General features: G+C 39.7%; 3 protein-coding genes across 3 annotated transcripts in view; all 3 read left to right on the top strand.

Annotated features, from left to right (window-relative positions):
* The first annotated feature begins 62992 nt into the window (after nt 1-62992).
* DNAJC6 (DnaJ heat shock protein family (Hsp40) member C6) lies at nt 62993-185313 on the top strand. The gene is made up of 19 exons (XM_074221247.1): nt 62993-63191; nt 122764-122914; nt 126267-126316; nt 126420-126568; nt 139941-140063; nt 145017-145150; nt 146822-147016; nt 148211-148328; nt 149948-150027; nt 151684-151877; nt 152231-152314; nt 154677-155120; nt 160771-160920; nt 169968-170036; nt 170799-170933; nt 172606-172869; nt 176854-176996; nt 182095-182271; nt 185185-185313. Exons 1-19 carry the CDS (start codon nt 62993-62995, stop codon nt 185284-185286), a joined length of 2961 nt encoding a protein of 986 aa, XP_074077348.1. The 3' UTR covers nt 185287-185313.
* Nucleotides 185314-193136: 7823 nt separating this feature from the next.
* Nucleotides 193137-208438, top strand: LEPROT (leptin receptor overlapping transcript). The gene is made up of 4 exons (XM_074221248.1): nt 193137-193224; nt 199467-199542; nt 202524-202710; nt 206324-208438. Exons 1-4 carry the CDS (start codon nt 193209-193211, stop codon nt 206429-206431), a joined length of 387 nt encoding a protein of 128 aa, XP_074077349.1. The 5' UTR covers nt 193137-193208; the 3' UTR covers nt 206432-208438.
* A 27529-nt stretch (nt 208439-235967) lies between these two features.
* Nucleotides 235968-288358, top strand: part of LEPR (leptin receptor) — a 136263-nt gene continuing 83872 nt past the window's right edge. Inside the window, exon 1 of the mRNA XM_074221246.1 lies at nt 235968-236217. The gene's annotated coding sequence lies outside the window, so the exon portion shown is untranslated. The remainder of the gene's footprint in view (nt 236218-288358) is intronic.

Here is a 288358-nt window from a genome sequence, read left to right as displayed (position 1 = left end):
CAGAATTATTTACAAGATGTACTTATATATGATCCATCTTTGTAAATCATCAACCACTGAGATAAACATGTATTCATAAACATGTATTCCTTTCTCTTTTCTTTCAATTCCTTCCAGGTATCTATCATGTCTAGCTTATCTAAAATTCTGTTTTATTCTTTTCACAGTCTTCTGTGAGAAAAGTCGTAGCTAAGTCACCTTTAATCATCACTATCATTTCTGATCTCTTAATTATGTTACATAATTTAGTTTTAGCTGGGTATCAATTAAAGTTTCTTCATGTTTCTTTGTGAGATAGTTCTTCCTGGAAATCAATTCTCTTGGACCTTTTTTCTCTTCCATATTCTGGAATTTAATGTAATCAGTAAAATATCATATGGAAATAAGATTCTCTGAAGGGTTTCATTTTCTCTAGGGATGCTTTTTTCCCCATTGGACTAAGAGCCATACATTCTTTACCATAGTTTCAAATACCTTTGGGGAGTTCATGTCTCCAAAGTTTGGGATTTGGTTATGCTGAAAATATGAGGTCCAAGAATGGCCAAGAATGGACAGGACCTCAGAAGTCATGTAGCCTTTTCCCTATCTGAACATGAGTTCTCTCTTGAACATACCTAAGAAAGGGTCATCCAAGCCTCAGCTATTGAAGCCACTGAGATGAAATTATTAGACACAATAATCACCTGACACAGAGCATTTGTTGAGATTTGCCTGAATCAAACACCTTTTTAATTATCTTAATATCCACTCTGGAATCACAAATTTAGAGCTGGAAATAACCTCAAGACTGTATGTCCAGCCTCTGTCAGTCAAACTGAAGTAGAAACTGAGGATAAAAGTGGTTAAGTGACTTGCCCCAAGTCACATAGTAATTAAATATGTGAGGCAGGGTTTGAACATGGTGGTCTAGTCACTGAACCACCCTATAAGTGACACCTTCATTTTATGGATTAGAATTTTTTCAAAAGATGTGGGATGTAGAGATGGAAGGGACATCAAAGAACATTTAGTCCCATCTCTTTGCTTTACAGGTAAAGGAACTGAAACCTATGGGGTTTAGACGATTTCCTTTTAGTCTAAGGAATATAAAAAAATCCCTCTGGGATGAAATAGAGTGGAAATATAAGTGGTACACACAAAGATACCAATACATTTATTTAAAAAAGAAATGTGTTAAAAAAGGAAAATGTTCCAAAATAAAATATTTGAATCCATATTTTATTAGTGTTTATTCCTTTTTTATTCATGTATTGTTTTTATACCTCACTCACTTCCAAGCAAGTAAGACCGCCTCTTCCCTGCATAGTGCTTTCTCATTAAAAACCATCAAAAAACCACATTTAAGCAAAACAGCTAATGTGATTGTAATGGACATTATACATTATTTTCCATTTTTCTAGTTTTCCATTTAAGAGAAAGGAAAAAATGTACTTTAAACTTTAATTATTTGGTAGTTTTGTGATGCTTTAGAATTATTTTCATTTATGATATTGTCTTTTTATTTATTTTTGATATTATGGTTTTATTGTCTTTTACTATTGTTTTCAGTTATGACACAGTCAATTCCTGAATCATGCAAATAATGAGACCCCTGAAGTAGTCATATCAATTATACATTTTCCTATTATGTTGGAACCAATAGTCACATTTTATATGATAAGAACATCAAATAGTGTGGATCTGAATACATGCAACCACTACTTGAGACAGATTCATTATTTACATAATCATTTCTTCTGTCCTCTCTTGGGTCTGACTTCTTTGGCTGGTATCCATTCACTCATATCTTCCCATTTTTGGGTCTTTTTTCTATCATTTCTTACAATATAGTAATTCGCCATTGCATATCTAGAGACAGTATGCTCAGTCATACCCCCAAATTGATGTTCACAGAGCTGTCTATGGATTTCTAAGAATGTTTTAGTTAATATGGGATCTTTCTCTTATTGACCATGGAGTTTAAAAAATATAATAGGGAGATCCCTGCATCTGAGGGCATAAACAAATTAAGATTTTTAAAATTTGTACCACATCAATTATTTTTCAGCATGATTGGACCAGTTTGAAGCTACATTGATAATGACTTAGCTTATTCTTTAAATTAAGGTGTGCTCATCTTATTTGGAAGAGGCAGCTGGCTGTTTCAATCTGGCTTTTCTCTCCTGTTTGGACTCAAATAAACTGCTTCATAAAACTGAAAATTCCTCCTTGTTGCCTGACTATTCTGACCAGGAGAACATTTTGGTCTAGTCCTGATATTATTCAACCTTATTAAAAATTCTTGGTTTTCCTAGGTCTCATCTGGAGTTGGCTTCAGGAAGCTAGGCACTTCCTTGTCATTCCTCTACCTCCCCCAAAGGGAAGCAGTTGGCCCTTTCAAACTGACAGCTGGTAGCCTAGAAACAGTGATTTCATAGACCAAAACTTCTTTTCATTTTTATCATGAACAACATGTTTGTTGCCCTGGATATCTCTCAGACATGGAGAGCTGCATACTAGAATTGAACTCTTAGGGCTGGAACAGAGCTTCTTGGCTTGTCATCCCCTTGATAACTCCATTCCCTTGTGTGAAGCTCTGGGACATTCTTCAACTCCCACTGAGATAAAGACTAACTGGATATCTTTCTAACAAGAAGGACCTGGCAAGCTACTGTGGTCCATGGAATTTTAGCATCTCGTCTCTATGATGGAGAGATATCCAGGTTCCATTTATCATCTCTGTAGGAGCTAGAGAATTCCCCAAAAGTTCACAGTGGGGAAAATGGAGTGGGCAAGATATTACCTTTTAGGAAGTCTAGTCAGTAGAGGCTGGATTAAAAGCCAGGAAGACTTGAGTTCAGATCTGCTCAAGCAACTTACTAGTGATGTGACCTTGTGTTAGTGTGTCCATGCCTCAGTTATCTCATCTATAAAATGGGGCTTGAATTTAATGGCTTTCAAGGTCCTTTTCAACACTGAATCTATGATCCTGACTATTGCATCATTAAGACATTGAAAATCCACTGGAGTGGGGAATGAAGCTATGGTGGAAATCCCAAGACCTGTGAGGTCTGCAAGTGGTCCCTTCCTCCCTTTGCCCTTTCCTCGGGTTATCTTTGGACTCAACATTCAATGTTTTGTTTTTTTTCTATGGCAGACATTTATAGATTACTTACAATTGTATCTTGTAGAAACGTTACATAATAAAAGTCATAATATAGTGGTCTTATATGAAAGCATATACTTTCCACATCTATAGCATCATCTATTTCTTTTTTAAAAAACAAAACAAAACAAAAAACTCCAGTTATGTCCATTTCTCTCTCTCTCTCTCTCTCTCTCTCTCTCTCTCTCTCTCTCTCTCTCCTCCCTTCCCAAATTCCTGTAGTAAATATTGATAATCAAATAAAACAAATTCCTTCAATGGTTCTATACAAAAATCTATATGTTCCATTCTGCTCTCTAAATCTAATCCCTTTCTGTCATGGATAACATAGTTTGTTATCGGTCCTCTAGAATCATGAATGGTTGTTTTGTTGATCATAGTTCTGACAGCTTACAAAGCTGTTAGTCTTTCCAGTGTTATTGTGATTATATCAATTGTTCCCCTATTTCTTCTGCTTATTTCATTCTTCATCAGTTTGTTAATTTTAGAAGTTATTTATTTAGAATTTATTTAGAAATTATTAATTTCCATAATATTGATGTTATTGTACAAATTATTTTAGTTCTGCTTACTTCAGTCTTATCAGTTATCACAGGCTTTTTCCTTGTCTTTTTGAAATTATCTGTTTTGGGAAGGTGAGGTAGTTCAGTGGATAGAGCACCAGCCCTGGAGTCAGGAGGATCTGATTTCAAATCCAGCCTCAGACACTTAATAATTACCTAGCTGTCTGGCCTTGGGCAAGCCACTTAAACTCCATCTGCCTTGCAAAAAAAAAAAAAAAACCCTAAAAAAAAAAAGAAATTTTCTGTTTACTTCTCTGTCTTTCATCACATTGATATTCCACAACTTTTCCGGTCCTTCTTCAACTGGTGGGCATCCCTTCAGTTTCCAGGTGTTGTTTGTCTTTTTTTAATCCCCACAAAATATCTATTGCAAATATCTTTGTACATTAAGAGCCTTTTTTCCAGTTTCTTTTGATTAAATGTTTATAGCCATTTACACACCCCCAACAGTGCATCAATGTGCCTTTTCCTCCACAGCCCCACCAACATTTATATTTCCTCATTTGTCATCTTTATCAGTCTAATGGATGTTAGATGGAGCTTCAGAAGTACTGGTGTTCCTCTTAATTAGAGTGATTTGGAGCTTTTCATATGGTTATGTATGTATATATATACAGATGTGAATTGGAGAGACAGGTTTACAGTTGAGAATTCAAGGAGTATTTTCAGCCAAGATGAATTCCAGAGTGCTGGGGGAGTTGGGAGTATGGTGGGGAGGGATGAGCCTTTCTCCCTACCATGTCCTTGTCTTCCCGCTTAAACCCCAGTATCAGGGTACTATCAGGCACAATCCTTTGTATCAGCTGCAAATGCTAGGAGTGGAGCTTCTCCCTGGGTCCCCTGGGAGCAGGGAGCAGGATTGGGAGGCTCAGTAGGAGGCGGCTTATCTCAGTGTTCCATGGAGAAGCTAAGTGGTTTCTTTTCATTTTCTTTGCATAATAACTTAGGACATATTCCATTGTGGATATGTCCTAATAACACAAATATAGTGGATTGGTACAATTGTGGATATTCTCCAGCTGTAGTAAAGCTCCTAGGGTCAGAGACTTGAGTCTGGAAAGGACTTTGAAGGTCATGGAGTCCAGTCCCCTCATTTGAGAGATGAAGAAATAGAAACCCAGAGAGGGCAAGGCTCTTGACTGAGATCACACAGCTAGTAAGGGGCAGAACACAGATTCAAATTCTGGTCCTCTGACTCCAATCCTGAGGTCTTTCCACTGGGTTGGGGGGAGAATGAAGGCTGGGCTGTCAGAAGAGAACTCTCACATTCATGTCTATTTAGACCCATGTTGGCCAGCGGCTGGGGCACACCACCACCTAGTGGAAAATGTCTTTATTACTCTCCTATATGCCAAACTGGTGGTAGACGGCTATTTTCCTCACAGGGCAACTCTTATCAGCCCAGCATTCACTAAGTAATGTGGGCACACATTAGCACCATCATCAAAACAAATCAAAACACACAGCACATTTTCAACAGATCAATAGAATTCTCCCCTCCCCCCAATCAATCAGTCAATCAATCAACCAAGTGCTCTGTGCTAGGACAAGTCATTAAAAAATTCTTTGGACCTCAGTTTTGTCATCAGTAAAATGAGAGGGTTGAACTAAATGGCCCATCAGCCTTCCCTCCTCTCCAGCTCTCTGGCCATGTATGGTCTTGTGTTCTTTCCATCTCCAATGTCCCTTTTGGTTGTAATGAATCTATGAATTTCTGTGGCCTAACTGGTCAGGAGCTGGAGAACCTGTGGAGATGAATGGGAAAAAGTGGAGCAGCCTTGCTCTGGGGACTACAAAGGGAATTGGGTTTCTGCAGTTTCATGGGAGAGAATGGCAGCCTTGGGAAGTGGGCTCAGAGCTAGTGGCAGGAATTTGGGGCTGTCGCATCTTTGCTTCTTGGAGTGTCTGGTCTCTTTTAAAGCTCATCTCAGAGGAGTTCTCCAAGGTCAGAGGCCTTTCCTTGGCCCACCCCCAGCTTCCAGTGCCTTCCTTCTCTGCTCAAGTTACTTTATATCCGGGATGTGCTGGAGAGAACTATTAAGTTTTCAGTGTGAGCATTTACACCTTGAAAATTGGGAACTTGACCCTTGTTTTGTTGATTTCTAGACTTATGAAGATGTTTGGGAAACTGTTAATAATAAAGAATAAATGTAAAAGTGTGTGTATGAACACCTCCCCTCACCCAGCCGGTTGTTAAATATTTTCTAGTTGATTCCTTTTTATTTCAGTTTTGTATATTCCTATCTATAAACTTATCTCTGTATACCTATATGGCGAAGTGACTGGTGCTTCATAAATGTTCACTGAATGCATGGATGGATGGATGTTGGGTCAGGAGCTCTTTGACTTTGTCTGTGAACCCTCAGGGCCTTCCCCTTCATATTTATAGGAGCAGAAGACAACTCCAAGAAAAATGCCAGGAATGTCTGTATATGATATTTTTGGATCTGACCAAGGCCTTGGATACCATCAGTCATGAGCTTTATGGAAAATTATGTCAAAATTTGGTTGCTCAGAAAAGTTCATCAAAATTGTACTTCAGTTCCATGATGGCACGCATGCTCAGGTTCTGGATAGTGGACGATGCTCTTGAGATTTCCCAGTCACCAATGGAGTAAAACAAGGCTGTGTCCTTGCTCCCATACTTTTTAGCAGGATGTTTTCAGTCATGTTATCAGACATCTTCCCTGAGGATGAACATGGCCTCAAGGTCAGCTACTGCAGTGATGCAAATTCTTCAGTTTGAAAAAGCTGCAAGCCAAGACCAAAGTGGAGGGCGTGTTGGTGCAGGATCTTGCAGATGGTTGTGCATCAATGCAGCCTCAGAAGCTGAGATGCTGCTGCTTGTGCTCATTTTGTTCTAATGATTAACACCAAGAAAACCCATCAGCCAGCTCCACATCATCCATCTGTGGAACCATCGATTACAGAAAATGGAGAGGTTTTGAGGACTGTGGACAAGTTCACTCACCTTGGCAGTGTCCTTTCCAAGGAGTGTCAAAATGATGCTGACACTCACATTGCCAGAGCTAGCTCAGTATTGGGGAGGCTCCAAAAGAAAGTGTGGGAGAGAAGAGGTATTAGACTGACTATCCAACTGAAGGTCTACAGAGCCATCATGCTGACCTCATGACTGTATGCCTATGAAACCTGGACAGTCTACCAGTGCCATGCCAGGAAACTGAATCGCTTCAAATTAAATTGTCTTAGGAAGATGAAAATCACCTGGCAGGAGAAGATCCCAGATCCTGACATCTTTTCTCAATCTAAACTGCTAGTATTCCAACATTACTACAAGGAGGGCAGCTAGGATGGACAGGACACAATGTTAAAATGGCAGACATATGCTTGCCAAAAACCCCCAAAACTTTTATACATAACTCACAGAGGACAAGTGCTCCCAAGGGGGTCAGAAGAAGCAATACCATGACACCCTGAAGGTCTCATTGACAAACTTTGGAACTGACTGTACAACATGGGAGACTCTGGCACAGGACCACCCAGCATGGAGTGCCCTCATCAATGAGGAGCTGCCGAATGGAAGCAGCTCAAGGGAAACATGACATCCCTAAGTAGAGTACCCACTCCAGGGGTTCACATGCACTACTTGTGCTCATCCTTTGGTAGAGCATTCCAGGCTTGTATTGGTCTGATCAGCCACAGTTGGACACATTCATTTGTCTCAAACATAGGGATATCATTTTGGTTTTCTTCATAATGAAGGACAAGAACAACCATAGGAGCAGAGATTTCCAACTCAAAGCTTCTTCTTACATGTAATCCAATCCTTGCATTTTATAAACAAGGAAGGAACTGAAAACCCCAAAGATGAATGGACTTGGCCAGTTCTTTCTGATAGGTTAATGATAATATTAATGAGCAGAACCATAATGGATGTTGATATAGCACTTTGAAGTTTGCAAAACTCTTTACAATATTATCTTGGCTTATCCTCATGGCAATTCTGGGAGATGAGGGCTGGGAGAATCATAGATCTAAAACTGAAAAGGCACCCAAAGGCCTCCAGGCCAATCCCCTCTTTTGTCAATTGAGAAGTGGAGGCCTAGATATGAGAGATGATGTATTCAAGGCCTTCCATGTAAGTATGTGACTCAATCAGGATTCAAACCCTCTGGTTGAAGCTTCACCATTTTTTCCCCTTTAATAATGGGCACATCATGAAATCGTCTTTGAAGAGTGAGTGAATGACTATGAGAGCAGGAGCTCTAGAGGGGAGGCATCAAGGGAAGAGCTGGATTTTTACCGAGTGGGGATTGGGATGAGATTAGAGAAGTGAATAATCCTTTGGCTTGGCAATAAATTGGGAATGAGTATTATTTCATTAGTGATATGTGATATTGATGATAGTTGATGAGCCAGTGTTTCTCAGGGCAGGTTCAGAGCTTCTCCATTGGCTGGACATGAATGATTGAGTCTTGGGTTTGGGTTATGACTACTTACCTAGCCTTTCCTCTGCTCCCATTGAAGTCTCCATAGTATGAGCTGTTGGGAAAGATGGAAGCTCATAAGATTATTTTGTTGTGGTAGAATAAAGAGACCATGGTGGGGGGTAATTTAAGATAAAGCTGGAAAATGGGACCTAGGTAGTAGGGACCCTTGAATACCAGACCAAGAAATAGAAGCTTTGCTTGTAGAATGGGGAACCATTGGAGATTGCTGAGCAAAGGAATTAGCTATATAATGATTGATATCCATATATATAGAGAGATAAGGATAGGGATGGACCTGTTATTTCATTGCTATAACTTCTTATCTACAATCTGGCAATGGTATTAAGAACAGATTAAAGGGGGCAGAGAGCAGAGGTGAGAGAACTGGCCATAATCCAGATGGGTGGCAATGGGCTATCCCAAGGATCTTCCAATGTGTAGAGGTCTATCCTAGAGTGGCAGAGGCAGTGGTAGGAGCAACATGAGTAGAGAAGAGGTCAGAGAAAGGACATAATGTGGGGATGTAGTAGGCAAATCTTTGGACCTCAGTTTCTTTCTTCTGTAAAATGAGGTAGTTAGAATATAGTGGGGTGAGCTTGTTTTTCAAATTTTTTTGATATCTATATTTCAATATGATTGATTTCCTTTTGTAATCCAATGGATTTTATTTTATCCAATGGATTTTACTTTGTGTGTTAAAAATATGATTTACAGAAAGGGTCCATAGTGTCACCAGACTACCAAAGGCTGTCCATGCCACAGAAAGGATTATGAAACTCTGGACTTTGATGATCTCTAAGTTTCCTTTCCTCTAGAACTTCAGGTCTAAGGTCTTAGGAAAATGCTGGACTAGGGAGAAAAGAATTAAGCTTTAAGCTGAATTGTGTGATGATCGACTATGATGGACTTGGCTCCTCTTGGCAGGTCAGTGATCAAAGACAATCTAAAAGACTTGTGATGGAAGATCCATCCAAGAGGTTGATTCCAAAGGAAAAAACTGTGGTCTGAATGTAGCCCAAACTACAGTGTTTTCAATTTTTAAATTTTCTTTCTCATGTTTTTCCCCCTTTGGTTCTGATTCTTCTTTCAGAAGACTAATATAGAAATATGTTAATTATGAGTGTATCATCTTTATCAGATGACTTGCTGTTGGGGGAGGGAGAAGGGAAGGGAGAAAGGTAGAAAACTATGGAACTCAAAACTTTACAAAAAGATGAATGTTGAAAACTATCTTTGCATGTAATCGGAAAAAAATAAAATAAAATAACATTTAAAAAAGAAATTAAGGTTCAAACCCAACACTTACATGTTACCTTGGCAAAAGCACTTAATCTCTTGCAACTCAATTTTTCTACTTATAAATGGGAATTATTAGTAGTAATAATAATTCATAACAGTTGGATGGTATATTAGGCAGAGTCCTGGACCTGAAGTCAGGAAGATCTGAGTTCAAATTTGACCTCAGACAGTCAGCAGCTGTGGGACTCTGTGCAAGTCATTTAACATCTATTTATCTTGTTTTTTTCTGTAAAATGTGGATAATAATAGCACCTTCGTTGCAGTGGTTGTCGTGGAGATCAAATTAGATAATATTTGTAAAGTCTTTTGAAAGCCTTAAATAAAAATAAAATTAATAAAAAATTATTACTATAATTCATGCGATTCACATTATAACTGTACTTATGAGAATAGGGGCAAAATAAGTGGAGAGAGGGGTACTGTGCAATGGACCATTAAAGGTGGCACCTGGGGGGTGATGGGAGTTATGCCCCTTCCCTCTGAAGAATCAGGAGGTGAGGTACAGGGATATTGTTGGCTAATTTGGCATCTGATTTTAGAATAATATCAAATTTCTCTTTCCATCTCTAGACAATAGACAAATATCAAAAGTCCCCAGAGAGATGAAAAGCCTTTTTGGCAAAAAAAAATGTTCCCCCAGATCAAATTCAGAAGCATGTTAGTATAAGCCAGCTGCTTAAAAAAAATTCCCCTGAAAACAAAGCAGCTTTATTTCTTTCAGTTTGGGTTCTACTCAAGATCCCTGTGACCTTGATTATGCTCCCAGAAGGGCCCAGTTTGCCCAGCATGAGTCACTGGAAAAGTGACTCAGAACAATTGTGTGACAAAGCCCAGACTGTGTATGGAGCTGGGCAGACCCTGGGGCCAGCAGCATCCCTTCTCTCAGCTCCCTGGTGGTCCTGGCTCTGGACTCAATCTGCTCTTTCCTCGTAGCAGAGGTGGAGAAATAATTTTTGTTGAATCCTTAAATTGGAGCATATCTTCATAATTATGTGTTTTAAATTATTCTTGATATCAACCTAATTAAGCCTGCTGCTTTAGATGAGTCATTGTTGTGGGGGGGAGTTTGGAGGATTCCACTTTTCTTGGAGAGCAGGAGAGTGGCTTGGAGGGGCCTGGCACACCTCCTGAAGTAGCTGAGAAGGCATTTGGGTTGTACCATGGCTGGAACCTGGGCTTGGAGTCACAAGAGACCTAGATTCAACCCTTGCCTCAGAAACTAATCCTAGCTGGGCAACTCTGGGCAAGTCATTTATGCCTCAGTCTCATCTCTCAAATAAGAGGGCTGGACTTGAGATGACTTCCAAGGCTACTTCCAGCTTTCCACTCATGATTAGGATTGAACTGGATGAGTCTGTACAATATACTGGAGGGAAGGAAGCTAGTAGATGGACTATTGGATTGGGAATGAGTATAACCTAAGTTCAAATCCTGCCTCAGACACTAGCTGTTTGACAAAGTGATTCCCTTAACTTCTCTGTGCTTCAGTTTTCTCATTTGTAAAACAATGGGATAGGACTTGCTGGCCTCCAGAAGCCTTTGCAGTTCTCCATCTCTGATCCTATTCAAATAAAACCAAGTGTTTCAAGAAGTCTGTAGCAGATGAAGGGAAAGGGTCCTTGGTTTTGTTTGGGCATTGTAGGCAATGTACAAAGAAAATTCTTTCCAGTTTTCTTTTCTTTTCTTATTTTTAAAAACATATATTCCCTAAGATCTCAGGATGAGAATTGAAAACGATCTCAGATATCATCCAGTTCTGCCTCATCACTTGACAGATGAGGAAACTGAGGTTTGAAGAAAAGAAGAAAGTGGGAGTCAATTTAATAGATAAGCATTTTCTAAAGGGCTCTATTCAATAGATACTAAAAGACTGGATCCTTGTGCACCCCCATCCTTAACCTGGGAGCCCCGACTTCAATGCATTTTAAAAAAAGAAATGAATTATTCTGATTAACAAGTTTATGGAGCAACTAGTGAGTGTCAGACACTGGTTTAGATAAAGGGGATAAAAACACAAAAGTGAAAACAGTTCCTGCCCTCGAAGGGCTTACATTCTAGGGGAAGAAAAATCCCCCGCTCTAGCTATTCAAAATCCAGAAGAAGCAGATAGCCATGGTGGAGAAGGCAAGTAGGTGGAACATAGAAGATGTTAAACTGAGTCTTGAAAGAAATGAGAAATTCCAAGAGTCCAATCCTCTGGATTGGGAGAGAGAAACAGAGGGTTCACAGTTTGGTTCCATTGTTTATTTTCTCTGTTATGATCTAAGGGCCCTTCAGTTCTCAGTCCTATGAATCCAAAGTCCATGGCCCTGGAGACCTCTTCTTCCCCTACAATGAGAGGACACTTGGTGGTTCATCCCTCAGAAGATAGCTTTTGTTCAACTGTTTTCATGAACCATAAAAATTCAGGAGTGTGTTATCTGGGGCCAAGAAACATGTCTTTAAAAATGCCCACTTTTTTGTGTTTTTTGCAAGGCAATGTGGTTAAGTGACTCACCCAAGATCTCACAGCTCAGTAGATATTAAGTGCCTGAGGCCCTATTTGAACTCAGAGCCTCCTGACTCCAGGGCTGGTGCTCTTTTCACCACTCTACCTAACTGCCCCTTTATATGTACACTTTTAAAAACCAACAGAAAAGGTCACACTTGCCAGCTCCCCTCTTCATCCTGTTCCCCAGCTTAAACATGTGATCACTTCCACTTGAGTTCTGCTGCCATATTTCCTCCTCCCCGGCCCGCCCAAGGTTTCAGGAGTCAATTTGTCTCAGTCATTGCTTCTCTAGAAGCCTATCACCTGAGAAAAGAAAGGATTTTTCCAAAGTACCAAACAGAGTGATGCCTAGGTTTGAATCAATCCATTGGGAAATGCATCTTGTGTCTTTTGATCCTCAGTTTCTTCATCTATAAAATAAGGAAAGGCATAAGACTTATCTGTAAATCTATGATCCAGAGATCTTTCTGACTAGAGAAAATGAATTTGATATTCTTTCCTTTTCTCTTCTCTTCTCTCTCTCTCTCTCTCTCTCTCTCTCTCTCTCTCTCTCTCTCTCTCTCTCTCACACACACACACAATTTTGACTAACCAATTACCAGAAGGTGTATCAGTTTACACACCAGTACAATAGGAAATAAACACCTCTGAATAGGATTAGAGGTGGGGGAAGGGGGGAGTATTTGAGTCTGGTTGTAAAACCTGACTCAAATCTCAGGGAAAAGATGGGTGGCCTGCGATTCAACTAGCTTCCCTACTGGTGGGGGAGAGGGCTAGCACAGAGTTCATCATCAAAAATCCTTTGCATTAGGAAATAATGAAGGATTTACAGATTAAGGACCTCTGTTTATATCCGGCTCTGTCTGACCTAGAACAAGTATCCTAATTTTTGCATACCCCCATTTCCCCACCAGTAAAAACAGATGGATTAGAATCACCCCGCGGAGCCTATGACTGGAGAAATTTATCTAAGGATTTTCTTTTGTGATTATTGTTTGGTCTTCCTACAGAGTGTCCCATGCTCTTGCCTTCTTTGTGGTTGCTTATGGCTCAGCCACTGACAATTGGAATAACTTTGAACCAGAACTGGAAGGGGACTTATAAGCTGATTAGCACAATCACTTCTCTTTACAGTTTTAGAACCATTGCCCCCCCCCCCCCATATCTTGTGTTCATTTCTATGATATCACCACTGGATAGTCATTTTTATTATATTATAAATCATTATATTTTATTATATTATAAATATTATATTATATTGTATACATTTTGAATATGTTTACATATGTACACATTGTTTCCTCTCCATAGAATGGAAGCTCCTTGAGGACAGGGGCTCTTTCATTTTTTACCTTTGCATTTCCATCTCCCCAAACCATCAAGATATTCAATAAATGCTCATTGATTCCTATTTCTTGAATGATCTAGTCCAGTCCTTTCCCATTACAGAAGAGCAAACTGAGGCTCATAAAAAGAAAACTTACCTAAAGCCACTCTAGGTCACAAATTCAGGTAGCCAAGAAGCATTTATTAAGTGCCTCGGATGGATCAGACACTGCGGGACATACTGGGGCTACAAAGAAAGGCTAAAACAGTCCCTGGGGGGAGGCAGAAAGACAACCATGCACTAACCAAATGTATAAACACATATGGAGAGTCATATATCATATGATGCATAGGCCTATATATTCTATATGATATATTCAGATGCATATGGCATAGAAATACAGGCTGGAATTGACCCCAGCTCCTGAGTCCAAATCTAGTGTTCTCTCTGTTCATTTGGCTTTTAAATAGTTAAATAAACTTATAGAAAGACAGCTTACCTATTAATAAAATGAGCATCACACCCTTTTTCTGTGTTTCTAGGGGGCACAGTGCCTTGTTTTAGACTTGGAGTCAGAAGAGTCTAAGTCCAAATTCTGCCTCTGACACTTCCTAGCTGTGTGGCCCTGGATAAGTCACTTGATTTCAGTTTCCTCAACTGTAAAGTGGATATAATAATAGCACCTACCCTTATCAGGTCAGCTAGGTGCCACAGTGGACAGAACACTGGTTTTGGAGTCAGGAGGACAGGAGTTCGAATGTGGCCTCAGATACTTGATGCTTACTAGTTGTGTGACCTTGGGCAACTCACTTAACCCAGATTGCCTCACGTCCAGGGCCATCTCCAGTCATCCTGAGGCATATCTAGCCACTGGACCCAGATGGTTCTGGAAGAGAAATCGAGGTTGGTGATTGAGCACAGCACCCTTCTCCCTTAGTTCATGTGCTTGTCATGGCATCACCTCCCTGATGTTGTGGCCTTCTTCAAGAATGAAGGACAAGGGGGGAAGCTAGGTGGCATAGTGGATAGAGTATTGGTCCTAGCGTCAGAAGGACCTGAGTTCAAATCCAACCTCAGACACTTAATAATTGTCTAGCTGTGTGACCTTGGGCAAGTCACTTCCCCATTTGCCTTAAATAATTAAAATTTAAGAAAAAGAAGAACAAAGGACAAGGGGCAGCTAGGTGTTCACAGTGGATAGAGAACTGGTCCTGGAGTCAGGAGGACCTGATTGCCTAGCTATGTGACCTTGGGCTAGTCACTTTACCCCATTGCCTTAAATAAATAAAGTTTTTAAAAAATGAAGGCCAACCATCACCTCCCTTATTATTATTATCATTCTTGCAAAGTGCTTTGCAAATCTTAAGACATTATTATGATTCTATAAAGGGTGGGTATAAGGCACAAGGCCCTCACACCTCATTTAAACTTCGGGGTCTCTGATGGAGCCCCCCTTCTGGCGGCCCTCCGTGTGATCCTGACGGCCTCCCCTTCATCCCTCAACAGATCGGGCTAGAGATGAAGCCGAGCTGAACTGAATGGCCCATCAATGAAGGACAAATCTGGAAGCTCCGGATCCGACTCCAGTCCACGTTTTGTGGCGTGTGTTTATGTCTTCCTGCATCCCCATCCCTTCTGGGGTCCTGCACAATCACATTTGGAGCCAGTTGCATGCAATTACCCCAGCTCCCCGCTCCCTTGGGGTGCCCCAGCTTGAGGCCAGCCTCGACGCCTCGTGACCTTTGACAGCCTGTGAATGCCAAATCAAAAGTCAGCCTGGCACGAGTCATCCGCTGGGCTTCCCGTCATCTGCATCCCAGGAGGAGGAAGGAGACAATGACAGATTCTGAAAAGAAAGGTAAGCAGAGCTCCCACCTGGGCCAGATCAAAGGCTCCGGGAGGGATGGGGGCGTCCCCAGGACGGGGAGGGAGCTGGCCAGGGATGCCTGCAGGGTGAGATGGCAGCCCGGGGGCTCCCGGCCTGCCCAGTCGCAGTTAGATAATCAGTATGACACCCGGGCTCTTCTCGCTGTGCTGCTTGTTTGCTGTGGTTGCCTCAGAGGAGCCAGTTTCTGCTTCCAGTCGCCGTCGTTTCATTCCAAGTTGGGATGCTGAATCGGCCAAAGGGGTTCATGAGCAGCGTTCTGCATGTCATCTTGGATGACTTCACGCTTCCCGAGAGGAGGGGGGAGAGGGGGAGAAGCCCAGACTTGGGGCAACCATTTGGGGAGGGGGGAGAACAAGCCTCGCCGAAGGCACGTCATCACGAACAGGAGGGTTTTAGGGGGGAGGCCAGTTCCTTCTCCGGATGCCCAGGGGTCCTGGCTCTTCCGAGCTGGGCCTTTCGGTGACCTTTGCAAATCTGCGGGGGGACCCCTTGTCGGTGGCAACTGATCTTTCCGGGCCCGGGGGGCACCCGCTCACTGACCTTCGGGGGGGCCTTGTTTGTAGATATTTAACCGACGCACGCCCGGGTTAAGCGGCGAGCCTAGGAGTGGGGTTCTGGAAATGAGGGGCCTAGGAGGGAGCAGATTTCTTTGGGGCGCACCGCTGGCCAGGCACAAGAGGCGAAGTGGCTCATTCGAGCTGGGCACTTTTCACCCACGCCAGGACCTAGGATAGGACCGGGGGGGCGAGGAAGGGCAGAAGGAGCTGTCCACGGGGGGGGGGGGGGCTTCTTGCGATTCTGTGATGCTGCACTGGCATCTCTCATTAAGCCTCAGACAGGAAGATCTCCTTCCTCCTTCCTCCTCCGCTTTCATCCTCCCTCCCTCGGAATCTGCCATGATTCATGTTTGGGTTGCAGCAAGGAGGGGCCAGGAAGCGGCTGATTCAAAGCTTTTTTTCAAGGCCGCTGAATTGGGGGTGGGCCTCCTCTTCTCCCCCCCCCCCCCCCCGGCTCCTTCCTTCTCTCTCCTGGGGCTCCCAGATGGATGCGGGCTGCGGTGCTCTCTGACTGGCGGGGGGGGGGGGCTGGGGGATGGAGGGGCTGCTGGAGCCCCCCAGCCCCGAGGGAGCGCGCGATCCCCACCCTCAGCCCCGGCTAGGGAGGGCCGCCGGGCAGCCTTGGCCTCGGCTCGCTTCTAGGAGGAGCCGGCGCTGCCCTTGAACTGGAGGGCTGGCTGGCCGCCCCTACCCTGGCTCCTCCAAGCCGATGCTGTAGTCTGGGGGGCTGCCCAGGCCTCCACAGCTTGGCCCTGGGGCTTCCCTCTGCCTCTGTGCCCCCCACCCCATGCCCTTCTCCTCCCCCTTCCTTCCTGCTGCCTCTTCGCGGCTCCCTGTTTTTCTCTGGTCCCTCCTCCTTGCTCCAGGCTCCCTGTGCCTCCCTTTCCCTCCTTCCCCCAAGTTCTCTGGTCAGGGCTTTCCTATGTCCTTCCTAGAGTTCCTGCTTCCCACTTCCCCTCCCCCTGGTCCACACTCTGCTTATGGTCAGGTAGAACCTGCCAGGGCCAGACCTGATGCGAATCGGCTCTGCAGGAGGCGTAGACAGCTCTGTAATTCTTGGAATCACCAGGGAAGGCTTCCTGGCAGAGGGCTTCTTGCAGTTGGGAGACAACGTTTCATGGGCAGAATTTCAACAGGTCAGAGTTGGGTGCCTGTAGCTTTCTAACTAGCCACTCTGCCGAAAGGCAATGAGCACGGACCGTGTGACAGCAGCCTTGAGATGGAGCCCCAGGTCTTCTCACTCCCAGCCCAGTACTGCTATCCCTATGCAGCCTGACCTCCTCACTCCGCCAACCCCCCCCCCCGCATTCTATCGATTAAACCTCTCACAATTATATATTCATATATATGCGTGTGTCTGTATTTATATATTGCATGTATGCCTACAGTGTATATATGTCCATGTCTGCATGTATATATGGCATATGTGTGTTGTGTGTGAATACAGATTTATATCTGTCTATTATGTGTGTGTGTATATATATATATATATAATCAAATGAGATAACATATAACCACTATATAAGTGTTGGCTATTACTTGCATATCTTGTGTCCTGGGGCTGTCGAATGTAAGCTCTTTGAAGGCTGTCACTCTCCCATTATCTTTGTATCCCCAACATTAGCCAAACACAATGTCAGGCACAAAGGAAGCATTTTATGAATATTTATAGAATTTGTGTTGGATGGATTTCCCAGTCCCTGAGCCCAGGTGAACACCCTCCTAGGAGTTGGCCCATCTTTCTGATGTATTCCAAGATGCCTCCCTTGTCATCTATGGAGATGACGTTGACATCCTCTCTGCACCCGTCTCCTAATAATCTAAGCCAAACCCTTATGGAAACCACGAGACTGGTATAGAAGTAAGCTTTGGGATTCCCAACTCAGTCATGTACAGCTGCGTTCTGGATACCAGCTATCCCCAGAGGGCAGAGATGACTTGGGTTTTAGTCCCTACAGGTACTAGATTGCTAAATCATTCAGGTTTTTCAGAATTTTTTACAAACAAAACTTTGTAATGTTGTAGCAAAAGGAAGCACGGCTTCCTGGGTTCAAGTTATACATTTAACACAACCTGGATATGGGTCTGCAAGCAATTCATTTCTCAATGATCGGACAAGTCATTAAGATTAGAAATGCCAGAAAGATTAGGGGAAATGAAGGGAGTTACCACACCTTGAGTTCCTTATATAGCATGATAAACTCAAAAGTCCTGAACCCCTCACCCTCTCTCATTTCTTTCTCCTTTCCTTAACCCCCCCCCAACCTTTGAAATAAATTTCTTAACCCATGGCTTAATAAATATGAACATAATCTACTGCCACTGTTTCTAAGGTAACCCATGACTTATAAAAAGTGAAAAATATAAGAAATGTTTAATATGCAGTGCTAATAATGAACTATCTCAAGAGGAGCAGGTCTTGAGGTTAGCAAGTAACCAATCCAATCTGCTTATTCAGCATCACAGCTCATTCATCTATATGAGTATAGATATTTACCCCATGAGACCCTCCTTACTCCCATTGAGCAGGAAACTAATATTGTGTCCCTTTAAGACAAGACTACATTTTTTCCCCTAAGATTATAATAGATTTCCTCACCCCCCCCACCTTGATTGGGAAGGGAGTTAATTTCTTTTATTTTTTTCTTTCATAGAATCAGGGAGAAATAGCACAGCCTGGTAAATGGAGTCAGGGTGATGTGGGGGCAGCAATTGGGAATAGACAAAAGCTAGCTTCTAGTTAATAGCTATTTGATGTTCACAAATGTAAAGCCACACTTGGGTTTAAAAAGTCAACATCACAAGTTTGAGTAGACAGATGCTTATAAGAAAAAAAAAGATTGAGGGGTTTTAGTAAATTGTAGACAGTCTAAGAAACTGCAAACTCAGTCAAATAATCGAATGTAATTTTGAACTGCATTAAAAGAGGCAACCATTATATCCAGGTCTAAAGAGGTGATAATCCTGCTGAAAACTACCCTGGTCAGGGCAGGTGGCACAGTGGATGGATCTGGGACTCAGGAAAAATATGCATAGAGTATCCAGAAAAGATAGCCAAGATGGTGAAGGGCCATATGAGGACTCTTTGTAGGTATTAGCCTAGAGAACAGTGGGGCAGAGTCTGGGATACAATCACTGCCACCAAATATTTGAAGGGTTGACAGATGAGAGATGTTTCAACTTGTTCTGTTTGGACCGGAAGACAGAATGAGGAGCAATTGGTAGAAACAGTAGAGGTACAAATCCAAGACTCAAGGTCAGGAAAAATTTCATAGCAAAACATTTGTATGGGCTGCCTCCCCTCATTGGAGATCATCCAACAAACGTCAGAATAGCCTCTTATTGGAGAGCTGTAGAGGAAGCTTCTTGCTGACATATAAGTTAGACAAGGTGACCCTTGAGGTCTTTTCCAATTTGGGTTTCATGATTGTGTGAAAATGCTCCTGAGAGGGAGGTAGTTCAGGTTTTATTCCCATTGATCAGATGAGATAAAAATTAACTAGTTCGAGGTTGCACAGTAGAAAGTAGTGGAATCCCACTCAAACTCATGTTTTATGACTCCAGATTAATTGTATCTACTTCATCCCAGTTTTCTTGTTGATTTATAAAGGGTGTTAGTCCAGGCAAATTCATCTCATTAAAAGAAAAATAAAGACTTTTACTTTGCCAAGTCATGCTTAGTGAGAGATACCAGTGGAAAAAAGAGAAGATTTATGATGCGCTAAATTTTGAAGTTTTGGTCGCTGTCCTTTTTCACCTTAGGTTGATACTGAAAAGGAAGGACATAAGCATTTCGTAAGTGCCTACTATTTTCTAGGCTACAGGTTTCTGGGAAGTAGGTGCTCATTTTACATCTGAGGAAACAAAGGTTATGTGACTTGTCCAGGATTCCACAACCAATTAGTGTCTGAGGCTAGGTGTGAACTCAGGTCTTCTTATTTCTAGGCTCAGTATTCTATACACTGCACCACCTAGCTGCTTTAAATTAACTGCCCCCCCCCACACTCATTTTTGTTTTGAAGAGAGCTCATTTTCATTTTTTTCTGCTTCCTAACATAGTAAATGGAGTTAGGAAGCCATGGGTTCAAATCCTGCCTTGTACATATCCTGGTTGTGTGACACATCCTAGGCAGGTCACTCCACCTCTCACAGGTGTCTAAGATGATTATTTGAGACACTTTGCTATACAATGGTTGCTTATCTGCCTCAGTAGAAATAGTTTCCTCACTTGAGAATTCCTTATTGTTGAAATCAGGGATCTGGAGCATGATGGACCAAAATGTTTCCCAGAAGCCTTTATGACTTCTGGTGGGAACCCATCTGTGTTAGGTAGACTGCCAGTGAGGTTGGGAACCATCAGAGATGGAGAAAGGGGAAATGCTAACAGTGGCATGCCTCTGGGAAATGGAAGCCCTGGCTCTATCCCCCTTAGTTCCCAAGATATTTCCATTGGAAAAACTCAGTATTTGAGTCAACAGTCTGATGTGGCAGTTGAGAACCCTAATGTGACCTTAGACTACATTGTGTTGCAAAGAATACAGGAAGAAAGAAGTGATGATCCTTTGGTATCTGGCTTTGGTCAGATCCCATTGGGAGTATTGTGCTCACTTCTGAGTATCAAGTTTAGGAAGGACCTTGGGGAGGGGCGAAGAGAAAAAAATAACTCGAATAGCTACCATATGAACATTAGAGAGCTGGTGGCAGATAACAATCTATGGCTCTGGACTCTCCATGGACCCGGGACAATTCTTGGTTTTATCAAACCGTTGTAAATGTTCAAATGTCAACTATTACTCACAGAGAGTGAAAAAAAGAGATCATGAGATGGGGTGGGGGAAATGGGGTACAGAAATCTAGGCAGCTGGACTTCATGTTTTACATGAAGTCATCAGCAAACCTTAACTAAACACAGTTATGTTTTTCATGTTCAGTAAGTGTTAAATCATTATTTAATAAATTTCCTCCCTCTCTGATGATGCCTTTATGTATATGTAAGTGTGCATGCCTCTTACCTAGAGGCAGATACAATCCTAAGTTCATGTAGTGAGGCTCCTAAAATTCACTGCCCTGGGAGAACATCACTAAAAACCAATTAGATGATTTAGATTACATTAAATTAAAAAGTTTTTGCACAGATAAAACCAATGTAATCAAGATCAAAAGAAAAGTAGTAAATTGGGAAACAATCTTTACAACTAATGATTCTGACAAAGGACTCATTTCTAAAATATACAGAGAACTGAGTCATATTTTTAAAACAAAAAGCCATTCCCCAATTGACAAATGGTCAAAGGATATGCAAAGGCAATTTACAGATGAGGAGATCAAAGCAATCCATAGCCATATGAAAAAAATGCTCTAAATCATTAATTATTAGAGAAATGCAAATTAAAGCTTCTCTGAGGTACCACCTCACACCTCTCAGATTGGCCAGTATGACCAGAAAGGATAATGATCATTGTTGGAAGGGATGTGGGAAATCTGGGACACTATTACACTGTTGGTGGAGCTGTGAACTCATCCAACCCTTCTGGAGAGCTATTTGGAACTATGCCCAAAGGGCAACAAAAATGTGCATACCCTTTGACCCAGCAATACCACTACTGGGTCTATACCCTGAAGAGATGAGGAAAAAGGGTAAAAACATTACTTGTACAAAAATATTTATAGCAGCCCTGTTTGTGGTGGCAAAGAATTGGAAATCCAGTAAATGTCCTTCAATTGGGGAATGGCTTAGCAAACTGTGGTATATGTATGTCATGGAACACTATTGTTCTATTAGAAACCAGGAGGGATGGGATTTCAGGGAAACCTGGAGGGATTTGCATGAACTGATGCTGAGTGAGATGAGCAGAACCAGAAAACACTGTACACCCTAACAGCAACATGGGAGTGATGTTCAACCTTGAAGGACTTGCTCATTCCATCAGTGCAACAATTGGGAACAATTTTTAGCTGTCTGCTAAGGAGAGTACCATCTGTATCCAGATAAGGAGCTGTGGAGTTTGAACAAAGTACAAGGACTATTCCCTTTAAGTCAGAAAAAAACAAGCCAGATGTCTTATGGTTTGATCTGGTTCCTCTGAGAATTCTGTTCTCTTTAAGGATATGATTTCTCTCTCATCACACCCAATTTGGATCGAGGTACAACATGGAAACAAAGTAAAGACTGACGGAGTGCTATCTGTGGGGTGGGGTGGGGGGAGGGAAGCAAGATTGGGGGAAAACTGTAAAACTCAAATAATATCTTTAATAAAAAGATTCCTCTGTTGAAACCTAAAAAAAAAATTCACTGCCCTGTATAATTTGATTTCTCAAAATGCCAGACAAAATAAATATGAATGATACATGAAATAAGGAATAGTTGAACTGTTTAAAAGCCAGAAATTGCAAATAAAAGAATCAAGAATGCCCTTTATTATGGTAGCTAGAGAAGAAAAGTAAATAGTGGTAGGAAATGCAGAAATTTGAGTCAACATAGCTATTGCTATATGCATTAGCAGTTGAGAATTTACCCATTCTTTGGATATGAGCCTTGGTAAACAGAACTTTCTGGAACATTTAAGGTAGAAATCTCAGTTCATAGAATCACAGAAGTCTAAAATTGGAAGGGACCTCAGTGACCACCTGCTTAATTGCCCCCAAAGAATCTGTCAGTCTTTACTTTGCTTGTTGTACCTCGATCCAAATTGGGTGTGATGAGAGAGAAATCATATCCTTAAAGAGAAGTCTAAGAGGTAACAAGATCAGACAATAAGCTATCTGGTTTTTTTCTAAATTAAAGGGAATAGTCCTTGCACTTTGTTCAAACTCCACAGTTCCTTATCTGGATACAGATGGTACTCTCCTTTGCAGACAGCCCAAAATTGTTTCCCTATTGTTGCACTGATGGAATGAGCAAGTCCTTCAAGGTTGAACATCACCCCCATGTTGCTGTTAGGGTATACACTGTTTTTCTGGTTCTGCTCATCTCACTCAGCATCAGTTCATGCAAATCCCTCCAGGTTTCCCTGAAATCCCATCCCTCCTGGTTTCTAATAGAACAATAGTGTTCCATGACATACATATACCACAGTTTGCTAAGCCATTCCCCAATTGAAGGACATTTACTGGATTTCCAATTCTTTGCCACCACAAACAGGGCTGCTATAAATATTTTTGTACAAGTAATGTTGTTTACCCCTTTTCCTCATATCTTCAGGGTATAGACCCAGTAGTGGTATTGCTGGGTCAAAGGGTATGCACATTTTTGTTGCCCTTTGGGCATAGTTCCAAATAGCTCTCCAGAAGGGCTGGATGAGTTCACAGCTCCACCAACAGTGTAATAGTGTCCCAGATTTCCCACATCCCTTCCAACAATGATCATTATCCTTCCTGGTCATATTGGCCAATCTGAGAGGTGTGAGGTGGTACCTCAGAGAACCTTTAATTTGCATTTCTCTAATAATTAATGATTTAGAACATTTTTTCATATGACTATAGATTACTTTGATCTCCTCATCTGTAAATTGCCTTTGCATATCCTTTGATCATTTGTCAATTGGGGAATGGCTTTTTGTCTTAAAACTATGACTCAGTTCTCTGTATATTTTAGAAATGAGTCCTTTGTCAGAATCACTGGCTGTAAAGATTGTTTCCCAATTTACCACATTTCTTTTGATCTTGGTTACATTGGTTTTATCTGTGCAAAAGCTTTTTAATTTAATGTAATCAAAATCATCTAATTGGTTTTTGGTGATGTTCTCCAACTCTTCCTTAGTCATAAACTGTTCCCCTTTCCATAGATCTGACAGGTAGACTAGTCCTTGATCTTCTAATTTTCTTATAGTATTGTTTTTTTATGTCTATGTCCTGTAACCATTTGGATCTTATCTTGGTAAAGGGTGTGAAGTGTTGGTCTAATCTAAGTTTCTTCCATACTAACTTCCAATTTTCCCAGCAATTTTTATCAAAGAGGGAGTTTTTATCCCAATGGCCAGACTCTTTGGGTTTATCAAACAGCAGATTACTATAATCATCTCCTGCTTTTACACCTAGTCTATTCCACTGGTCCATCACTCTATTTCTTAGCCAATACCAAACAGTTTTGATGACTGATGCTTTATAATATAATTTTAGATCTGGTAGTGCTAAGCCACCTTCGTTTGCATTTTTTCATTAAGCTCCTGGCAATTCTTGACTTTTTATTTCTCCATATGAATTATTTACAATTTTTTCTAACTTGTTAAAGTAATTTTTTGGAATTTTTATTGGTAGACCACTAAACAGATAGTTTAGTTTTGGTAGAATTGTCATTTTTATTATATTAGCTCTACCTATCCATGAGCAGTTGATATTTGCCCAGTTATTTAAATCTGATTTAATTTGTGTGAGAAGTGTTTTATAATTGTTTTCAAAAAGATTCTGAGTCTGTCTTGGCAAATAGACTCCCAAATATTTTATATTGTCTGAGGTTACTTTGAATGGGATTTCTCTTTCTAGCTCTTCCTTCTGTTTCTTGCTAGACATATATAGAAAAGTTGAGGATTTATGAGGGCTTATTTTATAACCTGCAAGTTTGCTAAAATTGCTAATTGTTTCCAGTAGTTTTTTAGATTTCTTGGGATTCTCTAGGTAGACCATCATGTCATCTGCAAAGAGTATGAGTTTTGTTTCTTCCTTCCCAATTCTAATTCCTTTAATTTCTTTTTCTTCTCTGATTGCTGATGCTAACATTTCTAATACAATATTGAATAGTAGTGGTGATAATGGGCACCCTTGTTTCACCCCTGATCTTATTGGGAATGCCTTTAGCCTCTCCCCATTGAATATAATGCTTGTTGATGGTTTCAGATAGATACTGCTAATTATTTTAAGGAACAGTCCATTTATTCCTACACTCTCTAGTGTTTTTAATAGGAATGGATGCTGTATTTTGTCAAAAGATTTTCAGCATCTATTGATATGATCATATGATTTCTGATAGGTTTGTTGTTGATGTAATTGAGTATACTAACAGTTTTCCCAATATTGAACTAACCCTGCATTCCTGGAATAAATCCTACTTGATCATAATGTATTATCCTAGTGATGACTTGTTGTAATCATTTTGCTAAGATTTTATTTAGGATTTTTGCATCTATATTCATCAGGGAGATAGGTCTATAATTTTCTTTCTCTGTTTTAACTCTTCCTGGTTTAGGTAACAGTACTATATTGGTTTCATAGAAAGAGTTAGGCAGAGTTCCATCTTTCCCTATTTTTCCAAAGAGTTTATATAGGATTGGAATCAATTGTTCCTTAAATGTTCACTTGTGAATTCATCAGGCCCTGGAGATTTTTTTTAGGGAGTTCAGTAATGGCTTGTTGAATTTCTTTTTTCTGAGATAGGGTTGTTTAGGTATTTAATCTCTTCTTCATTTAACCTGGGCAACTTATATTTTTGTAAATATTCATGCATTTCACTTAGATCATCAAATTTATTGGCATAGAGTTGGGCAAAATAATTTCAAATTATTGCTTTAATTTCCTCCTCATTGGTGGTGAGTTCACCTTTTTCATTTATGATACTAGTAATTTGGTTTTCTTCTTTCTTTTTTTTAATCAAATTGACCAGAGGTTTATCAATTTTATTGGTTTTTTTCATAATACCAACTTTTGGTTTTATTTATTAATTCAATAGTTGTTTTGCTTTCAATTTTATTAATTTCTCCTTTAATTTTTAGAATTTCTAATTTGGTACTTAATTGGGAATTTTTGATTTGTTCTTTCTCTAATTTTTCTAGTTGCATGTTTAGTTCATTGATTTCCTCTTTCTCCAATTTATTCATATAAGCATTTAGAGCTATAATATATCCCCTGAAAGTTGCTTTGAATGAATCCCATAGGTTTTGGTATGTTGTTTCATTATTATCATTATCTAGGATAAAATAGTTAATTCTTTCTATAATTTGTTTTTTGGTCCACTCATTTTTTAAAATGAGGTTATTCAGTTTCCAATTTGCTCTGGGTCTATATCTCCTTGGCCCAGTATTGCATATGAGTTTTATTGCATTGTGATCTGAGAAAGATGTATTCACTATATCTGCCTTTCTGCAGTTGATCATTAGCTTTTTATGTCCTAGTACATGGTCAATTTTTGTATAAGTTCCATGTACTGCAGAGAAAAAGGTATATTCCTTTCTATCCCCATTCAGTTTCCTCCATAAGTCTACCATATCTAATTTTTCTAACAATCTATTTGCCTCCCTAATTTCTTTCTTGTTTGTTTTATGATTTGATTTGTCTAGATCTGATAGTGGGAGGTTGAGGTCTCCCACTAGTAGAGTTTTGCTGTCTATGTCTTCCTGTAATTCTTTCAGCTTCTCCTCTAAGAATTTGGGTGCTGTCCCACTGGGTGCATATATATTCAATATTGAAATGACTTTATTGTCTATGGTACCTTTTAGGAGGATAAAGTTTCCTTCCTTATCTCTTTTAATGCTATCTATTTTTGCTGCTGCTTTGTCTGAGATAAGGATTGCTACCCCTGCTTTTTTTACTTCAGCTGAAGCAAAATATATTTTGCTTCAACCTTTTACCTTTACTCTATATGTATCTCTCTGTTTCAAATGAGTTTCTTGTAAGCAGCATATTGTAGGATTCTGGTTTTTAATCTACTCTGCTATTTGCTTACGTTTTAAGGGAGAGTTCATCCCATTCACATTCAAGGTTATGATTACTAATTTTTTATTGCCCTCTGTGCTATCTTCTCTCTGTTTTTATTTTTCCCCCTTCCCCCCCTTATCTATATCCCCCAGTCTTTTGTTTCTGAAAACCACCCCCTTCAGTGTGTTTGCCCTCCTATATCACACCCTCCCCTTTCTTTCCCCTTTCCCTTTTTCCCTTTTCCCTTCCCTCCCTTTTGTTATTTCCCCTTATTTCCCCCACTCCCCTTCTCTTTCTCAGTCCCCCCTCCCCCTTTCCCCTTTTAATACTTGAAAGGTTTGATGTTTTATAAGTTAACTGAGTATATGTAGGTTGACTTTAAGCCAAGTCTGATGAGAAGAAGATTCAGGTGTTTCTCCTCTGCTCCCTTCTTCCCCACTATTACCATAGGTTTTTTGTACCTCTTAGTGTAATGAGATTTACCCCATTCAATCCCCTCCCTCGTCCTGTCTCTTTCCTGTCCCCCTTTTTTAGGGTGGTAGTGTTTTTTTTAGATCCTTCTATCTAAGTCATAGAAAATTCTGAGTGTCTGTCCCTTCTAATTCTGTATATTCTATCAAATAGAGTCAAAATTCCCGAGAGTTATTAGAGTCTTTCTCCCAAGTGGGGTTAAAGACAGTTACATCCCATTAGATAGTAGTCTCATGGATAGGCCATGAATGTCCATCATTTCTGGATAGGTGTATTCTCTCTGTTAGAGTTACATTTCTCAAGGTTTATGAGAATCTTTTTTTTTTTACCCCCATGCTGGGATATAGCCAGTTTCAACTTACTGGATTGCATTTTTTTTCCTTTTATCACCCCCCCCTTTAACCTTTTCATGTGTCTCCTGAACCTCCTGTTTGATGTCCAAATTTTCTGTTTAGCTCTGGTCTTTTCATCAGAAATTTTTGGAATTCTTCCATTTCGTTAAATGTCCATCTTTTTCCCTGGAAGAGAAGGCTCAGCTTTGCAGGAAAGTAGATTCTTGGCTGCATTCCAAGCTCCCATGCTCTTTGAAATATCTCATTCCAGGCCCTTTGATCCCTTAAAGTTGATGCAGCCAGGTCCTGCGTGATCCTTACTGTTGCTCCTTGATATTTAAATTGTTTCTTTCTGGCTGCTTGCAGGATTTTCTCTTTTATCTGATAGTTCTGCAGTTTGGCCACATCATTCCTTGGTGTTTTCATTTTAGGATCTTTTTCTGGTGGGGATCGATGTACTCTTTCAATAATTACTTTGCCCTCTGATTCCATGATATCAGGGCAGTTTTCCATCACTAGATCCTGTAATATTAAGTCCAGGCTTTTTTTCTCTTCAATGTTTTCAGGAAGTCCTATAATTTTCAGGTTGCTCCTTCTCGATCTGTTCTCAAGGTCAGTGGTTTTGTTGATGAGGTATTTTACATTTGCTTCTATTTTTTCTATTTTTTGATTTTGTTTAACTGACTCTTGCTGTCTTGTGGAGTCATTAGTTTCTGTAGACTCCATTATTTTTTGGGGGGAGGAGTTTTCTTCATTAACCTTTTGCAACTCCTTTTCCAATTGGTCAATTCTACTTTTGAAAGAGCTTTCCATTTGACCAATTGAGGTTTTGAGAGAATTAATTTCTTTTTGCATTTGCTCATTTGAGGATCTGAGAGAATTATTCTCATTTTGTAATTGACCAATTGATGATCTGTGAGATTTATTCTCCTTTTGTGTTTGTCCAATTGTACTTTCTAAGGTTTTGTTTTCTTGTTGCAAGGTATTAATTGTCTCTCCCAAATTTTTAAGCTCCTTCCTTATTTCTTCAAGGAAGTCTTTCTGTGTTGGAGACCAGATTGTATTCTCCTCAGAGGTTCCAGGTCTCTCTGAGTTGGGGTCTTTCTCTTCCAGGAATTTTTCTATGGATCCACCTTTCCGCTGACCCTTCTTCATTATGTTAAGACCTTGAGTTGGGGGGGGGGCTGGTTCACACCTGGGCTTGAGATCGCTAAAGGCTTTACTGAGTGCAGTTTCTCTGGCTGGCCAGTAGGAGGTGCTGGTTGCCCTCTCTGGAGTGTCTGTGACCTTGGTTGCAAGGCCTTCTCCCTTTGCCAGAAGGCAGGAGTTGGAACTATTGAATTCTTTTGCCTTCAATCAATGCTGGGATTTACCCTGGCCTGAGGTCATTCCTCACCTGGGCTGGTTCTTCTGCTCACACACCTGGGCCTGAGGCAGAAGTAGTTTGCCTTTGTTTGGGGAGAGGCCTCTATGCAATGGAGGCGTGCCCTCAGGGTTTCTCAGACCGGAGGATCCTAGGGATGGTGTCTGCAGCTTTCCTGCACCAAAACACTTCCCCCAGCGTGGTCCTGGAGCTCCAGGGGGACAGCACCAACAGCAGCGCCTCTGCTTCCCCTTGGACCCAAGCCCCTTTCATCCAGCCCCACTGCTGATCCAGCAGGTCCGGCCCTCGGACTACCGGTTCCAATTCAGCTGTTAATCTGGCTGATCTAGGGCTGATCTTCCCTCTGAGCCCAGACTCACTCAAGGCTGCTGCGGGAGACAAATCCTGAGGTAGATGTTCTTTCTGCTGGCTTTTCTTTCTGGGTTTTCTGGATCGGATTTCTTTTAAGAGGTTTGTTTCATGTGATAGATGGGGAAGAGATCAGGAGACTTTAGAACTGTGCCTGTCTTCTCCCCGCCATCTTGCCAAAAGCCCAAAGAATCTTTTCTACATCATATCCAATTTTAAAAAATCATATGATTTTGCTGGAAGATCTCCACTGGGGGATTCCATTTTCTCCCAAAGTAGCTTATCCCAACTGGGGATAACTCTAATTCTTAGGAATTTTCTTGTGACATTAAACTAAAATTTATATTTTACATCTTTACAGTTTCCACCTGTTCTTGGTCTCTGTGACTAAGCAGGAGCTAAGACTGAGGATCCTCACATAGTCTATTTGGGTCAGAAGTGAAACTTGAAAACAAGTCTTCCTGGTTCCTTCTTGGATCCAAGATCATCTCTCTATCCACTAAGCCATACTACCACCCAAGGTTAAGCAGAATAACTTCTAATTCTTCTTCCATGGAATGTCCTTTCAGATACTTGGGAGAAAACTCTCCTTTCTAAGTTTAAATATCTCTGATTCTTTCAAAGGCCCCCATATAGTATAAACAGAAGACCCTCGAGTATACTGGTTAATTAAAGGTTTTTATCTCAATGGTCCAGATGTCTTGCACAGTGTTATTCCCATATGCATTTATGTCATGAACATGATGGGGGAGGAAGAAGAAAGGCAGAGAAAGAAGGGGAAACATGAAGAAGAGGGTTCTCTTTCTGCCTCCCCAATAAGAATTTAAAATCCTGGAAGTACAGTTTGAAGGACCAGAGATAAATATTGTAAACATAAGAATTAATAACCATCCAGCTGTCCCTTGAGGATCTCCAGGGACAGAGAATCTATGTTCTCCCATGGAAAGCAGCCCATTCCATTTCTGACTTTTTATTTTGGATTTTTTCCATTAAAGTTCTCCATATTTTTAGATGACATGAGTTATACGTAAAAAATTTTACAATCCATCTAGTTTCTTGTTTCCCAAATCTGCAGTCTTAATTGTCTACCACATCTGCTCACTTGTTGACTACCAGTCTCCTTCTGACCTTCATCACTGCTCACCTGGACCACTACAAAATCCTTTAATAAGGTAGCCCACTGGCATAGTTCATGGAAAACTGGGCTTGGAGTCAGGAAGAGCCGAGTTGCCCCAGCAATTCACTAGTTAGCCTAATGGCTTAACTTTTTTCAGCTTCAACTTCCTCATCTGTAAAATGGGATCATAGCAACTTTAGCGGTGCTGTGAGAATTAACTAAATGAAAATATTCAAAGTGCATTTCAAACCTTGCATCATTTTATAAATGCTAGCTATTAAATGGCCTTCATGTTTTCATTCTCTCCTGGCTTCTATACATTTATCAGAATAATTTTCCTAAGGGAGAAATCTGACAATATCATTTCTCAGCTAAAAACAAAACAAAATAAAACAAAACTCCATTGGCTCTTCAGTCCCTCTGGGATAAAACATCAACTAATTCTCTAGAATTTAAAGTCTTTCATAGTCAAATGTCAACTTTACTTTTTAAAAGATTTTATATTACTCAACTTTATACTTTTTAAGGTCATCATCAAACCAACTGACAATCCATTCCCTGAAATGAATAGTTCATTTCCTTTGTCCAGCTGGTCTGGATCCTACTTAGCTGTTAAGAGTCTTTAGCTTCCTCCAAGTGCCAGCTCCTACAGGAATCCTCCCTGGCTCTGTTTAGTGCCTTCTCCTCAGATTCCCTCCTTTTCAGTTCTTGGTGGACCTGTCACATCTATCCTCTTAGCAGAATTCAGAGAATGAGGATGATCTTGGTTTTTATTTCGTCTTTGTTCAATGTCTAACAAAGTGAGTGGCACACAGTAGGTTTTTGCTATTTAATTGAATTGCATCCAATTAATGTCCAATCTAGTTCTGACTTTAAAGGGTCCTTTGTAAATGAGAGAAGGGACTTTTAGAACTCTGGGGAGGGGAGGGGGGGATGAAGATATTGAAAACAGAGAGTGCATGAGCTTCAATGGGACCACGATTTCAGAAATGATCTCACTCATGCTCTGACTCATTCTTCAGACTTCACCTTCTTCTCTGGCCCTTCTTCTTTGCACATCCAAGGATATCTTTTTCTCCTTTCCCTCTTCCAGATTTCTTCTATGTATTGTCTCCTGTGAGAATGTAAATATTTGATGGTGGGGACTATCTTCCAATGCTTATCTGACACGTAGTAGGTAATATATATATATATGCATATATATGTATATATATATGCATATATATATATATATTTATATGGGTGTTGACTTTCCTTTATATTGGTACACAAGTGCTAGGCATGCTGCCTAGCCCATAAGATGTGCTTAATAAATTCTATCTCTATCTATCATCTATTTATCTATCTTTCTATCAACTATTTATCTACTTATCTATCTTTTCTACTTTTCTTCCTTTCTCTCTCCCCCCTCTTTCTCTCTGTCTCCCCCTCTCTTTCTTTCTCTCTCCCTTTCTCTCTTCTCTCTTTCTTTGTCTCTCTCCCTCCCTTCCTCCCTTCCTCCCTTCCTCCCTTCCTCCCTCCCTTCTCTCTCTCTCTCTCTCTCTCTCTCTCTCTCTCTCTCTCTCTCTCTCTCTCTCCTTTATCTAGACTTTATCCAGGCATTTTTACAAAGAACTGGAGGCCAAAAGAGAAATTTTAACTTTTTATTCACATCATCTAGCATACAGTAGGTACTTAATAAATGTATATCAGCATTAAGAAAGCCAAGTTATTCATAATTCATTTTTATGTTCTTAAGCATATTTTTTTCCTTTTTAAAACAGCAGTAACAAGTTTTTGGTGTAACCACTTGTTTTGGTGCCCATCTCCTAACAGTTTTAAAGCTGCTTATTTCAACTCTTCAAGAAATTTTCCAATTTATTTTTTGGACTGGATTATTTGAACTGATAACTTAAGTCTTCTTCTCAAGTATTTATAGACATAACTTTGGCAAAATCATGGGTTTTTAAATTCAGAAGATTCTTAGAGATCTAGTGCCTTTTTCATATATACTGAGGATGAAACTGAAGCCCCAAAATAGCTAATTAAAATCACACAACTACAGTATTTCAGACTGCAATGGTTACTTAACCCTACTTGTATCCTTCCATCTCTTCTACAACATGCCCAATAAGGAAACATGCAGCCTTGACTTCAGTTTCTCTATTGAAAGGTATCCCAATATACTCCAAGACACCCTATTTTTGGGGACAACTGTTGTTACGAAATTTTTTCTGATGTCTCGTCTAAATTTGGCTCTTTTCAAAGCCTACCCAAATGTTCCTAGTTTTGCTCTCTAGGACCAAGTGATCTTCCAAGTGATGACATTTCCAATATTTGAAGCTAGCTAACACATTCAACACTTTCTTCCTTCCTCACTACTGCCAACTTCTCATCTTTAGGCTAAATACACCCAATTCTTTCAACCAATTATCCTATGACTTGAACTCAAAGCCATGGTCATCATGGTCATCTGTCTAGAAGCTCTTCAGCTTATCAATGTCTTTTCTAAAATGTGGCAACCAAAACTGAAAATAATACTCTCCAATATGATCTGAACAAAGCACAGTACAGTGGAACTACCATTTCCATCTTCCAGAAAGTGCCTCTTTTCATAGAGCCTAAGATGACATAACTGTTCTTGATTGTCATATTGTACTGGTGACTTACATTGAGATTGCAGTGTATTAAAACCCCAACATTTCATTCTTCTGGCTTGTAGATATGGAGGTAATTTGCCCAAGAAATGTCTCACCAACATCCCACAGGTGGCTAGTTTCATTAATTTAGACTAAGGATGAACTTCTCTAGGATCTGGTCTGTGTTGTTTTCATCATGCCATAAGCTCTTACTACAAATAGAGGTCTGTTTCATGGGTAACTGTGACCAAAACATTCCTCAGTTACAGCTAAACCTGCTGGCACAACTAATCCCCCTCTAGTCACACTTAGCCAAGCTGGGTGAATGGGAAAAAAAACCACTTTACAGTATTAAGGATTATTATGGGTCAAGTTCTGTGATAAGTATAGGGCAGGGTACAACTAGAAAAGCAAGACAGTCCCTACTCTCGAGGAGATCGATCATATTTTAATAGCATCTAAAGCTGGATCCACCTCCAGAGAGGGTGAAAAGGCTTGGTGGTCTTTGGGTCTCAAGGGCAGTAAAGATGGTAAGGCACGTTGTTCTTACTGAAAATGATAGTTAGGGACATCTTGTTCATTCAAGGGGTACCAGTGATCACAGCCAATCTAGAGGGAATAGGCTACAAGGGCCTAATCTCCATCTTTTAGAAATGAGAGAATTAAAAAGGAATTCTGTTCCTTCAGAATGATCTATGGATATGGGGGATCAGTGTACAGCTGTGACAAGAAAGGATGAATGAATAAATAAATTTTTCAAAAAAGAAAGGGAGAATTGATAGGAAGGTTCAGAGTGAACAAGACTAGGAAAAAGTCAAGGATACAAATTAAGCATGGCTAGACATAGTCTGATTGGCTAGTCATATATGGTACCTTCCAATGGGAGGAGGGTTAGGGAATTCTGGAGGTGGAAGAGCTAAATCCTCGAAAGCCGTCTCTCTCTGGCCAGAGGACTGAAATGTGTAAGGTTTACAACATACTTTTCTCCTTAAAACTCTGTGAGACATCGTCCACAAATGCTAATTGTTTCTTATTTACTGATGAGGAAGCCCAGACCCAGAGACATCACAAGGTCAAATAAGTTACTAGTATCTAAAGCTGACCCCAAGTTCAATGCTGAGAGTATCAGAACTCACAAGGTTATTGACAACAATTATCAATTAAATCTCAGGATTTTTCTCCCTCCTCTCCTCTTGTCCTGGTCCTTTAAGACTAGTAAGACATTTTTATCTCATGTGAGGGCAAAACTGCTGTGTTTCCCCACTATTTGGATCAGTTGACCTGTGTGCTTAAAAAAAGAGATTATATGTTGTACTCGTGAATTCTAACAAGCAAAAGCACAAGGTAGGCTTGGCCCCCTTTCTGATCCATTTTTAGGCTTTATAACTTTTTAAAATTCAGAATACTTTTCCCAGTTTGGAACAAATCTTCCATGCCAGCTGTTAGAATTTCCTCCTGAATATGATCATGAGATGTGTTCTTGTGCATGCTGACTTTCTTCATATAGAAGCTGCTTGGGAATTTTTCTGGGGTCCTTGTGGGAGAAAAGCTAAGTTGCTAGTCCTCACTGGTGGCCTCTTTGAATCCCACTTGGGCAATGCTAAATCTGTTTGGGGCATAAAAAGAATAACCCTGGGAGAGTAACAAACTACCTTTGAGTCTTGCCTCTGCCCCATAAAAGCTGTGTGATCTGAACCTTGATTCTTCCATCATTTATAAAATAGGGACAATAATTTCTTCCCTGCTGACCCTCACAGGGTTATTGGAAGGCTCAGATAAAAGAGTATGTATGGAAACACTTGGTTAATCCTGAAATGCTCTAAAAATTAATGGGGATAAATGTGAGTTCAAAAAGTCTACATTGCAAGAACAGTATGGGGACATTTAGCTAGACAATGGTTTCTGTGGGAAAAAATCTGAGCATTTTGGGGAGACTGGATGCTTGATATCAGTCCCTGATATACAAATGCAGAAAGAAATTTCAACTGGGGAAGTGGGGCAATCATGGGCAAATTACTAACATCTCTGGCACTGCTTTCCTCCTTTTTAAAAGGATATATCCAAGATGGTGACCACATCCAAGATGGTGCTCATCCTGCTCTTCTTTTTCCATCACAACAGCAGGATTACATTCAGGTCCCAGTGTCACTCTTCAGGAAAGACAAAGACCATGCTTTACCCACAGCTGGCATTTAATAAATCTTTGTTGAATTGAGTTTAATTGAATGGACAAGCATAATTGAATTCAGTCAAAAGAGCATGATCAGGTTGGTGAGAGGACTGAAAACCGTTCCACATAGGATGGTTAAGGGAACTGGAGGAGAATGGGTTCCAATGGATTTCCTTACAGACTACAGTAGGTCAAAGGAACTTTTCTGGTTACCACCCATTTTGCTTTGTAGGCAAAGGAAGCAATTGAATGTACCCAGGGAGTGATATGATTTGTTCCATGTCTCTGTGACTCTGCAGAATGTAGAATGGATGGGAGGGATGAGAAATTAGAGGCAAGAAGAGTAGTTAGGAGGTTTCTGAAATGGTTCAGGTGAGATATAAAGATGACCTTGGGATAGATGGTGTTTGTTATCCCCATTTTGCTATTGAGGAAACTGAGGCAAACAGAAGTAAAATGCCTTTTCAGAGTCAGCTAATCAGTAAGTGTCTGAGGCTGGATTTGAACTCAGGTCTTCCTAACTCCAGACCCAGAGTGCCACCAATAATAATAGCACATATATATATCTATCTCCCCAGATATTATCTCATTTGTTCTTCACAACAATCTGGAAGGAAGATCTTATTATTATCCCCATTTTCAAGTCAAGGAAACTGAGGCAAGCAAAGGTTAAGTGTCTGAAGCCACACAGTTAGTCAGTGTCTGAGATTGGATTGTAACTCAGATTTTCTTGACTCCAGACCTACCTGAGGTAGGTAATAATAATTTATTCCGTTTCTTCTATTTGCCGGTCATTGTGCTAAGGCCCGGGGATAAGAAGAAAGGTAAAGACAATCCCTGTCCTAAAAGAGTCTGATGGTGGAAAGCAAATGAAGAAAAGCTAGATACAAGATGCTTCACAAATGGCCACTTTCTAAGCTTTTGAAGGAAATTAGAAATGAATATGTCAGTTGCCTGACGGAAAGTTTTGAGGTGAAAAGCATTCCTTCGTCACTTCCTGTAACCAGCAGTCCATTCATAAGGAAAGCACTAGAATATTACAAGTGGGACAAAAAGCCCTTGCAAACCTCTCCATGTTTTTTTTTTTTTTTTTTTAACAAGAAAGACTGTGTTGTTCAGAGGCCTTTCACAACTATGCTAGTATTAGTGAAGAGAGAAGAGAAAGTGTCATGGTCTTGGCCCTGGTGAGCTCCAGTCAAGGTTGTATCTTAGGAATGGCCCCTGCAGGAGAATGAGTCTGGGCCCAGCCACACTGGGTCTAGAGCAAAGCTGGGCCACCCCCTTCCCCAGAGAACTTTGGCTTCGCTCATTGAGTGGAAGGCTAGCCAGTCCTTTTGTGAAGATCCCAGAGTGGTTTTCTGATGATGATCCTCTGCTTGGTGTTCAAGGTCTATCCTGGTCAAATTTGTTATTTACTGTTCACCATTAGGAACAACCAGAGGGCAAGGATGAATGAAAGTATGGGAAAAAATACTTACCAAGACCTTACTTTGCGTAAGCACTGTGATCATCATTGGGGATCCAGAACATAAAGTAGGATGAACTCCTATTCTACTAAAAGAGAGGGACACCCTTTTCAGATGCAGGTCTGAGGGAGACTCTTTGGCCTCCCTGGGGGTAACAACAAAGCAGATGGTAAAGGACTGGGAAACCAGGTCAAAGGAAAATTGGTTGAAAACCTGGAAATATTTTGCCTGGATAACAGAGGACATGGAATAGGGCAATGTTGACTGTGTTGAAGTATTGGAATGGCTGCTGCATGTCATTTGGAGGTGGTATTCTCCTTGACCTCAGAGCAGAGGAGAAAGAAAAATGGACGGGACTTGCAATAGTAGATTTCTGGTTTGATGTTAAGAAAAACAATCTAAGAGGCAGAGCCATCCAAAATGCAATAGAGGAGTGGCTAGGTGGAGCAGTGGATAGAACACCGACTCTGGAGTCAGGAGGACCTGAGTTCAAATCCAGGCTCACACAGTTAATAATTACCTAGCTGTGTGACCTTGGGCAAGTCACTTAACCCTATTGCCTTGTTAAAAAAACAACAAAGGGGAATAGACTGCCTGTGGCTGTCCATGAGTGCCCATCATTGGAGTCTTTAAGCAGAGGCTGAACAGTCACTTGAAGGTACTCTGGAGCAAGGGATTCTTGGCCAGGTGCCATTTAGAATAGATGCTCACCAATGGTTCCTTCCATGATGCCCTCCTATCAGATCTGCTTATCCAAAACTCACATCAAACCACTTGGGTAGAGGAAGCATGGAAGGACATGATTCAGATCTTGCCCGCGACACTGTGAGTGACCCTGGGCAAATTGCTAACATCTCTGGCACTGATTTCATCCTTTTTAAAAGGAAGAAGTTGGACTTCAAGTCAAGTCAACAAAATTGCATTTAGGGCTTTCTATGAGCTAAGGATACAAGGAAAGAGAATTGATGTCCTGAAGGCTTTTCTAGACGGACAATGATGATCCACTATGATTTTAGGCTTTCTCCTTCAAGGTCCTATCTCCTTCTCTGTAGATGTTTAGATCCTGCTGTGCTTTAAAGTTAATCTCTTCCACCAAGCTTCAGTTTCCTAATCCTTAAAAAAAAGAGAATTGTGACAATATTCTCTAAGGTTCCTTCCAGTCCAGACATCCAATGAGAAGTCAATTCCATGATGCAGAAGACTCAAATTTAAATCTGGTCTCAGACATTGACCCTGGTCAAGTCACTCAACCTCTGTCTGCCTCAGTTACTTCATTGGCAAAACTGGGGAAAAATAATAGTACTCACCTCCCAGGGTTGTTGTGAGGATCAAATGAGATAATATTCACAAAGTGGTCTATAAATACTATGATGATGGGAATGAGAATCTCTTGTAAGTGGTCTCAGAGACACCATTTAGGCCACCCAATACCTATATAGAAATCTCTCTCTACTATCTCCCTGACGGGGACCTAGTCTCCATTCGACTGCCCCATTCCCCTCACTCCCCACTGCCATTAGCCAATTTTAAGATTTGATTTAGGGGAAAGGACATTTTTTTCCAAACCTAGAATCTTTTGTTGTTGTTGTTAATAAGTTGATTCAGTCAAGTCTAACTCCCATGACCCCATTTGGAATTTCCTTGGCAAAGATACTGGAGTGGTTTGCCATTTCATTTCACCAACTCATTTTACAGATGAGGAAACTGAGGCAAAAGGCTTAAGTGACTTGCGCAGGGTCACCCAGATAGTAAGTGTTTGAGGCTCGATTTGACCTCAGGGAGATGTTTTCCTGACTCCAGTCTGGGCACTTTATATACTGTGCCACCACTTATTTTGGTATGGCACAATGATATCTTTTGTGGATAGGTGATGCCATGACATGCATGTGAGGGGAAGCTGTGCTAAGTCACCAGACTCACTTTCTCCTTTGAAACCATCTGGATCCAATGGCCAGATGGGAATCAAGATGATGGAGATGGCCCTGAATGTGAGGCAAACAGGGTTAAATGACTTGCCCAAGGTCAAACAGCTAGTAATTGTCTAGTGTCTGAGGTCAAATTTGAAATCAGATTCTATTGACTCCAGAGTTGACACTCTATGCATTGTGTTGAGATAGGTAGCATCATATGCATCGGGCAGCAAGAAAACAAATGGCTTTGTCCATAGGGTATATGGAGGGTGAAGAAAGGAGAAAAGCTTAGAAAAGGCTTTATTTATTTTGGCATTTTCTTCAGGATTTTCATGTCTGCAAAAAGCTTTTACAATTATCATCTCATCTGATTCATAAGACAACCTTCAGGTCTTCAGGTCTGATTCCTAATTTACGGGGAGGGGGGAATGGAGGCCAACAGAAGTGAAGTGGTTTACCCAACTAGAAGGTATCTGAGTAGGAATTGAAGTGCACTCAGTTCTGAGCCTACTTCCCTAGAGACTAAGGTGGGATAGGCAACAACATTTTTCAGGTTTTTTGGGGGGAAGGATGGAAAGATGAGTAGTTTTGTACTCACAATATCTTTGAGGAAAATATTCTTTTGAAAAAACTTATCAGCATTAAGTGGATAACTGGTACTGACCTCTAACAATGGAAGCAAAAAGAGCTGATAGGCCTTCAACTTGATGGTGGTAGAGAAGAGGAACCCCGCAAGGCATCCTAGAGTACTTAGGGGAGACAGAGCTACCTGGTTCTGGAAAGAGCTAAGTATAGAAAGAACTTTAAATGCCAAGCAGAATTATTTTTTTTTTCCTGATGGTAAAAGGAAGGTGCTGAAGTTTAATGTAGGGTGTGACTCAAGCATGCACTTCAGGAAAATCATTTCAGTAGCTGAGTGGGAGACAGATTCAAATGGGGAGAGGCTTGAGACTGGAAGACAAACTAGAAGGCTTTTGAGCCCAGGAGGGGAGAACCTGCCAGGGGTATAATGGTGGCACTGATTAATAGGACAGAGATTTGACAACTGGGTGAGGAGAGTGAAGAGTTAAGGATATCCCTGTGGGTTCCAGCTTGGGAGCCCAGTGTGACTTCAATCTTTCTAGGAAAGTGGGGCAAGGGGAGGGTTTGGAGGAAATGAGGGAATGATCCCTAATGGGTCCTCCTGCTCTAAAATTCTCTGCATCTCTCTGGTTCTAGAACAGTGTCAACAAGGTGCTTCATTTGTCCTATCTCCTTCTTCCCAAGGAATCTTCCATCCCTGGCAGGGTGGAGGCTGGGATACTGCCTTGAGCTATTGGTCTGCAGAGAGCTGCTCCCAGAAACAGCTGAAAAGATAGACTGAAGCTTGGCAAGCACAAGCTCAGAGGCTCTAACTCAGAAAGACTTACGTGTGGCCTTTACATGCTTAGGAGGGGTTGAAGGGAGTGGAGATGCGGGTTGTTCACTCTTCCACTGATGGTTCAACAGAGACCTTGGGCTCTTATGGCCTGGCCTAGGACTGCTTCTAGGGAGCTGCTTCATTCATCCATGAGGTGATGGGCTGAGCCCCTGGCCAACCCCCGACAACTCTCCAGGGGTCCTCAGAGTCTAACACAGTTTCTGGGGCACAGTAGGAATTTAATAAATATTCATTGATTGATGGATCATAGGTACTTAATAAATGTCAGCCAATCATTGTGCAATTATTAAATATGGGACCCATAGGATGGTAAATGCTAAAGATACAAAGACAAAAGTGAACACCTCTGGGACCCCAGGGAGTTTGCTTCTCAATATGTGCTCACAATATAATGGTTACAAGGAGATTACTGAAGGGGGGGCACCGGGACCAGGCAGGATCAAGAAGGGCTTGGGTGCTGTTAGCTTTGAGTCTGAAATGAAAGCAAGGATGCTGACGGGCAGTTAAAGGCGAGGAAAAAATGGCTGCTAGGTGTGGAGATTAGAAATAGTAGGTTTGTGTGTGTGTCTGTGTCTGTGAGTGAGTGTAAATGTGTGTATGTATGTGTCTTTGTGTCTGTGTGAGTGTATGTGTATGTTTGTGAATGGAAGAGTGTGAGTGTGTGTTTGTGGATGTGGATGAATGGGTGTGTGTATGTGTGTGTGAATGTGTATCTATGTAGGTGTGAGTGAATGTGAGTGTGTGTATGTATGTATGTGTCTTTGTGAGTGTATGTATATGTATGTGTGAATGGAAGTGTGTGTGTGTATATGTGTCTGTGAGTGAATGTGAGTGTGTGTATGTACGTGTCTTTGTGTCTGTGTGAGTGTATGTGTATGTTTGTGAATGGAAGAGTGTGAGTGTGTATTTGTGGATGTGGGTGAGTGAGTGTGTGTATGCGTGTGTGAATGTGTATCTATGTGGGTGTGAGTGAATGTATGTGTGTGTCTTTGTGAGTGTATGTGTATGTATATGTGTGTGTGAATGGAAGTGTGTGTGTGTGTGTGTGTGTGTGTGTGTGTGTGTGTGTGTGTGATAATAAGTGGCCCAATGTGGCTACCTGGATGGGAGAGTGGGAAAGAGAGAAGGAGAAGCCTAGAAAGGCAGGAAGGGGCCAGCATGTGAAGAGTTTTACACTGAAAACAGTGGGAAAAGAAAACATTTCGATCCTCTAAGCCTTATGAAGCCATTGGACTTTTTTGAGGAAAGGTTTTAATTTTTTAGCTTATTCATCTTTTCTTCTTAAGATCTCTTGCTTTGGATCCCCCTCTTCATTCTCCTTTCCCAATCCCTTTTCTGGTATATATATCCCACTTCTGATATATATCTGCCCAAAACCTGCCAGATTAGAGTTCACCTAGTTTATTGGCCCCCATCCCTTACCTGAGAATTCAGAGGTGAGAAACCCATCTGACTTACCTATCATAGATCCCAAGATCCCATGGGACATCAAACACTTGGTTGTCATCAACTTTTGGAAGCTGCCTCAATAGATGGAAAAAAGGATGATGCAGAGCAATACTATCTATCGAATCTGGGCTAAGGGGCAAGAGAAAAATGTCACAATGAGCCCAATTCTGAGAGGCAGCTTTTTCAACAGGAAAAATTTACAAATTTTGCCCTAGCCCAGAGTGCTAATTCCTTCCCTACCCAAATCTCTATCTAATTTGCATATACTTGGATACTTGGGTATGGATATGTTGTCTCTTCTGATGCATCCCAAACTCCTCTAAGGCAGAGGTGGTTTCATTTTATCGTTTTTTTTCTCTCTAGACCATCTCATAGTATTTGACACATAATTGGTGCTTAATAAATGGGCTGAAAGTTATTACTGACAATGCTAGATGTCATTAATCTTATGTTTCTGAGCAGAAATTGTTTGAATTCAGAAAATGGTCATCTCTGCCCTCTTCAAGGACTCTCCTGTTGCAAATCTGAAGGTTGACTCTGTGTGAAACAGCCTGGTTCACCTCTAACTGCATCTGCAAAGTTGGCTTTCACAATCTGTAAGAATTAGACAAAGACCATCCTTAGAAGGCAGGAAATTGGTCTTTGTATCTCTATGAGACAAATAAATTCTTATGCATGTGATATTTTGGAAAGGGAAAAATCCCAATGTTTTATCTATCTATATCATATCTGATAATGATATGACATCAGATTAGAATAGGAGATAGGAGTCTTGCTGCTAATTGGATTCTTGTCAGTTCTGACATAGAGTAGACCCTATGAATAACTTAGAGAACCATAAAGCAATCAATGACACCTTTATGAACTAATGTGTAGGGGCGGCTAGGTGGCGCAGTGGATAAAGCACCAGCCCTGGAGTCAGGAGTACCTGGGTTCAAATCTGGTCTCAGACACTGAATAATTACCTAGCTGTGTGGCCACTTAAACCCATTCGCCTTGCAAAAAAAAAAACCTAAAAACAATGAACTAACGTGTAACATTGGTTGCACATTGATTGGTTCATCAACATTGGTTGGCTGCCAAAATTTCATGACTCTTTGTGTGATCTCTACTTTTCCCTCATTAAGCTCTTGGTTGGTATCTTTAATGATGTCATCCACCAATAGGTTTTCTGTAAGCTCCTAGAGAATAAAAGTTCATGTTAAACTAACTTTTTATTATTTTATTTTTAACCTAAGAAAATTCCCCCCCCACTCTAAAGTCTCAAGTTAAGTGTCTTTCCTTATGCCAAGTGGATTAATAGGGTCTAATGCTTCCAGTATCAATTGGCCCACCCAGTTCTGCTAATAAGCTGCTTTTGACTCCCAGTAACATCTGGTGAACTTTGATTAGCTGTTATAGACTATTATTGAATACTTCAGTAGCACCAATTCAAGTTACGATGTCAGATTTTTGACCCCAAAACATTTCAAGCCTTAGACTTGCAGTTACTATAGAAAAACTCATTGGAATAGATGGCAAGAAGGTACTCCTTTTAATGAGACTAGTGAGGTATTATGTGATTTTAAAAAATTAAACTTCCTAAATAAATTATTAATTCCTGCTAGAAATGAAACATCAAACACTGATAATGTGGCCATGAATTCTCCCTTTTTGACAAGTACCAGCATCAAATGAAGGGTTTTGTTGAAGGATGATGGACAAAGAATGAGGCAAATAGTTTAGCAAATTCAATTTCAGCATACATCACAACAGTGTGACTGGAAACCATCTAATGAACTTAAATATTCATGAAAAGCATGGTGGGGGGGAAGCTAATTTGGTTATTAGCAGCAACATAATTTGTCTCCCTGCATCCCATTTCCTCTCTCTCCAGTATAGCTTTCATGCAGTTGTTGAAGGGATGCACCTAAAACTCAGAGCTGACTATGTCATTTCATTGCTCAAGCAACTTCAGGGGATTCTAGTTCCCTAGGATAATGTAAAAATCTCTCTGTTTGGCATTCGAAGCCCTTAACAATCTGACTATATAAGCATTCTTCATCTAGGGGTCTAAGGACTTGAAATTTTTCATCCACATCAATATCTGTATTTTAATACAGTTGATTTCCTTTGCAATCTTCTGGATTTTATTATATGTAATGAAAAGTCTTATTCTAAGGAAAGGGCTTCCTCAGCCTGCTGAAATGGATCTACAGAACCCCAAAAGTTCTGTAAGCTCCTAGAGAATAAAACTTCATGTTAAACTAGCTTTTTGTTAGTTTAACTAACTTACCAGCCTGGTTTCACATTATTTCCCTCTGCATACTGATATCCATGGTCTATCTAGACCCTTCTGCTTTGTTAACACCTCAGGGTCTTGGGTCCGTCTCCCTTGTCTGAGAAGCTCCCCTTCCTCACCTCTGCCTTCTAGAAACTGAAGCTCTTTTTGAGACTTCTCGCTCCAGTTGTCTCAAGAGCCCTTTCCTGACTTTGCCTCCCCCAATGTTAGAACCCTTCCCTCCTAATAATTTGGTATAAATTTTGTTTTTACCATCTGTGCACACATTGTACCCACAGAAAAAAGTGGGCTCCCCAAGGGCTGCACTTCTTTCTTTCTTTCGTTCTTTTTTTTTGTCTTTGTCTCTCTAGCACCTAGCAAGGTGCCTGGCCCATTGGCTCTCTTTCCACCTAGAATGTGAGCTCCTTGAGGCCTGGGGAGGTAGAGTTTGACATTTCTTTGTCTCCCCCAGCCCTTGGCAGTGTTTAATAAATGCCCATTGACTGACTGCTTAATTGATAAGACAGATCAACTGCCTTGCAAACCTAAATATTCAGCCTAGCTCTTGCCGAATTGACTTTGAATCTAAGAGTTCTTTGCCTTGGCCCATGGAGGGCAGCTGGGCAATGAGTTTTTCAATCATTTTTATAGGGACGTGAATGGTTTTGAGAGCATTTCTGTGAGCCTTCTCCTCTCCTCCTGCACCAGTCCCCTCTGGCAATCCTTCACAGGTTCATTATACCTTGATCCTGCTGTGTTTTCTTACATTCATTCTTCCCTTCTGGACTTTAGGTCACCCTAAAGGGCATTTTCATTAAAGTTTCATGAACTGAAGAGCAACTTATCACTTCCAGGTCTGGTTTATGGTTTGCTTTTCTTTTAAAGAGGATGCCAGCCCATCATATTTGCAAACTGGAAATCTCATCCACCTCAGATTGAGTGGACATCACTGAGCCACGCATGGTTGTCCCCACTTTAGAATGTAAGCACATCAAAGAGCTCATTTCTGCAAGAAAATAGATGGTTTCTTTCTGACCCATAGCCTGAACAGAGACTTTTTGACTTTTTTTGATGGCAGAAGACATGTTCAAACCTAAAGTCTATGGCTAAAGATGGATCGTGAGAAAATTTAGATCCAAGTTTGGTATATTAGAGAGTGATTTATACAGTGAAGTTCCAGTCCATGCCATGTTGTCTCTTTTGCACATGAGAAAACCGAGGCACAAGAGTTTAGATAACTTAAGCAAGGTCATACATCTTGGGATAGCTCCACTTGAGCTTAGGTCTCCTAGTTTATGAGTCTTTTGTTCTTTCTACAACTGTGCCCTTTATTATTAAGGAAAGAATTGAGTTCTTAGGGAAGAACTGAGATTTGGGAGGGTTACAGAGAAGAGACTCAAGGCTCAAGATGATACTGAGTGTCTTAACAATCTAAGCAGTTTCACAATAGCTGTCTTATAAAGTAAGGAAGTCCAGGTATTTGGTCAGAAGTTGGACTGCCTAGATCACTCCTAGGGATAGTTTAAGGACCTTCATTGTTCAGGAAATGGTTGGACTGGCTCACCTCTGACCTGATAATTATGTAAAATTATTTCATGTTTAATAAATGAATATTTATATTGATTTGTATTCACCAAACAATTCTCCAAAATCCATAGGATGACCAGCTAGATTCAGAGGCAGATTCAGAGTTTGTTGTGAACTGACAGCAAGGCACTAACCTTCCTTACCACCCCTATCTCCTACTCTGAATCTCATCTAATCCTTTGTTTTATGTGACACAGTTTATAGAATGATGGAGTTGGAGTCAGGAAGACCTAAATTCAAATACAGTTCCAGACATCAGTAATGCTAGGCAAGTCATTTCACCTCTGTCTGCCTTGGTTTCCTCAGCTATAAAATAGGAATCAAAATAGCATCTCCCTCCCAGGGTTACCATGAAGCTCAAAGGAGAGAATACTTCTGTACATCTTGGGCCCAATGCTAGCTAGCACATAAGGTTTAATAAAGGCTTCTGAGTTTCCTTCTGTGTGGTTAGTACATTGATTATTGATGAGTCTTCTATCTATAATCAACACCAACAGCCTGCTATCATCTAGTTCCAAGATCAAAATTCTGGCAAAAGCTGATACTGTTCCAAGAGTAGGTTCTCCCACCATGTCCTCTCTCCTCCTCCTTTATCGCATCTGACCACATACTATGGGTTTCCAGATAGACCATGAAGTGAAGATAGTTTGATCTTAAGTATGGGTATTCAAAAAAGACTCCCTTCAAAGACTCTCAGGAAAATATCTTCAGCAATGCCTTTACCTCAATGGTGAGACCTAAAAGGAAAGGCTGTTTGTACTTAAGATCCTCTTGTCTGATGGGGTCTTAAGACTTCCACTTCCTTGATTCTAGTAAAAGGGGAATTTAAGAATTCCACATCAGTAACATCTGGCAGCCTGGGAAGAAGGCTTTGGGAAAATTTGATTTATTCATTTGTAAGGCTTTTATAGAAAAAAATAGGCCTGGGAGTATCTTCCTACTCCCTTTCATTTACTTAGGGACAACTCAATTCAATGCACATTTTAAAACCATCTACAATGTGGTAGGCAGGGACTTAGGAGTTGAGAATATAGAGACAAAACTTAGAGCCTGCCCTCATGGAGTTTACATTCCACTGGGGGCAATGAGGGTATTTACATTTAGAACCCTGGAGATCCGGCAGGACTGGGTATTAAGGACAATTCTCAAGGATCTCAAGAAGTTGCTTCTTTGTGTCTGGCTCTAAGAATCCTTTTCCAGATACTGTGGCAGCAGCTGCTGAGGGGAGTTTGTTCTGGACATGATATCTATCTTCTCTCTCCTTCCTGACAAATGGTCTCTGTTAAGTGCTAAGATTGGCATCATTTTCCCCATTTCATCTTGCTTGGCCTTTGAGAATGGCCTTTAATTCTGTGTCATTGCTTTGGGTCACATTTCACATTTCATGCTCTGAATGCCAATGACTCTGAAGTCACCTTTGAGTTGGAGAGGAAAATGGTACCTGGGTTAGAAAGATATTGTTTCTGTTTTGCTAAGTTGGGGTTGGGCTTGAATAGACTGAGAACAGTGAGGGGATCAGACAGGAGGGAAAGAGAAGAAAAGTCACAAGAAAGGATAACACTTCTGCATTAAAGAAAACAAAAACTCTTAGCTCCAGTGTGAGAAATGCCAAAGTACAGATGGCATCATTGAATCTTAACTTGAGAGCTGGGAGGAACCTCAGAGGCCATCTGAGCCAACCCTAGTGTTTTATAGGAAAATTAACTAATACCCAGGGACTTTAAAGGACCTGCTTAAGGCTATCAGGTAGGGTCAAAGATGGGATTTGAACCCAGCTGCTCTTATTTAAGAGATAGAGTTTTTCCATTGTATCACCTGGAGTTATATCAAGTCAAAAAGATTGGTTAATGAGGTAACATGTGCCAGGCTGAGGATACAAAGAAAGGTTTTGTTTTAAACCTCTATGGATGACTAGAGGAGAAGTAAGAACATTTTTCAAACATAGTTACACACAACACACATGTTAATGTGTTAATATGCATGCACACACATATATGTTTACACTATAGATTCTCAGGACATGCATCAGAATCTGTCATTTTACACCATTATGTATTTGTGTGTGCCCATAATATATGGAGATTGTGTTGAACTGGTTGATCTAGTTGAAGATTCTTTGCATCAAACAGGAAATCACAGATTCTCGGACAAGGAAAGGTCCTCAGAAACCCACTAGGTTTAACCCAGAATTGAATAAGATAACTCTCTAGAACATACCCCACAAGTGATCATCCAAGCTAACCCAAGTCAATAGTATTTTCCATGGATGTAGCCCCACTTTCACTCTGTCTCTTGCTTTCCACTCCCCAGGAGCATCAGGCCTATGGTCCAGCTTGGGGATATGAAAGGAAATGGCTACAGGAAATAACCACACTCAGGAAATGCCAGGCTCTGGGTATAGAGAGATAAAAGGAAAATCAGTCCTTGCCCCAAAGGAGTTGGCATTCTAACTGATGCTCCTGTTACCTATGCTGTGAGTTGGAAGGAACTTGGAAATTATTTAGTCCAACCCATGGTTGCAAAAAGATCCTTTCAAAAGCACCCCAACAAGTGACGGTTTAGTCTTGCAGACCTACAGTGAGAGAAAGAGCATTATGTTCTCCAGAAGCTCATTCTCCTTTGGGACACCCTAATTAGTCAGCAGATTTTCTTGACACCAAACTAAAATTTCTTCTTAGCAACATTTTCACCTATATTGCTTCTAGTTCTGTCCTCATCGGGTTAGCAGAGCAAATCGTATTCCTCTCCAGCCCTTCAGAAACATGTCAACTCTGATTGGTGATTTTGCTGACCTAGGACAGAATTTGACCAAAAAGTAAAATTATGGGGAAAAGATAGAATTAAATGTGATGGAGATAAGTGGCCCATTCAGTCCTTGAAAGCAGGAAAATTCTTATTGCAGAAAAAAAAGCATTTAGGAAGACAACACTATGAATAGCTGTAAGACATACTTGAGAGGGATGAAGCTGAGAAAGCTCCAATGAAATATTCAGTTGCTACTGGGAACCCAAGCACGTTTCTTATTAAATTTGCAGAGTTGACACTCTGCCATCCCCCCAAATGAACATCTCCATTTACTGTGACACAGGAAACGGAAAGTGGTGGCTGCCGTAGGAGAAGGTAGCCTAAGAATTCGAATTATGAAGATGTATACGGAAGACTTGTTTCCCTCTTCTCAGCCTAACCAGTGAAAAGATGTTCAGGAAAAAAGTTCCTGATTTAAATTCTAGCTGGCTCTTTTCTGTTTATAATGTGAGTAGCAGGACAGGCAAGTCCTTGAACCTGATGCTTTGGGCATGCTGTTTGGTAAGGGGCACATGCTGATAACTTGCTTGGGGCAATGAGGACCATTTGGGGGTCTGGGTTGGTTTTTCCTAATGGTGAATCCAGTAAAGGGCAGAGTAACAATTTTCTCTGAAGAAGAACATGATCCTGTCACCATCTCTGAAGGGCGGGTACTAATGGGGCGAATAGGTACACGGGACAGTGAGAGATCAGTGCTGGAGACTGAAAGATGGAACTCATGCCAAAGAACAATTGGCCATTCCGAAATCTGGATGTTTCCAATGCCACAGTTCCTTGGCAAGGTTGGGGGACTAGTGGGGGTCTAGTGGGGGACTAGTGGCAGAGAGACAAGAGAAAAGAAATACTTTAGTGACTGTCTCCAGTCAAAGCTAACTAGCTGCGGGAAGTACAGTTGAAGCCAATACATAAAAGGAAATGTTATTCACTGAAGGTTCTTATGGCATGGTGAGAAAAATACTGTATTTGGAGCCAATGAATCTGGGTTCAAATTCTAGCTATGACACTTACTATTTTGGACAAGGTGGCCAACCTCTCTGTTCCTCAGATGTCTCAGTTGTAGAATGAGGAGGTCAGGCTAGGGTACTATTCAGGTCCCTTATTTACTCAGTTTTTATTGTGCTTTAGTGTTAGCTTTGGGCTAAGGGGGGGGGGATGAAAAAAGAGAGATTTAGTTCATGTCTTCTAATCCTTGACACTACAAGGGCCCCACCAATTCTACATCTTTAATCTTAAGACCTGAGTTGAAATTCTGCCACTACCTTTTAAGACCTAGGTGAGTGGGCAGCTAGGTGGCATAGTGAATAGAGCACCGACCCCTGAGTCAGGAGGATCTGAGTTCAAATCCTGCCTCAGACACTTAATAATTGCCTAGCTGTGTGACCTTGGGCAAGTCCTTAACCTCATTGCCTTAAATTAGAAAAAAAAAGACCTAGGTGACCTTGGACTAGTCACTTAGACTGCAGGCCTCCATTTCCTTACCTGGAAAATAAGGGTCTTGGACTAGATTATTTCTAAGACTTCTCTCTAGTTCAAAAGCCCATGAGTCTATGAGTATGTGAGTCTCTTTAGGTTCAGGCCTCCTCTTCTGTACAATGGGGGGAAGGGGTAGATGGGGAACTAGACCTGAGTTTTCTCTCATCTGTATTACCCGACAAAGCACATTATGTTTGTGCACCAGAGTTCAAATTTAGCCCTTATTGGAGAACTGATGTAGAGGCATCTAGACTAAGAATTAGAGGATGTGTTCATGGAAGTTATGCCATTACTGACTTTGTGACCTTGGGCAAGTCATCCACCTTTACTGGCTGCCAGTTTCTTCAATTCTATAGAAGGTGACCCAAATCAAAACTAAAACAAAATAAGATACGTTTCTAAAAGGGAAAACAAAAATATGGGTAAGCTTACATGAAGATATTTGCGTGTATATGTGTGTATCATATCAGCTATTGTCACAGTGCATAGAGAGCCTGGCTGGAGTAAGAAAGACTCATCTTCCTGAGTTCAAATCTGACCTCAGACCCTTACTAGCTTTGTGACCCTGGGCAAGTCACTGCACCCTGTTTGCCTTACTTTCCTTATCTGTAAAATGTACTGGAGTAGGAAACGGCAAATCACTCTGGTATCTTTGCCAAGAAAGCCCGCTCTCAAGGAGATAATGAAGAGTCAGATATTAATGAAAAAGCAGTGTACAGCATAGGCTTCCTAGGTTTGTCTAGGGCTCTACACACAATTTCACTTGGGCCTCACAATCCTGTGAGCTAGTTTCTATGGGCATTATTAATCCCCCTTTAAAGCTGATGAAGCTGAGGCTTAAAAAAGTTCAAAGGGAGAAAGAGGAATCAAGTATCTGAAGGCAAGATCTGAACTTCTGACCTGGGCTGATTGCAGAGTGACGCAATGAAAGATTATATCAACTGGCCCAAGAGCACGCTCCACATTGCACACATACTTCCCTGGCTCTACTTCTCATCCCATTCCTGGACCCAATCTCCCTTCACTGGTCATTCCCCCCACTCCCACTAGAAGGAAAGCTCTTTTGAGGGTAGACTGTCTATTGGTTTTGGATCTCCAGATTTTAGCACAGTCCATGGAAGATTTTAAGTGCTTAATAAATGCTACATTCATTCATTCGTTCAAATTTCCCTGACTCCAGGGGCAGCTAGGTGGCTTAGTAGACCCTAGAGTCAAGAGGACCTGAGTTCAAATCTGACCCCAGACACTAGACATTGAGTCACTGTGTGACCTTGGGTAAGTCACTTCACCCTGATCTCCTCACCTCCAGGGTCAACTCTTGATCCATCTCTGTCCACTAGACCCAGATAATTCTGGAGGAGAAAGTAAGGCTGGTGACTTAGTACAGCCCCTCCCCCACTCTAATCCAATCCACATACTTGTCATGGTATTGCCTTCCCCCATGTCTTCTTTGACTATGAAGGACAAACAATACCCCTGACTCCAAATCCAGGGCGCTAGCCACCATATTGCACTACCTTCATTCATTTTCTGAGAAATTCTCTAAGATAAGTCAATTGATTGAGCAGAAAACCCTCCTTTAGAGCTTGACACAGTATGGTCTCCAGTTCAGAGCCATTTACCAGAAGGACTTCCAGAGAATCCTGGCTCTGCCAGGACAGTAAGGAGGAGGTCTAGGTGACTTCCATTCCCTAGGAGAAAAAAATAAAAAGTTCAAAGCCTGAAAACTGTTCTTTTTACCAGGTTTCAGCAGATGTGACTGTATCTGGAAAAGAAGGAGGGCCTCTTACCTTATATCAGACACGGATCTAATCTTAGGTTGAAGGGCACAAAAGGGGTCACCAGGCTTTTTTTGTTTCCCCCACAGTCCAAGGCGAACATGAGCCACAGACCCAGATGTTTCCTGTTGAATCAGTATGGTTTAGAAATGGATTCTCCCGGTCCTCTCTCCTCTCTCCTCTCTCCTCTTTCCTCTCTCCTCTCTCCTCTCTCCTCTCTCTTCTCTCCTCTGTCTCCCTCTCCCCCTCCCCCTCCCTCCTACTCCCCCTACCTCCCTCCCTCTCTCTCCCTCTCCCCCTCCCTCTCTTTCTTTGTCTGGTGGTGTGTGTGTGTGTGTGTGTGTGTCTGTATGTATGTGTCTGTTTGTCTGTTTTTCTGTCTGTCTCTATGTGTGTGTGTGTCTGTTTCTCTCTCCCTCCCCTCCCCCTCTCCCTTTCCCTTTCCTTCTCCCTTTTGAGGATCCAGAATCAGTTTTTTCACTTGAAAATGTTTCCTGGAACATTCAGCATGTATGAGCAAGCTGGTGGAAGAATCGGACATGAAGGAAAGAGGAATTCTGGGTGGTGGGAGGTGGGGTGGTCACTGATGACTATAGTGGGCTGTCACAGGGCAGAACTCTTCCAGGAAGATGAAAATCTGACATTAGACCTGGGTTTCCTGTAAACCCCATTTATTAGTGGGATGAGCGGCATGGAGCAGGTTTTGGAGTCAGGGTTGAATTAGAATCGGCAATATGGTGCAGTGCAAGCCACTGACTCTGGATTTGGATGGTCTGCGTTCAGATGTTCCCTTGGGTACTTCTCACCTGGGTAAGGTTATCAGGGCAATAAGGTGTAAGCACTGGGGGTGATTGGCAGGGGGTCAAATAGCCCCATTTCTTATACACTTGAAAAACAGAACAAGAATCCCCCAAACCCTGAAAGGTTCCTAAATGCCCATAGATCAGAGACCTGTTACATAAATTATGCTTCCAAAAGGATGAGGATCCTAGATTTGGAGCAGGAAGAATCCCTTGGGGCCTTCAGGTTCATCTGACTTTATTTCACAGATGAAGAAGCCGAGGCCTAGGGAGAAGAAGAATCTTGCCTGAGATTACTGAGATTGAATGTTTGAGGAAGAGATTTAAACTCTTTCCTTCCTGGATTCTTAGTCCAATGATCCAGAATAAATCTGGAAAGACCTTCTGAGAATATATAATTTTATAATGGGGAATCAGAAGAGAACCCTCATATAATGACTAAAACAAGAGAATAGTGAAAGGGAAGGAATAGACAAAGAATTCTGAGGATGGCTTAGAGGGAAGACCTGAAAAGGATGTCAATTTATATCCTAACATTCACTATTGATATATAAACAATTAAAAGTCTAGTTTAATTGGTAGTTTGGATTTTTAAGATTGTTTATAATAAATCATTTTCTACAGTATAGGAAACTTAAATGCAGTCTCTAAAGGGTAGGAGCAGGGAGGACCCAGTGTCCCTGGCAATCGAGTGGGGCAGCAAGCCTGTGAACTGGATTGGGAGTCAGGGGAGCTGGTGGGCATTTCTTTCCCTGAGGCTAATGCCCTCTATGACCTTGGGCAATTCCTCAGCTCCATAGGCTTCATCTTGCTTGTCTTGCCTGTAAAATGAAGCTGTTGGACGAGATGGTTTCTGAGGTCCTTTTCAGTACTAGGTATGTGACCCTTTGAGGTCTGGCAAAGGGAACCTGCCCAGCCTGTTGGGTTGGAGGTCATCAAGGAATACTTCCATTTAGGGAGTGCTCTGAAATCTCTCCAGTATGCTCTTCCCCCGACTCCCCAAAATTCAAGCATTTTAGGAAAGGTCTGTTTAGGAAACAATCCCCCAATCTATTTTTAAAGCCAGACAAAGGTAATACAATGAATATGTTCCTCCCCATTTTAAAGATTAGGAAACTGAAATTTGGAAAGGTTAATCAAGGTGCCTTGACTCATATAGTTGGGAAATAATGGAACTAGAGCAATAACCCAGATCTCCTGCTCCCAACCCCAAGTATCCCAACTGTTGAGTCTCCCCTCCAGAGAAATATCACCAACCTGGGGAGAGAGGGGAAAGGGAAGGGGAAGGGAAAAGTCTTCAACTTAGAAGCAAACTTGGGATATTTGACTTGGAACCAGTAAGATTTGGGTTCATCACAGACATCTACTAGCTAAGTAACTCTGAGTAACTCTCTGTACCTCAGTTTTCTTATCTGTAAAATGAAGGTTCATTGATTTTGAACTGGAAAGGACTTTGGGGACCATGAAGTCTGGAACTTTTTACATGTTCTGTAAATGTAAGGTGTTGTGATTACATGGGGAATCAGGGGCCAAAGGACAGATGGTAAGATGCAATCCCATGGATGAAGAACAAGGAATGTCAATCATGGGTGCATGGAAAGACCCAGGGCCACTTGTTTTTATAGTGTGTATATATGTGAAAGCAACAAGGATAATGATGGAATTTTGTTGAATTCCGCTGATTTCAGATATTGGAGTACTACTAACCTAGTAAAAAGAGAAATTTTAAAAGAAGGTTTTTGACCATATGGTGTGATAATAAGTACGAATATCATTCAATGTCTGTCAGATTCACTTTGGTGTCTCTCCTTTTGTTACAATAGTAAAGTCTATATGTGTTTGCTGAGGCTTCACTATTTCTGGCTCCTGTATCATGACTCTGTCCAAACTTAAATTAGATCTTGATCTAATGCCTTGATATTACTCCCCACTCCTCAAAATTACTTTGTATTTATTTTCTTTCAATTCTGTTTTTATTTATCTAGGTACATGAATGTTTTCTTTGTATGACTAGTCTATAGCAGGTGGTTAATAAATACTTGGTGAATTGAAAATTTTAGAAAAGGCATTATTAATTCCTCCATCTAGAGTCTGCCATGTTTGTACTATTTCCTTGGAAGCCGGGAGAGTTCACTGGTTGAAGCAGCCAATAGCAGGCAACAGAAACTAGCCCTTAAGGTTAGCCAGGGCTTTCCATCTCTTAGGCTCTTATGTCAACTCTTTGCAACCCTTTGTTTCTCTTTTCTCTCTTGCTTTCCCTTCTTCTTCTAACACACCGGCTTCCTAATTAGCTGAACTTTGAATTCCCTTACTCTTTCCTCTGATCTTTTTGTTCACCCAGTCGTTGCTTCTGATCTCCTTGCCCTGGCCCTTGCTCTTCATGAATTCTCTTTCTCTGGCTGGCCTAGCTGGTTTTTCCTCCTCACCTTTCTCTGATCACTAACTCTTGCCTGATCCTTTCAGATTAACTTATCTTCTGAATACATGTTTGGCAGCCAGCAGCACCTACTGTCTGTTTGCATGCCTTGTCTTGTTCTATTTGTAATTATAAGAATAAGAAGAGTCTGTGTGGCTTCAACATTGACAGAGCACTTACCTCTTTCTATACTGCATGAATAATTCCCAGCAGCTCCTCCTAGCATACTAGCAGCAGGGATGACAAAATGAAAAACATGAAAAATAACGATTATTATTGATGTCCTTAGAAAAAATATTCTCTAATCTCTAAAAAGATGTGGCAATTTCACAGCACATTAGGGATTTCAAAGGATTTTGCAGTTTGACTTGCAACCCTATAAGGGAGATGTTGTAATTATTCCCATTTTACAGATGAGAAAATGGAACAATGAGTAAAATGATTTCCCCAGAGTCACACAGCTAAAAGTGTCAGAGGCCAACTTGAGTCTTCCTGACTCAAGGTCCATATTCTATCCAATGTGCCACTGATAGAATAGGAAAGCAATAGTCAAGAATGACATAACATTGCATCTTCCATAAAAACAGTTTTAGTTTTGCTTCTTTCTCACATTATATCCGTTATTGTTACTTCTGGATACAACTGATTATGACTTACAAGTCAAAGGAGTTATTCCAAAACAATGTATTAATCCTTTGATGTGTATGGATAACATCAGGTTTTAGGTTTCCCCTGAAAAACACTTTAAGCATCTCTTTCATCTTATGGACATTTTCTCCAAAGATATCAAAATGTCATTTGGATTTGATGAGAGTAAAATTCTCAATGTATGTCAAGGAAAAATAGAGATGGAAGACTTTGAGCTTGTGTCATGAGCCAAGAGATGAGTAAGAATACCTTGGTGGTTTCCTGGCAACACCCATCAAACACAGGACTATTTAGGAGACAACAGGATATATTAAGTGTTTGACTGAGCAAGAACAATGAAAATGAACACAATGCCAGTCTTAACACCTCTTTTTGGCATGGTGAAATGGATAGCCATCATCTTCAGGGATTCTTGACTTGAAAAAAAAATGGTAACTATTTCAACAGAAGTAGCTTTCTTTTTAATCCTGGATACTTTAGTTTATAGATTCAAGACCATAATTCTGAGGAATTCATTGCTATCTCTACACTTCCAAAGTTCATGGCACAAAAGAAGTTTAGGAATACTTGTCTTAGAAAGTATCCAATTAAAAACCTGTATAATATTAATGGAAGTCAAGGCTCATTGCCCCAAAGCAGTTAGAGAAAGATGAACACAACCCTTAAAAAAGGAAGTAGATGACTAGAACTTCTTAGAACACATATTACATAGTTTGGAAATTTTATAGAAATCTTTTTGGAGCAGAGTTCTAACTTCAAAAGTAAATTTATAGTAAAAATCATTAACCAAGAAGGATATCAAAAGTTGTTACATGGACTACATTTACTTGAACTCAGCCTCAGCCACCAATATACTGTCTCAACAAAGAGAGTAGGCTGAAAAAAGTAGTTTTGCTTATATAAATGGAAGAATTTTTTAATACAATCTTGGATCAGGTCATGGACTCTCGAAATTGCAGAAAGATCATTCTTAAGCAGTATGGATTTTCTGACTGAAGTTGATTATAAAAAGAAATAGTAGAAACTACGACAAATTATTGCACTTAAAAATGTTGTATATAGAAGATATACATGGAAAAACATGATTGAAGACTTAGAATTATCCATAAGGAATCTATAGGAAATGGACTCCTTTTTATAAATATCCTAGAAAATCCAATGAATGAACTATATTGGAAATGGGATACTATATACAGAATTATATCCATAATTATAACATAATATCCATCAAGAACAATTTAAAGCCTTTTTTAAATAGATAGATGTTTTCCTATGAATTCTCCTCCTCTCCTAACTGCATGGAATGGGAAAAAAAACCTTTTCAAATATAAAGATGTTGAAGAAATTCCAACCTTTTGAGAACAGAAGCTCCATGTCATCCCCATTATCTTATCCATTACTGAAACTGTCCCAACTATGCTTTCAGTGAGTCTGTCCAAGATGAGGTTCTATACCAATATGTTTATTCAAGTACAAAGGCATTTATTTTATCCACTTATGAATCATCATAGGATATGAAATATAAAAGATTAATAACAAGATACTTGTCCTTAGGTTATTTCTAGCTTAATTCCATCCAAAAAACAAGAGTAAGATAACACAGGTAATACTAATCTTTACATTTGTAGAGGATTTTATAGTGACAAAGTGCTTTCATATTGATTATCTCATTTGAGCCTTGTAACTAAAGTTTATAGGGAGAGTCTCTTAAGGGGAGATTAAGAAAGCTGACCTTGGAATCAGAGAACCTGGATTCATATTCCTTCTCTGACACTTACTACCTGTGAGACCTTGGGTAAATCACTAGAATCTTCCCAAACCTCAATTTCCTCACATGTTAAAAAGAGGTGATTGGACTTGGAGGTCTCCCGGGTCCCTTTCAACTCTATTAACCTGTTATTAACACCTTTTATTGATGAGATTTTAAGTCATTTGTTCCAGTTTAGGAGATTGAAGGGCTTTAGAGAGTATAAAAGATGGTCAGATTCTTCTGCTTTCCCCACCATTTAACTGCAAATATTATCTAAGAGGGAGAATCAGAAAGATGAAAGGTAGATATTTTGCAAAACCTATCTGAAGCCATATGTATTGGAATGTAATACTGAGGGGTAGAATGAACTGGTCTCTGATCTTTGGGAGTAGAACTATGGAATCTCACCCCTCTAATTAGAGATATATCCTGCCAGATCCTTAGGGTCTCTTCAGTTGTTCCTGACTATAGGTCTTTAGCTGCAAGATAGAATTAGGAGAAATGCTGATAACCAGTCATAGAAACTCCTTTATATACTGGAGAAATCCCAGCTGCCCCTGTGATCTTGACCTTCCTAACAATCATCTGTCTGACTTCCCCCACCTCCTCCCACCCCGTTGATTTTATTTTGGTCTTCCTAGAATTTTAATTGATGGGGAGATAGCATTCCCCCTCTTGCCTTTATTCCCAAATCTATGCTTTTGAATCTTTGAGCAGAGTATGTCAATTGGTTCTGGAGGCAAAGGAGAAATTTTTTTAAAAGAAAGGTATGTGTGTCTGACTTAATGGCTGACTTGTAAAAAAGTCACACATTCCACATTCCATAGAAATGGGGGCCTCCAGTCCAAGCCTGGGCCTGGGATCTGTAAAGCCTCATTTCTAAATTCCTAAAATTAGGACATCCTTTGACATAGAGGACCATCATCTAAAGAGCTAGGGCTTGAAGCAATGTGTTCTGGAATGTAAGCAGAGCAAATAAAATAAAACTAATAAAAAAAACCCAAGATGATACCAAGTCAGACTATGGTCTATCTGAATAACTCCTGAATCAGTCTCCAAACCTTATATAAGTATAGGAAATAGGTGAACATTCACTCTAGACTTCTGCTCAGTACTTCATTTATTGAGCTGCCTTACATCTATGAGCTGACTTGGGCAAGTGTGTGTGTGTGTGTGTGTGTGTGTGTGTGTGTGTGTGTGTGTGTGTGTGTGTGTGTGTTTGCTTACTCTTTCTTTGTATCTACATCCCTTATGACCAACTGAACGGAGAAGGTGGCCCTGCATGGTGCTCTTGGGTGCTGGAGACTCAAAAAAGCAAATGTTCAAGAACCCTTCCATGAGCAACCATTAACTCTCCCAGTCCTACAAGGAAAATCCATCCCAAATTTGGGGGGTTTCGGGCTGAGGTCTTCTACAAGTCTTGTCTTCCTCCACTGATTTTTACTGAGCACTCCAAAGGATGTCTCTGCATTTCTCTGAACCTCCCAGAAGGTGGCTCTCCTCATTGCTTTTTCAGCTGTTTGTTTCTAGTTCCCTGCACCTGGCTCTCCAAGGTGGCTGACTTTGTGGTTCTTGCTGACATTTTCCTTTAGAAAGAGAAGGGATGAAAGGATTGTCTTAGCATCAGCTCACCCTGATGATAAAAACTCATAAAATCAGAGAATGTTAAAGCCATAAAGACCCTGGGGTCATAATAAATTACATGTTGAGCTGGGATGACAGAGGCCATGTAGTGGAATCTCCTTATTTTACAGATGAATAAAATACTGCTCAGGTAGGTGAAGGGACTTGTCTAAGGTCATCCAGTCCTTGAAGGCTGGCTCTCTTCTCCTACATAGTGAATGAGGTCTTCCAATCTTAGCTTGAATATCTCCAGGGTCCCAGAGGCATTTTAAACTCAACATGTCCAATGTCCAAAGGAGAACTCCTGTCTCCCCCTGCCCCCCAACCCTTTCTTCTGCTCAAATTCCCTATTACTGTCAAGGGATTAATAAATGGGTGTTGAATGACTGACTGATAGCTTTTTTTTTTGCTAGCTCTGTAGGAAGTTCTTAACAATATTGAATGGAATTCTGTTTCCCTGTGACTTTTACTTGTTTGTCTTAGTTCTTTCTTTTAGACCCAAGCAGAGTAAGCTGAATCCTCCATGTGATAACTCAAGTATTCCCTTCTCTAGCACAAATATCCCAGGTCCTTCAGTCCTTCAACTGCATCTTATGACATAGTCCTCACTATTCTTGCTATCCAGGTCTACCTGCCCTCTCTTAGACATATCAAACCTTATGAATATCTCTTTTAAAATATGGTTCCCTTGACTCCCCTGTTCCAGATGTAGTTGCTTCAAGGCAGTGTACAGGTGTACTGTGACTAGTGATGCATTGAGTATTCATCTTCCCACCCCTGGAAGCTTTGCAACTGAGTACATTGGGATACCCAGAGAGTCATCTTTGTCCTAGGTGAGAAGGATGGAATCCTGATCCAGATCCTTAGGTTTTTCTGCTTCTTGTGATTATTATATACTGATTATTACTGTCTTTGTTCAACATTTAACCACAGGAGGCAAACTAGGATTCAATGAAAGGACCTATGAATTTGGAATTAGGGGATCTGAGTTGGGGCCAACATTACTGCCTATGTGACTTTGAACAAGTAATTTTTTTTCTCTTTGGGCCTATAAAATGATAGGGCAGTAATTAGATGACCTTTAAGGTTTCTAACACTTCTAAACTTATGATTCTCTGAAGGAGAACTTGACCTTGAGAGGCTAAGATGGGGCTATTGATGCCCAAGATTGTTACTAATTCAGATTTGGTTTTCTTTTTCATTATTTTTTTTAAAAGTATTTAAACTGAAAAGAGGCTTCTTTAAAATACTATAGACAGTATATTTGCCTTTACATTCAAGACTTTTTAAGCAGTCTGATTTTGTAAAAAATGTATCCAGAAGATACATGTGTTTCTAACATAGACCTTCATAGTTCCCAAGGTAACCTACCAGACTAAGTTTTCAATATTCCACAAGTGAATGATTCAAGACATAAAACTGAAAATTTGATATGACTGGCGATTATATTATCTGTCAGTGAAAAATAAATGAATTTCCTTGTCCAAATTAAATATTTTCAGAAGCTTCTTCTTAATATGATCCTTAGGGTAGAAAGAATGATTTTTTATATCAGATTTGATATGTTCAGACTCAAATTCTCTCCTTAAAAGAGTCTATATATAAGTGTTCATGTTTATATGTATTTCTTTTTTAAAAGTCTACATTAAATATAATCTTTATTTTGGGAAATATTGTCAAAAGGTCCACAAGTTATTCTGATTTATTTTTATTTTATATTAAATCACATTCAAATATAAAAACCTAAAATGGTTTGTGTAAGTCATTTACTTCAACTTTTAGTTCCAGATTTGGGAGATAGAGAGCATACCAATTTATTTTTCATCTCAGGATTCCTACAGCAGTATGGCTACAGCTTATCTGAAAGTATTCTAGTGAAAATGTTTAGAGCTGATTCCTTTTTAAGAAAGGAATTTTATTATTTTACAAGGTTCCTTTATGACTAAGTTCCCCTATTCTAGCAAGGGCAAAGCCAGGTGCTCTCCCAATGGGAGGAAGCATGGATGAAATATAAAGTATATTAGAAGACATTACATGGTGTGTGTGTGTGTGTGTGTGTGTGTGTGTGTGTGTGTGTGTGTATGTGTGTGTGTTTGTATGTGTGTTTGGTTAGTGATACAAGTTAAACAGAGTGATAGCACTAGAATCATTCCCTAGATTTAAATTGCTTGTTGTTCTTATTTCTTGCATGAAACTGAGCGTATTAGATTTCTAGACACCTCAGGAAACTCCTTTGAACTTAGATTGCTGGTAGCAATCTACATTGGCAGAAAAGGTTTTTATATAATGAGAATTTCCTACACTGATGAAACCATAGATTCTTGGCACATGTGTGTGTGTGTGCCCATGTGGATGTGTTCATATGAACACTAATTGTATATGAATGTATATGCATGTTGGTATAACAAGAAATTTTGAGGAAGTCCCTTAGAACGTTGGTCTTCCTGTTGATGACTTACAGGAAAACATAGATAAGTGTTCCACTGCCTACCCTTTGACATTTGTGGAGCCTTATCATAGATGAAAAAAGCTCTGACCCTGGGAAGACACTCTTGTCTCTTTTATAGCTTCTTTTCCTGCCCCAACAGAATCTGAGTTCTAGTCGTTCTGAACACCATCCAAGTTTAATTATCACCCCTTTGGTACATTTGCCTCAGAGAACCAGCCAATCTATCACTCAGCTGCTGAAGGGGCCAACGGAAATCTGGACTGAGTATCTAAGTGGGCGAAATGAACCAGAGAACTCTCCTCATTTGACTGATGGAGACACCCTGTCTGCATCTCCTGTGGTAGGAGGCATATTCTTGTGTACTTCTGGATAGGAGCAGTAAGGGAAGATAGGAATCTAGGAAGAGGTTAATCCACATTTTTGATGCTAATGCCAATTTTCTAGGGTGGGGTCCTGAATAACTTCCCATAATTTTTATGAATTTTTATGTTCTATGTGAAAACTCTAAACTGCAAGTGATGGGAAAACTGCCATTGTTTCTTCTAGAATATCCAGAAGGATGAAGCCATTTTAATTGTTGAAATTTTTGTAATAGCTCAGCTGCAAGAGTAATGCAAAGTACCCTGTTCAATGTAAATGTGTCATCAGGAAGTATTTTGGATTCTCCTTTCTTATTTGCCCTTCTCACACCTCAAAGCCAACATACATGCCAAGCTATCATCACCATAATGGCAATTTGACATTTACTTAGTATTCATTATGGATGTTTATTATGGACCATTTACTTAGTAATTATTATGTATGTTTATTATGGACCAGATACTGCTCTTTATAAATATTATACCTTTGATCCTCCTAACAATCTTGAGAGAAGGATGCTCTTATTATTACCATTTTCTTTCTTTCTTTCTTTCTTTCTTTCTTTCTTTCTTTCTTTCTTTCTTTCTTTCTTTCTTTCTTTCTTTCTTTCTTTCTTTCTTTCTTCCTTCCTTCCTTCCTTCCTTCCTTCCTTCCTTCCTTTCTTCCTTAATATTAAGGTAATCATGAACCAAAACCAACAATTCTGGAGGCTAACTTTTGACATGACTCCTTTTAAAAGCCTCTGGAGAATCCTTTCCAAGCCCTTACTCGTGCTCCTTGTTATTCTGGAATGACTTGGGAACAACTAACTGTGATGAGGTGCTGCCCCGATCACAGGACAGGCTGAGCTAAGTCATAACTCCAACCTGCTTTCCACACAGTCCTCAATAGTTGCTTCTGATTAGAGTCTCATAATTCAAAAGTGAGAAAGGCCTCCAGTTTGCTGGCCTGGGGAAAGGGAAAGGGGGTGGAAGGAACTCCCCTACCTTCAACCAGGCAATTGTGCATCTAGGTACTTTGGTGATCAGAACGTGTGTTGCGATGTTATAATATGTTGTTGGGATAGAAATCTCCTTAGGTTGTGTTGTGAAGGGGTGTTCTGATGCTCAGGGGAAGTCAGAGGAACTAGGCTCAGTGCCCTCCTCCGTTTTACTTGCCTGGGTGACCACGAACAAGTGGACCCGAGTTCCTCCATCCGTCCACTGGGGACACTTCCCGAGGTGGCTTCTGAAGACCCTCCCGGCGCTGGATCTGAGGCTGCCCCCCGCCTCTTTTTTGAAACCAGGCACATTCCATAGTTTCTTCCCATGTAGACACTAGCCTATTGTTTCCAGAAAACAGAAAGCCGTTCCCTTGGTAGGGGCAGCTCTTGAAACGCCGTGCACTGGGAGGCGGCTACGGCGATCGGTCGTGCGGGATCTGCTCCGGAAGCCTCGGGGAGCCCCCAGCCCCCCGGTTTGCCTGCGTGCTTTGAGGAAGGCCCGTTGCAAGTAGCCGCCGGGAGGAGGGCTCAGCCTTCCCTCTCCCTCCCATTCCGCCCCTGGGCCGTCCTCCTCCGTCCACTCACGTGCCCCACCCGAGGCTCCCTCTTTCCCGCCGGCTGCCCGCAGCCTAGCCGCTGCCACTTCGGGGACCGGGCCCTCCGGAGCCGGGGCCAGGGGCCGGGGGCCGGGCAGGGCCGGGCGGGGCCGGGCGGCGCGGCCCGAGCCTGGGCGCTGGCTGTGGCCGGCCCGGCAGCCCACCCGGGCTCCCTTCCTCCCCCTCCCGTCCTCCTCCTCCCTGGCCCGCCCACCGGGCGTCCCGTGCGCCCCAGCACAGGCGCTTCCATTGCCGGGGATCGGGGCGGAGGCTTGGCGGAGCCCGACAGCGAGCCGCGTCTCGGGGGCCGCCGGGGGCCTTCCTCCTCCTCTTCCTCCCCGGCTCCCCGACCGACCCCCCCCCCAGGAAGGCCATGCCCCTGTGATCCCCCTCCTCTGTCCCTCCGGCTCCCCGCGCCCCCCTCGCCTTGCCCATGAGCCTCCTGGGGAGCTACCGTAAAAAGACCAACAATGATGGGTACGAATCTTTGCAGCTGGTGGACAGCGGCGGTGACGCGGGCGCGGGCGGCGGCGGCAGGCTCGGAGTGACCCCCGGAGCGGCGGCGGCGGCGGCGGCGGCCAAAAGTCCGGCGCGGCGCCCCCCGAGCGGCGTCAGCACCATGGACAGCTCAGGTGCCGGGCCCGCGGGCGGGCGGGCGGGCGGGGAGCCCCGGGGCCCGGAGGGAGGCGCGGGAGGCCTGCGGGCATCGCCGCCCCCTGCCCAGGCCCGGCCACCCCCGGCTCCGGCCTCCCCGGGCCGGGGAGCGAGGAAACGTTAGCCGGGGCCAGGGGCCCCGCGCCCGGGAAATTGCGCCTCTTAATCTCGGGCTGCAGAAGCCAGCCGCGGGGAGGGGAGAGGAGGGGAGGGGGAGGGGGAGGGGGGAGGGGAGGGGGAGGGGAGGGGGAGGGGGAGGGGGAGGGGGAGGGGAGGGGGAGGGGATGGGAGGAGGGAGGGAGGGGACGGAGGGAGGGCGGGTCGGCTGGGGGGTGGCGGCAGGGCGGGGAGCCGCCGCGCCTTCCCTCGGCCTGGCCAGTAGACGACCAGAGGGGAAAGAGTAAGTAGCCGCCTTGTTTCCTAGTCCTTCCGCTGCCAGCCAAGCCCGGGGTCTCTGCCGGCACCCAGAGCGATGGGCCCAGGACTCCCCTGCCCACCCTCGGCCCCAGCCTCGATCGAGCGCCTCAGAGACAGGGGCGCCTTTAGACGCAGCTTCCAGCGCCCGCCGGGAGCCCTTCACCTCGCCATGCCCGCGCTGGGCCTTTTCACCTTGGCGTTCCTCCCCCTGCGGCCGGCTTTAGACCTTTCCTTGGGGGCGATGGAAAGGCCCGGGATCTTAGATCCCGCTCTGCCAGGAAGCATCTGGCACGGCGCCGGCAGGAAGCCGGGCTTTCTAGCCGAGGCTGCGTTCTTAGCGAAGTCTAAGTTTAATCTAGCCGGGAGGAATGGGGAGACTCCGGCTAGGGGCAAGCCCCTGAGGCTGGCAGCTCTGCTTTTACAAGGGCGATGCATCCTTGGAGGTGTGCTCGAGCTCCTGTTACACGGGAGCCTTACCACAGGAAGCCCCGGGGTCCTCTGGATAGATGGGGGCTCAGGTCGTTTAGAAGTAGACTGAATGAAATCTGGCCAGATTGCATGCGGAAGTAATTGTATGTGTTTTAGTTGAGAATCTCCCTAGGACTTCATCGTCTCAGTCCATTACCCCACCCCCAGTCTTTTTTTAAAAATATGCTTTGTTGTAACTGAATTTTACCTGTAAAGCTTTCCTTCATTGGAGATATGGCAACCTGAAGTACCCCTTTCATTAGGCAAAACCCATCCTTGCAACCCTGGCTGACTTCGTCATTGGTGGGGTAAGAAGGTAGTTTAACGTTGTTCTGGGTTCATAGGAACCGAAGTCCTCCATTTTTTGACGGTAGTAGTGAGAAGTAAGAGCAACTCGAAATCTGAACTCTTTTACATGTACCCAGGGCAGAGGCTCTTCACCTTTTCTGAGTGTGTGTCGTAGCCCTATTTTTCAGTTTGGTGAGGTCTGACCCCGTCCCAGAGTAATGCTTTTTAATTATGTTGAAAGACAGTTATCAAAATGTTTTTTGAAAAAAGTTCATGGACTCTGGGTTAAGAACTTTAAAACTTGGTTTTACAAATCTGGGGCTACCTAAATGTTTGAGGGTGCTTGTTATCAATAAATCACACATCATCCAGGAGTTCCGAGAGAGAAGGAAGGATGGCTTTCTTTGATGGATTCCTGTCCTACAGAAAACCATTTGAATTAAGGATGCTGTAATGCCCATTGTACTTCTGACATGGTTTGATTCTTGGTTTTGGAGAGAGGACCCGCTGCACTATGGTGCATTGGGTTTATCATTCAAGCAACAGTTTTAATTACAAACTTGGTGCCAGCTACTGTATTGGGAGATTAGTTCTGCCTTTGACCTGGATTTGAAACCATATCACTTCACTGGACCTCAATTTCTTCATCTGTAAATGAGCCCATTGATCTCTAAGATCTCTGTTTAGTTCTAAACCTGTAATTTGAAAGTTAGAAAGAACTTAGGTTTGCTGGATGGGGTATAGGAATTGGTGGTCCTACCAGGCAAGTATTCATCTATTTACTTTGCTGTCAAATTAATCTGATCACCATGTGCCTACAGATGGCAAGTGCTTAAGACATATTGTTGCCTTGACTAAATCTATAAAATGGTGACAGCAATGTCTGCCCTGCCTTCCTCCTGTGGTTATTGGGAGGCAAGCACTTTTTTAAATTGTGTATCACCAAGTGAAAGTGAGCTATAAAATGCTTACACAGGATGTGAATCTCTGGGGCTATTTTTCTTTCTCACCTTGCTCTTTTACTCTATTTTCATAATTTCTAGACTAGATGCTCTCTAAATGGCACAAAGTCAAAGGGAAAATGTGTTGGGATAGTGCTGGCCTCAGAATCTGGTCCACCTGATTCGGACTCTTGCCTCTGAGAAACTAACTGGCTGCTGTGACCTTGGACAAGTCACTTCATCTCTCCGACCCTCAGTTTCCTTCTCTGTAAAATGAGGGTAATAAAGGATCAGATGTAGATAGAGTGCTCTTCTACCATTAGAGTGCCCTCCTTCCTAAGGTTATCTTGACTTCTGAGGTTATCTTCCATCAAAGCTGAAAGAATCTTGCCTATACCTATTTACCTATCCATTAGAATTATAAGATGCCTGAGGGTAGGGACTGTTTTTGTTTCTTCTTGAAGTCTAATTACAGAAAGCACTTGCTCAAAAACTACTTTCTGGTCATTTGATTCCTAGATAAAGGAAGGTTCTAAAAACGTGTTTTGTAAAGAAAGCATCTGATGTTTTAACCAATCCGACTGTCCCATTTTTATGAGTCCGAGGTCTGAGATGTGAATCATATGATAACTCTTGTTAGGCAGGGTGTGCCTGGGAGCCAAATTAACACGATGAGCTTTAGTCCCTGAAATAATTCTGTCTGGGGGGTTCAGATCCTCAGTTCCAAATTCCGACTTAGGCGATTGCTTTGGGGGGGGGGGAGAATGAAGAAACTTGGAATTTTTACAAAAAAGTCTTTTGTAACAACAGTTTTGGTGATAATTGAAGAGTGCCAAACAGTGCAGCGAGAAGCAGACGGAAGAATGAGATTGAAAGATTATCTTTAAAAAATATCATCCCGAATTAGGCTTTTAACAGTCAACTTTGCAATTCCCCTTTAGAGTGATCTGTATAACCTTGAGTAAATTTTGACCTAGAAGGGATTTGAGGGAACTTTTAGTGCAATACCTATAATGACTTGGTAAACTGAGGCTTGGAGAGTTGAGTTGCGCACTTTCACAGAAATTGTGATTAGAGGGGTTCGAATCAGAATTTGGGGCTTTTAGCTTGGTGGAAAGTACCCTGAATTTAGGAGTCCAAACACTTGGTTTAAGTCTCTCTGGAGGTACTCTTTGACTGTTTGGCTATGGGTCAGTCACTAATTATTCTGGATCTCCCTTTAACTGGGTCACAGGGAGTTGGTTTGGACCATCTGTGAGCTTTGCTCAGTTACACAGCATGACTGTGGTCATTCTTCTATCCCAAACCTTTTGAACAGAACAATAAGAATGATAACCACAATTATAATAAGTAGCTGACATTTATTTAATGAAGTAAGGTCTGTAGACTTGTTTTGAGGGATCGCCTCTTGATCCTCATTGTTAGGGACTGGGGGAGTCCCTAACGCCACCCATTTTGTAGGCGGTATTGCTGCCATTGAATAGAGGGGGGCAAAATGGAAGCTCAAGAGGATATGGGCAGATCCCACAGAAATTTGTTAGATCCCAGAGGGAGGACTTGAAAACAGGTCTCACCTGACTCTTCAGCCCAGCGTTCTTTCGATTTGGATTGTTGTGAGAGTCACCTGTTGAAGTATGTAAAGTTCTCTGAAAATCTGAAAACACAATAGAGTGACTCTTGTACCATGCTCCTGAGCCATGTTCAAATCGCAGAATTTTAGAGCGAGGGATCATTTAGCCATAGAAGAGTGAAATTTGAGAGTTGAGTTGGCTCCAGTTCAATCCAGACCTGAGAGCCACTTCATTACAGCATATCTGACCTATGGTCAGCAAAGCCTTGCACTTTACAAATGAGGATGATGGTGAGGATGAGGATGAGGATGAGGATGATGACGATGTTTGTCCAGAAATAAGTGGACTGGATTTGAGTGAGAGGGTGCTGTGCGAAGTTATCAGCTTCACTTTCTCCTCCAGAGCCATCTGGGTCCAGTGACTGAATATGAATCATACTGGAGATGGCCCTGAATGTGAGACAATCAGAGATTAATCACTTGTCCAAGGTCGCACATCTAATAAATGTCTGAGGCTGGACTTGAACTCAAGTCCTTCTGACTTCAGAGCTGGCACTCTATCCACTGTGCCCCCTGAGGAAACTGAGGCTTACTGCTAATTTTCCTCCTAGTTTCTAACATCCTCTGACTGCTATGTGATGTGAATAATGGCCTAATAATGGAACCAATTCTGGCTTACCCTGCTGCCAGTGGGGTGTTGTTTCTACAATTCCTTCCTGATACCTTCTCTATTTTCCTATTTCAAGAGTTTAGTAGAAGTTTCCAACATTTCAAGGAGAAACAAAGCATAATTCATTCCTGTCATTATAATATAGCTAGTTTTTAATATAACATTTAAGGACTAAAAGAACTTATATTATTTATGTATAAATTATAAATACAAATATAAAAATATATTTAAATGGGATGGCAAATAAAAACTATTTAAATTATTAAGTTCGGCATCTAGGACTAGGTAATGAAGTAGATAGAGTGTTGGGCCTGGAGTTAAGAAGACCTGAGTTCAAATCAGACCTCTGACATTTACTAGCATGTGATCTTGGGCAAGTCATTTAAGTTTTGTCTAGCTCAGTTTTTAATCTGTAAAATGGGGATAATTATAGTATCTATCGTCTCTATAGTTGTGAGGATGTAATGAGATATTATTTGTAAATCTCTTTACAAATCTGAAAGCATGGTATAAATGTTAGTTGTGTGTCTCTATATATAAACATTAATATTTGTGGTTCCTTAATTCTACATGTAAATGCATGTGCTTGACACATGCATGTTTATAGACTAGACACAAATGTACATATTTCATATGTGCACATGCACATTTACATGCATTTATGACTGAAATCTCATTTGATCCTCACAGTGCTCTTGTGAGGTGCATGTGACAGTTTATTCCTATTTTATAGAGGATAAAACTCAAGCTGGACAAGTTTCCATGACTTGCCTAGCGTTATTCAGCTAGTGAACCTGCCATTTTTAAAAAAGCAAACATGACCGCATTTGATCCAGATGCCTGGAGCAGATGCTGTGATTAAAATAACCCCTACTGAATTGCAGAGTTTAGTCCTGGAATAGCTGTTGGGTCCTTGGGTCTCACTGGATGAAAGCTGGAATTTTTGACAACACTTTTGTTCATTAGCCCATCTGAGTTTCACAGCAAGCCTGGCTTTAGAGGTATTTTTATGTCCCTTGTACAAGGGTGGAAAGTGAGACTTCCAGATGCAGTGACTTGCAATCACATAATAATAACATTTATCTAGTTGGGACTCCCTCTCCCGACTCGCAGCATTTTCCCTGGCTGAGGCTCTCTCCCTAGTCGCTAACTACGAGCTTCCCTGACTTTCTTTATGGCTCAACTAAAGTCTCACCTTCTGCAAATTGCCTTTCTCAGCCCTCCCTCATCCTTCCTCTGAGACCACCTCCGATTTTTCTTGCCTCTAGATCATTCCTATGTAGTGGTTGCCCATTATCTGCTCCCTTTGACTGGGAGTTTCTTGATAGTAAAACTCATTTTTTGCTTTGCTTTGTATTTCTAGGGGCTGGCACAGCAGATGCTGAAGAAAAAAAATAATAATCTACCCATAAAACAGGAGTACTTGCTTAGGAGTTAGGGGCCCTGGGTTCTAGTCCTGGCCCACTCCCTATGGGGCCTTGGTTTCCTCATTTGTAAAATAAAGGACTTAGACTGGGTGGTGGTGTCATAGATCCCTTCCAGATCTGGGTTTATGGAAAACAGTGGAAGTTAGTTCTTAATGTGTGGTCCCTGAACTTGCTTTATAAAAATCCTTTTTATTAGCTCCATTTTCAGTATACTTGGTTTCCTTTGTAATCTTACATATTTTATTTTATACATTTAAAAACATTATTCTAAGAATCTAAGATCTAAGGGCTTCACCAACACTTAACAAAGTTAAGAGCTCCAGGATTAAATGGTCTCTGGGGTCCTCTTTGGCTCTAAATATAGGATCCTGGGACTCCATAAAACACACTGCATCCATTCTTTCATTTGTGTCCCATTACAGAAGTAAAGTGCCTTGTACCTGATCACACCACTAGGCCTAGGAGTTTCTAATGTGTCTTATATATGCTTGAATAAATGAGAAGGAAAAACTATTTTTTAAAAATTAGGGAAATCACCAGCAGAGAACAAGTCTTCATGGGTGTTTTTGCTGCTTGTCTGGGATGGGAATGGGAAATGTTCTATTGGAAGGGAGGATAAGCCCAGTGATGGAAGGTGTTTATTTTAATGTAGTAAACTAACAATGCTCATTTTAGTGACTGTGAAAACATAAAAGTTTCATCCTGACTGATTGTTCATTTCAAGGATCCATGATTCCATCAGTATAGGAGTCTTCTGTGTTACTATAGATTCAAACCCTCTTGGGTGATTTGCTGGGGCCCTCCAAAATTCATCCTTTGGTGGCCAACTCTCTGGTGATAAATGTGTTGGAATTGAGGTTGGTCTTTGGGCAGCAAGCATGGAATATGTTTGTTCCCTAGGCTATATCTGAGTTTTGCTACCATGATAAGCTCCTTCTTGGAGAATGTGCTTTAAAGTAATACAGTGGGGGCAGCTAGGTGGCACAATGGATAGAACACCAGTCCTGGAGTCAGGAGGACCTGAGTTCAAATCCGGCCTCAGACACTTAATAATCACCTAGCTGTGTGACCTTGGGCAAGTCACTTAACCCCATTGCCTTACAAAAACTAAAATAAATAAATGAATGAATGAATGAATGAACAGACAAACAAACAAACAAACAAATAAATAAAGTAGCAGAGTGGACACCCAGGGTCTCCAGCAACCCATGAGAAGTTGACTAACAGCTTGGAGGGGAAATGAAAATATAGCATTGAGCAAAAGCAAAAACTCATATACAGTATTGATGTTTGTCCTTCATTTTTTTGTTTTGTTTAGTTTTTGCAAAGCAAATGGAGTTAAGTGGCTTGCCCAAAGCCACACAGCTAGGTAATTAAGTGTCTGAGGGCGGATTTGAACTCAGGTCCTCCTGACTCCAGGGACAGTGCTCTATTCGCTGTGCCAATTAGCTGCCCCCGTCCTTCATTCTTAAAGAAGCTTTTGTCATCAGGGGAGGTGATGCTATGATAAGCACATGGATTAGATGGGGAGCAGGGGCTGTGTTAAAGTCACCAGCCTGACTTTCTCCTCCAGAGCCATCTAGGTGCAGAGGCCAGATATGGATCAAGACAACTAGAGATGGCACTGGATATGAAGCATTTGGGTTATAATAATAATGTTTGTCCTTCATTATCAAAGAAAACCACAATATCGGGGGTGATCACATGCCAAGCATGTTAGTTGGATTTGAGAGGGGGGCTACCTACCTCACTTTCTCCTCCACAGCCATCTGGGTCCAGAGACCAGATAGGAATCAAAATGACAGAGATGGCCCTGGATGTGAAGCAATTGGGTTAAGTGATTTGCCCAGAGTCACACAGCTAGTAAAGTGGCAAATGACCCAGGCTGGGCTGGAACTCCCATCCTCCTCCCTGACCTCCAGGGCCAGTACACTATTCACTGCACCACCTAGTTACCCCTATACAGTATTGAATAAGATATCAACTGGTATGGTGCAATGGGAAAGATCTGGATTCAAGTCCCAGCTCTGCCAGTTAATAACTGGGTGACTTTGGGCAAGTCATTTCCCTTTCTGGGTCAGATTCCTCACATGTAAAGTGAGTGAGCTAAGAAGACCCCCAAGGTCCAAAGTCTAAGATCCTGCCATTTAGATCAATTCTAGCTTTAAATCTAGGCTCTTCAGGAGGTTCAATCCTTAAATCCATTTTTTTTTGCTGAAATTTAGCAAATTTATAAAAAAATGCTCTGTTCATTGAAAATTGTTAGATAATCTATCTCTCATGAGATTATAGGATCTAAGCAAGAGGACTTGGAGATGCTCTAGTCCTTTGAAGTTCAGGGAATGAGAGCAGTGACTGGTCCACCAGGGGTCCAAGAATAATAAGAAGCAAGATTGGAGATGATATGCAAGTTTAAGTCCTGATTTCAGGGCTGCCCTGCCATAGGAAGATGCATGTAGAGCCATGAAAATTCACATAGGGCTGGGGTTGGGAAGAAATGAGGTTAGGCCTAAAATAACTCTGGCTGTAGGCAGCATGGGGCTTTTGGGTGGTGACTGTTAAAATCGGAGGATGTGGCCTAGGCGCCAGGACTCTATCTTCAGGGGCGGTGGATTTTTGGAGGAATCTTCCCATTGGACTGCTCTTATCATTATATAACAAGTATAAATATTTAAGTATTAATACCAACAATAGAAATTTCTATGGAGCAGCACAGTATGGAAAGAGTTTGTCTTGGCCTTGGAAAGATCAGAGTTCCAGACTGGCCTCTCCCTCATAGTGGTTTTAGGAATCTAAGCAAATCCCTTGACCTTCAATCCCTATGGCAAGGCTCTTTGATGCCAAGCTGCCTAGCAGGGTGGAGAGAGGTTCCTCAATGGAATTTCCCTGCATGAACTCTAACTTATTACCTTCCTTTAAACCCCAAATCCCCCCACTCCCCCATCATGCCTCAGTGGGTCATTTATGCAGTTTAAAGTCTGCAAAATATTTTGAATACTTTACCTTCTTTTTGACTCAAAATAGCCTTGTATGGTACATATATGGCATTTGAGACAAAGAATATCCATGGTCCCATATCTAGGAGGTGTTGAAGCAGGATTTGAACCCAGGATACTTTGATCTTCATCTCAGCCTTATCCACTATGGCAACACTGCTGTTATGAAAATCTAGTGAGGAAAATGTGGGGACTGAGGGTAGGGTTTGGCTGAGGGTCAGGGGAACAGGTAGAAATGATGAGACCTAACATGCAACCATTTCTAAGGACTTACTCTATTCCTACATGGGATATTTGAAGTTTTAGACTGGTAGGGAAAGGAATAGCCAAGACAAGTCCTTCCTTTGAAAGGATTTACAGCCTAGTAGGGGTCATGAGAGGCACAAATATAAAATAAATTAGAATATGACAAGGGCATGAGAAAGGGTCTGGAATCATAGCTTGTTAAATGGGGGAAACCACAGAAATCATTTAAATCATTCTACAGACAAAGTGCTGTGGGTTTAGATGAGAGAAAATTACTTATTTGTTGGGAGAATCAAGGAGGGCTTCATTGGCTTTAATTGCCTCTGGGATTTCCACAAGTAGAAATAGAATTGGGTGAGTAGGAGGAAGGAAACTATGCTTGGAACTGAGGGACTAAATGGACCTTGGGGAATCTGACACTGTTGACTTTGAGATCTGAGAAGGAGGAAGAAGTGTGTGAAAGGAAGTGAGCCCTGGTGTCCCCAGGTTGGTGGTTGAGTGAATGGAGGCTGAGGATTGTTCTGGAAAGTGCCTGGAGGGTCTACATTTGCTATTGACTCCAGTCCAGTCCTTGACCTTTGGACATGAAAAACCTGGTTTAGTTTCTCTAAGCCTCAGGGTCTTCTCCTTAGCTTGAGAATAAAAATACTTTCACTATCGGCTTCCAAAGGAGGTTGTGTCATCAGTCTTTTGTCGACTTCGGAAGGCAATGGGAGTGAATTATTATTGTTAGGGAGCACGGCTCTGCAAGTGGAGGGACTGAGTTCTCCTGTGGTCTCCAGGGTCGTATCACCCGTGGAATATTCTGATCAGTTCTGGATGTCACATTTGAGAAGCTAGAGGCAGGATAGACTAGGGAGTAGAGAGAGCAGGCCTAGGAATCAGAAGAGGGTTGGGGACAATGATTTATTAAAGATCGATTATGTCCTTTAAATATTACCCGGAAAGACCTGGTTTTGAGTCCTCTTTGTCTCTGACTCTAGCTGGGCCACCCTGGACAAGTTATTTAAGCAAGCTTATAACAGTATTAGTTGTTGCCCCTATGGAAGTTTTGGAGGGAACCCCTTCCAAGACCTCCCTAACTTGTTGAAACCACAGGTAGGCCAACCCAAATGTGATGAGTTTGAGCAAGTTCAAAACAGATGATCCAGATGATGAGGATACTAAACCCCGCACCCCAAGAAGGTCAGCTGAAGGAGGGAGGGATGCTGAGTCTGAGATGACTTGGGGGAGCCAGGCTGGCTGATTCCATTAATTCTCCAAGCCCCCAGAGAGAAGAACAAGGAACAATGAAAGGAAATCAGAGAAGAGGTTAAAAAAAAACAAATTTCCCAACAATTAGAACATTCTCCATGTGAAATGGGCAACTTCTGTGGATGAGTGCCCCTCTGAGAGAGGTTGACCATTAGTTAGGGATGGCAGACTATGGTTTCTGATTTAACCATGGATTGAACTAGACCGAAACCCAGCTCTGAGGATCTAGAATAACGATTGATATGATTTCACATCAAATTGACTACAACAGGAGCTCTTAACTTGAATCTTAATCTTAACCTGGGGCAGGCAGCTAGATAGATAGAGTGCCCGGCCTGAGTCACCTTTCCCAGGAAGACATGAGTTCTCAAAACCAGTCTCAGACACTTAACTTAATAAAAATAATAATTTTATGACCTTTTTGCTTCAGTTTCTTCATCTGTAAAATGAACTGGTGAAGGAAATGGCAACCCAATCCAGTATCTCTGTCAAGAAACCCCCAAATGGGATCACAACGAGTCAAATATGATTGAAATGACTAAGCAACAATAAAGACCCTAACCTGAATGTTTTTATAACTACATTTCCTTAGAATTGTTAGTGCTATGTATTTTATTTTATGAATTTTAAAATATTATTCCACAAGGGGTCCATAGATCACATCAGACAGACCTCTGGATTAGGGTAACCTAGAAAATGTGCCCCCTCCACTTTTACCGAATTTGTCGGGCTGGATCTAATTTTCAAGTTGCTATAGAAACAGATCATTGTCCTGAAGAGAGCTCCCCCTCCCCACTGCTGTTAGGATGTGGACCACTTCGGTACTGACAGAATGTTCAGCAGGGGCCAGCTCCCTATCCTCCTCTGAAGCCTGTGCATCAGCATCGTTTTAGGGAAAGACAGCCCGGCGTCCTGGGAGGTGCATTTCCATGTACCCACGTAACTTCAGACAGGCCTGCTGTGGCCGTCTAGGTGTTAGCCTGGTGTCAGATTCCAATTTGGGTAATTGCATTTGACCTACTTAAAATTTCACCTGCTGTTTCAATTAGACAAAATGGGCTGGCCGGTGCCTTTGAGTCAGAGGTGTGATCTTAGAGGTAGCTGAAGGTGAGGAGGAGGAGGGGGAGGGGGAGGAGGGGGGAGGAGGAGGAGGAGAGGAGGAGGAGGAGGAGGAGGAGGAGGTGGAGGTGGTGGTGAAGGAGGAGGAGGAGGAGGAGGAGGAGGAGGAGGAGGAGGAGGAGGAGGAGGAGGAGGAGGAGGAGGAGGAGGAGGAGGCTGTTGCAGCTGTGGGTGGGAGTGGGGCAGGGCTCTTTCCTCTCTTTCCTTCCCCTCTCCTTTCTCTGCTTACTTGGAACTGGGTTGCCTGGGTGTTACTTGCTCATAGTTCAGTCATTTTCCCTGGGCTCCAGCCTCCCCTCCTGGAGTAGGGACGCAGGTGGAGAAATGAACAATTAGCTGTTTGATTGTTCTGATCAGGCGGCAGCAGCAAGGCCATGATTGAAGAGCTGTTTTGTGGAAGGGAGGTACCGGATGCTTTTCTTTGGCTTCTGAGGGCTGGGTTATGGGAATGGTGGGAAGATACCGGAGATCTGATTTCAGCACAATATAAACAACTTCAGAAAACAAGCAGAACTGATGGGAAATGACCTTGGATGCGTATGGGTTCACCAATTTAACCATCACAAAGTGTTGACTGTGGGCAAGCCCGTGAGCTAGGCAATGGAGATGCAGAGTCAGAAATGGAACAGCTCTTGTCCTCAGGGAGCTTCTATTATATGACCAGTGCAGAAATAAGTAAATACAATGTAAAGGGTCTGGCGCAGTTGGCACATAAGCTAAGGACTGGAAGGGGTAGAGGTGAGTGAGGGATACACTCAGGATTTAGGAGGTGAACAGTTCAGAGTGATGGTGGGACCAGCCATAAGTTCAGCAATTCCTTGAGAAAAGAACCTGTCTCTTTTCTGATTTCCTCTAGTACATAGCTTAGGAAAGTAGAAGTAATGTCCTTTATAAGGGTACAGTTAATGGGTCAGTTTGATGCTAAAGGTGAGTGTATGAAAGGGAATGATAGGAAATTAGCCAGGAAAGGTATGGATGTTGTGGATTCCTGCTACTTGAGAGTAGAACTGATACTAGGGGTAAAACAAAGACAAAAAACCAAAACCCAGTAGCATCTGGTCAAAGACTCATCCAACATGCCAAGGATGGTGGTGTGTGGGAAGTGTGTAACAAGGGACCTTTAAAAATATTATTTGCACAAATGTTCATATTGTTAATGCCATAAAATACCTATCTTCCTGCCATGTTGCTATTTATTTTGTATTTTCACACATTGTAGTGAAAGTGTAAAAGCCACTAGGTGTTAGTGACTCAAGTTTGTAACTCATGGTGAAACTTCATGTTTTTTTTAATTATTGATATCTTTTAACATCATCTTCATTTCCAAACGTATACCTCCACATACCCTTAACCATCTAGGTGTTCTTTATAACAGTGACTAGAAAAGGAGGAAAAGTAGTTTACCAGAGTTAACCAATACCTAACCAATACATCCATTGAGTCTTACAATAAATATGATGTTCTACTCTCATAATTCCCCACCTTTGCAAAGAGAGGAGGGAAACACATTTATTAATGGTTGGGCAGCATTAAGTTTATACATTTCCATTTTTTTTTCATTTTTACCATTCACATTGTTGCAGTGATCATTTCATGTTGCTTCCCTTTTTAGACATCTCTTTGCTTCTCATCTATTGTTTCTTTTGATCTTGTAATATTCCATCACCCTCAGGTGCTGAAGATCATTGATCCATTCCATCATGAGTAGGCATCTACTTGCTTTCCACTTCCTTGCCATCACAGAAGTGCCAATATGATTATTTTGGTAGGGATGAAACTTCCCTTGCTCTTTGAAAAGTGTATGTCTAGGTGTGGCATCCTTACATTTAAGGGACTGGAACTTTTTTTAATGGAAAAATTCCAAATTGCTTTCCAGAATGGTTGGATCAAAACACAGGTCTATCAACAATGTATTACTGTGCCTTTTTTGTGCAGCCCCACCAACATTGACTATTCTCATCTCTTGTTCTCTTAGTCTTAGTCATTTGGAATAATTTTTCACAGATTTATAATAGTTTTCAATTGTTGGCTGTTTGATATTCTTTGAGCTCTTTGTCAATTGATGAATAATGCTTTGCCTTCTATATTTGTATTACTTTCCTAGATGTCTTGGTCCCTTATCGGAAATATTTAATGTAAAGGTTTTCCTCAGTTGACAGCTAATCAGATACCTACAGCCTCAGACATTTACTAGCTTTGTGACACTAAACAAGTAATTTTTTTTTAGGTTTTTGCAAGGCAAATGGGGTTAAGTGGCTTGCCCAAGGCCACACAGCTAGGTAGTTATTAAGTGTCTGAGGCCGGATTTGAACCCAGGTACTCCTGACTCCAGGGCCGGTGCTCTATCCACTAAACAAGTCATTTTAACTGCTGTCTGCCTTAGTTTTTTTTAATCCATAAAATGGGCATAGTAATAATAATATGACCTACCTCTCAGCTTTGCTGTGAGAATCAAATGAACTAATAGAGGTAAATCACTTTGCCAACTTTAGAATGCCTTACGAATATTAATGATTGTTATTCTAGTTACATTGATTTTCTAGATGCTTAAGTGTTTCAATTGTATGTAATAGAAATTACATTTTATGCTTTTGATAATCAATCTCTCCCTTGTTTAAGAACTCACTTCCCAGGCATAGCTATGAAAGTTACCTGAACTAGTTTTCTTCTGAAGCTTTTTTTGGGGGAGGAGTCACATTTTTATAAATGTAGTTTAATATTTTAAAATTATTTATATTTGGGTTGTACATTCATTTTGAGCTTAATGCAATATGTGTTATACTATGTTGAGATATATATGTTGATATATTATATATATGCAACATGAACACATATATATCTGAAGGGAAAAAAGACTCATGCAAAAATATTCATAGCGGCTCTTTTTGTAGTGGCAAAGAATTGGAAATTGGAGGGATACCCATCAATTAGGAAATGGCTGAATAAATTAAGTCTATGAATGTGATGAAGTATTATTGTTCTGTAAGAACTCATGAGTGGGGTGACTAGGTGGCACAGTGGATAGAGCACCGGCCCTGGAGTCAGGAGTACCTGAGTTCAAATCCGGCCTCAGACACTTAATAACTACCTAGCTGTGTGGCCTTGGGCAAGCCACTAAACCCCATTTGCCTTGCAAAAACCTAAAAAAAAAGAACTCATGAGTGGGCAGACAGCCTGGAAAGACTTGCATGAACTGATGCTGAGTGAAGTGAGCAGAACCAGAAAACATTGTACACATTAACAACAGCATTGTTTGATGATCAACTATAAGGGACCTAGCATCTCTCAGCAGTTTAGTGATGGAGGACACTTTTTTTTATTTTAATTTTTTTTTGTTTTTGTTTTTGCAAGGAAATCAGGTTAAGTGACTCACCTAAAGACACACAGCTAGGTAATTATTAAGTGTCTGAGGTCATATTTGAACTCATGTCTTCCTGACTCCAGGGCCGGTGCTCTATCCCCTGCATCACCTAGCTGCCCCTCAAGGACAGTTTTAAAAGACTTATGATGGAAAATGCCATCCACATCCAGAGAAAAATCTATGGAATACAACTACAGACTAGAGCATACAGTATTCCCTTTTACAAACTTGTTTTAGGTTTTTTTTTCTTACTTTCCCACTTGGTTCTTACTCTTTTTTTTTTACAACATGACTAATAGGGAAATATATTAAACATGGTTGTACATGTATGATCCATATCAGATTACTTACTGTCAAGGTGAAGGTGAGGGAAGGGAAAGAGATAGAAAAATGTGGAACTCAAAGCTTACAGAAAAATGAATGTTGAAAACTATCTTTGCATGCAATTGGGAAGGATAAAATAAAATAACGTTCAAAAAATGAAGGATAAACAATAGCAGCAACAAAAATCTGAGGCTTATAGACCCAATTTCTGCCAAACTGTTTGCCAGTTTTGCCAGCTGTTCTTGTCCAATGATAAGAGTCATTGGGAGTCGGGGTAAAATTTTGAAATGGTTAAGTTTTGCCCAGAGCACACAAATGTTGAGTTTAGGTACTGCTGAAAGATCCAAGCTAAAGTTAGCAGCTCAGGAATGCTTTGGAATCTGATCTGGCATAGGATTTGGACTAGATAACATCTCATGGCTCTCCCAAAGGGAGAGAATACACAGAGCACCCTAGGTTTAGATTCTTGCTCTGCTGCTCAGTACCCATGAGCCTGTGGGTAATTTTGCTGCCCTTCTCTGAACCCAGTTTCTTCTTTTATAAAATAAGGAGTTTGGAGCAAGTAATTTCCAATGTCCCTTCCAGCTCTAAATCTCTAAGACTAACAAGCATCCTAGGACACTACAAATTGTCACTTTCCCCAAAGTTTCTCTAGAAATACTCAGGGATTGGGATTGTATCTCTAATTTCATTGGTGGAGGGGAACTCCCTTTACCAGAGCACGTTGGCACCTTCTAGTCTTATAGCTTCTAGGGCTGTTGTTGTTATCGCTGAGTTTTTTGTCTCTTGTGGAGTTTTCTTTTTTTTTAAATTTTAGAAAGGTTTCATTTATTTTGAGTTTTACTTGACAGAGAGACTGGAGTGGTTTGTCATTTCCTTTTCCAGCTCATTTTATAGAAACTGAGACAAACAAGGATAAGTGACTTGTCCAGGGTCTTACGTATCTGAGGTCAAATTTGAACTCCTCTCTTCCTGATTCTAGTCCTGGCACTTTATGTACTATGGCACCATCTAGCTGCCTCTAAATGTTATCTTGTACAAGTTCCTTATTGTTCTGCATTCTGGAAAAAGACCAGGCCATCAGGGAGCTGATGTCACGACAAGCAAGTGAATTGGCTTTTGATGAGGGGGCGCTCTGCCCAGTCCCCAACCTCCTTTTCTCCTCTGGAGCCATCTTGGTCCAGTTGACCAAATATGAATCAGGATGACTGGAGATGATCCCGGATGGGAGGCAGTCAGGGTGAAGTGACTTGCCCAAGGTCACACAGCTAAAATGTGTCAAATGTATGGGCTCAAATTTGAACTCAGATCCTCCTGACCACGGAATTGGTGGTCTACCCTTGTGTAAGGTTTAAACATCTCAATTAGACATTAACATCTCAATGCTCTAGACCAATGCTGTCAAACTCACATAGAACAGGGGTTCAATAAGCCCATATACAAGGATTTAGCTTTTTAAACTATTATCTACTGTTCTGTTGTATTTTTATTTATGTTGTTAACCATTTACCAATTACATAATAATATGTTTTCGGCTGCATTCAAGAATGAGTCTCTTACTGCTATGTGTTTGATATCACTATCCTAAGAGGATATCCTTAAGAGATAGAGAATATCCTAAGAAAAGGGTAACTTGCTCTGAAACATAGAATGTTGGGTCTTTAGTCAGGAAGACATATCCTGCCTCAGATACGGATTGGCTGTGTGACCCTGGGTAAGTCACTTAACCCTATTTGCCTCAGTTTATTCATCTATAAAATGAGCTAGGGAAGAAAATAATAAACTATTCTATTATCTTTGCTAAGAAAACCTCAAATGGGGTCATGAAGAGTTGGAAATGACTGAATAAGAATTATGTATTAGAGGCAAGATCTGCTTTGGAGACTGGCTATCTAGTATACTATTGCATCTCTCAAGGAGGAGATTACAATATATATAAAAATAAAATTCCACAATTGTTGAAAAACCAAGTTTCTCTTCCATCTCTCTTTGACTACTCCTCTTTCTCCTGGAGTAAACCCAAAGACCTTTCCTCCCTCTGATGGTTATCGAGTTATCCATATCCCTTCTGCCTGAAGTGGGGTCACTTTAGGATGGGCAAAGGAGAGGACTACCTTTAAATGGTCAATGGATAAACAAGATAGGAATTATTCTTTAAGAGGCTGAGTCCTCCCTTAATAATACATGTCCCTGAGAAAGTGTTTTTGCCCTTCACTTCTTTGCTTTTCCGTGGAACTTTTCGAAAGATTTTAGAGCAGAGAAATATTATTTCTTAACATTTTTCAGTTTTACTAAGAAGATTTTTAATTTGCTTCCACAGAGGCTAAGTGAAGTGACAGACCTGGAATCAGGAAGACCTGAGTTCAAATCTAGACTCCGGTACTTAGCTGTGTGATCTTGGGCAAGTTATTTAACCTTTGCCTCAGTTTTCTCATCTGTAATAAGGGGTTAATAATAACATCTACCTTTCAGAATTATTGTGAGCAACAAATGAAATAATATTTGTAAGGTATTATGTTATATTATAATATATAATATAAGATCATAGGCTATGCACCACATCTAACAGAATACATGATATAAAAATATAAGCTATTATTATTGTTTGTAAATGTTTTAGGCAGAATTTGAACCCATGTCTTTCTGACTTTGAATCTAACAGTCTAGCTACTGAATTAGAGAATGAATCAAAAAGGAAATGTCAAAGGATCTGGCTCACTGTCCTTGAGTTGGTAGAGAGCCCAGAGGTCATCTAGCCTAGTCCCATCTTATTGTAGATAAGGAAACTGACATCCATGGAGGTTCGGTGACTTGTCCAAGGTCACAAAAATCAAAGGCTACAAACCTAGATCCTTTGACTCTAGAACTTCAAATGCTCTCTCTTCAAAGTGCCAAGCTTGCCATCTGGATCATAAACCTTAAAAATCCTGCCCAGCATGAGCATGACTAAGGACTTTTGGATAGAGAATGGAATCCTGCTGTCAGGAAGATCTGTGACCTTCAACAAGTCAGCTTACCTTTCTGGGCCTCAGTTCCCTCGTCTGTAAAACCAGGGGATGGGACTCGATGACTGTTAAGGTTCTTTCTGGCTCTAAATCAATGATCCTATCATCTTTTTATAGGGAGTTAGAAGAGGTGAAAAAGTATTTCCAATTCAGATGTGGTTTGGCTAGGGAATAATCACCACTAGGGAAATGGGTTCAAGTGTCTTCCAAGGTTAGGTGTTTTATTTCTATTGTCCATGTGGAGATGTGCACATTGAAACTGCTGCCCTGCCAGCTCTGCCTTTGTCCCTTCCATGGGTCCACAGAGAGATATCTCCATGATGCACCTCCCTGGCACCCATTGGGAGGGGGTGGTGCAGCTGGAGCACAATGACTTGTTTTGTGGATAAACCTCTTTCCAGAAAGAAAGCTCTATAGTGGATGTCATTGTTTACAAAACCCTGATTAGAGGCAGTTTTAAATATGACTTTTAGTGATACAGAAATGCCAAGAGAGGGGTTTTTTTTGGCTCCTGTTCTGGAGACACATCCCAGAATTGTTTTGAAGCTCAAACGAGATCTTTACTCCCCTCCCTTCCTTTCTCTTAATTGCCTACTATGTGCTAGGGCCATAATGGCAAAAGTGAAACTATTCCCACCTTGAAGGAGTTAATTTTAACAGGGATGGGCCAGAGATAAAAATACACAGTAGGTATAGGAAGGTCCTAAGAGCATAGAGAACAAAGAGCATTCCAGGCATGGTGTACAGTTAGTGATAACCTGGGGGGTCTTAGAGTGGAGTCCAGTACAAAGAGATCAGAAAAAAGGAAGGGGCCAGGTTCTGAAGTGTTTTGAATGCCTAATTGAAGACTTTACATTTGGATCTAGAAGGAATAGGGAGTCATGGGCGTTTATTGAGGGAGTGCCAAGACTCTGTTCTTTGACAGTTGCATGGAGGGTCGATTAGGATGAGGTGAGTTTGGGACCTGACAAAGAATTGCCCTCTAATACATCTGACAAGTGATTATGAAGGACTACTGGGAGAATTCCATTAAAAAAGAGCCAATCACCTGTGGATTAAGAAGTTCACCCCCCCCACCTCCATTCTCCTAATTCAAACTGGAACCTGCCCTTGAGCAGCTGCACCTTTTGCTGGGTGTCCAGGGTTGTCCAGATATCATCTCTCTAATTACCCTTTGAGTTCCTTGGACTTTTCTTTGTCTTTCTATCCCAGTGCCTGGCCCATAGTAGGCACTTAATAAATGTGTCATGGCCACGGGAATGACTCAGTCTCCCTTTCTCAGTGGTTTGTAAAAGATGACCTCTTAAATTGTTCTAGCCCTAAATTTACCATCTGAGGAATTCCTTCTAACAGAAGTTTGCTCAAGCACAATAAAAGGGATTGTGGATTACTGTGGCCTCTCTGCTCTGCAACCTTTTATTTCCAGGTCTCTTCTTAAGCTCTGAAAACAATTTGTGGTCCACACAATTGCACTTTAAGCCTCTCTGTAGGATTTTCATTGTGGAGATTTTCTGCTGAGAGAAGGGAACTTCTGCCAAATCAGGAGGTTAGATTTTGTTGATTTAATTGAAGTGATAGACTGGAAAATTACAAAGCAAATGCCAAAGATAATCTATAGTGGCACTTTTAGAGATGATGAAAATAAGAATCCCTTACATTTATAGGCAGCTTTTGATAGACAAAGATGTGCCAAGGTGGAGTGTTTCAAATGAGGGACATGAGAATGAGCCATGTACTTGTCTGCTCTGGTAGCTATCCATGGTACTAATTTGGTCTTCCATGCCCCATTTTTCAGAAGAACATTGACCAATTTGCTACTAATTTGCAGGCATTTATTAAGAACTTCTCCTATTTTCTGGACATACAAAACTATAAGAGAACCAATCCTTGTCTTTACAGAGCTTACCTGCTACGAAGGAAACAACATGTATCCAGATAAGTCAATGTAAATGCTATGCTGAGAGGAATGGAAGAGGGCAGTGTGGTAAAGTGGATAGTGCTGACCTCAGCATCAGGAAGACCTGGATCCAAGTTTCTTTTTTGCCACATGATGGTTGTTTGACCCTTGACAAGTCAGTGTCTGCACCACATGTAAAGACAATAAAATACAGAATAATTACTTCTCTGCATTGATGGAGGGACTTCTTTGACTGAACGTTCCTTATATCAATAGAATCACAGGATCAGTCCTCCTAAAAATGGAATTTCTTTTTTTTAAGTTAGAAGTTATGCAGATCACAAAAGGCCTTAGGTGGGAAATCAGGAAATAAGGTTGTGTAGCCTAGCTGAAGTAGTTGTGTGTGTTTATCCAGGGGTAGTTTTGTCTTAGAGCAGGGCTATCCAACCTTACTTTTAAAAGTTTTTATTGAAACAATAGACAATATATTTCGATTTTTCCATTTTAGTGAGAGCTCTGAAGTAGCTCAGCTTCATTTACTAAAGTATTTAGTAAACCCAGAGGGCTGCATAAAATCCCACTGCCCGCTGCCAAGAGCCACATTTTGGGCAGGCCTGTCTCAGAGAAAACATGTTAGTTTTCTTCTAGTGTTAAGAAAACTTCCTGGTGGAAGAGGAATTAGTTTGTTTGGCTTAGCTACAGAAAGCAGAATAAGGAATTTTAGGTGAAAATTCCAGAGAGGCAGGTTACAACTTGATATGAGAAAACTTTCCTAGTAGAGATGCCCAAACTGTGAAGGGCTGCCTTGACTTGGAGTCATACTTAAGCACTTTATAAATGTTATCTCATTTGATCCTCACAAAGCTCTGGGAGGTATGTGATATTAATATCCCCATTTTTTATTTTCAAAAAGTGTTTTTATTTTGTTTTTTGAAATTCAAATTTATTTTCTGCTCTTTGTTCTCTACCTCCTCCCTCCTTCCTCTCCTCTGTGCATTGAGAAGAAAATAAACTCTTTATAAATATGTATAAATATGAAAAATATGAAAAGCAAATTCCCAAATTAGCTTTATCTGAAAGAAAGGAAGGAAGCATGAAAGGAAGAAAAAAAGAAAAGAAAATTGCCTTAGTCTGCACTCTGAGTTCATCATGTCTCTATCTGGAGGTGGAGAGCATGTTTTATCATGAGTACTTTGGCATTGGCATTGGTTATTGTGTTGAACAGAGATCCTGAGTCTTTAAAAGTCAATTATCTTTACAGTATTTTATCCTGGTTTTTTAAATAAGAAAACTGAGAAATGAAGTGAATTGTTCAGGATCACATAGCAGACAAGATACCAAAGACAGGATTTGAATTTTGAGTTTGAATCTTAATTCCAGATCTATCCAATCCCTGAACCACTTAGTTACTAGTGATGTTCTGTATTTCTCTCCATACATTCTTGGAACTTTTTCCTAGGAGAGATTTAGCTGCTCACATCTTTGGCAGTACAGATGCAAATGGGGTTCTGTTTCTTTTCTGTTCCTCTCCAACATGGAGATCCCCTGAGAATCCTGTTTCATCCTCACAACAATCTCATGAATCAGGTATTCAGATTTCATAGATCATGAAACCAAGGTTCTAGTTAGGTGACTTGGTTAAGATCATGTAGAATCTGAGTATCAGAAGAGACCTCAATGGCTATCTTGTCCAAGAATTTTCCCTACAATTTCCTACCTTGATGACCTTCAGGGGTAGGGCAACACCCCTCCCCAGGCAACCCGTTCCATTTAAGGAGAGTGTCAACTGGGGGGGGGGGGAGTTTTTCCTTAAATTGGCTCCCAATCTATTTGGCTGTCATTATTCTTCCTTATTCCAAACTCGGGGATCAAGCATAACAGCCCTAAACCTTTGTCCATGTCATTGTCGATTAGCTTCTGGAAACCAATCATTATCTCTCTCCCCTCTCCCTTCTTAAGTCTTCTCTTCTGGCTGAACAACTCATATACTTGAGGAGTATCCAGGTGATTTAGTGCATAGAGCTCCTGACCTGGGTTTCAGAAAGACCTGAGTTCAAATTTTGTTCTGACCTTGTTTTCTGTATGACTTTGGGCAAGTCATTTAACCTCTGTGTTTCAGTTTCCTCATCTGTAAAATGAGGCTAATGATAGCACTGACTTCCTAGGGTTGTTGTGACGGCTAGATGAGATAATATCTATATAAATGTTAGGTGATCTTTTCCTTCGGCTCTTCCTCTTCCTTTCTTCCTTCTCTTCTGCATCTCCTCCCCCAAATCTTAGCATCATTTAAAGCTTTTAAAGCATTTTAATAAGGTTAAAACTGTCCTAAGAATTGGGGAATGGCCTGTATAGATGATCTGGAAGACTTTCCTCATCCCATGTGCTTAATTTTTTTTCCTCTCCCTAGTCTTTCCATAATATATGACTAATTAATAGCACAGCTTCCTGTCTTCTAGCTCCAAACTGAGGCCTCTTTCTTTGATCTTACCAGGCCTGCCCAAGTAACTCAATGTGAGAATTTGATTTTTTCATAGTTCAATTAAACTGGTTGTTCAATCATTCTTGAACATTTCTCAATGCTCATAATTAAACCCAGTCTTAAAGGGCTATCCACCCTGTCAGAAGAATAGACTTGATTTTTTTCAGAGACAAGCTATGGGAGGATACCATAGTAACAAAACAATCAACATGTAGTCAGTGTTGATTAAGCGATCAGCCAGGTACAGTACGGGTCCTGGAAAGATGTCGGTCTCTTCAATTTTTCACATCATATTTGGTGCATAATTAAGTAGGTGATGAATGCTTTACCTGACACAGCCTCAATTAAAATATAATAACAATTAAAATAATAATAATAAAAGATATATTCATATAGCATTTAAGGGTTTCCAAAATGCTTTATATGCCTTAGCTCCTTATATGATCATAAGAGATGGTTTTTATTTGATCAAACAAACATTGATTGTATACTGACTGTGGATCAGTGGATCAAGTCCTGGGTTCAAGTCTTTCTCTCTTTGTCCCTTGGCAAGTCCTTTAACTTCTCAGTACCCCAGTCAACTCTCTAAGACTACTATATACCCAGGAGATACTGATAGGCATCAGGAGAAGAGAGTTCTTCACTAGGAATCACCTTTACCAATGAAATCTTGAGTCTGGTCCCATGTCATCCCATCCCATAGTAGCTAGCTGTACTGGGAAAGAGTAGACACAGTCTCCATTGCTAAGGAACATCCAATTTAGGAAGATTCTATGATCAAACTCATCATTCACACATTATAAAGTTCAGCAGTCCAGTTATATACCCCAACCAGTGGTTCCTTTTATCCCTTCAGAAGCTGCGGGGCTCGAGCATTAAAGGCTGCCTTATATCACCTCCCATATACATAGGGAGGAGCGTGGGATATGTATGAAGTTCCCACATTGGGATAAAGTCTAGAAGGATTCCTAGGCTGATCCAGACTTGAAGCTGGCATGGCTCTTCCTCCAATGGGGCAATCTCACTATCTAGAGGACACAATGGGACCAAACCTTTAGAACCAGGAGAGAATTTAGAGATAATGGAAATCAATCCCTCACATATCAATGTTGAGGATGCTGGGGCCAACAAGGGGAATCTACTTCCCCTAAATCACATATAAGAGCCAGGAGCTAAAAAATCAACAATCTAGAACTGGAAAGAATTTCAGCAATCTTCTAGCTCCATCTGACCTGAAAGGACTCCCTTAAGTATACCCAGCAATAGCCACCTAGTCTCTGCTTAGAAGGGGTCCAGGAAAGGGGGACCAATCCCTCCTCTAGCAGCCAACTCTGCCTTTTGACATTGTTCATTGTTGGGAAAATCATCCTGGTGTTAAGCCGAATACACAACTCAGTCATTGCTTCAAGTCCTGTGGTCAACAGTACCAGCTACCTCCTTGCCCCCACCCCACCCCATGACAACTCTTCAGATAAATGAAGACACATCTAGCCATCCCTTACCCTCTCAGCCCTAAGTCAGGTTTTCTACATTTTAACCCTTCTTCTAAATCTCTAACTCACCCTTCTGATCTTCACCCCAGGCCCTCAGTCTCCAAACAGACCATTCCTTCTGAGACCACCAAGAAAAAGAGGAGGGCTCTTAAAAACCAACAAACTAACTAAAAAGGAAGCAGAATAGTGATGAGAGACTTCTACCAATTCAGACTATTATCTGTTCTGCAATTTATTGACTTAGACAATTGTTTAGGATACCAAGAAATTAATTGATTGGTCCAACGTCACTCGGTCTATGCCAGAGGCCAGAATTGAGGTCACTTTCTAACCACCCTTCTCACCTTGTCTCTCTATGAAGCCTCATAATGACTTCTATTTAGTATCTGTGGGCCAGGGGTAAGAAACCACAGAAGGATCCAGCAGCCTCCTTTATCTTCATCTATATTTGTCAGGGGTTGGGGGGGGGGGGAAGGATTGTGATATGGCCCGAGGAAAGTCATTTCAGGCCCTACTTTGGCTATTCAGGCAAAATGCTAAGTTTCTTATGAACAACAATAAATCCCACTGATTTCACAAAGCTGATTTTCTGTATCCTTCAGAATAACCAAGGATGTTTCTAATTATAACCTGTGGAATAAATCTTGTTCTAAACACCTGTTAGAAGAATTCTGAAGCCCCAGTGTTTGGGCCCTTCTGGTGTCTGAGGTGCCTAACTTGCTACTGGTATTTGGAAAGTGACATGTTAAATAATGATGAATGAGAAAGAGGATGAATTTATTCTGCTGTTTTTTGGACTGGGGGCATATGGATCTTGGGATGTTTTCTTGAGAGTGCTTGGGTAGAATTTAAAAATACACATGTATTCATCTGCATCTTCAGCAGGTTTTATTTCTTTCATCTTCCTTTGTTAATGGCCTCTGTTAGGGAAAAGGGTCCTGCTTCCTACATCTTCTGGAGACAGCCGGTCCATTTTCTAGTTTTATTGCCAGGTCAGCCACCGTTCCCCATGACTTATTACCCAAGCTGATAGAGTCTTTCTTTTGGTCTTCTTGGTTGCTGACCTCATCACCTGTTGTCTTTTCTAGATTCCTAAAATCCTTACGTTTGTTGGTTGCCTTGTTTCCCATCTCATGCTTTTCCCATAGGAGAGGGTTCTTCTCAATATAATGACCTTTGTATCTATTTTGTTTATACCTACATATGTGCCTGCTATTTGATCAAATGAATGCAACCCAGGCCTTCCTGATTGGAGAGCAGTAGTCTGTCTATTAGACTACATTGCCTCTTGATTGTCATATGGTGAATATCTGTCTTAATGGCATGATACAAATGATATTAGACTCAGACAAAAGGCGTGAGTCCCAATGGTGCTCCATCCTTATTTTAGTATTGTGATCATAGTCAATTTTCTTTATCCTCTGGGACTCAATATTCACATTTATAAAGTGGGAGCAATATTTCTGTATCTATCTCCATGGGCTGTTTTTTGTTGCTGAGTAGTTTCAGTTGTGTCCAATTCTCCAGAGCCCCTTTTGAGTTCTTCTCGGCAAAGATATGAGTGCTTTGCCATTTACTTCTACAGTTCATTTTACAGATAAGGAATCTGAGGCAGAGTTAAGTGACATGCCCAGGGTCACACAGCTAGTAAAAGTCTGAGGACAGAGTTAAACTCAAGATGAGTCTTCCTGGGTTGAGTGAAGTGAGCAGAACCAAAAGAACATCATACATACCAACAGCAATACTGGGTGATGATGAATTGTGTTGGACTTGTTCACTTCAGCAGGACAATTATCAGAGACAATTCTGAAAGACTGCTGATGGAAGATACCATCCATATCCAGAGAAGGAACTGTGGAGTTTAAATGCAGACCAAAACTTAGTATCTTCAATTTTTAAAAGTTATATTATGTATATTATTTTTTCTCTCTTTTGATCTGATTCTTCTCTAATGACAAAGCTAACATGAATCTATGTTTAGCATGATTATATATGTGGGGCCTTTGTTGGATTGTTTTATGCCTGGAGAGGAGGAGGAGGAGGAGGAGGAGGAGGAGAGAGAGAGAGAGAGAGAGAGAGAGAGAGAGAGAGAGAGAGAGAGAGAGATACAACTCAAAACCTCAAATAAAAATCATTGTTGAAAGCTACTCTTTTATGTAGTTGGAAACATAAACACATACATTTAAAATGTAATTGTATATGCTGGACAAAATAAATAAAAATATAATACAATACACACACATACACACAAAGATGAGTCTTCCTGTTTCTAGGCCTGGCATTCTATTCACTAGCCACCTAGGTGCTGTTTAGAGGAAAGTGCTTTTAAATCGACAAAATACTATAAGAAATGTATACTTTTGCCTTCTAAGATCATCGTTTGATATTTTTTTGGCTTCCTTGATATAAGGAGAATGCAGGGATTGAAAGCAACGTTTTCTTGAGCCTGGATGGAAGAATTAAAGTTTGTTCCCTATTAATAAAAGCTATTTAGTTTTGCAATAATATATTCATGAGTACAAAGATATAAACAGTCTGTGATCCCAAGGAGCCTAGAGTCTCAACACAAATGTTCCATCCTCTGATCCAACTGCATCCTTTTCTCTCAATTTGAGATATGCTCCCTTTTCTTCTTCCCCTCCCAGAATCCCTAATTTCCTTCAATCCCAGCTCATTTTTCCCTTTCTACAGGAGTTATTTCAAATCTCACCCCCTTCCCAATGTAGTGCCCCTCAAATAACCTTATATTTGTTTTGGTATGTGCAAATTTGTGTTATGTCATATGCATAAATATACAATAGGCAGAGGAATGATTATTATGCCCATTTTATAGATGAGGTAACTGAGGTTAAGAGGAGAAAGAAATTTATCTTACTCTCTAAAATTTCCCTGATAGACCAGGAGCTCCCTGAGGGCAGGGACTGTTGTGTTTTGTTTTGTTTTGTTTTATTTCATTTTATTGCTCTTTGTACTTGAATATAATGTTGTTATTGTTCAGTCATGTCCTGTTCTTTGTGGCCCCAGCCATAGGGTTTTCTCTAATGGATTAAGGCAAACAGAGGGCCAGGGTTACACAGCTAATAAGTGTCTGAGGGGAACTCAAGTCTGCCTGGATCAGGGGCCATCCCTGCAATCCCTGAACAACCTGACTGAATGATTTGAGTATGAGAATCTTGGACTAAGGAAAAAAATAAAATAAAAATAAGAATGGTATGATGCTAAAAGCTCTAGCCTACCAGTTAGGAGACAAGTTCAAGTCTCAGCTCAACTTTTTTCCTTTTAGGGACAAATCACTTTATTTTTATTTCTTAATTTACTTTAAAAAATAAAATAGGACAATCAGACTAGATAATCTTTAAAATGTCAGCTCCTTTGTGGTAAGAATTCTTTGGATAGATTTTTATACCAGGGTTTAGTTAAAACAGTACCTGCCAAATAATAGGGGCCTAAAAAATGCTTGAGCTGTTGGGGAGGTAGAGCACTGGGCTTGGAGGTAGGAAGTTTCTTCTTTATGATTTCAAATTCAGCCTTAGCCATTAGCTGTATGACTCTGGGCAAGTTATCATACCCTGTGTGCCTCAGTTTCCTCATCTGTAAAACAAGCTTAGTATCTTTGCCAAGAAAACCCCAAATGGGGTCATGGAGAGTTGTTGATGACTGAAATGACACCAACATCAAAAGAAATGCTTGTTGATGGACTGGCTTCATAGAATTCTCAAATCTCCCTGTTAAAAGAGCCCCCCCCCCAATGGCAGAGTAGCAATCCTTAGTCACAGCAACTCAGACCAGTGGTCATTCAACCTTAGGTCGAAGCCCTCCAGTCTTCCAAGATAGTTCATCCCCTTTGGGAAAACTTTGATTGTTCAAAAATGGTCTTCTGGCATCAAGTCTAATTCTTCTTTTTGCAATGGTCGCTCCTGCCCCAGCTCTGTGTTTTTCTGCCAAAACAATCAACTCTCTTTTCCTTGGGATCGCTCTTCAAATAGTTGAAGATTCCTTTCACACCCTCCCCCACTGCCCCCCCACAGTAAGTATTGTCTTTTCTTCTCCACAGTTAGATTACATCAGACATCCTTCATCTGTATTTGAATAGATTTCAGGGCATCTCCAAACTGACATGGAAAAAAAATGATATCTTTGTTTTCAGTAGCCTCTGACTGAAATACAGTATTTCCTTCAGTTATTTAAAATTGCAGTTTTCAGGAGGAATCCACAAACTTCTGCAGATAGTCAAAGGGGTCTAGGTCACTCAAAAGGATAAGAACAAATCCAGAGCACTAGTTGATTCCAGAGGTCTCTTGGAGCTCCACCTTTCTTGAATCTGTGAATCAGTTCTGTGCTGCCTTTAGAAACCCATTCACCTGTGAGTTACAAGGGAGATGCCCTCGAAGTTTAATATTAGAATCCAAAAATAATGGGCCTGGAAAAACCCTTGGAATCCTCTGGTGCAATCCAACTAGAGACCTCTCAACCTTGACCTTGATGAAACACGGTGGCTTTATTGTGCAGCTGCATAATGGTTCCAGAATTGGGATCATCTTGAATCTCTGGATGACTCTCATTGAAGCCAATGGGTATCATTATGAAGTTTTTCCCCTAGAAACTCTGAGGTCAGCTGAAGTGAAACCAGGAAGAGGAGACTGGTAAAAATGTGGATCCCAAAATTTGAGTATGAATTCTGGGCCTCTGCTTTAGGAGTGGTTGTAGCCTAGGGAGGCTACTATTCTCCTCTACTGGCCTTGACTACTGCTTGGATAAGGGTATTGGGTTAGGAGACTTCTAAGGTCCCTTCCAGCTCAGAGGTTACTATGGTTCTTTTTTTTTCTTTTATTAAAGATTTTATTTGAGTTTTACAATTTTACCCCAATCTTACTTCCCTCCCCCCCCCACCATGGAAAGCAATCTGTCAGTCAGTCTTTACTTTGTTTCCATGATGTACATTGATCCAAATTGAGTGTGATGAGAGAGAAATCATATCATTAAGGAAGAGACAAAAAGTCTTAGAGATAGCAAGATCAGACAATAAGATATCTGATTTTTTTTCTAAATTAAAGGGAATAGTCCTTGGTCTTTGTTCAAACTCCACAGCTCCTTATCTGGATACAGATGGTATTCTCTATCGCAGACAGCCCAAAATTGTCCCTGATTGTTACACTGATGAAATAAGCGTGTCCATCAAGGTTGATCATCGCCCCCATGTTGCTGTGAGGGTGGACAGTGTTTTTCTGGTTCTGCTCATCTTGCTCAGCATCAGTTCATGCAAATCCCTCCAGGCTTCCCTGAACTATGATTCTTATAGACTGGAAATCAGGTCTTTATTCAAGAGGAGCTGACATTGAGCCTTCTGATCGGCTCTCAAAGTTTCCCCTCACAATCCATCCTGACTTCAGAGCTGGCTATCTTTCCTCTACACTTGTTGCCTCTTTTGTCTCCTGGTGTCAACAAAAACAAAAAGAAGAACAAATATGTCATTTGATCCTCCTAACAACCCTTTGAGGTAGATGTTGCAATCATCCCCATTTTACAGTTGAGGTCATCAAGACAGAAGTTAAGTGACTTTCCCAAGGTCACTCAGAAAATAAGTGTCTAAAATGGAATTTGAACTCAAGTCCTTTTTGACTCCAAGAAGCGAGATAATATAGTGGATAGAGCATGGGCTTGGAGTCAGGAAGTTCTGAGTTCAAATCCAGAATACACTTAGTAGTGTGACCCTGAGTAAGTCACTTCACCTTGTTTGTCTCACTTTCCTCATCTGTAAAGAGCTAGAGAAGGAAATGGCAAACCCCTTCAGTATCTTTGCTAAGAAGACCCTCAAATGGGGTCATGGGCAGCTGGACACGATTGAAGACTGAACAACACTGTCTTCCTGGCTCTAGGCTCAGCACTCTGTCCACAGTCCTAACTAACTGCCTCTCCTTGTAAATGTTTGTAATTCTATTGCTGACTGCTCCATGCTGTTCTATCTTCTATATGGACATGATGTAAGTAGGGGGCACGCGACTGAGGCACCTGGGTATATGGGGAAGATTTTTTTCTTGAAAGAATCTTCCACAATGCTCTCTTTTTAGAAAACAAATTAGGGCCCTATGTGTTCAGAGAATTAATCCTTGCTTCCAAGTTGTTTCCCATGGCTTCTAATGAGAGATCAGATCGACAGGCGATGATCACATACTGGGAGTGATGGGAAACAGAACTTCTGAGGCATTGACATTTCCTAACCACCAGCTTTGTCATCCTGTTGGTCTTCCTTGCATCCCTGAATCAAAATATACAAAAATTCCAAGATCTGGTGGGAGAAAACAAACTAGATGAGTCTGTTATTTATTGCCCTGGGGAACAGCCGGGAGTGAAGGACATGATTCAAATTTCTCTTAGTTCTAACAAAACTCAAAAAAAGTTGGAGAGAGGGTTATCAGTGAAGCAAAAGGTTATCAAAAGAAACCCCTGACTTTGTTCTGAGGTTATCATAAGCTGTTGGCCAAGAAATAGATGTGGTTACTCCAGTCCAATTGTTCCAGGTTTGGTATGTGGTTTATAAGTCAGAGAATATAGGGCTCAAGAGAGAAATTAAGAGAAGAGAGAAAGTACAGGCGATAGAACCAGAAAGAAGATTCCACAGGCAGATAACTGTCCCAAACCAGTTATCCAGAAGAAAATTTCTGGTCAGCCCCAGGCAGATTCCTGCCTACAATTTCACTAGACCCAACAGGTTCCCCTTCTGTGCCCCATCATGTCCTAGCTGGCCCCATCAAGTATGAGGAATTTGAGGAAAGTGAATTTGCCAAGTGGAGAGCCCCACTATTCAGCTGCTAGCCACAGCCCTGCCAAAAAGAGATACACCCATACTGGATTTCATTGAATCTTAGAGATATTATCCAGGTGGCAAAGAGGAAAGTTCAGTGAAGTCTTTGGAATGGCTCAGATACTTTTTTTTGTTAAAGATCAAATGCTGTAGCATTTGGTAAGTGCTTTGCAAACTCTAAGCTTTATATAAATCCTATTAGTAGCTATTTGGGGGGGGGTGAGGAATTGAGGCAATGGGTTGTCTTGTCCAAGGTCACACAGCTAGTATTTGTCAAGTGTCTGAGGCATGATTTGAACTCGGTTCCTCCTGACTCTGGGATCAGTGTTGAAATCAATTCTCCACCTGGCTGCCCCCTCCCTTTTTAATAAAAAATATTTTTATTAGAAGCTTTTATTAAAAACTTACATTCTACCCAGGGAGAGAACATGTGCATAGATAAGTCAATACAAAATAGCTTTAAGTCCCAGAAGCTACAACTTAACAAGAAATGAAAATTTATGAATCCAGCCAGGAAACAATGAGTTAGGTTCAAAGTACTTTTAATTCTGGCGGATACGTAACACATTGAATAGAGTGATATGTCTTGACTCAGGAGAACCGTGAATTCAAATTCAGCCTCTGACCCTCACTAGCTGTATGACCTTGAGCAAGTCACTTAATCCCATTTGTTTCAGTTTCCTCATCTGTAAAAATGGGCTGGAGAAGGAAATGGCAAACCACTCCAGTATCTTTGCCATGAAAACCCCAAATGGGATAATGAAAAGTTGGATATGACTAACTGACCAAGCAACACTTTTAATCTTATATTTATTTTTATTCAGTTTTATGTTTTACTGAATATTTAGAAAGGTTCTTTCTTAGATGCTTGAGTTATACATATAAAAATGGGTCACCTTCCATTTTTAAGTGCTTACATTCTGGATGTGAATGTGTGTGTGTGTGTGTGTGTGTGTGTGTGTGTGTGTGTGTGTAACATGGGGGTCTATATCCAATTGATCTTTGTAGCCCCCCTTGGTCACAGTACAACTCAATTCAACGCACATTTATTATATGGCTATTCTATGTGTGGAGCTGTATTTGGCCACTGGAGCTGCACAGACAAGAATTCAATATTCTACACCCTCCATATGTTTACATTTTACCTCAGGGAGGCCTGAGGAATCTTTGAATGTTTCTTGAATGAATAAATGGACCAGAGCCATATCTTCTATACAGTCTGTTCTTGGTCATGTGCCCAAGAGCTCAAAGGCAAAGCTTGGCTTATGAACCCTTTAAAATTGGATATTGGGATGTAATTTCTAAGCCTGCTGTGTCAAGGGGTGATTGATGAGTCTCTTTGCTTCTCTTGGCCTCAGTCTGATGATCTATAAAATTAGGTGGTTGAGCTTATTTCTAACATTCTGAGTTGGAGAGAGAAGTTGGAGATATTGGAGATGAAACGTGGTCTTGACTGTGGCAGCATTCCCAGAGCTCCAGAACACTGTTTAGCATTTGATCTGCAGACTCTACACTAACATAGCAAAAACCATTACCCATGGAGAAGAGGGACAGGGTAAGTGAAACAAGGTGATGGATTCAGTTGTAGAATGCTTTCATAATATCGGCACCAATGTTTCTGGTGTAATAAATTAGCTCTGAAGACTCAGAGGATCTGGGGCTTAAGTCCTGCCTCACTGCTTCCCGTGTGACTTGGGCAAGTCACCTAAACTTTCCTACTCCCTTCCTTTTCACTGCACTGAAAATATCTGCCCAGATCCCATTCTTTGCCTATTTTGGTGATGCAGCTGGTTTTCTGAAGGGCAGGACTTCCTGCTTCATGCTAATGGACAGCTTGTCTCTTTGTTGGAGGGATGCTCCTCACGGCCACTGACATGGTTCTGTTCATTGGCTGAGCAGCATCCTGAATATTACACCATATAAATGCATTTGCCTTTGGTGGTGGTGGCTATTGCAAAATTTGGTCATCTTGATTTTACCTTTCCCTAATGGTGATAACTGCTCGCTAGGGGAAGAATTAGGGATCCTTGGAGACTTGGCTTCCTGGCTCTCCTGACCCCTACTTGTCGGTTATCACATATTTATCCTTAAGGGATCTAGCAGAAATACATTTGGAGTGAAGTTTTTCATTCAGTCCTCACCCATCTGCTGTGGTAGCTTGGTCAAAGTGCTTCAGCTAAAGAGGGATGCCAATGCCAGTCTTTGATTAACTCCAGTGAGCTGATGTAATGGAGCAAGGTAACTTGGGGAGGGGAGGAGGCTATGGTTTGTGGAGTCAGGATAGAGCTGGTTGACTTTTAAGCTTACTTTGGGTTCTTAAGGCCAAGCAATGTGTGACATACTGGATTTGGAATTTGAGGACTTGTGGTCCAAAACTAGATACCCGGAACATCCAAGACAAACCAATGGAGCTCTCTGCACCTCAGTCTCTGAATCTGTAAAATGAGAGAGTTGAAATAAATGATGTGATTTAACATACTTAACCCTTCTGTTTCCCTACCTGTCAAATGGGCCTAATAATACCTGTAGCATAGTTTTTGAGACCATCAAATAAGAAATGATATGGAAAGGACTTTGTGGGCTTTGGTGCTGTCATTTTCTCATTGAGGTGAAAGACCCCCCCCTCATCGTTTTAGGACAAGATGCAACCTTAGAGATGGAATCCAACTATTCCTCTAGGTCTTCAACTGGTGTCTACTTGTCATAGATGGAGACTGGATGGAAGGACCTTGAAGTTCTCCTCTAGCTATGTTTTATGATAACATGATTTCTTCTAGGTTACACAAATAATTGGTGACAGTTGGGTCTAAAACCCAAGTTTTCTGTCTAGCTGTTCAGTGTTAATTAATTGGGAATCCCAAATGCCTCACTTCCCTCGAGGGACAACCTGGTGTGATAGAAAGCATAGCAGAGCTGACAGAGTAGTATGGTCCTAGCAAGCCCCTTTGACCCTTAGGGTATTAGTTTTCTCATCTGCAAAATGAAGGTACTAATAATAGCTGGCACTGATATGACACTTTAAAATATACAAAATTTATCTCATTTAATCCACACACAAGAACCCTGGGAAGTGGATGCTATTATTTTTTCCCATTATACCGATGAGGAAACTAAGGCTGACAAAGGATAAGTGACTTTCCCAAGGTCTCTCAGCTAGTAAGTATTTGAGGCTAGATTTGAATTCAGATTTTTCCAGAAGCCAGGTCTAACACTCTGCTGCACCACCTCTGAAATGAATTTTAGGTGGAGCCTTTCTTGGAGTCAAGAAATAAGTGCAACATAGAGAAGGAATATCTAAGCAGTAGTTCATCTGAAAAAGATCTGGATATCTTGGAGAACCTCAAGTTCACTAAGAGTGAGCAGGAATGTGACCATCAATGTGATCTTGGACTGTATTAAAAGAGGCAGAGTTTTCAGGAATTGGGTGGCCCAAGCCTTGCTGTCCACTGTTTTTGTCGGAGCCCCTCTGGATTATTGTGTTTTAGAAAGGATGAGCAGAATGGTGAAAGCTCTAAGATGATGATATTATATAATGATTAGCTGCAGGAGGTGGAAATGCTTAGCCTGGAGAAGATATGCCTGAGGCTGACAGGTTGGAGCAGGGGACAGACATAGCTCATTTATGCCTGGCCAAAGAGAGCAGAATTTGGAGTGATTGGTAGATGAGGCAATTTCGGCTTAGTGTCAGGAGAAATCAAAACCATTACTCATAGCTCCCAAAGTCCTGATGCATGATAAGCTCACTCCTTCTAATGGGGGAAAGCCTGCCACTGCCATCAGTAATCCATTTCACATTGGGAGGCTCCAGTGCTTGTGGTGTTTGCTTTACACCCAGGTTCACTAGGTCCCTAAAACCTCCACATATTGCTTCTAGTTCCACCATCTGGGACCAAACAGAACAAAGCAACGTGCTAACCCTTATGGTACTCAAAGACATCTGGCCTATTACCCCAAGCCTACTTTTCTTTAGGTTAAACAACCTCAGAATCCAAACCTGTGACCATTCAGTCTTTGCTTGGAAACTGTAAGGAAATATATTCTCCCCTGGAGGGATGGCTTGTGGAGAGTCACAAAGGTGGGGGGATTAATGCAGACTTCAGGGAATAGCCACAAGCCCCTGTTGTTGGAGCATAAGGAATGAAGGAGAACAATGTGAAAAAAGGTTTGAATGGAAGGTGGTACTGGATTTGAAGGGGTGATCAGGTTATGGAGTTTCTTTTTTAACTTCTAAATATTAGGGAGTCAAAGAAGCTTTGACTTCCTTTCAAGCAGGGGCATGGAATGGTCAGACCTGAATCTTCAGGAAGATTATTTTAGCAGTAATTTGGATGATGAACCAGAGAAAGAGACAGAAGGCAGGGAGACCAATGAGGAGATTTCTAATAAAGCAGAAATGAAATACTAGTCACTAATGAGCATTTCTTAAGCACCTATTATATGTCAGAGATGATAAAAAGCTAAGCTTTGAGTATCCAAAGAGACACACACAACAGAAAAATTATCCCTGCTCTCAAGGAGCTCCTATTTGAATGGAGAACACAACATGCAAATAACTATGCCCAGACAGGATAGATAGAGGATACAATGAATGAATTTTAGTAGGATTACATTGGGATTAAGGAAAATCGGGAAAGGCTTGTGCCTTCTGTAGAGGCTTCAAGGGAAGCCTAGGAAGTTAGAAAAACCAGGATTCTAGGATTAAGAGTCAGGTGTAGACTGCATGGTACAGGAGGTAGAGTCCTGGATTTGAAGTCAGAGATACTACTTTCAGTACTATTTCAGATTCCAGTTGTGTGGTGCCAATAGAGTTCCTTTTCTTTTCTAAGCTCAGTTTCATCATCCATGAAATGGGGATAATGATGGCATCTAGTTTACAGGTTTTTGTGATGCTAAAATGAGATGATATTTGTAAAGTGCTTTGCAAATCATTAATCCCTATATTAAAAAAAATCACTTATTATGGGAGAGAAAAGCAGACTGAGAAAGATACCATGGACAGCGCTTCATGGGGATTGGATTAGATAAGAATTAAGATTTCAGAAGACTTTCCTTATGTGGGGTAGGAGTAGGGAGAACAATGCTTACAGAAATGGGTATATAAATTTGTATACAAGCAAATGAACCAATCAGCAAGTATTTATTAAGTTCCTGTTATATACCATGCCTTGTCCTGGATTCTGAAGATACAAATACAAAAAAAAAATGAAAAAATGTATCTGCCTTCAAAGAGTGCAACCTCATTTTAATAGACGGAGAAATGGAGATCTGGGAAGTGGAGATGCCATTCCTTTGTGTTGTCTGACTTCAGAACCAGTGTCTTTCCACAGCACCATGCTGCCTCCTGTGAAATATAAGGAAGTTGAAGAGATGCCTAAAATTTCAATCAGAAAGATGGTGGTGCTATCAACAGAAACAAAACTTTGGAGGAAGAGGAGGCATAAGGAGGTAGACCAAGGCTCAATTTCCTGGAATGCCCTAAAAGACTGCTTGCTACTGAAGGACACCTGCTTTGAACCACACTGGGATCCTCCCTTGACCTGGGTTTGTTTAGTAGCTGCTGATTCTTTCCTTTAAAAGCTCTTAAGCCTTCCTGCTAGGAGCCAAAGGTTGCGTATCTCCCAGCATCCCATGACACCTACCACAAGACAAGCTGTGCCTGGTCAGCTCATTAGCTTCCCTCAGCAGGATCTGACCTCCCGATCACCATGCATATTTTTGTTCTTTTATTATATCAAAGAAAACTCATAGATCACTACTTTTAGAAGTAGAGAGAGGAAGGATTTCTTTGGGGGGGGGGCAGATTAGAATAAACCCCTGACTGTTAATTCAGTTTTGGTTTTTCTCTCTACTGCTCTTCTCAATTCAATTTAGTAAGCATGGCTACTATGTGCCAAGGTCTAGGGAAGGGGTCACAAAGTCAAAAGTGAAATGGTGTTTACCCTGGGGAAACTTCCATTCCCTTGGGACTGGGGGAACTGTGGCTTACACAAATGCAAAATATATTCAAAACAAACCTTAGCAAGCTTTTATTAAGTGCCTACTCTATGCCAAGACATGCAAAAATAGAAATGAAAAATGCCCCTGCCCTAAGGTAGCTTATATTCTTCAGGTGACACATAATACATATATAATTATATGCAAAAGAAATACAGAATAATTTCCCATAACTGGCAGGGAGGGATGAGTGGAATGTGGCCCATGCCTTCTCGTCTCTGGCTGCTGAACGTCCTGGCTTCCTTCAGGTTCCAACTAAAATCTTGCCTTCTACAAGAAGCCTTTCCCAGCCTTCTTCATTCTGTCCTTTGAATTATCTCCTGTTGATCCTCTCTTTAAATGCACGTTGTCTCCCCCATTAGATTGTGAGTCTCTTGAGGGCAGAGACTGTCTTTTGCCTCTTTTCGTGTTCCCAGAACTTAGCACAGTATTAGATGTACGTGTTTAATAAATGATTGTTGACAGCCTGAATACCAAGAAAGATCTCATTTAGGAGGTGATACTTCAGCTGGATGGACCCATGAAGGGACCTAGGGGTGCTCTCTCTCTCTCTCTCTCTCTCTCTCTCTCTCACTCTCTCACTCTCTCATTCTCTCACTCCCTCGATACAAAAGCTTGGCTGGGCATAGCTAATATATGGGAATAGCAGAGCCTTTGATTAAAAATGATACTCATTGTTCCCAGAGTCCTCTGCTTTGGGTGTAGGGCTCTTTTCTCTCATTGCCTAGTCACCCAGCTCAGAGGCTGCTGGAACTTTGCCAAGTATTTTTTTTTCCTCTCCCATCCATGCCTCAATATTCCTTCCATTTTTGTGAGAGGAAGATTTTAATTAAAACTGGACATTCCCTGGGTCCCCTTGGCCACTGTGGTTTGAAAGGGATTTTTTTTTAATGGCTCCATCACAGATGATGAGCTTTGTTTCTGGTATTCCACAGATCCCACAAAGCTCAGTAACCAGTCCAAGGCCTATGGATTTCATTCTCTGCTAATGCTTTGTGGGTTCTCTCCTGCTAGGTTTTGTGCTTTTAATAACAATACTTTCTTTTTTAAAAAATAATCAAACAGCAACTTTCTTCTTCGCAAGTCTCCTAATCCAGGTTTGGGTGAAATGATACTGTAGATAAAAGTTTTCAGAACTCTGGAAAAAAGGTTATGAGCTCATTTATGGTTTCTTTGACTCTCAAATGTGAGGGAAACAGCATTTTGAAGGGAACAAGCCTTTAAGTCCCTATTATTTGTGCTCTCCTAACTGTTTTATGAATATTAGGATAATTTCCTCTTGAGAAGTCTATGTGGTGCTATTTCAATCTTCATTTTCCAGGTGAGGAAATTTAAGCAGATAGTTTAAGTGCCCATTTCAGGGTCATACAGATCGGATATATAGCTGACTCTGGATTTGAATTCAGGTCTTCTTGACTTCAGGCTCAGAACTCTATCTACTGCATCACCAAACTGTGAAAGTTTAATGTGGGATCTAAAACTATAACAAGGAAAGGGCAACTGGGTCTTTGTCTCTGAGCCAAAATTGGAAGGGTGTATTAGTACTCACAGAACTTTGAGAGCTGAAAAGGACCTCAGAGACTATCTAGCTATCCCAAATAATTTCATCTTTTGCTTGAAGACCTTTAGCACAGAAGAAATGGAGCTTAGCACCTAGGTGGCACCCTTCGTCTTCTCCATGTCTTCTCACAGTAGCACTTGTGATGGCTCAAAGTGGCCAGTTACAAATCTGGTGGGATCTCTAGGGGGCTCTGGCATTTCTGTTCACTGGGATGGGCATCAGAAGGCATTGTTTTTTCTATGCTTCTGGACTGAGATTGAGGGAGGGAACAGGTGCTTGTCTCCATTTCCTGTTGTAAATCCTAAAGGTCAGACTGAAGGGAAAAGTGAAGGAATGACCTTTCGAGCATCTTATGGTCAGTGATACTGCCTCCCCTTGGGTTGGCTCACAGTCATAGTTGACTGTTAGCTACCCTTTGCTATGCCACAACCCTCCTAACATCAACTGATGCAGCAGCATTTCATTTGGGCTGGCTCCATATAGGAAAATCACCCTGGTCCTGGCAAACAGCATCCAGCTGGTGGTGTTAGATCTCGTTTTCAATTAAGTCTGTGATTTCAAATTAATGGGACATCATGCCAAGACTGAGATCAAGTCATTAATCTTATTTTTATTTTAGGATTCCCACTGACATCCTTTGCTGCTTACCAGTGAACAGTGGTCTTATCAGGGCTGCTTGGGCATAATTAAATGAAAAGGACTTCAAGGCTTGATGGCTAATGGGGACACCAGGGAGTGATTGCTTACCTGAGACTTGGGGCAGGCACGGCCACAGACTCAGATGCATCAATGAGGAAGTAGCTCTTGGGGGTTCCTGGCACTATGGACACTTTCTTCATATCTGTATCTAGATATGGGGACCTCTAGGTGGCGTAGTGGATAAAGCACCGGCCTTGTAGTCAGGAGTACCTGGGTTCAAATCCGGTCTCAGACACTTAATAATGACCTAGCTGTGTGGTCTTGGGCAAGACACTTAACCCCATTTGCCTTGCAAAAACCTAAAAAAAAAGTTGTATCTAGATATGTGTTTACATAGATATACAGAGATACAAGTATATGGTCGCACATGTATATATAGCTTCTTCATAGTCTATTTCAGTGATTTTTGCAAATTCTGGGGGATATATATGCATACACATATATACACATACACATATATGTGATAGTTTTGAATTTGCCATTGACTTTTACTACTTTTTTCTCTTCTGCTTTCTCCCATAAGTCTTTTCTGATCCTCTTGCAGGTTCACTCTATTTCTTTTCTCAGCTTTTCAGCCATGAGAATTTTAGCTGGGGGTAGTGACAGAGAGAGAGAGAGAGAGAGAGAGAGAGAGAGAGAGAGAGAGACAGAGAGAGAGAGAGAGACAGAGAGAGACAGAGAGAGACAGAGAGAGACAGAGAGAGACAGAGACAGAGACAGAGACAGAGAGGCAGAGTTGTGAGGGTGGATTTGAATTCATGGCATTCTAACTCTAAGACTGGGACTCTGTCTATCTACTGTACTAGTCAACCAATTCTCCTACATACCTGAAGCTCCTATCATATGGTGGGCTGCCATTGCATTTATTTAACATTTGATTTTCCACACTTGATAATAAGAGAATTCAGATCATTATGAGTCTATTCTGTTGTAGTTTTTCTTTCTGCATTCAAGGCTTCACAAGTTCTGTCATGGCTAGTTATTTTTACCGCTTTGCCTCTAGCGCATGCTCTGCTTTTTGGTGGGCAGTGGATTGTGACTCTTGGATCTTTTTTTTTTTAGGTTTTTGCAAGGCAAATGGGGTTAAGTGGCTTGCCCAAGGCCACACAGCTAGGTCATTATTAAGTGTCTGAGACTCCTGACTCCAGGGCTGGTACTTTATCCACTGCACCACCTAGCCGCCCCCTTGACTCTTGAATCTTACTGTATCCTCTGTAATAGCATGAGTCCTCATTTTGCTTTTTAGTGAAGCCAGTGGTCAAAGGGTCCCACCATCCCATCACCCAACACACTGAGCTCTTTCTGCCTCAGGGCCATCATCTTGCTGCCTCCTCAGTTATCATTCAGCTGCCAACTGCTCCACTTAGGTTTAAGACTCAAGCATAATTTTCATCATTTTAATGCATGGTGCCGCTAAGAGGCTGGCTACTAGAGAATTGACTGAAATAACATTTACCCGATAATGAGAGGTCTTGAAATTTCCTTCAGTACCTTGGGATGAAATCCTTGTTCTTGAATGTACTCTAAAGGTTGCCCTAACCTTAGGGAAATGTACTCCACTCCACTGAGGGCTGTCACGGATCTGGGGGTGGAATCTTGCAGATTTGATAATAACTTTGAATCCTTGGGTAGACAGGCTTGGATGAGTAAGCAACTATGTGAATTAGGCCAGGCTCACGGCCTGGAGAACTTTGAATTTTCCCGTAGTCGCACAGCCGTAGTGTTTCAGAGTCAGGTCTCGAATTGAGCCAGTTCTCTCTTCCCTCTGCTACAATCCTCCATTATTAATACCAGTAATATTATCATTCCCGTTATTAGATTGTAAACTCTTTGAAGACAGAGGTGTGTGTTATTTTTGGTGTCTCCAGGACTGAGCACAGTTCCTTAGTTCCTTCCTTTCTTATATCAGATACTTAATAAAAAGCTCATTGAATTGATTTTGACCATTGGCCATTGTATTTCCCAAATAGCATCTGCCCTTTTGACCTTGAGAAGGCTGTAAGACAGTAGGTGGATCATTCTAGGTTGCAGGCATGTTGAATCCTTATTTTCAACCTCCTCTATCTTGGGAGCCATTTTCCGATTTTATACGCATTTCACTCCTTTCTACAATGTTAATCTTTTTAAAGCTACTTTTTGATACTTTATTAGCTCATCTTTATCAATCTGAACACGAGACTTTCTTAATGGACTCTTATGAGCCTCTTCTCTTCACTTCAATAAGTCTGCTTAGTGAATTTGGGGAAATTCTACTCTCTTTCATGAAATGGTCAACTAAGACCTGGAAAGGACCTTAGGGATCAGCTCTTGCAACCCGTACTCCAAATAAGTCCTTACTCTTTTGAGCCTGAAGAACCAACCAAGGAGAACTCACCGCCCATCGTTGATGGGGAAGCTTCATTGTTCCAAAGCTTCAAGTGACTGACTTGGGGCAGCTTGGTGGTACAGCGGATAGAGTACTGGCTCTGGAGTCAGGAGAACCTGCATTCAAATTCAACCTCAGACATTTAATGATTACCTAGCTGTGTGGCCTTGGGTAAGTCACTTAACCCCATTGCTTTGCAAAAAAGCCCCTAAAAACAAAACAAAACAAAAAAAACAAAAAATAAAATAATTGATCCCCCTTAAGGCCAGTGCCTTATACCAGTTGGACTTGATTATCTCAAATTTATCCTCTCCATGTCATGTTTGTACATAATTTTACCTATTGTTTCCCACATTAGATTGAGAGAGTTCTGAGAGGAGGGACTGTCTTTTTTTTTTTGGTAGTATCATTCGAAGAGTAAATTTTAACTTCTTTTTTAAATGTTATTTTATCTTTTTCAATTATATGGAAGGTATATATATATATATAGGTATATATATGTATGTATTTTCAGGGGTGGCTAGGTGGTATAGTAGATAAAGCACTGGCCCTGGAGTCAGGAGTACCTGGGTTCAAATCCGGTCTCAGACACTTAATAATTACCTAGCTGTGTGGCCTTGGGCAAGCCACTTAACCCCATTTGCCTTGCAGAATCCTAAAAAAAAATAAAATAAAAATATATATTTTCAACATTTATCTTTTTATAAGCTGTTTCACATTTTTCTACTTCCTTCCCTTCTTTCCTTCCTCTCACAACATGAGACATCTGATATAGGTTATATATGTGCAATCATGTTAAACATAGTTCCATATTAGTCAAATTGCTAAAAAAGAATCAGAATTAATGGGAAAAACTGTAGCAAAGAAAAAATAAAACAAATTTTAAAAAGTGAACAGAGTCTGCTTGGGTCTTCATTCAGACTCCACAGAGTTTTCTTTGGATGTGGATATCATGGTCTTCTTTGAGAATGAAGGACAAAACATCTTTACTATTTATTTAAAAAACAAACAACAAAATATTGTTGGGAAAACAATAGTCTGATAGAAATTGAGTATAGATAATGATCTTATACCATTTATCAAGATAAGGTCAAAAGTGAGGCAATGGGGTTAAGTGACTTGGTCAAGGTCACTCAGCTAGTAAGTATTAAGTGTCTGAGGTCAGATTTAAGGTCAGGTCCTCCTGACTCCTGGACCAAGTTATAGGAAAATGAAAAGAACATAAAACACATTACCTATTAGATTTATGGATAGGAAAAAATTATGAATAGACAAGAGATAGACATTGAGATATATATGGGTAATTTTGTTTATACTAAAAAGTTTTTGTGCAAATAAAGCCAATGTAGCCAAGATTAAAAGGAAAGCAGAAAATTTTTTTTTTGGAGAAAGGTCCCATTTCAGATTATAGAGAAGCTTGTAAAATGGTGGCTTTTTCTAGTGCAGAGTGAGGACAGGGATGGGGAGACAGTTCAGAACTTTAAAATGCAGCCAAAAAAAAACCCTGAATTAAATTAAAAGAAAAAACCAAGAGAGTATCCAGCTGCCCTCAACAAACTCAGGGTATCAGGTCCTAATAAGTGCCATCCTAGGACCCTGAAATAACTTGAAAGATGGGAGTCACCATCTGTGATCTTTGCAGAAATCTAGGGAGCAGAAGTTCTGAAGAACAGATGTTTTGATGATTTCAAAAGGGGGGGGCATTCTTTAGTTCATAGGTCTGTGAGAGTGATTACAATGACAAGAATTCTAACATATTTTAGTTGGATGACTTGTTTACCATTCATTTCTGAAGAGATTGCTCCTTCTTTCCTACTGAGTGCATCTTTCCTTCTTACAAATATTAGAAAAGAAAGAAGTAAAACAAACCATCCCGCACAACCTCTCAACACATTGGTTGCGTGTGACAGTAAGTGATATTCCTTTCACACAGTCCCCCCACCTTTGGCAAAGAAGGGAAGGGCTTGTTTCCTCTGCTTTGCTCCAGGGACAAAACTGTATAACATTATATCAAACCATGAGTTTTTAGCCTTTGGAAGCAAGTGACAATTGCTATGTGTCAGCATGGTTTTTGTTCCGGACAAATCTTGCCAGACTAACTTCACTGTCTTTTTTGACAGGGTTATTCTGAGAGAGGAGTATAGGGCCATACACAATCTATGACTGGATTTCATCAAGGCCTTTGACAAAGCATGTTTTTTTTTTTCCTCTTTGGGAGCAAGATAGGGAATATGAGAGCTCAGTGATAGCACAGTGATGGGGTTCAGGACTAGTTTATCTGTGAATGGTGATTAATAGATAGCTGCAAGGCAAGTCCCTAGTGGAGTTCCCTAGGGCTCTCCTGTTCACATTATAAAATCAGACCTATCTGCAATATTGATTAAGGGATGGAGAGTTTGTATCTAAAGGGGATGGAGAACAATGAGAATTTTTACTAGTTCAAAGGGTACAAAATATTTGCCTTTTTACCATGACTAAGGAACTATTATTTGAACTCATTCAAATGAGATAATAGTCCTTCTCCCCTTTCTCCTTTTTCCCCTCCCCCTTCCCCCTCCCTCCTTGCCTTCCTCCCCTCTCTTCCTTTTTCCTTCCCCCTCATTCTCCCCTCCCTCTTTGTGTCTCTCCCTTCCCCCTCCCTCCCTTGTTTCCTCCTCAGAATATATCAGACTGAAATGATAAACCTTTATCAAATGTTATTTGATATTAGGATTGCAAATACAAAAACTACCACAACCATTCTTCTCAAGGAGCTTCTATTTTTACCAGAGGAGATATTATACTCATGTACAACTATACATAGAATAAATACAAAATAAAGAGTAGGGAAGAAAGGGAGAAGCAGTTCAGAAGTATCAGAGAAAGGCTAGAGATAGCTATAATTCATAAGCTAATAAATTTAGATCTGGAAAGGAAATTAAAAGCTGAATCTAAGATGCTTATTTTACAGATGAGGAAAGCTGAGTCATATAGAGATTAAGTGACTTGCCCAGTCCAATAAAAGTCTGAGGAAGAATTTGAACCTAGTCTTTCTGAGGTTTGATGTAGTGCTCTATCTACTACACCATGCTTTCTTTTTAGGAGGAAAATCAGACAAGTAAAGAAGTCCCTAAAAATGCAATTCTGAAAGTTCAAAGAAAAAAAACCCTTTCCAATAAGTAGAAAAAAGGAAAGTTTTGTCTAAAGAGAATTATGTGAGTACACAGGGAGCTCATCAACCATGTTGATGTTTGAAAGGCTCATTGAGAAAGTAAAATCATGGACAAATAATGAATGAAAAAGTCTGGCATTGCCTTAGGAGGGCCATTTTGAGAATGCTAAAGTAGGTGTGTTTGTGTGTGTGTGTGAGAGAGAGAGAGAGAGAGAGAGAGAGAGAGAGAGAGAGAGAGAGAGAGCGAGAGCACTGAGAATGGTAAAGAAAGTGAAGGAGAATTCCTCTAATTCTGGTCATCATGGGGGGTGTGGGGAAAGTAGTGGTGGCATGGTAGCAGTGACAGGTTCAGACCCCTCCTTAGGGTTGTAGCTTCTATACCACGTAACAGAAAGAAGGCAGAACTGAGTTTTTGTTCAAATTATTATTTTCTCTGCCGAGGAGACACTCTCTGTGCTTGAAAGGTCAGAACAAAAATGGCTAATAGGGAGTTGAAACTCAAGATAAGTAGGGAGATGGTAACCCAGCACCTAGCTACTCTTACCGAGTTTAAGTCACCAGACCAAAGACCTTGATCCAAGAATGCTCGAAGATCTCGCTGATATCGTACAGCCACTGTTAACATTCTTGGAAAAGATACTGGAGGAAGGGAGGGTTGCCATAGGACTAAAGAAGAATAAATATCTCCATTTTCTAAAGGAAGAGAGTGAAGTTGATTGAGTGTAGGTTTATGAGATTTGAATTAATTCCTGGAAAAATGCTAGAATATTTGATTAAAGAAAATGCTAATGAAAATTTACAAAAAGAAGAAGTAGAATGTAAGCCCCCTGAAGGCAGGACTATGTTTCATTTTGTCTTAGTGCTACAGGATTCTAATATTCTCTGTAACAAAGTGGTGTGGCACATAGTTAGGGGCTTAATAAATACTTGATCACAATGATGACTGATCACTCTCTTCAATAACGGGGCAGCCTGCAGCCAAGAAGACCTCAGTTGAAATCTGTCCTCAAACACTTATTAGCTGTGTGGCCCTGGGCAAGTCACTTAACTCTGTCTGCCTCACTTTCCTCACCTTTCCTGTCCTGGAGAAAGGAATGACAAACTACTCAAGTATCTTTGCCAAGAAAAGCCCAAATGGGCAAAGAGTTGAATGGGACTGAAAACTGACTGAGCAGCAGCAATCTCTTCCTTTATTAGAATATAATTTGTTTAAATGCCAAGATATTTGCTTTTGCCTTGGTATCCCCCAATGCCTTCAGCAATGCCTGGCACATTTGCTTCACTTGAGATAGTAAGCAAAAAGAGTCAGATGACCATCAAGAACAGGTCATGTAGGGGTGGCTAGGTGGTGCAGTGGATAGAGCACCGGCCCTGGAGTTAGGAGTACCTGAGTTCAAATCCAACCTCAGACACTTAATAATTACCTAGCTGTGTGGCCTTGGGCAAGTCACTTAACCCCATTGCTTTGCCCCCCAAAAAAGAACAGGGCATGTCAATCCATTCTCATTTTATTTATTAAATAGTTTAAGTGAATATTCTTGCTATATTATTTATTGAGACTTTAGTGAAGCACTTGACAAAAGTTCTCATGTTAGTCTTTGATGGAAAATGGAAAGATGTGAACTAGGTAAGGTTGAGAAATATATTTGGAGTTGAGTGACCAAAGATGATAGTCATCAACCATTTGGTGGCCTATTGGTGGGGGTAAAAGCTCACATGGTTCGATCCTTATCCCACTACTGCTTGCTATCTTAATGGCCTTGAATCATGACCAGATGCTAAATGTGCAAGTGAACCAGAATGAGGAAAGCTAATATTTTGGATGAGATGGTCTAGACCCCCAAAGACCTAGACAGGATGCACTATTAGGCTCAATCTAATAAGACCAAATTCAAAACAGTTAAAAGTAAAGTTGTGACATGAATTTAAAAACTAAACCAAAACTTTTTCAGGTTAAAAAAAGGAGGGTGGAGAGGGGGAGATATGGCCACACTGAAATTTGTCCAAAGTTTTGAAGTATTAATGAATAGCAACTTCACTATGAGTGATCTATTTGGTTTTAAGTAGCCAAAATTGGTAACCCGATCTTGGGCTGCATTGAGATTGGCACAGTGTTTGGGACTATGGAGGTCATATCCTGTTGTATTTCTATGTCTTGGTCAGACCCCATTTGAAGAATTGTGTTCAGTCCTGGGTTCCACATTATAGTAATAATAACAGATAACATTTATAATGTTTGGGAGTTTGCAAAGACTTTATAAACAACACCTCATTTTGTCCTCACAACACCCCTGAAAGGTAGGTGCTGTTATGATCAGCATATTGCAGATGAGGAAACTGAAATAGACAAAGATGCCTAGGCTCACACAGATGCTGCAAAATCACATTTGAACTCAGAGCTTCCTGCTTTTAGGTCCAGTGTTCTAGCTAGTCTGACAGTGAGATGTCTATGAAGTAAGAATCTTGGTTAGTTAGAGGAGGGTACTTAAGAGGATATTGATCCTGGATATCCTGGTTTGGAGGAATCAGCTGAAGGCAGTAGGGATGTTTAGACTGGAGAAGAGAAGACTCATAGAAAAACATGTTGTACTAAGATAATTAATATGTGGGAATGGGATTCGTTTCATTCTGCTTGGTTACAACAAGCATGGAGAGAAGTTTCAAAGAGACAGATTTTATATTTGTGTCTGGGAAGAAAATCTAACAATTCCAACTATCCATATTTGAAATTAGCTGCTGGGGAAAGTAATTGGTCCCTCTTTCCCCCCTCCCTGTTCCAACCCCATGACTTTTAATTATACACTTGATGGTCCCTTGACAACCATGCTGGAGAGTGCCTCCTTTGATAGGTATGAGTTGGACTAGATGACCTTTAAGGAACCTTCCAAGGGCAAGATTCTGTGCTTTGGGATGCAGAGAGATGGTATATATAACCAATATATGAATAACATGGACCTGAAAGGACTAGCTTATATGTTGGATGTCAAATCTGGGATCAAAAAGATTTCAGTAGGTTAGAAAAATGGGCTATCTGTAACAAGAAGGAATTTAATAGAGATAAATTTGATTAAAATAAAAAAGACATTAATGGGAGAGAGATGACTATGTTCCTTTCTGGGACCCAGTTTCCTCATCCATAAAACAAGAGGGTTCAACTAAATATCAGACCCCTAAAGTCCTTTCCAGTTTAAAACTGTGATCCTAGTATTTTACACATGGTAGGTGCTTATTAAATGTTTGCTAAATAGAATTGAATGTGTCAGTCATAAAGAGACAAAAACTCTTTGATATTTGTGTTCATTAATATAAGCATAGGATCTAATATATATACATATATGTATATATATATACATAAACCATATATGCACTTTGGCTATTGCCTTTAGTTCTAGACATTGTATTTAAGAAAGGATGTTGAAAATCTAGAGCACTTCCAGGGGAGGGCAACAGGATGGTGAAAGAATTTGAAGCCAGATCTTCCAAAAATGGTTTGAAATAATGGGGTTTTGTTGCCTAGAAAAGAGAAAACTTTGGGGAGACATGATTAACTGCCTTGAGATATGTAAGGATCATCCTGTGGAAGAAGGATTAGATTTCTTTCTCAGGGATCCAAAGAGAAGAACTAGGAACCAAGGGTGACAGTGTAAAGAATTTTAGTTCGAGGCCAGGAAACCCCTTTTAAAAATTCTACCAGATCCTCCCAAGGTTAAAAAGGAGATAGTATATTTCTGTCACCATGAGGCTTTATGCAAACATTGGATAGCCAGTCATTAGAGATGTGGTAAAGACAATTCTTTCTTTCAAATAAAATTTAACTTTTTTTAAGTTTATAAAAATATTTTGTTTCTAACCTCCTCAATGAAAAAATAAAAAAAAAAATCAACTTCTTAAGAGTCTTTCAGGTTGGACTGGATGAACCCTGGGGACTCTTCCAAGTCAGAGGTGCTGGGGTTTCATGCCATTGCAATTTATAGGCATTTTTTTCCACCTTGCATTGTATTCTGAGTCTTTCTGTTGTTTTAAGTCTATGTGTTTCATACTTATTTCCTCATGTGTATCATACTTATTTCCAGTTTTCCTTGAGGATGCCAAGAGAAGATGAATTAGTCTACCCCTTCCTGTAGATCACTAGAATCTTTGATTTCCCTTGGTGAATGCATGAGAGGTTTGTGTTCCTTTGGAAATGAGGACATAAGATCAAGTGAAGGGAGAGGTTGGGGAATGTGGTTCTTTTTATGCATATTTTTGGCTTATTTCTTAGGAGAAATAGTCTTTAAGAATAGCCTACCTTTTATGATAGGAATGGAAGAATGCATAACATCGAGCAACTCACAGCTCATGTTCTCACATTAGAATGTAAGCTTACAAACAGGAATTGTTTCATGTTTTTCTTGCTTCCCTATTGTCTGGAATCATGACTGAAATAGAGGAGTTGTGCAATCATATTTCTTGATTGGATAATTCACAGAATTATCCAATCAAAACATCTGAATCGGAAAACCCTTCCAAACCTATCCATATTAGTGCTCATCTGGCCTTGGTGTATATATATATATATATATATATATATATATATATATATATATATATATATTTTTTTTTTTTTTTCTCAATTTCTCCACTCAGTTTTGGACTCTTGGGAATGGAGACTTCCTGGTGTTCTGAGAGTCAAAACTTCAGTGATATAACTGAACTTTGTACCAGAGCAAGAGGATTAATTCACATCTTCATTTTTTTCTCATGAGATGATCTGGGAGAAAAGAATGATTATTTAAAATAAAAAAGTCCTTTCCTGCCCCACTCTGTTCCTGCTCCCAGGAGTGCCTTGGTCTCCTAGGATTTCTACTATGCCCTCTTTCTCCAATAGGCTTTTCTATAACTTTCCTCATTCATAAAATAGATAATTTGCTACTTATGACTTTGATGATGGTGGGATTCACTATAAGATTTGAAAACTCCTCCTATGATGTGAGCAATAATTTCTTCAAATACTCATCACACATTGTCTTGTTTTTAACATTCAAGAGAAGTCAATATTTTTTCACATTATTTCTGGATATTATTCCCATAAGAGTCTGAAAGGATAGCATTCCATTGATTATCTCATCCACTTTAAAGTAATTACTTTGTTAGGTAAGAATGCTTCCTGGCTGAATCAATTAATCAGAACTGATTGTGAACATGTCCTGAGGGAGAGACAGGCAGCATATATCAGGCAAGACAAACCACCACTGCCACCACTGTCACCACCACTATCACCTTGATGGATACTTCTCAAAACTGTGAACCCAAGAGCCTACTGAATGGCAGTTCTCTCTCTCCAATTACACTCCAAACACTAATCTTGCTTCTATCCCAGCCTCTGCAGCCATAATCGAAAATAGAGATCATTGAGAAGAAGCTAACTTTCCTCATCACCATGTGCCACACGTACTGACTGATTTCCATCAGCAGGAGATAATCACAAGAACCCCTCAGATCATTAGTCCTGATTGTCAACTCAACCATCATAGCTATCATCTGAGGAATGAATTCTTATGGAGAAGGGGCAAGACATTGACACTAACTGCCAGTGAACTACAATCCACAGAAAAGGTAGCTAAGTTAAAGTATCTAGATACCTGAAGGGAGAGACAGTAGGCAGCATTTGCAAGGCAGGTCAAATCAGCATTTTCACCCTGACCACTATCTCCTGTCAGACTCAATAGTGACAGTCTAGGACGTTGAACTCAAGAATATTAGGAACAGTCACTTTCCAGCCCATTGCCCTTAACCATCATGTGAAGATGTAGCGTGGGGGCCTGCTCCTGCGGGACTGTAGACATAGTTGGTGAAGATCAAGAACAGAAAATCCTTGCCTCCAAAGATTTTGGTTTTGCCCAGTGGTTCAACATGAAAAATGTATAATATTATCAGTAGAAATGACATCAAAGACAACGCACTAACATCTATGTTATCATTGTACTCTGAGGACCATGGGACCTTTCCAGATGAGTTGTTGTTGAAGCCTTCCAGATATGTTCTCTCCCTTTAGAATGTCAACTAATGACATCAGTGTGACTAGGAAGTCCTGAGAAAAGTTTTTCTTTTTTCTTAAAGTTTCCTGCTGATTGATGCCTGTTTTTACACAAGCATAATCTAATCTAATCAGATTTAATTTCCCAAGTATTTTCAGTAACTGGATGTGGCCTGTCCCACCAGGGATTAACTTGACAGAGATTTTCCTAACTGGGGGTTCAGAACAATAGTGATCAAACTCATAGCTTTTTATGGAAAATACACTTCCCAAAGATGCAGAATGCAGGACCACATAGACCTTAGAGGGCATTATAGTGTCTCTAGACAAGAACAATGACAATAACAAGGAAGAGGAAGAGGAGGAGGAGGAGGAGGAGGAGGAGGAGGAGGAGGAGGAGGAGGAGGAGGAGAAGGAGGAGAAGAAGAAGGAGAAGGAGGAGGAGGAGGGGAAGGAGAAGGAGAAGGAGAAGGAGGAGGAGGAGGAAGAGGAGGAGGAGAATGAGAAAGGAAGAAGAAAGAAGAAAAGAAGAGGGAAGAAGAAAAAGGAATAAAAGAAGAGGGAGAGAGGAAGAAAAAGAATTTTCTGAAGCACTTTCAGCTTTGCAAAGCATTTTTTTTGCAAGGCAAATGGGGTTAAGTGGCTTGCCCAAGGCCACACAGCTAGGTAATTATTAAGTGTCCGAGACTGGATTTGAACCCAGGTACTCCTGACTCCAGGGCCGGTGCTTTATCCACTATGCCACCTAGCTGCCCCTGCAAAACATTTTAAATCTTATTTCCTTCAGGTTATTATAAGTCAATTCAATGCTAAGTGGGAAGTGTACCTTACATAATGTTTCAGGATTAAGGCTTTCACCCTAAATATTAGTTCTCATCTCTGACATCTTTTTTCCTGCAGCCAGCAATATTCCAAGGAAGCAATAGAGAACTTTGCACAACATGAAGGATCTGACTGGAAATTTTACTCTTGAGCCCTTCAGCCTCAGCTTTGTTACAATCCAGGAAGAGGATTGTAGCCACCTCATTTTAAAAAGCAAAAGAGCAAATAGCCTAGGAGAGGTAGAGAATATTAATGGACCTTGTTCTATTGTTTTGCTAAAGTTTGGTTCATTAATTACTCCCCAAACTAGCCTAGTTTGAGTCCTGTGGAGTTATAACTCACAGTGACATGTGGTATATGAGTCAATATGATGCCCTGTGGATCTGCTTCTTTGAAGGTGGAATAAGAAGAGGAAGAACTACCCCCTGGAGACAACAGATATTTTGGGTATGGTTTCTGCTCACACTTTAAAAGAGTCAGCTGCTCTCATCTCTTGCAAGCATTTCACACACTCTACCCTCCTAGGTAATTACATCAGGACTGAACCTCGTTTGGTATTGTCATGAAACCATGTCACCAGTTCCTTAAGGACTCTAAGGGACTGAACATTATTCCTGGAAAGCTCTTGATCCTCCTTCAGCTGTTAAATGGAAAAGAGGCTCATGATACCCTCAGAGGGGCAATGCTTAATTACTTCCTGCAGACTGTAATGGAAAAATGATTGTATGGCCACATGCCCTATCAAGTTGAGAGCAATGGAGCCCCAAATGTTAAGGCAAGGGAAAGTGAATTTTTCAGATCTCTTTGCTTAGTCTGCTTCTACTGTCCTCTGATGTGCACCACATTTTAGGAAGATTCTAGAGAATCTGAAGAACATCTGGAGGAGGGAAACCAGGAGTATGAAAGACCTTGAGCTCATCACAAATGAGGACTTATTGAAGAAACCAGAGGCATTTATTTTGGAAAAGACTTGGGATGGGGAGGGAGGATGGAACTTGATGTCTTTGAGAATCTGGAGAGCTATAGTTTGGAAAACAGGCTAGAGGAGCTCTGCTTATCCCCAGAAGGTAGATCCAGAAGCAATGGGTGACATTGTAGAGAGGCAAATTGAGACGATTTAAGGATAAGCTTTTTGACCTAAGAGTTTGTTCTAAGGTAGAATAAAAGTTGCCCTAAAGTAGAATGATCAGCCTCCCTTCAATGGAGGCCTTCAAGCAAAGGATGGATGTTTTATATTTATTTGGTTGATTATAAAATCCCAGACACCATTTATTAAGCATGCTTATTTTATAGATGAGGGAACTGAGGCACAAGTAGGCAAAGTAAATTGCGTGAGGTCTCAGATTTGTCATAGACTGGATTAGAACCCAGGTCTTCTCCCAGAGTCAGTCCTCTTTCTATTGAATCATGCTTCCTTATAGGATGATGCTTTTTAAAAATATACATTGGATTGAGTGTCCTTTCCAACTCTGAAAAGTCTATCTAGGAAGAACTATTACAACATTTGTTTTGGTGATGTTCCCCCCCTCCCAATATATTTATCCTTGTTTGTTATGTTTATCCATCAACTGAAGGTCAGGAATTGAGGCCCAGTACCTAACCAATAGTAGGTGCTTAATAATTATTTCCTGATTGAGGGAACTACATCTATAAGAAGAGGTCAAGGGCAATAGCATGTCATCCTTTGTCTTTGTTTCACCCAGTAGTTCCAACTTCAGTGCTATAGATATAAGTGGCTCTTGGGAAATGTTGCTGATGGTGATCTAGTTGATGAAGTCAAGTCAATTTTTTTCTGCCCAGTCACATGAGTTCAGTTAGGGCAGGTCAGAAGTATATTGGAGAAAGAACAATCTCTAAGTTGTTTTAAGATGGAAAGGAATTGCATTAGTCAGCACTTAAAAAGATCTCCAAATTGTTTTTGATGTTTATACTACCAAGCTTGATGCCAGGATTCTTTTCTGATATATATATATATATATATATATATATATATATATATATACCTATATATATATGATATATACATATAATATGTATATATATATAAAATATATATATATCATATTTTTTGGCATTGGTTGGCAGTCATTCAGTAAGAATTTTTAAAGTATTTAGTACTAATAATGGAGGTACATCCAAAGAAAGGAAAAGTCGTCCTCAACGAGATCACAATCTGGTTGAAGTTACAATTTGAAAATAGTTCTTGGGTACTGGGAAAGAAGATGGAGTAGGAGTTGAGTCTTGAAGGAAACCTGGAGTTGAAGGGAAGGAAGGAAGGTATTCCAAGCATAGAAAGAAATATCTCTTCCAAAGTAAAGTTAAAATCTTCACTAACTCGGGGGTCTCAGACTGATTCTTTTAGACACTAAATATATAGCCTGAATGTGGGCTATTTTATTTTTAAATCACCAAGGGTGAGAGGAAGATGTGACTTTGCCTTCGTGTGTTAGGATCCCTCAGGCGACAGATGGGAAGTGAGCTAATTCATAAGAACTGGATAGACCAATGGTCAGAGCACAGAATTAGTAAACAGGATTTGAGCTAGTGTAAGGACTGATGTGAGCCAATCACAAAGCAAATATGCCAATTGTAGAGAAGATATAGAGAATTTCGGCACTAGGACCAGGGGAAGATTGAAGCTGAACCAGAGAGAATAGGAGATGAGTAAGTTCCCTCAAAAGGTCCTTGTTTTCAAAACATCAAGATTATGTTTCCCTTATTCTTTCCTCATTAGTATCCTCAACCCATACCCCAGTAGGATTGGCTTTAAGGGATTGCATCTTCTTCTGAAAAGGGGAACAAAAGCATACTTCTAATTAATTGCATGAAGATAAGATCTACATAATTTGGAGAAAATGATGAAATCGCATTATTTGGATCCTCTACAAACTTACGTTACTTAATCTGGGCCTTTACTTATAACAGGGTAGTCTTTTTACACTTCCCTAATTAATATACCATTTAACTCATCATTGTAGTTATTTTAATCATTTCCCCCTCCTCATACTTCTCCCAGCATCCTCTTCCCACCCTCCACCCTCTCAGCTGAAAGTCTTGCCTCATTGTTTTCCTCCCCCTCCCCACAAAATGGAGACCATTTAGTTAAAATTCCATTTTTCTTCCCTCCTCTTCACTCTCTCTTTGTCATCCATCTTGGCCTTCATTTGGCTCTCTGATGAAGAGAACCTTCTCTTTGTCACAGTAAACTTCTCCACCAGTCTCCATGGTCCCATTTCATTCTATTTATTCTAAAAGATTGCTCTCATTATCCCCACTCTCTCTAATTTTCAAACTCTTCCTCTTTATGGACATCTCAGTTGCCACTTAACTTACTTTCCTTCTCTCCCCAATGCTTTCTTGATCTGATTGTCCCTGTGTGTGATTTTTTTCTTCTTCTCAGCTAAATTCTTTGAGAAAGCTGTCTATAATTGATGCCTTCACGTTCTCATTTCTTACTTGCTTCTTTTCCCTCTGCAATTAGTTTCCTTTCCTCATCATTCAACTGACACTCCCCTCTCCAAAGTCTACAGGGATCTCTGCATTGTCCCTCATTCAATCTTCATCCTTTATGACCTCCTTGTAACCTTTAACACTGAGGATTACTAGCTCCTCTGGATTCTCTTTACTTTCTTGATTTTTTATGACATTGCTCTCCTCTGTCTTTTTTTTTTTAATTCCTGTTGGCATGCTCCTTCTAAGTTCTCTTTGAATATTTTTTCAGGCCATGCCTACCAACTCTGGGTGTTCCTCATAGCTCTTTCCTGGGCCACTTCCTTCTCTTTTTCCTCTTTCTTGGAAATCTCATCAGTTTCCAAGGATTTAATTCTCTATGAAGATGATTCCTAGATCTATATATACAGCCCTAGCTTCTTTCATGAACTCCAGACCTGCATCACTAATTGTCTTTTATACTTCTCAAAGAGCTTGCCCTATAGGCATCTCAAAATAAATATATTCAAGACAGGGCTCATCTTTCGCATTACTCTCTCCCTGCTCTCCAACTCTCCAATTGCTGTCCAGGGTACCTCCATCCTCCTAGTTACCTAGATTCACAATTTCCACACTCCTCTATTCCTTATTCACATTTAATCCACTCATTCAATCTCTTGTAAAATCTTGTTCTTTCTGCCTTTATGATATCTTTCATATGTAGTCATAGTTTTCCACTCACATAGCCATAACCCTAGTTCAGAATATCACCTCTTACTGGACTCTTTAAACCAATCTCCAGCCCTCAAATCTCCTCCCAGTTTAATTCCATCTCCACCCCTATAACCAAAGTGATTTTTCTGAAGTGTAGTTCTGATCAACATTTCACATTAATTATCAAGATAAGTTAAAAATGGCTATGTGACTCACACAGATGGTGATGCCATAAACAAATTAAGAAAGCATGGACTAGTCTATCTTAAATTTATGGATGAGGGGGAAATTTAAGACCAAAGAAGACATAAAGAGCATTACAAAATGTAAAATAGTTAACTGTGACTTTATAAGATTAAAAAGTTTCTGCACAAACAAAACCAATGCAATCAAAATTATAAGAAAAACAGAAAATGGAAAACAATTTTCTAATAAATGAGTATCTCTGATAAAGGCTTTATTTCTCAAATATATAGAGAACTGCATCAAAGTTATAAAAATGTAATACATTTCCTCAGTTGGTAAATGGTGAAAGGATATCAATAGGCAAAAGAAATCAAAAGAAAATATTTTCAAAGAAATCAAAGTTATCTATAGTCATTGGAAAAAATGTTCTAAATTACTATTGATCACAAATTAAAACAGCTTTGAGGTACCATCTCACATTTAGCAGAATGGCTTTTATGACATAAAAAGGAAAATATTGAATATTGGAGAGAATGCATTGTTGGTAGAGTTATGAACTGATCCAGTCTTTCTGGAGAGCAATTTGGAACTATGTCCAAAGTGCTATAAAACTAAGCATACCTTTTGATTTAGCAATACCTCTGTTAGACCTATATCCCAAAGACCTCCAAAATAAGGAGGGGAAGAACATATTTGGGTTTTTTTTAGGGTTTTTTGCAAGGCAAATGGGGTTAAGTGGCTTGCCCAAGGCCACACAGCTAGGTCATTATTAAGTGTCTGAGAATGGATTTGAACCCAGGTACTCCTGAGTCCAGGGCTGGTGCTTTGTCCACAATGCCACCTAGTTGCCCCGGAAGAACTTATTTGTACAAAAATATTTATAGTAGGGGCAGTTAGATGCACTGTAGATATAACACCATCCATAGAGCCAGGAGGAACTGATTTCAAATCTGGCCTCAGACACATAATACTTACTTAGCTGTGTGACCTTGGGCAAGTCACTTAACCCCCTTGGCTTGCAAAAATCCAAAAATAAATATTTACAGAAGTTCCTTTTGTTGTGACTAGGAATTGGAAATCTAAGTTGAAGAATGGCTCAATATTCTGTGGCATCTGATTATGATAGTCTATTATTGTGCTATGAGAAATGACAAGCAACATGATTTCAGAAAATCCTGGAAAGATTTAGACAAACTGATACATAATGAACCAGGAGAGTATTGTACATAGTAAAAAGTACACAGTTTGATGAACTGTGCTGTGAATGGCTTAGCAATTCTGAGCAATACAATAATCCAAGACAATTCCCAAGGACCAATGATAAAGCATACTATCTGCCTGCTGAGAAGGAACTGATATTGACTGATTATAGACTGAATCATGCTATTTTTCCACTTTCTTTCTTTCATTTTTTAATTTGAGCCTTTTTTTTACAAAATATGGAAATGTTTTACTTAATTAAAAATAAAATAATGACTTTGCAAAAATAATGAAGCGTAGGTCTAAGCATGTCACCCCTCCCCCACTTCTCCACTAGTCAGTCCCCATTTCCTCTGATATCAAATAAAAATGTTTCAGGTCGACTCTCAAATTCTTCCTAGCCTGACCTCTTCCTCTTCTATATTTCCAATATACTTCACCTTCCTCCACACACACACACACACACACACACACACACACACACACACACACACACACACAGATCTAGTTGCACTGCTTTCCCTGCTGTGCTGACATCCCATTTCCCATCGCAGTATCAAGGGACTACCTCTTTAGGTCTTTTGGCCACCTTTTCCTGCCTATATTAATTCAAACATGTTGGGAAAAGAGATGTATCTAGTAAGCACATTGATCATTCCCCATTCTCAGTACTGTCTAGATTTAGCTTTGTCAAAGAATTTAGAAAGTATGGCCTACATCAATTTAGACACTACTTTTCCCAGGCAAACTGGGTGTTGATTCCTGAGAACAGAATTTTTATTTTTGCTTTGATGTACCTTGAAATGTTTCCATTTATTTCCATAGCCAGACTGGACCTTCAATCATACATTTCAAGCTTTAAAAAAACACTTTCTTTCATGGAACTGGTCAAGAACATCATTCTCACTTTAAAAAATTATTAGTCTAAAATATAATCACATTCCTATTATCCTCTATTTCTATAGAGGAAAATCCTCTAAAGGAAGAAAATCTTCTGTAGAGGAAAATCCTCCATTTTCTATCATTTGACTATATCAAGATAACAAATGGACTCTGGAGGCCATTTCAAGTCCCACCGAATTGTGAGGCCCTAATGGACTAAGTTCAGCTTGAGGGAGGCAAGCATCTGATTTATGGAAGATATTTATATCTTTTAATAGTTCTGTGCCTTAAAATTCTATTCTAGAATGTAAGAGAAGAAGAGAGCACCCCAGATCATCAATCTGGTGTCAACACTTAGAACAATGCTATGGGGGATGGGGTAGAGAGGTCCTAGTTGGAAATATAACTATTGATAGAAATGAACAGGGCAGAATTCTCTCCCTACCTCCCCTACCACTATCCCTCCTGCCAGATTCAGTAATCACCATATTCCAGATGACAAAATTTGGCTTCCAATTTGGGAATTTTTTTTGCGATTATAACAATACATCATGTCACATGAGAACAAACTTCCAAATCACTCTCTCCATTCTATCAGACTAAATCTATTTATATCATCTTGCACTTTATCACACTGGTTTTATGATATTTTGATCAGAGCTGTGAAGGGAGGATGACTCTGTGAACTGGGGCTTCATTACCTATTGAGCCTGGTGATGGCTAGGAACTGTGAACTTGATATATGAGTGCTTCTTTCTGTGATAACAATGGAAGAGAGTAATAAATGAGGAGGGGTGAGTGTTGGGTAGTGGGCAGTTTGTTGGTCAATAATCAATTTTTAATCATTTACTGTGTGCCAGGGTGCTTAGTACTGGGTGTAAAAATACAAAAAGAAAGTGAAAGCTAATCTCTCCCCTCAAAGACAATCTAACATTACATGGTGGAGGAATTAGAAAAGTCCCAAACTAAGGCAGCCAGGTAAGAAATGAGCAGATGTCTGAACTGAACCCTTTTCTTAAATGGAGGTTTGAAAGTTTATGGCTCTTCTCATTAATCAGTGGGACAGAGGCTGGTGATGAAATAGAATACCAGGACTGATGGGATCTTGCAGGCCAATGAAGTTTTCCAACAATGAACTTCCTAGGGCATGACGGATAAATCAGAGAAGTCCCAGCATAGTACAACCAGGGGTAAAAATGCTGAACAACTGGTGTAAGCAGGCCGAAATTTTGTTTGTGTTCTTGAAAGGACTGTTTAAAAGCAGACCATGGGTGACAGGAATTGCTATTTCAGGGAAGAAAGAGGTGGTTCTCTCATTACTACCAGGGTAAAGAAATAAGCAGTTTGATGGGATCGACGGTAGAATAATGCTCAGACACTTAATAACTTTCCCATGATCTGATTCTTCTTGTCCATTTTTAGACCTATTAGAGGCTTTGGGCAGGAGGAATGTCTTCAACAATTAATACCAAAGGACCCCAGTTCATGTGCTTGTCGAGGTATCACTTCCCCAATGCCATGTTCTTTTTCGAGAATGAAGGAGAATCATTATTATGACTTGACACTTGATAGAGACCCTTAGTGCAGCAGTAGGCTAGGATATCCTCCACGTGCAGGAACTCTTTTAGGTATACTTACAGGGTCAACTATAATTGACTAATATGCTATTTTCAGATTGAAGAAGGAAAAATCACAATTTGAATGTTTGGCCTACATTGTAACTCAGTTTTGATTTGATCTCATTTTGATTCCTTTCCTGTTTTTCTTTTGCCAGGTGCCTCATCTCCAGACATGGAATCCAACTATGGTGGAGGTCTTCTTGACATGGTAAAAGGAGGTGCAGGCCGACTATTTAGCAATCTAAAGGACAACCTCAAAGACACCATTAAGGACACTTCTTCCAAAGTCATGCAATCTGTTGCCAGGTATGATACTTGTCCTCTCTGTACTTAAACAAACCGTTCTCTGTAGTGAGGCAAGTAACCAAAACAAACCCTCCTACTACTTATTTTGCTCAAAGACAGCTGTGTTTATAGTAGGTTTATATGGGATCATTGGCCAAGAACCTTTCCTGATGAGTGCAGTCAAGCTTTGAAGTGACAGTATCTCTGCTGCAGGCAATAACATATCCCTGGACATATGTATTTGAAACTCTTGGTTTCTCCACCAAATCTCTAAGGCTCCAAGTTTCTAAATCATTATTGCTCCACAATGGCAAAGGGAATTTACTCCTTGTCCTAGTCCAAGGAAGAATTTCAAAAAATTTACAGATGCGGACAAAGGAAAAAGAGTCAGTTGCAAATATGCTGTTCTAAAGAATAAGAATGAATATTCTCTGGAGTTTTGCCCATTGTCTACGTCAACAGTATGAATCTGGAAACACTGTTTGCAACACTCCTGATTGCCTTGCAACTAGATCAAAATGTAATTGAGGGTGGCTAGGTAGCACAGTGGATAAAGCACCTGCCCTGGAGTCAGGAGTACCTGGGTTCAAATCTAGTCTCAAACATTTAATAATGACCTAGCTGTGTGGCCTTGGGCAAGCCACTTAACCCCATTTACCTCGCAAAAAGCCCCTAAAAATGGTATTGAGAAATTTTAACAAAATAAATAATAATAATATAGTAAAACTACATAATATTAATTTGTGGTTTTTCTGGTCAATGATCGATTTAAGAGGTTTGCATTCCTGTTTGAGGTGGTCCTGGCTTTTATCCTCATCCTTGCATTTTTGTCATTCTGCTTTCTTGATCCCTTTCTATAGGGGAGTTTTTGCTACTATTTTATCTGAAGGCAATCTCATTTCATCTGTTAATGATTTGCCAAGACATTTTCTCTAGAACAGTAACAGACATTAGCTAACCTAGCACAACCCGGGAGAACTGGGCTTTCACATTTGTAAGTAGTTTTTGATTAAAAAGCAAGCATTTATTGGGAACATTCTAACTGTTGCTTCTGGTGATCTAGACAACACTCTAAGAGTCCAAGTCCCATGGAATGGGAGGAGTTTCTACCACAGGCAGTTTCGTACCAGTGAAATCACAGTTCCATTTCCTAGCCCTACTGGGTACCAGGCTGGAAGGGGACCTTAGCGACAATTCAATCTAACTTCCTCATTTTTGTGGATGTGAAAATAAAAGCTCAGAGATATTGTGACTTGTCCAGGGTCACATAGCTAATAAATTGCCATGGTGGGAGTTTATTTCAGGTCTTCTTGATTCCAAGGCCAATGTGTATTGATTATTCCATGATTTGTAATCTTATAGTCAATCAACAGCCACATATGGAGAGCCAATGATATTAAGAAAACACATTAGATGCTTAATGGGATCTTTGTGTTATAAAGTGAAATTCAAGAGCTGATCTTTTGGATAGACTTGGAGAATTACCAAGGGTTATACTGTGGATAGAGCACCAAGGCTGGAGTCAGAAAGACCTGAGTTCAAATTTTATCTGAGACACTTTCTAACTGTCTCACTCTGGACTAGTCGCTTAACCCTGTTTGCCATAGTTTTCTTATCTGTAAGATGAGCTTGGGGAGGAGATGACATGTGTCCAATGTCTTTGTCCAGAAAACCCCAAATGGGTTCATGAAAAGTTGGGTTTGATTAAAATTACTTAACAACAAAAAAAGAGTAACCAGCATTAAATAGATGAATAGCTGGTGAACTTTGAAATCAGAGAGTTAATTTAAAAAGATTCTAAAACTCCATTCTTGGAAGAGAATCTTGATGGGTCTCATTACAAGTTCCTTGTGATGGTGAACTTGAGGGCAAGGTGAAACTGAGGCTTCTTAGGCAGTTTGAAATACGGAACTTATTAGGAGACATATACTTGGAATAAAGTTTGGAAGAAAAGAAAGGCAAAACTAATCATTAGAGACATGAACAGTATCTCTGTGGGGAAGAGCATAGAAGTGAAGACTGAGGTTTGGACACCATCCAAGATGAGTAGGCAAAACACAGGAGTAGAAATTTCCCTCCAAATCAAAAGAAAGTTTCTATCTAGGAGAAGCTTACTTTGAAAAGATTGATAGACCATGTCAGAGAGCTAGAAAACTCAACAGTAAGAGTGAAGTGGATTTTGGATCAGACCATTGGAAATTTGGTGGGTTAAATAGCTCTACTATGTGCAGACATACTTGTACATTATATGCTGAGGCCTGTCCATGTAAAGTAACCTTCTCCACTCTGTTTTTTGTATGTTATTGGTCATCTATATATTATTTCTGCCTTTAAAATGTAAGTTCCTCCAAGTCTTGGCTTTTTCTGTGTATTTCTAGGGCTTAGCCCGTGTCTTGAAAATAAATAACTGCTTAAAAAGAACTTAATCCAAATTTTCTAAGATGATAAGTTACAGAGAAGAGGATGACCTGGATTGGGAGGAGTCCCTATACCAAAGAAATCATATTCCTTGACTGACTGTGTGGAAGCCTGGAATGGGGACCTTAGAGGCCACTGAATCTGATAACCTCTTCATTTTATGGATGAAGAAATTGAGTACCAGAGAAGTTCAATGACTTGCCCAAGGTTACACACGGTTGGTTGGTTGATTGATTTGTTTAGCTTCAGAAGAAATTGAAGTCATGGCCTTCTCCACCAATAAATACTTTAAACTTAATTGGCAAGATAGAAACAGAAATAAATACCCCTTAATAAAAGTGATGGAAATATGTCTCGCCAGTTGCTCCTATATAGTGATATACAATGATGTTAGACAGTGTAGAAGGATGTGAGTGGGGGAGAATTGAAGGTAGGAGGGAAGAAGATATTACGACTATTTTGACATGACAGGAGTTGCGTGTACTTGCCGTTCAGTATTAATATACCTTTGTGTTCCAAGTCAGCCATGTCTTGGGGCTTGCCATTTTGAATTATTTCAGTCCAGATTGTGAGGCTGGAACATTATTTCTAATGAGTATTCAACACTTCTCTGGTCTGGAATGTCATATGTTCTTAGAGTGACATCTAAAGGGGGGAATGAGGAGGAATCCTTTGGGCTTTGTAGATGGGATGTTGAAGTAAAAAGGATAGTGCAGTGAATCAATGTTGACAGCAGAGGGATGATTTCTTTGGCTGAGTAAATGTATCAATGTGATCAAAATTCATTTGTATGTTCAAAGAAAAAAAATTGTGGATCTCTTGGGATTCTTTTTTAAATTCTTTTACCAGGGTGGGGGATGAAGAGGACTAGTGATTTAAGGACAGAAACAAAGCAGATTAATTTAGTGCTGCTTGGACAATTATTAACCAATGTCTTGTCCTTTCTTGTCTTTAGTTACACTAAAGGAGAATTAGACATTTCCTACATTACCTCCAGAATTATCGGTAAGTTTCTTATTTTCTGTATGTCTGCAAGGACATAGTTTTGACCTGATACAATCATGAAGGATAGTCCTGTTTATCAAAATTCTTTTTGTTCCATTCTTAGTGATGTCCTTTCCTGCAGAAGGAGTTGAGCTAGGATTCAGGAATCAGATAGAAGATGTCCGAACTTTCTTGGATTCCAGGCATCCTGACCATTATACAGTATTCAATCTATCACCCAAATCCTATCGCAGTGCCAAGTTTCACAACAGGGTAAGTGATTCTTGATCTGGGGTCACACTTGGGATCCAGCCTGGGGGCTGTTCTAAGAGTTTGCCTGAAGAAGCCTCTTCCTTTGGTTGCAGAAGAGATTAAGAATGCCAGCTTTGGAGGATTTGTATAGTTCAGGATTTATTAGGTCTTTCTTAGAGATCCTGGAAAGTTCTTTGGCTGAAAACATATGCAGGAAGGAATCATATGTTGCCATGGTTGAGTTGATATTCACACCTTTTAATTTAGGGTGGAAAAATATTCAATGCTTGGCTTGCTCAGTGGGTTAATGTTAATGAAGGTCATGCTGGAGGTTTTCATCCCAAAGAGAGCAGGCAGTTTTTAAAGGAATTGTGGGATTAAGAACCAGAATGGTCTTGAGAATACATTCAGCCAAGACAAGTAAAAAAGTATTTATCATGTTTCATATCACCAAATTCTGAGGCTACAAAGGGAGGCGAGTCATCTGCTTCTAGTCCCTCACTTTATAGATGATGAAATGAAGGTAAAGAAGTGATTTGGGGGGACCTTTATCACTACCTTCAAGTATATGGAGGGTTCTCCCATGGAAGAGGGAATAGATTTATTCTATTTGGAAAGAAGTGTCTACATTATTCAGAGGACTGTGCTAAGTCCTCACAAATTTGATCTCATTTTATCCTCACAACAATCCTGGTAGTAGCTGTTATTATTATTGCTATTTTATAAATGAGGAAATCGAAAGAAGAAGTTAAGTGACTTGCTCAGGGTCACCTAGCTAGTAAATTGTCTGAGGCAAGATTTGAGCTTAGTTCTTCCTGACTCTATTGTGCTATTCAAGTATGGTCTCAGACACTTACTAGCTGTGTGGACCCGCTCTGCCTCAGTTTTCTTATCTGTAAAATGAGCATGATAATAGCCCCTGAATGCCAGGTTTGTTGTGAACATGAAACAATATTTGTTAACATTTTATAAACCTTAAAATGGTATATAAATACTATTTATGATGATGATGATGATCTCTGAATTCATTAAAACATCCAGAAAACAATCAATTCTCCGTGGTTTTTTACTTCTTATTCCAGCATTTGGATTCTTCAGGAGCAAGGAATAGGTGGCACTTTCCAAAGTATTTTTAAAAAATTCATTGATACAGTTTTGAATATTTTATTTTATTTTTAATTACATGCAAAATTAGTTTTCAGCATCATCTTTTTGAAAGCTTTTGAGTTCCACATTTTCTACCTCTCTCCCTTTCCTTTCCCTTCCCAATAACAGTGAGCACATTGCTGCTTTTTTCAAACATTTACAAAAAAGTTGCGGCTATTGGACCAATCCACTTGGCAAAATATCTTTTCTGACACCTCTGTGAAATTTATTACCATATCTAAAGTATCTGCATAACATAACACTGAAAATGAACTGGGTGAAACATTTTTAATTAAAATAGCAAAACAAAATTATGATGTCAACCAAGATTTGGAAATTGTTTTTGGTTCATGATTTGACCCTTTGGGACTATCATCTGGTGAAGTCTATGGACAGTTTTCAGAGTGCTTATAATTAAATAAGTAGTATTACAAATGAAACCAATTGTATTGAAATGCAATTCTCAGAATAATTCAGTCCTTAGGTTAAGAACCCTTAGTGTAAATAGACCTTTTGAACTACCCTTTTACATTTGATGCTTTCTCTGTGAACCATCATGCCTGGTCTTTTGTAAGGAGATCAGCACTTTTTAGGACTTGGGTTCTTAACCTGGATCAGTGGATAGATTTCAGGGAATCCATGACCTTGGATGAAAAAAAAAATTGCATTTTTATTTTTACTGGCATCTAACTGAAATTGAGTATTTCCTTCCATTATGAATTAAAAAAACCAAAAAGCAAACAACCCACTATGGTGAGGAAGATTCCATGGTGAATTACCAAAGACGTCTAGAAGACATAGAAAAGGAACTTAATTCTACTTCTGATTTGTTGTATGGGAGGCAGTGTGGTAGTGAGTAATGTCATGACGATAACAAAATGTTTTCTCAAAGAGAGATCAATACAATCCATATAAATCAAAGCTGTTTGGGAAGCCCTCCAGAATTTTTCAGTGTAGAGGGGTCCCTACTCCCATCTGTTCCCCTCCTACCCCTGGGTGCTTTTGTGCTTTCTCTTCCCTTCTTAAATTCCTTTGTATTTTCTTTGTTTTGGATTTATGTATGTGTTTTACATGTGGTACACCACTCCTTCCCTGAAGGGAAGATCCTTGGAGGCAGGGATTACTTATTTTATCTTTGTATTCCCAACACCTAGAGATTTGCTGGTGGTAGTAGCCAGAAAGATGTGGGATTGGAACCCAGTGACTCGGACACTCCGAAGCTGTGTGACCCTGGGCAAGTCACTTATACTCTGTCTTGATTTTCTCATCTGAAAAGGAAGGATAAAAATAGAACTACAACTCAGAATTGTGAGGATAAAATGAGATCATTTATGTGAAGTAGCTATTTTCTGGGCATTATCTAGAAGGAAATGACTTTCTGGTGATGTTTAATGAACCAAGTAGCCTATTGTCAGGCTTTGCTATTGATGAATGAGGTGACGCCTATTCCAAGAGTTTTTATGATATTTTCCCCTGTTTGTCACTTGGAAGCAGTTGCAAAGATTAGCTGAGGTCTTCCTTCTTGACCATGTTTTAGGCTATGTAGGGAAGCTAAATATACTGAAGCTGCTTGGGGTGATGAGTCTGGGATCTCAGAAATATTGTGCTGGGATTTCAATCCAAGTGCATTATTAAACTTTAACTTGGGTCAGGTCTTGTGGGAGCCCGTAGGAAAAGTAAAGGAATGAAAAACACACTCACAGAGTTTACATTCTATTGGGAGAAACAGCAAGGATCTGTTTAAGTATGGATAGAATAAAAGAAAAGAAAAAATATAAATAAATACGATTTAATAAAAAGCTCACTAGGTGGCACCATAGTGCACAGAGCACCCAGTCTAGAATCAGGAAGACTCATCACCTTGAGTTCAAATCTAACCTGAGATTTTTGCAAACTGTGTGACCCTGGACAAGCCACTTCTCCTTGTTTGCCTCTGTTTCCCCGTTTGTCAAATGAGTGGAGAAGGAAATAGCAAGACCATTCCAGTGTCTTTGCCAAGAAAACCCCAAATAGGAGCATAAAGAGTCAGACATGTCCAAAAATGACTAAACGTTTATGTCAAGTGCTTGGGAAGTGGGAAAGGAAGGAAGGCACTAGCAAATGAGCTGGATACTAGGATACTTTCCAAATATTTTTGCAGTGGTCATACTGAAATGAATTAAACATAGCCGCCATCATCTGGAGCAGACAAACCAGCCCTCAGCCAGGGCTAATGGATTGGGGACCGATGTGTTGTAAATGGTACGTGGTTTCTGAGATGGTGGAGAGAAGTGTGGTCTGGAGTAGCCAGGGATGCTATCATGGGGGAGGAGAGCTGAGCCTTGATGGTCATGTGGCATTTGGATAGGGGAAGAGGAGAGGGAGAGGGGTTCTATTATGGCCTTGAGCAATGCCCATTGCCATAGAAAATGTGCCAGCTTTACTGTTGTCCCCAGCATTCTTGGCACCTTCACTTATTCCAACTTGGACAGTCCTGTCTTGTCCTCAGCCTCTGCTGGCAGCTGTCCTCAGGCTCCTCTAATGCCACCCCTTCTATTTTGTAGCAGATGGCCCCAAATGAGCAGGATTGCTTAATCAGGTGTCACCCCGTTTTATTCTAAGCACGATGCTCTCTCCCCTCAGTCCATTAGCCACTTGTGGATCTTACTCACTTTGTTTCTTCCAAAGAGTCTTTGCTTCCTCCTCCCATGTAGCAACTTTTAGGGCTCTCTCTCTCTCTCTCTCTCTCTCTCTCTCTCTCTCTCTCTCACACACACACACACACACACACACACACACACACACTCTCTCTCTCTCTCTCTCTCACACACACACACACACACACACACACACTCTCTCTCTCTCTCTCTCACACACACACACACACACACACACACACAAACACACATGTTTACATTCTGTCTTGCTCCTTTAATTAACAACAATAATGGCTGATGTTGGTCTACCCCTCACCCATCACAAAGTGCTCGATGAACCTGCTCTCCTTTGACCTCACAACAAATCTACTGAGCAAATTTTGTGAGCGTTGGTTTCCCCATTTTGTAGAACAAGTGAAATAACTATTCCAATGCTATGGAACCTGGATTCTAATCTAGGTTTTTTTTTTTTAATTCCAAGCTCAGGGTTCTTTCTCTGCATTACTACCATGTTCTCTCATCAGATAACAAAGTATAGGATCATGGGATCATAGATTTAGAGCTGAAAGAGACGTTAGAAGTGATTGAGTCTAACAACCCTATATTACTGATGAGAAAATTTGAACCGACAGAAGTGAAATTACTTGCCAAGGGTCACACTATTAGTGTCATTTTGAACTATTGTCTTCCTAACTCCAGCTTCAGTGCCACAGTATACTGTCAATCTCCATGTCCTTTCAAATTCATGGCAAAAAAAGTGACAGAAGTCACTTTTTTCAGTCACTTAACATGTATTAAGCACTTGCTGTATGCAAAACACCATGCTAGAAGCTCTGGATAAAAAACTCAGTGGTTGTAGAGTCTATCTTCCTAATAACTTTGTTTTTATTTTGACCTATTTTGTATGGATCCTCTTTTTGCTTCTCTGGGAACATGTTTCCCATAGTCTTTTATAAGGGAATTGAGGGAAGATAGGGTTACAATAGCATTTGCATCACTGATGCCTGACATCTATTAGATGGTTAATGTTAGTCCATTGAAACCCAAATGTTATTGTTTACATTATCACACCATCTTCTTTGTTGCCTTGGTACATTTCTCTGCTTTCTTCATGTAAGTATGTATTCCTTCCCATTCTAAATTTAAGATACTGGAGGAAAAGAGGTTCAGCCTTCATCTTCAGTGCCCAGTCCTGGTTTGGATACCCAACATTGGACCAAAGTACATCTGACAGACCCACGTGAGCTTTTATAGCATTCTCTCCAGTGTTTGGATAAAATCTCATCAGAACCACCCAATTCACTGTAACAATCTTTTACACAACACATAGAATGTCTCATGTACAGCTCTCCCAGTAGGGTAAAGACCAAATTGCTTAGAGGGGATCACTGACTCTCTCCTAGCAGAGGAGGTGGCATTTGGGTTGCTCTTTAAAAAACAGGGAAGAATTCAACACTGAGAGAGGGCATTCCAGGTCTGAGGAACAGCAGGAGCATGAAAAGACAGGGACAGACTTGTTAGATTTGGCTGAAGTGTGGAATTTGTGGCAAGATGGGCCATTAGAGGAGGCCAGAAAGGCATTCAATCCACACTCTGGGCTCAGATTGCTTTATATTCTGCTTAGAAATGACTTCCCTGAAGAGTTTTCTCCTACTGCCGGCTTTTAATGGGCGACTTCATTAGGATTTAATTATGCTAAGAGGCCACATGGCCTGGCAGGGGCTACATGAAATAATGATGTAGAGGAGGATGTGGGAGCAAGTTAATGCACAAGCCTTTGGCAGCCACCATGATCAGGGCTTGAGCGGAGCAGCTGCGCTGGGGAAGGCCAAGCCTTGGAGGCAAAGCAAATGAGCTTCCTTCCCATCAGTGCTTGGACAAGGCAGGCCCTCCTCTGTTCCTCAGTTCCCTCACCAGTGGAATGAGAGTGTTAGACTAAGTAGCTGGCAGGGGGGTTGGGCTCCCAGCTTCAGATATGACTTAGGTTATAATTCCAATTCTACCATTCACTCTGCGAGGGATGACAAGTCTTTTAACCTTTATGCCTCAGTTTCCTCTTCTGTAAAATCTTAGAAATCCTCTAAGAGTTATGACATCATGATGCTGTGACCCTCTTGGATCTTTCTCTCCCTCTCTTCTCTTCTCTCTCTGCCTATCTCTGTCTCTGACTCTCTGTATATCTACATACAGACACACACACACACACACACACACACACACACACACACACACACACTCCCTTCAGATACAACACTACGGCCAGGGTATCAAATGAGGTTAAAATCACCGTTTCTTTTTTTTTAATTTTACTTATTTAAGACAATGGGGTTAAGTGACTTGACCAAGGTCGTCCAGCTATGCAATGATTATGTGAAGTCAAATTTGAACTCAGGCCCTCTTGACTCCAGGGACTGTGCTCTATCCCATATACCGCCTAGCTGCCCCAAGATCACCATTTCTAAATTTGATCATAGCTACAGTACACAGAAAGGTCCATGCCACTTTTCTTCTTCGCATTTCATGTCGTTGGGAGAGTCCTAAGCACCACAGGGTTACAGCTGGGAAGGTGAAAACCATACTGCGTCTGTATGGAGGACAGACAGAGTCATCCATCTTGCCCCAGGTCCTTGACTTGGGGAGGCACCAGCCTCGGAGGACAGCTAGCACATTTTTCTTCAGCAGTGTAGAAAGCACAGAGCTTAGCACCTCATTAGCAAGATTAGTTAAAATAGGAAGCCACCAGATGGTGACTGGGGGGAGCTTTTCCCTACCTCCCCCCCTTCCCATGCTTCCCCAGCAGTGACCTTGTGCATATGGCCTGGGGTCGCTGTGTCTTTCCTCAGTCTCAAGGCAACAGAAACCCTGGTCTGTCACCCTTGCCCAGGGGTAAAACGTCTTAGGTATGGTTCTGTGTGAAAGTTTAAAAAAATATCAAATACGTTTCCCAGTGATGCTTCATTTTCTCACCTTTGAAATAGGGATGAAGGGTTTGGAGTAGAGCCGGGGTTTAGGTTGGGGTCCGCTGGCCATTGTTACTTTTCAGAGGGAGGGTTGTGCACTTGGAGAAGCAAACAATGGGTCGTCTTTATTTTCACTCACCTTTGCCTGAAGTGCAGCTATCTTCCTCCATTAGGCATTAGGAACACCCCCAGCATTCTGAGAAGGGACTCCTGGGTTTCTGAGGCCACCAAAGACTCAGAACTCTTGACTTGGTGGATGCTGATGATCCCTTCCAGCGCGGCCACGATTCTGAGACTTTCTCTACATCAGCGACATAGCAGAGACAGTGCTGCACTTGTAATCAGAGACACCTACAGACGTACAGTTTCCTTTTTTTCTGGGCAGATCATTGCACCACTTCCAGACTAAGTTTTCTCATCTGTGAAATGGGAATCCCAATAAACTCACCCTCACGGAATTGTCGTTATTAGCATATAAAATGCTTTGATGATGAATAATGATACTAACTCATTCATGGCCTATGACTATTATTGGTGGTGATTGGAGAGGATTCTGGGTCCGGCCTCAAGCTCCACTCGGCTACTTGCTACCTGAGTGACCTTGGTCAAATCATTTGGCCTCTAGTTCTCAGCTTCTTCATGCTCTTAACAGATTTGAGAAAAATGGTTCATTTCATGTACAAAACTTACTTTCCTCCTGGATCTTTGTTATCTTGGACAAAGTAGCATTATCTTTATATCTTTTAAGGACATTTTCCTCCAATTTTCTCTCTCTATTCAAGGCCCCAACCTCCTCCTTCTCATTGTCCGAGTTTATGACCTTGATGTCCATCCAATGAAGGAGTACCAGCATGTCTCCCTTGACCATACACCTGGTATCTGGTCACTCCTATCCACCGCAAGAACCAAAATTCAAGCCCTTCTCTCTTCTCACCTGGTCTAATTCAATAAAACTTAGCCTTTAGACTATAGCCGCTTTAGTCTATGTCTTCTACATTGCAGCTCCTGTAATCTTTCTAATACAAGATCAATCCAGTCCCTCTTCTAAAGGCTTCGAGAGGCTCCTGATTAGCTGCCAAGCCAAAAACAAATTTTTCTTTTATATTCAAAGCCCCTCCTGGTATGGGTCCAACTCTATCTTTTACTTTTTGCTTTTTATTTTCTATATTTTAATCAATGAGCCATCGTGGATATATAGTGTCCTAAAAACAGGAAAACCTAGGTTTACAGCCCGTGTATGATGCTGTGTGACCTAAGAACTCTGGGGGTCTTCTTAGGGCAGCTCCCCTAAGACAAAGACAATGAATCAATCAGAAGAAAACCCACTATTTATTCAAGTGCCTACTGTGAACCAGCCATTTTGCTAAGAGCTAGAGAATACAAAAAAAGGCAAAAGACAGTCCCTGCCCTCACCAACCTCAGCGTCTAAGGGAGCAAAGCAGATTATGATCTCTTCAGAGTTCCTCAGATTGGTGAAATGCCAGTCAGAATGTATTTCCTTCTTTCCAGCCAGGTTGGGGGGATCTCTATCCCCTGAGACCCTAGTACTTTGCATAATGGAGATGCCTCAGACCTGGGCTTCTCTGAGCCTCAGCTTCCTCATTTAATAATAACACCTGGATTAACCTCCTCTCTGGAGGACTAGCTTCCTTTTTTATGAAGATGAAATCAGGGAATGTCTATAAGGGGCTTTGAAATCTTTCGATCTTCCTATTAAAATCATTGGTTGTTAGCAGTATGATTTCAGACCTCTGATTTCATTTGGCCTAGGGAACTCTTCAGTCTTAGATGGCTACCTAGGCCACTGAGAAGTTAGGTGACTTGCCCAAGGTCGCACATCTGTCAGGGGTGAAGACTTGAACTCAGATCGTTCTAACATCAAAACTGGCCTTCTGTCCACTATAGCATACACTTTCTCTTTATATTAATGAGATTGTTTTGTGATTATAATTATTTTGTTGTTAGTTTAATTGACTCAAGTACATTGTAGTGGCAGAAAAGATACACTGATTTAGCTGGTAAATTAGACAGATAGATGGTGCCATGGAGCCATGGGGCAATGAGTACCAAGTCTGGAGTGAGGAATAGTCATCTTCCTGAGTTCAAATCTAGCCTCAGACACTTCCCAGCTGTGTAACCCTGGGTAAGTCATTTAACTCTGTTTACTTTAGTTTCCTCATCTGTAAAATAAACTGTAGAAAGAAACGGCAAACTACTCTAGTAACTTTATCAAGAAAACCCCAAAAAGGGTCATGAAGCGTTGGACACAGCCGAAATGACTGAATAAAAGCAACAACCCACAGTTAAATACTTTGCCACTAGGCACTTTGAGAACTTTAAGAAATTAGGAAAGAACACCTCAGTTTTGTTCTGACCACAGCAGCTTTTGCTACTGTCCTCAGAAAATGGAATTCTGCAACCCATCTAGGACACCTTGATCTTGGGGGAAAAAAGAGAGGTGAGGATGGAATTGGAACCAGCCCAGCTAACTTTCTGTCCCCTTGCTCTGGTATGACAGTATGAACCTGATTCTATCAGCACCATGTTTTATGACCTGGAATGGTAGGGTTTGGGGATGACATTGAACAATCTTAGACTTAATGATTCTGTTTATTTAGTGGAACTGAGATCTCCAAAGGGTTACAGAAATGACTTTTTTGATTGATTTTTTTCTTTGATTTTCATTTTTACTGATTTTTTTTGGTTTTTATGTTATCATTATTTCCAAATGTATTCTTTTCTCTCCCCAATCTAAGCAGCCATCCCTTATAACTCAGAATAAAAAAAGTTATGGAGGGGATTGAGCATTTGAGCAAAAATAATTAAAATATCAAATGAGTATGATGGCTTATGGAATTTCCCACATCTGTAGTTTCCCCACTTCAAGCAAAAGAAAGAAGCAGATATGTTTTCTCATTTCATCCTTAGACCTGGGCTTGGGTGAATATAATCCGACTGTTTTCAATTTTGTTATTCTTTCCAGCAATATTTGTCATTTTCTTAACTTAATTTCAAATTGCTTTCCAATATACTTGGACTAATATGCAGATCTACCAACAATGCATTAGTATGCTTTTATTTTTCCTACACTGCCCTTTAAACATCAATCATTCTTCCCTTTTTTAAGCAAAATTTTGGCAATTTGCTGGACCACAGAGGCCATTTAAAAATGTGTTTCTCTTTTTACTAGTGATGTGGATCATTCGTTCATTTGAATGTTAATAGTTTGTAATCCTTCGGAACTGTTTGTATCCAGTGGCTACTTGGTATTTGGAGGCTGCTAAAGCACAATGTGGATAATTCACTAATTGTTCCTTGCTCTTACAATTTTCTAGGAAAGCAATGTTACTCAGGTCCTTCATTGTGTGTGTTTAATTTAGAAGTTTGAAGGAGGTGGGGGGGTATATCGAACTATAAACATTTTGCGGTTGGAAAAGACCTTTCTAATTTTCTATATTTAGGATAGTTTCCTTTAAATAATATTCATCATATCCTTATCAGATCTGGTAAGGACCTTGGAGAAGGCACTGGAAGTCTTAGGCTTAAGGATTCTATTTATTGTGTAGGTTTGAAAACCCACACAGAGAACAAAAATAGCTTGCTCCGATTGAATTTTTTCCTTTTAAAAATGCCTTTATGGTATTTTTTCCTTAGATCATAATATTCATGCTTAAAAATTCCTAATTACATGTTTGTTTAATGGTATGCAATTATATGTCAAGTAAATATATAATTAGAGATGCTTTTAAGTGTGCATATTGTTTACTTGATTAAATTAATGACTTGGGAGCTATTAGTATATTTCACCAAGCATAGCCTACCAAATTTTTGGCTCCCAAGTACCTTCTCAGATGGGCAATACAGGTGAATGCCCTCAAAGCAAATTAGTTTTTGGTGGGGTATCATAGACATTAGATCTGGAAGGAAGCTTAGTGATTACCGAGGGCAAATCTTACTTTTCATAGTTGAGGAAACTGAGTCTCAGATGGGGGAAATCATCAGACCATTAATGAGAGACCCAATTCCCTCACTTCTCAGTGGAATGCTTTTTTCTGCTACATCATGGATATTTTCATAAAAAAATGATCGAGGAAAATAAATTTTAGTGACTTTCACAGTGTTTCTCTGTCTGTCAAACTTCCATTCCCTCTCACCTACCCATCAGATAACTCAAAACTGGATAATCCCAAGTCTTTTGTATTTTACATGGAGGGGGATGTGTTTGATATTCTTGTGGTCCTTTTCGGGAAAGGTGATTGCAAGAGTCAAGATTTTTCTCTATTTCTACTTGATCTATGTTTCCCATATTTATATTCTTTGCTACATGAAGAAGAGTATCTGGTGCTTGATGTTAGAGTTCAAACTGGAGGGGGAGATAGGGAGGAAATCTGCATTTCTTAGGTGCCCACTAAGGCATTTGATAAGAGTTTTACAAACATGTTCTCATTTGATCTTCACAACCCTGGGAGGTGGGCATTGTTATGATTTCCATTTTACAGTTGAAGAAACTAAGGTAGACAAAAGTTTAGCAACTTTCCCAGGGTGGATACTCTTAGTAAGGGTCTGAGGCTACATTTGGACTTAGGTATTCCTGACTCCAGGCCAAGTGTTCTATCTACTCTGCCACTTAGTTACTGCCTCTGGGTAGTTCCCACAGTACTGAGTACTACAATGGAATGGGTAATTCTACCGCCTTTATAATGAAAAAAAAATCTAATAAAAAATCTTTACAGAGCTTTCTGATTTTTAATCCCTTCATATTTTCTTTCCAGATTTAAATATTTCATTTTTAGAAAGAGTCAATATGACTAAAAAAGGTCTTTTCCAACCGCAAAATGTTTATAGTTCGATATACCCCCCACCTCCTTCAAACTTCTAAATTAAACACACACAATGAAGGACCTGAGTAACATTTCTTTCCTAGAAAATTGTAAGAGCAAGGAACAATTAGTGAATTATCCACATTGTGCTTTAGCAGCCTCCAAATACCAAGAGAACTCAGGCTCCCAGCATGTTGGCTATGACTCCTCCATAGTGGGTTTAGGGGGAAAGCTGATGAACCATATTAGCTTGGCAGGCATGGATAGTTCGAGCAAACGTCTCCATCAATGAGCTCTCAGCTGAAATATGCTGGTTATTTTTGATGGCAAACTTACCTTCTTTAATTGTACTTTACCTGGTTAATACTTTGAGTTGACATCCTATGAGATGCCACTTCTGACTTGCAGTTATAGAGGGAGGGCTGCGGAAGAAAGGATTCTGAATAGAATCAGCTAGAACTGTTCTCAGCAGCGGAGAGTCAGAGGACCTTGGGTCAGATGAGACTTTTCATGTGCTACATCATTGTTAGTTATCATCCTCATCCTCATCGTTGTCATCATTGCCATTGTTATTCTAGGAGTTGATTTTGCAATAGTCTTTTGCCTTGTGCATACCAATTGACTTCTAGGTGTCCCTATCAATCCCTGTGCGGTGGGAACTTAAGGTTATTATCAGTCCCATTTTAGAAATGAAAGGACTTGCTGTGCTAGTCAGTAGCAGAACTGAGACTGGCCCACAGATCCTCTCTCCCCAAATCCTTGAGGTCATTTTGACCCTCCACCACCACCAGCATCCCTAACTCCCTTATGTAAGCTCAAAGTTGGAGTGGAACAATTTGCTCTGAGCATACTTGAAATCTCATCAGCACTCCTTGTTTTTCCACCCTTGCAGGTGTGTGTCTCTTTCCACCTTGAGGACTGGGTGTAAACTTGGAAGGGCCTTTAACTATCCATTATTATTTCCTTCTCATCATTTTTCTTATAGAGATAGTCCTGAGCCAAGTGGTGATCCTACTGCCATCTTCTTGTGTTTAATTATCAGGGAAGAATGAAGCCTGGGGACAAAATGATTGTTTTTTCTTATAGAATCAAAATATTGGGGTTCAGGCTCCTCTTTTCTAGACTCACTGGAGGCCCCTTAAGATCAGGTCCAGCAACCAGCAGGAGGATGGACATGAGATATCCTGAATCCTACTCCCAGACGGTGCCAGCTCACCTATTCAGATTCTATATTTTGAGATTCATTTCATGTACTTTGAATATTATAAATATTCAGTATGAAGACTGTTATGAAAAATGTTGAATTTCTGTGGGTCCTTGCAAGGTCCACATATTTTATTGATGACAGTTTTATCTATAAGAGTATCCTGACTATTTGGAGGTCTGTATTTGATTTGTTAAGATATTCTTAAGGCAAGGTAGAATAGCATTAATGGTGTAAGCCGTGAGTTTAGAGCAAAGATCTGAGTTCAAAACAAGACCTTGACCCCATGATTTTACCCTTTTATTGGTAGAGTGTCCTAGTAGACATTAAATATATGTTTTCTTCCTTTCCAGGGCTATGGATTATGCTAGCTAGCTGCCTGTAATTACCAAGGAAGACAATGATCCCCCAACTTACCCTCTTCCCTCTCTCTTCTCCCTATCTTTTCATGACCCCTTTCCTCTCACTCAATCTTGTATTCTCTTTTCATTTTATTTTAATGCCTCTGATTCCCTTCCCTTGACCCTAAACATTAAAAAAAGAATTTGTGTGTGATAGAGATACCACCCACCTGGTGCCCCCCATAGGTCAGCTCTCCAGGACTCATATCTTTGTCTTGGTCCCCAGGTCTCAGAATGCAGCTGGCCGATGCGACAAGCACCGAGTCTACACAATCTCTATGCAGTGTGTAAGAACATGCACAATTGGCTTCAACAGAACCCCAAGAATGTCTGTGTCATTCACTGCATGGTAAGTCAGCCCTGGCGCAACCTGCTTCTCTAGGGACTTTGGGGAGAAACTCAACTGGTGTCATCACTCTTAGGACCTCATTACTTTTTTAATCTGGACACCCTCAAAATCTCTCCAGGAACCCAGAATGTACTTTGTTCTCATTTTGTGACTGCGCTGCTTAGAAGGATGCAGAGTAAGAAATTCATCCATGTTTCTTGATGGTTAGTGTCTCTTCCAGCTGGTCCATGTTCCCTTCCTTTGAGATCTCCAAAGTGACAACTACCTAACCAGTAAGAGATCTGTGTCAACAGATGCTCAAGCGTTGGGAGGGAGGGGGTTCATGAACTTTCCCTTCATCTCCATCATTCTCTCCCAGGTCATATTAAGCAATGGAACCAATTGACAAAACTCTTCAATTGATGCTAAATTACAGTCTAAGTTGAGGATGCTATTTTTGAGCTTTATTGATATCAAAAGAATTCAAAGTAGAGGTAGCATAATAGATTTTAGACTGGGGAGGAAAAAAACCTCTTTGAAGTTCAACTTATTCCATCCATTGATATTTATAGATCAGGAAACTCTGGCCCAGGAAAGTCAATTGTCTTGTGGAAGGTTACATAGGATGTAAATTGCAGAAGTGTGATTTGAATCCAGAACCTTAGACTCCAAGCTTGGCTTTGTCACTTACAACCTGAGTATCCTGAATGTACCCTAAATCTCTCCAATCTTTCGTCTCTTTATCTGTAGAATGAGGGTGCAGACAACTTGAATATAATACCCAGTAATCTATCTACCTTTTCCTTCTACCTGCCAACATAGACATTAGTGAGTTGTAAATCAAAGTGCATGACCAGGTCTGTGAGGAAAGGTCATTATTGAACCTTGGGTTCAAGTCTTGAATTCAATACTGAAAAATCCTGGAAGCTGAAAAATGAGAATTCAGGTTTGGGCTATAGTGAGAGAAGAATCCATTCCAAGGCTTGGTCCCATTGGACTCTAGCCTGGAGTATTGATTGGGTCTTGGTCCAAACCTCAATTTACTCATATCAAAGAAGAAATTAATTTTTAACAGATTTATGATTTCATTGTTTAAGGCAACTCCTGATGGTAGAGAAAATTTCCTCATCTGGAAAACAATGATAATTTGAGGCTTAAATAAGCTTTGTAAATCAAATATTTTGTAAAACGTCAAGTGTTATAGACATATCAGCTATTATTCTTTTGAAGTAAATTCATTGTTATTTTACTCAATATTTAAGAGATGAAATACAGGTTTTGGAACCTGGAATGGGAGAGAAACTTGAGGAATATTTCCTTTTGCCTCCTCTCTCACTTTTCAAAATTCCCATGATTAAAGCAAGAATATTTGGCATTTCATTAGGGGCTCATTGGTAAAATCCAAAGGGGTTTGCTTCCTTAGATACACTAGTTTGTATATCTAAGAGATATTCTTTAGGGGAAAAGTGGAAAAATTCATAGGCTCTGAAATGGTTATTTCTCAATGCATTAGACTTCAAAATTTCAAAGAAATAGGATGAGAGCCTGTGACTGACTTTCATATTTGAAAGTATTTCACCTCTCTAGAGCCATTTTCCATTTTAGAAAGTCTAGTGAAGCTAATGAGGAAATAAAAGGGAATTATACAATAAAATGAGTTTGGGCTTGGGGTACTCTTTGACAAGCATGAATTTATAAAGAGCAAGTCCACAAGAACAAAGAAGAAATGCTTAGCCAAAGGCAAATCCATAAGAGTGACTAGGCCCTGAATTAATTATCATCTGCTTGCCTATTGCTTCCAGATCTGTGGATCCATCCCCCTAGTCCCTTTCCTGAATGCCCATCACCATTTGTCAACTGCTGGCTTGATAGTTTTTGCCTGACCGTAACAAATATCTATTATATTCCCCCCCAAAATTGCTTTTTTCTTTAAAGGGATATTATCATACTTCTGCTCACCCAGGTTTGTCAGCTTGGAGCAAATCCATGACTCTACTCCTAAACCTTCCACTATCATTGGAACAATCAGGTGGGGTAAAGGTTGAGTGTTGTGCTTGGAGTCAGAAGACTGGAGTTCAAATTCTGCCTCAGCTACTTATTTGCTGTGTGTCCTTGGTCAATTCACTAATCTCCTTTTGCTTCAATTTTCTCATCTGTAAAATGGGGATAATTTCAGCATTTTCCTCCTAGGTTTTCTGGAATACAAAATGAGATAATATCAAAGCTGGAAGAATTATATAAATTATTAGGCAAAACATGTTTCTTTTCTTAATAGAGATTACAGACTAGCAGGGGAATAATACAAATAATAAGAAATAATGTAGAGTGTCTTAAGGTTTGCAAAGTGCTTGCATCAATCAGAGCACTTGACCCTCACATATCAGCCATGTGAGGTGGGTGCTATTATTTTCTGATGAAACTTAGGGAGAAAACAATGAAGTGACTTACCCAGGATTACACAGATAATAAATGCCTGAGACCGGATTTAAACTCAGGTCCAGCACTGTATCCCAGTACGTCATTCAGATAGAAACAGAGCTTTGTTCAATGATAGTTAAATGACACAATATGACATTTTAAAGGCATTAGACAGTTGTAAAACAAAGTGGCTTGAGAAGTCCTGGGGGAGGTTGTCACTGGTAGGAAGCCTGCTCACAGTCACACCGTACTAAGTGGCATTTGAACCCAGTTCTTCTGAATCTGAATCCACCCACATGGATTTTGACTTTGACCCTGGAGCCCTTAATGAATGCCAAACATTCTTGCTTCAAATAGAAGGAGACTGCCATCACTGCCATCCTGTCTCCCAAATATGATTTTCAGCTGAGTCAGATTAGAATAGCATTAAGAGAGAATCAAGGGGGGCCACTAGGTGGCACAGTGGATAGAGCACTAGCCCTAGAGTCAGGAGGACCTGAGTTCAAATCCGGCCTCAGCCACTTAATAATTGCCTTGAGCAAGTCACTTAATCCCATTGCCTTAAATAAATAAAATTTTTAAGAAAGAGAGAGAACCAAAGCTGATATTGGTAAGAGAGAACTTAGTCCCTTTAAATGAGGTTAAGTAGGCCAGGGGAGGGGAAACTTTTTCTGCCAAGGATCATTTGGCTATTTTTAGCATCATTTGTGGGCTATATTTGGTCCAACATTTAATTAATTCACCCCCTAAAAGTACCTTGATTTATTGAATTTCAAATCCTGTCTGCAGTTGCCTTAGTAACATACTACAACAATACAGTTTGAGGGTCAAAGGTTCCCCATTCCCTGCTCAGATAACCCAGATAACATATCCCATGATCCTGAAAGAACTGGCAAATGTAATTATGAAATGATCATCAATCCCAGAGGAGAATGAGACTTTAGGGAAAAGACAGCTGTACCTAACATAGAGAGATGGGGTGCTAAATTTAGGGGTTGATGACTTTTGCAATCCTTCAGTGACTGGAGTGAGTTCCTTCTCCATTTTACTCTCTTTCCCATCTTTCTCTCCATGGCAGCCACAAAAGAAATGACATTATGTTGGTGCTCTCTGATGTTCCTCTCTTCCCAAATCTTTTTTCCTAGATGTTTACACAGCAGTGAATTGGCTGTGGATCCCCAACAAGACTTCAGGACAGATTTAGAAGTAGATCAATTAGAATAACGTAGCAAAGGCACAAGGGACCATTAGGGATTTACCAAGATCCACACAAAACTAACCTTAAATCCATTGGTGAAGGTGTTCCTCTCCTGGTTGATAGATTCCTAAATATGGGAAATACCCAGGTAAGGAAACTCTCTCACCCAGTACAGGTTGGGATCATTTCTACCACTTATAAGTCTGAGAGAGAGATGCTTAAGAATGTTGAGATATTAACTTCTAAGAGGATCAATTGACCAAGAGAAGCAAGCTGACAGATGCTCTCATCCCATCCTGGTGGAGAACATGAAGAAATCTGGGCTGTGATGGTAATACAGCTATCTGAACTCATAATAGTTGGGGCCACTCTACCTAAATTCTTTGCTTCATGGATCAAGATTCCATTAATTCAAATTTGATTCAGGTTTTCTGACTCAGGGTCAGCACTCCATGCACTATGGCACCCCCTAGGGGTCTCTAACATATCAAACTTAGTAGAAATATCTCTCTAGATCCCAATAAACCAGCTGCAAAAGTAAGGACGGACAACATTCTGGATACTAATTTATATAGGAGAAGGAAACAATCTTAGGAACTTAATTTACAATCCATTAATTTAATTTACAATTCATTAGATTAGGAGCTCCTTGAGGTTAGGACCTATCGACATCTTTTACCTCCAGAACTTAACCTGATCATAGTAGATGCTTAATAAACATTAAGATTCTTTTTTAGTGGATTAAAATCTGAGAATACCAAAAATGACAACTTCTGCTTAGTCTCTATGAATATTGTCCAGAATGAAGGGCAATAAATTCTCCATACAAATCCAAGGTTACTGTGTGATGCTCCAGAGACCAGAGCAAAAACCAATGCATTTAAGTTACATATGAGAGAAAGAACTCATCATCTGAGCTGTCTAAAAATGACCTGGTCTTGTAGAGAGTGAGCTCCCTTTCATTCTGAAGTATCCAAGCATCAGTTGGTTGACCACCTTTTAGGCATGATATAACGATAACATTAATCCTGATGGTGATGGCATTTACATGAAAATTTTCAAAGATCTTGACATCCATTTTTATTATTCCATTTTAAGTTGAGAAGACTTAGAGAAATTAAATGAGTTGTCCATAATCTCACAGAAGAAGGTTTTGAATCCCAGCCTTTAAGACTCCAAGACCATTCCTCTACCCACTGGGCAACACTGTCATTGGGGATTTGTCTTCCAGGATCCAAGTGTCACAATCTCAGTTTCTCAGTAACAAAATCCCAGACAAGGAGCTCACTGAGATAGGAATTTGGTCCAGCTGCCGTAGCCTATTCCCTCACAATCTGTTTTTGCCTTTTGTTTGGCAGGATGGCCGTGCTGCATCGGCAGTTCTGGTTAGTGCAATGTTTTGTTTCTGTCACCTCTTCTCTAATCCAGCCCCTGCTATTCAGTTGTTAAATGCAAAGCGACCTGGAATCGGACTTTGGCCATCCCATAGGAGGTAGAGTATGCCATCACAAGGTTGGATAGAATTCGATAACTTGTCTTGCTCTTTGTTTGAAACCCTTCAGCTCTCATGTCTTGCCTTGTTTGAATCAGTAACAAAGAGCTATCTTGGATTTGGGAGACATAATTAAATGTTGGGCCTGGGGGAATTGGGGGAGGTTTCACAATATCCACACTGGACAATGAGTTTGAAGTGAAATATGTGTTGTGGAACATGATGCTTGGTATTGGTCATACTTAGACTTGAGACAATCGACTTTCAGTATCATTGGAATAAAATGTCTGGTTACATGTAGGATAATAAAATCTTTAATAAACTTCTTATCACACCAATATGGGGATGCAGAAAGACATCTTAAAAGAAAATATGTAAATTTGCTTTTAGTAATATAGATAATAGGCTATAAGCACATGAATACAAAGGCAGCTAATGCAGTGAGGCCCCAATTATTATGATCAGTGAATCCTCTGAAATGGTAGTTCCACTGGACTGGAACCAATGAGCACATTTTACATAATTTTAACTTCAGATTGTGTGAATCCAAATACACATGATCACCATTCACGATTCATGCTAATCCAGATCTGCCTGTACTTTTTAAATTATAGAGCACTCTAACTCCATTATTTCATATGAGATAACTCTGAAATATGTAATGGGAGTACCACCACCCTAGTTAGAACTGATAAAATTGAGGTTTAAAGAAGTGAAAATTTATGTCAGATCAAACAACTAAAAAGTGGCAGCTTAGCATAGTGATCAGCACAGCGATAATACTTAACAAATGGTAGTTAACAAGTGGCCAGAGCTGGGACTTACAGCTCCTCAGGCTAATTCTCTCTCCACTGAACACTGTTCCTTGGTTCAATGCAGAACTCTCACAAAAGTCTTCACTCATTGGCCTGTAAATGGTTCTAGCATATTTAGTGAAATTTATGGTAGGGCACAGAAAGATGTGGAAGTCTGGATGCTTAGTGTCTCCAATTATTCTATATTTAATATGTATATTCTGACTTATTATGATCTTCCTTCCTCTTTAGAATATGTCTTTTGAAAGCAGGGATTTTTTTTTTGTATTCTTACTGCTTTGTCCAGTCACTGTCCCACAGTAAGCATTTAATAAACATTTATTGAATAATTACATTTATTGCTTGGAGAGTATATCATATCAGCAAGGAGTTTTTGGTAAAAATAGCAGTTAAGTAGTTTGGCGTGTTTATTGCTTTAGCTTCATTGGTATTTCTTCCTCCAGTGCACCATTTTGATATAGAAATGACCTTGGTTAGACCAGTGGAGCAAAAATTTACCAGATTAAAAAGGTTTGAGTAAAGGCCCACTGATAAGATTGTAGGTCTCTGACCTAAGACCTGGCTTAACTGAATTTGGAAAGACTCTAAATCAGATTGATCACAAGATAATAAATCTTTTAGCCATAGTAATTTTCAAAGACTTGGAGAACATGTCTTTTGCATTGGTGGAGAAAATATCCATAGAGATCTAATCTCATATCTTTGAAGGATAATGAAACTAAATTAGGGAAGATGAAGGAGCTAGGTTTTATCGTACAGCATGCTGCCTTATAAGTCTAGGGTTACCACCAAGAATAAATGATTGTCTTTCTGTGATGTGATGAAAGCCTACAGAGTAACTTTTCTTCTGTTTCAGATACATAGGCTATATTTGTGACCTCATAGCTGACAAGCCTGTCATCCCCCACTGCAAACCTCTTACAGTTAAATCAGTCACTCTCAGCCCTGTCCCTTGTTTCAACAAGCAGAGGAATGGATGCCGTCCATTTTGTGATGTACTCATTGGAGAAACCAAAATATTTACAACATCCTTGGATTATGAAAGAATGAAGTGAGTTTTTGCTGTCTTTTCCTGTTTTGTTTGGTTCTTCTCCCAGTTGAGTCAGAATTTCCATGGAGAAGATGCACTATGGTCTTCTAAACTATTACTAAATTGTAGGCTCAGAGCGTGTGGGAACTGTATTGGTTCCAATCCATTTGGTTGTAGATCATGACCTGTTTTTTGACTTGGGGTCTTAGAGAGTTTCCATGAAAGGTGAAATTATACTAGAAGCCCAGGTCTTCCTAACTCCAAGGGCGGCGCTCTGTCCCCTATATAGCCAATCTAAATGACCTTTTTTTCAAATTAATTTGTTATGTACTCTAAACCCTTTCCCCACTTCACCATAACTGCCCAAGACTACACAGTTGGCAGAGGATAGTGTTGTTGTTGCGGTTCGGTGTGTTTTTCAGTTGTGTCTGGGTCCTCTTGACCCCATCTAGGGTTTTCTTGATGAAGATACTTCTGTGTTTTGCTATTTCATTCTCCATCTCATTATACAGACGAGGACACTGAGGCCACAGGGTCCAGGGATTCTCTCAGCAACTCTGAGACCAGTCCTGACGCCAAGCTGAGCTCTCTGCACTCTGGCGCCACCTCGTGGTGCCTCAGAGGCAGTGCTTCTTGTTTTAAGCCTAGTGCTAACTAAAATAAACGATGCTGTTGAAGTTTATAAAAGGGGGGGGGGTAAAATATGATTTCTTTGCTTTGTTTTTTTTTAAAAAAACCCTATCATCTTAAGGTGGAACAATAGACAAAATGATTATTGAGGTTGTCGATACACATCTGAGAAAATGAATAGTCCTGTAGAGCAGAGATGAACTGTTTATCATCTGGTGAGCCAGATGGATGGAGAGGAGAGCTGGCAGTTAAACAGCATCCTCATGTCTGTGACCATGTCTTTGTCTTGTGGCACCAGCTTGTGCCTTGCCAGTGCTGGCTGAAGGCCAAACATGGTTCTGGTGCAGGGAGGGCAGAAGAATAGGCATATGATTTGTGCCAAAGTTGGACAAAGCCCTCCCTGGGTGAGGACTGCCATATTCTCCTGGCCTGTTCCACTCTCATTATCCCTGTGAAGGTTAAAATAGTGTAGCAGTTGGTATTTTATCCATTAACATATCTCTTCTCTCTCTCTCTCTCTCTCTCTCTCTCTCTCTCTCTCTCTCTCTCTCTCTCTTTCTCTCTCTCTCTCTGTTTTCTTTAAAGAGAATTCCGGGTTCAGGAAGGCAAGGTTGTCATCCCATTGGGTGTTACAGCTCACGGCGACGTGGTAGTGTCGGTTTATCATATGAGATCAACCATCGGGGGACGGTTGCAGGCTAAAGTATGAGCTTGGGCAGAAGGAAGGGAAGGGGTGGCTCTGATTTTGCATTTCTGAACCTCTTCAGGCTCCTAATGGAGACAGAGAGCAGTTGTTTCCATAACTCTTTACAGTTAGGCTAATTCTAACAATAATGGCCACTGATCCTTACAACAATCTGGGGAGGAAAACTGAGTCCACAAGAACTTAAGTGATTTACCCAGAGTCCTACAGTTAGGAAATGCCATAACCAGGATTCAGATTTTTCTTCACTCTAGGTTGAACACAGGCCAGTGCAACCCAAACAACAACCCTAGGATAATCATACTTGTAAAAATCATAGTTGGTCTGTATTGAATGTGTAAACTTTATAATTTGCAAACTTACAGACATTATCTCATTTGCTTCTTATAACAGACCTGCAAGATAGAAATCCCCATTTCATAAATGGTCTGCAAAGGTCCATTAGAGACTATTTCCCAACACTCTCCATTCTAGAAATATAAGTGACAGGTAAAAGAGTCATGGATTTAGAACTAGAGAGACCTTAGAGATCATCTAATCTGCTCTCTCATTTTACAAATGAGGAAACTGAGACTGAGACAGTTTAGTTTACCTGGTCAAGGTTGACAGTAAGTCATCTGTCATTGGATCTGGGTTTTTTTCCCAAGTATAGAAAGTGAGGTTAGCTGAGTGTAGAAGGATGGTTCAGGGTGATCCAGGAGCATCAGGGAGATTCATTTAATGGACATTGGATGGATCTGAAGCTATTCTTTAGTTGGCATGTGCACAAAGCTTTCCTTATGACTTTTTTCTAAATGATTTTGTTAGAATAACATGATAATTATCGGCAGCAACATAACATTGCAGATTAACGAAGTTCTTTTCCATCATCTCAGTTGCTCCTCACCACAACCCTGAGAGGCTGGTGCTGCAGATGTTACTACATCCATTTTAAAGATGAGGAAAGTGAGGGTCAGAGACTTAACCTTCAGTCACTCAGTCAGTATCAGAGGTGACCGTTTGACCCAGTTTTTCCCAACCTCAAGCTCATCCATCTGTCTATTATGCTCCTGCCTCTCCTCTTGTGTCCCTGGTTCTTGATTTGATGTCTCAGGAGGAGCACTTCTCTCCTTTGCCTCTACTGCTGTTATGTTCCTTGGTAAAATATAGAATGAGAAAGAATACCAAAGGAACCCTCCAAAATTTTCCTTCAATTTACAAGGAACTCCCCCTATAGACCAAAGTCTGGATAGAGATTTCTATCAGTAATGAATTTCCATCATTCCTTTGTTTGATTCCCCTGTAATATAGGGAAGAAACTTGTCATCACATTCATTTTATGAATGAAGAGTCTGAATCTCATAATAGGTCAATGACTTGGCCAAGATGACAGCATTAGCCAGGAGCAGAATAAGGATCCAACAAGTCTTTGACTGGAAGGCTAAGCAAGTAAGGGGATGAGAAGACCTTGGGGTAGTAGACACCATCACAGAAAGCCAAGAAAGCAGAATATCTGTCTCTAGTTTATGAAGTCAGTTTTATATATCTATATTGGAGTCTGTTTCAGGTCGATAGATAGATGGATCGATAGATCGATATTTGACAAAGGCATATTACATTTTTCTCTCTTTTCTCATTAGATGACCAATACACAAATATTCCAGATTCAGTTTCATACGGGATTTGTACCTCTGGGCACAACAGTGTTGAAATTCTCTAAGTAAGTATGACTTGGGCCTGGAGAGTTCATTCTTGGGGGATGGCTTCTCTTTAGCTAAGAGCTAAGCCAACCGAAGATGCTAAGAACTGTGATACATCATCACTCTTGAACCTAGGAGTCCATAGCATATGAGAAAGACTTGGGAATCAGCCTGGGAGGCGAAGGAGGATATAAACTGTGTTGAAATATTGAAAAGGTTGTCACATGCAAGAGAGATTATATTGATTTTAGAAGGCAGAATTACAAACAAGTGCTGAAGTTGCAAAGAGGCAGCTTTAGACTTGATAGTAAGAACTTTATAGGAAATCACTAGAGTAAACCTACTCTCTAATGGGAAATCTCTATAGTAAAAGCAGAATGAGCCCTCTCCAGAGGTTCAGGCAAAAGCTCATGGAATGTGTTAGAGTGGGGATCTGGGGAAGGAGAAGGGAGAAGCAAGGGAGGGAGGTCCCCATTTGGGTATTTTCTTGGCAAAGATACTGGATTGGATTGTCATTTCCTTCTTCAGCTCATTTTACAGGTGAGGAAACTGAGACAAATAGAGCTAAGTAACTTGCCAAGTCTCACAGCTAGGAAGAGTCTGAGGAACTGGGAAGATCTGAACTTGGCTCCTCCTGACTCCAGTCCAGTGTTCTATCCATTACCATACTTTTCTTTTAATAGATAAGTAAACGTGGTGTAGGGTCATAGTGCTAAATGGGATTTAGAGGTCATCTTGTCCAACCCTCTCTTTTTTACAGATAAGGAAACTGAGGCCAAGAGAATTTAAGTCACTTGCCCCAGTGAGGGAGCCAGGTTTTGAACTCATCCCCCTGACTCCAAAGCCAATTTTCTTCACACTGTATCTTGTTGGATGATGTCCAGCCATTCAAATTGTCTTAAAACTTCAAATGATCTGGGGCAGCTAGGTGGTACAGGGATAGAGCACTGGCCCTGGAGTCAGGAGTACCTGAGTTCAAATCTGGCCTCAGAAACTTAATAATTACTTAGCTGTGTAGCTTTGGGCAAGTCACTTAACCCCATTGAAACTAAAGAAAAAAGAAAAAGAAAAAAATTTCAAATGATCACTAAATCCCATTGCCTTGCAAAAAAAAAAAAAACCCTTCAAATGACAGAGCCTCCCCATTGCTAGAGGTAGCCCAGGCCAATGTGGCAGAGCTGTAATAGTTAGAAAGTTTTTCTGGGGGCAGCTAGGTGACAATGGATAGAGCACCCACCCTGGAGTCAGGAGGACCTGAGTTCAAATATGACCCCTAGCTGGGTGACCTGGGGCAAGTCACTTAACTCCATTGTCTCACAAAAACCAAAAACAGAAAAAAAGTTTTCCTGTCATCCCATATTTGCTATGGCAGCTTCTGCATTGAGGCCAAGCAGCAGGAGGTGAATCCCTTTCCCTGTGACTGCTCTCTAAATACTTCATTTTATTTTCCGTTTTTCTGCTAATGTTTATTTCACAGTCTATCTTAAATGGCTTCCTTGAAGAGATTGTTCCTTTTTTATGCAGCACAATAAAATCTTAGGGTAGGAGAGAACCTTAACTATTCTCAGCCTGTACCTTTGAGGATTTCTCTAAGTAAAATAATTATTTGGCTTCATTCATTGACTTTTCCATTTTCCACTAAATCTTAAAACCAACCTCCAAACCACTCTGTTTAGGCCAGAACTGGATGCCTGTGACTCACCAGAAAAATACCCCCAGCTGTTCCATGTGATTTTGGAAGTAGAAATTGAACCTAATGACAGACAGACAGATTTAACCCCTCCATGGGAAAATTTCTCCACAAAAGACATCAATCCCAGCATCCTCTTCTCCTCTCACCAGGAGCAGCAAGACACTCTGGCCTCAGCAGGTAAGATTCACCAGTTCACTCTCCTGGGAGTTCTTTCCTGATTAACTTCATAAATTTATAAAAATTAAATTTATAAAACCCCTACTGTACTAGGACTGGCATTACCAGGACAAAAAGAAAACCATGCCTACCCTCAAGGAGCTTCCATTTGATTGGAGGGAGACAGAGAAAAGTTAATAACAAATCCATAGAGAGCAAATACACAAAATGTTTGCCAGGGAACTCTCCCACCTGGGGGCATTAATGAGCAAAGCCTCAGGTAGAAGGCAAGGTAGAGAGCATCTGCCCCCTGGATGAGGAGGGAAGCCCTTGCCTTCCAGGCGTGGCTAAGTCTCTTAACCTCTATGCTGCAGGTAGAGGAGCCTCTGCAGATCTCCCTCAGGACAACCAAAGGCATGCTGGTCAAGGGGCTTTCTTTTCATCTCTCAACTGGCAAGGTATTTTCACTTTTATTATATTTTTTAAAAATTAATGTATTATTGGTTTTTTTATATGACCTACATTTCTTAATAGAATCCTCACTTTCAAGAGCAATCCCTGAGCACTTTCTTATTTTTTCTATAAGAAAGGGGGTGGGGAGAGGGACAGCAATTCAACAAAACTAAACTATATAATCCCAAAAAACTAACAGTACATGAAAAATTCTCTATTCTTAGTCCCTCGTCTTTGCAAAGAAGTGAGGGGAGAGAGAGAATTTCAGACTGTGACTTGGTATGACCACCAGAAGGACTTGATCTTGAAACACTAGAGGAAAATGGCGTTTCTCGCCTTGCAAAGGTTGCTGCTCCCAGGCTCACCTGGCCTGTCCATACCTGTTGAGTCAGTGAAAAGTCTGGGACAACAAAGGACTTCTGGTAGAGAGCTGGGCACTTAAATTAGGGATCAGCCAGGATTTTCTCCATTCAACTTTTTGCATATATTCATTACTTTTTAAATCAATATTAAGAGATTACTTCTACTCTGTAAGGTCTTTTATAACAGTGAAAATTTGAGTCGAATGACTAATTCAGTGACCTCATTTGAAAACACAGGTTACATTTGACATCCCCTACTTTTCTATTCAAAAAAAAAAAGAATCTATTTTCTCTGTCTAGCCCATCCTATTAAAAAACAATTTCCTTCACACATTCATCCAAAAATGCTTCTCTTAAGCACCTTCTGCAGGAGCCATTGGAGATATAATACCCCAAATGCAAATTGGTACAGCACCTGCCTACAGCAAGCTTATATTCACTCTATTAAGTGAAACAAGATATACATAGAGAAGTTCATTCGAAATAGATGGAAAAGTAATTCAAATTCATTTGAGGGGAGAAGGCACTAGCAACTGGAGGGTGGCTGCAGAACTAGGCTAAGCCTCACGTCGAAGGGGAGTGAGTTATAGTTCTTAATTAGAAGATTATGGGTCTTAAGATGAAGGGGATAAGAGAGACCATTTAATTCCAACCCCTTCATTGTACAGATGAAGAAACTGAGACCAGAAAGGTGACTTATCCAAGGTCTCATAGATGATAAATATCAGAACTGAGATTCAAAATCAGAGATTCCAATTTTAATATTTGTCTCACAATATTTTTGAACTATATGTATCCATCACAGTGTTTTTGATTTTGCTTTCAGATTAGGTTCTTCCAAGATTAGTTAGCAGAGGTTAGGAAGCATTCTGAGGTAGGAATCTTTCCTGCATCTGACTTTCCTCAAAGTGACTGTTCTAACCACAGTTACCCATTAATGTAGGAGGGACTTGTGAGTCATTGCATTAATAGCTGCCATTAAGCCTTGGGACCTTTTTCTCTACTGATATTGGCTTATGAATGTATCTGATGTCAAACAAAAGGACGGAGCTAGCCAACTTGGGGCAGATTTGTCTTATCTGCTCATTCTATGTGAAAGAAAGTCCCAGTCCCCTTCCAGACTAATACAAAACCAAAGCTTCCACTTAGTTCTCCATTCTTTAAATCTTTCAGGTTTTCTGGTTTCTCCTTTCTCTCAGCTGGGAAGATGAATTAGAGTTTTATTTTCAAAGGCTTCCCCTGAGGAAGTGAGGGAAGTCAACAATGACTAAGATTGCTCTACATAAACCAATCCCCTCAGCACTTGGATCTCTCTTCTCTCCTGGCATCATTTTTGCTTAAGAGAGGGTTAAAAATTCAGTAAGAGTTTTTGAAGGAGAGTAGCCAGGAAAATGTAGAGTTTGGAGTTCATGCCATATGAGCATCATTTGCTTGTGGAAGAGAAGACTCAGGGGGAAATTAGGTGGTACAGTGGATAGAGCACTGGCTCTGGAGTTCAAATCTGTCCTCATACACTTAACTAATTACCTGGCTGTGTGGCCTTGGTCAAGTCACTTAACCCCATTGCTTTTCAAAAACCAAAAAAAAAAAAGAAAGAAAGAAAAGAACACTCAAAGAGAACTTGATAGCTGTCTTCAGATATCCTAAAGCTGTCACCTGGAAGTGAGATTGGATTTGGGATTCTTGGCCTTAGTAGATAGAACCAGGAACAAAAGGGGGGAAATTGCAGGAAGACAAACAGCCTAGATATCAGGAAAAGCTTTGTATCAACTGGAACTACCCAAGAGGGGAGTGGGTTGCTTCAGGAAATGAGTTCATTCCTTTTCTTCCTCCCTAGAGATTGTCAAACAGAAACTGAATGGTCACTTGTCGGCAATGGTCAAAAGGGGCTTCTTGCTGGTCCAGGGGTGGGTTGTACTAGATGGCCATTGCGGTCTCTTTTAACTCAAATTGTGTGAAATCAGTCTTCAGCCAAGAAAGTAACCAGTTATTTGGAATTCCTCAGATCAGAAATCCGACAAGGCCAGCAGTCACCCTACCTCTGAAGACCGAGCCGCCCTGGTACATGAGGAGAGTGAACAATCGGATGATGAACTCCTGTCTCTCTCAAGTCAGCACAGCAATGCCAGTGCAGACAAACCCCCTGGAGCATCCAAACATAACAAAAAACAGCAGGAGGCACCTGCCCCTCCACCACCTGAAGATGTGGACCTTCTGGGGCTTGAGGGAAGTCCCAATAAGACTTTCTCTTCTCAGCCTGTGGCTCCCCCCACCAACTCAGACTTGTTGAATGACCTGTTTGGGGGTGGAGGCACAACAGCATCTGCTCAGGCTGGACCTCCAGGGGTGGAGGATGTCTTCCATCCAAGTGGCCCAGGATCGGCCCACTCAACTCCCCGACGATCTGCAGCTTCTGGCTCTCCGTCTCCTTCTGCGAGAGTGGGAGAAGGTAACTCTGAATGGAGCATCATCCAGTTTAAGGCAGATTTATTGATCCTGGTGGGGGGATTCATTTTCCTGAGCTAGTATTTTCATGCTTTTGAGGGCAATATTCCAAGAGACCCTATAAAGGACAACTGGAAAGTGGGTCAGTTTCCAAGGCACATTAAAGGGTACCTGAATGGTTCCATTCAATATACCTTTTTCCTTCTAGAATGTCAAAACCTGACTTCTTTAGCTCTTGCTGCCAACAATTACAACAACAACAGCAATAATAATAACACATTATCACAGTCTGTTCCTATTTTCAAAATACTTTCCCTATAATAACTTCTTCAACAGGTGGTGAATTACTGTAATCTCCATTTTAGATGGAAGGAAGACTGAAATATAACATCATTTTCCCAGGCTCACAATCCAAAAGTAAGGGTCAGAGCCCAGACTTAAATCCAAGTTTCATGATTCTGAATTCAATAGTCTTTTTACTTCCCAATCAACTTCATCCATAGGTATAGACAAATCAATCCATAAGTATAGACAATTCAGTCATCAAGTGTTTATTAGATACCTATTGTATGCCTGGAATTATGACAGGTGCTGGAAATAGAAAGACAAAATTTGAAGAGGCCCTCTTGCTCTCACAGAGCTTCCCTTCTGTTGGAATGCAGGAGAGCATGTCCACAGATAGAGAAATGCAAAAGTGATACCAAGAAGATGGGAAGTCAAACATTATTCAGTGATTTAGGATTTGGGAGATTCTTGCTGCTCTTACACTTTCTATTTTTTTTCCCTCTAATTGATGGTTTGAAGAAATAGATTCTAAAATTGGAGGGAAGGATGAGCTCCATTCTCAAATATTGAAAGAACTACAAACATAATATCTTTCAAAGATTTGTGAAAGATCATGGAAAATAGGTCTGGAGAGGGGGAAACATTTCTCTAATTTTCAGAAAAGGGAAGAGAACAGCACTGTCTATAAATTATTGTCTAGGGAATTTGACTTAGATTTCTGGGGAAATTCTAGAACACACCATTAGAAATATATAGGAAAAGGGCATACCACAGACACAGGTGCAACCTAGGATCTGGAAGTAGGGGAGATTAAGCAGTGTTTGAGCCAGTCCAGGATCTTTGGTCCAGCCCCTTTGCTTTAAGGTTTAAGTAAGAGAAAATGGGGGTGGCTAGGTAGTACAGTGGATAGAGCACCAGCCCTGGAGTCAGGAGGACCTGAGTTCAAATCTGATCTCAGACACTTAATAATTACCTATGGCCTTGGGCAAGGCACTTAACCCCATTGCCTTGGAGAGAGGGGGAGAGAGAGAGAGAGAGAGAGAGAGAGAGAGAGAGAGAGAGAGAGAGAGAGAGAGAAGGGATTCACTTTAGGTCACGTGGCTAGTTAGTGCTTGGCTCGGGGTCAGGTCTCTTGGTTATTGTGCTGCTTCCATGACATCACAATGTCTCTTGTTGTTCTCCATTCAAGTTTCCAGTAATACTCACAAGCAGCAATTACTCTTCAAATGTCTGTAGTTTTGATCTAGAGTTTCGTGTTTTGCCTTGTATTGATTTTCTCAATAAATCAATGCCAAATGCAAGGCCTACAGGTCTTGAAAATGGCCTTGTAAGCAGAATGGCTTCACTGACATAATTCCTACTTGAGTTAGATGAGCTGTTTAATCACCCAAGCCATCTTCTTCCCCCCAGGATTTATAGCATAGCTGATACATTGTGATGGGCTAGATCTTGGGCCAGAGTAGCTAATTTTGATAGCAATCAGAGTGCAAAATGTGTTTCAGGCACAGAAGTTTATGCTTTTAGAAATGGAAGAGCACTTAGTCGTGATAGAGTTCAAATGTACCTCAGGTCGCAAAGGTAGCAAGAAGAGCCGGTAGTGAGATGGAGACCGAGGGCTTCCGACTCCAAGGCATCTGATGCTCTACCAGGCTGCCTCCCGTTCCCTCAGTGTCCAACTTCAACTCACTAGACTCAATTCCAATTCTTTGCTGTAAAGTTTCCATGCTCTAGTTTCAGGGTGGCACCTGATCCCAAATGACTTTAACCCATCAGAGGACTTTACAAAGGGGAGTTGGTCATGTAATCCAATGCCATGTGGAAATAAATTAAGCTCAGAATGTGAATTCTTTGTCCTCCTTGGGCATTTCAATTGAATGCAATGTCATAACTCAGTTGGAACAAATGCTCTTCCAATGCTTGATCCATTCCAGCATGAATGATAAAGTAAGAGAAGCCGAAAAGTCCTCAGGCCAGTGTACAACTAAAACACTGCAGGGATTCAGTTCCCTTTAATAAATACTCATTAAGCACCTACTATGTACAAAACACGGTGCTAGTTACTGAATATGCAAACACAAAAATATAATGGACATTGTCCTTAGCGTGTTCACAGTCTTAAATGGGAATGCAATATGTATACACATAAATGACCACAAAGTAATTGAAAGAAGGAGAGAATGGTAATACTCCAGGGAATCAGGAAAGAGCTGGCTTAGGAGTCGATATCTGAGCTATTTTTTGTTGGGAATGCACCAGGAAGAGGGAAGAATTTCTAGGCTCACAAAGTGCCCAACTGGATGTGACTTTGGACAGCTCCTTACAAATTCACTCCTCTTATTTTCTATATGGAAGCTGAGACCCCCTCCCCCATAGTTAGACAACATTTTAATGTCAGAAACTAATTGTGATCTGAGACTAGAACCAAAGTCTTCTGTCTCCAAATCCAACATCTTTCTCTTCCAAGGATAGTGCCTTTTCCAGAGGTCTAGTTCAGTTCCATTATTGTACTGATAAAGAAACTGAGGAAGTGAACAGTGAATGTATTTACTTAAGGCAATCCAACTAGTAAATTGAGTCCAATTGTGGATTAGAGAACCCAGGCTTTCAGTTCTGCTAGTATTTTTTTTTTCACCATATCACATAGTTGTGACTGCCTGTTTTCAATTTCTTTCTTCAACCTTGTCTCTTTGTCTTTGAAAATAGAGGAAGGAAAACGGTGTGATGAATGGACTGGTGGATTTGCAGTTGGAAGCCTGGGTTCAAATCCCAACACTTCTATTTACTATGTATGGGATTTTGGGGCAAGTGACTTATGCTCTTTGGGATCATGTTGCCTTTAGAGGAGCAGCATGAGGTAGTGGGGTGAGTGATTATGTCCTGGGTTCAAATTTGGCTTCCAGCCTGGTCTCTGTCACTTCCTAGCTGGATGATCCCAGACAATTATCTTAATCACTCTCACCCTCAAGTTCCTCATCTGCAAAATGAGGATAATAAGAGCATCCACCTGTCACAGGGTAATTAGGAGTGTCAAATAATGCAGAATATGTATGGTATGCTAACAAGCTTAAAGCACCCTATACATTTGAGCTCAGAATTTTTTTTTAGGTTTTTGCTAGGCAATGGGGTTAAGTGACTTGCCCAAGGCCACACAGCTAGGTAATTATTAAGTGTCTGAGGCCAGATTTGAACTCAGGTCCTCCTGACTCCAGGGCTGGTGCTCTACCCACTGCGCCACCTAGCCATCCCTGAGTCAGGAATTTTATCAATGTTATTGATTAGTTATCTATAAAAGGAGGGAATTACACTAAATGGCCTCTAAGATCTAGTTCTAAATCCTGTGAATTGAAAGAGGTGTTACAATGTGGGTAGACAGAGGACCCACCTTGAAGTCAGAAAGACCAGGGGTAGTTTCCTTCCTCTGAAACATGCTAGCAAGACCAGTTTTTAATCTTTCAGGGTTCTAACTTACTGTGTAAGACTGTAAGGTTGCAGTACAATGTCCGATTTGCATCAGTGAAGGGAATTTCCATACCCAGAAGGCCCTCCATGGAATCAGTTAGAAATAGACTAACCCCAAGAAGAAAAAGCACAAAAGAAAACCCTAGAAAGGTTTCCTTACCTTGGGGTTCTCTATTTCATAGCGTCTTTCAGAGGAATGTGGATGCGTGCTATGACATATCAAGTTCTCCTTTGAGAGGAGTTGTATTTCACCTGTATAAACTCTCTCCTCTTTCTATACAAGAACAGAGGAGAAGTTGGAGATCTTAAAAAACAGCTAATCCTCCTGGTCTTCTCCAGGACAGAAAGACATTTCAATATATTAGAGAGAGAGAGACCTGAACTTGGAGTCTGATAAACCAGGATACATTCCTCTTTTGCTTCTGCTACCCCATTGCTGTTAGACCTAGAGAAAGTCATGGTCCTTCTCAAAGCCTCAGTTTCTTCATCTGCAAAATGAAAGGGCATACAAGATCAGAAGGTCTTAAATTTGTGTGCATGTAGATCCTGGATTCCTTGAGCACTGGAGAGAAACCTTTGGTCCCCCTTTTTTTAAAATCAGCTTTTTAAGTGCATAACACAAAATCATGGGATTATGAAGGGAGCCAAACACAAAGAAATACAATGACAAATGAATCAATGAGTTGGACTCAATAATCTCCAACTTTCTATGCAGTTGAAAATCTTTGATCACAAGAGCAGAGTCATGGGACTTGTTCCACCCTGCTCTTCCCTCCCCAGAAGCAGTCATTAATGGACACTAGTTTCATGGCAGCCAATCTGATCTCACCAGCTGAATTGAAAGTCTTTTTTTTAGATTTTGCAAGGCAATGGGGTTAAGTGGCTTGCCCAAGGCCACACAGCTAGGTCATTATTAAGTGTCTGAGGTTGGATTTGAACCCAGGTACTCCTGACTTCAAGGCCAGTGCTCTAGCCACCTGAACTAAGTCTTTTGTTGGTTAACTGATCATTCTTATTTTTCAGATGAGGAACTTTAGGCGTCCAGAGCAAGAGTAGCTTCTCAGGTCACATGAGTGTAATAAGTGGGAGAGTCAGAATTGGAACCCAGGTCCTTTGACTCTCAATATAACATATTTCTCATTCACTGAACTATTCTTCCACACAGACAATTTGGACTTTACTTAAGAATGGTGAGTCAGGGTGGGGCAGTTAGATGGTGCAGTGGATAGAGCGTGGCCCTGGAGTCAGGAGGATCTGAGTTCAAATCTGACCTCAGACACTTAATAATGACCTAGCTGTAGGACCTTGGGCAAGTCACTTAACCCATTGCCTTTCAAAAAACCAAAAAAACCCCCAAAACTTTATAGCCACTGACAGCCCAGCGAGTAGAAACACCTGGTTTATCATCTAATTAGTGAGAGTAAGTATCTAAAAGAAGAAATGATCAGAAGAGAATTCCCTCCCTAGTTACTGTCTAGACTGGCCTTACCCTGCTTTCTCCATGTCCTCCAGTTCCCATTACCCCGACTCCAGCAGCAGCCTTGGCAACACCAGCATTATGGTGTCTTGGGATTGCTCTCAATGGGACCAGTTTCCTTGGAACTCTCTATTTTCCACATGGAGCACTGTCCCCAGGTCTCTGTCTTTCTATAATCTTGGAGCACCATCCTATAATCTTTCCTCATGGACTTTGCAAGTCCTATGGTCTTGATGCTGTCTCCAGACTCATCTATCCAAGGTTTATTTTGTAGTTCTTGCTCAAGATATCAGTCTTGTCTGTTATGTCTCTGCTCTATTATATATTTTTAAACCAGCCTTGGATCAAAAGAATGAACTCATAATGAACCTAAGAAATTTACTCATATTCCAGATAAAATAGTCAACTTTGTCTTCTTTTTTTTCCCTTCCAGCTGCAAACTTTGACCCATTTGGAACTCCTTCCAAACCATCTGGTCCAGATTTATTGGGTTCTTTTCTGAGTACATCAAATGCCTCTAGTGATCCCTTTCTTCAGGCCAGAAGTCCTTCACCCACAGTTCACAGTGACCCCTTTAATTTAGGTAAGACATAAAATATTCATGTACTTCATCCTGGAAACTGAGAATAAGAGGGAGAGGATTGGGTACCTCCTCCATATGCATATACGTATATATACGTATATGCATATTGTATGTGTTTATTCAATACCATTTAAAACCAGAGGTTTCTGGTTGGACGGGGAGGTCTACATTAGAGAATGGTGTATGATTTTGAAACTGTGTCATAAATGATCTGTGTCCCTTTGAGGGAATCTTGTGCCAACTAGGATGGCTCTCTGGGCATGATTTTATGTGTATTTGCCTTGAATAATGAATGTAATTTTGAGAGGAATTGTAAAGTGGCTAGCAAAGAGTCTACCTTTATGAGTTTTTGACTATGGTTTCTGTTTAGACTCTATGTTGGAAAGACCTAAACACTTATATAGTGTTGGTAAAACTATGAATTGGTTCATTGCTTTTGAAAAATAATTCAAAACTATGCAAGAAAAATAACTGATGAATTCATTCACATGAACTCAGTGCTCTTATCTCAGTGACATTTGAGTTAGTCTCAGTAAAATGTTGTTTGACCAGAAGGCCACTTGGTGAGTCATCATTATCATTACTGGGACCATTTTTTCCCTTTCCCTTTATAAAAAAAGGTTTGTTTCATTTTGAAATATTCAGCATATCAATTTTTTGTATGGCAGCAAAAATTAAAATCCCCAAAATAAGAAGTAGGTGCTCATCCACTGGGAGATAAACCAAAAAAATGTAATAGAATACAACCATGTTGTAAGAAATATGGAATTTCAGCAATTCAGAATAGCATTGGAGGATATGTATGAAGTCATGCTGGATAAAGAAAGCTAAACTAAAAGAACATTAGATTCAATGATGATCATAACATAAATTTTACCTAAAAGGTAAAAGGATTTGGATTAATTGCAAAAATCCTTCTTGGTTCCTGAGATGAGAGAATATAACACATCTTTCCCCATGGTTGGGCATCATGGTTGTTGATTGTAACACACACTGCTAGACTCAATTGACTTCTTTTCTTTTTGAAATAGCTCAGGATTTATTTCACAAGCCTGCGAAACTCATGGATTAAGCCTTTTTTTTTTTTTTACTGAAAAGATAATAAGCTACTTATAAGGGACTTGAGGACCGGGTGACTGACCAAGTTTTAGGCAAGATGCCTGAAGGAAGGAGTGAAAGGAAAGATAGCCATAAGCGGCCTAGGCTGGGAACACATGGATGACATGGAGCCAATATACCTTTATATGTATGAGTGTTTTCCCTCTCTCTGACTTTTTTGTAGTATAAACCTAATATAATAATAATCTAACTGGTTATAAACAACTTCACAATTTCTGGATTATGGTTCCAAGTTACTTTCCAGAAGGATTGAACTACATTCTGAGCCCACCAAGAGTTTTCCACAACACAGTTTCTCCATCAATGGTCAATTTTTCTCTTGTCCTGCTTGTCATTCTGGTTGTGAGGAAGAATTTGAAATGTTTTTTTTTTAAATTCCTATTACTTTATGCCTCAGTTGCTTGCATTCCTTCAATTGAAACCTGCCCTTTCATATCCTTTGACTATTTTTTTAACATTCATTTTTATAAGTTTTTGAATTTAAACTTTTTCCCTCTCCCTCCTCCTTCCCTTTCCTCTAAAAATCCAAATAATCTGATATAGTTTATACACCTGCAATCATGTTAAAGATAGTGCGACATTAGTCATATTGTAAAAGAGGAAATAAAACAAAAGGAAAATAAACATTAAAAAACAAAGAAAATGAAAATAGCATGGTTCAGTCTGCATTCAGATTCCATCATTTCTTTCTCTGGATGTGGATATCATTTTAAATCAAGATTGAAATTGGAATTTATTTGACCACTTTTCCACCTGCATTGAATTTCCTGTGGGCAGGAGTTTATATAATGCATCTGTGGGTTGAACTTAATGACCATGGACTTAGGCTAGAATATGGTGCTGATCATCCTACTAAATCACCAAGTCAAGGTCAAAGGTTGAATTCCCATCCATTTAATTAATTGTAATGAACATTTATAAAATATGTTCTATTTGGAAAATACAGAAAAAGCTGAAAACAATGGAATAAGTTGATAAAGGTTAATTTGGTGGAATTTAGATTTGAAGTTAGATGCTAACCAATGTTGCATCTGAGTCTCAGTACAAACTAAATCATCCAGATGTTTTTTCTTTTCATTTTTTTCCCATAACTTTTTCTGTCAGGTCTCCCAAAAGCCAGAGAGTGACAAAATATGTCTCTATTTCCTGCTTTCCCCCAGTGGAACTCATCTGAGAGCTGAGGAGAATTTTTGCTCAGTATTTGAGAAAAAAAATTAAATTAATAGTCAAATGTGTAACATCAACATGTTTAGTAAAAGGGAACTGTTCCCCTGGATTTGGGGTTGATTATTGGTCTGCCTATTGTTATTCATTCAATTATATAGAAATTTTGGTCCTTGGTCATTATTTGTAATTCTAGGCAAGTAAATTAACATCTCAAAACCTCAATTTCCTTGTCTGTAAAATGGGGTAATAATTGTATATCCAATTCTGCAAGCTTGTTTTGCAGCACCACTTTCTGTCATTTTAGAGGGCTCTATGGATTAAAAAGTCATACACAAAATACCCAGCATTTATAGGACTATCCTTGCCGCTCATTTCAAGGGCAGGGATTCAGAAGAAAAATGCATATTTGAGGAATTATAATAATAAGACCTAACATTTATATATCACATACTATGTGCTAAATGCTTTGCAATTGTTGTCTCATTTGATCCTCACAATAACCCTGGGAGGGAGGTGCTGTTATTGATCCTGTTTCATAGATGAGGAAACTGAGGCAGACAGAGGTTAAGTGACTTGCATAGCATTACAAAACTACCTGAACTGCTGGGCCTGGAGCCAGGAAGTCTCATCTCCCTGAATTCAAATCTAGTCCCAGACACTTAGTAGCTGTGTGACCCTGGGCCAGTCATAGCACCCTGTTGCCTCAGTTTCCTCATCTGTAAAAGGAATTGAAGAAGGAAATGGCAAACCACTTCAGTATCTTTGCCAAGAAAATCTCAAATGGGGCCATGCAAAGTTAGAGATGGCTGAAAACTGAATGAACATTTTGATCAATCCATTATGCCACCTACCTCCATATTTAAAGTCAAGAGGATAGATTCATAATTTTTTCATAATAATTCATACTTTTTCTTATAATATGGACTCTTTTGACAGTTTGGAAAAACATACCAACCCCTCTTAATAATAATAATGATATAAAATATGTAGGAGAGGATTATAAATGAAGCTATGTTGATTTCAAACGCAAAATATATATATTTTTAAATTAATGGACCTCAGGCTATAAACTCCTAGTGTAGATTGAGGGACTTTCCATTGTCTGCCCTAGTCAGAATTCCTCTGGAACAGTGTGTTCCCTTCTGGGCAAACCTGTTAGGGAGAACATTCACATAATAGAGTACATGCACAGGTGAGTGATGAGGATGATGGAAAGACTAGCATTCAGGTCATAAGAAGATTAGTTGAAATACTAAAAGGATCTATAGCCTGGAAAAGGTAAGATGTGGAGGCAACTGGATAATTGTCTTCAAATATTTGAAAGATTGTCATAGTAAGTAGCATTAGATTTATTTTGCCAAACTTTGGAGGACAAGCTGAAGTCCAACTTAGAAAGAGGTGGATTTTTAAACAGGTTAAAAAAATTCCCAACCTTTTGGATTATCACAAAATAACTGGTGAGATATGAACTGGAACAATGACCCCTTGTTAATGAAGGACTCTAAGCAGATCATGGATGATCACTTTTCATGGGTTCTGTAAAGGCAAGTCTTGCTGAGATACAGGTTGAAGGGGATGGCCTCTGAACTCTGATTCTATCAACTAAGGCTATAAAAATGTGACATGCTATTATCACTTATAACATTCAATCTATTCTGTCTCCATTCCTTGCATTTCACCTGGTAGACTCCATTCAAATCTAACTTTGCATCCAGTAAGTATGCAAAAGCACAGTTATCCTTGCTCTCTTAGCAGCAGATGACCTGTTTCCTTACTCTTAATTTAAGATCCAAAGATAAATTGAGGTTTTCAGAATGTAATAAAAAGACTCTCTTAAAACACTATATTCACAGGGATCAATTTAACATTTTTGGAAATGACCTTTTCTAAGTTGAGGGAGAAGATAATAAGGGTCTGATGACTGCAAGTTGATGCTCAGATTCTTCTGATGATTAAACTAGCACCATCCTGTCATTTCTGGAACTGATTCCATCCCACCAAGAAGTTCTCAGCATCTGTAAACTGCCACTTATAAGCAGTAATGACACCCACTTGCATTTTACATTGTCATGCCTGGTGACCCAATGACTCTGAAAGGTTTGACAAACTAAAACAAACCAAAAAAAAAAAGGGCTTGACAACACAAAATCATCAGCCAAGCTTGGTCAGAGAAATAACACAATTCTTTCTCCAGAGAAAATCATTGAGATGAAAAAAATAGTTTTCCCACTACATTTTCTTTCAACCATAGTTTTTTTTTAACATTTTATTTTCTTTAAGGCAATGGGGTTAAGTGACAGCTAGAAAATTATTAAGTGTCTGAGGCCGGATTTGAACTCAGGTCCTTCTGACTCCAGGGTTGGTCCTCTAGCCACTGCACCACTTAACTTCCTCAATCATTGAGTTTCTAGATTTTAGAAGGAAGGTAAGCATATTTCTGTCTGGCTCAAATCTTTTACTTTGGGAAGATTTTGAAACAGAAGGGACCATAGAACAAAGAATTCTAGAACTGGAAGCATTCTAGCATGTTGAGGCATAGAATCTTGGAACAGGGAGGAAACCTGAGACCTAGCATGTTGTAACACAGACATAGACATATATGCTGGAATGTTGAATAGTAAAACATGGAGCGTGGTGTGGAAAGTAGAATGTATGTTGTCAACAAGTGATCAGTCATCAAGGATTTATTTCTAAGAACTTGCTACACGTTAAGTTTCCATGCTGAGCACTAGGGTCACCAAGATGCGTAAAGGAGCTTCAGCTACATTTCGTGGTAAGTGGTTAGCCAGCCTTCACTTGAAGAGATGCAGTGGGACCCATTAGCTATGGAAGCACGCAGGTTGTCCCCCTTCTGGACAGCTTGAATTGTTCACAGACTCTTCTTGCTCCTACTCTTCCAACCATTGCCCCTATTTTTCCTGGCCAAGTAGAAGGAAAGCACTGGATGGGACCTTGGAGATCATGTAGTCCAAATACTTCTGTATTTAGAAGGAAAGTGAAGCTGAAAGGCAGCATGAATAAGGGGAAAAAATAGCAGGGATTTTTAAGACTGTTCTCTTTCTCCTCCCGACATGATATTATTTCTTTCCTGAGATAATTGTGTTGGTGATGTCTTTGTTTCTAAACTGTTGTCAAATCAATGACAAGAGTAGCCAAGAGTTTGCTGTTCTCCCTCCTTGAGATCATTAGTGTAGCCAAAGCCCTCTGTGTTGACATTTCTGTGACATTTCCAATTTGCTAAGCATTTTTAAATTATTTTTTTCATTTCTCACAAAAACTTCTGATGGGAATTGTGTTTGATAGGGGCACCCAGGCCAGACTTCTGACCTTTTCAGACCCATCATAGCCTTTAAGGGTTGTATGTGATGGCTTTGTATTTATACATTGAGAAGCACATGATGAGGATTAATAGCTTGCAATATATTATTGATGGTGATTATTAGCACAACAGAGATGGTATAAAATGGTGGCATGACACTTTGGGAGCAGGAGGACCTGGGATCAAATTTCACCTTAGATACTCACTGTTTCTATTCTCCAGAGCAAGTCACCTAACCTCTCTTTGCCTCTCTTTCTTCATCTTCAAAAATAAAGAAAATTAGGGGTGGCTAGGTGAAGCACCAGCCCTGGAGTCATGGAGGACCTGAGTTCAAATCCGGCCCCAGACACTTAATAATTACCTAGCCGTGTGGCCTTGGGCAAGTCACTTAACCCCACTGACTTGCAAAAATAAATGAATAAATAAATAAATAAATAAAAGAAAATTGTCTTTTCTTTTCCAGCTCTAACTCTATGAACCTATGAACTAGGAAAGGTACAATTAGAAAATTAAATTGGCAGTTACACATCAAGAATGTGGATTGTGAACAAGCCAATTCATTTCTGAGCCTCAATTTCTCATCATTGTTGATATCTATCTCATAAGACTCAAAAAAGGCCATTTATGTAAAGCAATTTGCAAACCTTCAAACATAAAAATGTGAGTTATTGCTAATAAATGCTAATTCTTCTACCCCTCTAAGAAAGATAAAGAAACTTCTATCTGTGATTGTTTTGTTGTTGTTCAGTCATGTCCAATTCTTTGTGACTCCATTTGGGGTTTTTTTGGCACTTGAGTACTTGGCCCTTTTTTTATATACAACTCATTTTATAAATGAGTAAAGTGAGGCAAATAGGGTTCCTTGACTTGCCCAAGGTCATAACAAGGTCACTAACTGTCTGAGATCACATTTGAACTCAGAGATGCGTCTTTGTGACTCCAGACCTGGCAATCTGTACAATATGGCACCACTATTGGTCAGGGAAGGTCAGTAACATCCTTAGTAATACCAGCTGGATTCATCGCTTGTCACATTGGATCTACTGGTAAATGGCTATGTTTGCACTGTCCTCTCCCTGGTTAGATTGTAAGCTCTTTGAGGGCAGATACGGTTTCTCCTTTGTCTGGTTATCTCTGCTGTCTATCATAGTATCTGACATTTGGCTACATAAATTCTTGCTAATGGTTTGGACATGATAGTGTTAAGTAAGCAATGTGGTCCTGTTTGTGCTAAAGTTAAAGTGTATTAGAGTGTGAGGATCTTGGGGGATAGAGATTGGGCCTTTGAGGCTTAGCTTTTACATGTTCTTAATTCCCAATGAATTAATCAGACATGTATTAAGCATTTTATATATGAAAGGAGCTACAAATCCAGAAACAATGAAAAGCCCTCTGCTTGTTGAGGAAGGGACTTGGGCCTCCAGGAACCCAGTGCTGATCATTTCCAAGCCCTCAATGTCCCCAAATAGATGGGCAGGGCTCCTTTGGCACTGAGGAATTGCTTCCCAGTTCTGTAGGTGGAACAGGATGAAGGTGGGGGGAGGGGGAAAAGAATCTTATTCAAATTGTCTGTCCCAAGTTGAAATGAATAAGATTACTTCTTAATGAATTCTGATTAAATTGTGTTTCATCACATACACACCCAAATATGGAAAGACAAGGTGATCAGCCTGGAGGGTTGAATGTGAACTCAAGAAAAGCTGGATTATAATTTTACCTCACAAATTTAGCATCTTTGTGACCATGGGAAAAGCATCTATCCTATCTAGGCTCGGTTTCCTCATCGCAAAATGGAAAGCATAATTGCACCTGGGGCAGCTAGGTGGCATAGTAGATAGAGCACTAGACCTGGAGGTAGAAGGACCTGAGTTCAAATTCAGCCTCAGACCCTTAATAATTACCTAACTGTGTGACTTTGGACATGACTTAACCTCAATGCCTTGCAAAAAGCAAGAAAGAAACAAACAAAAAAGAATAATTGCTTCCACCTCCCAAGGTTGTGGTGAGGATCAAATGAAGTCTCTTCCAAAGCACTTTGGAAAATTCCAAGTGCCATATAATAATAATAATAGTAATCATAAAAATTAGTATTATTACTAGCTCTATGACTTTGAGCAAGTCACTTAACCTTTCTTTGTCTGAATTTCCTCCTAATAGCACTTACAACTCATGGGCTTGTTGTAATAATAAGATGAAATGATAGATGTCAAATGCATGGCAAATCACAAACTACTATATAGATATGAATTGATATTATTGCTGTTACTATTTTTATTATCAGAACTATTAACCCTAAAACCCTCTATATAATATAAACTTATTAGTATTATCATTAATAAAACTCTACATAAAATGTGATCTCATATCTTTATCATCACTATCATCATTAAAACTGTTCAGAAAATGTAATCCCCATATCATTATTGTCATCATCATTAAAAATTCTCCATAATATGTGATTCCCATATGATTATTATTATCATCATTATCATCATTAAAATTGTCCATAAAATGTAATCCCCATATTTATATCATCATCATCATCATCATCAAAGCCCTCCATAAAATGTGATCCCATATTAGTATTATTATCATCATTAAAACTGTTCATAAAATGTAATCCCCATATCATTATTGTCATCATCATTAAAAATTCTCCATAATAAGTGATTCCCATATTATTATTATCATCATTATCATCATTAAAATTGTCCATAAAATGTAATCCCCATATTTATATTATCATTATCATCATCAATAAAACCCTCCATAAAATGTGATCCCATATTATTATCATCATTATCATCATTAAAACTGTCCATAAGATATAATCCCCATGTTATTATCATCAATATTATCATCATTAAAACCTTCCATAAAGTGTAATCCCAAGACATTTGAACTAATTATCATCAAACTGATGATGGAAGCAGTAGCAATAGCAGCTGCTGACTTATAGGATGCTTGAAATACATCAATATCACTTGGCATCCATTCACTCTAAATTCACCTTACATACATGAACTCACTTGAGTAATGTGAGCAGTCTTACTCTATAGTAGTTTATTCTCTACTCAGAAAAAGTCTGACTGCCTTTTTTAATTTTAACATGTCATTTTGCACTTTCATCATCAACCAATGGGTTTTGAACCAACTTTTGCGATCATTTTAATTGTCTTAATTTAGCAGTTTTCAAATAGTTCTTTTGGATCGCCTTTCTTTACTCCACTGGGTAAGTCTGTTTCAAAGGAACAGGTTGGGCACCTGAGCTGGGCAGACAAGTGCCTATTTCTTTCTTGCTTGAGGCCAAATCAATCACTTGCTTGTGGACCTGGCAAAGGCATGAGGCATGAATTGGTAAATTTTCAGTTCTTGTACTACTCATGGACTTTTAAAAAGCCAGCTAAGGAAATGATGATGTGCTGTGTTTTTTCCTTGGCAGCTTCCAGCACCCCCACTGTTTCCATCCAGCCAGATGTTTCAGGAGGTTGGGACTGGCCGAGTAAATCAGGTAATCATCCTCAGATGTGGTGTTCAATCTCTTTTGTATTTTTGAGACGATTGTCCAAAAGAGAAAGTGCTTTCAGTAGGTACAAATGGAGCTGAATTTTCCACAAAGCACACCAATATAGGATCAGTAACTAACACAATGCCTGTCCATCAGGATTGATCCAGTAAATTCTCAACAGGCCAGACAAATCCAATTAAGTGATGGAGTCAAGTGTAAAGTTTTACACTTGGGTTCCAAAAGCCAACCGTGCAAGCTTAGATGGGAGAGGTATGATTAGACAATAGTCCGTGAAATAAAATCTTGGCTTTAGAGTTATGAGCCAACAGTTTGGTAATGGAATTAAGAAAGCAAATCTACAACTTTAGGCTGAAGCAAGGAAGGCATAATGTCTAAGTCTGGCGATGTTATCATTTTTCTGTTTTCTCCTTTAGTTGAAACCATTATTGTATTCATTTCCGCCTCCTGTATATTTGGAAGAATATTTTTCAATTGGGCTAGGGCAGCTGCCATATGACATTTGACCGAAGGAAGAAGGCATGTTGAAAGCAGAGATATCCTGGGGAAAAACATGATGGCACATTCCTTCTACCTTGCTTTGCTCCGCCATAAGGAGAGGAAGGCAACTTAACAACTTGTTATTGTTCCAATGATGTTCAGTGACCTTGACTATCTTACATGTGGGCACAGAGGCACTCAGAGAATAATGGACCTTGAGATTGCAACCCACGGGTGTTGGCGTAATTTCTCTACTTTGCTCTTTAGGTGGTTTTGGAATGGGAAGCAAGTCAGCTGCCACCAGTCCCACGGGCTCCATGCACAACACCCCCACACATCAGAACAAACCACAGTCTCTGGACCCGTTTGCTGACCTTGGAACACTTGGTGCAAATTTAGCAGGTTAAGGTCAAAATTATAACTTTTATGGATGAAAATCTTCCATTATACATCTGTCTTAGGATGAGCTGGTATTATGTAAGATCAGACATTGGGCCTTTCCAAGACACAAGGCCAAGAGAGATGTCAAGAGAGATGACAAAACAAAAGCTACCCCACAAAGAACCTCTAGCCACTGGTCTATTTGCTAGTGAAAAGTTCCAACTTATTTAGGAAAAGTGTTACTTGGATCCCTTCTTGAGAGATAAGTGTTTGCAAGTATGTGATTTGTATTATTTAAAAATAAGGTTAATTCTTTAGAGGGTTTGTAGTCAGTGATTTGTTGGAATGAATGATACTTTAACCCAGTAATAGCATTTGGAAGGAAAGAGTTAGGGACTAGAATTTTGATTTCATTCATTGAAAGAACTCTCTGTCTGATAGATTGATTACTACACCATAACTTTTTGAGAATTGCATAGAGTCAAAATAAAAGAAATAAAAAAGAATTGCATAGGGCCCTCAGAAGTTAAGTGACTTGCCAAAGGCCATGGAACCAGTAAATGTCAGAAGCAATACTTGGAACCATGTCTTCCTGGTTTTGAGATTGGCTCTCTATCCATTTTGACCAGATGCCTGTCTTGGGTTGGAAGGAAGCATGAGGAGAAGTACATGGGAATTCCTGTGACAAGGAGGCTGGCACCCTGCCCCCTTTCTGGTTATTGCTATCATAAAACAGGGATACAAATAAATGGCCTTATGTGATAAAATTGGGGAGGGGGAAGGGAGATGGGAGTCAAGAGATCCATAGTACAATCCCATCTGTGCCATTAACAAACCACTACCTTTATATTTCCTTTTATTGCAACTCAGTTTTTTTTCATTTTAGAAAGTAGGGATTGAGGTAGATGACTTTGAATGTCAGTGGCCTTTGAGTTGTTGCTGTATATGCCTCCCTCAGCTATTGATTGGGAACTGATGGCTCTCTTTTTTGATAAAAATGACCTTATTAAACTTCGAGTCTGTTCCAGGCACTGAAAAGGGGAGGTAAATAGAGAAACCAAAGATAATCCCTGTTCTCAAGAGCTTATAGTCTATGAAAAGAAACTATCCACGCATAAGAATATACATTTAAAAATGAGATCATATCAGGAGAATAAATTTTAGCCACTTTGGAATCAGGAAAAGGCATTCTATTAATTGATATGATTATATGAAAAAACATAACTGCTATGGACATTTTTCAGTATTTTTATTCAAAATATATATGTTTAACAGGTTTTATAGGCTCATAGGCACAAATGACTTTAGATAGTGTTCATTGAAAAGAAATGAGGAAGTAATAGCATACCATGGATTTGGAGACAGGGAACAAGGTTCAAATCCTCTCTGTGTTGCATCTTCCTTGTGTGATTTGGGGAAGTCATTTTCTCTCTTGATTTCATTTCTCGTGTAGAAAATGAGGGGTTAGATTAGACAGACTCTAAATTCTTTTTCGATCTAAAATCCAATGACTAGCTATGATAAAAGAAGGTTAAGCAGGATACATGAACAGATTCCCTAATTATTTCCCCTTTGAACCCTCTAACCAAAGTAACTTCCATTGAAATTATGGCATATCATGTCTGTGAATACGTGAGCTGCAAAAAATAGACAAGAAATGGCCAGAATTGTGTGTGTTTTCCTTTTGTTGCAGGTAGTTCTTCATTTGCCAGCAAGCCCACCACACCAACTGGGTTAGGTGGAGGATTCCCCCCTCTTAGTTCACCACAGAAACCATCTCCTCAGCCAATGGGTGGGGGATGGCAGCAGGGGTCTGGTTACTCCTGGCAGCAAACTCAATCCAAGTCACAGCCCAGTGTGCCCCATGCATCTCCTCAGAACAGACCAAACTACAATGTGAGCTTTTCATCAATGCCAAGTGGTCAAAACGATCGTGGAAAAGGACCTTCTAATTTAGGTAAAATCAGTCAAATGGAATTTGATGTTAGAGTGGACGTATCATGTTCCTCTGTTCAAAATAAATGTGTTTGGGAGTTGGACGAGGAAGGGGTGGTGAAAGGAAAGTGTTAAGGATGAGAAATTGAGAAAAGCACCAAGAAGAACATTCATTTAATTTCTGATCTTTTAAGGGTAACTTAATTATTCCTTTGGGAAGAGGTGCAAGGGTTGGGAATTTCAAGATAGTTGCTCTAATGCTGGTTTGTTTATGAATTACAAGCTCAAGTATGTCTTTTCATTTGGCCATTTTTATCCCCAGATGATGAAGTCTGTTGGGTGTCTTTAGAAGGTTTCTTTCTTTTTTTTAGATTTTTGCAAGGCAAATGGGGTTAAGTGGCTTGCCCAAGGCCACACAGCTAGGTCATTATGAAGTGTCTGAGGTCGGATTTGAATTCAGGCCCTCCTGACTCCAGGGCTGGTGCTCTATCCACTGTGCCACCTAGCCGCCCTTTTGGAAGGTTTCTTAAAATGATAGAACAAGCATCTGAAAATATAGAAAATGGATTAGCAGTACTTGCACTAATTAGATCCAATCTAGGCACTCAGTGATTCTCAAGGAACTATAAAAAGAGGATATATCAAGGTAACCACATCACGTGGTAATGGCATGCTTAATTCAGAGTCATGGAGAACAGAATTCACATCTGTAAAATGAGGGTATTAATACCAGTAGCACCTATCTCACAGGGTTATTGTAAGGAACAAATGAGATAAATCACTTTGAGGAAAACACTTTGTTAAACTCAAACCTGGGTCAAGAGCTTATGAAATTCCGACTAGGAGGGCAGTGAGCTGACTTCATCAAGATCATATCACCTTGTGGGGCAGCTAGGTGGCACAGTGGATAGAGCACCAGCCCTGGAGTCAGGAGTACCTGGGTTCAAATCCGGTCTCAGACACTTCATAATGACCTAGCTGTGTGGCCTCAGGCAAGTCACTTAACCCCATTTGCCTTGCAAAAAACCAAAAAAAAAAAGATCACATCACCTTGGGAACACTAACAGCCTTCAAGTCTTCAACTTAAGCAGTGAAACCTGCAGAGACATGAGAGGACAGGTATTGGGCCAAGCATTCTTCCCTTGAGTGCTCAAACCTAGCACTGATATAAAGTCCAGTGTCCAAAAGTAGGCTAGAAGAATTCAAACAAAAAAAAAATTAATGCTACCCTCAATAGTTAGGATGATAACAGGGAAACCTGAGACCCAAACTCAAAAAAGAGAATGACTAACTAGCAAAGTCTCAAAGAAATGTGGCTTGAACATAGATGTAAACAGAATTCTTGAAAAAGTTAAATTTAAAAATAACTTAAAATTTTTAAAAACCAAGTGAGAGCTATGGAAGAAAGAAATGAATATTTTGGCATAAGAAGCACCCAAGAAAAACCTTATAAAAATTAGAATTGAACAAATAGAAACTCCATGAGATAGCAAAAAAATTATAAGTAAAAAGTAAAATAATAGAAGACAATGTAAGGTATTTCATAGTAACAACAATTGACCTGGAAAACTGAAGAGAGGCAATATAGCCATGATTGAAATACCAGGAAAACATGACCAAAAATAGAACCTAGACATCAGATTTCAAGAAATCAGAAAATTGCCTAGATCTCTTAGAACCAAAGGAAAAGTAGCAATCAAAAGATGCATTATTCACCTCCAGAAAGGAACCCCTACATTAAAACACCTAGGGAAAAAACCCATGTTAAAATATCTGACCAAAATCCAGAACTCTCAGGTCAAAGAAAAAAAAGTACTGCAAACCATCAGAAATAAGTAATGCCTAGGATCCATAGTCAGGAACACACAAGATTTAGCAGTTACAACCCTGGAGGAAAGAAGAACTTGGATTATGATAGTATAGAAGGCAGAAAACCTTAAACTTATAACCAAAAATAATTTACCCAGCAAAACTAAGTGTAATCCTACAAGGTGGTGGTGGTGGGGGGAGAGGATCTTTAATGAAACAGAAGATTTTCAAGCATTCCTGCTGACAAGTGAATAGGAAATATGAAATAAGAGGCAATGAATGCAGAGAGCCTTTCTTAGAGCTTGGTTTTCGTTAAGCAGAAAAGAAATGTGACATTAGCTTGAAGGAGTAACTGGGTCCTGTGAAGAAATTTTAATGGGTGGGAGACCTGGGCATGTTTGTAGGCAGTAGAAAAGCCAGCAGATAAGGAAAGATTGAAGATGTAGACAGAGCAGACTATCAAAGGCAGCAGGTCAAGTCAATATTTATTTAGTAAATATCTACTGTATTCAATGTACTAATGCTGGCAGAAATGGGGATGAAGCAAGGAAAGGCAAAAAATTCTTCTGTTGACAATGACTTACAGTCTACTGAGGGAGAAAAGTGAGAATAATGTTAAAAAAACACATTTAAGAAACATTGGAGATAATTTCAGAGAGAAGACTGTTATAAGTCCCCAGAGGAAATGGGGGTGAGAACAAGGGCAGAGGCAGAAGGATTGTCCTTGAGTAAAACTCTTCCTCAGAGATTAGAGTCAAAATGGGAGAGAACTGAGATGATGAAGAGGGATTTTTGATGAATGAGAACAAGATGAAGTGGAAACTCATGTGAATGGTCTAGATTTATTAATATTTTTACTTAAGTAGGAGGTGGTGTCCTTTATTCTATTTTTTTTAAAAAAAGATTTTATTTATTTTGAGTTTTACAATTTTTCCCCTATTCGTGTTTCCCGCCCCCCCCCCCAGAAGGCAGTGTGTTAGTCTTTACATTGTTTTCATGGTATACATTGATCTCAGTTGAATGTGATGAGAGAGAAAACATATCCTTAAGGAAGAAAAATAAAGTATAAGAGACAGCAAAATTACATAATAAGATAATGGGTTTTTTCCTAAATTGAAGGTAATGATCTTTGGTTTTTGTTCAAACTCCACAATTATTTTTCTGGATGCAGATGGTATTTTCCATTGCAGATAGCCCAAAATTGTCCCTGATTGTTGCACTGATGGAATTAGCAAGATTGATCATCATTCCCATGTGTACAGTGTTTTTCTGGTTCTGCTCATCTCACTCATTATCAGTTCATGCAAATCCCTCCAGACTTCCCTGGATTCCCATCCTTCCTGGTTTCTAATAGAACAATAGTGTTCCCTGACATACATATACCACAGTTTGCTAAGCCATTCTCCAGTTGATGTTCATTCACTCAATTTCCAATTCTTTGCCACCCCAAACAGGGCTGCTGTGAATATTTTTGTACAAATAATGTTTTTATCCTTTTTCATCATCTCTTCAGGGTATAGATCCAGTAGTGGTATTGCTGGGTCAAAGGGTCTGCACATTTTTGTTGCCCTTTGGGCATAATTCCAAATTGCTCTCCAGAAAGGTTGGATGAGTTCACAGCTAGGTGGTGTCCTTTAAGGGCAGGGTAGAGGCAATATGGGAGTGGGGCTGGAAGAGATAAGAGAAAATTTGAACAGACCATTGTTGAAGAATGGGAAATTAGTCTTTTCTCTTTTTCTCCCTTCTTCCTCTGTCTTTGTCTTACTTCATTTCTCCTCATTTTCTCTTCCTTTACCTTTTTAATCTCTCTTCTCCCTTTCTCATCTTTTTTGTCCCTCTCTTTTTCTCCCTGTATTCCTCTCCTTCCCTCTCTCTCTCTCTCTCTCTCAATTGGTTCCTCTATTCTTTTTACCCCTTCTCACCCTCTTCATATTTCCTACTCACCTCTCGTCTCTTTATTGATCTGTAATGTGACAGCCTCAGACTAAATGATTTCAAAAGTTGTCAGCTCCATGATTCTGAGACATAAAATTAAGATCCAATTGCAACCTCATCTTTGTGAAGCTAAGTATAGTCATTTTGTGCTTTATACAATAAATGTCTAAAAGTCTAATTAAAAAATATTCTGTGTGAATGTGTATGTGTTTTTCTTAGCGGGGTATCAAAATAATTCCATTATTATTTTCTTATTTTATAGAGGGAAAATCAAAAACAGCTGATTTTGAAGACCTGCTATCTGGTCAAGGATTCAATGCTCACAAAGATAAAAAGGGGCCCAGAACCATAGCTGAAATGAGAAAGGAAGAAATGGCAAAAGAAATGGACCCTGAGAAACTGAAGGTGAGGGAAAAAACTAGAAATAATTGGGTGGTCTAGTCTTGCCAGCCATTTATCTGTCCTGCCTAAAGTTGCCTATATCATTTATTAATGAGCAAACTGGAAGAAGAGGTAACCTGGAGAAGGAAGGACCTTAGTTGAGTCTCTGTTGCTACATGAGACACTATTACCACTACTCCTCTCATGCCTAGCAATCCCATAACCACTAGCACCCCATTACTGTTGGCTAACATTTATGTGGTTTTTGAAGTGGTTTACTTATGTATCTCATTTGATCCTATAATAGCCATTTGAAACTTGAAGGGTACTATTATTTTACTCATTTTACAGATGAGCAAACTGAGACTGAGAGTAGTCAAATGACTTACCAGCTAGTAAGTGTCTGTAGTAGAATTTGAATTCAGTTCTTTCTGACTCCATGTTCAGAACTTTATACCTGGAACCTGAGCTATCATATTCTCTAATACAACAAAAGCAGATCAAAATTTGGTTGGGAAATGTTTACTAAAAGAAATAAAAACATAATACATCATAGATAATTTTTTGGTGAATTTCTAAGTCTATATGCAGCTAGAAGGAATTGGTTTCTATTTGTATTTGGCATTACTTCCCAACCTAGCAGTTTGCAACTTGTCATGGAGAATTTAAGATGTTCCAATTGTTCCAAGCCTCTCAGCGTCAGGCAGGACAACAAAGTCATTCTTATCCAAAATGGGTCTGAATGAGAATTCCTTCTCCAATCTTCCTGGCCAAAGGTCTTCTACCCTTTGCTTGAAAATCTTTAATCAGCAGAAGCCAGATAGGAAGACTGACAGAAAAAAGCAGTGCCATGAAAACTTGGAGAGAAAAGAGAATGCCAAAAGAGAGGGAGGTTAATAATGTTAAAGACTGCAAAGTTCTCAAGGCCAGGAAGGACTGAGGAAAGGTCATTAGATGTGACAATAGAGGAATCATTGATTATTTCAGTTGAGTGATGAGGCCAAAAGTCAGGTTACAGAGGATTTAGAAGAAATTAAGGTAAAGAAGTGAAGACTGGTATGAGATAAGGAGATCTACTGAATGAGATGGGAGAGAATAGGAACAAGGGGACAGCCAGGAGATGACTGCCTCTTCATCATATGTTGGAGTAAAGGAGAACATAGTGAGGAAAATTTCAAGGGAATGCGAGATCAATAAAGAGTAAGTTTGTGGTGAATGACTTCCATTTTCTTGACAAAAATATAGGTGAGGTCCTTGGCTCTGAAGCTTTGGGTAGGTAGAGTTATTGGAGCCTTTAGGAGAAAAAAAGTTTTGCATAGCCACAGTACTGGGGATGGTAGAGAATCAATTTTGGAGAGTAGAAGGATGATTGCCTTATTGCAGTGAGGCTGTAATGAAGATTAAGTGACATAAATTTGTAGTGAACCTGTTCAATTGTTTTCATTTGTGTCTGACTCTTTCTGACCCCATTTAGAGTTTTCTTGGCAAAGATACTAGAGAAGGAAAGGAGAGTTTCCTTCTCCAGCTTATTTTATAGATGAGGAAACTGAGGCAAACAGAGGTTGAATGATTTGCCCAAGATCACACAGCTAGTAGGTATCTAAGGCTAAATTTAACTCAATAAGATGAATCTTCTATCCAGGCCAGGCACTAGTAACCAAGCACCACATAACTGCCCTAGGGGATCCACTCAACTCCAAATGCACGGAATATCCAATGATACCAAGATCCTGCCCACATCCAATCTAATTCACATCCAATCCAATGGTATCTTGATCCTGCCCAAATCTCTTGCCAAATGAATTTTGTTGTTCTTGTTGTTTCGATTGTGTCTGACTGTGCCATCATTTTGAGGATTTTCTTGGCAAAGATACTGGAGTGACTTGCCATTTCCTTCTCCATCTCACTTTGTTTTTTTAATGTTTTTTTTTTTAGGTTTTTGCAAGGCAGTGGGGTTAAATGACTTGCCCGAGGCCACACAATTAAGTAATTATTAAGTATCTAAGGCTGGATTTGAACTCAGGTCCTCCTGATTCCAGGGCCTGTGCTATATTCATGTGCTGCCTAGCTGCCCCTCCATCTCACTTTGTAATAAAGTTGTGAGTCAACATTAACTGTACCCAATGTTGGCAATGGGTGGATGGACCCCTTGTAATCTCTTGCTGAGACTCAACTCCTTACAGTCTTTGATCTGAGTGCTCCCCAAGCTGTAGCTCCTATGTAGTGACCATTACCAAGGACCCCTATTGGTGCCAGATCTGTGTGTGCTCTGAGACAGCCCCCACTCTAGTGCCACATGCCTTTCCTGCTGATCTCCTAACTTGTCTTATGTTGGAAAGTTATCACTCCATTCTTTTGTTGGCTCTATCATACCAAATTCTATTTGAGGTGTTCATTCTTTTGTTGGCTCTATCATACCAAATTCTATTTGAGGTGTTCATTCTTTTGTTGGCTCTATCATACAAAATTCTATTTGAGGTGTTATTTTAAAGTTGTTTGGAGAGGAATGTTGAGAGAGTTCAGCTAGGTGACTATCTCTCACTCTCCATCTGGTTCATGATTTTAATCAAACATTCCACAGATTTACCTATGTCCAGATTCCAATATTATTTGTCTATAAACCTCAGATTCTCAGTTTTGTTTTTCTTCTGCTTAGGGCATGGTAAGAAGTAATAGCTCAATTTTGAGTTTCAGAGAGGAAAATTGCTCTGGAAAAGACTAATTCTGCCCTGGGAACATTACCCTTTGATTATAGACTCTTAGATTAGTTATCAACATACAGAGTCTAATCTTCTCCTAATTGAGGGAGAAATTGAAGGCCTTAGAAAATTAAATGATTTGCAAGGGAGACTGAATGAGTGACAAACACCTATACCTCCAGGTCATATAAGAAAAATAAATTGCAAAGTAGGCTTAAGAAAATGATTTTGTTATCATGCAAATAGCCATTATAAGAAGACAAATAGCCACTTCTATCTCACTAAGAAATTTCACCCTTGCAAGCTCAGGTGTCTTATCATTCATGGGAAATTTCATCTTGGTGACTGGGATACAGAGGTGAGAACTGGCATCTTCTGAGAGAGAACCCAGATCCTTGAATAGATGTCTTGGGGAATTCTCCTCAAGGATTAAGCTTACTGTGCATCCAGTGGAATTCTCAGCCATTTTCCCCAGAAGTCCTTCAGTGGAAAGTCCATCCAAAGTTCTAGGGACCTACCATTCTAGTCCTTGTGAGGAGGTTATTCAAGCTTCCAGTCTATTACATCCTCACACTCACTATCTGACCAGCTTTTTTTTCCGGTATCCATTTCTTTTCATCCCTTATTACAGTTCCTCATGGTTCCTTATTTGTAGGACATTGTAGTCAGCTCATACCTTCCACAAACTTCTCCATTCATGCAATTCATGATTTTTTGGAGACTGTTGAGCTCCCTGACTCAGAGTAATACAGAAACATTGGGAGAGGATCAGTATTAAGAAGGTGGGTCATTGTTACCAGGTAATGGTTGATTTAATGTGTTTCTCCCCCCTTCCCCCAACCTTGAAATCTTCAAGGAAAGGCTGGGTGGCCACCTGTCAGAAATTGGAGTGGGGTGTTGATTGAAGGTCTTCTTGGTTTGAGATCCTGAGACTTTTACTGATCGTAGTAGCATGATGTCATAATGGAAAGAGTAGTATATTAATTCTGGAATCAAAATACCTGGGTTTAAGTTCACCTCTGACACTTTGTATCTTTATGACCTTGGAGATATATATATATATATATATATATAATATCCATAATAAATATAAATATAACTAATATATAATATAATAAATATATAATATATAAATATCTATATTTCATATAGGATCCACATGTTGAGAGCAGATGCTTGTAATCACCGACAATGGACTATATTAATAGACTACTTTCAATGTTTATAGATTGATTTGCATACATAGGACAACAGCTTGATGTAGCATCTGGATGTGTGAACAATAGAAGCTCTGGATATGAGTCCTGATCCTTTCCTTGCTAAGTATAGAATCAACACTAGACAAGTCATTGAAGTCCTATCTGGAAAATAGGAATATTGATTCCTACTCCATAGTTGTAGTAATTCAACCCATTTCCCTTATATGTGCTATTTCTTCCATTAGATTATAAGTTGCTTAGGGGCTGGAATTTTCTTGATTTTTTTTTATTTTTATGTCCTTATTACTTCTGGAATGAAATATAAACTTGATAGGCAGGTATATCAATCTGTTTCTTACCTCTATTTCCAATCTCATTTCATTTTATAGGGTTGTTAATAGGAACCTGTGGTCAGAGATTTACATTCCAAGAAGCTGATATGCAAAAGTCCTTGTGAGGCCTTTGAGTCTAGTCCCCTCATTAAATGGAAAGGAGGGGCAGCTAGGTGGTGCAGTGAATAGAGCACCAGCCCTTAAGTCAGAGGGACCTGAGTTCAAATAAGGCCTCAGACACTTAATAATGACCTAGCTGTGTGACCTTGGTCACTTTAACCCCATCACCTTGCCAAAAAAAAACCCAGTAGAGGAAACTGAGGCTTCAACAGACAATGACTTTTCTTGGTTCACATACCTAAGTAGATGTCCAAGGTGGGATTTGAATTAAGTTTTTCCAGACTTCAGGTCTTTTCTTCTATCTCTGCAAGGTTCAGAAAATATGGTAAAATGTTTCTCACTGTATGATACTAACTCATCATCATATTTTTTCATTTGGACCTCAGAGACTTCTGAAATAAGCTCTCAGTACTCAGATCCTTGATACATTTAGGAAGCTCCTTCCAGTGGTACAGATTGCAACGCAGCCAAGTTTGTCTATTCTGGGTAATTCTTGTTTAGGTCATATGATTTTTAAAGATAGGAAAAGAGGGTACAAGTGGTTGCGTAACTTGCCCACCATAAGTGATAGTATTTTTCTGATATCGAGTCCAGTATTGTCTTCCCCTCTCTGCTTTCACTCATTCCCAGGTTACCGAGTTACATTGTCCTATGGAAGTGCCTTGATGCTTCACCACAACAAATAATGCTCCTGAATTTAGCTTCTTTCCATGTAGTAGAAGATTCTCATTGTGCAAAGGATGGATGCTGATTTCTGTTTCTTCCTTCACAGATCCTGGAATGGATTGAAGGAAAGGAGAGAAACATCCGGGCACTGCTGTCGACCATGCACACGGTGTTGTGGGCGGGTGAGACCAAATGGAAGCCCGTGGGCATGGCCGACCTGGTCACTCCTGAGCAGGTGAAGAAGGTCTACAGGCGGGCCGTGCTCGTGGTACATCCAGACAAAGTGAGTAGAGTTGGAGGAAGTAGGGATACATTCTCCTGGGAATGTGCCCACTTTTGATTTTCTCGTTATCTTTGGATCCCAAGTATCTGACACCACTCCTTGCAAATTTTGATGAATGAATGAAAAAATGAATGAATGAATAAGAAAGTGTTTAAGTAAAGAAATCAAAAAACCATTGAGAACTTAATATGTGCTAAACCCTGGAGAGCAAAATACATTCGAAAGATGAGACACCAATATTGGGGAGTGGGTCAACTGAAATCTAAGGGTTTACAACTCATCAGTAGAGGTAGCACAGGGAAAGACCTCTAGAGCTGAAAGAGTTAGATCTTCCATCATGTGATCTCTAAGAGGCGCTTAGCACAGTACCTATCACACAGCACTAATGGATAATGTTCCCTCCTTCCTCTCTTCAGCCAGCACCTTGAACCTTGAACCCAAAACCTTGTATAAATTTTGTATGTATTGGGGTAGCTAGGTGGCATAGTGGATAAAGCACTGGCCCTGGAGTCAGGAGTACCTGGATTCAAATCCAGTCTCAGATGCTTAATAATTACCTAGCTGTGTGGCCTTGGGCAAGCCACATGACCCCATTTGCCTTGCAAAAACCTAAAAAAAATTGTATGTATTTCTTTATACATATGTTGTCTATTCCAGTAGAATGTAGTCTCTTGAGGACTGTGCCTATATCATTATGTCATTATACCCCCCAGTCTCTAGTATAACATCAGACTTATGGTGTCTGTTTAATCAATGTTTGTTAACTAATTGATTGACTTCCCCAAACTGCAGTGAATCAATGGGGTTGAATTCAAAACTTTCAAAATAATTTTCATTCAACCCACAAATGTTTATTTACTGTATTGGGTGCTGGAAACCAAAGTTAAAACAAAATAGCCCTTGCTTTCCAGGGGCTTATAAATGTCAGCTTCTCATTGATTTATCCACGGGCAGATGCTAACATCTGCATCATTCAGGTATAGGAATAGGGATTGATTCAGAATTTTTGGATAAGAAAGCAGTTTGGAAATGGCGGTCTGCATCCTCCAGTCTCAGAATTGCCTAAATCAGTAAGAGGTGGAATGAAATGTCCAGGGCTGCACAAACAGGACAGGTACTGCCTCTATTCAGAAAGAGAAGAAGAGGAAACATTACAAAGCACTTGATTGCAGCACGAATAACAGACTGACCACATTACTGACCTAAGAACCATCCGGTTTGAATAGGATGGCAGTAGGTAAGACCCAAGGAGCAGGCCTTATAAAGCATCTACTGAAGTTTCATCCCATTGTGCCTCGTCAAGGAACTGGTTCCAGCAGATGAACTCACAAGAAGCATCTTCATTTAATGAACTCAAATAGATGAAAAAGTATTAATAACAACATCGATAGCAACAGGAACTAGCATTCTTACAAACACTTTCCACTTGGTATTCCATTTGGTTCCCACAGCTGTCCGTGAGAAAGGTACTCTTATTTTTCAGATAAGGTACCCTGAGTCTGGAAGAGGCAAGGGATTTGCTCAAGGTCACACAATTGTTCTGAAATAGGATTTGAACTCATCCAAGTCCAGTGTGCTATCTATCCACTGCCTCATCTACATACGAGAATGGTCAGGCTAGAAGTCTGACTACTAGCCACTACTTGTGTCACCTAGCTAGTAAGGATAATTCAGTTATAATAAGATACTATTGAAGCAGTATAACAAGGTAGATGAAGAGTCTTGGAGTCAGGACAACTTGGTGCTAAGTTCTGCCTCTGACATTTCTTATCCTTGTAGTCCTGGGCCAATCACTCCATCTCTCTGTGTTCTAGGCAACTTGAAGTCTGCCTTGATTAAGGGCATTTCCTCATTGGGAGATCCTGAGATCCTTATAGTGATGAAATCACAATACATTTTTTAAAAAAAGAGAAAGTACCAAGTGATATCTTCCTCTACCTTGGATGTTTTGCCTCCCCCATGGCCCTGCTTCCCACCTTTTTTTTTTTCACAACTTCTACAGAACACCCTTATGATATCCTGAGGATACCGTTTTCCTCTCCCCTTCTCCCCCAGTGAACCGAAGGTCATTTTTCAAGTTACTTGTACCCTCTCAAGAAGAATGTTTCTAGCACTCTTAAGTGGTTAATAAATATTTGATTTGAATTGAATTGCCCCAAGTATGAAGATTGCTATTGGCAGGTCTAAACTTTTCATTGGTCTTTTGATTATAATCTAGAGTTTGGAATTCTTCTGAGGGAATGTAAATTTCAAGTTAGAAATTCATTATAACATCATTATTAACAATTACTTTAGTGGCAGCTAGGTGGTGCAGTAGATAAAACACCAGCCCTGGAGTCAGGAGTACCTGGGTTCAAATCCAGGCTCAGACACTTAATAATTACCTAGCTGTGTGGCCTTGGGCAAGCCACTTAACCCCATTTGCCTTGCAAAAAAAATTACTTTAACAATAATGCTAATAATTATTATGTCTTTTAAAGTTTCTTTAAATTTTTGGAATAAAACAAGCATATTCCATAACATAGTAAAAGGGGAGAAGATGATTGCACATGAAACTGCAAATCTATTTTATAAAGTTGTTATTCTTTTAATAATGTTATATAAATTTATTTTTTTCACTTAAGGTTGTTTACAGAGCATTCCATCTGATTCTCACAACTCCGAGACATCCTTTTATTATCCATTTTATAAATGAGGAAACTGAAGCTAGGAGAGGTGATATAATTTTATTGGTATCACATAGTCCCTCTATGAAGAAGGATTTTAATCCATATCTTTGTGACTTCTAACTCTACACTGTTTCCACTAAGCTACCTAGATGACTTCCCCAAAAGCAAAAGTGTGGAGAGGAAATCTGACAGCTTTCCTTCATTAAAAGCTTCCTCATTGTCTGCTTTTCTTGTTTCCTTCCAGGCTACTGGGGAGCCGTATGAACAATACGCCAAGATGATCTTCATGGAGCTGAATGATGCCTGGTCAGAATTTGAAAATCAAGGCCAAAAGCCCTTGTATTAACCATGTCTTTCCTCTGTCTCTGCTACAGACGTAGGCTAATGCTTTTTTTTTTCTCTTGTCCCAGTGGAAATTTTCACAGATGAACCCAAATGAGACATCCCCCAGCAGCAAATAGTTAAATTCTCTGCCCCTCCCTTCCCTGATAAATAATGAAATGGGAGACTAGGATTCCAGATGGTATCACTTTAAACCTTCCAGAAAGTTATAAGCCTATGAATGACATTGATGATTCAATGAACACACGCCATATAGCCCTATGGAAACTCAGGTGGTATATGCTGAACAGAGAGTTTAATGTGTGGGGGGGAGATGAAGCACGCTGGCCCATATGTGACTTCATCTCCTTGCCCAAGAAGGGATAGAATTTTTACACTTTAGGGAAAAAGGAGCAAAATTTGGGTAAGGAATTCCCTCAGATCTGGAAGACTGGGATATTTTTTAAGGTTGATTTGTAGATTGTCTCAAAAAGATGTCTTCCATGTCATGGGGTCAGACAAATTTAAACAGAACCAAACAGCTTGGATATCTACTTTGGCCTAACCCTGGAACATCATTCTGTATAGTTATATTGGCCCAGAGGCCTTTTGTGGCCTACTTGAAAGTTAATGTGAAACTTGGGAAGAGACTTAGCTTCATTACCATAGCCACTGATTATCACTTCATTTGGTTGGGTAAATTAAGGTAAATAGAGCATCTCAAAGGTCCCTGCCCTACAAAGTGGGTTAGTCTACAGCACCATTTCTTTTCTTCAAGCTATGGTTAATAATCTTTTGAAAAACCAACCACTGATGAATTTTATGCCAGATGGAGAAAAATGTTTTTAAAGAGGGGGGAGGGTATATTGTCCCAGGATGTTTATTCTAATCTTTTCCTGGTCACCAACATTATCCTTGACTAGAAGTAGGTTCTGAAAGAGTTGGCCTTGTCTCCCATGTATCAGAATTTAAAGGAGGGAAGATCTTGGGAGAGGGTAGTCAGATGTAACACATTTATCAGAATTTGCATTCAGAAGAAACTCTGCCTTCTAGAAATTCCTGAGGATCTGGGAAATAAAGAAGGGAAAGGGTCAGTACTTCACAATTAGCACTTAGAAAACTTCAAGTTTACTACCAGACCAGGTCAAATGATTTATCCATGCTTCCTTGCTTATTATTCATGAGGGGAAAGTCTATACCCTTCTTCCTCCATTCCTCCTTACAGAGGGTTAGTTGTATAAAAGGAGTAGGAGACCCCAAAAGGGAATATTCACCTGCTTATACATATGAAAGCAATAAATGGAAGCTGTCTCCCCTTCCTCCAAGCTGGAGTTCAACACAGCATTAGAAACAGTTGACTTCCTCAAAATTGTCTTGGGTCATCCCAATCTGATTATCTTCTCTTTCTTTGCTTCATTGATTGATAACGTGGTCCAACAGAGAGAGAGACAAGAAAATTTCTGGGCTCCTTTTTTAGGGGAAACTTCCATCTCAAATATCATGGAAATATTTCTCAAGTTGGTGTTTTTAAAAGACAATCATTTCTTTGCCCATTTTAATTTCCTTACAGTACTAAAAATACTGGGAAAAACTGCATGTCAGAAAACCTTCCATTTGGTAGGACACTTCTCTTTTTCTTCATCATCTTCCCCCCCTCCCCTTTCTGGTATATAGGGTCCATATTTATTTACTGCCATTGACTGATGATGTGAAACCTGCACATGATGTTATTCCCACCTTCCCTTCTATACAAACATGAAGCATTCAGGGTAACCATAACCAACTGGATGTTATTTATTAACCCATTCAGAAATAATGTTTTGGTCCAAGTCTGTGCTTGTCCTCTTTGAAACTGGAATGTGAGCCATGGTCCTGTGACTTGTTTTGTTCTCATCCTCATCTTGTAGATATTGTGTGATCGACGCCTATATAATACTACTACTAATAAAAGAAAAAGGATCTCCTGTGGATGTAATGTACATTTTGAATGATAGAAGTCTATTAGCTTTGTATGATGTATGGGATAACCTATCTGTGTCCATAGCTCCCAACACCATTACCTTTATGTACTCAGCAAAGAGAGAGAGAGAGAGGCTCTTTCCTGACCTGAAACGTTTGGGTTCCCGGCTGCCATGTTTGCTTTCTGGATGCATTAAGATTCTGGACCCCCGGCTGATCTCGAAACTCTTAACTAATATGGAACAAGAGGTTTTTGCATTCCTTTTCAACATTTGGTAGCAACAGCTTGCTGATGTTCAGGTCAACTGTTCACTAAGGAAAAAAATATTGTAATATATATTTTTTGTAAATATACTCTACACAATGAAATGTGTGACTGGTCTCAGACGTTTGTAATATATATAAATATATATATTAAAAAGCTCAAACAGTATTTGTTATAAACTTAAGGTATGTTTTGTGCTTGTGGAGGTGAAGGGATCAACATTAATTAGAACTGACTGGAGCTCTCATTGGAAGGAACTGGGGGAAGTCTTGCTTCTACAGAGAGGGGGCACGGGATCCTTGAGTTTGGATGGTCAAGTCTTCACCTGCCTGTCAAGCCAGGAACATAGACTCTAGGTAAATTTTCAAATAGCCAGTCACTTAAGGATTTATTAAATGCTATCTCTATATCAGCCAGGGGCAGCCAGGTGGCAAAGGAGGAGAAAACCAGGCCTGGGGTCAGGAAGACCTGAGTTTAAATGCAGCATGAAATACTTGCTATGTTATCTTTAACCCTGTTTGCCTCAGTTTCCTCATCTGTAAAATGAACTAGGGAAGAGAGTGGCAAAATACTCCAGTAGGCGTGTTGAGACAATACCAAATGAGATCACAAAGAGTGAGAAATGACTAAAAAAACGACTCAACAACATATCAGGCATTCTGCTAAATGTGGGATGCACAAAGAAAAGGCAAAGTCAATGCCCTCAGGAAGAGATAACTACACATACAGAGTAGATAGCAGGTAGTATCAAGGAAGGGAGTCTTCAGACCCCCCATGGGTCTAACTTGAATGGATTTCAGGGACCCCATGAATTTGGATGAGAAAAAATGTAGTTTAATTAGTTTAAATGGTTATACTATGCATTTTATTTTATACACTTAAAAATATGAGCTGAAGAAGTCTAGATCAGGAAGAGGTGAAAAACCCTTGCTGCAGACATCTCAAAATGACATTCCCTACATTGGAAAAGGGTGACTGTTCACCAGAACCTCTGGATCTTAGGGTCATAGGCAAGGACTGGGCAAACTGTGAAATTGTAACCTCTTCATTTTAGAAGTAGGAAATTTAGAGTCTGAAGGGTTAGCAACTTGTGATGGATCACACAGGTAGGGTGCCTTTGAAGTAATGCTGGGCAGTTTTAATTAGGGCATTTTTCCTCTTTGGACCTCACTTTATTCCCCTGTGAAATGCCAGAGATTATACTTTGATGATTTCTAGAATCTTCTGGGGTTCTAAATCCTATGAACCCATGACTTAGCATGTCTCCAAATAAGCTCTTATGGTGTGCCATGCAGGATAGAGATTCCTGACCTTGAAGGCAGACATTTTTAGCCTCATTTCTTGTAAATACTCTATTGTTGACCCAATCAAATGTGGGGGGCTCACTTGCCAACTCCAAGGCTGTCTCCTTCAATTATTCATGCAACAATCCTTTATTAAACTTCTCTATGTGTATGTGACAGATCCTGGACTCAATACTGATGCCCTGTCATTGCTTAACTTGCTGGGTAGAACATCATGTGCACCATAAGCCTCGGTTTCCTCATTTGTAAATTCCATGCTAGCTGTAGCTCTATGAGCATATAAGTAAATGTGAAGTTCTTTTTGGAAGGGGAGAAAGGACACTAGGTACCAGGACTGACTCAGGACAGTCCTTGTCTAGAAGGTGGCACTTGAGCTTTTTTAAAAGAAATTGTTTTCAATTAATAATTGTTTTTTATTTTATTTGTGTTTATTTTATTATTATATTATTTATTTATTTTATTACTCTCTTTATTTATTTTATTACTCTTTCACCTCTGCAACACCCTGCCCCCCACTCTCCAGAAGAAGAAAGTTAAGCTAAACAAACTCCAACATTGACCACATTCAAAAAGGAAGATTGGAGGCAGCTAAATGGCACAGTGGATAGAGTCCTGGCCCTGGAGCCTAGAGGACCTGAGTTCATATTTGACCTCACATACTTAATAATTACCTAGCTGTGGGACCTTAACCCCATTGTCTTAATTAAATAACTTTTTTTTTTTTTTAAAAATGAAGATAGAATCCTAGGGGACAGAGGTAAGAAGGCATTCCAGGCAGAGGGAACCGCCTTGGGAAAGGCAAGGAGGTGAGACTTAGTAGTATCCTTTAAGGGAACTGCAAGTCAGCTTTTCCTAGTAATAATCACCTCCCATCATGTCACTTAATCAATGAGACTGAAGACATAAACAGGGACATATAAGATGTTGACAGACCCAAGAGCAACTTGTCATGAGCAGTTTTGGAAAGGTGAAAAAAGCCCCTTCAGTTGGCAGGAGAGAGAGAAAGTAGAATCAAGACTATTTCATGAAAAAATGTGCCATCGGAATCAAGATTCGAATATGGAATAGGAAAGCATATTTCAAATATGGGGGATAACATGAGCTGCCCAGAGGCAGTGAGGGGGCACCATAATGGATAGATCTGTACTGTATAATGGAGACTAATGAATACTTACCTCCCAAGGTTGTTGTGAAGATCAAATGAGATAAGGTAAGGTTCTGAATCTAGTAGGCCCAGTTGGCAGGAGAGAGAGAAAGTAGAATCAAGACTATTTCATGAAAAAATGTGCCATCGGAATCAAGATTCGAATATGGAATAGGAAAGCATATTTCAAATATGGGGGATAACATGAGCTGCCCAGAGGCAGTGAGGGGGCACCATAATGGATAGATCTGTGAATCAGAAAGTTCCAATGTGGCCTCAAACACTGTGTGACTCTGGGCAGGTCACCTTACCTCCATTTCCCCCACTGTATAATGGAGACTAATGAATACTTACCTCCCAAGGTTGTTGTGAAGATCAAATGAGATAAGGTAAGGTTCTGAATCTAGTAGGCCCTGTTAATGCTGATTCGGCCGTCTTCTACTGCCAGACTTGGTCTGAGACAGATGAAAAATGACATGGCAAGTAATCCTGTCTGACAAGCACGGGAGACCCACAAGGGGAGACAGTTGGCACCAGATTGTGGACACTGTGACGATTAGCAAGTGATTATTTGGTCAGCATGTAGAAGTCACTGAGGCTGGAATGAATATCATGTCTTTTTAAGAGTTGGCAGAGTAAGGATCCAGTTGAATTCAGAATACGTTTATTAAATGTTTACAGAATATATAAATTAATGAAAACTAATATAAGGGAGAGGGCTGACAATGGCAGAAAGCAGCAGTCTCAGGAAGGCGGTAGCCCCTGAGGGACGCTGTGAAGAAAATGAGATTTTTCCCAAGAGAATGATAGAAGGTGCATCCCAGATAGGGGTGGGATTTCTGCCTGTGTGGAGGTAAAGGAAGTAAACAAGAAGGGAATTGGTTCCTATGGCAGGATTAGAAATTAGCAGAATGTCACATGAAGAAGGAAAGAAAAAAGGACCACTGGGCATATGGAATCATGAAGTTCATATACCAGAAAGGTAGTTTGGCTTAGTGGTCAGCAAACCAGCCTCAGAGTCCTGAAGCCTTGGGTTCAAGTCATAGCCTCTGGCATCTTCTGACTGTGTGATCTTGGGCAAATCCCTTCATTTCTCAGTGCCCCAAATAGCTGGACACAACTGTAGGATTATAAATTTCGGAGCAATAGAAGCAGCTTTTTTTTTGGGGGGGGGGGGGCTTGGTTCCCATATATACAACAGAGAAATCACAGGGTTAGATCCAAAAAAAAAAATTATTATGTCTCCTGGACTGAACTTTCATCTCTTGGCCGGTGACTTCAGATCTCTCATCTCTTTGTAGGTCACATCCCCGGGTGCTTTCTTGCATTGTCAGCTGCTTCCTGAAGAGTAAGCTGGGTACTACCTGATACAAGCGTTTTCAGTAAAGGAAGTGTTGCCAAAACAAAGGATGAGGCATACACACCCCTACTTCCCGGTTGCCTAGGAAATGTAAAATCATGGAGAGGAGGAAGTCTTGTAGCCCTTTGGGAAGCTCCTTGTGGGGCATCTATGAGCATCTAGAAATCTATGGGAGAACATGGACTTGAATCCTGGGGAATGGAATTGGTTGAAGTTCTATGAGTAGAGATGGAGAGGGCCCCTTCACTGACTCAGGTCCAACATCTAGAGGGGTACAAAACAAATTCAACAAGATATGAAAACAAGCAGACAAATGAGGCCCATGTGCATTGCCTGAGGTCACACAATTCCTTGAGGCAGATAGCCGGGATCCTGGACAGAGCTTTCTGGATCTGGAGACCAGATTTCAAATCCAGCCTCAGAGGTTTACTCACAGTTTGACCTCGGACAAGTCTCTGCACCCTATCTGTCTCAGTTTCCTCATCTGTAAAATGGGTTGGAGAGGGGACCCGGCAGCTGCTCTAGTACCTTTCCCAAGGAAGCCCCGGTTGGGGTCCCGGGGCTGGACATGACTCAACAGGGGCCGGGGGGTCTTGCATGGAGGCCTCGAGGCCTGGCCGGGTCGGGTGGGCCAGGGCGGTGGGCGCCGTTGTCTTCAGAGCAGAAGGTCACTCGGCTTACATCGAAGCGGAGGCCTTGCGGGAAGGCCCATGTTCTCCATCACGGTGCGGTGGGCGGGCAGCCGATGCCAGCGCAGGCTTGCCCTGCCCTGGGCCCTGGGCTTCTTCGGGAGAGGGGGAGGGCGCGGGGCCGGGCCGGGCCGGGCCTTCTTCGGAGGCTCCACACGGTGGGGGCGGGGCTGGAGGGGCCTGTTCCCCCGGGCTGGGGAGGGGGCGTGTGGGGCCCTTAGGGGAGTCCTGGGGAGGAGGCTGAAGCCTCCGGGAGGGGCGGCGGGAAGGACTGCCGCGTTCCGATGCCCCGGCTACACATGGCGCGGGCCACCCGGACTCAGTTTCTTCATCTGTAAAATGCGCCCCTTAAAGGCCCCCCGGGTCAGGGACCCGCACAATCCGCAATGTCGGAGCTGCCCCCCCCCCCCGGGGTGAAGGACTCCGCCTGTGGGTGCGCTTTTCGGGGCTCCCGGGGATGCCCCCGGGCCCCCAGCTAGTCCGGTGGCTCCCCCCGGCCCGGGCTCGCGGCTCCTCCCCCCGGCCCCGGCCCGGTGGGGGTCGCTCTGCGCCCCGGGGCGGGGGGAGGGGCCGGGCGGGCCTGCGCGCGGATTGGGCCGCCGGGGCCGGGGAGGGGGCGGGAGGCGGCGGGAGGCCCCGGCCTCCCCCGGGCGGCGGGATCTCGGGGGTCCCGATGAGGCGGGGAGAGGGGGCAGGCGGCGGCCCGAGGCTCCGGCGCCGACCCCGGGCCCGGCGGAGGCTTCAGGACCCCGGCCAGGTACGGGCCCGGGCGGGAGGGGGCCGGGGCCGGGGGGCGGCGGGGCCCGGGCGGGAGGGGGCCGGGGCCGGGGCCGGGGCCGGGGCCGGGGCCGGGGCCGGGGCCGGGGCCGGGGCCGGGGCCGGGGCCGGGGCCGGGGCCGGGGCCGGGGCCGGGGCCGGGGCCGGGGCCGGGGCCGGGGCCGGGGCCGGGGCCGGGGCCGGGGCCGGGGCCGGGGCCGGGGCCGGGGCCGGACGGAAGAGGAGGGCTGCGGCGGCGAGGCGGGGCCCTAGCGGGGGGCTCCGGGCCGGGCCCCGGGGGCCAGCTGGCAGCGGGGTGCGGCGGGGGCCGGGCCCCGGGGCGGGCGGGGTGTCGGGCGGACCCGCGGGGGTGGGCTCCGCCTCGGGGGCCGGGCCGGGCCGGGGCGGGGGGCAGGGGCGGCCCGGGGCTGCAGCAGGAAGCCGGAAGCTGGGGCTCCCGCTCCGGAGACATGGCCGGGATTAAAGGTACCCTCCGCGCCGCCGACCCCCGGAGACCCCCGCGGGGGGCCCGGCCCGGGCCGCCGCTCCGCCGGGCCCCGGAGCCCCCCTGCGCCCCCCCGCCATCGCTCCTTCCTCTCCCACGTCCTGCCCCCCCGGGACACGACCCTTCAGCCCTCGGGGCCCCTCCTTCCCGGAACTTGGGGGGCCCTGCACGCCCGGGAGACAGGCCACCCCGGGGCCCAGAGCCCCAGAGACCTGGGGGGTGGAGAGGGGGAGCCGGCCCGGCCCCGGAGGGGGGGCGTTCCCCGGCCCTGGCCTCAGTTTCCTTGTCTGTAAAATGAAGGGGTTGGGCTGGCCGGGTTCTAAGGCTGAGTCTGGGGTCCCATGGGGGGGGCCCGCCCTGCAGCGTCAGAGCTTTAGAGTTGTCACCCCAGGAGTGACCCGCACACCCGCCTTTGTCTTAATCACGCCAGACCCCCAGGACCCTGCGGTGGTGCTGGCCTGCCCTGCCCCGGCGCACTTTACAGGTGAGGAAACCGAGGCAGGCCAGGCCTGGCTCCGGCTGAGCCTCTGCGAGGCGGGTGCTTCAATCCAGCCGCAGACACTTACTGGCGGTGCGACCCTGGGCAAGTCACGGCTTCCTGCCTGCCTCAGTTTCCTCACCTGTAAAATGAAGGAAATGGCAAACCACTTCAGTCCCACTGCCGGGGAAAAACCCAAAGGGGGTCCCAAAGAACTGGGGACCGGGAGTATTTTGGACCCCAAACCTGTCCCACGTGCTGCTCTTCCTAAAACCACCCAAGATGATGAGATGGAGAGCTCGCTTAAAGCTATTTCTTTACATACGTGATCATACATGATCATATACAAGGTTCTATAATTAGAAGCCTGTTGATGAGCTCATAGATCATAGAGCCCAATTCTAGGAAATTTATCACAAGATGATTATTGGACAATGGATTCTGGCCCTCGAGGGCTGCTATCGGTGCTGGTGGAGGGACTGAATGGCAAGGAGCTAGAAAATGAAGGTTTTGATCCCCTTACAGGATGAGGTCTGCTTGTCCCAAGGCAGCAGCCCTGAGGCTGTGCTCCTCTGGAAACTACCCTTATTATCTTCTGGGTCTCTTCGTTTTTATCAGCAATTCGTCCGCATGGTGTTCCTGACTACTCCACTATCAAGCATAAGCCGGAAAAAACCCACCCAGAAACCGGAATCCCAGGACAGCCTTTCCCTCCTACTCCGTAACTCTCAATCAAACTCAAAACTTAGGCATCCGGCGAGTCTCTGAACAGGAAATGATATAGGCTTAGGGGAGGGAGAGCCCCTAAAAGGTGAAAGCTGAGAAGGCTCTTTTGTCTCCCCTTTGCAAATGGAGCCTTCGGGTCTTTGACTCCTGAGCTTAGGGCAAGGAGCCTCAGGCCTAAACTTAGGACTCTAACTTTCCTTGGTTTTCAGATAAGAAATTTAAATACCAAAGACTTGTTGAGTCTTCCCTTAGGCCCCAGAGGGAGTAAGTGGTGGGGAACGGGAGATTTGGACCAGGGTTGACTGGTCCAGCATCCCAGAGCCAGAAAATAATCATTGAGGTGGCATTTGAACCTCAGCCCTTGTACCCCCAAACCCACTGTACCACACTTCCTGTCAGTAGAAAGGAATCATCATTATTATAAGAAATTATTAAATAATATTAAATAATACTTGATTGGCAGCTTCTATTGGGGGGGGGGGTAGACTTGTGTTTTCGTCAATGGGGAACTTCCACTTCAGTCATTCTGTAATAGGGTGACCTGGAAAACTGACTGGGGCAATGAGAAGTAGTGGTCCCCACAGTGTGGTGTATGGGGGAAAAGCCTGTGGTTTGGAATCCCAGGTCATCAATGAAATGATAGAATTGCATTCTAAGAATACCTCAGCCCAGATCTTGTAAGATTCTCCCCAAAAGTAATTTCTCCCATTTTAGCCCCTTTGAGAGGGATGGGGGATCAAACAACAAGCATGGGCCCTGGAGTCAGGAGGACCTGGGTTCAAATCCGACCTCAGACACTTAATAATGACCTAGCTGCGTGGCCTTGGGCAAGCCACTTAACCCTGTTTGCCTTGCAAAAAAAAAAACACCTTAAAAAAAATAAGCTCTGGGAATACCAAAAGAAGCAAAGTACAATCCCTCCCCTTAGGGAGCTGAAACTTAACCTGGGAGACAGTGACATGCAAGAAAATATATACATCTATGAATCAATAGGGCATAAGAGGACATAATTTAAGAAGGGAAGAAACTAGAAAGAAAAGGTTTTGGGAAAGACTTCCAGGAGCAAATCTAAAAAGTTGAATTAGCATCTACAGACTGGCAGAGGGGCCTGGAGGCTAGGAGCTTCCTAGAATAAAAGGGAGAATCATATAGTTTTACACAACCTTGGGGCAAGAGGCCTTGTCTTTGGAGCCCTTTGGGTGAGGCTGCTTGGCCACTTTCCGGATTCTGGGGGTTGAATAATAAAGAGGAACTGGACTTCCAGTAATTTGGGGTGGGGGAGGGAGATAATTTGTTCTTAGTGTTCTGGTTTTTCCAATAGTTAATCTCATCCAGTCTTCTGGATTAGGCTGGAGATATCTATAGATCTCATCTCTTCCGAATGCATGGAGTGGGACCAGAAGTCTCAGCTCCCTTTGAGCTAGAAAAGAATGTGGACTGAGTCTCTCTTTGTTCTTCCTAACCTTTGACCAGAAGTAATAACTTTGATTTCATAATAATCAGAACCTTACTATTTTTGTTTGTAAATCTGAATGTTAGCCTCTGCCCTCCACATGATCTGTGTCTCTCCAGTTACAAAGCTGAAGGCAGCCTCTGTCTGTGTGAAACTGCCTCGTCCCCCCTCTAATTGCATCTACAAGTTTCAGCTTTCATAGTTGTGTTATCAATCAGAGTAAAGGCAATCCTGAGAAGGCAGGAAACTGGTCTGGTTATCTCTATAAGAGACTGAATAAATTCTTATACTTACAACATTTTGGGAAGGGAGAAGTCTCAATGTTTTCTGCCTTTATCATATCTGATAACAACATAAAATATCAAGCCAGGAGAACAGTATCCTGTTGCTAATTGGATTTTTGTCAGTCCTGACCTAGAACAGATCTTACGGATGGGTCGGAGAATCATGAAGTAATCAATGACACCTTTATGTACCAATGTGTAAACTGATTGGTTGGCTGCCAAAATTTTACAATCCTTTGTGAGATTTCTAATATTGTTTCCTCATTAAGCTCTTAGTTGGTATTTTTAATGATACATCCACCCATGGGTTCAGTAAGATCTTAGAATAAATTCCATAGATAAAACTAACTTTTGGTTATTTCATTTTTAACTTAAAAAAATTATGGTTGACACTAGTGAGAAAACCAAATTGATTCTGATTCCATTTTGGAATTGATTCTATTCTGTATCATCTGCTATATTTTGAAAAATTGCCCAAGTCATGATTCTTTGTCTCCGAGTTAAGCTGTCCCATCAATCACATTAATTCAATGAAATATATTGTCTCTGTATATCTTACCACCCTTGTACAATTAAGAGAGACCGGTTATTTTGCTAACAAACCTTGCAAGATGCAGGCAGATGCCAGGAAATCTGCTATTTCCACACTACTATTTGCGCTTCAGCAAAGTCTGGCCTATTATCTGGGCAGGTGGAACACCACAAATGAATTTTCCCCAGCCACAAGGTAGGAGGAGGGATTGTTGCTTAGCCTGGATTCCCAAGTTCTATCCAATCACTTTTTTTCCCATCATCTATGATATTTCAGACTTTGTAACCAATTGTATTGTTTGATTCTTTCTTTCCTTGGTTCTCTTATAATTCCCAAAACTGTAGGAAGGCTGGTGAAACTTAACATAGGGTCTTTGGTCATTGAGAGAGGCCATCCACCCAATTTCTGGAGAAAGGAATGGCAAAGCATTCCACTCTTTGCCAAGAAAACCCAGATGGATCACAGTCAGACATGACTAAAATGACTCAATTGACCCAATTTATTGGTTACTGCTAGTTTAACTAATGAATTGATTATGCCCAAATCATTATCTCTCAATTTACATTAATTTTCAAATGTAACAGTTGGCAACTAGAGAGAGTCACTAAGTAAGGAAGCCTTTTCTAAGTCTCAAGTTCCTTAAATGTAAAATAGAAGGGTGACCTAGATCAGAGGTGTCAGACACAGTGCTGCTGGCTGGTGGCCCAAACAGATTAAAATGTAATTGGGAAATGTTTAACCAAATAAATAAAAAATACAATGGAGCTTAGATAATGTTACTAATGTTAGACTAATGTTCTAATTCAGGATGAGACAGATATGGATCATTATGTGTGGTTGGCTCATTTCTATTTAAGTTTGATACCATTGCCCTGGAGGATCTCCACAAGCCTGGCTAATTTTTTTTTAAATTAGATAAATATTTTATTTGTTTTTCTAATTACACCCAATGGTAGTTTTTAACCAATCATTTTTTCTTTGGCTATTTTTCTCCTTCCCAAAAGCAATCTGATCTAGGTTTTACATTTGCAACCATAGATCAAAAATTGAACGTATTGTGAGAAAAGAATCAGATCTAAAAGGAAGAAAGAAAACATCAGAGAGAACAAATTTACATAATACATTGACAATTTTTAAAAATTGAAGATTATCAGCTTTGGTCTTCATTTAAATTCCACTGTTCGCTCGTTGGATATGGATGATATTTTCCCTCACAAGTCCCTTAAAATTGTCTTTGATTATTGTACTGCTGAAAGGAACAAGTCTATCATGGTTGATCATCACCCCATGTTGTTAGTATGTATAATGGTCTTCTGGTTCTGCTCATTTCATTCAGCATCAATCCATGCAAGTCTTTCCAAAACCTGGATAAATTTTTAAAAATCCAATAATTTTACTCTTTAAAAAAAATTTATTTATTTATTTTTTAGAATACAGCAAGCTCAATTTGGTATCATTGATGGACAGACAGCCAGCTTTGGAAGCAGGTAGCCCTGGTTTCAAGTCCTGCCTTGGAAACCTAGCGGCCATGTGATCTGGAACAAATCATTTAGTTACAGAGCAGGTGCTAGCTGTCTTGGTAGAAAGAGTTTCTTTATCTGAGACTTCCTTATGCCTGTGAAACCAGAGATCCAGCCCCTTTCACTAACAAAATCATGTCAAATTGCAAAAGGAAAAACGAATCAGAAAATATAAACCTTTGTCTTTTCCAAACAAAACAAGAATACTGATTTCATATATAACTATATTAGTATAAAAGAAAGATCTGAAAAGCAAAGGAAAATGTAGTCTGTTGAAAGCTTTTATTAAGGTTAGAAGAAACTTTCTCATTGACTCAGCTGGCAGCACACACATTAAGCACTTGCTGTATTCAGTATACTTCGGGATCATTGATTTTGAGCTAAAAAGCATCTAATTAATGATAGCATTGAGCTTGGCCTTTAAAGTTTATGAAACCCTTCACAGAAACAGGCTTATTTGATCCTCCTGCCTTGGGAGGTAGGGGCTAGTCCCATTTTACAGATGAGGAAGTATAGTTATGAAAGTTGAAGTGACTGCCCAGGGTCAGACAGCAAGGGAATGGCTGGAGAGGATTCACACCTGAGTGTGAATTCAAAATCTAGCATCTCTTCATCGTACCACCCCAATTTAAAATTGAGGAAATTGAGGTACAGAAATGGGAAGGTTTTAAGAGAATCTTAGAATGTGAGAGTTTCTCAGGAGTCTTCTAGTTTGACCAAGAGCTCAGTTATAGCTCTCCTGCCAACTCTATCCCCATTGTATAGAAAGGAAGACTGAGAAGGGACTATTTAGAAAACCTGCTTGGAATTACAGAGCTGGGAAGTTTTGGGGGCATTAATATATCCTACTACAAGCTCCCTCTCTGGTGGTGATCATCCAGGGATCAGTTAAAGACCTCCAGGGATGGGGAACTGATTCCAAAGGAGCGCACAACATTTTTAGATAGCTTTGCCTATATATGAGACTGAGATGAGGAATGAGAGTTTTCAGACCTGGGGGCAGTTGATGAAGAAGCTTGCCCATCTTTGAGGAGGAATGTGTGACCTTTGGGCAAATGACTGAACCTCCCTGGCCCTCAGTTTCCTCATCTGCCAAGAGAAAGGGCAGGACTTGATGGCTTCTGAGTTTTTGCCCACTTCTAGATCAATGTTCTGAAAGACCCATCCTAAAACAATGAAACACAATCAGAGACTCACAAACTCAACCTTTCTTTCCTCTTCTCTCCACAGCTCTTGTCCTTTTGTCCTTCAGTGGAGTGGTGGGACTGACTTTCCTTATGCTGGGATGTGCCCTGGAGGACTACGGGTAAGTTGTCCTTGCCCTTCAGTAAGCCTTCTCCTCTGTTCTCCAGCTTTTCTCTGTCAGATACCTCAAAACTACCAGCGGGGTCTGGGTCACTTAGCTTAATTGGCTGACATTGTGAGATCCATTTGTATCTAAGCTCTTAGGATGAAGAGGCAAAGGGGACCCCAGGGAGCAGTCTGCTCTCCCTCCCACTACCCATCTTAGAGATGTCAGTTAGCAAACAAGCTAAAGAGGCATTGTGCCAAGGGCTGGGCTTCAAAGAAAAGCAAAACCTGGCTGTCCTCCAGGAGCTCACATTCTAGTGGGGAAGGTAGTGCATAAATAGCTCAGGACAAAGAAAATACATCTACACTAGATGGAAGGTCCTCTAAGAGGGAAGGGTCTAGGAAAGGCTATCTGCTAAAGGCGGGATTTGAACAGAGTTGAAGGAAAATGAGGCATGGAGTTGAGAAAGGTAAGGAGGGCATTCTAGGCATAGGGAACAGCCAGTGCAAAGGCTGGGAGTCTGGAGTTTTATATGTGAAGAACAGTCAGAATTGGAAGAGATTCTGGGTCTCTGGCTTTGACTTATACTAGTACTCCTGCTCGCCATCCATGTGACTGTGTGTGTGTGTGTGTGTGTGTGTGAGAGAGAGAGAGAGAGAGAGAGAGAGAGAGAGAGAAAGATAGAGTGACAGAGAGACAGAGAGACAAAGTGAGAGAGAAACAGAGACTTTACCCATCCAGGACCTATAAGCTTTGTACAAGGGAAAGTTTAATTCTGTCTCTTACATGATGAATGGATGGGCATGCATTCATACAGGAGAAAGGTCACTTCTCTCTGCTTCCAGGCAGCCTGCTCAGTTGGAGAAGTCATATCGCAAATAATTGTAAGACAAGGAACCCTATATGGTTCTCTTAAGTGCTGTAACCTCACCTCTCCATCCCTGTTAATGAAAACTGGATGCCTAAAGATAAATCATCACTGCTCCTTAAAACAAACTTCTCTGAGGCATCTAATTCAGAGCATAATCCCCATATATGAAAGATGTCATGGGTTTGGTAAGTGGTTTTTTTAGTATTTTATTATCCAGAGAAAAGTAGCATGCTCTCAGAGTTTGAGAGCAGGCTTTGCAAGCAGGAATTAATGAATGAAAATGAGTGAAAATGAATGAATGAATCCATTAGTATGGATTTACTGCACTATTTTCTGAAGATACAACTGTAGTAAGAGTGATACAATCTGTCCTCAGGGGACTTAGGTTGTTGTAGGGGAAGACTCTATGGGAACTGAATCTAGAGGTACATTTGGTTGAACCCCTCCTAGTAGCAGTGGTCGTACTGATATGATTTTGGTTCCTGAGCTGGGAAGTTGGGTGATGGGGGGGGCGGTTCACTCTCAGCAGCAGGTGAGAAGGTGGACACACGGACTCACCAGTCTGGCAGTGTAGGCCAGGGAAGTTCTGAGAGTCTGAGCCTTCAATATCAAGGAAGGTTTGGGAGGAATTTCTTGCTTCATCCCTCCAGTCCTCCAGTCAGAGGTAGCTGAGGGAGTTGAGAAGGTTGTTGAATATCCACAGCTGAATCAGTGGTGCTGGATGATGAGATTTCAGGTGGTCATCTTTTCCTAGGGGGAGCTCCCCTTCCATAAAGTCTTTTCTCATTCTCTCAGTTGATAATACCAGCTTCCTAATTTGAATTACTTTGTATTCATTAATCTAAATATTTTTTTAGCCTTCAGGAGACTATAAGTTCCCAGAAGGCAGGAATAATTTTGCAGAATTGAGCACGGGGCCTTCTAGAAAGTTACTTAACAAATGATGGTTAGATTGAATGGAATTGAAAGCCATTATTGTTGAGGTCACAACCTCAGAAATGGATTCTTGTTGCGTTTTAATACTATATCAGACACTCTCCTAGTTCCTGAGGATACAGAAACAAAAATGAAACAGTTAACATGCTTTCAAAGAAGACATCATATACTCTTCTAAGCCCATACAAAGTAGACACAAGGTCATTTTTGTAGGGATGGGAGGGGATCAGGAAAAATTTCACATAGTCTCTCTGAACCTGAGAAAAGCTTTGATGGAAAGTAGGGGGTTTTAAGAAGCAAAGACCAGGAAGGAATGTCTCCCAAGCCTTGGTGACCCTGGAGGTTGGAGAGGGTATGAGGAAGGACTGGAAGGCTAGTTTGCCTCTGCCCCTCTGGTCATATAAGGCCCCCCGAATTATTTGGGTCTGCACTGCCATAGCAACTGCAGGTGGAACTTGAAATACAATAAATTCAGGAATGTTTTTAGGGGTGAATTAATTAAATGTTTGACCAAATATAACAAGCTTATTTTTAAAGTGATAATTTTGTATAGCCTGTGAATGATGCTATAAATATCCAAATGACCCTAAGGGTAAAAAAAAAGGTTCCCCACCCTTGGTCTAGACTGTTGAGTGAGCCAAGATGAAATAACCTTAAAGAAGCCTGGGAAGGTAGGCTGAGGCTTGGACATGAAGGGTTCTACGTGCCAGACAGGGGAGGCTGTATTGGGTCCTAGGGGAAATAGGCAGCCTCTTGAATTTATTGTAAGGGAGTTACACAATCATACATCTAGGATAATTATTTAGCAATGTTTTCATTTTTATAGAGCCCGTCAACATTTGCAAAACGTGATACATGTATTATCTCGCAACAATCCTGGGAGGGGGAGGCTGTTATCCTCATTTCACAGATGACAAAACTGAGGAAGATAAAGGTTAAATTACTATCTGAGGTGACACAGATTAAAAAGACCAGATTGAAAGAGAGGCCTTTCCTTCTCCATGATCAAAGCTTCCTCTCCATGCCTGTGTCTCAGGAAGGGAAGCTTAGCAAATAGCTAATTTGAACAGGCCCAAGTCTGGGGTTCATCTTGGGCGGCCTCCACACCATTTGATCTGACGAGATGCCGAGGATTTGTGATGCCACCGGTGGTGACTTTTTATTGTTTTTCCTCTGCCTTCCCTGACAGAGTATACTGGCCTCTATTTGTATTGATGTTTCACGTGATCTCCCCCATCCCTTACTTCATTGCCAAGAGAGTCACAGATGACTCGGATGCTTCTAGCAGTGCCTGTCAGGAACTGGCGTACTTTTTCACAACGGGGATTGTTGTGTCTGCCTTTGGACTTCCCATCATTCTTGCAAGAGTTTCTGTGGTAAGAGATACCTTGGGTGGTGTCACCAGCTATGTGTGAGGTCATGCCCAAGCCTGTGATTGGTTGGGAGCTTGGTATAAGGAGAGCCCCTTCAAGTATGGGACCTGGCTTGGAATCCTGTCACTTAAACCTGTATGACTTTTTTTTGTACTTAAAGATTTTATTTATTTTGAGTTTTACAGTTTTTCCCCTAATCTTACTTCCCTCCCCCCCATCCTCCACAGAAGGCAATTTAGCCAGTCTTTACATTGTTTCCATGGTATACATGGGTCCAGATTGTGTATGATGAAAGAGAAATCCTATCCTTAAGGAAGAAACAAGTATAAGAGATAGCAAGATCAGACAGTGAGAGAGCAGTTTTTTCCCTAAATTAAAGTGAATAGTCCTTTGTCTTTGTTCAGACTCCACAGTTCTTTCTCTGGCTACAGATTGTATTCTCCACTGCAGACAGCCCCAAGTTGTCCCTGATTGTTGCACTGATGGAGAGAGCAAGTCCATCAAGGTTGAACATCGCCCCCATGTTGCTGTTAGGGTGGACAGTGTTCTTCTGGTTCTGCTCATCTCCCTCAGCATCAGTTCATGCAAATCCTTCCAGGCTTCCCTGGATTCCCATCCCTCCTGGTTTCTAATAGAACAATAGTGTTCCCTGACACACACAGACCACAGTGTGCTAAGCCATTCCCCAGTTGAAGGTCATTCACTCAATTTCCAGTTCTTTGCCATCTCAAACAAAACCTGTATGACTTTGATCTAGTCACTCCTCACATTTTCACCTGGAAAACAAGGAAGTTGTACCAAATGGTCTTGGAGATTGTACCAAATGGTCTTGGAGATATCTTCCAACTGTACATCTGTGTCCATGTCAGTTAAAACTTCATTTCCAGGCTTTTCATTTGTATTTTAGCTTAAATTCTCTGTCTATATATCTGTGATATCCATTTATCCATCCCTCTAGCCAACAGTCTATCCATAGCCATCCATTCATCCATCCATCCATCCATCAGTCTCTCTTTCTCCCCCTTCCTTATCTATCCACCAATTAATCCATAGTTTATGCCATGGTTAGATTATTTGAGACACTTCCAAAATGCTATCTGATTTTTACCTTTTTATCTTGTAGACCTTAGTCATAACCACCTTCCTATTTGAATTTTTATAAAGATTGTATTAGATCAAAGGATCATAGATTTAGAACAGGAAGAGTAACTTTCTTCTGGTCAAAGAGAAAATAAACATCACTCACAGCTAAGGTTTGAACCCAGGTCTTCTGACAGTGGATATGATCTCCATTCCACTGTACCACAATATGGAAGCCCTGGATGACATTCATAGCTTCCCTTAGAGGTATAAACTGTTTTTATAAACCTTCTCCTATTGATTCTACCAACTCCATTTTGGAGAGAAAGTCATTGAGGCTGACTGTAGGCTTAAATACATATTTTAAAAGTTTCTTTTTAGTTATGAACTTAATCAGTAGATAAATACATTTCAATATAAAAAGAACAAAAAAAATTTCAAAAGAATCCAAACTTCACCACTTGGAACCTCATTTTCCTCATCTGTTAAAATGAAGGAGTGGGGCTTGAGGGCTTTTGAGGGTGTCTTCTAGCTCTGAATTTCTGATCCTGTGATCTAACATACAGGGTTTTCCTTCCCAGGCACATATTAAAATTTAACAAAATGATTACAAAATAGCTCCATTTCCTTGCCTTCCCTTTGTTATTTTTTCTTTTCCCCTTCTCTATAGTAGTAGGGATATGGATTTGACTTAATATCTACCAAGAACCTCCCAACTCTGGAACTCTGAGTCAAGCAATCTCTCTTAATAAATAAATTTGCATAGACTTGACCATAAACTATTGAGTGATCTTGTACAAAATGATCTTCATCTTAGAAAAGACAGAATCAGAGAATCAACTCAGTCCTTCCCTAGAAAAAAATTCAACACCACAATCCAATAAATATTAAACAAGTATTATGTGTCAGATACTAGGGATACAATTAATAAAAAGAAAAACCACTCCAGCCCTTAGGGAGTTTCTAGCAGTATGGAGAGGGGGAAAGACAGCCTAATTAAGGAAATAGGAAAGTGGGGGATTAGAAAGAGCCTGGGGGTAGCTGATGAAGAGGCAACCTGAAGCCAAGCCAAGCCAAGACAAGAACGAGCTGAAGATGGGAGGGATCTAGGAGTCCAGCTCCTCTCTTCTATAAAGGAAGACACTGGGAGGAGTTTAGTATTCTACCTTCCAGTCCCCCATCCTAAGAAAGAGGAGACTGAGGGAGGTGGGGCCAATGGAGACTTGATTTAGCAGCATGGAAAATGGGATGATCAGACAGAAGCCAGGAAGTGTCTGGGGCTATCTTCCAATTTAGTTTAAGAAGAGAGTGCTCTGGGTTTTATGGAACCACCTAATTCCTCTAGAACTCAAACTCTAAGGAGGGAACCAGATGCAAATAAAGACCTACATACTAGATGGAGATATGTGTGGTAGTCTCAGAGGCTCTTTGTTATGTTCAAAATGAATCCCACTTGTTATCCTCACTGAAACTTTCCAAGGAGAAAGCCATTCTCTGTGAGTCTTATGAGGGAGGAGACATCTAATCCCTCTTCCATACTTGGTCTTTCAGACCCTGGGCCACAACTCTCTCTTCCTCCCTTTCTAGAGTAAACCATATTTGCTACACTGATCACATTCTATAAGACACTCAGAACAGAATTAGTCTCTGTGTCTCAGAAAGGAAAAACCCCAAATTTTAGAGTTGGAGGTAGAAGGGGGAAGGTGATGCTCACACTAGTCCATGATCCATCCTTCTCTGGTTTTATTATTCACCTCTGATCTCACTATTTCACTTCAGTTAGGAAAAATTTTGGACACAATTCCAATTCTCCAGAGCATTTTTACTTTTTTAAAAATTTTTTTCCAGTTACATGTAAAAAATCGTTTTCAACATTCATTTTTATAAGAATTTGAGTTCCACGTACATTGTCCATGTACAATCAGGTTGAACACATTTCTTTATTAGCCATGTCCTAAAAGAAGAATCAGAAGAAAAGGGGAAAAACCCACGGGAAAGAAAAAAACCATAACCTTTAAAAAAATGAAAATCGGAAGCTTGGGTCTGCATTCCGACTCAACAGTTAAAGGACACTAGAGGGCTCTGTCATCTCTCTGTCTGCATCTCTCTTGGTCCAAGCCTCTCCGAGAGCAGAAAGCTATTTGCCTGTGTTTCACAAATAATTATTGTTGATGATGTTTTCTTGAAAAACCAATCTCCTGGCCTGATTCTGAGCACACCAAGTGGCGATGGGCCTCATTTATTGTTTCGTGGCATTGTGCTAAGTTAGGGTTAGTTTCTCTTTGGGGGGAGGGAAAGTAGAATACAGAAATGTGTGTAATCAGGAAAACACTGAGGCTGGTATCAGGCTTAATTAGCAACCATTCCAACAGTAATTAGTCTAACAGCAGCCTATTGCCTTATTAGGCCTTTTAGCATCCTCCTGCAGTATTTTGTTTGATGTTCTTAATGAGTCAAAATTACAAAGATTTTATAAATATTGGCTTGTGAATAAAATCAAGGCTGATGTAATGGTCTTTCCTCTCTTGCATTTCAGATCAAATGGGGAGCTTGCGGCCTGGTGTTGGCGGGCAACGCGGTCATTTTTCTCACCATTCAAGGCTTCTTCTTTGTATTTGGGAGAGGGGATGACTTCAGTTGGTAGCAGCAGTAGGATGTCGGAGGTCTGCTGCTTTGGACTCAGTTCTGGATCACGCGTACTCTAGGAGTTTCTCTCAGTAGAAGCATGTGGGGTGATGTCATATCAGCCTCCCACATTTTCATATACCATTTTTATATCTGCGTAATACACTATATTAAGGGAAAATACCAGCCATGTGAAGCAAAATAGTTCTATTATCAGCAGATAATTCTTTCACTATATTCATTTGTTATGAGTTACAATATTTAGCTTCTTTTTGTTTCGACTCATTTTCCAAACTAGGTATTTTGTGTGTGTGTGTGTGTGTGTGTGTGTGTGTGTGTGTGTGTGGTTTTTAAAATTATTTAAGACAACTTCATAATCCTTTATTGCTCACCAGTGCCTAGGGTTGAGCCGAAGACAGTTGGAAGCTACTTGGGAGCACCATTCTGAGGGAGTGGCACAACCCCTTTGCCACATAGTAGGTGATTGATAAGAATGAATTTCATAGAAAGGAATTGAATTGCTAAAGTCCCTTGTCTATCCAGTTGTGAAATAGGGAAGTGGCAAATTCTTTAGAGCAGGGGCACTCAACCTGTGACCTCAAGTATCTGAGGAGAGATTTCTGGGCATCTGAGAATTTAGATGAGAAAAAAAAAGGTCTTTATTCTCAGAAAACTTTGGTTTCCTTTGTAATTCTATATATTTTATTTGATTCTGGGAAAGGGTCCTGAGGTTTCACTAAATTAGAGAGGGAGGGATCCATGACAACCAAGGTTGAGATCCATCCCCTGCTTTAGAAGGACAGTGGAGTACAGTGGAGAATGGGTCAGCCTTGGTTGTGAGCAAGGCCTCCTTCTTCTAGAACTTGTGCAAATCACTTCATTTCTTGCTCTCTTAAAAACAATTTGAAGGTAGATTGAAGATTTGCATCAGAAGAAAAATTCCATGGAGCTTTTACAGGATGAGATCAAAGATGTGGGACTTCCCCTTCAAAATTATTTAAAAGGATTGCATTGGGAAGCTGTGGGTTCTAGTTTAACTTAAACTCTTTGTACCTCAGTTGGCTTCTCTGTAAAATGAGGTTAATGCTCCCAGAGCAGTTTGAAGGCAGAGGGCTAGGCTGTATGCTTCTCTTGGGGTCCCTTTGACTTCTAAGTTTTGTGATCATTTTTTTTTATACTGAATTGTTACTCTTAGTAAATAGAAAATGACCTCTCCTCCTCCTCTGTCAGTCATTAGACCTGGGTTCTAATACCAGCTGTTATTTACTTCTTGTAGGACCTTATGCAAGTCATTCCTTTTCCCCTATGCCTCAGTTTTCTTATCTATAAAATAAAGATGTCAGACTATATGACCTCAAAACCCTCATCCAAGCTATTGGTCTATAATCTCTAACTTAGGAACATTGAGCATTCTATCATAGGCAGGAATAGATTTGAGGATACAGATCAGAGTCCCCAAGGATCATCACTGGGCTGAGGAGAAGCAGGCTAGGGTGAGTGCTGGTGTGAGAGGATGACTCTTTTCTTTTCCTAGCTATCACTATTCTTTTGGTTTTTTGTTCTCCCTTATTAGCAGGGTCATTGGGCAGAATTGAGCAGGGATTCTCATACACTACAATTCTTCCTTTTGGGTCCATTTTCTTCTGACATTATCTTTGATCTCCCTATTATCAGGGTCATCGGGCAGAGTTGTGCAGGGATTCTTTTTTTCTACAATTTTTCCTTTTGCGTTTCCTTTCCTCTTTTGAGTTATTCCTTCATCCCTTTGTCCCCTTCTCCAATGAAACAATGAGTTCATCATGAGGAAGGTCTGAGTTAGGGTAGACCAGCTGCTTCTTCATTTCATTGACATGCCTGTGTAATTGGGTGACCTACGTAGTTTATAAAATCTGTAAAACTGACACCTTTATCAATTCCTGTAAAATGCAGTATATTTGATATAATCAACTGACTTTTCTGCCTTATGTATATTTTACTTTTTATGTATATCATTCTAAGTGGAATATAACTATTTTTAAAAATTTTATTACTGTGTGATTACTGAGTATCTTATTGAAAATATTTGCATCTTGTCCATATTTTATTTTTCATCCTTTTTAAAAAAATCTTAACAGTATTTTGTTTTCCTCAATTACATGTAGAAATAGTTTTCATTCTTGTAAAAGCTTCCCTTCCCCTTTCCCCCTCCCCAAGGCAGCAAACAATCTGATATAGCTTATGTGTACCCAATCATATTGAATATATTTCCTCAATAGTCAGTTTGTGAAAGAAATGTCAGATGAAAAGGAAGAAAAAAACAAATAGCCAATTTAAAAAAGTGAAAATAGTCTGCTTTGGTCTACATTCAGACTCTATTGTTCTATCACTGAATGTGGATGGCATGTTCCATCACAAATCTTTTAGGATTTTCTTTGATCACTGTACTGCTGGGAAGAGTAAGTCTATCATAAGTGATCATTACACAATGTTGATGTTATTATGTAAAATGTTCTCCTTGTTCTGCTCACTTCATTCAGCATCAGTTCATGGAAATCATTCCAGGTTTTCCTGAAATCGACCTGTCCATCCTTTCTTATAGAAAAATAGTATTCTATTACAATCATATACCATAATTTGTTCAGTCATTTCCCAATGGAAATGGTTTCTCAGTTTCCAATTCTTTGGAAAAGAACTGAAATCCTTTTTTTTTGTATATATGGGTCCTTTCTCCTTTTTTTGTGATCTCTTTGGGCTACAGACCTAGTAGTATTGCTGGATCAAAGGGTATGGAAAGTTTTATCGTTCTTTGGGCATAGTTCCAAATTGCTCTATTTATAATCCATAATTTGGGAAAAAGTGACACATGCTTCTAAATTCCAACAAGATACAAGAACCTGGGATTCATTCCTCTTTTATGATTAACTATGAAGATAGATGCATGTGTTTGTGTGCATGTGATATATAATTTTCTATTTTGTTTTCTATGGTTTTAAATCAACAGTGAAATAGCTTCCAATTTTTAGAAGACATTGTCTTATTTCATAGTTGAATATTTGCCCTTCAATCATAGCAACGTTTCATGATGATTTCAGAAGAATTTGATTGTGGAAAGAGCATGTGATTATTACTGTTATCCAGATTGGCTTGTTTTGAGGTTGGCCATATGAGAACAACATGAAATGTGCCTCTGCAAAGGGGGATCTTTCAACCTTAGGCCATTTTCTGGTAGAATCATGGACTCAACCTTTGAGGTGTACATCCAGATGTAGCACTCTGGCAGGGGTAGCTTTGTTGTCTGCAGGCTAATTCAGCCAAATACTTTGATGATGACAGGAGAATCATTTCAACAGAATGCTGTCAACTCTCAAAGCCCTCACCTTTTAAAGAAGATCTACCCACCCCCATCCTTGTTCTGTCTACACATTTTAAATGAGCACAGAAGTCTAAATAAAAGATGGCACCATGGACTTCTGGACTGGTAGGAAGCCCTCCTAAGACCTCTGAATGATCGCAATGATTTAATACATAGAGATATTTGGTTAAGTATGTTGCACTGTTCATTATGGAAGAATTTTTTCCGCTTGGCAAAAGATAGGTTTGATAAATATATTGAGAGGGTTCTGATTACACATGGCTAACATTTCTGAGACTTGCAATTAAGTTATTTTGACTAGGAAAGGAACGGGAATTGACCTCTCCCACTTCCCTCAAAACTTTGACGATAGCTATAAGTCCCTTTTTATTTTTGTTTGCCAAGTATATTTGAATGTACAGTGAAATAGTGGCTTCAGCTATTTAGAGCTTCGTGCACTATACATACTAATCATTCCACAGAGTCAGTAATTCTAGAGTTTGAAGGGGGCTTGATGGTCATTTAGTCAATCTCTTGAGTAAGAAACCTCTCTGACATCTTGAAAAACTCCTAAGAGATAGGAATTTGTTCTTTCCTGAGGCATCTACCCCCCCAGGTTGCTGTGAAAATCAAATGAGATTTTTTTTTGTCAAGGCAGTGGGGTTAAGTGACTTGCCCAAGGCCACACAGCTAGGTAATTATTAAGTGTATGAGGCCAGATTTGAACTCGGGTACTCCTGACTCCAGGACTGGAGCTCTATCCACTGCCACCTAGACATCCCTGAGATTATTTTTAAAGTGCTACAAAGTGCAGAACTGATTCATAATAGGCTCTTTGTTTTTGGTTGTTTTTGTTTTGTGAGGCAATGGAGGGATCAGTAATTTCCAAGGTAGCTAGTATGTGTCTGAGGCTGGATTTGAACTCAGGACCTCTTGATTGCCTCTAAATAGTAGACTTTTAATAAAAGCTTCTTTACATCCTTCTAGTCTTCAGGTCTCCTTTAAGTTTTCTCTTCCCCCAGTCTTCAATATATCTCCATATGGCATAACCTTGAGCCCCTCCACCATCTTGATGCCTATCCCCTGAACATTTTCTGGTTTATCATTATCCTTTCTAGAACTGTTCAAAGTATTCTTGATGTAGTCTCACTAGGCAGAAGACAGCAACATTAGCCTCCATTTTCTTGGACATATTTTCTTAGGTTGCATTAATTTTCTTGCCTGCCACAACATACTGTTGACATATTGAAACTGAAGGTGACTAAGAAGACCCCAATAGCCTTTTCAGATAAATTAGCCATGTCCCATTAGTTTTTATTTGTACAGTTGACTTCTTGAACCTGTGTTGACCCAGGGGATAGGAGGACAGGAGATTGAAGCCAGTCTCAGATATTTGCCACTTACTTGCTAGTGACCTCAGGCCAGTCACTTAACCTTAATTGTCTCACATCCAGGCCATCTCCAGGCATCTTGATTCATATCTGACTACTGGGCCCAAATGACTTTGGAGAAGAAAGATAGACTGGTGACTTAGCACAGCACCCCCTTACTCAAATCTAATTCATGATCCTGTCATGGCATCTCCCCTGATCTCATGGTCTTCTTTGAAAATGAAGGACAAACATCAAGTGTAAAAATATTTCTTAATAACCTTAACCTTTATGAGATGATTAAATTTGCTCTTATTCTCTTCAATCTGACATCTTTTTGAATCCTATCAACCAATACGCAAGCTATCCTTCCTAGCTTTGTATCTTCTATAAATATGATAGATAAATTTTGATCCAAATCAATGTTATTTCATAGTGAATTTTTATGATATTTTCACATCATACTCCAAGATCTGTGACAGAGAAGTTCCCCTAAACACAAAACAAATTTATAGCAGGATTTTTTTTATGGAATTAAAGAATTAGAAGCAAAGCTCATTGATTTAGAAATGGCTAATCAAATTAATATGGATGATTTAATGAAATATTGTGTCACCAATAATCATTAAAGTGATGAATTCAGAGAAGCATGAGAAAACATGAACTAATATAAAGTAAATTAATCTGAAGCAGGAAAATTATATATACATATATGTATATCTATATATATATATCTCCTATAATACAAACAGAATCAAAACAATGCTTCAAAATTATAATTTCACATTTAACTCCATGGGATCCATAAAAATATATAAAATGCTACATCTTGGGCAGAGCTACAAACAACATGTGTGGCAAACTTCATGCAATAGATATTGAAAAATATGTTGCTTAGTTTTGTTGAATTTTATTCCTTTTTTCCTTTTTATTATGAGTGGTGGCTTCTGAGAGAACATGGGAACAGGGATATAGCCAGGAATGTAAGGAATTTAAAAAGAAAAGATATCAATATATTTTCAATTTACAAATAAGAGGAATGAGTTTCTAGGAAGGGAGGTGACATTGTCAGTTGCAATATAGATATCAAAGAAAATAAGATTTCAGAGGAGAACATTAGCTTTGGCCTTGAAGTGATCATTGGCACCTTTGGAAGAAGTAATTTTAGTTTATAAATGTAGTTGGAAGAATATAAAGGGTTAAGAATAGAGAAATTGTAGAGGAAAGGGGGAAATAATGAATGCAGATGGCTGAGAAATAGAGCAGGTCTATAGGATGTTAGCTTAAGGGGATGGTAGAGTCCAGAGAAAATTTGAAGACCAAATATACCTTTTCTAGAAAGGGGAAAATGAGCAATTTGCTGGAAAAGATGAAAAGGGTCCATGTGGAGGGAATGGTCTTGTTGAAAAAAGGGGCCATATTAATATAGCCTAGAGAAAAGAAGAAGAGAAAGCAATGGGGACAAGGGATTTTGAAATGCAGAGAAGGCGGCGGGGGTGGGGGGGGAGTGACACAGTGAATGGCTCCAATTTTCTCAGTTAAAAAAAGCATTATTTTCAGTTGAGAGAGTAGAAGGCAAAAGACTGAAAGAGAAGGGTTCATAATAGGATAGGGAATCAGTTATAGTGAAATAATTGATAGCCTTGTTGAGATAATATAGCCTGAATTTATAATGAACCTAGTCATTATAGCTTTATATACTTTTATTTACTTTCATCTGTATCATTCAGAAACAAAAATAAGAACAGAGGAGACAGATAAGAATAATCTGGGATAGAGTTTAACAAGAGAATAAGGGAAGAAATGATACGACAAATGGGGTTTAGATTATAGGACTAGCTCATAAAACATTGTTCATGGTTAATATGATTACAGGCTGAATAGCACTAAGTTCTGGTAAAATGAAGAGAAGGAAGAGTCAGGATCAATCTGAAGGAACCCAACTATACCTCTTTGACCTGTTCTGTTTTCAGTAGTCCGTGGAGCTCCTTATGGGACTTCCATAAATTCAAAAATTCCTTTTCCTGGTGTCAAGATGCTCAGTTTTAGGTTAGTCATTTGCCAACATTTCTTAGCCAACTATTATATGTCAGGTCCTAGAAATACAAAGAAAGGCAAAAACTAGACCCTACTTTCAAGGAGCTCAGCCCAATTTACAACTGTATATAGGACAAACGGAGTAGTCTCAGAGGGAAGGCACTTAAGTTTAAGGAGTCTTGTGAAAGACTTCTTGAGGAAGGTGAAACTTTAGTTGAGACCTGGAGAAAGCTAAGGAAGTCAAAAGGTAGAGATGAGGAGGGAGAAAATTCTAGGCATGGGGGACAGTCAGAGAGAATGATGGGGAGTTGGGAGATGGAGTATTGTTTGCTAGAACAAGAAGAAAGCCAGCCAGTGTCACTGAGTCACAGACTAAGTGGAAAGAGAGAGGTACAAGAAGGTCGGAATGGTAGGAGGAGGCAGATTATGAAAAACTTTCAAAGCCAATAAGGATTTTCTCTTTGCTCCTGGAAGCTGATGAAATCACCAAATGAAATAATCTAGGAGAAGGCCCGGAAGGAGTAGTCAGAGAGGTGAGAGGAGAATCAGGAGAGATCAGTGTCCTGGAAATAGAGAGGAGAGAGTTCCATGGAGAATAATTTCATCTGATCAACAGTTTCAAAAGCTTCAGATAACTTAAGAAAGGATGTGATTGAGAAAGGCCATTAGATTTGGCAATTAAGAAATTATTAGTACAAGACAGTCATTCTGTGGTTGTAAGTAAGAATTTTTATTCATTAAGCAATATTATGAAACCAAACTAAATCCAGATAGGGACAGGAAAAAGATATTTTTGGACAAGAATTTCAGCAGATGGATGACTTTCCATAATCTGTTCCTGTTTTTCATAGTGTCTTCTCTTCTTCTCTATACTTCTGAACACAGAGAATTTCACAAAGTTTGAAGCTTTGCTTTTCTTCAAAAGTTATATGAGATTTCAAAGTGGATTAGATGTGAGAACCAGAGAGTAGGGAAGATAGGATGAAAGAAAACTATTTGTATGGGTAATGTTGATTGGACAGTGATGGCCAACCTTGTTCTTTCTTGTTGGTCAAACACAACAAATTGCTATATTCTCTAATAGCTTCAGCCCCACGTATGGAGGCTTTATGAACCTATTTCTGGCTATGAATAAGGACTGGTACAGAGTAATAAGAATTTTCTAGTTACCCAAAGATCTGGACATCAATGTGCATATGAAGGGTTTGTCATTTATCTTTCCTCCTTGAAGATACTCTGCTTCATTTGGTCCAGTGGTGGATGATGTCATAAAATGAGACACTGTTGTAAAGCGACTTCATAGGATATGGGTATAGTATGTGACTCTGCTGTTGTGCCCCTGTAGCTTTGTGTTTGGAGTTGGAGCCATCTCAAGAGGAGTGCTCCATAAACGGGACAACACCAAAAATCAAACTTTTCTTGATATATATCCTCATAAATATCCTTTTGTAACAGCTAATATGTTCCATAAATGGCACAATTATAAATAACAACCAAAACCACATAAATCTAACCTTTCTTGATATGTATTCTCAGTAAATATCCTTTCGCAACAGCTAATTGGTGTCAACCAGGTTGACATTGGGAGGATCATAGCACAATAATATTGGAAATCCCAGCCTTGGAATCATAGAGTAGAATACTACACCTCCCACCTGAATCTGAACCTACCAGGGCAAGTAGAGATTTGGAAAGAAAGACCAAAGAATTCTAAATTTGCAGTTCTTTCATTCTATCATAGATATAGCTTTTGGAATACCCTATACAAACATCCATCCATTCAAACATACATACATACATCCCAATCCTCAATAATATGATCATATTAATACCATATGATTGAGGATATGAGGATAATGTTCATATGTACATGTGTATATGCATAGATATCAATCAAAATCATTCTATTATATTTTTAAATGGATATCTCGATATACCTGAGTGTGAATCCTGGCTAACCCATCAATTTGTATGAATATGGTCAAACCTCCCAACCTCTCTTAAGCTCCTTGATCCTTTGTCAGATGCTGGGGCTGGATTAGATGAACTTTTAGACCCTTAAGTCTATAGCCAGCAATCCTCAGGAAAAGGTGATTAGCTTTGAATTTGTCTGTGATATGGGCATCACTGTTACCATATAATGCTGTTGGAAGATTTGACAGCTTAAGTAATCATAAGATTCACATACCTAAGGGGCAGCTAGGTGGCGCAGTGAATAGAGCACCAGCCCTGGAGTCAGGAGTACCTGAGTTCAAATGTGACCTCAGGAATTTAATAATTATCTAGCTGTGTGGCCTTGGGCAAGCCACTTAACCCCGTTTGCCTTGAAAAACTCCTAAAAATAAAAAGATTCACATACCTACCATTGCTTTGCTAAAAAAATATTTATAACAATTTCACTGGTTTCCAAACAGTTATCAGATCATGGCTAGGCTGTGTTGTCTCTGTGATTTCTCACCATTGTTTGATGTGGATTCCAGAATCCATCATTCCAAGCTACTATCAACATTCTGTCTTTGGTGGTTAGCCATTGGTAGAGACGCTGGAGTGCATTTTCCAAGAATTATGGCCAACTTTTCCTAGTCTATGCTAATGGTGAAGAACGTAGCATAGATGGTTCCCAAATCTTTTATATTTGACTTAGTAATGATTTATGCCATTTTAGAGGATGCAGCAGTTGAATGGGCTTTCTCTTGAGGCTTTTCTTTGATGAATACTAAAGTTCACTCATTTCAAGCATATACCTAGGGGATATTAGAAGATGTAGTCTGGGAGTGGCTCATGGTAGCAGAAATTAGTTTGTGATCAACATAATAAGAGCTAATAATAATAATTGCTACAATTTAAATAACACTTTAAGATTTGCTAAGTGCTTTGCAAATATTGTCTCATTTGTCTCTCAGCAATCCTAGGAGGTAGGTGCTATTATTGTCTTCATTTTCAGATAAGAAAACTGAGGCAGCAGAGAACTTGCCTTGAGCTCTCACAGCTGGTTGCGATCTGAGTTCTGATTTGAATTGCCTGGAAAATGACTGGGAATTGACTGGAAAATGTCACCCACCTGCAGACAGTCTTAAATTTACTCTTTTGGGGGGGAGAGATGGAGAAGTAGGGGTTGAAAGAAGTAAATACCACATATGGATAGGCTAGGAAGCATAATAAAAACATGGACCTAAAGGTCTAAGGTTGAAAGGACTTTCAAGATAATTGAGTCTTATGGTTAACCTTTCTTTTTCATAAACCCCTTTAGCTATATGGTAAGTCCTATGGATTCCTCAGAATAATGTTTTTACATGCATAAAATAAAATGAATAGGATTAAAAGGAAATAAATTATATCAAAATACAAAGTATAAACAGAAAGATTATGATAACATGCGAATAGAGGCAAATCTAATGATTCTGTAGTTTTAGAGTCATGATGATTGTAAATGCAATATCAGGCTATCAACCATGACTGTAGTAGGTTATGAAAAGTTTCATGAGTCTTGGTCATAAAGTCACAGATATTTCTAAAACTACTGTGGTTTGTTGCCTACATTAATAGTGGAAAGAAATGCTCAATTTCCAGCACAGGCTTATACAAATAGCTATAATTTTTTTCCTGCCCAAGTTTGTGATTCCCTGGATGTATCCAGGTACCCCTTGGAGGTCTGTGGACTCCTGGTAGAGAACCTGGAGAAGAATCTCTATCCTAGATCAACCACTCTGTTTTACAGTTGAGGAAGCTAAGACTCCCAACAGTGAAGCTATCTGTTGACACACAAGAACCAGAACCATATTTGATCCTCACAATGACCCAATGAGTTAAGTGCTATTTTTCCCTCCATTTTATAGATAAAAAAAATTGAGCATGAGAGATGCTTAGGGTCATAGATAGTTAAGAATCTAAGATAAAATTTGATCTCAGGTCTTTCTGACTCCAAGATCAGTACTATCTCACACAGATCTACTTTCCTTGTTTCCCAATGGCTCCCCCCCACCAAAAACAAAACAAACAAACAAAAGAAATACTTGGCACTGAAGCAAACTTTGTCTTGTAAAGTACAGCTTAAATGAATAATTTGTTGACCTTATATTAAATAGTAAATACAGCTATGTTACATGCCATTAAGGAAGGCTTATGTAACTATCTTGAAAACAGAATATGATTCAAATTATTGTCTATGTCCCCCAGTGGAAGGCAAAGTCAATATTTCAATGGAAACATCAGGGACTCAATTTCATTCATTGGTGTTCAAGAGAACAACTCATCATGTGTGATTGGTGAAAGTGGCCCACTGGTCATGTAGGGAGAATAATGATTTTTGGATGAATAGCATGAGGGCTTTGTTAGTCCCCTTAGAATGCTAATAGCAGGCAGTTAGGTGGTGCAGTGGATAGAGTACTGACCCTGGAGTCAGGAGACCTGAGTTCAAATCCTGCCTCAGACAGGATTTGCGTGACCTTGGGAAAGTCACTTAACCCCACTGCCTTGCAACCCCCCCCCCCAAAAAAAAACCCCTAGAATGCTAATAGCAATGTAAGAAAAAGGTCATTAGATGAAGGATTGGGAGAATTTATGGGAATCAACATGGCACCATAGAAAGAAAATTTCATCTATAGTGAAATGATATAGGGTTCAAATTCTACTTTTAATGCTTACTGCTTGTGTGACCTTGCAGAGATGTCATCACTTCTTGGGGTCTTAGTTTCCTCCTATGTCAAATGAAGGGGTTGGACTGGTTGGCTTCTATTCTAACATGGGCCAACCACATGAGTTTTGAACAGTCTTAGATCTTAGCTTTATTTGCAATGTTAAATTCCACAAATTTCGTGCACTAATATAAATGTCTTCAATGTGGATCATTTCTAGGAAAAAAAAACTCTGAAGGGAAAAAGAGAAGAAACTGAATGTGAGCTCTGGGTTAGATTCACTCTAAAGTCCCTTCTAGATCAAATCTGGGAACCTCTCACATACTTTCTATCATGTATCATCACCCCCATTTTAGCAACCAGTGAAGAATGAAAAATTGAATGTTTCTGTTTCTAGGGTTTCTATAATATTACATGTTCCCTTTAAAATTCCAGTTTGCACAGATGTGACACTGAAGTGTGATATTCATTAACTTGCAAAGGCTGACCATTCATTTTAAACAATTAACAGGCATTTATTAAGAACTTACTGGGTGGCAGGCACCACATCTAAGTGTGTTCTCCCGAAGCTGGGACATTGGAAGTTAGTCAGGTTTAATGGAAGCAGCCTATTTATGTGGGTGTGTTTCTCTCTCTCTCTCTCTCTCTCTCTCTCTCTCTCCTCTCTCTCTCTCTCTCTCTGTGTGTGTGTGCATGTGTGTGAAGCATAGAGCATACATTTACAGTTTCTTATCCTCAAATGATCAGTTAAAGTACAGAGTCAGAGAAACTTGGATTCCTTTAGGTCCAAATTCCATCCTGGATATTTACTCCTTATAAGATTTTGGCCAACTTACAACCTCTCTCAGCCTCAATTTCCTTAGCCATGAAAGGAAGGGTTGGATTAGATGAAAACTGGTCCCTTTCAGTTTCAAGGTTATGTAATTCAATTATACATGATCTTATAATTCTAAGAAGACATTGAAATACATTATACTTTCAGAGTTCCCTATTCTTGAATTAAAACATAAATGGTGAATTATTAAATTCTATTTGTAAAACTTGTTCATTTATGTATCCCATAGGAGATATACATCATAAAATTGCCTCATTCAATTCATGTTACAAATTTTCACTTATTTAGGGGAAAAAAGTGAAGATTTTAAGGATTGAGATTCCAGTCTTTTTATATTTTCTGTATTTCACAAATCCAGTTAAATTGAGTCTGGCAATTTGTTACTGCTATGTACATGACCAGTCTGAGGGCTACAATGGCAAGAGTGGGCTCCTTGGTATCACGGGAGGTAGGAGGACTTGAATTCATAGCCATACTACCCATGTATTAATGGTCAAGTCACTTAAACTCATCAGTAAAATGAGAGAGTTCCTGCTCCTCTGCTTTGGATTTGAATCTCAGATTAGCCTTAGTTTTCTCATCTCTGAAATGAGGTGGGTGAATTTGATGGCTTTTGAGATGTCTTTCCACTTTGAGCATATGAAATGAGGAATGACAAATGAATCAGAAATTCTCTAACCATTGGATAAATCCTCCGTGGCTGACTTAGATGTGAACAAGAATCTTTCAGAGTAAAAATGTGTGGGTGAATTGCTTCCTGTAGATGCCCATATTTATGAAATCATAGGTCCATTGAAGGATGTGGTACAAATGAGAGTTTTAGATCTACAGTGAGAAAACCAGAACTACTTATCACTTAGGTGTCCTTGGAAAAGCTACTTCATTGCTCTTGATCTCAGTTAACCACAAATTTCCAATGAGAAGGTTGAATCTGATAGCTACCAAGAACACTTTTAATTCTAAGTCTGACCTAAATGTGATCAAACCTTGAGCTTTATTCAGAAATAGACAAGAAATTACTTGCTCCAATTTAGACAACTTTTATCATATTCAATATATATTTTATTTTATTTTTTAGGTTTTTGCAAGGCAAATGGGGTTAAGTGGCTTGCCCAAGGCCACACAGCTAGGTAATTATTAAGTGTCTAAGATTGGATTTGAACCCAGGTACTCCTGACTCCAAGGCCAGTGCTTTATCCACTATGCCACCTAGCCGCCCTCAATCTATATTTTAAATTTCATGTCATTGGTTTTTTTTTATTTTTTATATCAGTCTTACTTCTCCTCATATCTTTATTGTTTTCCTTACTCAGTGATCCATCTTTCACAATACACATTAGAAAAAAAAAGAGGAAAAAGGATTTCAACAAAATCAGTCACCGCAACTATCTGGAAATAGATACAATATTCTACACCTCTGCAAAGAAAGGAGGGAAGATATTTTCTTAATTCTTCTCTGGTGTCAATTCTGCTCTTGTCCATTTTAATTTAAGAGCTCCATTTCACTTTATCCTTTCTATTATGTTGTCATATTGTATATTGGGTTTTTGGTTCTACTTACATCACTTTAACAAATTTATTTTTAGTGCATGTGGACTTTTATTAAATAATCAGGAAAGAAAGACAAATAAATGGAAATGAATTAATCTCCTTAAGTTAGGAATCATTCAATTTTGGTCATTGTATTCTCATTACCTAGCACAGGGCTTGGTATGTAGTTGGTATCTAATACATGCTCCTTGAATGATTGATTAATTCTTTATATTTTCCAGCTTTCAGGGAAGCAAATGAGAAATCATTTAATGTTCTAATTAAGATGTAATATATACTATGCCACTGGTTTATGTATATACATACACACACACACACATATATAATATACACCAATATAAGATCTGGAATAATGTAAATTATAACTCTCACTACAACTCTCAACCATGACTTTTTCCCCATATGTAGAATTTTATTTACTAAATATAAATATTTATCTATTCATTTATGGTTGAGGCCATGTAGTTGAATGGAAAGGATCTTGGAAACAGAGTAAGAGGAAATGGACCCACTGGCAGAGGCACTCTATGAGGAAGGCAGAATTGAAGCAGATCAAAGGAAACATGTCATATGTAATTTTAGAGTCCCCACCCCAGTGTTCATATAGACTATTTGTGCCTGACCTGTGGAAGAGTATTCCAAGCTCTTATTGGGCTGATCAGCTACAGTCAGACATACTGTAATCTGTCTCAAACAGTCACATCATTTTGGTCTTATTTGCTAATGAAGGATAAGAACCAACCAAAAGGAAGTGAATTCAGTCAAAGTTCTCTCATTTTTGTGATCTTGGGCAGATCATTTCCCCATTGAACCATTTTAATTTGGCTTAGGTTTTAAAGATACCTAAAAGAAAAAAGGAAGAGAAAAAACCAATTTCCTATTCCCTTTTAAATTCTTATAGTTAGCATATATACGTATATATGTACACACATATATGTACACACATGCATATGTATACATATATATATATATATATATATATCTTTAAGGTTTACAAAGTATTTACCAATGAGGTAGATGTGATTATTATCACCATTTTAGAAAAATGAGATATGATGATATTAAATGACCCAGAGTCACCGGGGTAGTGTATGAGGGAAGATTTGAATTCCATGAGATGAGTATCTCCTATTAATTATCTTCCTGAAGAAGACCTGGGTTGCCGTTTCACCTGGCTGCGAGATTCTGGAAAAGTCACTACCCTTTAGTACTCTAGGCCACTCTTCAAGACTGAGTAGAAGATTGTGGAAGATGCTGGAATGACAGAAATTACTGGCTCTCTCAAATTCACCTCTAAATAACTTAAAATAACACCTCAAATTGAATTTGAAAGCAACAGGAATAGTTAAAAGTTGCAGCACAGTAGTTGGCTAGTCTAAGACATCTTGGAAGGATGTTAAGAAAGATCTGATCTATGGGGTGGTGGTCTGAACTGAGCACAGTACAGCTAGCCCAGGATCAACAAAGAGTAAGCTCCTGGTGGCCAGATATGTTGGTTCTTCTCAGACAATTGTAGGGGGAGATCAGGTGACTTCTTAGGAGAGAACCGAGGGGCCTTCTACTGGTGAGTGTGGTTTCATAGAGGTGGAGTCCTTGCTTGGAGTTCCAGGACAGAGAGGACTGGTTGTGGTCACTTGTAGTAAAGCAGACTCACTGGTTTTTGGTTCCAGGGTCAGGGAAGTGAACTGAAGTTTATGATCACTGTAGAATCACAGTGCATTTCCGGTACCACAGGGAGTGCTTGTGGTAGAATGGCAGTGGTGGGAGGGGGCAAGCCTTGGTCACAACTTAGAGCCAGAAAGAAGTACCTGAAATTACTCATAAACCAAGGTGTAGAGAGGTAATGGCCATACCTGACTTTAGATCATTGTATACTGAAGGAACCAAAAAGTCAAAGATAAAGCTTCAAAAACAAAATGAAAAATCTGAAACTTGAGACTGCTTTTGAGACCCTGGGAGCAGAGCCTGATTTTAACATAAGGTTAAACAGCCAAGAAACAGGCCATTTAAAAAATGAATAAACAACAGAAAAAGAATCTGGCCATAAATAGTTTCTATGGTGATAAAGAATATCAGAGTTCAAACTCAGAAAAAGACAATAAAGTGAAAACAGTTACTTGTAAAACTTAAAAAAATAAAAATAATTACAAGCCTGAAAAGAGTTCTTAGAGGAGCTTAAAAAAAACTTTAAAGATCAAATAAGAGAAATAGAGCAAAAATTAGGAAAAGAAGTAAGAAATGTAAGAAAATCATCTAATTGGAAAGAGATCAAAAGATTACTGAAAGAAGTAACTTCTAAAGCTAGTGTCTTCATAAGACAAAAAAAATAAAACATAACAAAAAAGAGCATGAAATATTTCATTAGAAAAACAACTGACCTGGAACATAGATTTAGTCGAAGTATAATATAAAAATTGTTGGACTGCCTAAAACTCATGATCAACAAAATTCTAGGATATTAGGAGACTCCAACTTGCCCCTCTTAAAACCAGATGAATACAGCCAAAAATAAATAAAAGGAGTCAAGGAAATGAAGAGAATCTTAGATATCTGGAAATAATTGGATAGAAAGGAATACAAACAAAACTCATTTTATTAAGTTTCACTTTATTACACTTCACACATAGTATATTTTATTCATATTGAAAGTTTGTGGCAACCCTATGTTGAGTTAGTCAGTTGGCATAATTTTTCCAATAGCATGTGCTCACATTGTGTTTCTGTGTCACATTTTGGCAATGTTTGCAATAATTCAAATTTTCCTTATTATTTATTATTTTATCTGTTGTAGTAATTATGATCATTAATCTTTGATGTTATTTTTGTAATTGTTTTATGGTGCCACCTGTAAGGTACCACTTTCATGTAAGGTGGCAGACATAATCGATAAATTCTGTATGCATTTTGAATGATCTACTGATCATCCATTTCCACCCCCAGTCCCTTCTCTCTCTCTCTCTCTCTCCATTATCTTTATCTCTGTCTCTCTTTGTCTTTCTCTCTCTCCCTCCCTCCCTCCTAACACTTCCCCATTCCCTGAGACAGAACAATATTGAACAGTATTGCATAAATTTGAATGATAAAAATGATATAAAAAGAGGCAGATTTTGAATAATTGATTCCAATTTTGAATGAAGTTATACTATGGTAAAATGCTATGAAATAGCACCACATGCTACAGAGAAATCATTTATGAAAGGAAAAATTAAAGAATTCCACAAACTTTAAGAAGATATCAAAGCCTCCCCAAACTTCAGCAATCACCACCCTTTAGACAGCAGCCAGCAACCTTGAGGCAAGATCCTTCACCAACAAAAAGATCATAACTTTCTGAAAACTCAAATGATGGTTTTAGCATTTTTTTAGCAATAGTTTTTTTTAAAGGAAGGCATGTATATTTTGGGGGTGGGGCAGTTGAATAGCTCAATGGATAGAATATTGGCTCCGGAGTCAGGAAGACTTCTCTTCCTCAGTTCAAATCTGACTTCAGACATTTACTAGCTATGTGAAACTAGGCAACATACCTGTTTGCCTATTTCCTCCTCTATAAAATGAGCTGTAGAAAGAAATGGTAAACTATTCTAGTGTCTTTGCCCAGAAAACTCCAAATGGGGTCCTGAAGAGGCTAATACAACAGAAAATGACTAGAAAAATTTTAAAAGATATAATAATATAATTGCACACTTAAAAAAGACTACAGTATAGTGTAAGCATAATTTTTATATGAACTGGCATACCAAAAAATTCATGATTTCCTTTATTTGTGATATTTACTTTATTGTGGTAGTCTAAAACTGAACCTCCATTATTGTTCAGGTATGCCTGTATACCTTTATCTCAGAAGTGCATGGTACCTTTCAAATACTGGCCATATATTAGGGTATAAAAATAAAGAAATAGTATTTTAGATCATAATGCAATAAAAATTGCATTTAATAAAAAACATGGAAACAGATTAAAAAATAATTAAAAGCCTTATCTTAAACAGTGAGTCAATTAATTAACAAATCATAGAAATAATAAATAGTTATTAAAGAAATTGTTTACAATGACATAATATATACCCAAATATCGAATTCAGCAAAATCAGTAATTAGAGAAAAATTTGCTTCTTTAAATGCTTGCATAATGAAATAAAGAGAAGATCAATGAACTGGATAAGCAATTTAAAAAAAACTATTAAAAGAACAAATTGAAATTCTCAATTTAACAACAAATTGGAAATCCTGAAAATTAAATGTGAGATTAATAAAACTGAAATATAAGAAAACCTGTAAAGTAATAAATCCAACTGGGAATTGGTTTTATAGGAAAACTACGAAGGTAAATCTTAGTTAAGATAATTTAAAGAAAGAGAAAAAATCTAAATCACTAATATTTAAAATGAAAAAGTTCATGAAGATGAACTTAAAGTAATTATTAGGTGTTGTTTTGTCCTTTAACATGCCAATAAATTAAACAATTTAAGTGAAATGGAAGACTCCACAAAAAATATAAAGTATCCAGATTAACAGAAGAAGAAAGAGAATATCTAAATAATCCTGTTTTAGAAAAAAGAATTTGAACATGCCATAAATGAAGTTCCTAAGAAAAAGCATCAGACCAGATACATTTACAAGTGAATTCCACCAAATGTAAAAAAATCAATTAATTCCAATGTTAAATATATTTTTGGAATAATAGACAAAGAAGGAATCCTCCCAAACTCTTTTAATTCAATAAATATGTTAAAGATAAACCAGGAAGAACAGAGAAAGAAAATTATAGATCAATTTCACTAATGAAACCTAAATAAAATACTAACCTTGTAATATATGGCAAAGATTATATATTATGATGAAATGGGATTCATGTCAGGGATGCAGCCCTGGTTTAGTATAAGAAAAACTATTAACATAATCAATTATATCAAAAACAAAAGTAGCAAAGGTCACATGATTGCATTAAAAATGCAAAAAAAAATATTTTTGACACAATACAACATTCATTCCTATTTAAAAATACCTGAAAACATAGGTACAAATGTATTTTTTCCCTTAAAATGTTAAGAATCATCTGCCAAAAACCATCAGCAAGCATTATCTATAATGAGGTAGAAGCCTTCACAATAAAATCAAGAGTGAAATAAGTATGTCCATTATCATCAATATAATTTACTATTTATGCTAGAAATGCTAGCAGTAGCAATAAGAAAAGAAAAAGAAATCGAGGTAATCAGATTTATGGATAAGAGAAGAATTTATAAATAAACAAGAGATAGAAATAGAGAGTATTGTGGGATAATTTCAATTCCACAAAATTTAAGAAAATGTTTGTAGAAATAAAAACATTAGAAATTAGATTAGAAAGAAAGCAGAAAATGGGTGTGTATGTGACTTTATAGCCAGTTTTATTGGACAAAAATCTCATATCTCAAATATAGATAACTGAGGCAAATCTATTAAGAATATGAGTCATTCCCCAACTGATAAATGATCGACACAAATAAAGAAGTTTGAGGGGTTTTTTTTGGGAAGAAACCAAAGCTATATATAGTCTTGAAAAACAGAAATTAAAATAAAAAACAACTTTGAGGTGCCATTTTATACACATCAGATTGGCTAAAATGATAGAGGTGGAAAATAACAAATGTTGGAGTGGATATGGAAAAATTGAAGCATCAATAAATCTACTATTGTGGAATTGTGAACTGATCTAACCATTCTGGAGAGCAATTTAGGATTATGCCCAAAGAGTTATCAAACTGTGCATATTCTTTGACCCAGTAGTGGCACTATTAGCTTTAATTCTCAAAGTAATTAGGGAAAAAAGTAAAAGAATTCATGTGCTCTAAAATATTTATAGCAGCTGTCTTTGAGGGTGCTTAAGAACTGGAAAGTGAAAGGATGTCTATCAACTGGGGAATGGCTAACAAAGGTATATATGATTGTGAGTATTAGTACTATAAGAAATCATTAGCAGGGTGATTTTAGAAAAACATGGGATGACTTGCATGACATAATGTAGAATGAAATGAGAAGTAAAAGAATGTTATATTCAGTAACAGTAATAATGTTCAAAGAATAACTGTGAGTGATTGTGCCCTTTGAATAAAATGAACATTCAAATGCACTGCAAAGGATTAATGAAGGAAGGTGCTATCGGCCTCTAGAGAAAGAATGATATGTGGAATTATGTATTGCATGATTTTCCTTATATATATACATTAAATTTTGGCCTTCTCTAATTTGGGTGGTTAGGAAGAAGGAAGGGAGAAAACCTGAAACTTAAAATATAGCCAAAAGAAATTAAAAAGACTATGTTCCAGAGAGGGTGCCAAGTTGCATTGGTAGAGGGACTTAGGTCATTTCAGAGTTCCCCACACTAATCAAAACAAATTTGATTCCTAGGAACAGACACAGTCTTCACCCCTATCTTATTAGATCATATTAAATAAAGAGGAAGCTTGACCTAATGGATAAAGATTATCTTTGAACTTAGGATGATGTGGGTTCAAATCCTGCCTAAGATACATACCAACACTATGACTATGGAAACAATATGCTAGTTCTCCCAGGCACCTCTTCAAGACTGTAAGTTAAAGAACAGCTCCCTTTGTGCTTTGGTAGAGGAAGTTTCCACATTTAGAGTTCTCTAGAGTGATGAAATAACAGGCTGGGACCAAAAATTAATAAATGCTTAATGTTTACAAGACACAAATGAAGAAAACAGAAGGAAACCCAGGAAAAGAGTAAACAAGTGGTACTAGGACAGGGTTAGGCTTCGGAACAATATTTGGGCTGGGTGATGATGCTAATGGGACTGACTCACCAAACTGTAGAGTCATTGCTGAATAGAAGGACTCAGGAAATGACCAGATCCCTAATTAATTAGTCCATGTTTTCAAACTCCATACAGATAAATTTAGCTCGTGCTCAGTGGAATGAGATGAACCTGGATAAAAACATGTTTTCATCAACCTGTGAAATGTGGAATGTGGAAAAACCAAAATAACTGCTCCCATAATGGCCATCTTTGGGAACCCATGTCCTTGGTAGGTAATTCCACTTGGGTTGGACAGTACAGGAGGATTTAAATGCAATGCAATGCAATTGAAATCAATTCATTTCATTTGAAATCTTTATTAAGCTTCTACTAGTGACAAATTATTGAACTAATCATTGGAATTTCAAGTTAAAGAAAATAATCCTCTACCCTTAGGGATTTTATATTCTCTAGGGTTAAGTAGGTTAGTGGAGAGAGAGAGAGAGAGAGAGAGAGAGATGAATGGACGATAGCTAGATGGATGAAGTAATATATATATGTATATATATATATATATATATATATATATATATATATAAATGGATAGGTACCTATTAGATTGATAGATGGATGGAGGAATGGAGGGCAGCCAGATGGAGGGATAAAGCAATATATCATAGACAGCTAGCTAGATGGATGACTGATAACTAGATAGATATATAGAGCAAGAGGTGGATAGATGATATTTGTCCTTCATTCTCGAAGATCATGACGTCAGGGAGGTGAAGCCATGACATACAAGTGAATTGGATTGGAGTGCGGTAATGCTATGCTAAGTCATCAACCTCACTTTCTGCTCTAGAGTCATTTGGGTACAGGAGCCAGATATGGATTTGGATGACTGGATATGGTCCTGGATGTGAGGCAACCAGGGATAAGTGACTTGCCCAAGGTCACACACTTAGTAAGACAGATATGAATGGAGGATGGGGGAGGTATTTTTTGTTTGTCTCTCTTTTTAAACTAGACCTTTGGTTTCTTAAGCACAAGTAGATGAAGGAAGAGATTCCTTCTAACAGTAAAGACTGGAATGCTTTCTGAAACTTTTTTGACTTGATTACCTTATTAACTATCTTATTTAAGTTAATAGTTAAATGTCTTATTGAAGCAGGGAATTCTGAACAGAAAGAAATATTGTAATCTTTTCCCTATTAAGAGTCACATGTTATACTCCTTTTTTGTTTTCTGTATTGTTAAAATTCTTTCCTTACACCTTTATAAACAAGGAATGTAATAACAGACACGGTTCAAATGGTTAATCTTTTTTTTTTAAGGTTTTTGCAAGGCAAACAGGGTTAAGTGGCTTGCCCAAGGCCACACAGCCAGGTAATTATTTAGCGTCTGAGACCGGATTTGAACCCAGGTACTCCTGACTCCAGGGCAGGTGCTTTATCCACTGAGCCACCTAGCTGCCCCCTCAAATGGTTAATCTTTAGAAATTGTTAAACTTTCTCTTTCTTAACTCAGTACTAGTCTGCTATGTATTCCTATCTAAGGGAGTGTCTCCCAGTTATCTCACAGGCTTTTCTAGTTATACATCATCAATTCTTTAAGGCTTCTTGCATTAACCAAGACCCTAACTCTTGTGATTTTATCCTTAACCTCTATCACCTAATGCCTAGTAAATAAATATTAGCTATTTATTAATGTTTGCTGATTAATTGGGAGAAGAAGCTTCAAAGATTAGTGTGAATTCTTTGTTAGAGATTGTAAACCCTACAGTCTGCTTTATCTCAGCAAGCACTTTTTAAAGTCAGATCAATGCAGTCTGAGAAAGAATTTTCTCTTTCAACAAATGAAGTTAAAAGATGTTTTAAGTGCCTCCAGTTTGCTAAGCACTTTGCATCAACACTTTGCATTCTGAGACCCCACTGAGGCAATTTCAGCCCTAGGGGAGTTTACAGATCTTTAGGAGAATCCAGCTTCAATCTGGATTTCCCATGGATTTCCCAAAGGTGGTTACATTGAACTGAGCCTTGGAGGAAACTATGGATTGGAATATTTATTGTTTTTTAAAACTTTTTAGTTTTTTTTTATTTTTGCAAGGAATTGGGATTAAGTGGCTTGTCCAAGACCACACAGCTAGGTAATTATTAAGTGTCCGAGGTCGAATTTGAACTCAGGTCCTCTTGACTCCAGAGCCGGTGCTTTATCCATTGCGCCACCTTGCTGCCATGAATATTTATTATTAAGAAAATTATAATTGTTAAATCATAGAATGTAGCTCCACCAGGACTTTAAGCTATTCCTTTCAATTTAACTAATTTTTAAATATGCAGATGGATCAATTAGGTACTTGTAAGTCACAAATTAGTGGAACAGAGGGGGGCTAGGTGGCGCCCTGCAGTCAAGAGGACCTGAGTTCAAATCCGACCTAAGGCACTTAGTAATTTGTGGCCTTGGGCAAGTCACTTAACCATTTGCCTTGCAAAAAGAACCACCTTAAAAAAAACCAAATTAGTGGAATGGATTTGAATTTGACTTTTACCTGAGCAAATGTACGAGAGACACCTGTGCATTGCCCTCAGGTAACTAAGTGGTATAGGGTGGGCAGTATAGCTTTCACTAGAGGGTGAGAACAAGCTGTAGAGCACTATCTTTAATTAAGCTTGTCTTGCCAGTTACTGTTTTTTGCCCATAGCAGGCACTCAATAAATGTGTGCTTATTTTCAAATCAATCTGTGAATCATTTTCAAGGTTAACCCAGTTGTCGCTAGAAAAAATGTTGTAGGTTATGTTTCTCTTGTTAGTGGAATAAAGTCATTTCTCTCTTTAAAAAGGAACCATTTCTGGGGGGGGAAGCCCCTGATTTCAGGGGCTGCCATTCCATTTTAGGTAGGGTCTTATTTACATGAAATACAAGGTGAAAACTGGATATGATCTTAACCTGAGCATCAAAGAAGGAACAGGTAAGAGTTATAACTCTAAGGATGCTTAAGGCTACCTTGAATTAACCAAGACCCTAACTCTTGTGTTTTTTTTATCCTTAACCATATCACCTAATACCTAGTAAATAAATATTAGCTATTTACTAATGTTTGCTGATTAATTGGGAGAAGAAACTTCTTTGGAAAAAAGAACTTTTGTATAGATTTTTGTCATGGACCTTTTTTTTTTTTGACTTGGGGATGGTGAAGGATGGAGGTCTGAAGCTGTCATTTCATTGGTACAGAAAAACTGCCAGTGCATATCAGCAATTCATCAACAAACTGATCCTTTAGAGAATTGTGTGAATGTGAAACAGCTAAGTCAAATACTGTACAAATGGAGTTGAACCCTGAGTCTGAAACCCCATACTCTTTCCAACTCACCACTCACAGGAAACCAAGAAATTAGTCAACTATTGGACTCCATCGATTGACAAGCCTTTATTAAGTGCCTAAAAAATACTAGGCTCAATTTCTTTCTTGAAATTCTCAGGTCACAAAGACAAAGATTAAATAGAACCCATCCGGGGGAGCTTATGTTCAGGGGTAGGAAGCAATTCCAATATATGTGATGGTACTTGACATGAGTATTGAAGGGGGAACAAAGGATTCCAAGAGTCAGAGATGAGGGGGAGGATATAGAGCTTTTGCGAAGGTACCTCTGTGAGGACCAGGGAGGAGATCAGTGTGCCTAGACCAGAGTGAGCGGAGGGCATAATGTGTAAGAAGACTGGAAAGATGGAAAGAGTTGAGGTTGAGAAGAGCTTTCAATGTTAAACATGGAGTTTATAATTGTTGTAGAAGTCAGAGTGAGGGGGGCTGCTAGGTGGCGCAGTGGATAGGGCACCGGCCCTGGAGTCACCTGAGTTCAAATGCGGCCTCAGACACTTATTACTTAGCTGTGTGGTCTTGGGCAAGCCACTTAACCCCATTTGCCTCGCAAAACCCCCTAAAAAACAAAGTAATAGTGAGCCACTGAAGTTCATTGAATGAAGGTGGAGGGAGATTTTAATGGCGAGGCAACAAGCATTCATTAATCACCTATCATATACTTGGAACTGTTCCAAGCATTCAGTATGACCTGGTCAAACATAATTTAAGCTTTGTATGTTCTACCAAGCTGGAGGAGTCTTAAGTCTTTTTTTTTTTGTTTGTTTAGGATTTTGCGAGGCAAATGGGGTTAAGTGGCTCACCCAAGGCCACACAGTAAGTCTTTGTTTAAGAACCAGCCTCTCTTCTAAGTATCACTTAGAAGTTCATTACTAGGTTCGTCATATTGGTCATGAACATTGAAATAAGGCTCTAAGGTTTACCAAATACTTGGCATTATTATCCCATTTGATCTCAACAATAATTCTGGGAGGTAGGTTAATCCCACTTTACAGGCAAAGAAACTGAGACGACCAGAAGTAAAATGAAATGCCCAGGGTCACAGTACAAGTAAGCATCTGAGGGAGGATTCAAACTCAGGTCTTCCATGTTACAACTTCAGCATTCTCTCTAATATAGTGGAATGAGAAATGCTTCTGGAGTCAGAGGTTCAAGTTCTACCTACAATGCTTGATACCTATGTGATACTGGACAAGTCATTTAATGAACCTATACATCTCCCTATAGAAGGTTCTAAAGGGTAACTCTAAGGAAGGTCATATGGTGAGTCAATTTGTTATGAATTATATTTTAGTTCCCTTCCTACTCTTCTCTTCCCCCATATCTCCCCCCACCCAAACATGCAGGCTAGGTTTTTTTCCTTAACAGGGGCCGAATCTACTCTTGAGATTAGATTGGCTCTAGATAACTAAGGATCTGGCCATGGATGTTGTTTCCTGAAAAGCTGAGCATCAAAGGACCCTACCATGAAGCCCCAGAGATTGCCTTAAAGCTTTGATCCAGAAAGCCTGCTATGAACAGGGCTGGGAAGCCGTGCCTCAATGAATCAATGCTTTTTATTCGAACCAGCTTCTTTCACCTGCTCTGAATATCCTTTCCTTGATGTAGCTAAGCAAAGCTCCTTTTGAAGGCAATTAGATCAGCAGTTCATAGCTAGGAATCAATGGCTCTCTGTAGAGCCCATCTGTTGATCACAGGGAAATCTGTGAATTTAGATGGAGGAAAAAAGTTGCATTATTTTCACCAACCTCTAATTGAAATTGAGCTTTGTCTTCAATTATGAATTAAAAAAACACCACAGGGGCCCACGACACTAAAAAAGATTAAGAACCTTTTCCCATTTGATTCCATTTTTAGGTCTAAACTTCCCAATTCAGGTCAACTCTGACCAATCTGCTGAGGAAGAGCTAAATTTGGGATAGTAGGTAGGATAGGTTGTTTTTTTAATTTCTTTATTTTGAATTTTACAATATTTCCCCTAATCTTGCTTCCCTCCCCTCACCCCCCCCCCCCCACAGAAGGCAGTTTTAGTCTTTACATTGTTTCCATGGTATACATTGATCTAAATTGACTGTGATGAGAGAGAAATCATATAGGATAGGTTGTTAACTGGATTGTTGAGGAAATATTTCCATCACAGAACTATCAAAGTATGTGAATGGAACTAGGCTAGGCACAAGAGATAAAGACTAAAGCCAAGTCACCTCTGCCCTCAATGAGCTTTTACTCTACTCACATTGTCCAAAGATAGAGATGTACAAGGTTATTTGAAGATATTATTTGAAGGACATATTATTATAAAGATAACTAAAGTTTTATGGCTATTATTTTGTTTTAATTCAACAAAAACTAAACAACAAACACCTACTATCTATAACATATAGTGATATGTACTGGAGTTGCAAAGAAAAATGAAAAAAAAAAACCCAATCCATTTTCAAACAACATAGCGAGTCATGTGCTAATTATTAGCCAAAATTTCTTTCTTCCATTTGTTCTTCTGGTACCTAACATTTTATTGCTACACTAAGAGTGGTGTAAAGCATCAGACTTTATTGACTTGCATTTTATTCTCCTTTTTTAAGGTCTACTGTAATGTGTAGGTAATGAGGGAGTCTTGGGGTAAATTCATTATCGAGAGCAATCAATGCCTATTTTCTTGTAGCACCTTCCATAATCACATTGTCTGAAGAGCATTTCCCCCCCAGCTTTTGGACAAAGTTTCTGATTTGTTAGGACAGAATGTATTTGTACTGAAGTTATACTTAAGGTAAAAAGGTAGGGAAGGGGTTTAGGGGATATTTTATTTTATTGCCAATGACCAAAAGAGACAATAATAGACTATAGTCTGGAGGTCCATGGCAAAATTTATTAAAGGAGAAAGGGAAGTAGGGATGAAGGCCATGAAGAAAGGGGGGACTGTCTCTTCAAGAAGACAGATCACCAAGGGAGCAGAGCACCAGTAATTGCCTGTTTTGATATTAATGAGAATATAACACTACCTAATAGAGGGTCGATTGATTGGCAAGTGGGTATGCCCTGATATACAAAGAAACAATGAAAGGCTAATGTCCTGGCATAGGTATTCAGTTTCTGATAAGTATTGCTAATTACTCCCCATCATTAACCACTAAGGACTGAGTTCTATGAGGCAATTATTGGTCCAGGACTGACATTGATCATCATTAAACTGACTCCATTCCTTCTGGAGAATATTAATAGGAAAAGCACTTCTGTAGTCCTTTAGGGTTCACAGAGAGCATTGAATATAGCATCTCATTTGATGCTTGCAACAATTCTGTGGGATAGGAGCTATTAGTCCAGTTTTACAAGTTAGAAAACTGAGGCTCAGAAATATTAGATGCCTTGGTCTAGGGTCCCAATCAATAAGTCCCTGAATTGAGATTTGCATTTGAGTCTTTCTGACTGCTAGTCTAGGGTACTCTTTATGCAATCAAGTTTCCTCTTGGAGACAGTGATTGTATTAGATATTGGCAGTAGGTTTGTCTTTTCAGAAAGGATCTGATGGGAAGCCCCTATTCCAGTGGTAGTCTTGAGATTTCTCCTCCATCATCTTTATGTGATGAGGAGTTTTCTCCTGTGTATTTGTTTGATGGTCATAGGGACTTCAGGGTCAGGGATGTGTTCTGACTCATCCAGCTGTGGATTATAAAAGCAAAACTGGGATGTGTTTAGTTTTACTCTGGTTGCAGTCTATGATATGAAAGGTCCCCAGAGGCAAGGATGATCTTGGCTGTCTTTTGTTGGCAGCTTTCATTCATGGTTCTTTCTCCTTCAATTGGTGTGTAAGGGCTCTACCTTTGAGCATAGGCAGTATTGCCCCACTGCCTCTCATTCATGTAGAGGCTTAGTGGGCCTGCCTGGTTCCATTCTGCTTGGTTCTAAATATTTTGGATTTTCTAGGCAATAGCAAACTCATGCCAATGTTCTCTGGGACCAAATTTAAGGTTCTTGTCCTTCATTATCAAAGAGGACCAAAACAATACCACTGTTAGAGACAAATTAGAGTGTGTCTGACTGTGGCTGATCAGACCAATACAAGTGTGCATTGCTTTATCACAGGTGAGGCAAAAATAGTCCATGGGTGGGTTCTCTAAACTTGGGCATATTACATTTCCTTTATGTTGCATCAATTCTGCTTTGCTTATAGAGAACACCCTCTCTGATGAGGACACACCATATTGGGTGGTCCTGTGTCAAGGTCTCCAATCAATTCTAACATTTTAAAGAGGAAACCTTGCTTTTTTTTTAATGGGTATTCATAGATCTTGGTTTCTAAACCCTCTTATTTTCTTGGTATCTCTCCCCAAAAAGGTTACCAATACCATTCTTAAAATATGGTGCCCGGAATTGTACAATGCTTCAGATGTGGTTTAACTAAGGAGAAATATGGTGGACTCTGCTTTCCTTCTGAAGACCCAGAAAGGAATGTTCTTATTACTGAAGTCTTTGACTATGCCAAATAGCTCAACATCAGAAACCAATATGATTTTATCATCATGATACATAGGAAAGTTACATTTATATTTGCTTTGCTGTTGTGCTCTAAAGTCTATGGGATTTTTCTATGTGACTTGCAGAAGAAAACTTCCATGTTTGTTGTTTCCCCCATTATAATATGAACTCCTGGCCTCAGAAATGTAATACTTCCTTAGTTGTGTGACCTTGGGCAAGTCACTTAACCCCACTGCCTTGCAAAAACCAAAAAGAGAGAAAGAATATAAACTCCTAGATAGCAGGGACTGTTGGACTTTTCAATTTGTATTCCTAGAACTCAGTAGAGTGTAAGATACAAAGCATTGTTGTTCAGTCATTGTGTCTGACTCTTTGTGACCCCATGTGGGGTTTTCTTGACAAAGATATTGGCAGTTTGCCATTTCTTTCTCCAGCTTCTTTTACTTTTTCACATAGTAAGCATGTAATAAATGCTTCATTCATCCATACATGTGTGTGCTTGCCTTCTAGTAGGGATTCTTAATCTTTTTGTAAGGGTAAGACACTTGATATCTTAATATAAAGGTCACAGAAAGACCTGGAACCCAGTGGATTTTGCTCATGCATACCCCTTGACAAGACAGCTTCTCCTCTGTCATATGACATTTTGTAGATCGCCTTATGCTATTATTTAAACTGAAGATGTTTAGATTTTGAAACTCTAAGTGATCTTGACACATATAGAAATTTAAGTCTAAAGATCCAAGAGATCTTTCTTTCTGCCGAGCCTGGATTTCATCGATGTAGCCAACTGACAATACATATCTACACTTGCTCAACACTTTCTAGTCTTAGAGAGTTGTTGGAGATCCCTGAGGGGCTTAAATGATTTGCTGCCTTGTGGTTCAAGGTCAATGAGGGAGTTAAGTAGATAGCAAAGTAGGAAAGTTTTGAATTCAGATTCCCTTACTCCCAGTCCAATGCTCTTTCTATTTTATCATTTGGGCAATGGGAAGAGAGCAGGCTGGATACATATGTTGGGATAAATGGCAAGAGGGCCTTTGGCCAGGCTAAATCTTTTGGACTTTCTCCTTTAGGCAGTAAAAAGCAGATGCCAATGTTCTCTGGGACCAAGTCCAGGGCAAAGGTCTGGAAGCAGCACAAGAATGTTTGATACGGTAATCCTATTCTCTGAAAGTAGACCAGAATCACATGCCCTGACTTTAAAGTCACTGGGCTATGCCAATAACAGTTGACTACGTGTATGTGTTGTTTGTCTGTTTTCTTCATATTTACCTTTCTGTTTTGTTGAGAGAGTTCCACCATTGAGGAAGGACATTGATAACTGGACAGATTCTATTGAAATCCATCCAGACAGTAAAGAGTCTAAGTCCAAGACAGAGGGACAGGAGACATTTAGCTTGGAGAAGAGAAGTCTCCATTGGTGTATTGCAGATCATTTTCTTCACAGGTATTTAAGGGGCTGTTGTGGGGAGGAGGAAATAGGTTTGTTCTGTTGATTGTGGGGCAGTCAAAAAAACCCAAATTAGGTTGTTTTTAAGCAACTTTCCCTAATAACAGCTGCCCCAAAGGAGGATGGGCCATCTCAGATGACTATGAGCTCCTCATCATGAGAAGTCTTCAAGTAAATGAGCACATCAGAAATATTATCTGAGGATTTTCATTCAAAAAATCAACCAATAAGGATTTATTAGGCACTGGGAATAGAAAGCAAGGCAAATTCATCATGCCTACTCTCATGCATGTATTCTAAAGGGAAAGGGCAGGAGATAACATGCATATAAAAGATCTGGCTATGGGTTGAGATAGATAGCTGCTGAGCTCTCTCTCTCTCTTTTCTCTCTTCCTCTTCTTTCTCACTCTTCTCTCTCTACTCTATCCTTCACTCTCTCTCTTTCTGCCTCCCTCTCTCTCCAAATATATATTTCATTTTTTAAATATTAATTTTGTGAGTTCCAAATTCTCTCCCACCCATTAACCTCTCTTCTTGCCCATTGAGAAGGCAAGAAATGCTTTCCCTTACAATGCTAAAATTCATTGATTCTGTGGCCTAACATCATAGGCTAGGCTAGGCTTTTTTCTGGACTATTACCAACACAAACCATATGGGTCTTCAGTGAACATTCCCTAACTTTCCAAACATAAGCAAAATAGAAGTTCTTACTTCTTTTTCTAGTAGGGATTCTTAATCTTTTTGTAAGTGTCATGGACATCCTTGGGAGCCTAGTAAAACCCGTGGGTGACATTTTAGAATAATATTTTTAAATAATTGAAGGAAATGTTCAATTTCAGTTAATGAAAGGAGTGAAAAAAGTTTTTAGGGAAAAGAAAGATGTATTTTTTTCCTTCCTATACAAAGTCACCAATCCTGTGAAATCTGTCCAATGATATCTTATGAAATCCTTTCCTAGAAACTGCTTATCCCAAAGGGTTTATTCCAGAGACCCCAAGATAGATAGATTGAGAAACTGAGCAATGACTTTACTGGGAGAATAGCTCAGAAATAAAGTTGACAGCCAGAAAATACTTTTGTCCTTAGGATAACCACCAAAAAGGAAGCCACCCCCCTCCATATGTGGGTGCCCACACACATACTCATAGAATAATCCCATATTTTAGGCTCCATTTGGTAGGGTGGGATCCCCCTCTCCTCAGCTCCCCTCAACTGACCTTTCACTTCGGGGGGACAGTAATTAGTTTTCTTTAGACCACCCAGAAATTTCATCATGTCTGGTCTCATTGAGTTTCTTCCCCTAAACAACTGCTACATACTTTAGGTTCATGGGGCTTGTGTTCCAAGGTTTTTTAGGCCAAGAGAAGCTGCAGCAGCTGTGCAGAGACATCACAAGTCAGTGACTTGGCAAAGCTTGAGGATACAGTTTATAGGTTTTGTGGAATCCCTTTATGGCCCAATCAGGGAAAACCCAAGACTCAATACACATAGAAATATTGACTCTGGAAAGAAGCTGGGGACTTTGGATGTGGAATATGATATATGCCATCAGACATCATTAACATACTAGTTTTACTTAACTTTCTTTTTCTTTATTGTAAGAGTGTGTGTGTGTGTGTGTGTGTGTGTGTGTGTGTGTGTGTGTGTGTGTGTTTGAGTATTGAAGGGTCGAAGTAGGGGAATGGATATTCTTAAATTTGTGTGATATAAAAATAAAAGATAGCAGTGGAAATCAAAAGGATGCCCATCAGTTGGGGAATGGCTTAACAAGCTATGATACATGATTGTAATGGAATTACTGTAAAAAATGATAAGCAGGGGTGATTTTAGAAAAATCTGGGAAAACTTACATGAATTGGTACATAGTGAAATGAGCAGAACCAGGAAAACATTGTACACAGTATCAGCAATAATGTTCAATAAAGAATTGGGAATGACTTAGCTATTCTCAGTAATACACTGATCTAAGACAATCCCAAAGGACTAAAGTTGAAGAATACTATTTGCCTCCAGAGAAAGAAATGATATTATCTGGATATAAACTGAAGCATTATAATCTAATTTTCTTATTTTTATTTGAGTCTTCTTTTACAAAATGACTAATATGGAAATATTTTACATGATTACACACACACACACACACACACACACACACACACACACGTGTATCTGATTGCTTCCCATCTGAGTAGGGGAAGAAAGGAAGGAGGAAGAGAATTTGGAACTCAAACCTTTAAATAAAAATTTTAATTAAAAAATAAAACATAAAAAGAAACAAAGGAAAAGCTTATAGGATTTAGAGCTGAAAAGAAGTTATAGATCATGTCCTTAACCATATTATTTTATAGATAAGGGACCTGAGACCCAAGAGGTGAATGCCAATATTGCACAGATAAAGAGTAGTAGAGCTGGGTCTTAAGACTTGCATTATCTCATGCCAGGTCCAGGACTCCTTCCACAGGGCCACTCTGCCTTGGATGGCTTATTAAGCATGGCACCACTACCAACTTAGTGTATTATCCCACTGGGTCCCTATTCCTTATGCCAATATTAAGACTATGATATTCTTTCTAATATGGATACTCATTCCATCAAGGCACCTTTATGCTTAGGAGATTGACTTTTAGAGTTGTTATGAACAAATAAATCATCATGGTAGTCAGTCCCTACCCTTTTCTTAGATTTCAACTATACAGTCTATGCTCTGATTTCCCACTCAAAGTCTATATTATCTGCCAGGGACTATATTGCTTGGTATAGACTTAAAGAGTCCAGGGTCACATCCAAGACGTGGATGAGGTTTCAGAGGAGGACTTTAACTGAAAGTATATTAGATGCATGTGGTAGATAGGTGGGCTAGAGTATAGAGCACTAGCTTTGAAGACAAGAATAGCTGAGTTCAAATCTGGCCTCAGACAATGACTATGTGATGCTAGGAAACTCACTTAACCCTTTTTGTCTCACTTTACTCATTTGTAAAATGAATAGTAGAAGAAAATGTTAAACTACTTTCTTTGCCCAGAGAACCCCAAATGGGGTCATGAAGTATAAAACACAAGTGAACAACTACCACCACAACAAAAAGTGTGTACATACATATTAATCTGTCGTTCTATTTGTCTATCTATCCAGTTACTTATCATTTATGCTTTTATTCCCTTCCTCCCTTCCTTCTTTCATTTCTGCCTGTGTAGTGATGCTCAGATTCCATGGGTATAAGACAAGGTAAAATATCAAAATAAAATGATGTATAGAATAAACCCAATCAGCTTCTTTTTTGTTGCTCTCATTCTTTTTATTTTAATTTATGGAATAAAACAGGCAGTTCCATAATGAGTACAATAAAAAAGTCGATTGTACATGAGACTGCAAACCTACTTTGCAAAATTTCCTATTTTTCAAATATCCAACAAAATGATCTATAAATTTCTTTTTCTTCATTCCTACTTCTGCCCTAGAAATGACTACCATTAAATAGAAATTGGTATATGTCTATAAAATTATTCTATACATACTTCTATTAACAATGCATTATCTTTTTCTTTCAACCACTTATTTTATAAGATTTGGTATTGAGTGCATAGGATTTTGACTCATATTTTAAAATTCATCATCATGAAAACAGAAATCACACTGAATATTAAATGGACATTTGATGAACAATTCATTTTTTCAAATCTGCTTGTATTTATGGTTCATATGTTTTCAATGGGGTTATGACATATGAATTCCCAGGTCATTGAAGCATACTTATTTCTATCTTTTGGATAAATTCTGAGTTTTTCATGTCATTATATCAAGGTGTAAAAAAATTATATTCTATTTCTGTGTGGAAACTGAAATTATTCAATAGCTTGCTTCTCAGTTTTTCAACATATTTATCAATGTTCATCATTCCTTTAATCAAAACTTTAATCGTCTTTTAGGTCCATTGAAAGTTAAAAAAATTCTTAAACATTTTGGGGGGTTGATGTTTTACAGCTTGATAAAGATAGCCATATTTTATAGCCTCATCTGAATTTTATATGACAAAGCATTACCTTGAAAAAGTAAGTTTCGTGAATATAAACGACCTTTTCCTTCTGCTATTCAGTACTCCAGGCTTTGTACTGACTTTGTTGTACCAAGTGTTTTTTCTTCATAGCAATGGTTAGCAGTTTTTTAAAACTTGTCTTTGCTATTCTTCCAAGTTCAAGTGCTCTAGGTTGCACTGTAGAGGTATCAAGAACAGCCTCACCAGATGTCAGGTCCTTTGTGGAGATCGTCATATTTTGAGCATTAATTAGGTTGTTCTGTAGTTTGCCTGTTCTTGGAATTGTTTTTAATTTTCAGCATCCTTTCTCTTGGTGTTTTGGTTTGACTCATCATTAAAAAAAACCTGGGTGTGTGAATGATCTTTGGAACCTTTGATTTCCTTGCAACAACTATTGCAGCTACTGCAGTATCTCTAAAAGCCGACAAAGTGCCCCAGAACAGCTCCAGCAAGCCAGGAGCAGGCCTCTGGGAGAATGATTTGTAGTGGTAGTGGTGATTTCCAAACCTCTCAGCCTAGAGATGTAATATGTATATAGAGAGAGCACATGTGTGAGTGAAATATGAAGGGATAGTATCTTTAAAAATAAAATAAAATAAAAAAGTGAGAGGAATGTATTGGGAGAAAGGGGAGGGGAGAAATTTTTATAGTGGAGGGAAAGAAGAGGGAAATGAGGGGGAGTGAGTGAATTTTATGTTTATCAGAATTGACTCAGATGGGCATAGACATCCATCTCATCCTACTGGGAAGTAGGAGGGGAAGGGAATGGGGGACATGAAGGAAAGGAGGGAAAATTACGGGAGGAGGTAGTTTTTGAAGAGGGACAAAGTGAAAAGAAAGAATGGATAGGATAAATGTGAGAGGGTTAAGATGGAGGGGAATAGTTATCAGTAAATAATGAAAAAAATTTTGAAGCAAGTTTCTCTGATAAAATCCTCATTTCTCAAGTAAATAGAAAACTGAGTCCAATTTATGAAAATGAGAGCCATTCCCCAATTGTTAAGTGATCAAAAGATATGAATAGTTTTCAGATGAAGTTATTGATGATGTGCAGCTATTCTATATTTTTATATAACCATGTAAAAATGTTCTAACTCATTATTGATGGGACAAATGCAAATTAAAATAATTCTGAGGTACTATCTTATATCTATTAGATGGACTAATAGAACAGAAAAGAAAAACAGATTTTGGAGGGGATGTAGGAAAAATCAGACATCAATTCATTGCTGATGAAGTTATGAACTAATTCAACCGTTTTGTAGAGCAATTTGGAACTGTGCCCAAAGGGTTCTAAACCCTTTGCCCTAGCTATACCACTATTAAGTCTGTATCCCAAAAGACAAGAAAAACAAAAGGGGAAGGGACTTATATGTACAAGGATTTTTGTGATAGTTCTTTTCTGGTGGCAAGGAACCAGAAATTGAGAGTTTACCCATCAGTTTGGGAATGGCTAAACAAATTGTGGTGGAATGCTATTCTCCCCTAAGAAAATGATGAGCAAGATGCTCTCAGAAAAACCTGGAAAGACTTAGTTAAGGCAATGTGAAATGTACTGTGTGAAAAGTAATAGAAATATTGTGGGATCATCAGCTGTGAATGATTTGACTTTTCTCAGCAAAGCAATGATTCAGGACAACTTTGAAAGGACTCTGGGGAGTCCTGCCCCAGAGAAATAACTGAGAGTGTCAGAATACAAATTGAAACATACTACTTTTTTTACTTATTTTTTTCTTGAGATTTTGATTTTTATCTATATTTTCTTTTCCAAAATAACTGGATATGTTTTTCTTGACTACCCACATGTATATTGCTTTCTCAATGAGGGAGGTGGGAAGGGAGGGAGGAAGGAAGAGAATTTGGATCTCAAAGTTTTAAAAATGAATGTGAAAAATGTTTTTAAAAGCAATTGGGAAAAAATAAAATACTAAATAAAAAAGAGTAAAAAAAAAGAAAACAGAAAAAAAGACAATGAAGTATGCCCTTGAAGAGCTTTTCTCTCACATTTCTGTGGAGTTAAAGCCATTCTAACAAATTACAGAGTTAAAAGCAAAACAAGTGAGATCCATGAATCATTTTGTTTGCATATGACAATCCAGGACTTGTTTGAAAGAGAATTATTGAAAGTTGTATAAAAACAGCTCAATTGAGTTTTCATCTGATCAAGGTCAGGTGTTCTAAATCAACCCAGTATCTGTAGAAGGGTATGCACAGGACTATTGTTACAAAATGACTGCATTTAAGACATACAGACTGGCAAAAATGGGAGATCAGTATTGAACTCTTTCAAACCTGGCGATGCTCAAAATTCACAAAAATCTAGATATCAAATTGGGAACTGGTAAGTACAGTATGACAAAAAAAGAAGAAAGAAAAAACATTTTCTTTCCTTGCCATTTCCTTGGTGGCACTTATTTGCTGTAACATCCTTTGTAAAGAAAACAATTCCTCTGTAGAGGGAGAGGGAATGTGTCTCTCAGAATGTGAAAAAGCCTCAGGAATGAGCTTCCAAAGTAGCTTTGCTTTAATGCAGGGGAAAAGAGCAAGTTCAAACAATATAGAACTACAGGTAAAAGGAATCCTAAGGCCATCTGGTTCAAACTCCTCAATTTGTGGAGGAGGAATCTGAGCTGCAGAGAAATACACTGATTTACCCAAGGTCATAAAACTAATTGACATTAGACCTGGAATTTGAATTCAGATCCTCTGCTTTCCAATGCACCTTGTGGATCTTCATAAATTTGATCTATCACAGGTATGCTTTGCCGGATACTTGTCAATGTCCTTCCCCAAAATACAATAACCAGATCTGGTAGGAACCTCACAAATGAATTATTGAACTGAACTGAAACTCCAGCTCCTTGAAGGGTTGACATATTTTCTGTGCCTTCCTCTAAATTTATATAGAGATCCATAGTCAATTGTATATAAAAATGTCATGTTTTTCTAGCTTGTGGAAACATTGACTTTTCCCAATTATTTTCCATAAGGCATTTATAAATGACTAGTCCATATGAGGGTTGAATGGATGATGCCAGACTAGAACCTTATATGACCTTTTTTCCTTCCTGAATGAACCTTTGCTCCCGTCCTATGGAGGATTTGAGTTTGATATGCTCTTAGGAAAAAAACTTTTATCAAGACATTGATAGACAAACATGTTTTTAAAAGAGGATCAGTGTACAAAAAAAGCCAAAATCAAATGTAGTGAGAAAGTAGGCCTTTTGTAAGGAATACTATCATGTTCAGAATTTGATTCTCTGCTTTAAATCATTGAAACAATCATCGGATAAAGTCTGAGTAGCTATATGGGTCGAATATGAATTTTCACAGAACATTTCGTCTGGCTCTTTTTAACATTCTTCGACCTTGTGCAATACTTAATTCAGCTATTCATCTGATCAGTTGTCAAATCTTGTCATTTCTACCTTCACAATCTTTCTTATACAATCCCTCCTCACCAGTCACACAATTACCACCCAAGTTCTAGACTCCATGATCTTGTGTCTGGACTAGGGGAATAGTCTCCTAATTGTTCTAACCCCATTTCAATCCACACAATCAACAAACATAAGCCCCTAATAGATGCCTGTTACTCTCACCCTTTCTATACATCAGAAACCCCTTGAGACAGGGATTTTTCATTTTTGCTTCACATCACCATCACCCCCACACCATGATTGACACAGAAATACTTGAGTGATGTGTGCTGAATTGAGCTGTCAAGTTTTATTGGAATAATTTTTTTTAGTTTTTGATGTGGAATCAATCCTTTAATGGTCTTGCAATCTTAGAAGATGAGAAAATGTCATCAATTAAAGGAAGTCCAGAAAAATTTTCAGAGGAGCTATAAAGAAGAACATTTCATCTCCCAAGAGTATTGGTGAAATGTCAAAAAGCTTTCCAAAGTCTTGATGTCAGATTTGGTCTTACATCTGTTTGTAATTTCTGTCCACACAGCCACCCCAGATGTCATTATGAAATTTAATAACATAGTAAAACTTCTTTCTTTGTAAATAAAGACTCCATTAAGAAGTTTCATCCAAAATATAGAGCCAAAGATTATGAGGTTCTGCTAATTACTCTTTAAAAAAAAGTAGGTGGGCTGAGTCACTAAATTATTAGTTATTAGGATTTGCCAGTGGGCCAACAATTTGAAGGCTAATTGATCAAGCTCATGCCAAATGGAGCCAAAGAAGGGCATTTTCTGTATCAACATCCACTCTTTTGGGAAAGAAGGGGTGAGCCCTCAAAGAATTAGTATTGACACTAATGTTTGAGGAATGGATGATTAAAAAGCAACTTGGAATTGTGACTTCAAGAAGTGAATCCACCTTAATAGCTATCCTCAGAGCTTGGTGGAAGAGCACCTAGTCAGTCACAAGCATTTATTTTCCTACCATGTGCTAAGAACTGTGATATGTGATGGAACTACAGAGAAAGATCAAAGGCAATTCCTCAAGAGCCTTGCAGTGCTGATATAGGAAGAAATAACTTGCTCAAAAGAAATAAATCTGATCGGAGAGGAGTAACATGCTTGTATTATTTGATGTTAAGAATTGGGTACCTACATGGAAGTCAACGGTCCTGAGGATGACAGGATGACCTTTGAGTGAGGGTAAAAGAAGCACGTAACAAAAGGGAGGTGGCATCATAGTGGCAGGTTACTGAATGAAGACTGCCCAGTCAGAAGAAGGACATGGATGGTGTCTACCAAATGGACAAAGTCTCCAATCTGGTACATGTGCAAGACCTAATAATGACCTGGGAGTTCAACTGCTGGAGTATCTCCTCTAAATGAGCTCCTTGAAGGAAGGGACTGGGTGTTTGTTTGTTTGCTTACTTTTTTTTTGTAACTCCAGTGATTAAATGAGTTTTGGCAGATCTCATTTTAACAAGAGTCAAGAGTCTGGCAAGACTTTTTTGACTTACCTTCATGACCCTTACATTAGAAAGAGTACTACATCTGAAGTTCAAGTACTTTGTTCCAAATCTTGGTCCTGTTACTGTTGGTGTGATCTTGGTTAAATTGACTCAATTTTCTGGGCCTCAGTTTCCTCATTAATTTCATCCTGAGATCTATGGTCCTATTTGGTAGAGAAAAGAATAAAGAAAATTTCTACTGATGTCATTTTGATCATGTGGTCAGCAATTTTTTTAATTAGAAAACAAAACTTATAGAGTCTTTTAAAATTTACAATAGACTTTTCTCACAGAAACCTATCAAGGCAGGTGGTGATATAAATATAAGGCTGAAGCTTAAGGAGGTTAAATGATTGGCCCATGAATATATAGCTAGTAAGTGCCAAAGTTGGGATTTGGACCAATGTACCCTAACTCCAGTTTTGACACTTTCTAATACTTCAATTCTACTTCAAAGAAAAACATTCTAGGTTTAATAATGTGACTCAAACTGTATAAAATATGATTTTAAAAAGTTCAGAGCAATGGTATGTGTGATTGTATGGCCAGAGGCATTAAAAATTCAAGAAGGACCAGAACATTAATAAAATTCTGATAATTCATTTTGTTGTGTCTTCTATTTTTTCTTTCTCTGAAGGTCTTTAAGAATAAGATCCAATGACCTTAGAAGTGTGTGTGTGTGTGTGTGTGTGTGTGTGTGTGTGTGTTTGTGTGTGTGTGTGTATTTGGGCATAGGGGACATTTCTTTAAATTTAAGTTAAACCATATGGACTCCAAGGTCCTTCTCTCTCCTGAAATTCTGTTTCTGTGTGAATATCTTACATGCTCTGATGCTTTAGAATTGATATGTTTTGTATATTTTGAATATGGCATATAAATCACAGATAGAGAACCAGAAAAGATCTTTGATATTATCTATCCTAACACCCCAGTTTTAATGATGAGAAAACTGAGGCTTGGACTAGAAGCTCTACATTGGAATTCTGCCTCATCTACTTGCCAACTATGTGACCCTTCTGTGCCCAACCTTTCTGTGCTCTGATGTCCTCATCTGTAAAACAAGAGGGTTGGGTTGGATGACCTCCAAGGTGCCTTGCAGATTGAAGTTTTTGATCCTACTACTGTCTCCATGCCAACTTACAAGAGTACAATTTCTGCTCATTGTAACTGTTAGGCAGTGACCTTGGATCCTCTTAGAACATCCCTCCTAGTTCATCTGGGGAGCAGATGATTATTTAATCTTCTTCACATTTTTTTCCCAAAGCCTTTTTAGGTCATCCTGACCTTGAATCCCATATGGTTCCCTTACCACTACTGCCTTTGGTTTTTCTTAGGCATAGCTCATCTTCCCTCCTTTTATCACTGGTTGTTCTCCCAATATTTCACACTTCTTCTCACTTCTACTTCCTCCCAAATTCAATACACTGACCAGAAAAACAAAATTAGATTTTTTTTAATGGAAAGCAGTTGTTCTCACCATTACACAGCTAGATTCTGATCATGCATATTCCTGAAACTGGAGACTTAATACAAGGGACATTTGGGGGATTTCTTAGTTTTCTGACCCAGAAACCACTCAGTGGCTTGACTATTGCTTTGGAATCATGGAGATCTGAGTTCAAATTCCATCTCTATCATTTACTAGCTGTATGACCTTGTTAAGTCATTTACCCATCTTCCTTGGCTTTCTCATCTATAAAATGAAGCACTTGGACTAGATGACCTCTAAGGTTCCTTCTTGTTTCTCTGCTATTCTACATGGTGATTGCTTCCCAGGACCACTATTACAAGAAAACTCCACCTTTCCTTCACTCCAATACCTAGTCTCTTGCTAACCATCTTACAAGTGTGTGAATATCCTTTCTCCTTTCTCTGGCCTTTAGAGAACAATGAACAATCCTCAAATTAACCCTGCCAATGTTCCTGGATGGAGGACAGATTTGAGAAGATGAATTACATTCTGGACATATTGAATCAGAGATACTAATGGGCCATCCAGGTAGAAGTGTCCATCAAGAAATTGACATGGCTATTCTGAAGAATGATTAGAGTTATGTATGTAGATATGGGAAAAGCACAAGAAGAAAAAAAGCAAAACAAAAAATTTTTAAATGTGAAATACAATGCAAAATTAATAAGTGGCAGGGATAGATTATGTATTAAAAGACAAACTGTTCTTTATTCCTGTCTCCTCCATTTTGTATTTTTGAAATTGATTATTTGAACCCAAGTCTAAGACTTCACATTTATCCCTTTAAATTTCATCATATGAAAGTAGGCCTAGCAAGTATTTTGACTTGTGCAGTCTTTTTGGATTCAGAACCTTTCATCTAGTTTCCTAAACAACTTTATGGGTTCTGCAAATTTGGTAAACATATCACCTCTTTACCTTTACCCAAGTAACTGATAAAAATGTTAGCAGCACAGTTTCTGGATAATTCCCCTAGAGAAGGGAAGAGAATGGAAAAAAATCATTTATGAAGCACCTACTATGTATAATGTGCTGTCCTAAACACTTTACATATATGATCTCATTACAGCTTGATGTTAGGGGAAAATTTTCAAGTATTAGAGTGACCCCAAAGTGGAACAGGCTGTTTCCAAAGGGAGTCACCTCTCTTTCATGGGAGGGCTCTACATCTGATGAACTTTGGTCAGGAATGAGTTTGGAGTAGGTGGCATTAAAGGACTCTTCCTCCTCTGATATTCTTTTTCTGTGATGAAATATTGGTAAGATGATGAAAACACAGTCATCTAGCCAACCCACCGGCATGTGTTACTTTGCCCCCCAAATTAGCACAATGACTGTTCAGTCATTTCATTCATGTCTGACTCTTTGTGACCCCAACTTGAATTTTCTTGGCAGAGATGCTGGAGCAGTTTAACATTTCCTTCTTCAGCCCATTTTATAGATGAGGAATTGATGAAAACAGGGTTAAGGGATTTGTCCAAGGTGACAAGTTTCTGAGGCTGGATTTGAACTCAGGAAGATGAGTCTCCTGAGGCCAGGCCTGGTGCTCTCTTCATTGTGCCACCTAGCCATTCCTATGTGATTGGAACAGATGTTATTCATTGACTGCTGGACTGTAGCCACCAGTTAATCATGTGACAAAATTCATTATACATTAAATATTGAAGAGTTCTGTGCTAGCGCTATGAATGACCATGACATCTCTGATCCACATCTTTCTCTGATCAAAGTTGGATATCCCAGAGTCATTCTCAGTAGCAAATCGATGCTTTCAGAGCCATTTAACTCCTTTCCCACAGCTCTGCATCACTCTGTTGTTGCTTTCAGAGCCACTTAGGTCATTTCTTGGCAAGGTCATTGGATGTCTATTTTTGTTCAGTCGATAACACATGTGAGCACAATAAATTGGAGGCTTCTTGGTATTAATAATGCCCAAAATATGCAATATCCACTCCCATGGTTGGCTGGCATTTTCTTTGAAATCAATCTCAAAATGATAAACTTTGTTTTCAATATTAGGAAAATGGTTCTGAAAATAGAAACCTTTAAGTCAAAAAAGGTGGGGGGGGGCAGGACTAATCTTAATTGACCTATTACCTCTGAAGTTTGCTTGCCAGTTGGTATGAAGGGTTTCTTAGTAAATTAGATTACTTTCATTCCCTGAAACTAGCCACCCTGGCAAAGATTTGAGGTTCACAATGGAGTATGGTTGTAGGAAAATAGTGGGATGGGAAATGCTTTCTGAGTAAGTTATATAGCCTGAGTGGAACCCAGTTGGTGGTAGGCAAGACCAGATCTGAGGGATAGATAAAGCTTGGCTAACCAAACAGGGTGGGCCCTGTGATGAGAAATGGGAAGAAATCCATGAAGGCAGGAAGTCAGTATCAGGGAGGTCTGGGACAGTTCCAGTGAGGAACTAGGGACCAGAGGCAAGGTCATAAGCCTTGACAAATTGTACCTGGGGAAAGGCAGGTCTGTGCACCAGGAGGAGTCATAATCTAGATTAGGTAACGGAGCCAAGGAACTCTATTCCCTGTTTCAAAATGGAATCATCAGTAAAGCCAACCTGTGACCTTGGGGAAGTCCCTTAACCCTTTGGCTTTAAACTTCCTTTGCTGCAAAATGAATATAAGGGTAGCTTAGATGACTTATCTTTGGATCCCCAGCGAATGACCATACTATATAGTTAATGTTTGTTGATTTATTGATTGATGAATAGTTGACCTCTAAGGCCTTTTACTACTCTAACAATCCATTTTGAGAGTGTAAGAGAGACTTACTCTAGCCCAGAATGCCTGAAGACCAGGGAGATGGCCATTCATCTCTTTCTCAGGGTTCTCCAATATCCTTTAAAGGTTGGCAAAAGGACTTGGCTCAAGCCCACACTGATTTTGTTCTCTCAATTTTATATGGATGCACTAGTTTCATTTAACCATTTAATACTAAGATTAACTTTTACAAAGGATTATTTGCTTCAAAGGTATAGCAAGAAAAATAATTGCAAACATCCCCATTGAGTGCTTGGGAAGGGGAAAGGAATCAGGCTCCATCCTTGGTTTTCCTGGGCTCATGTACTGACCTCTGACTTCTCAAGGATTTCCTTGCTGGGCTAGTGATCCTGGACTCAAGGCCATCATTGTTCAATCTCTCAGGTTGGGGATCCACTACCTGCAATTAGAACCTGAAAACACCAAATGAACAAAACCAAAATCACAAGCCTGTTTCTTGGTGAGATATTTGATGAAGACTGTCCATTTTACTAATTATGGAGACTAGTGTGGTAGAGTCAAAAGTGTTGGACATGAAATCATAAATTGGAGTTTTTTGCCTCTGGTACTGGCTATATGACAATGGGCAAATCCCTTAGTCTGCCCATTTGTTTAAGGGAGTAATAATATCCATGATACCTATTTATTAAGGTAATTGTGAGGTTCAAATATTTTTTGCATAAATAAGGTATTTTGCAAACTTTCAAACCCTATTTAAATGAGGTCAGTTATGATTGTTCCTAGAGGCCCTTCTCTAACATAAATAATAGGTTTAAGGCAGAGTCTCTGGCATTTTTCCTGGGAATGCTGGCAGGAATTCTCATCTCTCATGAAGGCCTTCTTCTGACTTCATTGCAGAGGAGACTGGGGAATCTTGTTACTAGAGAGAAAAAGCAACTGGGGGGGTGGCATAATGGAGAGAGCATTCAACTTGGATTTGATTTTGAATACTCCCTCAAACATTTCCTAGTTGCCTGACTTTGGCAGACCTATCTGTTAACCTCAGTTTCCTCTTCTGTCAAATGAGATAATAAGACCTCTTTTGATGATCAAATGAGATCTGATGTTGGATGTCTTTCATCCCACTGTTTTGCTCTGGTCCAAAGGTACTTGTTGCCTTTCTCTGGAGCCCCATATGCCCATGAAATCCTGCTACTCTAGGTTACCATGTGCAATTCTCTCATTGACGGATGGTGATTATATCAGTATTTCATTTAGCTGCCATCTCCAGCTCCTGGATGGTTCAGGATTCTACAGTGCTTAGAGTTTGATGTCTATTTATCATTCTAAAAAATATAATTAGACTTTATTTGACATTTATTTAAACATTTTTGAGTCTTGCAACCCATCTCTCATCCATTGAGAAAATAAGCAACCTGATTTCATTGTAAATTATGCTTTCATAAATTATATAATTATATTTTATTTATTTTAACATATTATGGAGTTTTTAAAGCAAGTCCTCAATAAATATGATCTCCCTTTACTTTCTCATCAGTCTCATTCCATGACTATAGTAATCCCTTATTTAACTCACATTGGTAATAAGGCTCACTATATTAGGGGCATGGAACACAATTATTTGGATCCCAGCTCTGGTATTTTCCTACTGTGTGATCTTGGGCATGTCATTAAATTTCTCTTGAGTCTCAGTTTACTCTTTTTATAAATGGAGATGAGAGGTGAGTTATCCACAGTGAGAAAGAATGCTTTCTTAACTTTAGAATACAAATTATTACTATTATTAAGGATGGATTCATAGTGTTGTCTCAAAGAATGAGACACTCAACTCTATAGTTCAGTCTTCCTTAGAATTAGAGGAGTGAGGATGGAGTTATATGCCTTTTCACATTAACCATATCCCATAAAGATTGAGAAGCATCAAACCATTTAGACTGGAGAAAGAAACTCTGAGGTCACTTAGCTCAGAATTTAATTTTGCAGATGAGGAAACTGAGAAGTTAAAGTGGCTTGCTCAAATTCCTGCTTGGAACCCAGTCTCTTTACCTCCAAAATGATCACTTTCTTCATTTTTCAATGAAGCCATTTTTTTACTGACTCCTTCCCACTCTCCAGCTGTCCTAAATTTGCTCAAAATTTGATCTGCTCCAAAAAAAACTAAACCTCCAGGGGTTGCCAGACCACTGGCATTGTATCTCAGTTCACTCCCATGAGGCATTGGGGTGCATTATGCAAGTTAAACACATGCTTTAAAACCAAAGAATCCAACATAACCAAGAGGGGTTACATAAGGATCTAAGAAAGTAGAATGGATGTGAATTTCAATAACCATTGAATCCAAAAAAAATTAGCTCATTTAATCTGGGATTAAAACAAAAGAATAAACCATTTCTCCTACAAAATACCTGACAAGTGTGTTCAAGGAAGACTAGTAGCTTTGGTATGAGGATGACTGAGACCTTTTCAGGACTATTTTCCACCTTTGATATCCACCTGAGCTATCTAACTCTCACCTTTGGCTCCAAGAAGCTGTAGTTAGAACAGGGGCCATTCCCCAGTAAACCATTTCAGCAGACAAGGTTGTGAAGGTCTCAAACCCATCAGTGAATTGGGGAGGGGGTGTATCCATTCCACACATGTAAAGGTTTTTACTGGTGGAATGGGTGGATGAGAACAATTTATCCCAATGACCTTGAAGGCAGCTGAATCTGGCCTTGTGGAGTGCTTGGAGCTTGGACATTGAAGATGCCAGGTTCATCCACTGCATCTCATCACCAGTTGTTTTATTACTGGACAGTGATGACTTTGGGAGAGAGTGAGACCAATAGTTTTGTACAGCTTTGCCTCACTTAAATCCGATTTAAATCCAATAAAATATGTCACCCATTCCACCAGTGTTTCTGGAAACTATGGTAACTCAAAATGATATGTTCAAGGGATCCCTTAATAGCCTTTAACAAATGTTCACTCTCACCCCCTCCCTATATCTGAATATGCCATGTCAAGTCTTATAGTTTTGACCTTGATGACTTCTCTTCTATATACACCTCTCTCTCCTCTGATACATCCCCTACCTACTCATCACCTTACACCTGGGTTACAGAAATAGTTACTGGAGGGTCTCCATAGTCAGGGCTTTTTCTATTATAGTCTGTCCTCCCCTCAACTCAAAATTGAACTTCTTGAAATAAATCTGGCCTTGCCATGCCCCTTATTTTTGGGTAGAGTTACTGCACCTGTGTCCTCTCCTGTCACACCCCTTCTTTTGTTGTCCTAGCACCAATATGACAACCTTTGAAAAGACTTGAAACTCCTTGGGTTCCATTGCTTTTGTAGTAAATGTGGTTTTTACTTGTCTTGAGATATTGTGGTTGAAGATAATACCTAGATTACAAACCTAGATTACTGGGAAGATAGTAGTGCCTAGAACAATAATATGGAAATTAAAAAATCACTAATTTGGCCACAAGTAGAAGGAAGAACTATTCCATGGAAAAAATTGACTATTATTGGCAGTTAATGTTAATCTCTAACAGTTATATGGTGTCTACTATGTGCTACTCATACTGTGCAAAGGATTTCATGATTATGTTCTCATTTGATGCTTCCAACTCTTCAAAGCGGCTTATTAATCCTCATTTTACAGATAAGGAAACTGAGGCAACAGTGGTTAAATGAACTACCCAGAGTCATACAACTAGTAAATGTTTGGGACCTAGTTTGAACTCAGTGTCTTTCTGATGCCTGTGGTCGATGCTTTGTGAACTATGGCACCACTACCACTCCCTTGTCCCCAGCAATTTCTAGTGAGTATTAGGGTTGGAACTCAAAACACTCTTCCTGCTCTACCTTAAGGGCATATTATAACACTTTTGTCCTTTCATCACTGTAGGTGAACCTTTCATGGATACAAATTGTAAACTCTTTGCACCTTAGCACTTAGTATTTTTGGTGAGTTCTTAAATTTAAACTTACAAGGGACCTTAAGATGTCTTCTAGTCCAACCCTCTCATTTTATAGATAAGGAAATTGAGACCCAGAGACCTTAAATGATTTGCCCAAGATCACACTGATAATTAATAACTGACTTGGTCAGAATCTGAACTCAGTTATTTTCATTCTAAATTCAGTATACTTTTACTCAATTATCCATAATACATCCATCCATCCATCCATCCATCCATCCATCCATCCATCCATCCACCCATCCATCCATCCATCCATCCATCCATCCATCCATCCATCCATCCATCCATCCATCCATCTATAGTCTATTCTTATGCATGCATAGATATATATGGGTGTATATTTATCTGTCTATATATGTATGCATATGTGTGTGTGTATCGGCATCATCTATCTATGTCTATCTGTGTCTATCTATCTATCCATCCATCCCATCAATGGTCATACATGAAGGACCAATATATGGGGAACACATAGAGAAGAATAATTTCTACCTCAAATTCAACAAGCCTTCTGCTGTCTTTTAGGGTGATATCATACTTCTTTCATCTGATTTCTTCCATTCTAGGAATGGTTTCTGGAATCACTGGACCTACTTTTGAATGGGTGGGTTTCTCTGCTAGTCTTGTCTGGTAGTCAAGGTCTGTGTTGGACTCATCTCTCTTCTGGTCCTCTAATCTTGCTAGCCATGCTCCCTCCTACCATATTCCAGGCTTATTTCTTCAGGACCACCCAAGCCAACTCAACTTCAGTCTACCAGGGCATAGTGGTTAGATCTTCCTAATGAGGGCAGTGTTGCCATCACATCCAGTTAATAAAAAGACAGACAGAGGGCTTTTAGGTTAAGATTAGGTTTTTCATTTTTGACCTGAAGTGGAAAGCAAAACCTGCCTTTTCTTACAGTTAGCTGTCTTAAAGAGTCCAAAATTCTTAGCTGTTTCTCTAATCTTCTCTGGCTCAAAAGCAAATGAATTTGACTAGAACAGAAGGTAAGCTAAGGAGATGAGATCAATGTTTTCTACCCACTTAGCCTCGATTCCTCATTTATAAGATGCTTTTAAGCTGTATTTCAACCAGCAGAAAGGTCTCAGTTTCCTTATGCTGAAAATAAGTACAAGATAATTTGAGGAGGGTAACTAACAACTGCAGAAATTAGAAAACATCTCTTAGGAGGGTTACAAAATCTGGGGTTACCTGGACCTATAGCCCACCTTAGCTACTTTATCTTTGTGCCATTGTCCCTCTCTGAGACTGTTTCCATGTCATAATTAAGCTGGATTAGGTCAGTTGGAACTCTAAAGCTATGATCTTCTGATCTGAAATCAACTGTAATAAGTATTTGGCATTATAATTGCTCTTCAGATAATGTGTTATTCCACCATGCCAGGAACCAAATGTAGCCTCTTTAAAGTTGTCTGGAAACTGAGATGCTTCTCACGGGAACACGAGCAGTCACACATGTGTACGTCACATCAGTTTATTATTTTCCTGTCTCATTACAAATTGCCTGCTTTTTTTAGGATTGTTCTCAAAGTGGTTTCTAAACAGTAAGTCCTACAATGCTTTCCCTAACAATTTATACAATTCCCCAATAATATCACTTGAACAGTACCTTTTCTGGGCAGAAATGTTCTTTTGGGAGCATCATGTCTCTCTCCTGAGCATCTTGTCTGCATCACAGGAGAAGGCGAATGGACAAATCAGTCAATGCAGTTTGTTGGGAAACCCTTGGACTGATGTCATTGAAGATTCAGATGCTGCTAATGGACCTCTAGAATGAGTTGAGAGAATTACTCAAATGTCCTCCTCACTGCCCAATCTCTTCCTGTAAAAAAGGATTTTGGAGGTTGCTTGGTCCAAGGTCCTAACCACTTCAGAATCTATATCCAGGCATTCCCAAGAGATGCCTTAGAACTTGCTTCTTTTTATGTTGTATTATATTTTTATTTTATTAAACATTTTCTAATTACATTTTTTCAAAGGATATTTTATTTTATTTTTCCAATTACATGGTCTAAAGATTTTCGACATTCATCCACATGCATTTCTTTTTTAGTTTGTTTTCTTTTTTGCAAGGCAATGGGGTTAAGCGACTTGCCCAAGACCACACAGCTAGGTAATTATTAAATGTCTGAGGTCAGATTTGAACTCAGGTCCTCCTGACTCCAGGCCCGGTGCTCTACCTACTGTACAACCTAGCCGCCCCTATCCACATGCATTTTTTATAAGCTCTACTTGAAAACAGGAAATGACAGGGAGCTTTCTACATTACAAGAGGACCTGCTACACAGTTGGGCTGTTTTAATGGTGAGTCAATTAGTAAATAAGTAAAGAATCTCCTATGGTATGCATAGAATGAATTCTAGGGTTAGAGCCTCTGGGTTCAAATTCTACCTTGAAAGACCTTGAAAAAGTCTTTAAACATAAAGGTCTCTGTTTCTTTCTCCGTAAAATGAAAATAATAGCACCTTTGTTCATTTATTTTCAGTCTTGTTTGATTCTTTTGGACCCTATTTGTAGGTTTTGTTTTTTATTTTGTACTTTTTAGCCAAGTGGTTCTCCATGTCCTTCTCCAGTTCATTCACAGATGGGGAAACCATACAAATTGGCATAAGTTACTTGCTTAGGGTCACATGGCTAGTAAGTGTCTGAGACCAGACTTAAATTCAAGAAATGAGTCTTCCTGACTTTCAGGCCCCGTACTCTATCCACTGCATCACCTCGTTGCCCTGGTTATACCTACCACAAAGGATTTTGTGTGAGAGCTAAACAAGATGATGTATATCAAATGCTTTGTAACCTTTAAGCTCCATATTATTATTGTGATTATCATTTTATGTTATTAATGCATAATAAAATACACCGATCTAACAATCTAGCCCCTAGTACTAAAAGTTAAAGGAAATAGATTTTCCAATAAAGAACAGGTGGGCCAGAAAATGCCTCAGTTGGGCTAGGTTCTTTGACTATCGAACCAATACCTAAAGAGTTGATATTAAGCAGGAGCAGCAGCCACTCATGGTTGAGGAGAAAGGAACCCAGTGCCTAGGAGTTGGGATGCTTCTTTTGCCAAACATGACACTTGGAACATGGAATACCTTTGTTAACCTCTTCAAGGAACTCTATGGCAAAAAAAAGAAATGTGAGTTGTACTGGTTGGTCTGGATGCTGCAAATCCCCCAAGTCTTTTGCACAAACTGAAGTTGAGTGCAATAGTAACAAAAATTCCCTCTATAGGCTTCTACATAGAAATTGTAGAATACGAAGACATTAGCTTCATGGTGTAGGATTTAGCAGTTTAGGACAAGATCCATCCTTGTTGCTGTCATTCCTTATGGAACACACTAGTAGTGATTTTTGTGGTTGACGGTAATGATTGATAGATAAGTGAATGAGACCGAGAACTGTTGGCAGAAGATGAGATTCCAGCTTATTAGTGTTTGCTAATAAAAAGGATCTTCTCAATGTGCTGAATGCAGTTGAAATCACAGATAAACTTGAATTACATTTTCTTCATCATAAACAGGTCCATCTAGATCACCTGGGCCATGAGTGGGAAAGGGCTTTTTGAAGGACAGATTGGTTACCCAATCAGGGAAAAACAAGAAATAAAACTACAAAAGTTTCATTTCTTTCTTTTCTTCTATCCCTATTATTTCCTCCTATGCTCTCTTTGTTTTACTCTCATATGGCAAACTGGGCTACTCTGAGTTACTGATTGCCGGAAGCTGTCTTTTTTTTAGCCCTTATCATAGTATGTATGCCACAAATGCAGCAAATACAGGTCAGAAAGGAGATTTCTTATTCAATGTAAATAGTTTTTGTTTCCAGTTGGGACAGTTTCGGGAACTCCTATGCAATATGACTCATTTTTTTAATTGTAAAAAAAAAACCCCGACTCATCGTTTAGTACTGGAAGGGCTTTTAAGCCCATTGACAGTTGGGTTGCTAGGGGTTGACATGAAGCAGAAGAGCCAAATATTGCTCCCTACTCACTTGTGAGATCTCTGTTGTGATCCATTTTGGTGACTGGTTATTAATCTGAACTCAGGATTTTTTTTAAATAAAAAGAAAATATAAAAAGTCTTGTAAAACATTTGAATGCATAGAACAGAAAAGTGTGTTTAGTGTAGTTTACCAGTCCATTGTAATTGTCTTTTGTTTCTCTTTTGAAATTTGAAAAATGATAAAAAAAATCAGACAAGTGATCAGTTTTGCATGGTTAAACCAGAGTTTCCTGGAATGCTATATTGTTGGATCTTTATATATTTCATAGGAATTTTTGACTGAGATTGGCTTCTAAATTAGATGATACTTCTCTGGAACCATTGATAAAAATCCCAGAATCATACATTTACACCTGGAGGACCTCAGAAGTAATCTAGCATCCCTCATTTTACTGATGATCAGCTGAAACCCTGAAATGAAATCATTTGCCCAGGCTTACTTAGGGGTTGATCATCAGAATTTAAACACTGGCTGTCTGATTGCAAGAGATGACCCTGTGATTACATCAGTACAGGGAAGTCCCAACTGAGAAAATTCCTCTTGGCACCTCAGAGTTTTAATCAGCTGCTTGGGGCTATCAAGGGTTTCAATGATTTTTTTTTTTTTGTTTTGAGCTTTGTGAACATTTGTGCTTGTAAGGGGAATTGATGATAAGGAGCTAGAGCTTATTGTATTATGTAGTTCCTACATTGTCCAACTGAGAGCAATGAGGATGAGATGCCAGAAATTCCCCAAAGCATACCAGGTTTTGGACCATGTGTAAGTCTCTGACCTGAGGGTTATGATTATAATATAAATTAGAATATGTTAAGTGACTTGCAGAGGTACAAATGAAATGTTTTGAGGAAATCTACTCAATTTCTTATTTGTATAGCTATCTCAGAGAAAGAATGGAAAGAGAGGGAACCCAAGGAAAGGAAGGAGTTTAACAAATTCAGGGAAGTGAGATTGTTCTTAGGAACAGAAAAGACCACAAGGAATCACAGAAGTGGCAAAGGACTGCCCAAATCCAGAGGTGGGCAAAAAAATGGTGAAACTCCTCTAGTTCTATCAATCAACCAACAAACTTCTGTTAAGTAGCTGCTCTGGGACCAGACTTCACTGAAAGAGCAATCAGAGTAAAAGTGAAACATTCCTACCTTTAAAGAGATTACAATGTATTCAGGGAAACAACTTCACAAATTTACAAGCAGATAACAAAGGAATGTTGGAAGGATGGGTACTAGCACTAAAGGAAGTCAGAGATGACTAAAGGTGAGGAGGAGGAGGAACATTCCAGGTATGGGGGATCACTAGTGCAAAAATATGGTAACCAGAGATGAAGCAACATGTATGATAATTGGTAAAGAGACATGGTCTCACAATTGATTTTCATGTCTGTAGCACACTTGCATTTCTTTGAACTGTTTGAAATAGGAGAGTCAGTGTCATACACTAGGTGCTTAATAAATGCTTTTGGTTTGGTTTGATTTTCAGTGATGGTAGAACGTGATTATCCCGGTCCTGAAGTGTGGCTAAGGGTGGGGAGAGGGTGAAATGACATAAAAACAGGCTTGGGATTAAAAACTTGCAACACATGTTTGCCATTTGGAGGAGTGAGAATTTACTATTTCAAAAACATATTTTTTCATACAATCTTAGATTTTAGAATTGATAGAGACCTCAGAGATTAAAAGTTCAACCTTTTGTTTTTGCAAATAAAGGAACTGAGACCAGGGGACGGTACGGGAGACAACATGGAAAGGTGGGTTTTCCTGGGCCTACTGCTCTATGCAGTAGTGATGGTATGCAGTCTCTGAGCAGAGTTTGACTTGTGCTATAAAGGATCTTAGCAATCCCAAGATCCTTTTGAGTGAATGAGATTTCCAACCTATCCAAGTAAATGAAGAATACTTTCCAAAGGTTTAAAGAATTAGTAAATATTCTTTTATTAATAGCATTTTAAACTAATTCTGGGGGAGGCTAGGTGGCACAGTGGATAGAGCACTGGCCCTGGAGTCAGGAGTACCTGGGTTCAAATCCGATCTCAGACACTTAATAATTACCTAGCTGTGTGGCCTTGGGCAAGCCACTTAACCTCATTTGCCTTGCAAAAAAACCCTAAAAAAAACTAATTCTGAGTCCAGTCAATGATTAGATAAGAAGGGAAACCAAGGATCTGTGCTTTCATTAAGCACCTACTGTATATTAGACACAGTGCAGGGTTCTGGAAATATAAGGATAAAGAATGAAACAATGCAAGGACCTGTCTGAGATGCACTGAGATCAAGTGATTTGCCCCAGTGTTGGAATCTGGTTTGGAATCCAGGTGGGCTTGTAACCTAGTACCCTCTCTCCTCTGTCCCATTGGCTCTAGTCTAGAGACTTTCAGGAGAAATCTAGATGTGAATAGAAATGATGCTTCTGAAGAAAACGATCATCTTCTATTCCAGTTCACAAGGGCTGGCCAACTTGGGCAGCTGAATAACTAGCTATTAGGACAATCAGCTGGGATATTTTCTCTAGGCTTGACCTTAAGGTGTTCTAAGAGTTTTGAGCTGAGTGGCATCTTAGAAATTAGTGTGATTGGCTGTGTCACGTTTTCCCTGCTCAGATTGTCATTCTCCCCATAATAGTCTTCCTGGGAAGACCTTAGGAGATCTCCAGGTAAGAATCAATCCTTTAGCAAAGAGCTGATTTCCTGGTAGGGAATATGTAGATTATTTCGATTATACTGCCATCAGAGCAGCGAGATGGAAATCCAGGGAGTTGGGAACATTGAGTTTCCTTCCTATTCACATTTATAAGCCTTTTTAGAAGTCATCTATTAGAGACACTTGAAGCCAAATGGAACATTGCTAAAATGGTGACTTGAGATACAGGACAGTATTTCTATTTTATTAGCTTCTCCCCCTCCCTCACTTTCTGTATCCTGAATGCAGCCTTACATTGTGTTGTCCTTTGTACCATTCAATCTTTCCTGTTTGGAAAATTGCTATCTCTCCATTCTATAGGTAATGCTTTTGCCCATTCTACTTTGAGCTGAATACAGCCTGTTCAGATGGTTTCACGCATTTATATTCCTAAAAAAATGAATGAATGCCAGGGTTCTAACTTGTCCCTGAATATTGCCTTATTGTTAGTGAACTTAGAACATGGAATATCAGAAGGGAAATCACAAATCATAATATTAGAGAAGAAAGGGACATTACAGCAAAGAATGTCAAAAAAGGGAACATCTAATGCTTCACTTTACTGATTGGGAAACTGAGACCAGGAAATGATAATACAGATAGTAAACTATGTTTTGGATAGATGTCCTTTGACTTCTGAAATCTCTTCTAATGCCCAAAATCTGTGGTTTCAGAAGCTGTGCTATTTCAATAGGGGAGTCAAAAATAACACAATTCTGTGCTGATGAAGCTGATAAGAGAACCCAGATTCTACTGTTTTAATCTAGGGTTCTTTCAATGAGGTCATAGGGATTCTGCTTAGTGGTACTTAAAATAAGTCTGTACCAGGAGGCAGATGACTAGGTTCCTGTTCTAATGCTGAGTATCGGAACCTGTGTAATCCTGAGAGATTTACCTCTCTGCCTGGGTCTCAATTTATTCATCTGTGCAATGAAAGGATTGGACAAATCAGGGGTTCTTAACATTTTATATTGGATAGACACTTTTGTAATGGACCCCCTCTCTCATAATATTGTACTTGAAAAAAATCATAATTAAGGGAAATTCTACAATTCTGTAATGTCAGTGACTGTTGTATTTTTTCCCATCCTAGTTCAAAGGTCTCTTGAAATCTATCTGTGCAGAGATAGATACTGTGGTCTGTGGACCCCTGGTCAGGAAATCTGAACTAGATGGAATCTACACTAAGTTTTTGATGTCAGTCATCTAGCAATTGTTATATGAAGTTGCATTTATGGAGAAATCCCTAGTTCTTGATGAGCATCAATTTTTTTCTTTTATGAAAATAAAGGATTAGTTTAAATTTCTTAGTCTTTTCCAGCTTTGAAGTTGAGTAAAAATTTTGGAAACCCAAATTTAAGCTTGTTGTAACAATTGGATTTTGATGACTAAAATAGGTTATAAACTCCTTGAGATGAGGTACTTCAATTGTTTTCCTTTGTCCTCATCGCCTAACACAAGTGATTAACACATAACTGATATCTAATAAATGCTTGGTGAATCAATGAATGAAAAATGAGATGGGATATAATGGGTTTCTCCTCAGTGAAAGTCTTCAGGGAGGGGCTAGATGACAAAATTTTGGGCAAACTGTGGAGGAGATTCTTACTCTGGCATGTGTTGGACTCCATGTTCTTTGAGGGTCTTCCCAACTCAGAGACTTTAAGATGCTGCAATTCTGACTGTAAAAGTGGAATCATGTTCTCAGTGAGCAGTCCACATCTTGAAAGGAAGTAATAGTCAGGACATCAAAGAGCTGACTGAAGAGGACTCTTCGAGGCACTTTGATAATGCCATTTTCCTTCTGGTTTGCCTGTTTGGCGGGGGGGGGGGGGGAGTTTCTTTTGTGTTGCTATACCAGGCAATGTCGCTTTATTTGTTTTGGGAAGGCAGGTAGCCAAGAAACATGACTGGAAGGAAATTTATATTTTGGGATGTGATTATACAGAGCTGAGCAGATATACTGAAATTTTCCTTGGTGTGAAGTTGTCATGTGGGTTGGATTTCAAAATACTTGACCTAAAAAAGTTGCAAGAGGCATATACATTTATTGTTTCAATTTTTGAACCATAGTTTCCAAGGAATCATATTAGAGATTAGTATAAAGCTTACTGGACTTGGGGACTGAGTATGTATTTTACCTGTCTCTGGCACTTATCATCATTGTGAAAATGGACAAATGACTTCCCTTCCATAGATCTCAGTTTCTTTTTTAAAAGTAAATTCATTTTTTTTGGTCAATGAATATCATCCTTGTCTTTATCCCATCCCTTCCCTATCCCACTGAGAAAAAAAGAAAAACACAAAACTTGTTAGAATTATTTAAAATTATAAAAAAATTCTGCTTTGACCAAAAGAAAAGTCTCAATTTTTACTTTGAATTCATAGGAAATTGGTATCAGGTTTCATCTTGTATTTTCTGGAATTGGGAATGGTCATTGTGTTGATCAAGAGGTCCAAAATCTTTCAAATTTTTTTTTCTTTTATAATTTTATTGTTATTGTATAAATCATTTTTCTCACTTCATTTTGCATCAGTTCATGAAAGGCTTCCCAGGTTTCTCTGAAACCAATCCCTCCATCATTTCTTACAGTATACAAGTATTCCAACATAATCCATGTTCATCTATTTGTCAACTGATTACTCTCTGAAGGGGTGAAGTGATAAACAGTTGAAAAATCAGCAGCTCTTCAAAAGAATCCAATGTATACACTAAAAACTTTTAAGTTTAATCTTCATTTGAACATTTTTCTATCACTTTATTAAGTTTAAACAATCAACAAAACAATAAATCAACTCCTGATCTATTGTCTTTGCTGATTTCCACAGCATAAATGTTCATGATGGTTTAAGTTGATTATAGTACCCGCCCCACAAAAAGAGTCACTCTCTATATTTTTATACATATGTATACTTTCCTTTTCTCTTTGATCTCTTTGGGATATAGTCCTATTAATGGTATCATTGGATCAAAGTTTATGTACAGTTCAATAACTTTTGGGGCCTTATTCCAAATTGCTTTCCAGAATGACTTGGAGCAGCTCACTATGCCAACAAAAGTACATTAATGTACCTGGTTTTCCCCAGGCCCTCCAGCTTTTGTCATTTTGATGAGCAACTTTGCTAATTGGATGGATTTGAGGTAGAACCCTTGCCATGCTTAATTTTAATTTCTCTCATTATTAGTATCCTAGATCATTTTTTTCCATATTGAGAACTTGGATTTCTTCATCTGAAAATAGTCTATTCATATCCTTTCACTATTTATCAGTTAGGGAACAACTCATTCTTCTGAATTAGAATCGTTTAGAAATGAGGTTTTTATCAGAGATAACTTGCTACATAAATTGTCCTAGAAATTGATGCCTTTTTATTTTACTGATCTGAGCTTTCTCTGGTAGAGGGAAGAAAGTCCCTGCACCAAGGCAGATGGAAATCTGCTCTGCAACTCATAGTCTTATGAAATTGCTTGGACCACTGATATCTTAAATGACTTGCCCAGAGTCTCACAGACTTTGTGTGCTGGGGCAGGATGCGAACCAAGTCTTTTTGACTCCTGGATCATCTCTCTAGCCATTGTCTCATGTTGCTTCTCTATCCCCACTTTACAAATGAAGGGGTTGAGACAGATTAAGTGACTTTTTTCATAATTTTGAAAATTTATTTTAAAGTTAAATAGAAAATGAGAAAAAAGTAAAACAAACATTAGTATGAACAGCAGAACTTGAAACGTCAATATAAAACAATAAATTTCAATTTCAAGAAAGCCTATATAGTAAATATGACCATTGTTTTGAAAGTTGCTCAGGTTTTCTTTGTTTCCTTGTAGGTTTTATTTGTTCTTTTTCTGTGCACCTTTTAATTTTATTTTATCCCCTCCCATCCCCATGCCACACTAAAAAGACTATAATTAAGCATATACACACACATAGATATCTATAAACATACACAAATAATACACATATATAATCATTCACATATATGAGAGATCATATTATGCTTGTTTCCTTTACTTTTTCTGAAAGTAGATAGCATCTCCATAAGTCCAAGTCTTTCCAGATTTTTCTAAATCAAATAGCTCATTTCCTACATCACAGCAATATTCCAGTCCAATCACAAGCTATCTGAGTGAATGTCAATGAAATTTTCTGTATTCCTTATTTTCTTGGCTGTATAGGTTTTATTTATATAAGAAAAATTTTAATATAATGTAATCAATATTATTGATGTTGCCCTTCAACATTACTCTCATCTTATAGCATAGTTTAAGGTCTGATACTACTGAATGTACTTTCTTACATCTTTTTTCCTGGTTGCTTTGAAGTTCTTGACCTTTTGTTCTTACAAATAATCTTTGTTATTATTTTTCTTAATAAGATAATTTTTAAAGTAATTTCATTGGAATGGAATTAAATGGATTTATTAAGTAAAATCATCACTTTTATATTATATTGACTTTACCTACCCATGAACAATAAATATTACTTCAGTTATTTAGCTCTGACTTGATTTCTATAAAAAGTGTTTTCTGTTTACTTTCATATAGTTTCCCCAATTTTGCAGGTATACTCTCAGGTATTTTTTACTGTCTAGTTATAGAAAATGGTCTAAAACAATTTTGCATCATGTTGCTGACTCAGGAATAGTTGCTGACTCAGGAATAGTTTCCCTATTTTTCTCTTTTGATTAATTTTTATCTTAGTTTTAATTTTGAGATCATGATTACCACCCCTACTTTTTGTTACATTATAAATTCTACTTATGTTCTTTATCTTTGTGTATCTCTCATTTTTATAGTGTTTCCTGAAAGCAACATATTATTGAAATCAAATTTTTACTCTTCTATCAGTTTCCATTTTATGGGCAAATTCAACCCATTGCTTTCTAGGCTATAATTACTTGGTCTGTATTTTCCTCTTTCATATTTTTCCTTACTATCCTTTCCACCTTATTCATATCCCTCCTAACTTCTCTCCTTTACTTTTATCTACTACCTTTTCCTTCTATTCATTAACTCCTACCACCCCTCTAAGAATCCCTCCCTAATCCTCTCTTCACTGTGCTAATATCTTGCTCTCTTATTTCTTTCTGAATTTAGAAGACTTTTATATCCTTCTAAAATATATATGTATACATACATACACACATATGTGTATATATATACATATATATGTATACATATATATGTATATATATATATCTATATCTATATATATCTATATATATATACTGTTTCCTCTTTAACAATTCCCAATGAGAGTATTCCTTATTGCTTCTAATATTTTCTCCTTAATCCAGGAGATTTGAAACTTGCCTATGATATTCCTGTATGTTTTCCTCCTGGGATTTCTTTCAGGTAGCAATTGATAGAGTTTCTTTTCTATTTCTCCTTTGCGTTCTTGTTCAGGGCAATTTTTCTTGATAATTTCTTGCATCAAGATTATTTTTTTTAAATCCCAATTTTCAGATAGTTTGAATCTTCTTATATTATTTCTCCTTAAATGCTCTCCAGATCAGTTTTTTTTCTCATGGATGTTTCATATTCTCTTCTATTTTTCATCCTTTTGGTTTTATTTCATTATTTCTTGATCTCTTAGGATTTCATTAGCTTCCTTTCCCCCCAAATATAGTTTTCAAGGAATTACTTTCTTTCTTAAAGTTTTGATTCTCTATGTCTAGTTAATTGATTTTTCATAATTTTCTTGATTTTCTTGGATTGCTTTTGTTTTTTTCCCCTAATTTCCTAATTTTCTTTTATCTTTCTTATTTAAATTTTTTTCTTTTTTGCAAAGCAATGCCATTAAGTGACTTGCCCAAGGTCACACTACTAGGTAAATATTAAATTTCTGAGGTCAGATTCTGAGGTCCTTCAATCTTCTATTACTCAGCTGTTAGACTCTTCCCACACTGTCCATATGATGAAAGTTTCTAAGGGTGAGGCTACCTCCCAAACCAACTGTACCTAGGGCTTGTTTTTGATTTAACAGAGTTGACCCTGAGGTATATGCACTTTACTTAGGTTTAACCTTTGCCTCTGGACATTGGTTCTTTTCTGGGGGATCTTCTCAAGTTGTCTTAGGTGAACAACTACTTTACTCTGACTTTTGTTTATTGCTATTGCTCTATGTTATATATAAATATATATATTATATGTTATATATAAATAAATATGTTATATATGTTATATATATATAAATATATATGTTTTATATATATATATATATATATATATATATATATATATATATATATATATATAATGGAGGAAATTTGGAAAACCAATTTTTTTTGACTTACTCTCTGATCTTTCCAGAATCATCTCAATTAAGTGACTTTCCTTGGTCATGCTGTTAGGAAGTGATTGAGGTGGGACCTAAATCTCTCCTGATTTTTCAGTTCAGTGCTCCATTCACTCAACCATCCTGCCTAATCCTGTCTTACATATGAGAAGGCATGGTACGGTATCTACAATTTTATTGGTTTTAGGAACTCCTAATGAAATGCCCTCGACTGCTAGTTTTAGAACTGGCTGAGATGCTTGGAGGTTAAGGTTAAGGTTAACTTAAGTCGATAAAAGTCAATGTGGAGCAGCGATGGGCCAAGTGCCTAGAGTCTTGCTTCTTTTCATCTTGCTAAGCCACTCCTTCTGTTGGTACTTAATAAATTCTCATCAAATTTCCTTCTAACTTTTGATCTGCCTGCACCTGTGGTTTGGGAGGTATGGGTAGTGACCTGGCAGATTTGCTGTTTCAAACAATTGAGTGAAAATTAATTCCCAAGTTGCTCTCCTGGGAGGGCATTCAGATTATTTGTTACAGGCAGCAGATGGGGTGATTTCAAGCATGGCAACATAGTGGCATTTCTTGGACCAGAAATGTAAATTATATATTCCTTGTGGCTATGGGCACATTACTTAGTACAACAAGTTTTGAAAAGTAATAACCAGTAGTTTTGGTGCCATTGCACAATTTACTTGTTGAAAATTAGTATCAGTTTTCCTTGAGTTTCACAATTTTATTTAACAAGACTCATATTACAAGAAGGAGTCAAGTCTATTTAAGAGGAAAAACCCCAAGATTGGCATGGAGAACCTATAAGGGAATAAAGCTTTAGTTAGAGGTTCAGCTATCAGTCATTAAGTCAATAAACATTTATAAAGGAGAGGCACTATGATGAGCACTGGAGAGGCAAAGTCCTTGAGGAATTCATAATCTAATAGATCTACAGGAGAGTTAAGTAACTGTCATTCGCTAACTCAAAATGAATCATTAAGTCGATTGGGTACATTTATTGGCATAGAATTGTTCTTATCATCATTGGCACCCATGTGATAGTTCCAGATGAAACATTGATCTTACAAAAAAAAAATATAGGCCAGTGTCTTTGGAAAATCTCAGTTATAAAGGGGGGAAATTCCTAATTCGGTATGGGAGAAGGTGCTCTGGCAATTCATATGGTCTCAAAGTAAGACTGATAAAGTGGTACCTCACATTCAGACTATTGCTTGGTGGCATCCTTGATACAAGTCTCTCACCATCCCAGTCCATCCTCCACTCAGCTGTTGAATTGGTCTTGCTAAAATGAAAGTCTGACCATGTCACTCCCCTATTACATTAAGTCCAGTAAGTTCCTAATACCTCCAGGATAAAATATGAAAGCCTGTCTGACTTTCAAGGTCCTTAATCACCTGGTCATTTCCTCTTTTTATAGTCTTCTTACACCTTATTACCCATGTTCTCTGCAATCCAGTGACACTGGATCCTTTTTATTCCTTGGACAAGGCACTTGATTTGTCTAATTCTCCTGAGTCCATGTACTTTCTCTGGCTGTCCCCTCCTGGAAAGCTCTCGTTACCTGTGCTTCTTGGCTTCCCTGACTTGTTGTTTTAAGTTCAAGTTAAATTTCCCCCCTTCTATAGAAAGCCTTTCCCAATAATACCCTTTAATGATAGACACTTCCTCTTTAATTATCTTAAATTTATCTCATCTAGATTTTGTTTGCATATATTTATTTGCATGTTGTCTCTCCCATTAGATTAAGGAGCTCAAGAATGGGGATTGTCTTTTACTTTTCTTTGTATCTTCAACACTTATCAAATTGGTATGTTTAATAAATGAGTATTGCCTCTTTCCACATGCAGTGTCATACACACAGAGCTGGAAGGAGCTAAAAGAATTACCAGTCAAATGCCCTCATTTACAAATGAGAAAGCTGAGATTATGAACAGAAAACGACTTATCCAAACTCACACAGATAATAAATGGCAGAACTCAGATCTGAAGTTATGTTCCCTGTCTTCAAAATTCAACTTTCTTTTCACTTGTATGAATTTCAGTACTTTCCCTTCTCCAGAGCCAAATTCTTTTACTTTCACCTAAATTCTGACCTTTCCAAAAGCTGTCCTAAGGAAAAAAAAAAAAAGGATTTAGTTGACAGTGTATCTATTGGGCTAACCACAGTCCAATATCCCAAGAGCATTTCAAACAATCTGTGACCTTTTCTTTGGCTGTCCCCATGGTTTTCCCATGGTTGATTGTAATAAGTGGCAGAAATATTGGAATGAGAGAAGACAGATGATCTCTTTTTGCCATGGCAACAAGAAAAGCCTTTATAACATGAGCCAAAGAGGGGAAGGTTTCTTTTGGTCCCTGTGCCTTCCTTTGCTGGAGGGATTCAGGTGCTTAATCAGTTCTTCAAATAGTAACTGAGAGACAACAGTTTGAGTAGTGCCCTCTTCTCTTTTAGTGGGCTTAAGTTTGGTTCCAAATTTCCTCACCATTTCAGAGGTAGAATACATATCTATGACTACAAGATTCAGACCAGTTGCCACTGCATAGAATTAAAGAGCCTCAGTATCACAGAATGAGAGTTAAAACTTACTTAATGATTATACAAACCACCCCATTAGTTGTTATCCAGTTTTGGCCCACTGTGGGCTGGGGGAGAACCCAGTACCAGACCATTCCATTTGGGAACATCTGGAATTCTTAACAAGTTTTTCCTGAAGTCAAACCTAAACTGCTCTCCTTGTATCTACTGCCCATTGCTCTTAGTCCTTTCATCTAGGAACAAAGAGATCATACCTGATTTCTCCTCTGTATGATATCTCTTCAAATACTTGGAGGCAAGCTATCTCCTCTAGGAGTTTCCTTTTTTTCTAGGTTAAACATTCCCATTTACTTAAACTTTCTATGAAATAGACTTGAGTCCCTTCCTTGTCTGTTATCCTTGTCTGGATGTTCTCAAACTCATCAATATTCTCTTTAAAGTGTGAAAGCCAGGGCCAAACATAATAATCCTTCTTTCAGTAGCTCTGCCCCTCTAAATGAAATAAAATTAGCTTTGGGGCTTTCATTTCATCCCAATGACTCCTATTCATGTTGTAGGTCACTCAGCTCTCCAGATCATTTTCAAATCTATAGCTGACTCCCAAATGCTTCCCTCATCTTGTTTTTGTGAAGCAGATTTTTTAATTTGACCTTTAAGATTTCAAAGGTCTTTTTTTTAACCATTCCTGCCCCACCAGTAAAAACAAAACAAAACAAAACAAAAAACCCAATTGTGTACTCTAAGTAGTTGTCTGTAAACATATCTAAATTATACATAATTTCTATTGATAACTAAGCACATTAAGAAAGATGAAATAAAGATACTTGATCCTAGACTACACAGGGAATCACTGGAACTCATAGAAAGAGGAAGAGATATGGTCAGATCTATGCTTTAGAAAAATCCCTATGATTGCTATGGGGAGGATGAATTGGAGCAAGCAAAGCCTGAAGCAAGGATTCAAATTTGAAGACTATGTAAATGACTCAGGAAAGAAATTATGAAGACTTGTACTAGAGCTCCCATTTTACACACTAGGAAACTGAGGCAGGCATAGGATAATTGCTCTACCCAGGTTTGCACAGTTATCTAGTATCTGGATTTGATTTCAAGCCTTCCTAACTCTCTCTAGCACTCCACCCATTGCAACACCCAACTTTTTCTTGTGTTGGGTAGGGCAGTGGATGGAATGCTAGAGAGATCATAGAATTATGAGCTAGAAGGGACATCAGAAGTTCTACTTTTACATATAAGGTCCAAGTCATGTAACTTATCCAAAGTCATCCCGATAGTTTTGTGTCTGAACCAAGACTCTTACTCTCTTTCCACTGAGTTTAACTCTCCATGGACCAATCTTGCCATTAAGAGCAACAATCACAACAACATTAATGTTGATTATTTTTTAAAAAGCTTCTTGAGATCACAATTATAAAAAAAAGATTAAAAGCTCATCGAGAGATGAAAGCTCTTTTCGGTACAATATGGAGAAATGCTTTGGCTAAAAGTTTCTCTCTAGATTCGACATGAACATAACTGCATGAATAAAGGGACAGTTTTCTCCTCAATTCAGAATACTCAGCAAAGACTGTGATTCATTTGTGTGTCACAAAGAGGGAAGACATTTGCTGAGTTAGATTGAGAAGCTAAGTGGCTCAAGGTGAAAAGGAAAACATTGTCCACCAGAAGAACCCTCTTTGTGTCATAACGTTGCCCCCAAATCCTTTTGTTGTCAATGTCATCATGTCCCTGATGTCCTTGGGGGCTCTACGGGGATGGGCATGAAGAGGACAGGAGAAGGAGCACGAGGGTGAGGTCTCTGCAAGCCAAGAGTCCTACTAGGTGACCTAAGGGTCTCTTGAATTTTCCATTTTATTTCTTGCAACAAAGAATTATTAAGGAAATGCAAGGTGAGAGGCAACCTGGAGGACAGGAGTTAGTTTCAGACTGTGCATCGGAAGTCTGGGTTCAAAGCCTACCTCAGATACATCTCAGATGGGTAATGCTGGGCAAGTTGTTTGACCTCTAAACACTATAGCGTATGGGCAGCAGATCTGATATATCGTGCCTGGGGATATTCATCCCTGGGAGTTCCCAGGAAATCAGATGTTGGACCAAAATATATATTTTCTTAAGGAATTGTGAATGCCAAAAGAGGAGAAGGAGAGAGAGAGAGAGAGAGAGAGAGAGAGGCAGAGGAAGAGAGAGACAGAAAGAGAGAATTCTTGCAGCTAAGTATTACAAGAGTACAATACCTAGAGCCATGAAGACCTGAGTTCAAATGTAGCATCAAATATGCTGTATGACCTGATTGTCTCTCAGCTTAAGTTTCCTCCTTTTGTAAAACGACCGATCAGAGCATCCATTTTCTAGGGTTATTTTGAGGTCATTGTGAAGCATTTTACATACTTTAAAGGCAAGCTATTGTTATTATTATTGCTATTGGATATTTACGTCAAGTACCATGTCATCCTCAGAAAGAACCCGGAACGGTTGAAGGCACGAAAGAAATGTTTGTTGAACAAATGAATGAATGCAACCTTTCTTGGTCACTCTAGCTGCTAATCATCTCACTAGATTTTACTTTTTTTGTGTGTAACGTTACAGAGCACGTATAAGCTCCCTCTATGGAATTAAAATTCATGGGTTTTTTGTCCGTGAATCTCCAGTGGCCAATATAAGAAGTGCTTCGTGAATATTCAATGAGTGGATTATTGTTGTTCAGTTGCTTTCAGTTATCTCAGACCCTGTGAGACTCCATTTGGGGTTTTCTTGGCAAAGACACTGAAGTGGTTTGCGATTTCTTTTTCCAACTCATTTTACAAATGAGTAAACTGAAGAAAACAGGGTGAAATGACTTGTTCAGGGTCACACAACGATATGTGTTGAGGTCAGATTTGAACTCAGGAAGATAGTTTTTTTCTGATTCCAAACCCAGTACTTTATCCATTGTTATACATAGTTGTAGGTGCTACTGAGGGGGGATCAGCCCAGAATCACAGTTATTAAGTGTCTGATGCAGGATTCAACCTCATGACTTATTGATTCCAGTTTAAGTATTCTTTTCTTCCTTCTTTCCTTCATTCCTTCTTTGTTTCCTTTGCTCCTACCTTCTTTCTCTCTCTTTTCCTATCTTTTTTCTTTTCTTTTCTTCCTTCCTTCCTTCCTTCCTTCCTTCCTTCCTTCCTTCCTTCCTTCCTTCCTTCCTTCCTTCTTTCCTCCTCCCTCCCTCCCTCCCTCCCTTCCTCCCTTCCTTCCTTCCTTCCTCCCTCCCTTCCTCCCTTCCTTCCTTCCTTCCTTCCTTCCTTCCTTCCTTCCTTCCTTCCTTCCTCCTTCCTCCCTCCCTCCCTCCCTCCCTCCCTCCCTCCCTTCCTTCCTTCCTTCTGTGCCTAGTATTGCTATTTATTAACAAAATGCTTTTGGACTGGACTGGACTATGACAGAAAGGAGTCAGTTCTATCTAAATTATACAGTAATTTTGCATGGGATTCTCAGGAGGACTAGCACCTCTGGTGTGAAGGTCTGCTAATCCCTTTTCAAGGTTACTTATCCTCATCTTTTCATGTCTGATTGCCCCAACTCTCATCTGTGGCTCCAGAAAGCTCTAGCAAATAGAGGGGCGCACCCCAGTAAATCATCTCTGCAATGGGCTAATGCAAATTGTACAGATTTTCTAGGGCAGTGGCAAAGATCACATGGGAGACTATAGACCTTCAAATAGCTATTGATCATTAGCTATTATCATTAGTCAGGGAAGAGTAAACAAGGCCATTCTGTCAAGAAACTGATTGGCCTCCTCAGAGAAGTTTTGATCTCTGGTAAAGCATCTCTTGTGCCTCCTACTTCCAAATAACCAGAAACCCCCATAATTTTATTATGCCATCTTTCTCTTCTGCTCAATACTTAAAAGACTAATGACTGAAAATTTCACTTTCAAGCAACATTTTGGGGGTTTATTGAATTATAATATGCAGAAAGGCATCTGGGCTTATTAGTTCTCTAAAATGTTTGTAAAGGTTGAATGTAGCTTATCTATATTCCAAAAAAACCAAACAAACCATCCCCAGGAGGTCCTTGGGCATGGTCAGTATAGCTGCCTTGTGATGGTTTCGATCTCCTTGACTTAACACCTTGCCACCTTCTGATTCCATTAGGTTCTGATTCCTGTGGCCTTGAAATATAATTGCTTTCTCTTGGTTTTCACAGACACTAAAACATCTATTTAAAAAGACAGGTCTTTTTCTCCCACTTTACTATCTGTGTATTTATTTTTAAAAAGAATCAAAAGAAAAAGAGTACTCTGTGTGGTTGGTAGCTATTGTTACCACTAGAACACAAACATAGCCAAGGGACTTATGATGAAAAATATTATCCACCTCCAGAGAAAGAACTGATGGAGTCTAAATGCAGATCGGAGTAGACTTTTTATATTTTCTTTATTTTATGTTTTCTTTTACAACATGACCAATTTGGAAATATGTTTTGCATGACTGCACATGAGTAATTGAAATCAAATTCTTTGTCCTCTCAAGTCAGGAGAGGGAATAGAGGGAGAGAATTTGGAATTTAAAATTTTAAAAAAATGTTTTTACATGTAATTGAGGAAAAAAATAAGAGAAAAAAGAGTAGAAAATTAAAATTAGCTTCTGTTCAAAACATGATAGTTGTACTCCAATGTCTTTATTTTTGCACTTTTGTAATCAAGGTTCATTTTTAAAGTGTAGAATAATATCTGATCCATTTCCTTCTTGCAAACAGAGGGCATTAAGCTATCTACAATCCCAGAAATCATGTTATCTTGTTGCCAAACACCTATGAATGGTGCTCTGGACAGCAGAGTAAATGCTAAGGTCATAAGTACCTCTTGGAGAAATTTGAACAAAAAAGAAATGATTGAGTTCTGCATCAATGTGACTGATGAACATTTTTAGAAATCTGAAAGGAAAATCCTTAAGAATTCCATGATGCATTCCATATTAGGGGATAGCTACATGCCACTCCACAGATGCTGAATAAATGATTATTGAATGAATGAATATGGAAATCAGAGTGATTGGTGGCAGAGGGATCTAGTGGAATAGGGGGCTAGTCTTGGAATCAGGAAAACTTGAACTCAATCCTACCTTCTGCCCTTATTAGTAGGCTCATGAACCTGGGAAAATCATTTAATTTTTTTCTGTTCCTCAGTTTTCTCATCTATAAAATGAAGAAATTTGACTTGATGGCCTCTAAGTTCTTTTCCAGCTCTTAATTGATCATAAATCGTAACTCAAACAATTAGTCCCATTGTCGTAGTGTAATAGAGACATTGAATAAATTATTTATCCCATCTAATCTCCACTTTTCTCCATCTATAAAATTAGGATAGCAACACCTTGGTTCCTCAGCTTAGATGTTTGCTGTGAACAATTTCTTTGAAACGTCAGATTGTTAAATAAATGGGGGTTGTTGGTTCATTGCTAATCTCTGGCCTTTATTTGTCAACTGGGTAATGGCAAGCTAGCACACAGACGGACCTCAGAAACAGAGGCAAGACGCTCTGTCTACAGGCTTGGAGAGCCTGCTTCAAGAGATGGATGATGTTATGGAGCGTCCCTCTCTGATTCAGAGCATAGTTCTGCGACTATTTCTTGTTAGGTTATTGAAAAGTGACAAAAAGCTTTTCAGTTGGCAGTTGAGCATGCAAAACCTTGAAGAGACAAGAAATTATCCTCTCTCTCCCTGGCAGCTTTTGAGTGAGAAGGAACTACTGTAAGCTTTTAGGTGGGGAGAGAGGTAGCAAGCACCAGTCAGGTGTTCTTTTTCATTTTTTTCCCAATGACATGCAAAGGCAGTGACATTGATACTTTTGCACGTTTTTGAGTTCCACATTTTTTTACCACTCTCCTTTCTTTCCCCCTCTGCCCCTTCCCTTGGCAATGAACAATCTGAAAGAGGTTGTACATATATAATTGTGTTTAACCTATTTCCATTTTAGTCATGTAACACAAAGAAGAATTAGAAGAGGGGAAAAAACATGTCAAAGGAAGAAAAATATAAAAGAATGTTTAAAAAGTCATCATAGCACTCTTTTCTCTGATTCAGATTCCATAGGCTTTTCTCTGAATGGGGATGACAGTTTCCATAACAGGTCTCTCAGGATTGTCCTTGATCACGGTACTGGTGAGAAGAGCTGCCTCTATCATACTTGTTCATCTCACGATGTTGCTATTAAGGTATACAATGTTCTCCTGATTCTTCTCACTTCACTCTGCCTCAGTTAATACAAGTCTTTGCAGACTTTTTTGAAGTCCAGCCACTCATGATTTTTTACAGAACAATAGTACTCAATCACATTCATATATCATAACTTGATCAGTTATTCCCCAGGGAATGGACATGCCCTCAAATTTCCAAATCTTTGCCATTACAAAAAGAGCTGCTATATACATTTTTCTATGGTCTTTCCCCTTTTTTAATGATCTCTTTGGGATATAGACCTAGTAGTGAGTGCCATTGCTGGATCAAAGGATCTGTACAGATTTATTATTCTCTAGGCATGATTATTGGAGTATTTATGGGGAGGCTAGGTTGCACAGTGGATAGAGCACCAGCCCTGGAGTCAGAAGGACCTGAGATCAAATCTGGTCTCAGATACTTAATAATCACCTAGCTGTGTGGCCTTGGGCAAGCCACTTAATCCCATTTGCCTTGGAAAAACCTAAAAGAAAAATGAATTATTGGATCAGTTTAGAATCTACATTTTTTTCTCCGAATGTGGATGACATTTTCCTTAACAGGTCTCTCAAGATTGTCTGTAACCCTGAACTGCTGAGAAGAGCTGCATCAGTCATAGTTGATCATCCCACAATGCTGTAGTTAATGTGTAGAATGGTCTCTTGGTTCCACTAACTTTACACTGCATCACAGGTTTTTCTTCAGTTCAGTCATTCATGATTTCATACAGAACAATAATACTCTTATAACTTATTCAGTCAATCCACAATCGATGGGCATCCTCTCAATTTTCAATTCTTTGCCACCACAAAAAGAGTTACTGTAAATATTTTTGAACATGTGAGACTTTTCCATTTTTCATTCTATTTATGGAATTTAGAATTAGTAGTGGTATTCCTGGAACAAAGGGTATGCATTGCCCTTTGGGCATAGTCCAAAATTGCTCTCCAGAACGACTTGATCAATTTACAACTCTTCCCATAGTGTTTTAGTGTCCCATTTTTTTTTAGGTTTCTGCAAGGCAAATGGGGTTAAGTGGCTTGCCCAAGGCCACATAGCTAGGTGATTATTAAGTGTCTGAGGTCAGATTTGAACTCAGGTACTCCTGACTCCAGGGCTGGTGCTCTATCCACTGCACCACTTAGCTGCCCCATAGTGTCCCAATTTTCTCTCATCTCCAATATTAATTAATCATTTTCCTTTTATTGTCAGCTTGGCCAGTCTAAGAGATGTGAGCGAAAACAGCCTCAGAGCTGTTTTAATTTGCATTTATTTCTCTTATCAATAATCCTTTGAAGCATTTTTCATATGACTATGGATAGCTTTAATTTCATCTAAAACTGCATGTTCATATTCTTTGACCATTTGTTAATTGGAAAATGACTTGTATTCTAATGAATTTGAATCAATTCTCTATATTTTAGAAATGAATCCTTTATCTGAAATGAAAGCTGTGAAATTGCTTCCCAACTTTCTGCATTCCTTTCTAATATTTGTTGCATTGGTTTTATTTGTGCAAAATCCTTCTAATTTAACATGGTCAAAATTGTTCATTTTGCAATTTATGATGTTCTTTATCTCTTGTTTGGTCATAAACTTCTCTTCTCTCTATAGATTTGACAGGTAGTCTTTTTCTTGTACTTCTAACATGGTATCACTCTTTATGTCTTAATCCTGTACCCATTTCAATCTTATCTTGCTATGTGGGATGTGAAATGTTGGTCTATGCCTAGTTTCTGCCACATTATTTTCCAGTTTTCCCAGCAGTTTTTGTTAAATAGTGAGTCCTTCTCCCAAAATTGGGGAGTCTTTGGGCTATTAATCATTTACTAATTTTTTTATATACTTAATCTATTACAATGATCCAACACTCTATTCCTTAGCTAGTACCTGCCAGTTTTGTAATATAATTTTATTTTTTGAAAGATTTTATTTATTTTGTTTAAAAATTTTCCCCATTCTTGCTTCCCTCCCCCACCCCCCACAGAAGGCATTCTGTTAGTTTTTACATTGGTTCCATGTTATACATTGATCTCAGTTGGATGTGATGAGAGAGAAATCATATCCTTAAGGAAGAAAAATTAAGTATGAGATAGTAAAATTACATAATGAGATAACAGTTTTTTTCTAATTTAAAGGTAATAGTCTTTGGTCTTTGTTCAAAGTCCATAATTCTTTTTCTGAATACAGATGGTATTCTCCATTGCAGACAGTCCAAAATTGTCCCTGGTTGTTGCACTGATGGAATGAGCAAGTCCATCAAGATTGAACATCATCCCCATATTGCTGTTAGGGTGTACAGTGTTTTTCTGGTTCTGCTCATCTTGCTCAGCATCAGTTTGTGCAAATCCTTCCTGGCTTCTCTGAATTCCCATCCCTCTTGGTTTCTAATAGAACAATAGTTTTCCATGACATACATAGACCAGAGTTTGTTAAGCCATTCCCCAATTGAAGGACATTCACTTAATTTCCAATTTTTGCCACCACAATCAGGGCTGCTATAAATATTTTTGTACAAGTGATGTTTTTACCCTTTTTCATCATCTCTTCAGGGTATAGACCCAGTAGTGGTATTACCGGATAAAAGTGTATGTACATTTTTGTTGTCCTTGGGCATATTTCCAAATTGCTCTCCAGAAAGAGTTCATAGCTCCACCAACCATGTATTAGTGTCCCAGATTTCCTGCATCCCTTCCAACATTGATCATTGTCCTTTCCGGTCATATTGACCAGTCTGAGAGGTATGAGGTGGTACCTCAGAGATGCTTTAATTTGCATTTCTCTAATAAGTAATGATTTGGAGCATATAATTTTATTTTTTGCATTTTTGTAAGGCAATGGGTTTAAAGTAACTTGCCAAGGTCATACAGCTAAGTATTTGAATTTGAACTGAATTTGAACTCAGGTTCTCCTGACTCCAGGGTTGGTGCTCTATCCACAGCACCACCTAGCTGCCCCATAATATAATCTTAGATCTTGTATGGCTAGGCCTTCTTCCTTTGCATCTTTCCTTTGCATTTTGTTCCTTTGCATTTTGTTTCTCTAGATGAGTTTTGTTACTATTTTTTTCTAACTCAATAAAATAGTTTTATGGGTAATTTAATTGGTTTGGCACTAAGTATTTTAATTTAGATAGAATTGTCATTTTTATTATATTAGCACCTTGGCACTGAGTAATTTAATTTAGATAGAATTGTCATTTTTATTATATTAGTGCAGCCTAGCTATGAACAATTGAAATTTTCCCAGTTGTTTAGATATGATTTTATTTGTGCAAAAAATATTTGGTAATTGTGATCATATTGTTTCTGAGATTTGTCTTGGAAGGTAGATTCTCAGGTGTTTTATATTACTTATAGTGATTTTAAATGGAAATTTTCTTTCTATCTTTGGCTGTGGGGCTTTGTTGGAAATATATAGAAATGTTGATGATTTATGTGGTTTTATTTTAGATCCTATTTTTCAAAAGTTAATTATTTCAAATAGTTTTTTAGATGATTTTCTAGGATTCTCTAAGTAAACCATCATATCATCTACAGAGTGAATCCTTCAATTTCTTTTTCTTCTGTTGCTAAAACTAGCATTTTTAATATAATATTGAATCATAGTGAATCATATATATGTATATATTATATAGCCTGCTGATGGTTTTTTGATAGATGTTCCTTATCATTTTAAGGAAAACTATTTCTTCCTATGCTTCCTAGAGTTTTTAATAGGAACAGGTGCTGATTTCAGGTACCTTTTTTACCTGCCTGGACCATCATCCCACCTTAGGTAAAAGAGGGTCAGAGACAGGAGGATCAGGTTATGACTTTATTACCTGCAAAGGGTCAGAGAAACCACCAGTAATAGTCACTGAAATCTATAATAGAGTTCATATACAGCTAATCCTAAGGAAGCTCTAACCTTGGAATGTGGCCTTCTTAACTCAATCCATTTATGAATCTAATCTAGCAGCTGGGCCACATTGTATACATTCATATAAGGGGAAAATTCATCAGTCATTATCACCCTCAGAAGTGAACTTTGGGGGTGGAATGTTTAGTAATGTTCAATTTAAGATTTTTGCTATTCTCCTCAGGGACTAAAATGTAGAGAATTCTTGATTTTGGGACTTCTTACCATATTTTCTCTGTAAATATTCCTTTGTAAAAGTTAATTGATGTTATTTGGTTAACTGATACTAAAGGAATCATCACTAGTTATATGATATTGAGTAGATATCACCTGCTAAGATTTGCATTGTGAAGTTATTGAAAGGTAAATGATTTTTGAGGAGATACGAACAGATGGCTGATCCTGGGAAGAAAAGAACTTGTTGATTCATCCAGGGAGGAAGACATCATATGAAAACTCATGAAAAATAGTATTAGAGAAAAATTCCATAAGCCCTGAGGGTTAGAGTGTTGAGGAAGAGGTGGCATAACCTTGTTCTGGGACCCAACCTGCAAATATAAATGAACCTGGGGAGATTAAATCCAGTGAGTCAATCAACACACTTTGACTGACTTACTTTATGGTTGGTGGGCCTCTATGCTGAATGTTGGGATTAGCAATGCAGGTCAAAAGAGAGTGCCCACCCTCAAAGAACTCAGCCTCTAGCGAGTGAAACAACAAACAACTTTGTACAGACAAGTTACAGACAGAATAAAGTGAAGATAATCTTGAGAAAGAAGACACTTAAAAAAGGGGATAGGCAAAGTCTCCATGAAGCAATTGGGACTTCAGCTGCGACTTGAAGAATTCACGGCCCATGAGGCAGAAATAAGGGAGAGATTTGCAACCATGGAATGAAAGTGTTAAATGTGAAGTAAGGAAGTTCTGCAGCAAAAGGGTCTCAATCTCAAAAGAGAGAAGGTGCCCAAAGTCTACTATTAATGTACATTTTAAATAGAAGGATTTAACTTTCATAAGTTGAAAATTGTTAGTCAAAAAGAAAAAGAAAAGAAAATGACTTGCTTTTGCCTTGAGAAAATGTTTGGATTACAATATTCTGCTGCCAGTTTGTGTTTGCCAGAGTGATTGTCCAAATACCACAAGTTCATACTAATTGCATTCCAAGAAAAGAGAAAGAAAAGGAATTGCAGAAAATGAGGTCCCACAGTATAGCATGGCACTACCACGCTACCAAAAGACCAACTGCCAATTGGCTGCCCAAGGCATTCAGAGTTCAAGGCAGTTCAGATTCTACTCCAGGGAGTGGTACCCAATCTGAGGGTTACAGACCTCTGGGAAGTTTTTACAAAGGCTCCTCAAATTCATCTTTAGCCTGATTTAGAAAACAAAATCTGATTTGTAATATGACCCACCAGTTTGCAAATGTATACAGTCTGTGTTGATTAATAAAACACAAATTCAATCACAAAGTGTTGCTTTACAGAAGTCACTGGGACTATGTAATTTCTTACCTGATAGATACTAATAGTGTAATTACTCTCATAAGAAAGTTCATGATTATTTTAATGTTAAAAGTGAGTCTGATACTTAGGAAAAAACTGGAAATTACTTCTCTAGTTCTTTTGACTTTTTGAAGGATAAACCAATTGCAAAATAAATTTGATAAAATTGATTTTTATTCTTCAATTAAAGGAAATTCTCTGAATTTCTGTTTCAAAATTGATGAAATGATTTTCACTGATGATTTTTCCCTTTAAAAACAAAGGTAAGAATCTTTTGTTTCATGGGCTACCAATGCTTCAATAGCTATGATTTTCATCAATGGATGCTCAAGTCAATTGACTAAAATGTAGGTCAAACATCTGCTATATATTAGGTGTTGGACTGAGAATCAAGATATTGGTTCTGCTAGTTAATAATAATAATTGAACATTTATGTAGCTTTTTAAAATTTGCGAAGCCAATTATTCTCTAATGTGATCATCCCCACTCTGTGCAGTAGGTGAAACAAGTGTTATCCCCATTTTGGTGACGTGGAAGTTGAGGCTCAGTGGCTTGCCTATGCACACAGCTAAGGAGTCAGAGTTGGAACCTGACTCATTCCAAATCTAGTATTAAACTGCTTTGTCACACTGTTTCAATTATGATCCTGACTAAAATATAAAACCTCTCTATATCTCAGTTTCCTCATCTGCAAAATGGTGTAACTGTTCACAAGCTCCCTAAGAGTCCTCCCTCTCTAATAATCTCTGTAGGATTCTACAGGAAAAATTGCCTTCACTTCCAATGGCCAAGATGCATATTGATTATCTAGTTGGTGACTCATCTTGTGCCTTAGCCTCATCTTTTCTTGCATTTCCTATTTTGGCCCTTTAAGGCATTTATTAGTTTTTCTACCTACTTCAGGCTAATTCTATCTTTTTCAAAAGCGAAATGTACAAGCATTTGTTCTTAATTTGGGCAATTATTCTTAAAAATATTTGTGCTTTTAAAACCACTACTTTTCAGCCTTCAGCACTGAAATGTGAATAATGTACGTTTTCAAGATGATGACTATTATTTTCTCAGGTAAACAATTAGAGAGAGAGTATAAACAATCCTGGCAGGAATACATTTTACATTTAAGGAAAATGAGGTAGGGATAGAGGATAAATGACTTATTCAGGATCACACAAAGTAAATGTGAGGCTAGATTTGAACTTGGGTCTTCCTGACTCCTGGTCCAGTGCATTATGTAATGTGGCCTTGGTTAGGAGGTGCTATGGGTCTTGGATATTTGACATTACCCTCTAGGCCTCAGTTTTCTCACCAGTAAAATTAGCTGGGAGGGGTACTATGGGATACTGGATGGAGAGCTGGCCTCACCAACTGAGTCCAGATTCCATTTCTGAGATACATTAGCTTTATATAGCCTTGGGTAAGACCTAAGAAGGCACAGAAGACGAAGGGACTGTGGGTAAGAACAGCAGTTATTCCTGAGTACAAATGGATGATTGATGCTCCTTTTGCCCCTTTTCTTTACTCTGTGGAAAATGTAGTTAGATGATTGGGAGGCCAGACTTGAGAAGCTGTTGAAGGGGGCAGCTCCAATGTGGGGTGATTGAAATTGTCCCTGATAGAACTGGTGAGGAGGGGGAAGCAAACTACCTGAGCAGAGTACTATGGATTGTGAATGACTCCCAGTATTGCTTCTATAGACATTGTCAGTCCCTTTTTAAAGGTTTTATTTTGTTTATTCCTTTATTTTAATAAAATTTCTTCCATAAGATGAAACAAATGACTTTTGCAATTACCTTTTTCACTCCTATTTCACATAAAAGCAAAGCCCTCTGCCTCCACAAATGATCCCATTCCATTCCATCTTCTCTGTAGATTTCTCCCCTGTAGTCCCCACTCTCCCATTTACCTTTGATTTCTCTGTCTACTGTCTACTTTCCTACTTCATATAAACTTGCCCATGCCTCCCCATTCTCAAAAAAATCAGCACTTCATCCATCCATTCCTGCAAACTATTGTCCCATATCTCTTCTTCCTTTTTTTGTCTAAAATTCACCTTCACCATCCCTAATCCTCTCCTTGAACAAAAAAAAAACAGTTAGGAAATCATTGCAATAATAATCACTGACAGGATGTATAACTACCTACCAAATTTCAATGGAAATAATAAAAATATGTTTTATCTTTAGTTATAAAATAATTGTTATTTTATGTTTATCATGGAGAGGCTTTTGAATCATAGCATCTTAAGTGATAGGAGCTACGATGACCAGTAGATGATTCATTAGCAGTCTTGTGTATCACCTGAACTCATTTGTCTTTCTATACTTATTTCTGTCATTTTAGCCATTGTATATTACTTAGTCCTGCTTTCTTCACTCATCTAATTCTCACTTTTTTGAATTCCTCCTATTTTTTGCTTCTTAAGGCAAAAACTATATATCAAATTTGTTTAACATTCCCTAATTAATGAACATTCACTTGTTATGAAGTTTTTAGAACTATTTTAAAACATTTTGAATCCATTCAATTAAATTCAATATTCCTATGACAACCACAGCTTTTCCAGAACCCCAGATAGATCATGAATGAGGCACTGCTTTTACAGCATCAATGAATAACTCATGACTCCCACCTCCCCACAAAGGCCCATATGGGCATCAGGAAGGCCAGTAAGCCATCAGCTGGATCCCACTCTCCTGTGCTTGAGAGACCCTTCCACCACTGCGCATGAATGGATGAAAATGATCCAGTGAACTCAGGGAGGAGACTGATCCCAAAATGGGTAATTGGAAGATTCCTCCCTCTTCCTTCCTTCCTTCCTTCCTTCCTTCCTCCCTCCCTCCCTCCCTCCCTCCCTCCCTCCCTCCCTCCTTCCTTCCTTCCTTCCTTCCTTCCTTCCTTCCTTCCTTCCTTCCTTCCTTCCTTCCTCCTCCTTCCTTCCTCCCTCCTTCCTCCCTCCCCCCTTCCATCCTCCTCCCTTCCCTCCCTCCCTCCCCTTCCTTCCTCCCTCCCTCTCTCCCTCCCTCCTCCCCCCCCCCCCCCCCCCCCCTTCTCTGACTGCCATCCCTACCCTCACTATTGCCCTGCTCCCGTTTCGGCCCAGAGCTTCTGCCTATGGCTCTGGGTCCCAGGGGCCAAGGGAGCGCCGGGCCCGATCCGGCCCCTGGAGTCCGGCCCCTGGAGTCCGGCCCCTGGAGTCCGGCCCCGCCGGCGCGCTCAGCCGGAGCTGTCCCCTGGGAGAACAGGCGCGGGGGCGCCACGTGGGGTCTGGAGCCGCCGGCTGCCCCGCCCCTCTGCCCCCCGCCCCCCTCTATCCCCTCCCCTCGCCCCCCGCCCCCCGCCCCGTCCCTCCCTCCCTGGGTCCCTCCTCTCCGGAGCCTCCCGCCGCACCTTGCCAGGGAGTTTGGCCGGAGCCGGATCACTGAGGCAGGGATGCTGCGAGGCTGAGCCGGCGCCAGGTCCGGGCTGCGGCCGCTCCCCCGGGGCTCTGCTGCCGCTGCCCTGCCCTGCCCGGCCCTTGGCTGGAGCCCTGGGTCCCAGGTAAGAGGTGACCCCCCTCCTCTATTGGGCAACTCCCGAGTTCTGGGGAGACAGGGCTGGGGTCGTGGGGGAGAGCCGACTGAGGAGGGTAGGTGGGACCCAGCGGAGGAGATTGTGTGTGTGTGTGTGTGTTTGTGTGTGTCTGTATGTGTGTCTGTGTGTGTCTGTGTGTGTCTGTGTGTCTGTGTGTCTGTGTATATGTGTGTGTGTGTGTGTGTGTGTGTTTGTGTGTGTCTGTATGTGTGTCTGTGTGTGTGTGTATGTGTGTGTGTGTGTGTGTGTGTGCGCGCGTGTGCGTGCTCGCTCCCCGGCAGCTCCTTTGTGTTGTGTTTCTTCTTGATGGAGATGTTTATGTTTGTTTCCACCACGTGGGTTGTCTGAATGGGTAAAGTTTGTGCCTTCCAAGTGTGTGGATGCCCATTGTGTGTATCTCTGTCTACGTGTGTATGTGTGTGTGTGTGTGTTCCTGAGCCTGGTCCTGGCCGGCCACCTGAGTTCTCAGATTTCCTCCCTTAGAAGACCTTCATTTGGAGTCTCCGGTTTGGAGAGGGTTCTGTGTTAGGGCAAAAGCTGGAAGCCTCGCCCTTGACCTGGCCTCCGTGTGCGGTGGCTGAAGTCCTTGGAGTCCCCAAACCTCCTGCCCTCAGAGTAGTGTGGGACCCGCCGAACTCTTCAGCTTAAAATCATGGGTCAGAACAACTTGGTCTTGTTGGGGAAGGACCCAAGCCAGAAAGCCCCAGAAAGCCCCGGGAAAAGTGGGTTACATTATAGGGAAGGGCTTCCCTTAGCCCCAAGGCTGTTCCCACAATGGGGGAATATTCACTATTCTCTCTCTCTCTCTCTCTCTCTCTCTCTCTCTCTCTCTCTCTCATCTAATCTATCTGTCTGTCTGTCTGTCTGTCTCTCTATCCATCTATCCATCTAGCCGTGGAGACAGATAGTATCTATAGCAGGTGTGTATCTCTAAAGAGATAGATCCACGAATAGATAGGTAGCTGTGTGTGTGTGTGCATATTCCCAAGGAGCACCTTGGCCTTGAGAATTCACCACTTTTGAGAGCACCTGTGTTCAAGGCAGTAGGGATAAATCCAAAGGGATGCAAAGCAAAACTGGGGGGACCCTCATATTTACTTGTCTAAGATTATGAGGGGAAACACTGACTTGCTAAGAGCTTCACTAATTCTGAAAGCAGAGCAAAACTCAAACTGCTTCCCCTCCTCTCCCTTTTCTCTCTCCATTCCCTCCTGCCTCTCCTAACAAAAATCAAAGCAAGCTGCATTTCTTGAGAAAAAACCTGGAAAGCTAGAAAATCATTTTTTTTACCCAAAGATGATGATATAATTTTTCAGTTGCTGTTTGCTTCCTTTGTGCCTGCTCTCTGGCTTCTTTTTTTTCCTTTAGAAATGTTGGGGAAAGTGTGGCTATTGAAAGCTTGCAGGGAATGCTGCTTGAGTGGTTGTAAAAGCCTGGCTGGGACCTTTCTAACTTCCCTCTTGCTACTAATTTCACACAGGATCAGATGATCTCCAAACTCTCTTTCAGCTCTGAAACTTGGATAGTTTGTACATTTTTTGAAAACCTAGGGTTGTGTTCCCTGAAACCCTCTAAAAAGCCCATCAAGTAGCTTTAGTAGCTGCCCATGTGATCATCACTGATGAGTTGGAAGAGATCATCGAGGCCAACTCCCTCATTGTAGAGATGAGAACACTTAAGTACAACGAGTTAGTGACATGGCTAGGGCCACTCAGCTAATAAGTGTCTGAGGTACAATTTGAACCTAGATCTTCCAGATCTAATTTCAATATTCTGGTATACCATGTTGTCTCAGGATTTTCCAAGTAATCATTGGAAAGACAATTTTTGCAAACTGATGTGAAAGAACATGAGGAAATTGAAATTCAGAGAGGAGAAATGGAAGGAATTAAGTATGTTTAATATGGAAAAGAAATTTGGAGGGGGGGGCATGATGGTTCTGTTCTTATTGCTCAATCAGTTTCCAATTACTTTCAACTCGCCCAACCCCATTTGGGTTTTTCTTGGCATAGATACTGGAGTGGTTTGCTGTTTTCTATCCAGTTTATTTTACAGGTGAAGAAGCTGAGGCAAGTACTGCTAAGTGACTTGCTTAGGCTTACAGTACTAGTAACAATCTGATGCTGGGTTTGAACTCAGGTCTTCCTAACTCACATAGAAAAGGGATTAATGGATTCTACTTGGTCCAGAGGTTAGATCTCTGAAGGGTGAGTGGAAGTTACAAAAAGTCAGACAACTTTACATTAATACTTTCTAGCACTAAGGTCTGTCTGAAAGGAAAATATAAATGGAGGGCTTTTGTCAAAGGCTGGATGAACATATGTTGCTTGGTTCTTGATCAGGTTTACACTGGGCTATGTGGATCACTGATTTCACTGTGTGGATCACTGGGTTCACACACACATACTACACACACACAACACACATACACACACACACCACACACACACACACACACACACACACACACACACATCACACTGTGATTCTCTATAGACGTTTCCATAAGACAACAAGGTAAGAAATAAGAATTGGGCTGATTAAGTCCTTTCCTTCCACATCCAAGGACCTTTCCAATATACCCTGCTCCCTCTGAGTATTCTGTTCAGTGTCCAAGCTCTCTTTCCAGAATTGCCTTAGTCTTTTCTTTGGGAATGGTATAAAAATGGGGGTAGGTGGGAGGAAATACTTTGGGTTGTGAGTTTTTTTTTCTTTTGACTGAGCAATTCAAACACACCACATTATTGTTATTCTTGCCAATTAAATATTTTTCAAAGCCAAAGTCTTCCTGGTTTAAAATTTGGTCTACCCCGTTGGCAGGTGAGCAAGGGAACAAGGGAAGCTTACCTTACAATCAAAATTTAGCATGTCTAATCGATCTGTTAGAGTCCCTGGACCATAGTCCAGGGGATGTACAATTGGATTTTAATGTTGCATTTCCCTCTAAACTTTAAGGACCAATAACTCTCAGTTCCTGAGGTCATAAAATGTTCCCATGTGAGCAGATATATTGTGGTTTTGCAGCTGGAATGACGGAGCTGAAACACATTACCTTTTCTCATTTACTATAGTAAAAGAGCTTGTTTTAGAGGAAAAGAAAGTAAACATTTCCAAGTCACTGTTGTACTTGAATAGTCTTTGTTACTTTTTAATATAAAGTTGTGTGTCGAATACTAAGAAAGCAGTTTCAGACCACGCCAGAGCAGCCTGAAATTAAGTCCACTGGCAGACAGCTGCATATTTAGTTCTCCTGGAAATAATCCCAGAAAACAACAGAGGTTAACCAAATAGATAAACCAGAAATTGGAAGTTGGCCAGTTTCTCCCTCCTTCCCCAAATATAACATGTTCAACCCACCAGAAATTGGAAGTTGACCAGATTCTCCCTCCTTCCTTACATATATATATATATATATATATATATATATATATATATATATATATATATATGTATGTATATGTATATAACATGTCCATCCACAAACTGCTTCTCTCTCCCCCTCCCCCAAAACCCAAATAATTAACCAACTAGGCAGTTGTACAAAGGAGGCAACTTGGTTAATTAATTCTTGTTTTTATGTGTATTTGAATTTAAAAATCATCATGATTGTCTATAAAATGAATGTAAGAATTTGATTAACTTTCTTTTGAGGCTACTAGTAAGTTTTGTTAACCTCAAATATTAGTTTCAAAGTTATTTAAAATGAAGTCTTCATCTATGCCAATGGGTTTGGAATCAAGAGGGTCATTTGATAGCCAGCTTAGGACTCTGCAGAACAAATGCCAGTTTTTTGCTCAGTCCCCTATTCCATGCATTGCACCTCATCTTGTGGACTTGCTGAAGAGTGAGAGCTCAGAAGGGCAGTTTCCTTAAAACATTCTTTGCCTATGTATAGGTTTTGGGGCTAGCTTTCAGAGAATGGGATTGAAGAGAGAGCAGAAATCATCTTTTTATATCTTTCACTTAAATTTTAAAAAAGTAAGCATTTATTATTATCTTTTATGCTAGATTATAAACTCTTTTTTGAGTCTCCAAAATTTAGCATAGTGCCTATCACATAGTGTCATTAACAAATGTTTATTTATTGATTGATTGATTGCAAGGAGTTGGTCATACAAAGAGAAGAAAAAAGACTTTCTTGCTTTCAGGATGTTTATATTCCTCTGGAGAAGCTTAATTCTTTCTTAATCTAATTTTTCTCATATTTTGATTTTGTATTATGATTTCAAATTCAGTTATTAGATAGTTGTAATAGAAAATATTTTCTTTTACCATTCCTATATATATATATATATATATATATATATTATATTACAGCTAT

The sequence above is a fragment of the Macrotis lagotis genome, chromosome 2 (genome assembly GCF_037893015.1).
Source record: "Macrotis lagotis isolate mMagLag1 chromosome 2, bilby.v1.9.chrom.fasta, whole genome shotgun sequence".
Classification (NCBI taxonomy): Eukaryota; Metazoa; Chordata; class Mammalia; order Peramelemorphia; family Peramelidae; genus Macrotis; species Macrotis lagotis.
The sequence above is the reverse complement of the archived record's forward strand: the minus strand, read 5'-3'. Positions and strand labels throughout refer to the sequence as shown.

What these genes read in the sequence shown, in the direction of transcription:
- DNAJC6 (XM_074221247.1), top strand. Translation starts at nt 62,993, where the DNA reads ATGAGCCTCCTGGGGAGCTACCGTAAAAAGACCAACAATGATGGGTAC. An exon ending in GTGCCAAGTTTCACAACAGG is followed by an intron (nt 126,569 to 139,940) that starts GTAAGTGATTCT and finishes CTTGGTCCCCAG; the next exon opens with GTCTCAGAATGCAGCTGGCC. An exon ending in CTTTGGCCATCCCATAGGAG is followed by an intron (nt 145,151 to 146,821) that starts GTAGAGTATGCC and finishes CTTCTGTTTCAG; the next exon opens with ATACATAGGCTATATTTGTG.
- LEPROT (XM_074221248.1), top strand. An exon ending in TGTGCCCTGGAGGACTACGG is followed by an intron (nt 199,543 to 202,523) that starts GTAAGTTGTCCT and finishes CTTCCCTGACAG; the next exon opens with AGTATACTGGCCTCTATTTG. An exon ending in TTCTTGCAAGAGTTTCTGTG is followed by an intron (nt 202,711 to 206,323) that starts GTAAGAGATACC and finishes CTTGCATTTCAG; the next exon opens with ATCAAATGGGGAGCTTGCGG.